General features: G+C 47.0%; 2 protein-coding genes, 2 long non-coding RNA genes, 3 other non-coding genes and 1 pseudogene across 10 annotated transcripts; 3 read left to right on the plus strand and 5 right to left on the minus strand.

Moving 5' to 3' along the window:
* Positions 1–66,367: 66,367 nt before the first annotated feature.
* HSPA8 (heat shock protein family A (Hsp70) member 8) lies at positions 66,368–70,697 on the minus strand. Its single transcript, XM_002708332.6, has 9 exons — positions 70,623–70,697; positions 69,638–69,847; positions 69,250–69,455; positions 68,863–69,015; positions 68,229–68,784; positions 67,813–68,015; positions 67,403–67,601; positions 67,072–67,304; positions 66,368–66,791 (listed from the first exon to the last, which is right to left on the minus strand). Exons 2-9 carry the CDS (start codon positions 69,840–69,842, stop codon positions 66,606–66,608), a joined length of 1,941 nt encoding a protein of 646 aa, XP_002708378.1. The 5' UTR covers positions 69,843–69,847; positions 70,623–70,697; the 3' UTR covers positions 66,368–66,605.
* LOC149128564 (small nucleolar RNA SNORD14) lies at positions 66,914–66,999 on the minus strand. The gene has a single exon (XR_016227575.1). It is a non-coding gene; the product is annotated as a small nucleolar RNA SNORD14 (small nucleolar RNA).
* On the minus strand, positions 67,680–67,765 carry LOC127484947 (small nucleolar RNA SNORD14). The gene has a single exon (XR_007912149.1). It is a non-coding gene; the product is annotated as a small nucleolar RNA SNORD14 (small nucleolar RNA).
* Positions 68,080–68,166, minus strand: LOC149128565 (small nucleolar RNA SNORD14). Its single transcript, XR_016227550.1, has one exon. It is a non-coding gene; the product is annotated as a small nucleolar RNA SNORD14 (small nucleolar RNA).
* A 175-nt stretch (positions 70,698–70,872) lies between the features above and the next one.
* LOC127491600 (uncharacterized) lies at positions 70,873–85,181 on the plus strand. 4 transcript variants are annotated; one of them, XR_016235336.1, is made up of 3 exons: positions 70,909–71,253; positions 72,618–72,738; positions 84,849–85,181. It is a non-coding gene; the product is annotated as an uncharacterized LOC127491600 (long non-coding RNA). The 4 variants fall into 4 exon arrangements; XR_016235329.1 differs by lacking the exon at positions 84,849–85,181 and adding an exon at positions 84,580–84,804; XR_011378236.2 differs by lacking the exons at positions 72,618–72,738; positions 84,849–85,181 and adding an exon at positions 84,580–84,804 and having other exon boundaries at positions 70,873–71,253.
* On the minus strand, positions 78,829–189,094 carry CLMP (CXADR like cell adhesion molecule). The gene is made up of 7 exons (XM_008260331.5): positions 188,684–189,094; positions 109,097–109,254; positions 91,626–91,827; positions 90,765–90,932; positions 90,260–90,382; positions 83,114–83,255; positions 78,829–82,575 (listed from the first exon to the last, which is right to left on the minus strand). Exons 1-7 carry the CDS (start codon positions 188,706–188,708, stop codon positions 82,275–82,277), a joined length of 1,119 nt encoding a protein of 372 aa, XP_008258553.1. The 5' UTR covers positions 188,709–189,094; the 3' UTR covers positions 78,829–82,274.
* On the plus strand, positions 137,292–138,053 carry LOC138843483 (small ribosomal subunit protein eS24 pseudogene; annotated as a pseudogene).
* A 77,277-nt stretch (positions 189,095–266,371) lies between the features above and the next one.
* Positions 266,372–273,975, plus strand: LOC149128566 (uncharacterized). The gene is made up of 2 exons (XR_016235342.1): positions 266,372–266,522; positions 273,146–273,975. It is a non-coding gene; the product is annotated as an uncharacterized LOC149128566 (long non-coding RNA).
* The last annotated feature ends 13,519 nt before the right edge of the window (positions 273,976–287,494 follow it).

The following is a 287,494-nucleotide window of genomic DNA, read 5'->3' on the forward strand; positions in this document are numbered from 1 at the left end:
TCAAGGCTGCGTAGCTATTGAGGGCTGGATGAGTGTACACCCAGGCTTAGGCCGTTGCTACCCAGAGAGACAGATTTGCACCCAGCCTTGGGGGCTGGATTTCAGCTTTATTCTGGGGCGGGGACTAACTTCTGCCACATAAGTCAAGAGATTAATGAATGTCTCTTTAAGAGCCAGGACAGTGAAAACCTCCTCGGGTGGCCTTTGAGCCAGGGCACTGCATACCCTCCCCCAAGAACTTAGCCTTAAACAGCTCCCAAAGCTCTGGAGGCGTGGCAAGAGGAAAGGGGAAGGGGAGCTGTCCTCCATTCTCATTCTGCGCCCCCGTGGCGCAGGCTCCCTCCCCCGGCCCTGCTCCCCGGCGGAAAAACACGGGCGGGGGCGGACGGCCCTCACGATCCCCTTTTCACTTGCGCCGCTCGTGCTAGCCTTTCTGGGAGCCACGCGCGCCGGGGAGGAGAGAGGCGAAGGCGCTTACCTCGGGGAGTCCGGCTGCCCAATCTTTGCTAGGCCCTAGTGGGAACCTACAGAGCGAGAGGCGGAGAGGGGAAACTGCATCGGCCCAGAAAGGGGCGATTTCTTCCCCTGCCCCTTCCCCTTTGCGCGACGCTGGCTAACAAAGCTCGGTGGCTGTGAACAAACCCAGCCGCCGGGACCAAAGCGGGCCCCCGGGGAGCTCGGCGCCGGCGGGAGGAGGCATCGCCCTTGTGTGTGAGGGCGACCCCGGGCGCGCTGTGCGCTCGGGTTTTCAGACCTCAAGCTCCCTTTAGAGCGACGTCCCGGGCCCTGGGGGAAAATCGTGAGGCTGGGAAAGCCGGGGTGTTTTCCGGGCTCCCGGGCAGAGCCGTGCGGGGAACGCTAGGATTTCCAGAACCAGTTCGCTCCCCGCCTGTCCGGGCCTACCCTTCTCCCACGGTGCAGGGAAGGGGGCCCCAAGTGTCCTGGCCCCTCCCGAGATGCAGTCCTGGAGGGTCTTGCGGTTGGAAGAGGCGTTCCAAAGCCAGCAGTCGCCTCTCCTCACCGCCCGGTCCCCGGACAGGCCCCATGCAGCCCAGATGTGTTTGTGGCGGGGGTGGGGGTGTAACTATTCATTTTTGTACCTCTTGCAAAGATTGTGACACGGGAAGGGCGTGAAGAACTTTTTCCCATTTAAAAGCAAAGATGTTTCATTGCCTGATTTCTCTCTCTCAAGTCCAGACCAACGCTGACTGATACAAATATAATGGAAACTACATAGGTAATTTTAGATTTTCTGTTGGTCAAATTTAAAAAACAGGAAAATACGTTTTAAAAGGAAGATACAGGTGAAAGATTAATGTATTTAATGTAAACCTAGTATCAATAATAGCACTACTCAACATTAATCCAAAGTAAGCATTATTACAGTTTCTGCATTCACACTAAGTCTTCAAAATCCAGGGTGCTTTTTAGTTACTGCACATGTCAGTTCAGACTTGCGTGTTCCAGGTGCACTGTGGGCACATCTGGCTAGTGGCTATTGTATTGCATGGCCTATGTGTAATTGCTGCAGTCCCAATTGCTCCTCTCCAACACAGATAGATACACAGGGGAAATGGAAAACAGTAACTGAAAGCAGCCTAGCACAATCTCAACGCTTGCCATTCACCCACCCAATATCTAATTATTCCCAGCATTCATTGAGCATCTACTATACACCAGATTCCTTGCCTCACACCTTCCTGAGTTTCCCCCAAACCTTAGGAGATTAAATATACTCACATGACATGACATATAATTTTGATTCTCACTTAACTAAAATCCATCACCCAGGGCCAGCAGGCTGTAACTGTCTGCAAAGCTGACAAAGCCAGATCCTGCACACTGTCCAGAGTAAAATAAAAAATAAACATCAAATGAATTACCTCCCTAGTCCACCCAGAAGACCTGATAGCACTCGTGCTTGTGTTTTCAACTGAAGAATTATTAATTTGAAGGAAAAAAAAAAAAGATGTGCTTTTCAGGCAGCTAATAATTAAACAGTCCCTCTCTCTTTCATGTTAGCCTCAGCAAAAACTGTCATCTGAGCTGGGACTTGGTTTCCCAAAATAGAAAATAGAAAACCCTATTGATGATCAAAGGGAGAGACTAGTTCCATTAGCCAAGTTCCCTATACCGTGGCCTTCAAAATAAAGAGAGAAATGTATTTTAGAAGGATCTGAGTAACACACTTTACTCATAACATTTTGTATTATATTGCTTGTTGTCTGTTTCAACTTACCTTCTATCTGAGTACTTTATTTTAAGCACTACCAAAGTGGATGACATGCCTACAAAAAGAACAAGAGTTGCTGGCTGCTTCCAGCAAATGCATCTTCAAAAATAATGCTTTTGCACTGAAAATGGGGATGTGAACCCACAGGAGAACGCATTCAAGGATGTAATATTCAAATCACAGTGTTCCTAATGTAAAGAGGACCAAATCTCTCCAATTTGCTCATTCAGAACTAGGTCAGCCTGTAGGGTCAAAAACTATCATTTCAATTCACTCTTGAAGTTGTCTATGCTGCCTTTAGCATCTCAATTCAAAATATGCTTCATAAAGTGATGGAGAGACAGGAAGACCTAAAATAGGGAATTAAGGGTTTGAAAAATAAGAGATCCTCTGCCATTTCTTAATCCTGTAAATGAAATGTAGAGAGATGAGAATGATATTTAAGCAGTCTCTTATTTGTATTCCACCATTTTCCCATCCAATCCCACAAGCATATACAAATATATTGCTAGAGAAAAAGCCAATACGCTTACAAAATAACTGCTAAATATCATTTTCCTTCCTTCTAAACCATCCAAAGTCTATGATTAGGTTTAAAATATAGCACCCACTGAAACAGCAAACTTCAAATAATAATACCAAATTAGTATGCATAGCTTTGAAAGGGCTACATGTTGTGAGATTCTGGTGATGGGACCGGTAAGATCTTTTCAATTTCTAATCAGGTACATAGATAACCTTGTAAACATTTTTTAAAAGGACTTTGTGTATGGGGCTAAATATTTGGTATATTTTTGTTAAATGCTGTATTGTTTATATTTTGTTTGAAGATACTGTTCATGAAGCCAAATTGAGGTGTATTATTCTTCCTTTTTCTTTTTTTAAAGATGTATTGTATTTATTTGAAAGACAGAGTTACAGAGTGAGGTAGAGACAGAGAAAGGTCTTCCATCCACTGGTTCACTCCCCAGATGGCTGCAATGGCCGGAGCTGTGCCTATCTAAGCCAGGAGACAGGATCTTCTTCCGAGTCTACCACATGGGTGCAGGGGCCCAAGGACTTGGGTCATCTTCTACTGCTTCCCCAGGCCATAGCAGAGAGCTGGATTAGAAGAGGAGCAGCCGGGACTAGAATTGGCGCCTATATGGGATGCCAGTGCTTCAGGCCAGGGCATTAACCGGCTGGGCCTTGGCACTGGCCCCTATTTTTCCTTTTTTTAAAGATTTATTTATTTATTTGAAAGGCAGAATTACAGAGAGGCAGAGGCAGAGAGAGAGAGAGAAAGAAAGAAAGAGAGAGAAAGAGAGAGAAATCTTTCATCCACTGGTTCACTCCCTAAATGGCTGCAACAGCCGGAGCTGGGCAGATCTGAAGCCAGAAGCCAAGAGCTTCTTCCTGGTCTCCCACATGGGTGCAGGGCCCATCTTCTGCTGCTGTTCCAGCCACTTAGCAGGGAACTGGATTGGAAGTGGAGTATCCAGGACTTGAACCAGCACCCATATGGGATGTCAGCGCTGCAGTTGGCAGCTTTGCCTACTATGCCACAGCACTGTCCCCTGATTTGTGTTCTTATAATGCCCACTGATAATGTAATCAGTCTAAAAATAGACAAAAGCAGGAAGGTACAAATATTGTCACAATAAAAGAATAATATTGAATTTGTCTTACAACATTGGAAATGATAGACCCTATTAAAAGTAGACAGAAAAAATACTGGTAAAATATTCTTTTTTTAATTGGAAATATGAATATATTTTTATTAAGATCTCACAATGAATGACATATTAGCACTGTCATGATAAAGAATCCATGACCCACTGTGGCAGGAGAGCTCTCAGCCAGTGCCCAGTGTCCACTGAAGATGGCCCCATTCAGAGAGGATGTTTCCTTGGATTCCACCAGCTGCACTGCAGCTTCCAGCCACGCCTCCATGACTTTCCCAGAATCCTTCATTCCAGCACCAGCTGACCCTCTGCCACTCCTGACTCCTTCAAGTCCTAGGTCAAAGACCTTGTCTCATTCAGCCAGCCGCATGGAGTCCCATGCCACCCTCAGGGTTGAGGACACATGTCACACCAAAAGCAAACACCAGGGGTACATGAGCATACAGTGCCTGGACATAAGCCTAACCTCAGAGAATCCATGCTTCCTTCCCAGTCATACACGATCCCCTAGAGAGCAAAGGAAGCTGCTCACTCATGTTAACAGGTACGGAAGGATTCCGTATGCCAGGCACAAGGACACAAGGTGGCCAGTGTTCACTCCCAGGACCCCCCGCACACAACAGGAGGTCAAAGCCTGAAAGGAACCAGATCTGCCTCTCAGCCACGGCTCTCCTGCCCCTCCGGCCTCTGAGGGCCACCTCACTGCATTATTCACAAGGGGGAAAACAGGATGGCAGGGAGACGGGGAGAAACAACCCCGTAAACAAACAAAATACAAAAATGCAGAGACCAGGTTTCATACTACGGTATTTTATAATAGAAAGCAGCTAAAAAGGCTACACTAACAGACACTATGATACAGGGCCTCCGGCTCGGGGAGGGGTCAGCTTGAGGGCGTGGAGGGCGCGGTGGCACCAAGAGCCTCTCGATGGATTGCTGAATGGACTGGATCTGCTGCTTCAGTTGTGACCCTTCTTTGATGGCGACGGAACAGGCGATGACAGGCCTCGAGACCCCACAGGCCTGGCCCAGGGCCTGCTTGGAGTGCACAAACACGTAGGGCACGTTCTTGTCCTCACACAGCAGCGGGAGATGCAAGATGATCTCCAGGGTCTCAGCGTCTGCAGCCATCACAGTGAACTCTGAGATGCCTCTGTTGAGGGTGGCCTCGTTGACCCCTTTCCGAAGCTGCTGGGAAAATATTCTTAAATAAAGTTAAAATAGGAAAGACCTCTTTGTATATAGCATAAAAATTTAAAAGTCATGAGAGAAAAACAAATATCTTAATTTTTGAACATTCTGTATTTCTGTTATCAAATTATGAGCATTCTCTACATCAATTATCAAATTATGAGCAAAAAGCAAAACTGGGAGAAAGTATTTGCAACTTATCATGGACATAAAGATAACTTATTATATATGTAAAAAGTTTCTAAAAATCAACAAGACAAAAGATGAAGAACACAACTGAAAAATGGATAATGGGTAGGAAGAAATAGTCCACCAAAAATAGAACAGTGAGTCTGAAACATTTGAAAATGCACTACTAATAAGACTAACATCTTTCATCCTTAAATTAAAAACAAAATCTAATGACTGACACTTGATAAATCTGTAGGAAAATCACTGTCATTCATGATGCAAAGAGTATACATTTGGCTTTTATGAAGAGCAATTGATAATATCAATCAAATTATAAATGCACATTGAAATTTATTGAACATGTATGATTTGTACATCATGGTTAAATTATACAAACTTTTTTTTTTTTGACAGTCAGAGTGGACAGTGAGAGAGAGACAGAGAGAAAGGTCTTCCTTTGCCGTTGGTTCACCCTCCAATGACCGCCGCAGCCGGTGCACTGCGGCCAGCGCACCACGCTGATCCGATGGCAGGAGCCAGGTGCTTCTCCCGGTCTCCCATGGGGTGCAGGGCCCAAGCACTTGGGCCATCCTCCACTGCACTCCCGGGCCACAGCAGAGTGCTGGCCTGGAAGAGGGGCAACCGGGACAGAATCCGGCGCCCTGACCAGGACTAGAACCCGGTGTGCCGGCGCCGCAAGGCAGAGGATAAGCCTAGTGAGCCACAGCGCCGGCCAAATTATACAAACTCTTAAAAGAGGGAGCTCTAAGTTATATTGTTAAGTTACAAGAATAAAGTTCTGAAGGCCAACATTTGTTTTAGAGAAGGAAAGGGATAGAAAACCATTTGATTAGGTATGTGGCACTTGCCTCTGTCAAGTTACACAAGAAACTCACAACGTACAATTTTTCAAAGGTTTATTTATGTATTTGAGAGGCAGAGTTACACAGAGAGAGGGAGAGCAGAGAGAGAAGTCTTCCGTCCACTGGTTCACTCTCCAGATGGCCACAGTGGCTGGAGCTGAGCCGATCTGAAGCCAGGAGCCAGGAGCTTCTTCCAGGTCTCCCACATGGGTGCAGGGGCCCAGCACTTGGGCCATCCTCCACTGCTTTCCCAGGCCGTGGCAGAGAACTGGATTGGAAGTGGAGCAGCCAGGACTGGAACTGGTGCCCATAGGGACGCCTGCACTGCAGGTGGTGGCTTTACCTGCTAAGCCACAGCACCAGCCTCAGAACACATTTTTAAACTGAGCTTTGAGAGACTAAGACCCAGAGTGCCAAGTGGAGGCCATGTTTTAGTACAGTTTTGCAAAGGCTTCCCACAATTCGCCAGCCAAAACATTAACATAGTGGTGCCACCACATCCCAAGGATTTACTCACCTTCAGCCATTCAGGAGGGATCTGGCATCCAGCACTAAGTTATTCTTTAACCGGGAACTGTCAAATAATATTACAATTAATCATAGAAGTATTTGTGGGTCAATTTTGGGAGAGTGCAATATGTGCAGTGGAAAATATTAGAGTCATAATAGAAATTAAATCCTTGGCCTAAAAGTAGAAACAAAATATATACTTGTAAGAAAAGGTCTGCAGGACCGGCACTGTGGTGTAGTGGGTGAAGCTGCAACCTGCAGTGCCGGCATCCCATATGGACGCCGGTTCGAGTCCCAGCTGCTCTACTTCTGATCCAGCTCTCTGCCATGTCCTGGGAAAGCAGTGGAGGATGGCTCATGTTCTAGAGCCCCTGTACCCCTGTGGGAGACCCAGACGAAGTTTCTGGCTCCTGGCTTCGGATAGGTGCAGCTCCAGCTGTTTCAGCCAACTGGGGAGTGAACCAGTAGATGGAAGAACTCTCTCTCTCTCTTTCTCTCTCTCTCTCTCTCTCTCTCTCTCTGCCTCTGACTCTCTATAACTCCACCTTTCAAACAAATGAATAAATCTGAATGAAAGAAAGAAAGAAAGAAAGAATAAAAGAAAGGAAGAAAGAAAGAAAGAGTCTGCAAAAGCATACTCATCTTTTTACAAAGGTAAAAAGGCACATGTTCAATGAGTACATAAATCACAGAACTCTCGGGTTCAATCTCTGAATACTGTTTCCTACAGGAATCGTAAAGCCAACTCAGGCCTCATCCCCTAAAGATGAAATTATTTTACTAATTAAGGAACATACAGAGTGAAGCCCTTTGTTCTTGTATGCTTCTTTGTTCATATTGCCTTATGTTGGTTTCATGTCTTCAGAAGTGTGTGTCCGGCGCCGCGGCTCACTAGGCTAATCCTCCGCCTTGCAGCGCCGGCACACCGGGTTCTAGTCCCGGTTGGGGCGCCGGATTCTGTCCCGGTTGTCCCTCTTCCAGGCCAGCTCTCTGCTGTGGCCAGGGAGTGCAGTGGAGGATGACCCAAGTGCTTGGGCCCTGCACCCCATGGGAGACCAGGATAGGTACCTGGCTCCTGCCATGGAATCAGCGTGGTACACCAGCCGTGGTGGCCATTGGAGGATGAACCAACGGCAAAGGAGGACCTTTCTCTCTGTCTCTCTCTCTCACTGTCCACTCTGCCTGTCAAAAATAAAAATAAAAAAAAAATTAAGAAGTGTGTGTATGTGTTCATACCTGAAATAGATGTGAGGCTTGTAGGAGTGTTACTTCTTGAGCATGGCTATGGGCCAGGCATTGAGAAAAATACACACATACAATAAATATGTACACACTGACATACAATACTTCAGTTACTCCTCAAAACTACCCTATGAGGTAGGTAATATTATCACCTCTATTTTACACATGAGGACAATAATAGGGCTTAAGCAACATATTTCCTCACCTGTAAAAGGAAAAAAGGAGAGTTGTGATATTTAAACAAGCAGGTACAGGTGCAAGAAATATACCTCAAGGCCGGCGCCGCGGCTCACTAGGCTAATCCTCCGCCTAGCGGCGCCGGCACACCGGGTTCTAGTCCCGGTCGGGGCGCCGGATTCTGTCCCGGTTGCCCCTCTTCCAGGCCAGCCCTCTGCTGTGGCCAGGGAGTGCAGTGGAGGATGGCCCAGGTGCTTGGGCCCTGCACCCCATGGGAGACCAGGAAAAGCACCTGGCTCCTGGCTCCTGCCATCGGATCAGTGTGGTGCGCCGGCCGCAGTGCGCCGGCCGCGGCGGCCATTGGAGGGTGAACCAACGGCAAAGGGAAGACCTTTCTCTCTGTCTCTCTCTCTCTCACTGTCCACTCTGCCTGTCAAAAAAAAAAAAAAAAGAAATATACCTCAAAGAATTATCACTGTAATAGTAAAAAGGCATTCTTTTTCTTTTAAAGATGAATTTATTTATTTGAAAGGCAGACTTACAGAGAGAGAGGAAAAAACAGAAGGAGCTCTCCAATCCACTGATTCACTCCCCAAATGGCCGCAATGGCCAGGGCTAGACCAGGCAGAAGTCAGGAGCTTGGAACTCCATCTGGGTCTCCCACGTGGGTGGCTGGGGCCATCGTCTGCTGATTTCCCAGGTGCATTAGCAGGGAGTTGGATCAGGAGCGGAGCAGAAAGGACTCAGACCAAGATCATACAGGATGGCGGCTTCACAAGCACTGGCTCCACAGTGCCCCAGTGCTGGTCCCTAAAGGCATTCTTTAAATCTCAGCTTCAGATGATTAATATACATTATCCCTCGTTTCTGGCTCGAGGAGGGGTATTAACTTTTTTTAAGATTTATTTTTTATTTTATTTGAAAGACAGAGTTGGGGCCGGTGCTGTGGCACAGTGGGTTAAAGCCCTGGCCTGAAGCGCCGGCATCCCATATGGACGCCGGTTCTAGTCCCGGCTGCTCCACTTCCAATCCAGCTCTCTGCTGTGGTCCGGGAAGGCAGTGGAGGATGGCCCAAGTGCTTGGGCCCTACACCCCATGTGGGAGACCTGGAAGAAGCTCCTAGCTCCTGGCTTCAGATCGGCTCTGATCTGGTGGCCATTCAAATAAATAAAATAAACCTTTAAAAAAAAAAAAAAAAAAAAAGGCAGAGTTACAGAGAGGTAGAGACAGAGAGAGAGGTCTTCCATCCACTGGTTCACTCCCTAAATGGCCACAACAGCCGGAGCTACTCTGATCTGAAGCCAGGAGCCAAGAGCCAGGAGCTTCTTCCAGGTCTTCCTTGGTGCAGGGGCCCAAGGACTTGAGCCATCTTCTACTACTTTCCCAGGCCAAGCAGAGAGTTGGGTCAGAAGAGGAGCAGCTGGGATGCCGGCCCTGCAGGCAGCAGCTTTACTCACTACGCCACAGTGCTGGCCCCGAGTGTTAACTTTTTGAAACTATATATAATTTATAATGAATGAATTTAATGTCCTTTATAGACAAATGTTAATTAAATACAGCTATGCATAAATTTGGGCCTAATAACTCAGGAAGAAGAGCCAAGCTCATAATAAAGAATAGTAAATATTCATTTGGGTTAAAGTAAAATAATTCTCTTTGTGCTTTAATTTTTGAAACTTTACTATTACTTATTTTTTAATGTATTTCACATCTACACTATTTGTACTCAAAAGGTACTAAAGGATATGTAAGGAACAAACCTCCTTCTTACCCAGTCCCCAGTACTTCAATCCCTAAGGCAACTAATGTGAGTTTCCTGTGTAACTTTCCATTGCATACATAGTCAAATCTGCCCAGTTTTCTCCTCCTCCCCTCCATCCTTAAGGCCAGTGCTGTGGTATAGCAGGTAAAGCCACTGTCTGCAGTTCAAGACTCGGCTGCTCCACTTCTGATCCAGCTCCCTGCTAATGTGCCTGGGAAAGCAGCAGAAGGTGTCCCAAGTCCTTGGGCCCCTGCCACCCACATGGGTGACCCGGATGAAGCTCCTGGCTTCTGGCTCAAGGCTTCTGTCTGGCCCAGCCCTTGCCATTGTGGCCCTTTAAGGAGTGAACCAGCAAATGGATTTTCTCTCTCTCTCTCTCTCTCTCTCTCTCTCTCTCTCTCCCTCTGCCTCTCTTTTTGTGTTGACTCTGCCTTTGAAATAAATAAATAAAACTTTAAAAACAAAAAAGAAGCAAATATCAGCATTCTGTACTTAGCTGTTTTCACTTGACAATCTATCTCAGTGCACCTGTCTTTCTGGGTCTGTATAATACAACCATGATTAAAAGTCACTTCCGTCTTCTTTCTGAAAGGATCTTCCTATCATCTCTCCATCTAAATAAACTCCATCCAAATCTAACTCCAGTTCATTTCTTTCTTCCCCCTAAAACCACTTCTCCTTGCAGTAGTCAGCATCGTGTTAACAGATGTACAACCACTGGGCTTTGGATATGAGCTAAGTAACTGCATTGATAAGTTTATCTTTTTTTATTATCAGCTTCTGTTTTCCCAACTACATTAGATGAATGTGCATTATTTTATCCATAGGTAATATATCTAAATAATTCAAAATTCAAAAGTTCTAAAAAGTTGTGAAGTGAAAAGTCTCCCACTTTCCCTTCTTCCTGGTACCCAAAACTCTGGAGGTAACCACGGTCATCAGCTTCTTGGTATCCTTCCAAAGATAGCTGAAGCACCTGCATGCCTACCCTTTCTCCCTCCTTCTGTATGAAGGGTTGCATACTACATGTTCTTATGCACCTTGATTTTTTTTCTCCACTTAGCAACTTTTTAAGTGAATATACTGTAATTATTTAACCAATTCCCTACTGATGACAATAAGGTATCTAGAATGTTTCAAATCTTTTGCTACTACAAAAAATTACTGCCATAAATTAATGCAGTAAATAATCACACATATACATAATTTTGCACACGAGCAAGAATATCTTTAGGAATTCTTAGATTAATTGCTGGGTCAAATTAATAATTTTGAAAGGCTGTGCCAAACTGTTCTCCATAGAGGTAGCATCAACTTATACTCCTATCTGTAGCATCCTAGAAAGTCCCAGGATATGCTCATCTACATGATTTATGGACAATATCTGTTTTTCAGTAGGTCGTTTAAACCTTGTAAGACTTAGAATATATGAGATGGAATTATCTGCACAATGGGTTAATGTCACCTACCTCAGAAACCTGTTGCAAGGACAATTTTGTGATAAAATATGCAAAAGAGCTTTGAAAGCTGTCCAGCAAGAGGAAAATGTTAGTCATTATTAAGAATAACAGCTCCTGAGGCCAGCACCGTGGCGCAGTAGGTTAATCCTCCGCCTGCAGCACCAGCATCCCATGTGGGCACTGGTTCTAATTCCGGCTGCTCCTCTTCCAATCCAGTTCTCTGTTGTGGCCTAGGAAAGCAGTTGAAGATGGCTCAAGTATTTGGACCCCTGCACCCGTATGGGAGACCTGGAAGGAGCACCTGGCTCCTGGCTTTGGATCAGCAAAGCTCCGGCCATTGCGGCCGTCTCGGGAGTGAACCAACGGAAGGAAGACCTTTCTGTCTGTCTCTCCCTCTCACTGTCTGTAACTCTACCTCTCAAATAAATACATAAATAATCTGAAAGAAAAAAGGAAGGAAGGAAGGAGAAAAGAAAAGAAAAAAGAAAAAAGAAAAGAAAAGAAAAGAAACGAAACGAAACGAAACTGGGCAGTTGGAATGGAGTTGGGGCTGTCCCAGCTAAGGAGAAGAGCACGAGTGCTGAGAGGTGGGGTAGAACATGGTGTATTTGCAGGAGACTAAAGTTAGCATACCCAGAGCAGAGATGTCAGCAGCATTTGCAAGTGTGACCAAGATCTTACTAATGAGTACTTCGAAAGGTAATTAGAAGATTGTTCATAATTTTGTGTATGATAGGGTGGCGGGAGTGGGGTAGGGGAGAAGACACCAAAGAAAGTTCTCTGAGTGAAGCTGTAACCACAAGTGGTAATATTTTAGGACATTTTCTCTCTATGCATGAGGAATTAGAGGAAAGGTACTGGAAAAATCAGAAAGTAAACAATTAGTGCTTCTAGACGTAAGTCCATTCAGACAAGAAATGATACATTAGTTCAACAAGTAGGTATTAGTCACTTTCTGTGCATGTCAGCCATGGTAGTACTTGCTTAGAGATATAAATACAATATCTTCCTGACTTTTAAGGCTTTAAACCTCATGATAATGCACCATCTCAATGGTTGACAGTCTCTCTGTTCTTTTCTTGCTACTCCCTCCAATCCTTTCTTGCCTAGCCAGAGGGATCATTCAAAAATGAAAATGCAATTAGATTAGCTCATGCTTAAAATCCTTTGGCAGGGGCCCATGTTGTACCCAGTAGGTTAACCCTTTAATTTGTGAAGCCAGCATCTGACATCAGAGCACTTGTTTGAGTCCTGGCTGTTCTGCTTCCAACCCAACTCCCTACTAATGTGCCTGGAAAAGCAGTCAAAGGTGGCCCAAGTATTTGGAAGACCCAAAGGGAGTTCATAGCTTCAATAGCAACCATTTGAGGAGTGATTCAGCAGACACAAGATCTCTTTCTGTGTCTCTCCTTCTCTCTCTACCATTTACCCTTTCAAATAATTTTTTTAAAGATTCATTTTTTATTTATTTGAAAGGCAGAGTGGCAGAGAGATACACGGACAGAGAGAGATCTCCCATCTGCTAATTCACTCCCTAGCTGTCTGCAGTGGCTGGCGCTGGGCCAAGCTAAAGCCAGGATCCAGGAGCTTCAATTAGGTCTCCCACATGGGTGCAGGGGCCCAAGCACTTGGGCCACATTCTGCTGCTTTCCCAAGTACATTTGTAGGGAACTGGATAAGAAGTGGAGCAGCTGGGACTTGAACTAGTGCCAATATGGGATGCTAGCATTGCAACCATTTGCTGTGCCACAGTACTAGCCCCAAATCAATATTTTTTTAAATCATTTGGTGGAATGTTATACCACAACAATAATTAAAAAAAAAAAAAAACACCCTTTTTGGGAGCCGGCACTGTGGTGCAGCAGGTTAAAGCCCCAGCCTGAAGCACCAACATCCCATATGGGCACCGGTTTGAGTCCCAGCTGCTCCACTTCCAAACCAGCTCCCTGCTAACATGCCTGGGAAGGCAGTGGAGGATGGCCCAAGTGCTTAGGTCCCTGCACCCACATGGGGGACCCAGAGGAAGCTCCTGGCTCCTGGCTTCAGATCCTTGTGGCCACTTGGGGAGTGAACCAGCAGATGGAAAACCTCTCTCTCTGTCTCTACCTCTTTCTGTAATTTTGTCTTTCAAATAAATAAAATAAATCTAAAAAAAAAAAAAACCCTCTCTGGGTGCTTTCCTAATGCTGTAACTCTTTTTTTGTTTTGTTTTGTTTTTTACAGGCAGAGTGGACAGTGAGAGAGAGAGAGACAGAGAGAAAGGTCCTCCTTTTGCCATCAGTTCACCCTCCAATGGCCGCCGCGGCTGGCGCACCGCGCTGATCCGATGGCAGGAGCCAGGTACTTATCCTGGTCTCCTGTGTGGGTGCAGGGCCCAAGCACCTGGGCCATCCTCCACTGCACTTCCCTGGCCACAGCAGAGAGCTGGCCTGGAAGAGGGGCAACCTGGACAGAATCCGGTGCCCCAACCGGGACTAGAACCCGGTGTGCCGGCGCCGCTAGGTGGAGGATTAGACTATTGAGCCGCAGCGCTGGCCCTAGGTCTCATTTTTACAGAAGCTTCCCTTGTAGTTCCCTTGGTTTTGTTTTTTGTTTTTTGTTTTTTGTTTTTTTGTTTTGTTTTGTTTTTTTTTTTTTTTTTTTTTTTGACAGGCAAAGTGGACAGTGAGAGAGAGAGACAGAGAGAAAGGTCTTCCTTTTGCCATCGGTTCACCCTCCAATGGCCGCCGCAGCTGGCACACCACGCTGATCCGATGGCAGGAGCCAGGTGCTTATCCTGGTCTCACATGGGGTACAGGGCCCAAGCACTTGGGCCATCCTCCACTGCACTCCCGGGCTACAGCAGAGAGCTGGCCTGGAAGAGGGGCAACCGGGACAGAATCCGGCGCCCCGACCGGGACTAGAACCCGGTGTGCCGGAACCGCAAGGCGGAGGATTAGCCTAGTGAGCCGCGGTGCTGGCTTGCTATAACTCTTTAGCATGCCATATTTTCCCTCATCTGTAAGTCTTAGTATACGCCACCCTTCTACCGTGAATATTTTCTAGAGATCTCTCACTCCAACACTGGCTTCCTCCTACACAGTTCTCCGCTAAAACACAACTTCAAAAAAGAAAATCCTGTCTTCCCAGAAGCCTTCTTTGATGCCACCAGTGGAGTGAGGTGCCCTTTCCTATGCTATCACACACTTCAGAGCTCATCAGAATTTTTTTTGGCCTTCCAAATCAGTAAATAAAACTTAAAAAAATAAAATGGCTTGAAGGTTAATCAATCCCTTGTCACATTTCCAATTCATCACTGAGTGGGACATAGATGCTGGTTGGCTGGTGCCGGCACTGTGTCACAGTGGGTTAATCCTCCACCTGTAGCACCAACATCCCTTATGGGTGCTGGTTCTAGTACCAGCTACTCCTCGACCAATCTAGCTCTCTGGTATGGCCCAGGAAAGCAATAGAAGATGGCCCAAGCATTTGGGCCCCTGCAGCCGCTTGAGAGACCTGGAAGAAGCTCCTGGCTCCCAACTCTGGATCAGCCCAGCTCTGGCTGTTGTGGCCATTTGGCAAGTGAACCAGTGGATGGAAGACTTTTCTCTCTGTATCTCCCTCTCATTGTCTGTAATTCTACCTCTCAAATAAATAAATGAAACCTTTAAAAAGAGAGAAAGAGAGAGAGAGAGATGCTGGTTGGTTATAGATTTGGAATAACTGGCTATTGCACAACAAGCTGTAGGAGGAGTGGTTGCCATAACAACCTTTAAGCTCATTAAATACCACAAGGCTATAGTGCACAGGAAAAACCCAGATTCAAGTAGGTTTAAGGTCTGCAGGCTCCAACTATTTTGGTTTATAAAGCTCTATGTATTTAGAATCCAAGGATGCCTAGGCTGGTAGAATCTTAGGTATGTTCCTTTTTCTGTTTCTTGTGCACACATAAGCTCCAGAGAAGGTATGTGATCTGTCCAAAGTCACACAGCAAGTAAGCAACAAATCAGAAGATAAAAAGCCTGAGTCTTTCCACATCCAGTGAAATGCTAGTGTTTCAGGACTCCCAGGACGTTGGACCCTTTCCCAAATGTGCCAGTAACAGGTTTGCAGCATTTTCCTTTTTTTTTTTTTTTAAGATTTATTTATTTTATTTGAAAGTCAGTTACACAGAGAGAGGAGAAGCAGAGAGGGAGAGAGAGGTCTTCCATCAATAGTTCACTCCCCAGTTGGCCGCAGCGGCCGGAGCTGCACCAATCCAAAGCCAGGAGCCAGGATCTTCTAATGGGTCTTCCACATGGGTGCAGGGGCCCAAGGACTTGGGCCATCTTGTACTGCTTTTCCAGGCCACAGCAGAGAGCTGGGCCGATCCGAAACTAGGAACCAGGAGCTTCTTCCTGGTCTCCCACGTGGGTGCAGGGGCCCAAGCACTCAACCATCTTCCACAGCCTTCCTAGGCCACAGCAGAGAGCTGGATTGGAAGAGGAGCAGTTGGGACTAGAACCAGCTTCCATATGGGATGTCAGCACCGAAGGTGGAGGATTAACCTACTGCACCACAGTGCTGGCCTCACCACATATCTTGTACTACTAGGTTCTACATAAATAGAAAACTTTCTAATGCAAGGTCCATGGTCTTCACTTGATCTTGGCCATGAAATGGGGAAAACTGGATTTTTTTTATTTTTATTTATTTTTTATTTTTGACAGGCAGAGTGGACAGTGAGAGAGAGAGACAGAGAGAAAGGTCTTCCTTTGCCGTTGGTTCACCCTCCAATGGCCGCCGCGGCTGGCGCGCTGCGGCCAGCGCACCACGCTGATCCGATGGCAGGAGCCAGGAGCCAGGTGCTTTTCCTGGTCTCCCATGGGGTGCAGGGCCCAAGCACCTGGGCCATCCTCCACTGCACTCCCTGGCCACAGCAGAGAGCTGGCCTGGAAGAGGGGCAACCGGGACAGAATCCGGCACCCCGACCGGGACTAGAACCCGGTGTGCCGGCGCCACAAGGCGGAGGATTAGCCTAGTGAGCCACGGCGCCGGCCTGAAAACTGGATTTTTGCATGATGCCAAAGTACCACTCTCCAGACCACTTGCTGTTTATTAGAAAGAGTGTCATTTTATAAGATCATCCTGCCACCACTTCAACCCAATGATCAATTTTAGCTGCCCTAATGGTGGACAACCAGACAGTGCACTTGCCTCCCATGGTAACGCTAACTGAAATACCTACAAAGTATTTGTAAGAAGATGTTGAATCAGGCTTAGACCTAAGTTCAAGTTACAGAACACACAAAGGCTCAAACAGCAAGCTCAGCTGTGTTGCATGGAAGCAGTCAGACAAATCCAGAAGACCCTCGTTCCATGAGGCCTTTCTTCATTTCCTTCAACAAGGCGATGTCACAAGAAAAGCAAGAATAAAGCGACAACTCCATCGATCTCTTCACTGGATCCTGCTTTGAACAAGCCACCCATAAAAGATACTTTTGAGAAATGGAGAGACTTGGATATGGAGTAGGTATTAAATGATATTAGGGAGTCTTTGTTAATTTTCTGAGATATAACCATGGCATTGTGGTTATATAGGGAAAACATCCTTTTACAAAAAAAAAGGTGCATTAAGGTAATTAGGGTGAAACTTCAAGATGTCTGAACTTATTTTAGATAAATCTTGAGGGAAAGATGACATAAGTATGATAAAGGTTAATAACCATGAAATGTTAGTGATAGATACCTGTTTTTTTTTTTTTCTGTTTGTCAGATATTTCCATTATAAAAAGAAGAATAAGGGGGAGGGCAGGAAAGTACTATTCAACTGCAGAAAGAAAGTTAAACAATACTAAAACTGATGCCTGCTCAGTGCCCAGTACCGAGAAAGCAACAGAGGCCAAGAGAAATCAGACCTTGTGGCTTGAGGTGGGCAAGGAATACTTCCTGGAGGAGGTGGGGCTTGGATGAATGAAGGAGAAACATGCATTGGCAGAGCTGAAGACGGTAACCATAGCAAAGTCAAGACAGTTGTCCGTTGAAAACACCCTGCCTTCCCACGTGGGCTGCAGGAAGGGGGCTGAGGGGTCTAACCCTCAGAGATGTCAGGCCTCACTGCCTAATTTGATGTTGAAAGTCTACTCATTATTGGTCTGTGCATGAACTCAGAGCCTGACCTCCTGCCGTGCACCACTATAAGCTCCCAGCCAAATAATCAAAGCTAATTACCAGCACAAAGGGATGCTCATTTGCAAAGAAATGACCCCCAACTACTTGTTGCACCATTCGGAGGTCAACACAGTCCAACCCAATTAGTACTTTCCCAAGAGATTCCTGTGACTCCTGCTCCCATCATAACTCAGACTCTAGCTCCAGCTCTGGCCAAAAAAATAAAATAAAATAAAATAAAACAACACCCCCAGAAGCCTTTGAAAGCCGGAGGGCCATGTTGTTTCACAGGCGCAATGTTGGCCATTTTTTACCTAACCTTTAGGAACAAATTCAGCAAGTCCACATCAAACAAAACAACAGCCGAATGGAAGATGTTGCCATTTATATGCTCTGACTAATGCAGCTTCTGATTTCCCTTCCAAATTAAATGCATTTCGCTTGGTACATTTTCAACAGACGTTACTCATCTGCCCGATTAATGAGTTTGCTGTGAAAGCGTACTTTGGAGGCAATTTGAAACAAAAGCGCCTTAACGTGACTGCGGCTCTGCTTCCCCAGCCCTCTCCATCTTAGCCTCGCTGCCTCCCTCTCCCTCCCCAGAGCAAATGCATCACCGTTGCGGGGCTGGGGAAGCTGGAGCCGGCTGAGGATTCTCTTCTGTGTCACTACACTACATTAGGAATAAAACCTTCCACTTAAACACTTAAATGAAAACATCGAGAAACTAATTTACTATTTGCAATCACATGATTTAAGCCGAAGCTGCCTTAATTTCCTTCCCATTTTGCTTCATATTCAATGTGAACACACACTAGATTGGTCTATGAAAAGGCTGTCTTCGAATCACAACACTTAAGACCTCTTTCATTTTCTTTTTGATTAAATAATTGAAATTCCTGTCAGGGCCTGCACTTTACTGCTGCTCCAGTTTGGTGTGTAAGGATAAAGACCCCCCCCCCCTTTTTTTTTTTTTGCTGCCTGGGTCTTAAAAGCCAGCAAGCTTTACTTCATTGAGGGGCTGATCAAATGGAAGCATGCTATTCACCCATTTCGCAGAAATTTCCTGTGCCCATTAAGTGATTGTTTGAGGCAAATTATGGAAAACACGTCCCCTCTAAATTTAGCCATCCTCATTCATCGGGAGACTTCTGCCTCCTGAAAGGAGCTGCTCCAGTGCCAACTCCATCCATTAGGAAAACAAAACTGAAAACCCACATGCACCGGTCAATACAGACGCAAACACACAAATGCCCAAGAACTCTTAAGTTGCAGAAAAAATAAGTATCAACTATGTCCCTAAATCTGTATATATCAAATACATGAAACTCACATAACTTTTTTTTTAAAGTTGCAGGAAACTTTATTTGCTTAAAAACTGAAAAACCTGTGGTTCTTTACCTTCTCTGATGAGCCATGGAAAAGAAACTCCAGATGAATATCATTGCTCTATGTGTAGCCAGGCTGTCTGTAGCTGGAGTTAAGTGGGGGTGATTTCAAAGGAGGGATGAGGAGACCCCATCGTGGGACAAGCAACAGTGAGATGGCAGCTGGCCTCTGCAGTATGTGTAGAGCCCTAGAATGTGTTTGCTTAAATACAGATTACACATCTTCTTTCACAAAGCTGGCCACACCCCCTTGGATATGTGTACCCACTCTATCAAGCTGCATGCTCTGGGAACTTTGGTCTTATCTGTAAAATGGGGCCATAGATAAAGCGCCTCTACCTCCTCACAGCATAGTTCAGAGCTTTCAATGAGATAATGCATGGAAAGTAGTTAGGGTGGCACTTGGCCCAGGGTGAGCGCTTAATGAAAAGTAGGCAATGCTGCTGGATGCTCACGACTCTTTATATGCCTCTTTACAACTGGATCATGTTCATATTCTCCCAAACAGCTTACCTTCAGTGGATGGTCATGTCCACATCCTCCTCATTAAAAAGCAAACCAAAATCTGTCAGATGCAGGAGTCGTATGCTACACACACAAATATATACACACACAATTTTATAGCAGGAAAGAGCCTTATGGGGTATCTGGTCCAACCTCTGCCTACAGTAGCCCTCCAATCAAAAACATCCAAGCCAGCTCAGTGTCTTCCTCACATGAAGCGACAATTGACCTTCATGCAACCTGTGCTACGAGTCCTCGCAAGTGAAAATTCAGTACCACGGACAGAGAAGCCTTTCCAAGATAAAAACAAAAACAAAACACACAAGTGTCTTCTCTGAGTATTCTAATGCTCAAAATAAACATCCCAGAACCTGGAGTTGTTCCTCTTTATCCATTGTTTTAGCCCTCTCAGTAATATTGATCTCTGAACTTTAAAAGAGGACTTTCCTTAAACATAATACTCCAAATGTGGTCTGAATAATGCTAGGTAGAAATATGTATTGTATTCATTCCTTGATTAACTGATTAACCCAACAATTACTGACAGAAGAAACACAGCAAGTTACATACATGGAATACACGTGGAGTCGTGTTATAAATGCTGCATATGAAAGATGACCCCTTGATTGTGTGTGTGGAAGATTATCCATGGCAAAGACTTAATTCCAAGAAAGTTGCTCCCTTCCCAACCATTTTTCCTGGAATTCTTTATTGTGTTTTTCATTGTTACAAACTTGGAGGATGCCAATTAATTTTCTACCTCAGCATAAATAAAAGGAAACACAGCTTCCACACCAGAGTTATTTCATACTTCTCAGTGTAAAAACAGAAAGATCTTGGTAGCCACCACTGTTTTGTACTATTGTGTAATCACCCTTCTTACATTAGCCCTAGTGACTGAGAAGGAACCCCATAGCTAATGAGGAAAGTTGCGAGAGTTATCAAGGTCACACTTGTGAATGTGTTGGGCAGCCCTGGGAGGTGAGTTGGAAGAACTCCTATATGAGCAGGTGTTTAGATGGAGTTTGCACAGCACCAACAGGAAGAAGAGCACTGCCAAATGGCAGCTACCAGGAGTGGTGCAGACAGCTATGTGGGGAGGCTAAAAGAGAGACATGACGTCTTTGAATTATCCTGGTCGGGGACAGGCATTTGGTTCTGTGGGTTAAGACCCAGTTTGGGACACCCATGTCCTGGATCAGAGTGCCTGGGTTAGAGTACGTGCTCCAGCTTCCTGTTAATGTGCCCTGAGAGGCAGTAAATGATGGCTAAACTCCTTGGGTACCTGCCACCCATGTGGGATGCCCATATTGAGTCCCTGGCTCCTGACTTCAGCCTGAACCAGCCCCAGCTGTTGGGGGCATTTGGGAAGTAAACCAGCAGATAGAAGATCTCTGTCTACCTTTCAGTTAAATAAAAATAAATAAATACATCCATTTTTTAAAAAATCCTAGTCATCCAGAATTCCCTTTCTCTAAAGCAAACCTAACCATATTCATGGAGAGTAGGGAAAGCTGGGTATTTATTTTGCAATTGTTAAATTAGGGCAAGGATCTCGTTTCTACATTTGGGATTTTGGTATCTCTTGGGAGCTAGAACAGTCTTCTAGCTCAGACTTTCAAGCTCATCCCAGAGCCCTTGTTCTCTCATCTTGCCCGTACTTCCTCTTTGTGCTCTTTTAGATATTATTCTCAGTGTTCTCACCCCCTCCCTTTTTTTTTTTTTTTTTTTTTTTTTTTTTTTTTTTTTTTTTTGCCTTTCCAAGCCTTCTGCCTCCCAGGCTTTGCTTTGGCAGGAAGCTAGGATCGGGGCTGGAGCTGGAAATCAAACCCAGGTACTCTGATGTGGGATGTGGGTGTCCTAATCAGCACCTTAACCGCTAAGTCAAACACCTGCCCCAGAGCATGTAATTCTTTTGAAAAAGTTTATTGATCTACAGGGCCAGCACTGTGCCATAGTGGGTAAAGCCACCACTTGCAGTATCAGCATCCCACCACCTGCTCCTCTTCCCATCCGGCTCTCTGCTATGGCCTGGGGAAGCAGTAGAAGATGACCCAAGTGCTTGGCCCCCTGCACCAGCGTGGGAGACCTGGAAGAAGCTCCTGGCTCCGATCTTCAGATGATCCGAGCTCCAGCCATGGTGGACATTTCGGGAATGAAGCAGTGGATGGAAGACTCTCTCTCTCTCTCTCTCTCTCTCTCTCTCTATGCCTTTCAAATAAATAAACTTTTTTTAAAAAAAGTTTGTTGATCTCTAGTATGTAAGTTTTGGAATCTCTGTACCAGCCGATCCATTAAAGACTACTCAGTTGTTTTTTTTTGTTTGTTTGTTTGTTTGTTTTTTTGACAGGCAGAGTGGACAGTGAGAGAGAGAGACAGAGAGAAAGGTCTTCCTTTTGCCATTGTTTCACCCTCCAATGGCCACCGCGGCCGGGGCACTGCGCTGATCCGATGGCAGGAGCCAGGTACTTATCCTGGTCTCCCATGGGGTGCAGGGCCCAAGCACTTGGGCCATCCTCCACTGCACTCCCGGGCCACAGCAGAGAGCTGGCCTGGAAGAGGGGCAACCGGGACAGAATCCGGCGCCCCAACCAGGACTAGAACCCGGTGTGCCGTCGCCGCAAGGCGGAGGATTAGCCTAGTGAGCCGCGGCGCCGGCCAACTACTCAGTTCTATGACTCCTTAGACACTGAGTGGGGAATGTATCCACTGCAGTCAAATCACGACAGGAATGTCTCCCCTCTGAGGTCTCAGATGCGGGAAGAGCAGGCTGTCAGCACTGGAAGCACATGTCAGCCCTACAGCCGTGAGCAAGTCGCTATAGGCGTTTTCTCTCTGGTAGAGAGGGAATAATGCTGCCTCAAAGACAGTGGTGGCCTTTCAAGAGGGAAAAAGATAGCAAACATGCGACATACAGGATATAGAATTTTTTTTCTTTGTTAATACACAAACTTGGACCAGTTGCATTTCTCCTAGCACTATGAAGGAAAAACCTTGGAACTTGTCCCAGTGGCTGGGCTGTCTGAAGGTTTTATCAACCTTATTGAGAGAAAGATGTCCCCTTTTAGACTGGTGCCTGGATCCAAGAATCCCTTTAATTACAACAAAAGCGAAATTTGCTTCTAAAGGGCCAGCATGAGAGGAAATCATCTAAAAGGTTGTTCATTTGTATATGTCTGTGGTATTAAAACTTTTTATTCTGTTCCTAAATGATGATTGCTTTTTTTTTTCATTTTTTAAAGATTTGTTTATTTATTTGAAAGGCAGAGATACAGAGAGGCAGAGGCATAGAGAGAGAGAGAGGCAGAAAGAGAGGTCTTCCATTCTCCGGCTCACTCCCCAAATGGCTGCAACAGCTGGAGCCAGGAGCTTCTACCAGGTCTCCCACATGGGTGGCAGGAGCCCAGGGACTTCGGCCATCTCCTGCTTCTCTTCCCAGGGAGCTGGATTGGAAGCAGAGTACCCAGGACTCTGGCGCCCATATGGGATGCTGGCACTACAGGTGGCTGCTTAACCTACTGCATCACAGCACCAGCCCCAAATGTTTCTTTTTAAAATATGGAATTAATAAAGTCTAAAGTTTCCAAAACAAGGGGCCAGTGCTTTGGCATAGCAGATAAACCTGCCGCCAGCAGTGCCGGCATCCCATATGGGCACCGGTTCGAGACCCGGCTGCTCCACTTCTGATCCAGCTCTCTACTATGGCCTGGGAAAGCAGTGGAAGATGGCCCAAGCCCTTGGGCCCCTGCACCCATGTGGGAGACCTGGAAGAAGCTCCTGGCTCCTGGCTTCAGATCGGCGCAGCTCCAGCTGTTGTGTCCAACTGGGGAGTGAACCAGCGATGGAAGACCTCTCTCTCTCTGCCATTCCATGTAACTCTGACTTTCAAATAAATAAACAAACCTTTAAAAATCAAATATTTAAAAAAAGTTTCCAAAATAAAAAACTGAAAATCTATGCTATCCCTTCAAACTGACCTAAGACAACCTTGTACCATCCTTGATTTCTTTTTTGATAGATATCAGTAACCTCTAACAGTTGAGATGAGAAAAGGATCTCAAGTTCTTCCCCCATAATTTCACCCTTGTGTCATATATTATAGTGAAAGAGGCACAGATTAAATTCATCTGCACACAGAAATGTAAGCAATTAGATCTGAAAAACAGCCATGCCACCAGCTCTGTGTGCTTGATAAAGTTGAAGCTCTCTGTCCTTTTCCAGGGTTTCAAAGTCTTAGCACTACTGATATTTTAGGGTGGGCCACTCTTTGTTGCAGGCTATCATATACATTGTAAGATGTTTAGCAACATCTCTGACTTCTACTCACCAGATGCCAGTGGCAACACACAAACACACACACACACACACACACACAAGCACAGGAGATGTCTTCCAAAAGTTCATATAAGGGGCTGGTGTTGTGGCACAGTGAGTTAAGCCACAGCCTGCAATGCTGGCATCCCATAAGGGCCCAGGTTTGAGTTCTGGCTGCTCCACTTCCTTGCTAATGGCCTGGGAGAGCAAAAGTGCTTGGGCCCCTGAAACCACATGGGAGATCTGGAAGAAGCTCCTGGCTGCAGCTTGGGCCCACCCCAGCCATTGCTGTAGATGGAAGATTTTCTCTCTCTCTCTCTCTCTCTCTCTCTCTCTCTCTCACTTTCAATCTCTTTCTCTCTCCCTCTCTCTCTGTAACTCTACCTTTCAGATAAATAAAATAACCCTTAAAAGAAAAAGTTCATCTAAAAGGCGTATTACGAAAAAAACTATGCATGGGTTTCAAAATTTTTGCAACAAAAGGTGCTTATTTTTTAAATTCCATTTCCCACAAACTTTTTAAAGCACTTTCTACGAACACACATAGAACTGTGACAAGCAACAGGGTCTCCAGACATTGCAAATGCTCCTGGGAAGGTTGAGAGATGAGGAGCACATAATCGTCCCCAGTAGAGAACTGCTCACCCCAACAAGCATCTGGGAAGCAAAGTCCATTCACAGTGGACTCAGGTGATTTCTCAAGCAGAGCCAGGGAGCCAAATCCTGTATTAAATTCCTAAAGCATACCAAGCAGTATTCCAGGTCTGGGGCACTGTTCTAAAGGGTTAGGCTAAGGGACTTGCTTGAAGTACGTTCCCCGTTCACTTGTGAGATGAAGTGTCTCACCAACATTTCTAAGTAACCCATACATTTGGAACACTACTCATTTTACGAGTAAAAAAAAATAATTTCTATCACCAATTGCACACATTAGCAACACTCTGGTGTTAGTAGGAAATAAAGATTATTAAATTGGCTATAATGGCCACTTCAAGGATATACACGTTGGGGCTGGCGCCATGGTTCACTTGGTTAATCCTCCGCCTGCGGCAACGGCATCCCATATGGGTGCCGGGTTCTAGTCCCGGTTGCTCCTCTTCCAGTCCAGCTCTCTGCTGTGGCCCGGGAAGGTGGTAGAGGATGGCCCAAGTGCTTGGGCCCTATGCCCGCATGGGAAACCAGGAAGAAGCACCTGGCTCCTGGCTTCGGATTGGTGCAGCACTGGCCATAGAGGCCATTTGGGGAGTGAACCAACAGAAAGAAGACCTTTCTCTCTGTTTCTCTCTCTGTCTATAACTCTACCTGCCAAATAAATATAAAAAAAAGGATATACACGTTTGATTAGAGAGATTCCAAAGCTAACTAACTGACCATGAAATGTGAGACAGTTCATACTCTTCATACAGAAGTAAATTTTTCATTTTAATTTGTATTAATTAATTAATTAATTAATTAACATGCACAGAGACAAAGAGAGACTGACAGGGATCTCCCATCCACTTGTTCACCCCCCAAATGCCCACAATAGGCAGGGCCAGTCCAGGCCAAAGCCAGGAGAGGGAGAACAATCCAGATCTCCCAAATGGGTAGCAGGAGCCCTAGTATTGCAGTCATCACCTGCTACATCCCAGGATGCACATTAGCAGGAAGCTAATTCAGAAGCAGAGCCAGGAATTGAATCAGGCATTCCAAAATGGAGTATGGGTATATTGCCCATTAGGCCAAACACCTGCCCCCAGAAGTAACTTTTAAAATATTTCTTTCTTTGAAAGACAGAGTGACAGAAAGGTGGTGGTGGGGAGATATCATGCATGTGCTGATTCATTTCCCAAGTGCTCCTCAATAGCTGGGACTGGGTCAGGCCAATAGACCAAAGCCAGGAACTAGGAACTCCATCTGCATTCTCCACATGTGTGAGAGGAACACAAGTACCTAGGACATTGCTGCCTCCTTGGTACATTAGCAGGAAGATGGATTGGAAAGGAGACCCAGGACTCAACCCCAAGGTCTACTATCCACTGGTTCACTCCCCAAATGACCACAACAGCCAGAGCTGAGCTGATCCAAAGTCAGGAGCTTCTTCTGGGTCTCCCACATGCGTGGACTTGGGCCACATTCCACTGCTTTCCCAGGCCATAGCAGAGAGCTGGATAGGAAGTGGAGCAGCCGGGACTCGAACTGGTGCCCATATGGGATGCTAGCACTGCAGACCGCGGCTTTGACCTGCTGCGCCACAGCGCCAGCCCTGTCCCAGCAGTAATTTTAAATAAAGACAATAGAATAGTTCAGTCCAGTAGTTAATTAGGGATCTTGAATCTTTATGTTATTATTATTTTACAGATGTTACTGATCCACAAGATCCAAACGGCTGAAAACCACCTCCCCACATCAAACAGCTTCCTTGTGACAGGCAGTTCTGTTGGGAATGAGTCCCTCCAAAGGGACCCTTGTACTCACACTGTTCCTGAATGTGATTTATAGCCAAATTTAAATGAAAGCCAACATCCCCAGCCACTTTTCCCAGCTGACAGTGAGGCTGGTTTAGAACAGAAGTCAGCTCAAAGTCCATCTTGGGGATGAATTGCATGATTGCCAACCAGAGTTTGTTTCTCGGCGAGTTTGTGTGTATAAGAATGCACAAGTTGCAATTAATTCCCAGCGAAGTCACTACTCAAGTTAATTAGAAATGCAAAGTGTGAGTCTAAATGTTATGAGATTATAAAATGGCTTAATAATGGGAACAATGAGATTGAAGCATATGCATTCTGGCCATGTAAATATTTCCTAACAGTGCCAATCTGATTTCATTTGCCTAATCATGCCATTGATATGCAGCCACCAGCCTGCAAATAGAAAGGCTGAATTGCAGCAGATCACCCTTCTAATGTCATAATTATTAATATTGCGGGGAAATGGAGCCGGGACACTCCGATGGAAGCTGCTGGGCCTTGTGGATTGTGATGGGGATGGCACTGCTGGGGAAAGAGGAGGAAGGTGACACACCAGCCCCATCCACATTCTGCTTGGTGGACAGAGGTATGTAGGTAATTAGTCAGCTGAACAAACAGAAGTGATGGGAATGCTGGAAGGAAGAGTTGCAGGACATCAATTCCCCAGCCCTCAATCAAAATCGTAATGAATCACACACACACACACACACACACACACACACTCCTTGAGAAAGAGGAGAGGAAGAGACACGTTGTGGTAATGAAACATTCTGTTCATGAGAGTCCAGATCATTGCAGGATGTGGCTAGGGCGTGGACAGGGCAGCAGCCTCTCCCTTTGGCTTCCTCTGTGTGGTCAGTGCATTCCATATATTTGGTGCACAAATCCCTTCCATCAGCATAGAATCAAATTTCCCCTTCTTACTCAATTGTGCTGCTTTGGAACATGTATTCTGTCACTAAGTCGTTTCCCTGTGGGTCTGTCTTGTTTCTCCTCTTTGAGCGTGAGGAGTGTCTCGTCAAGATCCCCTCTGTGAGGAGGAGGAGGGGTGGGAGTGTGGGTACGGTGGGAAGAATCACTATGTTCCTAAAGTTATATTTATGAAATGCATGAAGTGTGTATTCCTTAGATAAAAGGTTTCTGGGGGCGGGGACAAGTCTCCCCTGCATCTTCCCTGATATTTCTTATGGTGCCATAAAATTGGCAGTTTGCTTGATCCCACCGACAGTGGCAGGAACTCCTCCAGGTAGCATGGTGAGGAAAAGGCTGCTAAGACATGGGTTTGAGTACTCTGTTCCAGCTTCCTGTCAATGTGCACCTTGGGGAGCAGTGGTGATGGCTTAAGTACTTGGGTCCCTGTCACCCATATGGGAGATCTGGATTGAGTTCTAGACTCCTGCTTTGGCCTGGTCTAGCCCAGGCCACTACGGATAGTTGAAAAGTGAACCAGTGGACTGAAAACCTCTCTCATGGCTGGCGCCATGGCTCACTAGGCTAATCCTCTGCCTGTAGCGCCAGCACCCCGGGTTCGAGTCCTGGTTGGGATGCCTGTTCTGTCCCAGTTGCTGCTCTTCCAGTCCAGCTCTCTGCTGTGGCCCAGGAAGGCAGTGGAGGATGGCCCAAGTGCCCTGCCCCGCATGGGAGACCAAGAGGAAGCACCTGGCTCCTGGCTTCGGATCGGCGCAGCACGCCAGCCGCAGCGACCACTACAGGGTGAATCAACAGAGAAGGAAGACCTTTCTCTCTGTCTCTCTCTCTCTGTCTAACTCAGCCTGTCAAAAAAAAAGAAAGAAAGAAAGAAAGAAAACCTCTCTCTCTCTCAAATGAATAACTTTTTTTAAAAAAATTGGGCAAATGATCTAACTAAACCTCAGCATTCTTATCAGTAAAATGGGACTAATATGAGCATTGAGGTAACACAGATAAAACATTTAGTATGGTGCCTGAATAACAGAAGCTCTCTATATATGTTATCAATTATTATTACTATTAGTTTTGATTTATTTCATTATTACTATATTTATACTAAATAATATCACCATATTATCACTAAAACTTATTGTTACTGATATTCATTACAAAATAAGAAAAGGCGGTATGACAGGAAACTCTGGCAAACCCAAAGACATAACCCTTGGTTTCCCTCTTGCTCTCAGACTGTATACAGAAATGCAGGTTGTCATTACACACATGTCCACAGTAGTCAGAACTGTGAAATGTGTCCTGAAGAAACGATCATTGCTAGGACTTCCACGGCACCAGATATGTGTCAGGCACAAATAACTCACTTAATTCCTACAGCAGCTGTCAGAAGTGGATCCTATCATTATCCCCATGGGATGACAACCTCTGAACCTCTGTGTCTGAGGTCATAGAGCCGATAAACAGTAGACCTAGGCTCAACATGACATCATCAGCCAGCCTCAGAGTCCATCCGTGCCCTTCCAGTGTGGTTGAACCACACTGCGCTCCTGCCTGATTAGAAAGGAATCCACAGGAAAGGAGAAATCCTGAGTCCACTCCCATCGCTCTCACTTTGGAGCTAGGAGCGTCTCAGTGACGAAACAGAGGAGCCTGCCTGTCAGCACAGAGTTGTCCAAGTCCAATTCTGAAAGCCTTTAGCAAAACCTGCCCTCCACAGGTGAAAGCAGGCCACAGCACTCACTACTGCGTTCTACCACCCTTATTTGTCTACCTTACCTGTCCTTGGACCCTGAAGACATCTAAACTTGCATCCTTGGGCTTAGAGAAACCCAAGAATCAGAATCTGGCATTTGGATTTGAAGCCAAGTTGTTTTACTCCAATGACAGAGAGCGTTAAGCTGGGCCAGTAGGGTTCAAATGAGGAGAAGCTGCGACATGTGAGAGGAACCTCTCAGTCCTCGGCCAGAACTCAGGCTGCACAGAGGACCAGAGGCCTTCCAGACTTTGCTTAGGAGCATGGGTCTCAGGTTCCAGAGAGTTGGCCCCTGGTGATGACATTAACTTGTCCTCACATATCTCAGTCCAGCACACATCTGTTTGCTCAGTAGACCAGAGTTCCCCAAAGGCAGTTTGTCTTTCCTCTGCATCTTCCCCATTGCAGTCAAGTCAGGGATTTTGTTAAGGGAACACTCCCTTGCAGGTGCACATGCAGGCTTCCCACCAGATAACTAGGAGGTGGTGAACACTGAGGCATGGTAGCTTCTCTCCAGCAGAAGCAGCAGCTGGTCTTGAGGTTTTGCTCTAATCTACAGCTGATGACTTAGTTCTCAAAGTACAGCTAAGGGGCGAACTGATGGAAGAAGCAGTCACTCATCACTTTGTCTCCACGGAGGACTAGTTCCAAGACCCTCTACAGATACCCAAATCCAAGAACACTAAAGCCCCTTACATAGCATGGTGTGGAATTTTCATAGCACTGACACACACATCCTTCTGTGAACTGTAAATCATCTCTAGATGCCTTACAATACCTAATACAATGTAAAGGCTATAGGGATGGTTGTTCCACTGCATCACTTAGGAAATAACAGTAAGAAGACGTTTGTTCATGTTCAGGAGAAGATGCAATTTTTTTTTAGTATTCTCTGTCTGCACTTGGTTCACTCCGTGGATGCAGGACACCCGCATACAGAGGGCAACTGCACAGCATAGGGGTGACGAGTGCAGAAGCAGGAGCAGGAACACTGAGGCCCAGATCTTGGCTTCTCTTCTCTTCAGTTGCATCACCTTAGGTAAGTCTTCAATCTCTTCATGCTTCCACTGTGCTCATTTTTAAATGGTAACTAACAACAGCACCCACCCTGGATGTTGTGGGGATGATTCATTCTGTTAATCCATGGAAGGAACTGAGCATCCTGCCGGGTACAATGTAAGCGCTCAAGAAAGCTCCATTGTGCCGATTTTCAGTGCATGTCAATCAGCCACTCAGGTGGTTTCTCCTGTGCTAACCCCTAATTCCTGTGGCCCATTGCCCTCTCTGTTCAGTGTCAGATACAAAGGAAGGGCAGAGGCTACAGCGCCCCTTTCTCTTCTCTCTTGGGGCTATGATGAACAAATGATAACAGCACAGGTTGGACTCAATTAGGACAAGATCTCAGAGCAGATGTTGCTGTGTCAGAGGATGGGGTTAGAGAATTGGCTCCAGAAGGCTTAGGAACATCTTAGAGGATGCTAATTGGTTTCTTGCTGGTAATTTTTCACCCCTAAGTGAACAAGAAAGAGGGCATCGCGGAGGCTCATCTGCTTTGCAGGTGATCAGGCAAATGAATGTCTGTGTCTAGGGAGAGGTGGAGATTGTCTTTTTTTCCTCTCCAAAAGGAACACAATCTCATTTGTCCCAGGCAAAGATTTAATTCCTGGCAGTTCTACAGAGTTAGAAGGGAAGAAATGTCACCTCTAAAATTTCATGGGGTTTCTATCTCTTGAACACTCTCACTCCAAGAGGTGCGGGGTTGTGTAGATTTGATAGTCATGTTACATATATTTTTAAAATTTAGTTATTCTTGAAAGGCAGAATCAGAGAGAGAGAGGTAAAGAGACAGAGAGAGAGTGTGAGAGAGATTTTCTATCTTCTAGCTCACTCCCCAAGTGGCTGCAACCACCAGGTCTGGGCCAGGACAAGGCCAGAATCCTGGATCTATCCAGGTCTCCCACTTGGGTGCAGGAGCCCAAGTACTTGGGCCATCTTCCACTGCTTTCCTAGGTGCATTAGCAGGGAGATGTATTGGAAGTGGAGCAGCTGGGGCACGAACAGATTCTCAGTGGATGCTGGTGTTGAAGGTGGCAGCTTATTCTGTTGCATCACAATGCCAACCCCTGGATAGTCATTTTATCAGCAAGGAGTTTGGGGAGAGAACATCAGTCTTGGAAACTGAAAAGAGCTTGGCTCTCAGTGGGAGATATCAGGTCAAACAATAGAAAGTATATCTATAAGAATCTATCCTAAGGACAGGTGCTGTGGCTCGGCAGGTTAAAGCCATGGTCTGGAGGTACCCCGCATCTCATACGGGCTGCTCCACTTCTAATCTAGCTCCCTGCTAATGTGCCTGGGAGAGCAGTGGAGAACAGCCCAAGTGCTTGGGCCCCTGCAACCACACGGGGAGACCCAGAAGCAACTCCTGCCTCCTGGCTTCGGCCTGGCCAGTTCCTGGCAACTGTGGCCATTTAGGTAATAAACCAGTGGATGGAAGAGATCTCTGTTTCTCTTCCTGTCTGTCTTTGTCTCCTTTCTCTCTTTCAAATAAATAACTAAATCTTTTCAAATAAATCTTCCAAATAAATAATTAAATCTTTTTATAAAAATCCCCAGGAGAGCTCTTTCTGTTTCTTGAGAATACGTCAACTATTGCAGGGCCACGCTGGATTGTGTGAATCTCATTAAGTGACAGCGTCTTTGAGGACAGGGGCTTTGCCTCACACACGACATAAGCAAACACAAATTACTCACTACGTGCCAGACACTGCTCTCTTTGTTTCACCTATATTAACTCATTCAGTCCTCAGCAATCCTGTAGGACAGGTGCAATTATATCCCCATTTTACATTTGAGGAAATTGAAAGGCAAAAGCCACACACAGATTGAAGCCTTTCAGAGTCCTACACCTCTGTTCTCCTTGCATCTCCAAACCCTACCACAGTATGTGCTTAATGCATTTTATTGAACTAAGTGCAAAAATGGCTGATGCTGTGAGCATATAATTCTAAGTGCTCCAGAAATGTTTGCTAAAGAAATGACTGGCCAGAGGCTCCGCCAAGAAGATGACTGACTTAAGCTGTGATCCTACAATAAGACCTGCCACCAACCTCAAAGTAACTCTAGGAAGGGGAGGAAACCATTGAATGAGCTGCCTCACCTACCTGTCACTGCAAATCAATCTCTGAGTTTTATCTTGGCTCCCTGACTTGGAGCATTTGAGTCTACCTTGACATCTTCTTCCTTCCTGTTCTTATAGTTACCACCTCTATTCCATGAGTGGGCACCCCCACCCCCACTCTCCCACCCAGCTGGTGCACTAAGAATACTGGTCCCATCTCTCTGAACCCCAATCCCCTTTGTACTTTGCTAGGTTAATCCTCAGCCCACCATTCCAGACTTTCCACAATTATTTGCCATGAAATCTCACTGCTTTCTCTCTGCCTGACCCACGCACGCTGGCCACCCCCGCTCTCAAACACTCTTGCATTTTCACATCTTTTCTCATAATTTTTTTCAACCTAGTGTCTCTGGCTCTTAGGTAGACTCAAATGCTCTGGTGGAAGAGGGTATAATAGGAGGAACACATTTAAAGTCAGATAGAATTAGGATTTGAGTCTTTGCCCATCACTTAGAGTTCCAAGAATGTAAATTATTATTCTTCTTGATCTTAGTTTCCTCATCAATAAAAGAAAAACAGTGACACCTACCTTGTAAGATTGCTGAGAGATTAGCAATAATTCACTTGGTTGATTCAACAAGGATTTATTGAGCATCTATTGCGTGGCAGGCATTATTGTAGGCACAGTGAACAAAACAGGGAGCAGACCTTCAAGTGGAGGGGGAGGGAAGAAGTGAAACAAGTAAGTGCTTATCAAGTGGCCAGTGTATGTCTGGCACACAGTTTCTCCCAGTTAATGGAAATCGTTTTTATTTTCAAATATTTCAAAGGTCCACATAACAGGTGCACAGTTCTCTGCCCCAGGTAGTTCTGGGCAGGAATGTCAAATTTCTTTGATTTCAACTGGAAAACGCAGAAGGTTCTTTGAAGGAAGGAGTGGTATTTTGTCTATTAAGGTACTACCAAGTAGTTCAAGTATTGGGCACAGCACCACCGAAATAACCCATGCTAAACACTTGTTTTCTCATGACAGAACCTTTAACACACAGTTTTATTAGCTTTAATTAAAAGTAGGCAAATGGATTACTTAATGAATCTACTTTGGTAAACAAAACCTTTCTAATGTGGAGCCACTGCAAAAAAGAAAAAGTTTAGGACTGCCAACCACAGCTCTTGCAAAGTCCTTCTCAGCAGTCTTCCTTACTGATGCTTTGGCTGCCTTCATGACGCTGGTCAAATCCCTTCACAACCAAGCCATTTTTTTCTGACTCCATCCGCCATCTGTGGGTCTCTCCTTGTTGAATTGCCAAAGCTCATCGCACCTCTTTTCAACATGTATACTTGGTAGTATCATCGTTCAGGGCTTAGATGTGTGCCACTTCTGGTCAACGAAACCTTGGGGGCCAACAACAACTGTACCAGAGTTACTAGCAAAATCCCTTGCTTCTAGAAGACACTCTCCCTCTTTCCTTCTTCCTTCAGCTTCCCCACTTCACATCATGACCACGGTGTCTTTTCTCTGCCTCTTGCCCCCAGGCCATGATCATCATCTGCACCAGACCTCTCTCCTCTTCTTCCAGAACCAGACTTGCTGGAAACCGTAGATCCAGTCATAAAACCGCAACAGAGGAGGCAGCTCTCATGCAAGGCAATTGCAAGATATTGGGTGTGACAGGTTGTAGGTTGTGAGACCAGGGAGGTTCCAGTCTTAAACTCGACACTCATCTCTCACTGTGACCTTGGATGAGTTATTTTACCTCTCTGGGCCCCAGTTCCTTCATCTATAAAGTGGGAGAAATAGCCAATAGTGTCTATTTCATATAGTTGTTGGGAGGATTAAAGGAGATAACATAGGAGGGTACTTCAAACAGCTCATGGGAAAATAAACATCTGTTAATTCCATGGCTCATGAATTTGTGGCATGTAAAGTCAGCATTGAGCCTGGTATATAGCAACTGTTCAAGAAACATTGTCCATAACTATTATTTCAGGGCATCCAAAAGGCTCTACTGTATGATTTGAACATTATTTGTCCCCACCAAAAATCATTTTGAGATTTGGTCCCTGGTGTAATGGAATTGAAAGCTAGGGGGCAGGGGCCGGCATGTGGCTCACTTGGTTAATCCTCCGCCTGTGGCGCCGGCATCCCATATGGGCGCCAGGTTCTAGTCCCGGTTGCTCCTCTTCCAGTCTAGCTCTCTGCTGTGTCCCGGGAGGGCAGTGGAGGATGGCCCAAGTGCTTGGGCCCCTGCACCTGCATGGGAGACCAGGAAGAAGCACCTGGTTCCTGGCTTCGGATCTGCACAGCGCTGGCCATAGCAGCCATTTGGGGAGTAAACCAATGGAAGGAAGACCTTTCTCTCTGCCTTTCTCTTTCACTGTCTATAACTTTACCTGTCAAATAAATAAATAAATAAATAAATAAAGCCATGGGGCTTTAAGAGGTGAGGCCTAACCCTAACCCTGACTGTCCTTGTGAAGGGACTAACTCTGGTTTCTGGGAGTGGGTTGGGTCCCACAGGGATGAATTAATTCCTACAGAGTTTTACAAAAGCATGATCCTGAACCCTTCCCCACTTGCTTACTTCCTCTTTTGCTATGTGACCTCTGTCACATGATCCCAGCCACCATGAGGCCCTCCCGAAAGCCAATATTAGCACCATGCCATTAAGCATCTAGAACTGTGAACTCAAAGTACCCAGGAGCTGACGTGGTGGCGCAGTGGATTAAGTCACTGTTCACTGAGCCAGCAAATCATATCAGAGCACCAGTTTGAGTCTTGACTGCTCTGCCTCCAAACCAGTTCCCAGCTAATGTGCCTGGGAAGGCAGCAGAAGATGGCCTAAGAGCTTGGGCCCCTGCTGCCCGTGTGGAAGACCAGGATGGAGCTCCTGGCTTTCCTGGTTTCAGTCTGGCCTAGCCCAGTGCTGATATTTGGGGAATGAACCAGAGGATGGAAGATCTCTCTCTCTCTCCCTCCCTGTCACTCTGCCTTTCAAATAAGTATGATCAATCTAAAACCCACATGGTAAAATAAAGTACCCAGCGGGGCAGGCACCATGGCTCACTTGGTTAATCCTCCGCCTGTGGCAACGGCCTCCCATATGGGCACTGGGTTCTAGTCCCAGTTGCTCCTCTTCCAGTCCAGCTCTCTGCTATGGCCCAGGAGGGCAGTGGAGGATGGCCCAAGTGCTTGGGCCCTGCACCTGCATAGGAGACCAGGAGAAGCACCTCACTCCTGGCTTCGTATTGGCACAGCGCTGGCCGTAGAGGCCATTTGGGGAGTGAACCAACAGAAGGAAGACCTTTCTCTCTGTCTCTCTCTCTCACTGTCTATTAACTCTGCCTGTCAAAAAAATAAAGTACCCAGCCTCAGATATTTGCTTACACCAAAGCAAAATGAATCAAGACAGGCTCCAAAATCCCATGTTGTTCACTCCTGCTGGTTGGAATCCAAACTGTCTACACAAGAGCATGGGCTTGGTTCAAGTCCACTCCCCTACGTAATCACAGTGCAACTTTCAGGTAAGACCCTTAAACTGAGACTCTACCTTCTTATCTTTATTTATTTATTTATTTATTTGACAGGCAGAGTGGACAATGAGAGAGAGAGAGAGACAGAGAAAAAGATCTTCCTTTACCATTGGTTTACCCTCCAATGGCTGCTGCAGCCGGGACTAGAACCCAGTGTGCCGGCGCCGCAAGGTGGAGGATTAGCCTAGTGAGCCGTGGCACCGGCTTACCTTCTTATCTTTAAAATGAGGATGATGGGGCCAGAGTTTGTGGCTAAATTTCATCAGCAACATCTGCATCCCATATATGAGCATCAGTTCAAGTCCTGGCTGCTCTGCTTCCTGCCCAGCTCCCTGATAATGCACCTGGAAAGCAGTAGAAGATGACTCAAGTGCTTGGGACCCTGCCACTCATGTGGGAATCCTGGATGGAGTTCTAGGCTCCTGGCTTCAGCTTGACACAGCCCTGGCTGTTGTGGCCATTTGGGGAATGATCCAATGGATGGAAGATCTTTCTCTCTCTGTCTCCCCTTTTCTCTGTCACTTTAACTTTCAAATAAATAGATAAAGTTTAATTTAAAAAAATCAGGAATGATGCTGATAATATAGTACTTCTTGAGGACATTGTGAGGACAAATGAGTGAATACATATAATTTCTTTTTTTAAAAATATTTATTTACTTGAAAGTCAGAGTTACACAGAGAGAAGGAGAGGCGGGGGGGGGGGGTCTTCCATCTGCTGGTTCACTCTCCAATTGGCCGCAACGGCCGGAGCTGTGCCGATATGGAGCCAGGAGCTTCTTCCAAGTCTCCCATGTGGGTACATCTTCCACTGCTGTCCCAGGCCATAACAGAGAGCTGGATCGGAAGTGGAGCAGCCGGGTCTTGAACCAGCACCCATATGGGATGTCGGCACTGCAGGTGGTGGCTTTATCCACTATGCCACAGCACTGGCCCCTACATATAACTTCTTAAGAGGGTACCTAGTACTCAGTCAATGCTCAGTAAATGTTGGAATTAATGGTGTGGCCAGCACAGCTTTGTCCCATTACAGGGAGCGCCTATGTGGTATAGCTCAGTTTACCCCACAGTGAGAATGATTCTTCAGTTGCACCCTATTAGATAAGGGTGGCAGGAACGTGGCAGCAGAGATGGCTAAGCATAGTTCCTGGCCTCTAGGAACATTCGATGTGGTCCAGCAGATCTGCGCCATAGTGATTAATAATCATGCAGGAATTCGCACTTTACAAATGTACTTGCCATTCTGCGTATGATCACAATTCTAAACTAGATGTTATCGGTCTGTAAGTGATTCACAGAGGGCCCACAGCCAGTGAGCAGCAGAGTCACAATGAGAATGAGTCTCCTCTCCACAAAGTAGCACTTGCCCTAGAGACTGGATTTTGACAGGTGCAAAGGGAGCAAGCACCTGGGATTCCTGAGGGAGTATAGGAGACAGCTCAGAGAGTGGAAGCGAGGCAGAACTGCAGGAAAGTAACAAGCGCCCCTACCTTATCCCTCTGCAGTGGAAGGAAGGGGACTGTTGTACAAATGGCCTCAGAGAGCTTACAAGAGCATGGGGGAGAGGGAGCTCCCTGGAGAGTTCTTGTCGCTGTACTCCCCTTCCCCGTGGCTATAGCCCACTTTTTCTTCCGTCTTCCCCACCCCAGTTTTACCAAAGGGCAATTAAGCTCCTTCCTTTCGACTGAGGAGGCTGCACTTGTCATTCAGGCCTTTTAATTTCAGCTCTGCTTTCTCCTCCTCTTTTTAGCAGCTAATGAGTCCTCTCCTAATTAGAGTTTTACAGTTGCCTGGAACCAGGCCCAGTTAGTGCTTCTGAATGGGATACTTTTAACCTACTTCGCCTTGCAATTAGGGCATCTACCCAGGTGTATGCACATAGGAGGCAGGCCCAGGTGAGGGTAGAGGCAGAGGCTCTGAGTCAAAGGCACACATGCATTGTGTGTTTACACATGCACACACGGGTACATTGCATGGGCATGTCTCTAAGTGCAGCAGAGGTAAGATAGGCATCTTTGTGCGCATGCCAGGCATGTGACTGCAAAGGAGAGCATTTGGCTGCAAGCTTCTCACTCAAACGTACAGAAGTTCCCCTCATCCTCAATTTCAGTTACATGTAGTCAACTGTAATCTGAAAATGTTGAGTGGAAAATTCCAGAAATAAACAACTCATGAGTTTTCAATTACCTGGCATCCTGAGTATTGTGATCAAATCTCTCGCTGTTTCAATCTGTCCCTTCTGGAGCAGGAATCGTCCCTGTTCCCAGTGTGTCCTTGCTACATATACTACCCCTGTTAGTCTCTTTGCTAACTGTCTATGCCACAGATCAGCCGTCACGGTATTGCTGTGCTTATGTTCAGGTGACCAACATTTTCTGTGATAATGGCCCTAAAGCACAAGAACAGTGATGCTACCAATTTTATTACAATATATTATTACAAATATTACGTTTTGTCATAGCTGTTATTGTTAACCTCTTTTTGTGCCTAATTTATGGATTACTCTTTATCATAGATATGCAGGTATAGGAGAGAGCATTGTTTATATAGGGCTTGGTACTATCTGTGGGAAGCATGCACTGGGGGTCTTGGAATGTATCTCCCATAAATAAATAAAGGGGACTGTTCAACCTGTGGAAGGGAGGGATGTGTGTAGAGAGCTGTGGTTGTGTGTGAATGCATTAAGGGACATGGACAGAGAAGCAGAAAATGGGAGAGTTCTTGCTGTCTCTTTCTAAGGAAGGAATTTATTTGAAATACATATTGCATGTGCTTATTTCCCAATTGAAAAGGTTCAAAAAGATGCACAGTAAAAAGAGGCCTCCCTCTTACTCCTGTCCTCAACCACACGGTTCCATTCTCAAAAGCCAATCTTATTGACCAGAGATATTCTATATGTAGAGAATATGTGTTTTAAATATCTTTTTATAAGAGTATGATAGCTCAATATACACATTGTTCGACACCTTGCTCTTTTCATTAAAAGGAAATATCTTGTCTATTACTATTGACAGTCCCGGGCCAGTGTCCCACAAAGCTCTGTCTCTGTAGAGCTTTTTCTATCTTTTTAAGGACTGCATAGTGTTTTATGCTCATACCACTATTGCTTAATTTCCAATAATTTTGTGAAGTAAAAATGTTTCCTCCCATTTCAAGCAACACAGTTTTCCCTCATGTTTGTTCTAAGGAAGCTTAGTTCACTCTTAAGCAGGTTCGTAGCAACTTAGTCAAGTAAGTCCTGACCCTAAGCACCCCAGGCAGGGATTCCAATCAGAGGTTGGTAGATTGGGAAAGGATATGTCTTAGTGGATCTGAAGCTGCCTACTCGGCTTGAATTCTGAGATGCCAGAGGCCAGAGGTACCTGAGATTCCCAGCTTAGTTATACAGATGGCCCACCTCCCCATGTGCAAGGGCAGGCAGTCAATCTGTAAATATTTACTGGCATCCCATATGGGCACCGTTAGAGTCCCAGCTGTTCCATGTCTGATCCAGCTCTCTGCTATGACCTGGGAAAGCAGCGGAAGATGGTCCAAGTCCTTGGGCCCCTGTACCCACGTGGGAGACCAAGAAGATGCTCTTGGCTCCTGGCTTCAGATTGGCTCAGCTGCGGCCATTGTGGCCATTTGGGGAGTGAACCAGGAGATGGAAGATCTCTCTCTCCCTCCCCCTACCCTCCCCTCAGTCTGTAACTCTGCCTTCCAAATAAATAAATAAATCTTTAAAAATAATAAAATAAAATTTAAAAAGACCAGGCAGGTTAACTGATTTCTTTGTTTATGGTCTTCTGAGGCCAAAATCGAGGAGTCAGCTGGCCTGCCGAAGAGGCTGTGGAGAAGAGTCTGCTTCCAGACTCATTCAGGTTGTGGTGGAGTCGCACCTTGCAGTTACGTAGGGCTGATCTGCCTGGTTACTCGCTGGCTGTTAGCTGAAGGCTGCTCCCAGCCTCTAGAGGCTGCTGTCCGACTCAGAGGCTCTCTCCACCCTAAGTCAGCACCCGTGGGTCAGGAACTTCCTGTGTTTGGATCTCCTGCCACCAGATGAAGGAAACTCTCAGATTTTCAGGGGCTCACAAAATTAGATTGGCTCCACTCGGATAATCTTCCTGTGTTAAGGTCAACTGATTAGCAGCCTAATCACATCTGCAAAATCCCTCTTGTCATGCAACATAAGACAAAGATGGGAATACACTCAAGAGCAAAGACTATGGAGTCCCGCGGAGTGTGAGGTTTTAGGTTGCTCCACATTTTATCTTCCCTAACACTTGGTATAGCCTATCTTGGAATGTAGTCCCCATTTCATTTTCACTATTATGAATGGCCATCTGATATCGGTATTTCAGCAAGGATGTATTAAGTCACCGCTACCATGCGCTGAGTGGAGTACCTAAAACCACATACATATTTGGTCTGGTCCAAATATGTAATGGCATACAATGCATGTTTGTTAACTTTTCCAGATAGAGAAGAGACAAAACGCAGCTAGACATGGATTCTACCCTCAAGGAGCTTAAAATAAGTGTGTAGGGAGGATTAGTGACCAGGACACAGATAACCAGCACATAGTCAAAAAAGTAATAAGGGCATAGAGAAGGTACATTGGAGTACTGTAAGGATTCAGAAGACAGAGTAAACATGTCTAAAGGGAGACAAATCGAAGGAAACCTCTAGGAGTATGTAGCACTTGAATGGATTTTATAAGAAGGAATCAGGACTTAGACATGCAGAGTGATGGAAAACCATGACTAATATTCAAGTAGCTAACATTCTAAGCAGGTTAAAGGGTATGAACAAATTATGGAATGTCCATAGAACCTCAGACATTGAAGAAATCCTAGTGACAGATTCTCTAGACCAAGAACTGCAAACAGGTAGCTTTCTGGACACATTCAATGCCTAGAAATATTTCATTTTCTCTCTTTAGTGTTTTGTAAAAGTTTAAATTGGAATGCATCAGTAGGGCAAGCACTCTCGACTTGTAGCTTAGTCAACATATCGTCTTGTCTTAAACCACTCTGTCCTCTGCATAGATTCATTCAATCACCCGTTAGTGGACCTGTGGGCTCTGTTAGCTTGGGGTGTCACCAAATAGCCAACCTGAAGCAAGAGTTGCTCTGAGTCCAGACAAGTAAAGGGGACAATGAGAAGGCAGAGTTTCCTTAAACAATTGCCTCCCCAGGAAGCACTCTTCCCGGGGTTTTCTAGCAAATGTTAGAGGAGTGTCCAGGATGTCAAACAGGGGGAACTGGGGGAAGGGCCGGCCACACACATCTTCCTACACTGTATGCCATGATACCTGACTTTGACTGGATTCTTACCGCTTTCCTGTGTGTGCTGATCTGGCCCCCTTTGATGTTACAAAATGTTACAAAATAAGCCTTCCTGGACCATTCTCTGAAAAACAAGCTCCAGCCAGTAAATTGTTTCAGATTCTCTACCCCTGATCCTGTCCCCCTCCCTTGTCTAAATCCTACACTCTGGGCTACACACTGCATCTGATGACTTAGTGCTTGACACCATAAAGTCTAATCCTTTCATTTTTTTTTTATTAAGAAAACCAAGGAAAGCTGAGTGACCCCTCAAGGAAGCGTAAAGGTGAACGTTGGAGCTAAGTTAATGTTGGAATTCCAGCCTCTCAGTGTCCTGACAGACCAAGGAGCTCAGCTGAACTGGCTGGGAAGGCAAGAAAGCCCATTATGGCTGCCAACAAAGCTGTATGTTTATTTTTCCTTGTCAGAAGATTTTATAAAGGAACAAGGAAGGAGCCCAGGGTTTCCAAAGAAGAGGACAGGGGCTAACACGGGCTTCTTTTGTCATTTTGCCTAGAGCTGTGCTGAGGACCTAAATGGCATGAAATTTCTTAACAGGACAACTAGAATGTCCCTTCCTTTTCAATCAAGCAGCTGACTCATCAAATGGGGCTGCTGTAGACTCTGCAGCACCACCTGGTGGTCCCTGTCAGAGCAAGAGGAAGGAAGACCGATTGAAGAAGGATGCTTGGCCCAGGTAGCATATAGAACCCCCAGACATGAAGGTGTATTACAGGTAGCCAAAGGTTTTATTTGACCTAGAGCCAAAGCAAGGGGAAGTTCGACGACGGCGGGCTACACCAAAACTCAGGACTTTTGAAGAACTTGAGAGAATTTCTCCCCGAAGTGCCAGAGAGAACGAGGTGCTACAGAAACACGAAGGCAGTCAGGGAAAGGAGTCTTTCAGGAAGAGCTGGACTCTACCTGCTCCCTGCAGGCTCCAGAGGATTTAGCCAGGAGACAGTTCTCCAGGATTTCCAGGTGCAAGGGGGAGAGACACCGTCCTAAGTAGAAGGGATTTCACTAAGTTTGTGGAAAATGAAATGAAAAGATAAAAAAAATTGGTGTAAAACCCTTGAAATCTATTTGAAACATTTTCATGATATGAATTTTCCATGAATTTCTTGAAGTATTTTAAAAATATTTTTACAAATATTATTCACTTCTTAAAATATGCATTGACTGCAGGGCCAGTGCTGTGGCAGAGCGAGTAAAGTCCCAGTCTGCAGTATCGGCATCCCATATGGGAGAGAGTTTGAGTCCTGGCTGCTTCTCTTCTGATCCAGCTCTCTGCTATGACCTGGGAAAGCAGTACAAGATGGCCCAAGTCCTTGGGCCCCTGCACCCACATGGAAGACCCAGAAGAAGCTCCTGGCTCCTGGCTCCAGATCAGTCCAGCTCTGCTCATTGCAGCTATCTGGGGAGTGAGCCAGAGGAAGGAAGACCTTTCTCTCTCTCTGCCTCTGGCTCTCTGTAACTCTGCCTTTCAAATAAATAAATAAATCTTTTAAAAATATATATGCATTGACTTTACTATAAACCAAAAACATAAATATAATTTAAAAGTTGAAAAAAAAAGAAGTAACGTTGGACAGTTATATATTCTAAGGGAAAAGAGTACTCAATACTGTGCTCAACTTAGTGAATTTGTTATTCAGAAGGTATGGGTTCAAAATTCTGAAACAACTTACGTGTAATCTAGAGTTGAGAAAATAAGTAAATATATTGTGAATAATGAGTACTAGTTACTGTCTGAGAAGGGAATTACAAACAATAAAGGGAAGAGATACAATGAAAGTTGAGAGTTGGAAATATCAATATAAATCCATGGTTTTCAATAGATAGACAAGTAGGTAGAGACATGTGTATGAGTATACATATATATACTTCCAAGTTCTGTCCACTGAGTGAAGAAACAATGACACTCCAATAATGATAGATGCCTGGTGCCAGGATCTTACTTTCTAAATACTCTCCATTTGAAAAAATGGAGATGGCTGATTATATGGGTGTGACAGAAAAAGTACGAAGTGAACTTAGGACATCTTGTGGTGCTAGGAAGTAAGGAAGTGCTCAAATAATGATAATAACACCATGAAATGGCACAACCAACTTTGATGGCACTCCCACATCTGGGACAATTTAAATAACAAGATAGAAATGATACTAATGGATTAAAACCCACAGATTAAAAACAAAATGCATGATCCCACAAATTGAAAATTGAATGAAAGTGAGGGTAGCATAATACATGTAGAAGGAATGGTGAAAACACAAAGTCCCCAATGCAAACATTGCACTCATCATTGCTTCAAGGAAGAATCAATGGCTGCTAATATGACAAGAAATGTGATATTTACATAGACTCAAAATGTCTCTCCAAAAGATGCTTGTTAATTACAGTAAGAAATATGATACATTCTCACTGGAGAAAGCTGGCAGATGTCACCTTAACTAAGTAACCAAAGTTACTGTCAAACCATAACACCATAACCATAAACACCATGTGCCGCCTGATACGATACAGAAAAGGTCATGGCATCACTTAAGTGGTAATCTTTCCCAAAATGCACAACCTGAACTTAATCATGAGGAAACTCAGACAAACCCCAAAAGGGAGGATGTTCTACAAAACACCTGACCAGTGCGCTTACAATGGTGAAAGATGAAAGAAAACTGAGACATTATCCCAGCTTAAAAGAAGCTAAGGAGACAAGACAAGATGGGATTATGAATCATAAAAATGATATTGTCAGGGTACATAAGGAGAATCAAATGAAGTCTATAAGTCATTGAATAGTAATGTTAACTTCCCAGTTTGACCCTTGTGTGTGGTTTTGGAAGCTGACATTTGGAAGTTAGAGAGTATATAAGAACTATTTGTACTATTTTTATAAGTCCTACATTAACTCAAAGTGAAAAGTTAAAAAAAAAAATGAATCAAGATTTATGTATCTGGGCCGATGCTGTGGCAGAGCGGGTAAAGCCGTTGCCTGCAGTGCCGGCATCCCATATGGGTGCCGGTTCGAGTCCCAGCTGTTCTACTTTTTTTTTTTTTTTTTACAGGCAGAGTGGATAGTGAGAGAGAGACAGAGAGAAAGGTCTTCCTTTTGCCGTTGGTTCACCCTCCAATGGCCGCCACGGCTGGCGCGCTGCTATGACCTGGGAAAGCAGTAGAAGATGGCCAAATACCAGGGCCCCTGCACCTGCGTGGGAGACCCGGAAAAGCTCCTGGCTCTGAATCAGCTCAGCTCCAGCCTTGCATCCATCTGGGGAGTGAACCAGCAGATGGAAGACCTCTCTTTTTCTCTCTGCCTCTCCCTCTCTGTACCTGTGCCTTTTATATAAATAAATAAACATTTTTAAAAAACAGAACAATTTCTCAAAAAATATGTGGCCTGCACATAATAGAACTTTTCATATAATACTAATTTGCTAAATAGAGAATTCTCCTTCTATTAGCTAGAAACCCAACAACTGTCTTCATGCGTATCTCGTGTATCAGTATCTTAATTAATTGATTGGATATGATTATTGTGAAAATTAAAAGAGTTAATTTTTATAAAGTACGTACAATGGTGCCTAGTACATGGTAAGAATAATAAAATAAATGAGCACAAATGGGTGGAGGATCCTCTAACCCAAATGTATACAGAAGGGGAATAATTAAGAAAAAACATCCCAGAGCAAGTGATTCATAAGCTGAAACTTAACAGGCAGAATCATCAGCCTTTGCAAAGACCAGGAACTGAGTTACAGCATAGCGATGGGCAAAACCGTAGGATTTTAATGAACAGAGTGAGGAGCAGTGAGAAATAACGTTCGGGAGATAGGTGGATAGGGATCAGATGACTCAGGGGCAGTAAGATGAGTTAAGGAGTGCAACTGTGGGAAGTCATGCCAGAATTGATGCAAGAGGGTTGCCTTCGTTTGCCCTTAGAGAGATATCCCAGGCAGCAGAGTGGAGATTTGTGGAGGAGACTCACTGAGGGCACATTGCGCCAAGATAGTCAGTTAGGAATCTTTCGTGGTAATCCAAGTAGAAGATGGTGGCAGGCTGGACAAAGAGAAGTGGGCAGACTTGAAAGATATTTAGAAGGCTAAGTCAATTTGCTTTTCACTGAAATATGAACACTATAGCAGGAGACTTTTAACAGCTTTACTACAATACAATAGACATACCATACAATTCACCCTCTTGAAGGTCACAATTCAGGGCTGGCATTGTGATGCAGCAGGTTACGCATCCGCCTATGAGGCTGGCATCCTATATGAGCGCTGGTTCAAGTCCCTGCTGCCCCACTTCTGAACCAGCTCCCTGCTAACGTGTCTCAGAAAGCAACTGAAGGGGTCAAAGTGCTCCCCTGTCACCCATGCGGGAGACTCAGCCGCAGTCCCAGGCTCCTGGCTTTGGCCTGGCCCAGTGGTAGCTGTTGCAGACATTTGGGGAATGAACCAGAAAATGGAAGCACTCTCTCTCTCTCTCTCTCTCTCTCTAGTCTGCCTTCCAAATTAATAATCTTTTTTAAAGTGTACAATTCAATACTTTTAGTATATCTGCAGAGGTATGCATCCATCAGCACAATTTTAGAACATTTTTGTCATCCCAAAACAAAACCCCATACCCCTTAACAGTAACTGTATTTCAACAGAAATCCCCTGTCATCATCACTTGGCAACTGCCAATCTCCTTTCTGTCTCTATGGGTTTGCCTGTTCTGGATATTTCATATAAATACATAACACAATATGATTTTTTTTCTTACCATTGTGCTCCACAAACACTCTCTCCCTCTCTCTCCTTCTCCTCTCCCTCTCCCTCTTCCTCTCTCTTTCTCTCTCTCTCTCTCTCCATTTCAAATAAGTAAAAATTTTCAGGGTAGAGATGGCCAAAGCAGACATATCTGTGAAATAGTTTGCCAGTATGGCCCCTGGCTTCAGATCGGCCCAGCCCTGACCGTTGCAGCCACTTGGGGAGTGAACCAGCAGATGGATCTCACTCTCACTCTCACTCTTGCTCTGTAACTCTGCCTTTCAAATAAATAAATCTTTAAAAACAAAAGATTACTGGTCTACACTTTTTAGAATTTATCTCTTCCCCTACCATATTTACCTGTTGTTTTTTGTCTCTAATTTTGTCCATAGTACTTAAACACGAGAAACACTCTCCTGGGTCAGGTGGATGGTGGTGTCGGCTTCAGAAACACACACAACCTAGAATAAATTCTCTATGTCCTTCTTTGTGTCTCCCTCTATAACACCACCCCATTGGCTCAAGAAACACAAATGTCATTCACAGACAACCCTTGCAGAGGCTCCTCAAGGTCTCCTTCCTGACATGAAGGGCAGCTCTACATGAAACCCAACCCAAAAGAATCGAGGCAAATTTTGTTTCTTAGTTTTATCCTCTGCCCTCTTCTCCATTTCCCAAGGCCATGGCACGATTTTTTAAATGGGGTCAACTCTGATTTCTTTCAGGCACATGGGCCCAGGGTTGATTTTCTGAACTTGTTTTCAGCACAATGTGCATTCTCCTTGCAAACAAAAACTCCATCATGCTTTCTTCACCTGCTCAAAGATGCAGCCCCGCCATCCGCATCTCCCTAAAAGCTTTCTGCAGCCCACTAAAAATATCCGATGTTGACAGATGCAAGCTATCAATACGGAGACTCCAGATCCCAGGGTGAGAAGTGGCCAGAGGCGAAGTCTTGATAAACAGCTCAAATTGGCTCTTACTCCACAGGTGACGCCTAGTTTATCTGGGTAATTGTAAAGGGCATTTTACAGCAAATCAATTAAATGAAAATCTTTTAAACCCTTTTTAAATGGGGGAAGGAGGGGAGGAGAGAGAGGGCCAACCTTTGTAAGCTAACAGGTGATTTTAATTGGAACCAGCAGCGTTATACCATGTTTTTGACCCATTTGGTAAAGGCAGAAAAAGAAATCAATAAATTTCCATCAGCATTTGCCCTCCTGGAGTCTTATAAGTAGAATGGAGACACGAACCCCAGTTAATGGCTTCATCAAGCACCTCACTGATTCTTTAACAGAATTAAATAGGTTGCAGGTCTCTAACCCCTGTCCTCTATCATTGAGATTGAAAATGCCTGGCATGCTGGGTGCTGCTAGCTGACATGTCAGGTGCCATCCTTGGCTTCATACGCTCAGCTCCCCCGACCCTGACCGTGACAGAACCTCCTGAATCGGCCTTGTCTCAGAGGTGTGCATCCACGTGCTGGCCCTTCTTTAAAGAGTAAAACACAGAAACTCTAAGTCTTACTCTTGGAAGTAGATCCATAGTGAATCCATGGGGCCTCAGTCAGGCCGCTTGACTTCAGCCACCTGACAGTTGTGTAACCTTGGGCAAATTACTTAACTTTCTTAATATTCTGTTTTCACATCTTCATAAGGGAATACTGATACCAATCCTTAGTTCATTGTGTTGCTGCATGTCAGTATATATATATATATATATATATATATGGGATATATATATCCCACGCAAAGATTAGAAGACAATTGACAGCAGAAGTCATGAAAATGTCAGGGTAGGCATTGTGGTGCAGCTAGTTAGGTTGCTGCCACTTGGGATGCCTACATCCTACATTAGAGCGCTGGGTCAGGGGCAGACATTGTGGCTTAGTGGGCAAAGCTGTTGCCTGTGGTGCCAGCATCCCATATGGGTGCCTGTTTGGGTCCCAGCTGCTCCACTTCTCAGCCATCTCTCTGCTATGGCCTGGGAAAGCAGCAAAGGATGGCCCAAGTGCTTGGGCCCCTGCACCTGTGTGGGAGACCCAGATGATGCTCCTGGCTCCTGGCTCCTGGCTCCTGGCTCCTGGCTCCTGGCTCCTGGCTTCTGGCTTCAGATCAGTCCAGCTCTGGCTGTTGCAGCTATTTGGAGAGTGAATCAGCAGATGGAAGATTTCTCTCTCTCTCTCTCTCTCTCTCATATCTCCCCCTCTCTAACTCTGCTTTTCAAAAAATAAATAAATCTTAAAAACAAAACAAAACAAAAAAGAGTGAGTCAAGTCCCAGCTACTTCACTTCTTTTTTTTTTTTTTTTTTTTTTTTTTTACAGGCAGAGTGGACAGTGAGAGAGAGAGATAGAGAGAAAGGTCTTCCTTTTGCCGTTGGTTCACCCTCCAATGGCCCCACAGCTGGTGCGCTGCGGCCAGCGCACCGCGCTGATCCGATGGCAGGAGCCAGGTGCTTCTCCTGGTCTCCCATGGGGTGCAGGGCCCAAGCACTTGGGCCATCCTCTACTGCCTTCCTGGGCCACAGCAGAGAGCTGGCCTGGAAGAGGGGCAACTGGGACAGAATCCGGCGCCCCGACTGGGACTAGAACCCGGTGTGCTGGCGCCGCTAGGTGGAGGATTAGCCTAGTGAGCCGCAGCGCCGGCCAGCTACTTCACTTCTGATCCAGCTTCCTGTTCATGTGTCTGGTAAACAGCAGATGATGGCTCAAGTACTTGGGTCCCCGCACCCACATGGGAGACCTGGATGCAGTTCTGGATTCCTGGCTTTGGCCTGGCCTACCACTGGCTGTTACTGGGATTTGGGGAGGGAAGATCTCTCTGTCTGTCTCTCTCTGTTTCTCCCTAACCCTGTCTCTGTCTCTGTCTCTCTCTCTCTGTCTCTCCCTTTCACTCTGTCACTTTGTCTTTCAAATAAAAAAACTTTAAAATGGCATCCAATAAATGAGAAGATATACCACATTACTTATAATAAGAACCACGTAAGATAAAAATTAAACTGCATAATTTTGTCATCTATCAGATTGGCAAAAATCCCAAAGTTTGGGGCACTCATATTATTGTTGGGGATTCAACAACAGTAGGAACACCCTTTTAGGATAGAACCTATAAATATCTAGAAAAATTACATGTGCATTTACGTTTGACCCAGAAATCTCACCAAGAATCCTTTCCAACATATGCTAGCAAAAATTCAAAATGACTTGTATATATGGTAAACCTCAGCAGTATTGTTTATTATTACAAACAACTACAAACAATTTCAAATGTCCATCACTGGCTATAGTTGAATAAATATGGTTATAGGCACACAATAGAGTACTCTGAAACCATAAAAAATAATGAGGTAGAACGGTACTCATACATGCAGATGTACAGTGATATCCAGGATTCCATAAGTGGAAAGAGAAAAATGTGGAAAATACACAAGTGTACTTCAAAAAGTTCATAGAAAATGGAATTAAAACATAATTTATCATGGTGCCAAATCATTTTGAAATCCATGCATGTATATATGAAATTTGTGTATCTTAAATAAAATTTTAAAAAGGAAAGAAAAGAAATCCATGCTTTTTTCATAATAAACATTTTTCCATTAACTTTTTTAAAAAAAGATTTATGTATTTATCTGAAAGGCAGAGTTACAGAGAGGCAGAGGCAGAGAGAGAGAGAGAGAGAGAGAGAGAGAGGTCTTCCATCCACTGAGTCATTCCCCCAAATGGCCACAATGGCCAGAGGTGGCCCAATCTGAAGCCAGGAGCCAGAAGCTTCCTCCAGTCTCCCACACGGGTGGAGGGACCTAAGGACTTGGGCCATCTTCTACTGCGTTCCCAGGCCATAGCAGAGAGCTGGATTGGAAGTGGAGCAGCCAGGACTTGAACCAGCGTCCATATGGAATGCCAGCACTACAGGTGGTGGTTTTCCCCACTACGTCACAGCGCCGGCCCCTTCCATGAGCTTTTGAAGACTGCTTAGATGCATGGATTTCAAATTTTTTGACACCAAAATAAATTTATGTTTTAATTCCATTTTCTATGAATTTTGAGCATACCCTTGTGCATGTGTGTTCTGTGTGTGTGTGTGTGTGTGTGTGTAGATAGATATAATGCCACCTTTCGTCTAAAAGAGCAAACAGGTACAAATAGAGATGTGTATTCACTTATATTTGCAGGGAGTTTTGGGGGCTGTTTTTGTTGTCTGTTGTAGTGTAACAAATCATCACAAAACTTGTGGCTTAAAACAACACAGTGCAATACATGTCACAATTTTGTGGGAGGGTTGGCTGGGGGTTCATCAGCCAGTTGCTCCTTGTCTCACTCATGTGATAGTATTTGCAGCTATATGGACAAGGGCTGGGCTCAGCTGGGAAAGCGGAGAAGATTGGATCTTTCTCTCCATGTAGTCCTTTATCCTCAAGAAGGCTAACACAGTCTTCCTCCCACCATGTAGGAAATATTCTAATGTGGAAAGGGTAGAGCTTCAGGGCCAACCTTGGCAGCTGCACGACAACCCTTCTGCCACATTCTGTTGGTCAAAGAACATCACCAGGACATCTAAATTCTAGGGTTCAGCCTCCATCAAGTCATTTCTATCTAGATTTAGTGTGCCAAAGTCCATCCCTTGGCCACAGATATTTGCAGCTCCTTCCACCAAGAAGGACTGGCCTTATGGTGTGTTTGGAATAACAGAATGCTGCAGGAGACCTGGGCTACAGCATCATCCAGGTCTTGCCTTCTCCCTCTTGGAACCCTGCCTATGCCATGTGAGGGTGCATGGTCTGGAAGAAAGCACATGGAAAGACAGCATGCCAGATAGAACTCAGATGCCAGTCAACATGCCGCCTCAGTACAGCTGCTCGAGGGAACCCACGTGAGACTAGATAAAAAAAAAAAAACTAACCAATCAACTCACAGAATCATGAGAAGTAATAAACTGTGTTAAGCCACTATATCCTGGCATAGCTTGTTCCGCGAGAGATAACTTCTTCGGAAGCTGTCAGCATCAGAAGCTGTTAGAGCTCCAAAGTCTGGCACTCAGGTCTCCAGGCGCCGAGAGTGAGTCACAAGTCTACTTCTGGATCAACCGGTTATGGCCGGGAGGTGAGGAGCTGAGTCACTTAGCGTGGCAGAGTCCTAGGAGTCACACAAGTTAACATCTCCTGTCACCCACACTGTGTCCCAAGGGGTGTACCATCTCAACTTTTACCTTCAAAACCTCTGCCCATTTCCTCACATCCATCCCAACACTGGTGATCATTCATCTTTTGGATTCTAGCCATTCAGACAGGTATGAAAAGATATCTGTTTATGGTTTTATTTTGCATTTGCCCAGTGATTAATGATGTTGATCATTTTCTCCAATATATCTGTTGGCCATTTGAGAAATGTCAATTCAGATCCTTTGCCCATCTTAAAATCAGGAGTCCTTATGCATTTTTGGTGGGCATATAAATTAGCACAATCATTATGAAAAATTGCATGGAGGTTCCTCAAAGCTCTAAAAATAAAACTACCATATGGTCTAGTAAACCCATTTCTGGGTCTGTATCCTAAGAACTTGAAATCAGCATGTTGAACAGACTCCTCCTGCACTCTCATGTTCCTGAAGCATTTTCTATAAGAGTCAAGATATGCAATCAACCAAAGTGTCCATCAACAGCTGAATGGATAAAGTGAATGTGCTGTACATACACAATGGAATAGTATTCAATCTTTTTTTTTTTTTTTTTTGACAGGCAGAGTGGACAGTGAGAGAGAGAGACAGAAAGGTGTTCCTTTTCCATTGGTTCATCCCCCAATGGCCACTGCGGCCGGCGTGCTGCGGCCGGTGCACTGTGCTGATCCGAAGCCAGGAGCCAGGTGCCAGGTGCTTCTCCTGGTCTCCCACATGGGTGCAGGGCCCAAGGACTTGGGCCACAGCAGAGAGCTGGACTGGAAGAGGAGCAACTGGGACAGAATCCGGCGCCCCGACTGGGACTAGAACCCGGTGTGCTGGCACTGCAGGCGGAAGATTAGCCTATTGAGCCGCGGCACCGGCCAGTATTCAATCTTTAACAAAGAGAGAGAGAGGGTGCTGATGCTGTGGCGCAATGGGTTAATGCCTGGCCTGAAGTGCCGGCATCCCATATGGGCACCGGCTCAAGACCTGGCTGCTCCACTTCCAATCCAGCTCTCTGCTATGGCCTGGAAAAGCAGTAGAAGATGGCCCAAGTGCTTGGGCCCCTGCACCCATGTGGGAGAAGCCTGTCTCCTGGCTTCAGATTGGCGCAGCTCCGGCCGTTGCAGCAACTTGGGGAGTGAACTATCGGATAGAAGACCTTACTCTCTCTCTCTCTGCCTCTCCTCTCTCTGTGTAACTCTGACTTTTAAATAAATAAATAAATATTTTTAAAAAATTTTTAAAAAAGGAAATTCTGTCATTCACACCAACATGAACAACCATGGAGGACATTACGCTAAGTGAAGTAAGCCAGGTAAGAAATTGAAATAAATAATTAACAAATTTGAAGTGTAATGGTTAAGGTGCTGCTTGGGATGCCGCATTTCATATCAGAGTACCTGAGTTCAAGACCTGGCTCTGACTCCAATCTTAGCTTCCTATTAAAGCCCATCCTGGCAGGCAGCAAGTGATGGCTCCAACAGCTGGGTCTCTGCCACCCATGGGGGAGACCCAGGTTGAGTTCCTGGCCCCTGAATTTGGGCACTTCAGGAGTGAACCAGTAGATGGGCGATCTTTCTGTCTGTCTTGTCTCTCTCACTCTCTGCCTTCAAATAAATAAACAAAAATTATTTTCAAAAATCAGCTAATTAATTAATTAAATTTTTTTTAAAAACAGCCCTGGTAGGATGCTTCTCCTTCGTTGCTTCCCTTTAGCACGACTGAAAAATCCTAAGGCCAAAAATGTTTACCAAAATCTCAAAGAGAGCAAAAGAGTTCTACATAAAGCAGAAAGGATGCAATCAATCCTTGAGCTGGCATGGCTTCTGGTGAACGCTAGCTAGGATGAGAGAAATCCTGCTGGTCTTCCCCTCTGGTCACTGAGGGCTATTTTGTCCCTGTTGCTGTCCAGCAGCAGGTCAGAATCCCAACCACACAACACACACGTCTGTAGAACATGGTCGGCTCTGTGAACATCCCATTGACCCATTCCACGAGAGGAAGTTTTATGTGGGGAGACAGTACTGCATAGTGTTTAATAACTATGTACTAAAGAGTCAGACAGACCAGTCTCCTTGGTTTTTTTTTGTTTTTGTTTTTGTTTTTTTGTTTTGTTTTGTTTTGACAGGCAGAGTTAGACAGTGAGAGAGAGAGATAGAGACAGAGAGAAAAGTCTTCCTTCTGTTGGTTCACCCCCAAATGGCTGCCACAGCCAGTGCTGCACCGATCCGGTGCCAGGAGCCAGGTGTTTCCTCCTGGTCTCCCATGCAGGTGCAGAGCCCAAGGACTTGGGCCATCCTCCACTGCATTCCCGGGCCACAGCAGAGAGCTGGACTGGAAGAGGAGCAACCGGGACAGAACCGGCACCCCAACCGGGACTAGAACCCTGGGTGCCAGCACCGCAGGCGGAGGATTAGCCTAGTGAGCCACAGTGCCGGCCCAGTCTCCTTGTTTGTAGAATAGGCATACAATGTAGCCTAACTTGGAGGAGTACAGAGAAGGATTAAATGAAAGCAAGCATGTGTAGGATTTAGCAAATTTGGCACGTAGTAAGTTCTGGAAAAATCTCAACAGCGTTGAGCCCGGGAACATGGCTCCTTTAACTTTGAACCCTCAGAATCTATCATACTGCCTGGCTTCTGTTAGGGCTTCAATAAATGTTCACGGACTGAGTCACCATATCAGGGGTGAGGGAGCATGAGGACTCCCGGCAATAAAGTCATTTGCCCAAGGTCACCAAGCCACATAGCCACTTGAAAGCAGAGCTTATAAATCTCTACGGTGTGGGGTGCCCTTTAAGTCTCTTGCTTCCTAAGTGTTTAGATTGTACCTGACTGAGCATAAGTCTTAGGGAGAAAGATTCAATCAAAGTTCCAAGTCTGATTCTATTCCAGCCAGAGCTGAGTGAGTGTCTGTCTCTCTTTTTCCCTGGCCCTGTCACAATCTCAACAAATAGGCTTTTAAATTAAGTAGTGATTTGGAATGTAAGTGAGTGCATTTAAGATGATAAGAGACAGAGAGATCCTAATGGCTGAAATATTTGTCATATCACAAGTAAACGGAGTGTTTCGGGGAGTCACTAATATAACTAATTTTTTCCAAATCCTCCTCTGCTCGGTGTGAGAAGATGAGGTCAGTGCAGGTTGAGCCAGCCCGGAGTGAGCAGCTGTTGGGAGACTGAAGAGAATACTGATGGACGGCTGAGGCGCCCGGACTGTTTTCTTCAGGAAACCAGAGCCCAATTGTTCAAATTAAGCTGCGGCTGCCCGACAACCGCAGCGGGTGGCTGCAGATGAAAAGCTGGGGAGATGATTGTACAGCCCCAACTGCCTCCCCCAGAGAGCAGAGAGTGCTGATAGTCCGGGCTTGGCCCCTGTGCTGGGGGCTCTGCGGAGGGGGTAAGGAAAGAATCTGATGCAATGCCCCTATCCAGCCCTATTCTTGAATCTCCACTGCAGCGAATGCAAACCCTGTTAGTCAAACTTCCTCTTGAATACTCCCAGGGCCTGGAGTCTCACTACATCCACTGCTGCCCATTTTGATCAACTTAGCAGAGCCCAGAGGCATCCTCTGTTGCAGCCACATGGTCATTCTTGTGTTAACAGGGAAAACCAAAGCCGCACAATGTGTGAGCATTCTGCAACAAATGTCCAGCACGGACAGCCCTGCTCAGTTTAGCTTGGTGCATTGAGTGTTTAGGTTTAGAACCAAAAGCCTGCGTTCCAGTCGACCTCACCAACAAATCTGCTGCAATGTCCTCAGGTAGGCGCAATACCTGCTGAGACTTTCTTGATTTGTCAAAATGGGAGTGGCATCTGCTCCACGGCCTTTCACTTTGGCAAGGATTGATGAAAAGGAAGAAATGGTCATTTTGCCTCGAGCGCTCATTAACTCAAAACAAAATGCATTCATTTCTTCTTTTAAAATAGCATTTAAAAAGATTTATTTCCTTGAAAGGGAGATCTCCCATCCTCTGGTTCATATCCCAAATGCCCAAGGTCTGGGCCAGGCTGAAGCCAAGAGCCAGGAACTCCATCCAAGTTTCCCATGTGGCTGGCGGGGACTCAGATCCTGCTTCCCAGGAGGCACGTTAGCAGGAAGCTGGATCAGAAGCAAAGCCGCCAGGACTACTCAGTGGAGCAGCCATCTACATTCTGATACGGGATGTGGGTGTCCTAAGCCACAGCTTAAGCCACTTAGTCACAACACCTTTCCAAATGTGCATTTATTTCTGAGAACAATGAACACCATGAATTCAGTAGAAGTGTTAGGACAATTGGTGTTGGCATCAGTGCATTTACCATACTAGGGTACTTCAAAAGGCTGGCAGAAAGGTGGAATTGAAAGATGAGCTTGTGGGGTTGGCGTTGTGGTGCAGCAGGTTAAGGCAGCCCCTGTGATGCCAGCATCCCCTATGGGCACCGGTTGGAGTCCAGGCTGCTCCATTTCCAATCCAGTTCCCTGCTAATGTGCCTGGGAAAGCAGTGGGAGATGGCTGAAGTGCTTGGGCCCCTGTACCCATGTGAGAGACCTGGATGGAGTCTGAGACTCCTGACTTCAGTCTGTCCTAGACCTGGGCCTTTGCAGCCATTTGGGGAGTGAGCCATTGGATGGAAGCTCTCTCTCTCAGGGCCGGCGCTGTGGCACAGTAGGTTAATCCTCCACCTGCGGCGCTGGTGTCCCATATGGGCGCTGGTTCTAGTCCCAGTTGCTCCTCTTCCAGTCCAGCTTTCTGCTGTGGCCTGGGAAAGCAGTAGAGGATGGCCCAAGTCTTGGGCATCTGCACCTGCATGGGAGACTAGGAGGAAGCACCTGGCTCCTGGCTTCGGATCTGAGCAGCTCAGGGCATTACAGCCATTTGGGGAGTGAACCAGCGGATGGAAGACCTTTCTCTCTGTCTCTCCCTCTCACTTTCTGTAACTCTACCTCTCCAATAAATAAATAAAATCTTTTTTTTAAAAAAAGATCTCTCTCTCTTTCAAATAAGTAAGTAAATCTTTATAAAAATTTATCAAGAGGCAGCATTTGCTGCAGAGGTTAACTCTCTGCTTGGGACACCCACATGGCTTTTCAGAGTGCCTGGGTTCAAATCCCAGCTCTGCTTTCAGAGTCCAATTTTCTGCTCATGCACAACCAGTGAGGCAGTAGGTGATGGCCCAAGAAGCTGAATCAATGCCACCCCCTTGGGAGACCCAGACAGAGTTCTAGACTCCTGGATTTGGCCCTGACTGTTCCAGATATTTGGGGAGTGAACCAGTGGATGGAATATCTCCCTGCCTTTCAAATTAAACAAAGAAAAGACAGAAATGAAAATTTTTAAATGATTAAGATAGAAAACTTTATCTTATATGTATTTTCTCACAACCAAAAACTTTTTAAATCTTAAAAAAACTTTTCAAGGCTGGCGCCACGGCTCAATAGGCTAATCCTCCACCTGCGGGCCAGCACACTGGGTTCTAGTCCTGGTGGGAGCGCCGGATTCTGTCCCGGTTGCCCCTCTTCCAGGCCAGCCCTCTGCTGTGGCCCGGGAGTGCAGTGGAGGATGGCCCAAGTGCTTGGGCCCTGCACCCCATAGGAGACCAGGAGAAGCACCTGGCTCCTGGCTTCGGATCAGCCTGTGCGCCGGCCGCAGCGCGCTGGCCGCGGCGGCCATTGGAGGGTGAACCAATGGCAAAGGAAGACCTTTCTCTCTGTCTCTCTCTGTCCACTCTGCCTGTCAGAAAAAAAAAATTTTTTTTCAAGGTTTTACATAAATATTAGTTGTTACTGCCACTGTTAATACTATTACATACTTGGTCTTTTTTTTTTTTAATGCAAGTATGCTTCCAAAAGTTCCTGGGAAAATAGAATTAGAAGATTTTTTTTTTTAAGTGCTTAGGTTGCTGCCACCTCTATGGAAAACCCAGATGGAGTTCCTGGCTCCTGTCTTCAGCCTGGCCCAGCCCTGGTTGCAGCCATCTGGGGAGTGAACCAGTGGATGGAAGATCTTTCTCTCTTTCTCTGTCTCTCCTTCTCTATTATGCTGCCTTTCAAATAAATAAATGAATCTTGATTTTGAACAAAGATCATTATTTTGGTGCAGAAAAATTTGAAATCCATGTATATTAAAAATCAGAAAAATGTAATAGAAATGGGGCTGGTCTTGTATCATAGTGGGTTAAGCTGCTGCCTGAGGTGCTGGCATCCCATATGGGCAACAGTTAGAGTCCCAGCTGCTCCACTTCCAATTCGGCTTCCTGCGAAAGCACCTGGGAAAGCAGTGGAGCATGGCTCATGTCCTCAGGTCCCTGTACCCACTGAGAGACCTGGGTGAAGCTTCTAGCTCTTGGCTTTGGCCTGGACTAGCCCTGGGGAGTGATTTCATACTTTAGAGCTGAAGACTTTGTAACCTCCCAAGTCATGCATTAAGTTTTTAACCAGTTTCATTGCAATAAAAGCTTTCCAGATAGCAGTTCAGGGTCCAATTACAAATAGAGTCCATGGTCTATTAGTGATACAATGCCAGCAGCCCATATCAGAGCACTGGTTTGAGTTCCAACTGCTTCACTTTTTTTTTTTTTTTTAAGATTTATTTATTTGGCCGGCGCCGCGGCTCACTAGGCTAATTCTCCGCTTTGCGGCACCGGCACACCCGGTTCTAGTCCCAGTCGGGACGCCGGATTCTGTCCCGGTTGCCCCTCTTCCAAGCCAGCTCTCTACTGTGGCCAGGGAGTGCAGTGGAGGATGGCCCAAGTGCTTGGGCCCTGCACCCCATGGAAGACCAGGATAAGCACCTGGCTCCTGCCATCGGATCAGCGTGGTGCGCCGGCCACGGCGGCCACTGGAGGGTGAACCAACGGCAAAGGAAGACCTCTCTCTCTGTCTCTCTGTCTCTCTCACTGTCCACTCTGCCTGTCAAAAAAAAAAAAGATTTATTTATTTATTTGAAAGTCAGTTACACAGAGAGGAGAGGCAGAGAGAGAAAGAGAGGTCTTCCATCTGATGTTCACTCCACAATCGGCTGCAACAGCTGGAGCTGCACCAATCTGAAGCCAGGAGCTTCTTCCTGGTCTCCCACGTGGGTGCAGGGGCCCAATGACTTAGGCCATCTTCCACTCTTTCCCAGGCCATAGCAGAGAGCTGGATCAGAAGTGGAGCAGCTGGGACTCAAACTGGTGCCCATATGGGATGCCGGAGCTTCACGCCAGGGCATTAACCTGCTGCACCACAGTGCTGGCCCCCAACTGCTTCACTTCTGATCCAGCTCCCTGTTAATGCATCAGGGAAGGCAGCAGAAAATGACCCCTGCCACCGGTGTGGGAGACCTGGATGGATCTCCAGGTTCCTGGCTTCAGCCTGAACCAACCTCAGCTGTTGCAGTCATTTGGAGAGTGAACCAGCAGATGGAGGATCTCCCCCCACCCCTGCCCCCATTATTATGTATTTCAAATAAATAAATAAACAAATAAATAAATCTGAAAAGAACAAACAAAACCAGAAACCATACCAGGGGTTTCCGTGGAGAGAATCTCCTGGTTAAATAGGTACTGGTGAAATGAGAAAGCTGAAGGGACACTGAAATGACACAGTAGTTTCAGGAGGCAGTCTCTGGCTCTAAGGCTGGAGCATAAAGGGAAGAGGAGAGGTGGGTTTAGGGGGAGGATGCCAAATGCTGGGACCCAGGCCTTTGAGGAGGGGGCTTGCTCAGTTGCTACTAGTACCTCAAGAGCTTGCAGGAGGGCATGGGGGAGCTGGCATCCAGACCTGTGAGGCGGCGGTGGCACCTATGCTGCCAATCTGTGAAGGAACACCATGGTGCTTGTTCTGGGTGAGCTGGGGAAAAGCTGGAGACCAGAACCACTCCCCATCTTCAGGGTGGAGGCCACTGCTACATGCTGACAGCAAAGAAGCAGGTACAATCCTTTATCCTTCCCACTGACTTCCAGTCTCTCTCAGATGTCCCCAACCGGGGAACTGAACAGCAATCCAAGTGGCAAGGAGAAATGCAATTTTCACAGTCCCAGGTCAACTTCAAAGAAGGGGTCTGAAGTTAGGGACAATCATTTCCTCAGGGGCCCAATAGTCCCAAACTGTTTCCTGTATTTCACATCCCTCATGGATATCAGTTCTGACCTCTAGAATAACAGTGAATAGACTCACACCTTCGACTATTCAGAAATAACGATCCCAACCTCCTCAGGCTCTCTTGTGTCCAACTTATCAGAGCCTTTTTTCATGTCTCCACTGTAGGCACCTTAGGATAGGGAGTCTTATGTGACTAGTTTTTGTGCCCCTCTGGAGCCAGTGCGATGTTTTTTATGATACCGAGTGCTGTCTCAGGATCCATCTGAATGGTCAGGTTGCTGTAAGCGTTAGGAAGTTTGTCTTTGTATTGGGCCCAAATCAGCCTTTCTTCAAAAGCATGTGGCCTGTCAAATTCAGCCACATGAACTTGACACGGCCACTCATGCACCTAAGTCTCAATTTCTCAGGCATCCCCCGAATGAGAATTCTCAATCCCACACTCAAGGGAGTGAGTGGAGAGGGGAAGGTAGAGGGGTGTGGTAGGGTGTCCCTATCCGCTGATCTTTCCTCCCTGGATCTCATCACATTCTGGAGAGCTAGCCAAGGGGATCCTTTGTAACCATGGTGAGATCCGTCTTGGGAAGTTACAGGGACAGACCTTGTCTGGAACTCTTCAGGATAGAGTTGCTCTAGTGTGAAGGTTAACCAGATGGAATTTGAGTTGGAACATCCAAAAATCCCAGCCACATCATGTCTTCTGGGATCTTGGTGAGTAACTGGACCTCACTTTATTCAACTGAAAAATTTTTTTTAATTTTTTAAATTTTTTATTTGACAGGTAGAGTCATAGACAGTGAGAGAGAGAGAGAGACAGAGAGAAAGGTCTTCCTCCCCTAGGTTCACTCCCCAAATGGCCGCTATGGCTGGCGCTGTGCCTGTCCGAAGCCAGGAGCCAGGTGCTTCCTCCTGGTCTCTCATGCTTGTGCAGGGGCCCAAGCACTTGGGCCATCCTCCACTTCCCTCCCTGACCACAGCAGAGAGCTGGACTGGGAGAGGAGCAACCAGGACTAGAACTCGGCACCCTTATGGGATGCTGATGCCACAGGCAGAGGACTAACCAAGTGAGCCACGGCGCCGGCCCTATTCAACTGAAAATTATAGTTAATAATGGCACTAACCTCAGAGGTTGCTACTATTCATGGCAAATGACAATTCTCAATATTAACTGTCTCTGAGCACTATTTGCTTGGCATTGTACTGTCATTTGCTACAATGTCACTTAAATCTTTACTCATCTTGGAGTAGGTGTCTGGCATAGCAGTTAAAGCATTGCTTGGAACATATGCATTTCACATCAGAGTGTCTGAGTTCAAGTCTCGGTTCTGCTCCTGATTCCAGCTTCCTGCTAATGCACTCTCTGGGAAGCAGCAGGTGGTGCGCAAGTAGTTGGATCCCTACCACCATGTGGGAGAACCAGACTGAGTTGTCAGCTCCTGGCTTCAACCTCACTCAGTCCTGATTGCTGTGGATTTTGAGGAATGAGTCAGTGGATGGAAGATCTCTCTTGTGCACACCTCTTTCTCTCTCTACCCCTTTAAAATTAATTGTTTACATGTTTGTGAGTTGTGTGTCTATCATCCCCTCTCATCCTTTATAGATGAAAAACCTGAAAGTGAAATGGCCACACAGACAAAGGAGGGCACAGCTAAATGTTTTGAGAGCTAACTAGTTCAGGGCTCAGGAGTGGTACCGCCCCCTAGAGGACACGTGAGAAATTTGAGGGAACATTTTTGTCTCCTTGATTGGAAGGCATCACTGGCCTTTGGTGATAAAGAGGAATGCTGGATATTTTGCATTAAACAAGTCAGTCCTGCACATCAAAGAAATTTCAACTTCTCAAGTGATTTCTGAATGTTTTCCATTCACGTAGCTTAAAAAACTTCATAATTAACATGTACAAAAAGAACATGAAGTACTTTTTGCACCATTAAAAAATATTTTCCACAAGGCAAGTACCATCTAAGAAAAGAAGTGAATGTACTTTGTTTCATTTGGGACTTTGCCAAGATTTATTCACAGTTAAAAAAAAAAAAACACACATCCTGACAGCTCTTCTAGTGACTTCTTTCTTTCTTCCTTCCTTCTTTCTTTTCCTTCCGTCCTTCCTTGATTTCTCTTTCTTTCTCTCTCTTTTTCTTTCTTTCTTTCTAATTTATTTTATTTGAAAGGCAGAGTTACAGAGAGGCAGAGACAGAGCGAGGTCTTCTATTCACTGGTTCACCCCTACGATGGCCGAAACTGTTGGAGCTGCACTGATCCAAAGCCAGGAGCCAGGAGCTTCTTCCAGGTCCCCAACACAGGTGCAGGGGCCCAAGGACTTGAGCCATCTTCCATTGCTTTCCCAGGCTGTAGCAAAGAGCTGGATCGGAAGTGGAGCAGCCAGGACTAGAACCGGCACCCACATGGGATGCTGGCACTGCAGGCTGCAGCTTTCCCTGCTACGCCACAGCGCCAGCCCCTCCAGTGATTTCTTAGCCACCAAAGCAACACATCAGCCTAAATCCTTCTGCTTCTGTATTATTCTGTGGGAGCAAGAATTTCAGTAGCTCTTTACCTCTTCCAATTCAGCTGAACTTGAGTGCAAACTGTTTTTCTTGAATTCCCCTGAAGATTTTAGAAGATTACCTGAAAAGTCTTGCAAATTATTATACACTATGATAGTAAAATGAGTGCTACAAAATGTTAATAAAAAGGAGATTTGAGCTCTAAGAGTCTGTGTGGCAGTTAATGTTAATGTTCAACTTGACTGGGTCCTAGGATGCCCAGAACTTGGCCTAACGTTTCTGGATCTGTCTATGAGGATGTTTTCAGGTAACATCAGCATTTGGATCAGTGGACCCCACAAGGCAGATGGCCCTCCCCGATGTGAGTAGCCATCATGCAATCCCCACCGAGAGCCAGAGAACAAAAGTCAAGAGGGAATAATTCCATGGGGGTGACGTTGTGGCATAGTAGGCTAAGCCTCTATCTGAGGTGCTAGCATCCCTTGTGGGTGCCAGTTTGTGTCCTAGCTGCTCCTCTATCGAAACAGCTCTCCGTTTATGGCTTGGGAAAGCAGTAGCAGATGGCCCAAGTCCTTGGGCCCCCATATCTACATGGGAGACCTAGAAGAAGCTCCTGGCTTTGGATTAGCCCAGCTTTGGCCATTGCAGCCATTTGGGGAGCAAACCAACAGATGGAAGACCTCTCTCTCTCTGTAACTCTACCTCTCAAATAAATTTAAAAAATAGAAAAAATAAATAAATAAAATAAGGGGGGGGGGAATTCCAGCCCTTTTTCTGTTGTACTTCTTGAGCTGGAATGTCTTTCCTTCCTTGCCCTTAGGCTGGGCGTTACACCATTGGCTTCTCCAATTCTCAGGCCTTTGAACTGAATTACATCACCAGCTTTCCTGGCTCTCCAACTTGTAGACTGCAGAGTATGAAACTTCTCAGGCCCATTGTCGTATGAGACCATTCATAATGAATCTCTGTTTACTCATTTATCTGTAAGTCCTATTGGTCTGGTTCTTTGGAGAATACTGATTAATGCCGGTTGCCTGACGGTATATACCTTGTAAAACTTTGTAGGATTTACCTAATAAGGTTTTCGCCTGGACTCACAGCCTAGGATGGGGTTCATGCAAGATTGCTCCTGCGTTCATCTCTAGGCCACATTTCTGTTCCAGCACAAACCTGCTTGACTTCACTCGATTATACACCGGATGTCCACTGGACAAAAAGAGCAGAGATGTTATTATTCCTCTGTTTATAGATAAGAAAACAGTATTTGAGAAGTGACAGCTGTGGTAGAAAACTCCTGCAAGGGAAAAACTTGCTGAGGGTTGCACAACTGGGGCAATAGGGTACCCAAACCCCAGAACCCCAGAACTCACCCCCGAAAGGGCAATGCCTAGAGGAAAAGGACACATGAAAATTAAGACACAATCCCTGGCCCCTGGGGTCTCACTGTTTAGGTGGAGAGAGTCAGGCACTCGCATCTCCAAAATGTTTGCAAGTGCAAAGTGTACCAGGAACACTGAGAAGGGGAATCACCAACTTTGGCTAGGAGAGTTCTAGAGAGAGCATATTTCAGCTGGCTTTGAAAAGTGAGTAGATCAACCAAATGGAGGAGGAGGAAGTCATTCCAGGCCCACAAATCCCACCCTGAGGACTTCGTATTCTCCTCTGCCCTTCCACTGACATTTTCCCTAGGCCATAGCTAATATTCACCTCTTACTATTCCCATTTTGGTAATTTCCTTCAAATAGCAAGCTTCTGTGTTTACACACAAGCATTGGTTCTATTCATCCTGGTGTTGGCTGGCAGCTTTGTCATGGATAGGTTGCTACCCATGCCCCACAAATTTACCTGGGTAATCTACAACGTGTGAGCCTTAATCAGATGAGGCCTCCCAACTCTTTATGTGTTAGGCCTTTGGAACGTGCTGTTCCCACAGACTAGCCCACTCTTTCCTCCCCACACCTCTCCTCTCTTTTAAAAGATTTATTATTTATTTGAAAGGCAGAGTAACAGAGGGAGATCTCAGCTTAGCATTTCTTCTCCAGGAAGCCCTCCTTGAGCCCTAAAGCCTGGGTCAAGTGATGGATCCCAGAACTCCCTGTACTTCTCAGCACTTGCCACTGTTCATGCCCACCCACTGTTCATGCCTTTCCCACTAAGTCTAGGTTCCTTAAGGGCACAAGGCAGTAGTGAATGTTCCTCTGTAAACACAGCACCCTAAGTAAGGAAGGTGAATGACTTAAGTGAGCAAATGCAGGATTCCTGAGCTCAGACAGGACTCCTATCCACACAAACAAGGTCTCACGTCACCTCACCACACGCCAAACTATAGCCTGGTAAAGCAGATCTGACGGAGTGATTAGCTGGTCCCTAGTGTGAACAGTCACCACTGCAATCTGCTCAACCGTGGCCTTCCCTCCAGTCTCCCCAAATCAGCCAACTCCTCTTCCCAGTTCCTCTCTGGGAGTAGATCGACCTGCTTCCCACTAAAACCTTAGACGCGTTAATAGGAGAAAAAAATAAGGGTCGAGAGTACAATTGGTGGCAACGAGACGAACACAGATTAACGACACAGACCTCGCCCTGGCCTTCCCGGCCTGGGTTGAGGAAGGTTCATAGTTGATACCCATTAAAGGGCTTAATGAAATAATTATAATTCACACCCCAGAGCATCAAAGAATCAATACTGGGGAATTCTGGGCCACTGTAGGGGTGGCATCCCACTGGCTTCACAGTTCAGAGCAGCGGGCAGAGCGGGTGGAGTAAATGCAGTTGACACAGAAGTTGCATTAAGAGGGCAATAATAGATTAAAAGCAGCCAGGATCCTGGCGACTGGCTGTCAATATCTTTTCTTCCCCACCTCGTCCCAATTCTGTCCCCTCCGTGCACTGTTAGTCCAGATCGATGGGCTGTCAATTGACATCACCAGTCACAGCATTAATGCGGGCTCACAAAAGCAGCATGGCCCTGTATTATCACTTCTCTTGCTCCCAGAATTACCATGTGATGCTGGCCTCAGAGCTTGTGACATGCTAACATTATAATTTGTTGGGATCGGACTAAACATGTCCTGGCTAAGGATTTCATCAGACTTGATGACCAGCTGCTGCCCATAAGGACATCACTGGAAATAGAAGTATGCATTGTTTGGGAACCCAGAGGTTGGAAGGAGGACATAAGCAGAGAACTTGTTCTACAGCTGGTGGCCTGCTGTGACAACAGCTTCAGGCAGGCTTCTTTTTGTGGGGCCCCACCGGGAGAACAGGTATTAGACTTATTTGATAACAAAGAATGTTAAGGAGTTGTAGGTGCTTTTTACCACTATAAAAACCAAACACAAAAATATCAAGCTATGTTTGTCCCAGCCCTTAGAATCTCAAATCAAAGTAACCTTTGTTCCAAAATAGAATCTTGTCCAAGTTACAACAAAAACATCAGGCTGGGTACTCAACCAAAGTGACTAATAATGTCTTTGTTAAAAGGGAAAACTCAGCATTTATGAAATGCAGTAAGTTTGATTCCTTAAATAAAAGGTTCCCAGGGCCCAGCAGGGCAACTTAAGGCAGAGACAATGCAATGACACTCCAGCAGATGGCCATGTCTGGAAATGATATGAACACCTGGGGCTGGGGTCAGGGCCTTCTCCCAGCAGTCATGTACATTTGGCTTCCCTACCAGTTTATCTAAACCAATATTGTGCTAGCAACCTCAGGGACATTATCAATATCTAATAATCACTATTAACAATTTCACCCATCTACTCATAATGGTACCTTTGGCTTCCGAAGGGTTTCATTTGATAACTGCTAATCAACTCTAGCATGCTTTTCTTTTCCATTAACCTTGGAGGCTCTTTGTCAGCTACTGGGCAACTGGCTGTAGAGCTAACTCTCAACAAGCAAGACTTAACAGCCTTGCTTGGCAAGAAATGCTTTCCCATACCATCAATGTGGGCGTTTGGGACTGTTTGCTGTGCTCCAGCAAGGCTTACAAGGAAAAAAATTCTAACAACCCTTCCAGCCATCTCCCTCAGGTACCCTGGTATTGGTGCAGCTACTGCCACCTAGTGCCCAAAGATGGCCTTAACAGCATATGCTACGTAGTATACATAGCTTGTAACCTCATTTTACTTTGCCACTTCCCCTACAGAATCCTAGCATCTGGAATACAGCATTTGCAAATTCAAAAGGTTTAGCTATGCAATTCTCACATGCAACCATGTTACTGCAGAAACCACCATTTTAAATTGATAGGAACTTTCCAACCCAGCAGTGATCTGCCTGTGCTTAAAAGTGAATGCCATGATCGAAATGTGCTAAGTTTCTCTGCTCACCTCTATATCCACTATATAGTTCCCACTTCAGCATCCTGCCATCTACTAACTCACCCAGGGTTAGTCCACTGCAAGCCTAATTCAAAGGCTTTTTCAGACTTACGTATTATCCTACAATGCACTCCACTTAACCTCTAGAGACCCATGGAAAACCAAGATGGAAGACTCTTGGTGTATGGGTAGGCATTAATGTGTCCTTCAGGATGCTTAAGTAGCCATTTCATGAATGGACCAGTTCACTGAACTGGACAAATACATCAAACATTTTGCCCTAACTTCATACCTACAGAATAGGAACTGGGCTGGCCACAGGAACAGTATAGTATATAGATTAACTGCAAAGCTTTGCTGCAGATGACTTCACACTTTATGGCTGCACGGTTGGGATTCCAAATGGCCACTCGGTGGCCGGTGAACTCTAATCAATTTTAAAGCACCTCTGATCTACTTTTCCTGGAGGTGCATAGGGCAAAATGTACATTATCACCCATTGTCAGTCTTTGCTAATGCACTGACAGAATTCAGCTATCATGCAAACTTATAGAAAACACTAGATTTACAGAAATACTCTCCCACCTTGAGGCTCCACTAAGATGACACTCAACCTTTTCAAAGGTCTTTAATGGTGAGCAACTGACTTGCTCTGCTACCAACTACCTGCCTTTTTAACCACCCTGCCTTGACTATTTACTACTCCAGCCACCAGAGGGGAATGCCACACAAATTCAAGGCCTCAACACAGCTTACTGAGGAACTGCCTTAGTTGCCACCTTAGCAAAAACCACTTTTCACAGGCTCATAGGTGCTCAACAGGCACCTGCTTAAACCTGGCCTACTATTTAATAAGAGTCAAGACAACTGTATGGTGCCAATGTTAAATACAGGTTTATTTAAGACATTGCATTTTCCACTTAGATACAGTGCTTATAAAGTGCAATGTTATTTCTTTTCCCTGTGCACATGTTCCATATTCAAGTATTGAGAATGCCCAGTAATTTACTATAGCAGCTGAACTTTAAAACTGCCACAGAATTTGCTACAAATTTGGGTCCTTCCATCTTTTACTGTGTGGAACAATGCTGCATCTACAATGGGATTGGCTTAATCAACCTCTTCAATGGTGGGCCCTGAGGAAGCACCACCAGATGGAGGAGCTCCCCCACCAGGGAAGCCCCCAGGCATGCCCCCTGGCATGCCCCCTGCACTCTGGTACAGCTTGGTGATGATTGGGTTGCAGACTTTCTCCAGTTCTTTCTGCTGATGTTCAAATTCTTCCTTTTCTGCAGTCTGTGAAGACAAAACGAATGGTTATCAGAATAAGCTTTTAAGCATCTGCAGTAAGGTTTATTATAACACAGAACCCCACTGTCACACTAAAATAAAGCCCTAGCTATTTTGTGGCATTTAGGTCACTCAGACATCCAAGGAAGGTAACTGCCAACACTGTTGAGTTCTGGTGGAAACCGCGAATGTTTTGGACCATTCATCATTGTGACCCTATCTTTTCATAAACCTAGCCCAAGCCTATTCAGATTCTACATGTCCCTCCATTCAGCACATTACAGACCTGGTTCTTATCCAGCCAGTTGATGATTTCGTTGCATTTGTCAAGAATCTTCTGTTTATCCTCGTCATTAATCTTGCCTTGAAGTTTTTCATCTTCAACAGTTGCCTTCATGTTGAATGCATAGGACTCAAGTGAATTCTTGGAAGACACCTTGTCCCTCTGCTTCTCATCTTCAGCCTTATACTTCTCAGCTTCCTGGACCATACGCTCAATGTCTTCCTTGCTCAAACGGCCTGCAAGTTGGGATAATCTTTTTAGTAATAGTTCAAATTGTCGTTAACATGCCATCTCCTAAACCCTCCCTAGCAATAAAGGCAATCCTTGTCCTTACCCTTGTCGTTAGTAATGGTGATCTTGTTCTCTTTTCCTGTACTCTTATCCACAGCAGATACATTAAGAATGCCATTGGCATCAATATCAAATGTGACTTCGATCTGAGGAACACCACGGGGTGCAGGAGGTATGCCTGTGAGCTCAAACTTGCCGAGCAGATTGTTATCCTTGGTCATGGCACGCTCACCTTCATAAACCTTTGTGAACAAACAAATTGCAAGATTTAAGGTTTCTGTCCTAGTTCTAATTATCTAAGATTATCTAGGGAAGACTTAACGCTCAGACATCCAAGGAAGGAACTTGCCAACATAAGAATTCTGGTGGAAACTACGAATGGTTTTGGAATCTATCATCACAGCGCAAACTTTCCCAACCTCCATAAACCAAGCCAACATTAAATAGACATACCTGAATGAGCACGCCAGGCTGGTTGTCGGAGTAGGTGGTGAAGGTCTGTGTCTGCTTGGTAGGGATGGTAGTATTGCGCTTGATGAGGACAGTCATGACTCCACCAGCAGTTTCAATCCCAAGTGATAGAGGAGTGACATCCAACAGCAACAGATCTTGAACATTCTCAGATTTGTCTCCAGACAGGATGGCTGCCTGGACAGCTGGTGAAAGGAAAATTCAGTTAAAAAACAGAAAAACTTCTACCATTTCCATAACCAATCTGACTCGCTCAGACATCCAAGGAAGGTTTGCCATCATTAGCCAAGCTTTTGGTGGAAACTACGAATGGTTAAGGATCACTCATCATAGCGGTCATCTTGATCCACTAAAAAGTGGCTGCTTACCAGGTTAAATGGTTAAAAGTGATTTATTACCTGCACCATAGGCAACAGCCTCATCAGGGTTGATGCTCTTATTCAGTTCTTTTCCATTGAAGAAGTCTTGAAGCAGCTTCTGAATCTTGGGAATTCTAGTAGAACCACCCACCAGGACAATATCATGGATCTGAGACTTATCTAACTTGGCATCTCGAAGGGCTTTCTCGACAGGGTCCAGGGTGCCACGGAAAAGGTCAGCATTCAACTCTTCAAATCGAGCACGGGTGATGGAGGTATAGAAGTCGATTCCCTCATACAGAGAATCTATCTCAATGCTGGCCTGGGTGCTGGAAGAGAGGGTACGTTTAGCTCGCTCACAAGCTGTGCGGAGACGCCTGACAGCTCTCTTGTTCTCACTGATGTCCTTCTTATGCTTGCGCTTGAACTCGGCAATAAAATGGTTGACCATTCGGTTGTCGAAGTCTTCTCCACCTAAGTGGGTGTCTCCAGCTGTGGATTTGACCTCAAAAATTCCATCTTCAATTGTGAGGATGGACACATCAAAAGTGCCACCTCCCAGGTCAAAAATCAGCACATTTCTCTCAGCCCCAACCTGCAATTAAAAAACCATGTAAACACCTCTGCTGGCTCATCACCCTAAGCTTTCATTTCCATCACAGATGTTACATACCTTTTTGTCTAAGCCATAAGCAATAGCAGCGGCAGTTGGCTCATTGATAATTCTCAGTACATTGAGACCAGCAATGGTTCCAGCATCTTTGGTTGCTTGACGCTGAGAGTCATTGAAGTAAGCTGGCACTGTGACCACAGCATTGGTAACAGTCTAGGAATGAAAGTTAAGAATCCTAAATTACTATGCTCAACTATAAAATGCTCTTTAACGCCCATGTTCAAATCTACTTGGGACATAAACCCCAAATCCCAGCAAGTTATTGGAAACCACTAACCATCAACAGTACAACTACCATATACTTGCTCAGTTTAGAAATCTCAAAAATACTTGTTGTATTTTCAGCCAATGATGCACTCAGCCTGCGGTTCTCAGCATTACCCTTACCTTCCCCAGGTATGCTTCTGCAATTTCCTTCATCTTCGTCAGAACCATTGATGACACCTCCTCTGGGTAGAAACTTTTCGTCTCTCCCTTGTACTCTACTTGCACCTTGGGTCTGCCGGCATCATTCACCACCATGAAGGGCCAATGTTTCATGTCGGATTGAACGACAGCGTCATCAAATCTGCGTCCGATCAATCGCTTGGCATCTGTAAGATTCATAAGCACAATGCCCAATTTCAGTAGTTTTCACAACTAAGCCCATGATTAACGGCAACTTAACGGTAATAAGGATTGAATTCCTGTAAGGGTCTCCTTGTGCCAGCATCCCAAGTATCCTATTGCCTAGGTCCCCTCAAACCCACACGGCAAATCAATTATAATGGCTCACCAAAAACCGTGTTGGTGGGGTTCATCGCAACTTGATTCTTTGCAGCATCACCGATCAGTCGTTCGGTGTCAGTGAAGGCGACATAGCTTGGGGTGGTTCGGTTGCCCTGATCATTGGCAATTATCTCCACTTTCCCGTGCTGGAAGACACCCACGCACGAGTAGGTGGTGCCAAGATCAATGCCGACTGCGGGTCCCTTAGACATGATTGCTGTAAAGAGGAAAAAAAAATAAATATACCTGCTCTACACAGCGTACTCAGCTATAAATATTCACCCCTGTCCTTCAAGCCCGAAACCCGGTTACAGCGATGGCCGAGGGCCTGGCTCAGCACGCTAGCACCGCTGGGGCGGAAGTCGGCACGCGGGAGGGCCTCGCAGCCCCGCTGCAGTTAGGGTTGCCGTACCAACCGCAGCACAGCCCGCCCCGGGCCCCAGGGGCCGTCTGCCCCGAGGGTCCGCGGCGCACGTGCTCTCACCCCGAGCAGAACCCCAGGTCACCTCGGCCAGAACCCCGCGCTCCCGGGCCCCACTCGGCCTTTAAATAAAAAAAAAAAAACCCAAAGCAGCCTCGTCTTGGGCGCACGCCAGAAGCGGCTTCCTCCTCTAAGACCCTGAATGGAACCGGATTAAGCAATGAGGCAGAAAGGGCCGGCTCCATTTGCCAAGCCCCGCAGGCCGAAAACGGATGTGGCGCCCCCCCCCCCCACTCCTCCGGCCACGCGGTCGCGGAGGGGCCCCGGCGGGAACGGGACCCCGTGTTGCCCTCCCGGCCGCCGCACAGCCCGGCCGCCCCGGCGGCTGCCAGCCAGGCGCCGCGCCACCTCAGAGAAGGCGGTCTCAGCCGGCAGCCAGGCCGCCGCACGCTCCCTCGCTCAGGCGCCCCGAAAGCCCGGGCTCGCAGGCGCCTCCCTCAGCTTCCGCCCGATGCGCTCGGAGATCCCCCCACCCCGCTACCACCAAGCGCTCAAAGGACAAAGACCTTACCTTGCGCGAAGGCCCGGCTCGGTTCAGAAAAATAGTACGTCCGGCCGAAAAGGTGTCACCGACTCCAATGAGACCGGTTTCCGCCCGCCACCCTGCCTCTTATACCCTGTCTCAGAACCTTCCAGAAGGGACCCGCCCCTGCCGGCTGCCTATCATGGCAGCCTCAGCCAATGGTGCCCGGCAACCTCTGCAAGCCCCAATGGGAAGCCTGCTCCAATCCTAGGGCCCCGCCCCCTCCCGCCCTCACCCCACCCCATCCCGCGGTGACGCACCACCGCAGCGTTCTGGAACTTTCAGGCTCGCCCCCGCTCTCCGAGCGGCCCCGGGGAAAGCGAGGGTGGGGCCGACAAAGCCCGCGCGCGGGAGTCCTCAGTCACCCCGGGCGTTGGGGGGGAAGGGGAGAACCGCATATACGCATGCGCTTCCTGTCGGCGCGGGCGGGAGGGGCCGGAAGGAGGAGAAGGAAGAGGGGCGGGCAAATTTAGAACGAGCCAATGACAGCAGCGCAAACCGCGCTGTTCGCCGGCTCGGAACCGGGAGAGGATGAGGGTAGGACCTGAAGGGAGGGGTCCAGGAGCCGAAGCCCGGGAAGAGAAGACGGAAGTGGAGCGAGGACAAAATGGCCGCGAAGGTTGTTTCTCCCCTCCCCCACCTAAGTATTCCTCCACCCTCACTGCAATATGCAAGAAGGTCCTCTAGGCCGGCTTAGGTTCCGCGGATCCACGTTTCGGAGAAGCGATTCTTTTAGGCTAGGCCTGACCGCGGGATGTTGCGGCCGACGATCCGGCCTTGGGCGGGTTGGGGGGAGGCCGGCGCCTCGTGGAAGAACTTGATCGGGGCACCCTGGATTGCAGTTGGAGGGAGTTGGTAGTACACTGCCGGTGTCGCCTCCGCTTTTGCGCTGGCTGGGACAGGTTTCTCTAGCAGGTGCTCAAAAACCTCACGCCGCTGCGGCAGCGGTTGGCCGGCAGCCCCCGGAGCGGGGGTTCGAGGGGCCCTGCTTCTCAGAAACCGCAGAACCAGGACCCTGGGTTGGGGCTAATAGGCAGCCACACGTGTTTCTCTGAGCGTAGACCCCGGAGCCTCTCCCTTTCTCTTTCCGAGAACTGACTCGGCTTTCTGATTCATCCCCACCCCCACGTGTCCCAGCCCTACAGCTCTGCTATTGTGGAAGAAACACTAAAAAGAAGTCTCCCCTCCCCCCAGCCCCTGGAAACCGGCAGGCGTTAGGAAATCCTAGGTTCTGGCAGTCCTGAGACTTAGCTTTGGATTTTTTTTTTTTTAATTTGAGCGTTTTTCAGAAACGAAGTAGTATCTTGTCTACCTTGATTTTTGTCAAAAGTGAAACGGCAACCAACGCAGCCGTCCTGAAAACGTGACTAAGCCCGTGCAGGAAGCAGTGGTGCCTAGACTTGTACATGGTGGTGCATGGCGGCAGCCATTTAAGGCCTTGTCATTTTAAGAGCCCGTCTCAGTTCCTTGGGTGCTTGCCAGGTGACCTTTCAAACAAGCCGGGCAGCTTTTATTCCTATTTAGTAGAGACGTGGGTGCGGCTGGGTGGGGAGATAGTTTTAAGGCTCCCCTCGCAGAATTTTCAGCAGCAGGCCTGAAATGAGGTTGGCAGACAGCGTGAATTAGGCTGTGAGAAGAGCTGAGGACGCCTTGTCCTTGTCAGAGCCAGCTTCAATGTGATTAAAGAGTATTTTCTTATCTGCCTTTTCGGGGAGTGTGAGCCCGGCATCCGATGGAGGTACTTGTTTAGCGTCTCCCCACCTCCCTAGAAGTTAATTTTAGGCAGCGGTTTGACCATGTGCAAAGTGCTCGCTGGTTTTTCATTTATCATCAAACCAATGTGTTACTAACCCCTGAATTAGGAGAAAAATGAAGTTCAGAGGTGTTACTTGTGGGAAGGTTAACAACTGGCTGAGCTAGAGCAGGATCTTTGGTCTTCTTTATTGGTTACACGGTTACACTACAGTGTAATGTCTTTTCTAGAAACACTGAAGTCCGAGTCCAGAAGGAGGAAGGTGTGTGCCGTGGGACGCTGCTTTCAGTTTCGTTTGGCATCTGCAGTCGTTCTTTTCACACTCAAGTGCTGGAAGTCTCAGTTTAAAAAGTACAGTTTCTGAACAGCATCCTGCATTTTGTATATTTTGTTTGCCTTTGAACAATGTATAGCATTTTAATTTTTTTTTAAGATGTATTTATATGAAAGTCAGAGAGTGCTTCCATCTGCTGATTCACTTACCAAATGGTTGCAAAGACCAACCTGAGCCAGGAACCAGGAGCTTCAGGTGCAGGGGCCCAAACACTCAGGCCATAGCAGAGAGCTGGATCACAGTGGAGCAGCCGGGACTTGAACCGGGGCCCATATGGGATGCCAGCACTGGAGGCATCGGCTTTACTGGCTACACCACAGCATCGACCCAACTAAACTTTAATTTTAGATCTTGAGTGAATGTGCTGTTTGAAACTTTGTATATTGAAAGAGGTGGAGAACAGTTCTCATTCATATTTTGAGCCTTAAATTCATAGGCTGTGAATCATTCGATGTAATAAGAACAAAGTCCAGGTCTTGTGAGAACACATTTGGGAGTGACCAGAGAAACAGGTTACTTGTTCTGTATTAATCACTGCTATTGGGTGGATGCCAATCCCAGTTTTTTTTTCCACTGGTTCAATAACTAAAATGCAGGCCAGTGTTGTGGCATAGCGGGTAAAGCCACCACCTGTGAGGCTGGCACCCCATAAACTCCCTGCTAACGGTCTGGGAAAAACAGCAGAAGATGGCCCAAGTACTTGGACCCTTACTACCTATGTGGGAGACCTGGAGGAAACTCCTGGCTCCTGGCTTCGGATCAGCTCAGCTCCAGCTGTTGCAGCCATTTGGGGAGTAAACCAGCAGGTGGAAGATCTCTCTTTCTGCCTCTACCTCTCTGTAACTCTGCCTTAAGTCTTTAAAAAAAATTAAATGGAAGTTCAGGTGCCAGGGACTGCAGTAGAGTCTGGAACCTAAGGCTTCTGACTGGGGAGTAGGGTAGTGATTAACATTTTTGTGTGTCTATCACATGCCTTGCAAGCACTGTTTTTAAGTGCCTTGCATATATTTAATTCTCACTACAGATCTAAGAGGGAGCAACTGTTGTGATCCTCATTTTGCAGATGAGAAGATGTAATAAGCTGAATGGTTAAATGATGAAGCCAAGCCACAAAGTCAGATTGTGCAATCTGGAGTTCACACCCAGTCTGGCTACAGTGTCCTCATAAAACTTTGCTTTCTGCTGTCTGAAATACTGTGGTGGGGCCACTATGGCATTAGTAGGTTAAGCCTCTGCTGGCCTGCAGCACCAATATCCCATATGGGCACAGGGTTGAGTCTCAGCTACTCCATTTCCAATCCAGCTCTCTGCAAATGGCCTGGGAAAGCAGTGGAAGATGGCCCAAGTGCTTGGGCCTCGGAACCCATGTGGTAGACCAGGAAGAAGCTCCTGGTTCCTGGCCTTGGATACGCCCAGCTCTGGCTGTCTCCACCATTTGGGTAGAACTATCTCTCTGTCTCTCTCGCTCTCTCTCTCTCTCTGTCTCTCTCTCTGAAACTCTGCCTCTCAAATAAATAAATAACCTACTGGCATTGTGGCACAGTAGGTTAATCCCCCACCTGCAGTGCCAGCATCCCATATGGGTGCCGGTATTAGTCCTGGCTGCCCCTCTTCCAACCCAGCTCTCTGCTGTGGCCTGGGAAAGCAGTTAGAAGATGGCTCAAGTGCTTGGGCCTCTGCACCCACATGGGAGACAGGGAAGAAGCACCTGGCTCCTGGCTTAGGATCAGCTCAGCTCCAGCCGTTGTGACCATCTGAGGTGTGAACCAATGGAAGGAAGACCTTTCTTTTCTCTCTCTCTCTCTCCTTCTCACTGTCTGTAACTCTACCTCTCAAATAAGTAAAATCTTAAAAAAAGAAAAAAGGCACCAAAAAAAACCCACCATGGCAAAATGGTAAAGTCACATTAAACTGAAGATTGGATTGTCCAGTTAGAGGATTGAACTTGGGCTCCCTTTCCCTCTCAAATAAATGAAAAATGCAAATCAAGTGCTCAGCAGGTTATCCTGTGCAATAAAACAGCAATGACAAGGACTCCACTCGCAGTAGCTAGTCTAGGCATGAGGGTGCTCTGAAGCATAATGTGATGAGAGGCGGGGGATGGGGGGGGAGGTGTTGGGCTGTTCTCCAGTAGTGACAGTTTGTACCTGGGTTATTTGATAGTCTTTAATTATATCAGACTGGAGTTTGCCTTTGCAATTCCTCTTTAGTATTAAGGATCCATTTTCATTTGTTTTTATTATGAGAAGCATGGTGGAATGGAAAGAACATGGACTTTATTTGGAGTCAGACCTGAATTAGAATTCAAACCATTTCTATGCCAAAGAGGTAGTTTCTTTTTTCCTTTTTAAAAGGAAAACTTTGGAAAGTGTTAGGAAGATGTTCCGTTCACTGGTTCACTCTCCAGATGGCTGCAACAGCTGGTGCAGGGCCAGGCAGAAGCTAGGAGCCAGGAGGTTCATTTGGGTCTCCCAAGTAGGGAATCTTTGGCTGCTCTTCCCAAGCCATTAGGAGGGAGCTTGATCTGAAGCGGAGCAGCTGGGACTCTGAGACTCCTCCCAGTGCCCATATTTGGTGCTGGTATTGTAAGCAGTGGATTTATTCACTATGCCACCATGCTTGCCCCCTAGTTCTCCTTTTTGTAAAACTACCCTCATGTTTGTTGCAAGTGAAGTAAGTTGCAAAACAGTACTTTGCCTGTCCTGTCAGTCCCCCTTCCCTTATTCCCAAGGCTTCTTAAATCTAAGTATCAAAGGACTCAAAGTCTTCTATTGAATTCCCAGAGACCCTAAAGTTAAGAACTTTCTTTGGTCTTTTAACTTTCAAAGCTGTTCTGATAAGGAAGGTAAGATTAGGAGAAACAGACTGTGTGTTCAGTTTGCATTGTGGATGTGAAAGCAGATAAGAAATTGAATTCAAACTAAGTCCTTTTTGGGATAGCTACTGGATGGAGTCACCAACTTCTCCAGTGTTCTGGGAGAAGAGGAAGCAAGCCTTAAAATGGTGAGACCAGGGCAAGAAAGAACAAGCTAAGGGTTGTTTTTCTTTTTTTTTTTTGTATCGTTACTGGTTATTGACAAAATGTTGGAGTACTGTCAATTGAAGAAACTTCTAAATAGATTATTTAAATTGGCATAATTCATTAGGCAATATGTAAATGAATAATTAATCAACCTAAAGTAGACAGCCCCTTGTCTTCTTTTTTCTTCCCAAAAGTTAAAAGTTTAGGGTTTAATTGGATAATTTGTATAAAATTATGTGATGTACGTTACTAAATGACATTTTAGAAAATTATTCAACATCAAAGAATGGTGAATTTATACAGAAGTTCCTTCAAAACCTCAGGTATTAAAAACAACCTTTGTTGGACCCAACGACATTGTTTAAAGATGCAGTTTATGCCCTGATTACCCAAAGACTTGAGTGTACTTATTGCATTTCATAAGGGAAATTTGAAACCAGAATGACTCACGCTGTTATTAATATTTTGACTTTCTAAATGCAGCCAGGTATAAGTTATTGCTATTGGATAACAGCATACAAGTAAGCCCAATATCTTTTTTTTTTTTAAAGATTTATTTGTTTATTTATTTGAAAGAGGGAGAGACAGAAACCATCCGCTGGTTCACTCCACAAATGGGAGTAACAGCCAGAGCTGGAGCCAGGAGCTTCTTCCAGGTCTCCCACGTGGGTGCAGGGGCCCAAGGACTTGGGCCATCTTCCACTGGTTTCCCAGGCGCATTAGTGGGAGTCTGAATTAGAAATGGAGCAGCCAGGACTTGAACCAGCGACTATATGGGATGCCAGCACCAGCTTTACCCACTAGGCCACAACGCCAGCCCCTAACCCAAATACCTTTTTTCCCCAATGTTGCCCTCTAACCAGATCATGCTTTATAACATACTCATGCCTAGTGTTACTGATAATGAAGTCCTTGTCATTGTTATTTTATTGTGCAGGACAACATGTTAAGAACTTGTTATATATATTAATGTTAGCCGTCGCAAAACACACCGAACACCGGAGTAAGGGAAAGGGTTTATTGGGGAATACCCTACAGACCGGAGTGAAGGGGTGGCGAAGGAAAAAGAGAGAAAGAGAATGTAAGAGAGAAACAGAGAGGAGAGGAGCTAGCAAGGAGAGAAGATAGAGCAGAGAAGAGGAGAGAGGAGAGCAGAGCCAAGAGAGAAGAACCAAGAGCCAAGAGAGCACATGTTCAGGAACAGGCCCTTTTAAAACTTCGCCTGAGGGTGGGCAGGGAAGCAGGAGCAGCGAATCCCATTAGGATGGGGGTGGAGCCTGGCTCAGGTAGCTGGGCCATGTGGCCACCTGGCTAAAACTGCACCAGTTTCCTAACAGAACTTGGCTTGTATTATCTGTTTAGTCCACAGGAAAAGAAAGGGAGCACTCCCAGGATTGGTTCATTCCCCAAATGTCTGCAAGGGAGGGGGACAGAGTTCAAAACTAGGAGCCAAGAACCCAATGCACGTCTCCCATCCCTTGAGCTTTTTTTTTGTTTGTTTGTTTTTGACAGGCAGAGTGGACAGTGAGAGAGAGAGACAAAGAGAAGGGTCTTCCTTTTGCCGTTGGTTCACCCTCCAATGGCCGCCGCGGCCGGTGCACTGCGGCCGGCGCACCGCGCTGATCCGATGGCAGGAGCCAGGAGCCAGGTGCTTTTCCTGGTCTCCCATGGGGTGCAGGGCCCAAGCACCTGGGCCATCCTCCACTGCACTCCCTGGCCACAGCAGAGGGCTGGCCTGGAAGAGGGGCAACCGGGACAGAATCCGGCGCCCCGACCGGGACTAGAACCCGGTGTGCCGGCACCGCTAGGCGGAGGATTAGCCTAGTGAGCCGCGGCGCCGGCCCATCCCTTGAGCTTTTTAAGACATCTTGTTGAGCCCCTGTACTGTGGAGAGGATGTGCTGTATAAGTTGGAGTCTTTATATTTTTATTGCTTGAATTATTAGTGCCACTTAGAAGTAGCAAACTGGATTTCCTTTATATCTTTATATAGAAATAATCCATATTTCTTTTATATCTTATTTTTCCATCCAGGAAAGGTAATAAAAACAAGATATAAAAAACTAAAGGGAGTGTAAAGTCAGTCCAAAATAATTGTAAACATAATAACTTCAAACTATGAGGTCCCTGAAGTGTTTGAGCTCTTTAAAACATTTTTGATAAATTGATCTGCCTTTAGCATCTTTGGAGAATCAGGTGTGCCTATTACTTTGGAGTTTTAATGCAGCTGATCTTTTTGTCTCAGAAGGCTGACAGATTTCTTAACCTTTATGTTTTCAAAATATTCTGCTTAGCATTCAACAGAGATTGTATCATATAACCTAAGCCTATCATTACTTTATCATAAAAACTTCACAGGCAATTTTAAAGTTGGAATGTTACCCTGAAATAATTTGGATTTAACTGTGTGAGTGAGCTAAGTGTGTCCCAGGTATGGTGAAAAGCATTAAGGCAAGGAAGAAAGCAAGGAGGAAAGCAAGGAGAAAGGAAAATTCATGGTTTGGGATAAAGGTTTGAGAATTTCAGGAATAAAAATAGTGACTGATCAGAATCTGCAGTTCTGATGGAATAGGCTAACACAGTGGCTGGGTTTAAATCCTGGCTGTGCTACTGACTCAACCTCTCTTGACCCTTAGTTTTCTCATTTGTAAAAAGAGAACACAGATATCTCCTTATGGGGTTAATGTGAGTATGAGATTGAGACAAGCTATTAGTGTACTTAGTATGAGTGGCACATGGTAATGGCTCAGTAACTTATGATTACTGTTATTACTGCTCTTCTATTATGATAAACCTCTGAAGTGTTTTTCAGGTACATTTGAATCTTTTAGTGTGGACTTCTCTTTCTGGATTTCTTTGAATTTTAGTGTGTGCTTCTCTGTTGGTACTTGTTTGCAAAAAACTTGCTGTATCATCACTTACCATCGCCTGTATTACTTAGCATTTTACCTTCTGAGAAAAAAGTATATGGCATGTTTGTGACTGAAATCAATACATATTAGATCGTATTCAGTCTGAGTCCTTCTGTTCTGTAGGCAGCAAGCTGATAAATTTCCAGGGTGGATTATATGAACTTCAGTCTCGCCTACAGTATCATCTTATTTATTTTTTCTTAAATTGCTGATACAGATGCATCTATAATAAATAGTTGGTTTTTGTGATGCTTAAACACAGTCCCAATTACAAAGCAGTTTAGAAGTTGAAATATAAACAGTTGAACACCAGAAACGAAGCAAAATTGTATATGTCGTTTTGGAACAGTTTTGAAATTGTGTTTATACAATATAGGAACAATGTCTTTAACCTCTTTATTTTACAGATTTTTTTTGGTGAATGTATTTTATTGAAATGGTTACTGTCTAAACATCTATGCCATTCCATCTACTTCTTTTTCCTACATTGCGTTTGTTTCATATTAAATTTTACTTGCAGAGTAAATGGAATGTGGTGGAACCAGTATGGCTCTAACTTTATTGTAAGCCTAGAGCCTGTATTCTCTAAACCCAGATGTCTGACTTGAGAAGTGCAGTATCATTGCTAAGACTTCAGCACCTTACCTCTAAGAATCTTCAGTTCCTTAGAATTTTCCAGGCTCTTAGTGTAATCTGTTTTAGGTATTTGTTGTAGGTTTCCACTGTCAATAGATTTCCAAAATAATTTGGATATTCAACTGGTATTTTAGTCTTCTGATAATTAATATGTTCAAACTAAATCTCTGTTTCATGCACGATTTATTCCTGCTTTCAAAGGCTTAGGCAGGCCACTTTAGGTTCAAAGGTTCTAACACAAGAGCAAATTACTAGTGATGATAGAGCTGCAGCCTCCATAGTGTACTTGTTTGGCTCAGGTACTCTAGAAATGAGAATTCTCAGAATCATAAAGCAGGAGAGATATGTTGCCTGGATACCACACTACCAGAAGAATAAAAATATAGCCAGAATAAGGGGTTTTATCTCTTACAATGAGTTAGTGTTAGAAGCATTCCAAATACGCCAGTACTCTTGAACTGGTAGCAGAAGTTCTTTATGTTACTTCCTCAGTGTCTCATTTCCCACCATTTTTAGAGAAGATAAAACTCAAGTTAAAATGTTCACCCAAAGATAAATTCCTCAGGACTTTAGAAGGAGGTGGACTTGTACATTGTAAGGACTCTGTTGTGAGAGTTAAATGTAGGAATGAAAAACCAAAGAAATGGGGCAGAATCCCAGGTCAGCCTTTTTCCTTTAAGCATCTGATTTCTCTTTGGGAAACAATGCTTTCATCACCATATCCAGTATTACTTTTCTTTCCTTTAGCCCTTTGGATAAGAAGAAATACTCTGTTCTACCAGTGGTGATCAGTTGACACTTGTGCTGGGTTCCTTGATGGGCAATTTCAGGTTCAGCGTTTGTGCTTTGTGTCTTAGTAGTCAAATCCATTAAAAAGGGATGACGAGGCTGGCTCTGTGGCATAGCAGATAAAGCCACTGCCTGCAGTGCCTGCATCCCATATGGATGCTGGTTCAAGTCCCAGCTGCTCCACTTCCAATCCTGCTCCCTGCTAATACTCTGGGAAAGCAGCAGAGGATGGCCTAAGTCCTTGGGCTCCTGTACCCATGTGGGAGACCTGGAAGAAACTCCTGGCTTCAGACCAGCTTAGCTCCGGACGTTGCAGCCATTTGGGGAGTGAACCAGAAGATAAAAGCTTGCTCTCTCCTCTATAACACTGCCTTTCAATTAAATAAAATGGATCTTTAAAAAAAAAAAAAAAGACACTGTATTGGAGACAGCTGGTTTCTCAGACACCTTTCTGCTCCTGTGCATCCACTTCCAATAACTATCCTGGTGAATCCTTTCTGCCAATTCTAGACTTTATTATTTTTAATATTTTATTTATTTGAAAGGCAGAGCGACAGAGAAAGAGAGCTTGATCTTCCATCTGCTGGTTCACTCCCCAGATAGCTGCAACAGCCAGGGCAGGGCCAGGCTGAAGCCAGGAGCCCAGTGTTCTATCTGGGTCTCCTGTGTGGGTAACAGGGGCCCAAGTACTTCAGCCATCTGCTGCTGCCTTCCTAGGCACATTAGCAGGTAGCTGGATTGGAATAGAAGCAGCAAGACTCTTTAACAGGTGCTCAAAGGGGATGCAAGCATTGCAGGTGGAAGCTTAATGCACTGTGCCTCAGTGCCCATCCCTCTTTCTGCCAATTCTTTGCTAAATGCCAACAGCTAAGATGTTAATAGGCATTCGCCCTACCTTCTGACATTAGTTACTTTCATCATCGCTTCCCTAATTGTTAGTTCCCTTTCTTTTCAGCTCAGAGATGCATTTCCTTAGAGGCTAAGGCTGGGACAACACTGAATTTCCCTGCTTCAATCTCCCAGGAGGAAATGATATTAGCATATACTTGGAGTGTCATTAGGAAATGTTAGCAGCTTCTGATCTTTTTGATATTTTAAGACTTAGGATCATTAAAAAGTCCCAGGTTCACATCCTTCTGAAGTGAAAAAAATGGAGGAAGCTACATGTATGGTGCAATACTAAACTTCCTTATCTCTCCCTAACATATTCAGAGGAAACTAATCAAATCTTTTTCTCTAGTTAGTCTTGAAATTCTGGTTTCACATGTTCTCAGAAGTAAGAAATTATAGTGGTATATCAGGTGGTCTTTCAGCCTTCCTAGATCTCTTTTTATCTAGAAGACTTCTTTCTAAGGACATGATTAAATGATGTAGTGAAATTTTTCTTTCTCTTGAGATATCCAGCAGAGAAGCCCTCAGGGCATCTGATTTGAGAAAAAATCCACAATTGTTCCAACGTATATTTCTGGTGTTTGTCAGCATTTCCCTGTGATGGAAAGCTTTTCATTGTCACTTGTCACATCCTGGACTCCCTTTTTGATGTAATTTAGGTTTCAGTGTAACTAGGGAGATGAGCAGTAGATAGAGTAGAAGAAAGTCAATCTCCATCTCCCACTCTTTAAACTCCTTGAAACCTTAGGACAAATGCAGGCAAGTTGATAGAAGAGATGTGTTTCCTTTGTGGAGTTCTTAGAGGTGGTTAGCCCAGTACATGGTGAAGATAGGTGTGATATAAGGCTGTGGGTTCTGCTTGAGTATCTGAGTAATTAACAGTAATCCAGTAGATTTTATAAATGCATAGAAAACTTACAAACAATATCCCAATTCTTTTGGACAGTGGTGAATCAAAGCATTGATAGAAAATATCCCTGGTGAGAAGTTTTGGTGTGTTTACCTCACCTATACATCATGGGTCCTGGTCAAAAATACACAAATTTGGACACCTGTTTTCCCCCACTGTGGTCTAAAGGCATAATGAGTGCCTTTGGGGAGATGATCAACTTGCATCCTTTTGGTTCTCTGGTGTCACTTAAGGGAAGTACTCATCTCAGTCTGTTCCACACAATGCTCACTGCTACTTAAACGACCTCTTAATCTGGTTCAAAGGGGTTATGTGGCTGGTGACTGAGCTCCAGTGACTAGTAGAGTCCTAAGACCTGAATCTAGGAAAGCCTGGGAGTCACGTCGACTTTAATTTAGACAGTTTGGAAGGCTCTGCTCTGGCTGGGGATCATGCTCGTTGCAGTTTCTGCTTTGGTCAGAGTAGCATGGTGGACTTTCTTTGGTTCAGAACTTTTTGTGTCTGGCCCCACTAGACCATATGCCTGGGTGACCAGTCCTGGCTGGGGTGCTGCATCAGTCGACAGTGTCCGCTGGCTGCGTGAGGCACTATTTGCTGTGGAGCGAGTAGAGGAAGAACCAGAGCGTGAGCTCCGAGAGCCTGAGGAAGAGGAGCTGGGTTTCACAAGGCGGGCTTTGGGGGCTTCAGCATCTTCTCTGAAGAGAAAACACAGCAAAGACAAACTTTATTACTGACAGGACTGTCATGGCTTCTACTATGGTTGCTTCATCTGAGATTTCCTAATCAATCCCTCAACCTGTAAACCTCAAATAATACCATTGGAAGGCAGCCATGTAGGTCAATAGGCACTTCATCATTTCTTAAAGTTTAATGCTTGGCTTAGGCAAATGTGTGTTCTGTTAACCCAGAGGTCTACTCTGTTACACGGGGAAGATTCATATCATCTCACATTGAGAAAGTCTTAAGGCCTGTCGTTTGTATTCCCCTTATGAATGGAAGTAAACCAGCAGTAATGGGAAGCTGAACTTTTAAGACTGTTGTAGATTGTTTTGTACAGTGAAGTCTAGGGGGAAACCAGACCATCTGTCCCTAGACTAGATCATCCTGCCTTACAGAGTGATCGTTTGACAGATTCATAGTTAGGAGGAAACTGGGGACACTATGTTGACAGGTTATTATGGAGCTGACCTCAGAAAAGAAGCCCAGTAGAAGTGGGGATTTGGGGTTGCTTACCGAATTTCATTAGGTCTTTCTTCTTCCTCATATCTCTTTTTATCTTTCCTTCGGATTAGCAGCCACACCAAGAGGAAAATGAGCAGAGCTCCAGCTACTATGCCTGTCACTGCTCCTGCAACCATACCGATGCTTTGTACATCTATTTTCTCAGAAGCAAAAGCACAAAAAAAAAAAAAAAACCACACAGAACATAAGCCAGGAAATTCAGGAGCTCAAACAACAACAACATAAGCACTGAACAGGATGCATATTTCTAGGGCTCTGTGTTCCGAGTAGGACCATGGTATATTCATGTGACTGTCTTGATATTTTTGCGGTTGCATTAACTGAATCACAGATTTTATCAGCAGTTGGTCCAGATTTTACTGAATAAGCCTGAATTGATTCAGATGATAAAACTGAGGCTGGGAGACTATATCTAGTTATCTATCTATAATATGTATAGTATATATGTATATACACACATATATATACACACACACATGCAGCCCATATATTCAGATTGTCAATCTTGATAGGATAATGTTTGGACAGCTCTCTGGCTCTGTAAGCTTCTTTCTCTAACTTTCCCCTTCTCCCACCAATAAAATAAAAGGAATATAATAAGCAATGTTAGATGCTGTGTGGGATTTAGCAGTAGGTCCTAGAAATTCAGAAGTCAATGTGATTTGCACATCAGTTAAACTGATGAGTAACTAGATCATGGTGAGATAGCCCTTATGTTGTTTCAGGCACCAAATATTTATTGTCTACCATGCACCAGGCACATTCTAAGATACAGGCAAGGTTTCTGCTTTCGTTGCATTTACATTCCAGAATTGGGGGGAAACATAATAAACAAATAAATAAGGATAATTTCAGATAATGGATAAATTCTGTGAAGGCAGAAATTGGATGGGTGATATTTTAAAGGAGGAATAGAGGGCTGCTGTTTAAATTTAGGTGATCTGAATTTTGAAGCGGTGACATTTGAAGCATAAATGATGTTAGACTGTTATGATCAAGGAACAGAGCATTCCGGGCAGAAGGAGTAGTGGGTGTGATGAATATGAGAGTCTGTAGCACAGTGAGCAAGGAGAGTGCTGGGAGAAGAGGTCCTGCTCATGGAAACAGGAAGGGACCAGCTCACACCATGCCTCATAGGAGCAATGGAACAGTAACATGATCCACATTACATTTGAGAAAGCACATCATGGCGACTCTAAGGGAAAGTGGATTGTGGAGAGATAAGGAGAGAAGCAGGGATACTGGATAGAATACTTTTTGTAGCACAGGCTAGAGATGACAGTGGATTAGGCTAAGTAGAAGTGATGTGTGTCAAAACAGGTAGATGGATATTGCCTATATTTTAAAAATATTTTTGGGGCCGGTGCTGTGGCACAGCAAGTTAAAGCCCTGGCCTGAAGCGCTAGCATCACATATGGGTGCCAGTTCTAGTCCCAGTTGTTCATCTTCCGATCCAGCTCCCTGCTATGGCCTGGGAAAGCAGTAGAAGATGGCCCACATCCTTGGGCCCCTGCACCCATGTGGGAGACCCGGAAGAAGTCCTGGATCCTGGCTTCGGATTGGTGCAGCTCCAGTTGTTGCTGCCATCTGGGGAATGAACTAGCAGATGGAAGACCTTTATCTCTACCTCTCTAACTCTGTCTTTCAAATAAATAAGATAATAATAAAATATTTTCAACAGACTTTGGTATTTATTCTTGTCCTACTATCTTCATAAAAACTAAAGGACCTCAGAACCAGCACTGTGGCGTAGTGGGTAAACCCACCACCTGCAGTGCCAACATCGTACATGGGCGCTGGTTCAAGACCCAGCAGCTGCTCCACTTCCAAACCAGCTTCCTGCTATGGCCTGGGAAAGCAGTGGAAGATGACCCAAGTTCTTGGGCCTGTGCACCCACGTGGGAGACCCAGAAGAGGCTCCTGGCTTTGGATCAGCCCAGCTCCAGCTGTTGCGGCCATTTGGGGAGTGAACCAGCGGATGGAAGACCTCTCTCTCACTGCTTCTGCCTCTCTGTAACTCTGCCCTTCAAATAAATAAATAAAAATTCAAAAAAAAAAATGACCTATAACATAAAAATTGATTTTTTTTTTTTAAGGAAATAAGACTTTGCTATGCCACAATGCTAGCCCCTCAAAGTCTTATAGCAGGTTAAACCACCACCTGTGATGCTGGCATCCCATACGGGTGTTGGTTAGAGACCTAGCTACTCCCCTTCGACTCCATCTCCCTACTAATTTGCTTGGGAAAGTAGTGGAAGATGGCCCGAGTGCTTGGGTGCCTACTTCCATGTGGGAGATCGAAGGAAGCTCCAGGCTCCTGGCTGTGGCCTGGCACAGCTGTGACCAATGTGGCCACTGGGGAGTGAACCAGCAGATGGAAGATCTCTTTCTTCCTTTCAAATAAAATAAATAATTTTTTAAAGATTTATTGATTTATTTGGAAGTCAGAGTTACACAAGGAGAAAAGGAGAGGCAGAGAGAGGGGTCCTCATCCAATGGTTCACTCCCCAACTGGCCACAACAAACAAAGCTGTGCTGATATGAAGCCAGGAGCTGCCTTCTCCACCAGGTTTCCCATGCGGTGCAGGGGCCCAAGCACTTGAGCCATCTTTCCCTGCTTTCCCAGGCCATAGCAGAGAGCTGGATCGCAAGTGGAACAGCTGGGACTCTAACCGGCACCCATATTGGATGCTGGTCCCACAGGTGGCATCCCATATGGGCTCTGGTTCAAGACCCGGCTGCTTCACTTCCGATCCAGCTCTGTGCTATGGCCTGGGAAAGCAGTAGAAGATGGCCCAAGTGCTTGGGCCTCTGCACCCATGTGGGAGACCTGGAAGAAGCTCCTGGCTTCAGATTGGCACAGCTCCGGCCGTTGCAGCCAATTGGGGAGCGATCCAGTGGATGGAAGACCTCCCTCTCTGCCTCTCCTCTCTCTGTAAGTCTGAGTTTCAAATAAACAAAATAAATCTTAAAAAAAAAAAAAAAGGTTGATGCTGTTTGCACAGGTATATTTACTTTTGAAAATTTATTGAGATGTGAACTTGAGGATTTATGCATTTTTCTGTTTTACTTCATTGTATTTATCTTCCCCAAAATGTATAGATTAAACTAAATTGTGCTACCAGTTTATACTCCAGTCAGAAATATGAAAGCACCTGTTTTCCAACAACCTGTGTAATCCTTAGTACCACGGTTTTTATCTTTACCAAGCTGATAGATTAAAGTGGTGGGACTTTTTTTGTCCTCTGTGAAGAAAAAAATTCTGGAAGTTGAAAACAGACCAAAAAAGTTCATTGGTTGGCAGTTTTCAGCTCTGTAAAGGCAACTGGTAAATCTCTGTCCAGTAGAGGTGGAAGTAGTTGATGTTCCAGTTAAACAGATGACTCCAAAAAGTACAGTCTGTGATGTGGCTTTGTAGGACATTAACCAGTTTGATGTCTAAGCTAGCAATCTTTTTCATCTGTTACATTGTTTCTATTTACCTAACTTCTTAAATGTACTTTGGACCAGTTTTTATATCTTAATTACTCCCTAAGTAATGGATTAAATAAAATCTTTAATCTGTTGAAGTCAATATTTTACTTTTTTTGAAAATTGTACTTCAACAACAGTCTGTGCCTATTTTGGTTTAGCTGTGTTCTCACTTAAAAGAGTTCATTATCATGTTTTTATATACATGGATTACTAGACTATGTACTCTAGTGGTTTTATAAATATGTCCATAGATTATTCACTACCTCCCCCTTCAAGAGGTAGAGCTTCATTTTCCTGCTTCACAGAGTGGTCTGGACTTAGTATATAGTTCTAATGAATAGAATATTAAAGTAATGGCATGTCAAACCTCAGGTTTTATCACAAAAAAAGCACTGCAGTTCTTTTTCAGGTCTTGAGTTTCTTAGATCTCTGATTGTGCTTAGATCCTCTTGCTCTCAGATCACTTACTTTGTAGAAGCCAGCTGCTTTGTCACAAACCTTATGTAGAGGCCCATGTGGTGAACTGAGGCCCCCACCCACAGCCAAGTGAGTAAGCCATCTTAGATCATACAGCACCAGGCAAGCTTGCAATGACTGCCACACTAGTTATCTTGCTGTCAACGTCTCCTGAGGAGACAGTAAACAAGACTTCCTAGTTAAGCCATTCCCAACTTTCTGACCCACAGAAATTAAGAGATAATAAAGACCAGTTTAAACCACTAAATTTTGGAGTACTTGGTTACACAGGAATAGATATTAGAGGGGCTGACACTACAGGCATCCCATATGGGCACCGGTTCAAGTCCTTGCTGCTCCACTTCTGATCCAGCTTCCTGCTAATGTGCCTACAAAAGCAGTGAAAGATGGCCCAAGTACTTGGGCCCCTGCACTGATGCAGGAGGTCCAGATGAAGCTCCTGGCTCCTGGCTTTTGATCATCCCAGCTTCAGTGTGAGCCAGTGGATGGAAGATTCATTCTCTCTCTCTCTCTCTAACTCATGCCTTTCAAATAGATAAATCTATAAATATATATATAAAATGTATAAATTATAAAATTAAAAATTATATAAATATATATAAAATATATTAAAAATTTATACTGAAACATAATATATACATTTGTTATTTAAAGATGTATTTACTTGAAAGAGAAATATATATATATATACACATATATATATAAATATATTTATCTTGTGCTTTAAATAGATCTCCCATCTACTGGTTAACTCCCCAAATGACTGCAGCACCAGGGCTGGGCCAGGCTGAATCCAGGAGCCTGGAATTCCATCCAGGTCCCCCATATGGGTGCAGGAGCTCAAGAACCTAAGCCATTTTCCACTGCTTTCCTGGGCCCATTAACAGAGAACTGGATCAGAGCTGAAGCAGCCAGGACTCGAACTGGCACCCATATGGGATATTGGTGTTGCAGACAGCTTTACCTGCTGTGCCACAAAGCCACCCCTGTTTTTGTCTTTAAAATTTATTTATTGGTAGACAGAAATGAGAGAGTTCTCATCTACTGGTTCACTCTTCAAATGCCTGTCAGTCTGGGCTGTGCTAAGGCTGAAGCTGGGAGTTGGGAACTCAATCTTGGTCTCATGAGTGGCAGATACCCAATAACCTGAGCCATCACTGCTCCATCCTAGGGGCTGAGTTAGCTCAAACAAGCCAGGAGTTAGAGGTGGGTATTGAACCAAAGTGCTTGATGTGGTACACAGGCATCTTAATCACTAGGCCAAATGCCTACCCTTACCTTTATCTTTTAATTTGCTTTATCATGTTTTTTTTCTTTCTTTTTTTAAGATTTATTTATCTGAAAGGCAAAGTGACAGGGAGAGAGAGATCTTCTATCCGCTGGATCATTCCCCAAATGGCCACAACAAGCGGAGCTGGGCTAGGCTGAAGCCAGGAACCCAGAGCTCCATCTGGTCTCACACGTGGGTGGCAGGGGCTCAAACACTTGGACTATGTTCTGCTTTCCTAGAAGCAGGGAGCTGACTCAGAAGCACACCAGCCAGGACTTGAAACAGCACTATTTGGGATGCCAGCATCACAAGCAGCAGGTTGATCTGCTACACCACAATGCCAGCCCCTGTCCTTTCTTTTTTCAAGATTCAAACTCTAGATTATGAACCTGGAGTACATTTATTTATACTAAATAATTTGTTGCACTAAGTAATTACTAACACTGCTAGCATTCCTTGAGGACATGGGCTTTGGTTCTAATGTGTAAAGTTATCAAATTGAATTACAAAAATAGTAGCACTAGCTGATGTTGGATGTTCACCATTTGTCAGCCACCATTCCCAAGCAGTGGTACGTAAATCTGCTAATTTACTTAATTTACACAACTCTATGAGATAGATACTATCTTCATGTTACATAGATAGGAAACATGGAAAGGTTAAGAAACAGGAGTGTGCCCAGGGTAGTATATAGTTAATGGTAGCTGATATTGAAATCCAGGCAGTTGCTTGACTCCAAAGCTAACGCTCTTAATCACCTTGCTGCTGTCTCTTATCTGTAACTTGAAACATCTCATTCTGGATTATAACACATAAACATACACACACACTTGTTCACTGACAAACACTTTGTGGAAGGGAGGAATGTATCTACTTGCCTAGGATGATCAGTGGCATAACAGTTACAGAGAGAAGGAGAGACAGAGAGAAAGGTCTTCCATCCACTGGTTCACTCCCCAAATGGCCACAAACAGCTGGAACTGGGTTGATCTGAAACTAGGAGGAGCTAGGAACATATTTGGGGTCTCCCAGGTGGGTATAGGGGTCCAAGCACTGGGGCCATTTTGTACTGCTTTCCCAGGTCATAGCAGAGAGCTGGATCAGAAGAGGAGCAGCTGGGACATGAACTGATGCCCAAAGGGATGGTGACGTCACAGGTGGAGGCCCAGCCTGCTATGCCACAGCACCGGCCTGTTTATGATTGGTGTTTATTTGATCCCCTCCTGGATATAGTAAATTTCTTTAGGGGGCTGGTTAATTCACACATTTCTAACTATTGAGTCAGAAACAGTGTGGAGGGGTCTGCACTGTGGCATAGTGGGTAAAGCTGCCACCTGAAATACCAACATCCTATATGGGCGCTGGGCTGCTCCACTTCCCATCCAGCTCCCTGCTAATGGCCTGGGAAAAGCAGCAGAATATGGCCCAAGTGCCTGGGCCCCTTCCACCCATGCGGCAGACCTGGATGAAACTCATGGCTCCTGGCTTTGTCCTGACCCAGTGCTGGTTGTTGTGACCATCTGGAGAGTGAACCAGAGGATGAAAGATCTCTCTCTGTAACTCTGACTTTCAAATAAGTAAATAAAAAAAAAAAATGGAAAAAAAAAAAAAGTTGTTGAAAGGTCCTTGCAACTACTGAGTTTTTTTTAAGATAGATTTATTTATTTATTTATTTGAAAGAGTTACACAGAGAGAGGAGAGGCGGGGGGGGGGGTCTTCCATCAGATGGTTCACTCACTCCCCAGTTGGCTGCAACAGCCAGAGCTGCACCAATCTGAAGCCAGGAGCTTATTTTGAAGACACTGATAACATTCTAGAAATACAGACTGCCTTTGACTTTCTGTGACCTTAGTCACGATCAAAATATCTGACATGAACTATAATGCAAAGCAAAAACAGCCCTTTGGGATACTTACACTGCACAGTCACTCGAACCACACAACTTTCCTTCCCAGCCTCATTGCCTGCTGTGCACTGGTAGAGTCCAGAAGAGGACATTGTGAGATTCTGCAACAGAACTCGTCCAGGGTTGTTGTAATCTACACAAACAAAGAGTGACATTAAATCTCCCTTCTGATGGCATCTATATTTATTGCTTACTCTATTGCATCTTGACCTCAGATTCTTATGAAATCTGATAAGAATGAAATGACATCCTTTTTTGGAACATGGGAAGAAGGGAAGTATTCTAAATTGTGGTTCATCCTGCTGCTGAAGATATGAAAAGAAAAAGGATACTAAACAAGACAATAAGATATAATGAACTTATACAGTGTCTTTGTCATTTTCACATGCCATTTGAGGAAAGACATTTTCTTAGTTAATGGATGAAAAATTGGAGTTCAAGAGGTTCAGCAGATTTAGAATTCATGGACAGAGTAATATTTTGTTGGCTCAGTAGATGGTAGGAAGATGACTTACCAATTCTAGATTTGGGAGGCAGATGTTCATCCTCTCCCTCTTTCTCCCGGATTCGCTGCCAGTAATATACAATGGGCTTTGTGCCAGAGGATGACTCGCACTGTAAAGTCAGGTCACTTCCTTCTGTCAGTGCTCCTTCCAGTTCACACTTGGGCTTGGACGGTCTCACTGGTTAAAAAAGAAAGAAAAAATGTAATGATTCACACATCTCCAAATACAAGATTCTACTGAAATTCATGTTTTGTTTCTCCAGCCATCCCTTAGGGTTAACTTTAGAGTGGGGATTCAACCAACCAGCCATGCTTTATGTCACTCCTCTGAAGTACACCCACCTCCATTCCCTATGCACACGCACGCACACACACACATCACTTTCAACTGCTGTTAGTGCTATTGTAATTTTCAGGGACTACCTCAGAAATTCCCTCATCTCTTCTTAAAGAAAAGATTTGATTATTTATTGGAAATTTGAAGAAAGTTGAGTGTGATTTTACTGATACTGAAACAGGGATAGAAATTCATTAATTTAGAAGCAATTAAGTAGAATCTTATAGCTCTTGCTGTCAAAAACCAGAAATGAATTTCAATCATATCTGACAGATTTATGGTAAATATAGGAATGCTATTCAAATATTAGAGGATACTTCCATTTTTAAGTGGGTTACCATGGAAAATTATATTTTCTTTTTTTCATTATGGCTAAAACACATATGCTTCTTCTAGGGAACTGGGCCAAATGACTTTTTAGTATATAATGTAAAGTACTAAGCATGAAGTTTTGTAGCAACATGATACAATTAACTATCCATACCAGAGACCTTATGAAAAGATGTAGGCATTTACCTTGGCACCCTTTCTTACCTAAGACTTTTAAGATGACATGGCTCCACACATACCGCCCTGAATTCTTCACCTTACAGGTGTACCGGCCCTCGTCACTGGGCTTCAGCGGCTCAATCTGCAGAGAGGCATCTCCTGCCAGGAAATTGGAAGCAAAGGCTACTCGGCCCTTCTGTTCCTCAGTCAAGTTATTGTAGACATGATGACTGGAGTAAGTGATCACCTGTGGGACAGACAGAGGCAAGGTCAAGCAGTGTGGCTGTCGGCCTCCCTTCTCTCAAGGTGACGAAAGGAACTGCTCCAAGTGGCACAAAGTGGTCAAGCTTGGCACTGATTCTTAGGGTCCAAGAGACCTCTATATAATTCATTTATTTGAAATACCAAGTTTTATATTTATATATATATATATATATAGAGAGAGAGAGAGAGAGAGAGAGATCTTCATTTGCTGGCTCACTCCCAAATGGCTGCAATAGCCAGGGCTGGGTCAGGCTGAAGCCAGGAGCCTGGAACAACATCTGTGTCTCCCATGTAGGTGGCAGGAGTCTTAGCACTTGGGACATCTTCCGCTGCTTTCCCAGGCACATTAGCAGGGAGATGGATCAGAAGTGGAGTATCTGGGACTCAAACCAGTGCTCATATGGGATGCCAGCATTTGCAGGCAGTGGCTTAACTCACTACACCACAACGCCGGCCTCTCTGTTTTAAATAAAAGTGAAGGGTGCAGTGTATTTGCTTAGGACTTACTCATCCCTCCAAGAATAATATCTCATATTTGTGTAGGACTTAATTATCAGTACAGTTATTTCATTAAATGCTGAGTTAGTAAAAGTCAGCTAAATGAAGGAAAGGGGGAAAATACAAGTGCATGACTGTGTCTGCAGTAAACGTAGAATATTTTTGGAAGGGTACACAGCAAATGGGATCAGTAGTTGACTAAGAAGAATTGAGAGCACAGAGAATAAGTACAAAGAGGGGACTTAATGCCCTTTTCTGTCATTTGTGTTTCCTACCACTTGCACATGATCGCTTCAAAGTGCTCCTTGTGTTAGAAGATTTTATAGACCATCTAGTGTATTTCTTAGCACAGTTTTTTTTTTTGTGTGTAAGATTTTATTTGAGAGGTACAGTTACATACACAGGGAGACACAGAGAGAGAGGTCTTCCATCCACTGGTTCACTCCCCAAATGGCCACAACAGCCAGAGCTGGGCCTATCAGGAGACAGGAGCTTCTGGGTCTACCACACAGTTGTAAGGGTCCACACACTTGCACCGTTGTCTACTGTTTTCCCAGGCCACAGCAGAGAGCTGAATAGGAAGTGGAGCAGCCAGGACCAGAACCAACGCCCATATGGGATGCTGGCACTGCAGGCGGAGGCTTAGCCTACTACACCACAGTGCCAGCCCCCTTACCACAGTTTTTCCAAGTAATTATCCCACTTCACAGACAGGTGCCAGAACCAGGATTTGAAATAGGTCTTCTATAGTCATCTAATAAGGCAAGCATTTGGTACAGTAGTTTAAGTTGTTGCTTGAGATGCTTGCATCCCATATGAGTGCCTAATTTGAGTTCCAATTACTCTGCTTTTGTTATGGCTTCCTGCTAATTTTCATCTTGGGAAGCAGTAGAGGATAGTTTAAGTACTTGAGTCCCTGCCACCCATGTGGAAGATCTAGGAGTTCCAGGCTCCTGGCTTCAGCTTGGTCCAGCCCTGCCTGTTTACAGGCACTGGGGAGTGAAGCAGCAGATGGAGGATGGCTCTACCTCTTTGTTTTTCAAAGAAAATGAAAATAATTAAAATTTCAAAGTCATCTAGCCCATTGCTCTTGTATGCTACATTTACAGTCCTCATCGTGTACCTGCCTTTCTTTAACTGCTCATTAATTACTATTCAGAAAGTTTGGAAATGAAGGAAAAAAGTAAAATTGAAAAATCAATCTATTTTGTTCTTAGGAAAGTTGAGAATCCTGATGGAGGGACTGGTGAAGTTGAGGAGTAAATGGTTAAAATGCAGGTCTGATTATGAGGGCTTCATTGTTTGGTTTCATTTTTTTAGGTCATTATTGCTGATTAGTAAGAATGTTAGGTAAGAAAAAATTATATCCCTTACTTCTATAAAATATACATGAGCTTTGTGTGTTTGTTCTCACAAATAGTGAGACCAAAGAATAGATTTTCCCAATGGAAAAATAATAATCTTGATTTCTACTACATTTTCATCTGCCTGCATCACAACCTCTCATTCTTTTAACTTTTTTACTTTTCCCTGATTTCTTTATTCCATCATTTCACTGGTGTTAGTTACCAAAACCTTCCTGATGTAGTCTACCAGGACTTCAAGCTGTATAACTTCAGCTTTGTTCTTCCTGTCACTCAACAATCAAACTTGTATACGGTGAATATCAGCAGACACTTAGAACTACTACCTCTGATCAGGTCTGGAGAAGCTATTCAGATAAGTAAAATACTTTATTCAAGTAATTTATTGTGGGATTCACAAGGAGAGAATAAACATTGAAAAGTGAATGATTTATTTGAAATAACATCAGAGAGAATGTCCCAGAAAAGTTGGCAGCATAAGAATTAGTCTTTGAAAGATGAGTAGACTTAAGTAAGAGAAGAGTGAAGCAGGGAGCAGAGGGTGGGAGGGAGCATTCCAGATAAGTACTACAGCACTAAAAAAGGCACACAGGCATAGGAGAGTCTCCAGAGCACATTTCTGGTTGCAGCTGTTCCAGATTGTTTCACTCTGCTTAAGCCCTTAACCCCATTCTCAACCATGTGATGCTTTGCAGCTCATCAGAAATTTTCCTGAAAAGATCCAAAGCTATCCAATAAAATGTCTGTCACTTCTCCCTCTGTTCAGCAGCAGCATCTGTTTCGCCCTGACCACCTCTTGGAGAAAAATGCTTTCTCCTTTCTCTGCATTTTTTTTTTCTTCAGCAAATATTTATTGACCTCCTGTGTAAGGTATTGTGCTCAGCACTGAGAAAACAAGCAGGAATAAAACAGTCCCTGCACGGAAGAGTTAGCTCACAGTTTGGGGTGGGTAGGACAGAAATGAGTGAGAGAATGTTGAACACTGTCGCTGGTAATATACTCAAAACATTTTCATGCAGTATTGCCCTGTCATTTCAGCTGCCACTACTATTGTGACAGTTCTGAGGTCCTTCTCTCTCTCCCCAGCATTACTTTTGAGTTCTAGTTTCATCCTTCCAGCTGCTTGAATTCTGTAAATTTCTGTCCTCTCCAGTTTACCCTGCATAGTTCTGCCAGGTTAATCTTACCAATCTAAAACACACGTTAGTTCTTCCAGCCTTTACATAATGGTGTACAATCAGCCTGCATTATTTCCCCTTTGCTAATAAGATTTTGCTTTCTGTGTTCCCATATTTTACTCGCTACATTTCCCACTTAGAAACTCTCATTTCTTCATATAAAGAAACACTATTCAGTCCTTTAAGCCCCAAATCAGTGTTAACTCTTCATCAAACCTTCAAAGATACAACACTGATGATTATCTTTGGCTAGGCTATTTTGCAACTCCTCAATCCTTCATTCAGTAAGCATTTATTTTATTTTTAATAGAAAACTTTGCCGGCGCAGCGGCTCACTAGGCTAATCCTCCGCCTAGCGGCGCCGGCACACCGGGTTCTAGTCCCGGTTGGGGCGCTGGATTCTGTCCCGGTTGCCCCTCTTCCAGGCCAGCCCTCTGCTGTGGCCAGGGAGTGCAGTGGAGGATGGGCCAGGTGCTTGGGCCCTGCACCCCATGGGAGACCAGGAAAAGCACCTGGCTCCTGGCTCCTGCCATTGGATCAGCGCGGTGCGCCGGCCGCAGCGCACCGGCCGCGGCGGCCATTGGAGGGTGAACCAACGGCAAAGGAAGACCTTTCTCTCTGTCTCTCTCTCTCACTGTCCACTCTGCCTGTCAAAAAAAAAAAAAAAAAGAAAAGAAAAAAGAAAACTTTTATTTATAAATATAAATTTCAAAAGTTCAACATCTGGATTATAGCAGTTCTTCCCCCCATAACCACCCTCCCACCAGCAAACCATCCCATCTCCTATTCCCTCTCCTATCCCATTCTTCATTAAGATTCATTTTTAATTATCTTATATACAGAAGATCAACTCTATGCTGAGTAAAGATTTCAACAGTTTGCACCCACACACACACACACAAAGTATAAAGCACTGTTTGAAGCATGGCTTTACCATTAATTCTCATAGTACTACACATTAAGGACAGAAGTTCTACATGGGGAATAAGTGCACAATGACTCCTGTTGTTGATTTATCAATTGACACTCTTATTTATGACGTCAGTAATGACCCAAGGCTCTTGTCATGAGCTGCCAAGGCTATGGAAGCCTATTTATTTATTTATTTTTATTTGACAGGCAGAGTTAGATAGTGAGAGAGAGAGACAGAGAGAAAGGTCTTCCTTCCGTTGGGTCACCCCCCAAATGGCTGTTACAGCCGGTGCGCTGTGCCGCTCCGAAGCCAGGAGCCAGGTGCTTCCTCCTTGTCTCCCATGCGGGTGCAGGGGCCCAGGAACCTGGGCCATCCTCCACTGCCCTCCTGGGCCAGAGCAGAGAGCTAGACTGGAAGAGGAGCCACTGGGACTAGAACCTGGTGTCCATATGGGATGCTGGCACCACAGGCGGAAGATTAACCAAGTGAGCCACGGCACCGGCCTCTGGAAGCCTCTTGAGTTCACAAACTCCAGCGTTATTTAGACAAGGCCATAGTCAAAGTGGAAGTTCTCTCCTCCTTTCAGAGAAAGGTATTTCCTTTCATGGCCCCTTCTTTCCACCGAAATCTCACTCACAGAGATCTTTCATTTAGGTCATTTTTTGCCACAGTATCTTGGCTTTCCATGCCTGAGATATTCTCATGGGCTTTTTAGCCAGATCCAAATACCTTAAGGACTAATTCTGAGACCAGAGTGCTGTTTAGGGCATTTGTCATTCTATGAGTCTGCTGTGTATCCCACTTCCCATGTTGGCTCATTCTCTCCTTTTTAATTCTATCAATTATTATTAGCAGACACTGGTCTTATTTATGTGACCCCTTTGACACTTAATCCTTTCTTTATGATCAGTTACAAACTTAAACTGATCACTTTAACTAGTAAGGGGGCATTGGTACTTGCCAACTTAATGAGATTTGGAGTCCCATGGCGAGTTTTTACCTTTACTCTTAGGGGTAAGTCCAAGGGAGTATGTGCCAGACTGTACATCGCCTCCCTCTCTTATTCTCACTCTTATGTTTAACAGGGATCAATTTTCAATTGGATTTAAACACCTAAGAATAATTCTGTGTTAATTAAAGAGTTCAACCAATGGTGTTAAGAAGAAAAAGAAAATACTAAAAAGAATAAAATAGTAAGCTGTTCCTCAACAGTCAGGACAAAGGCTGATCAAGTCATTGCTTCTCATAGTGTCGGTTTCACTTTTGCAGGTTTCCTTTTAGGTGCTCAGTTAGTTGTCACAGATCAGGGAGAACATATGATATTTGTCCCTTTGGGACTGGTTTAATTCACTCAGCATGATGTTTTCCAGATTCCTCCATTTTGTTGCCAATGACCGGATTTCATTTTTTTGTGCTGTGTAGTATTCCGTAGAGTACATATCCCATAATTTCTTTATCCAGTGTTTCTTTGATGGGTATTTAGGTTGATTCCATGTTTTAGCTACTGTGAATTGAGCTGCAATAAACACTGAGGTGCAGACTGCTCTTTTGTTTGCCAATTTAATTTCCCTTGGGTAAATTCAGAGAAGTAGGGTGGCTGAGTCGTGTGGTAGGGCTATATTCAGGTTTCTGAGGAATATCCAAACTGTCTTCCATAGTGGCTTTACTAGTTTGCATTCCCACTCAGCGTTTACTAAAAGCATACTCTATGGTTGGCACAATGCTAGAGATAACAATACAAAGAGATGAGTATTACAAATATTAAAGGAAGGGCCAATGTTATGGCATAACAGATTAAGCCACTGCCTGCAATGCTGTCATCCCATATCAGAGTCCCAGTTCAAGTCCCAGCTCTCCCCTTTGGATCCAGCTCTCTGCTGATGTGCCTGGGAAGGCAGAAGAAAATGGCCTAAGTAGTTGGACCTCTGCCACCCACATGAGAGACCTAGGTGGAGTTCTATCTCCTGACTTGGGCCTAGCCTAGCCCCAACTGTAGTGGCCATTTGGAGAGTGAACCAATGGATGGAAGATCTCTTTTTCTGTCTCTTCCCCCATGCCATCTCTGCCTTTCAAATAAATAGTTCTTTAAAAAAATAAATATTAAAGGATAAACTTTTCTAAAAAGGTAAGAACTGCTAAAAATCACTCCTGTCAGTGCCATGACAGTTGACCAACATAACAACAGTGGCAGAAACCAGGAAGACAAAAAGAAGGCAGCTTCCTGATTCCAGAAATTAATGCTGCCCCTTTCCCAGAAAATCCATGAATATTCTTTCCACTTATTAGAATAGTCCACTCCCTCAAATTTCTTGCCCTATATCTGACTCTTCAACCTCCAGCAGATTGAGAGGTTGATCTGTCTGCTATGCTCCTACCTCCATTCCACTGTTAAGTTCCCAGTAGGGGCTGGCACTGTGGCTCAGTAGGTTAATCCTCCACCTGCAGTGCCAGCATTCCATATGGCACCAGTTCTAGTCCAAGCTGTTCCTCTTCCAATGCATCTCTCTGCTGTGGCCTGGGAAAGCAGTGGAAGATGGCCCAACTCTGGCCGTTGTGGCCATTTGGGGAGTGAACCAGCTGATGGAAGACCTTTCTCTCTGCCTCTCCCTCTCACTGTAACTCTACCTGTCAAATAAATAAATAAAATATATTTTTAAAAAATGTTCCCAGTAAACTGCTTAGATTTAAGGACATTCTTGTTGGTTTTTTTTTTTTAAAGATTTTTATTTATTTATTTGAGAAGTAGAGTTGCAGACAGTGAGAGGGAGAGAGAGAAAGATCTTCCCTCCACTGGTTCACTCTCCAAATGGCTGCAGTAGCCAAAGATGGGCCAATCCAAAGCCAGGAGCCATGAGCTTCTTCCAGGTCTCCCACATGGATGCAGGGGCCCCAGCACTTGGGCCATCCTCCACTGCTTTCCCAGGCCATAGCAGAGAGCTTGATCGGAAGAGGGGCAGCTGTGACTAGAACTGGTGCCCATATGGGATACCGGCACTACAGGCGGAGATTAACCTACTGTGCCACAGCGCTGGCCCCAAAGGGCCACTCTTTAATAAATATTTAGTTGAATGCTTTCTATGAGATGGGTACATAATTTTAAAATTTTGGGCTGGCACTGTGGCGTAGTGGGTAAAGCTGCTGCCTGCAGTGCCAATATCCCATATGGGCGCTGGTTCAAGTGCCGGCTGCTCCACTTCTGATCCAGCTCTCTGCTATGGCCTGGGAAAGCAGTAGAAGATGGCCCAAGTCCTTGGGCCCCTGCACCCACGTGGGAGACCTGAAAGAAGCTCCTGGCTCCTGGCTCCTGGCTTTGGATCGGCACAGCTCTAACCATTGCAGCCAATTAGGGAGTAAACCAGCAGATGGAAGACCTCTCTTTCTCTCTCTCTGCTTCTCTGTAACTCTGCCTTTCAAATAAATAAATAAATATTTTTTTAAAAAAACTTTAATTTTTTAAAATTTATTTTTAATTTTTATTCTGTTTGAAAAGCAGGGGGAGGAATAGGGGACAGTGTTGTGGCATAGCAGGTAAGGCTGCTGCCTACAGTTCCAGCATCTCATAGGTGCTGGTTCGAATCCCAGAAGCTCCATTTCTGATCCAGGTCTCTGCTATGGCCTAGGAAAGCAGTAGAAGCTGGCACAAGTCCTTGTACCCCTACACCTGGGTAGGAAGACCTGGAGGAAGCTCCTGGCTCCTGGCTTGGGATCAGCACAGCTCTGACAGTTGCAGCCAATTGGGGAGTGAACAGCAGATGGAAGACCTCTCTCTGCCTCTCCTTCTCTCTCTATGTAACTCTGACTTACAAATAAACAAAATAAGTCTTTTTAAAAAAAAAAAAAAAAAAGGCAGGGAACAGAGAGATGAAAAGAGATTTCTTCCATCCATGGTTCACTCTGAAATGCCTGCAGCACCCAGGGATGGGCCAGGCTGTAACCAGGTGCCTGGAACTCCAATCAGGTCTCCTACATGGGTGGCAAGGACAAAAATATTTGAGCTATCACCTGCCATCTCAATGGGTACACATTAGCAGGAGGGTGGATTGGAAGTTGGGGAGCTAGAACTTGAACCAGGCACTCCAGCATGTATGTGGGGGTCTTGAGGGGTGTCTCAATGCCTCCATCAAAAGCCTATCCCCACATATTTTAATCTGAAACTGGGGCAGCTGCCATTTAGCTCTGCTGGAATCAGGACATTTTCCTGGCCCTTCCTCTATTCATGTAGCATCACTTGTTAATAACTGTACTTTCCCACTGAAGTTGAGCATCCCAGGGAGGAGTTCTTAGGACCAAGGAGAACCTTGCAACACTTATCTCAATTAATGTGCTCAATTAATGTTATTTTCTTTGTGATTTGTCTGTATTGTCTCCAGCTGTGTAACTACCTGCATGAAAGTTAGTTTATGTTTCCTGGGAAGAATGAAGAGCTACAAACCTAGAAGAGAGTTGGGTAATTTTTAGGAACTTTTAGATTTTGTGGGCTTTGGGAAATTTGTGAATTTTTTTTAAATCTGAGGGCTCTGCTTGTATTTGTACTTGAGCTAGCATCAGTAGATGTCTTTTAAAAAAAAAAAGATTTATTTATTTATTTGAGAGAGTTACACAGAGAGAAGAGAAGCAGAGAAAGAGAGAGGGGTCTTCTTCCATCTGATGGTTCACTCCCCAATTAGCCGCAATGACCGGAGCTGTGCCGAGCAGAAGCCAGGAACCAGGAGCTTCCTCTGGGTCTCCCATGTGGATGCAGGGGCCCAAGAACTTGGGCCATCTTCTACTGCTTTCCCAGGCCATAGCAGAGAGCTGGATCAGAAGAGGAGCAGCCAGGTCTTGAACCTGCGCCCATATGGGATGCCAGCCCTTCAGGCCAGGGCATTAACCCGCTGTGCCATAGCACAGGCCCCTGTAATGTCTTTAACTTGAAAAATACACCTGATTTGGACAGTCTTCATAAGTGGCTCAGAGTAGAGTGTGGCTGCCTTGGACTTATAGAAGTACAGTACAACAGGGACTTTCTTGAACTGTCTTGAACTGACATTAAGAAATACATTTTTCTGGGACTGGTGTTGTGGTGTAGCAGGTTAAAAACCACCTGTGAGGTCAGCAGCTCATATGGACACTGGTTCAAGTCCTGGCTCTTCCTCTTCCAATCCTGCTCCCTGCTAATGGCCTGGGAAGAGGAGTACCTGCTAACCACATGGGAGACCCAGGTGGTGCTCCTGGCTCTTGGCTTTGGCCTGGCCCAGTGCTGGCTGTTGCAGCCATCTGGGCAGTGAACCAGCGGATGGAAGATTTCTATCTCTCCCTCTCTGTAACTCTGACTTTCAAATCAATCAATCAATCAATAAATATTTAAAGAAATACATTTTTCTTTATGACACATCACACATAGCATACATACATATAACTGAAACATTTCACAAAAAATATATGTACAGTACACCAATATTTTCTTTTATTTCTTTTTTTTTTTTTTTTTTTTTGACAGAGTGGACAGTGAGAGAGAGAGACAGAGAGAAAGGTCTTCCTTTGCCGTTGGTTCACCCTCCAATGGCCGCCGCGGCTGGCGCGCTGCGGCCGGCACACCGTGCTGATCCGAAGCCAGGAGCCAGGTGCTTCTCCTGGTCTCCCATGGGGTGCAGGGCCCAAGCACTTGGGCCATCCTCCACTGCACTCCCTGGCCACAGCAGAGAGTGGGCCTGGAAGAGGGGCAACCGGGACAGAATCCAGCGCCCCGACCGGGACTAGAACCTGGTGTGCCGGCACCGCAGGCGGAGTATTAGCCCAGTGAGCCGCAGCACCGGCCTCCAATATTTTCTAATCTGTATTAAAAGATAAATAAAAGTTCGGGTCTCCTAGGATCCACCAATGGGTTGTGACCTAGATTTTGAAAAATAATTGCACGATAGTGTAGGTACCAGGCTGGGAATCACCTGCTCTGCATTTGCATGGACGCTCTTCTACTTATGGCTGTTTAGAGTCAGTTAGCAAATCTTTCTGAACCATGAATCCTCAACTGTAAAACACGGACAAGCCACTTCATAGGATTGCTTAAAAGTTAATTATTTTCTTACTGGACATTTTTGTGGGATACAGTGTGATACTTCATTATTCAAATAGGGTAGTTGGCATTTTCCATTTCCTTAATTAACAAAATTTTTTTTGATTAGCACACAATAATAGCACATGCCTCCAGGGTACAGTTTGACACTCCAATACAAGTACAAGTACACAATGTGTACTGATCAAATCAGGGCAATCAGCATCTCAGGCTCCCTATCACTGCCCCATTTTTGGTTTTCCAGCTCTTCCCCTTCCAGCTATCCATAACATTTAGGTCGTTGTGAACTATAGTCTCCAACTGTGCTATAGAACCCAGAATGTACTCCTTCCCTCTGTGTTTCGATATCCATTCTCCAGGCTCTTCTAACTCTCTCTCCCCCAGTAAGATTGTGGGAATGAAAGAGCAAGCACTCTGAAAAGTTACCATCATCATTGATTCCAGGTTTCCAAAATTGTTCAGCCTGGTACCCCAAGAATATTAATCATTCTATACATTTGTGTGCAAAGCTCTCCTGGCTGAAGACCTCCATCCATTTTCGTTTTTTTGGTTTTGTTTTTGGTTGTGTGTGTGTGTGTGTGTTTTTTTGTTTTTGTTTTTGTTTTTTTTTGTTTTTTTTTTTTTGACAGGCAGAGTGGTCAGTGAGAGAGAGAGACAGAGAGAAAGGTCTTCCTTTGCCATTGGTTCACCCTCCAATGGCCGCCGCGGCTGGCACGCTGCGGCCTGCACACCGCACTGATCCAAAGGCAGGAGCCAGGTGCTTCTCCTGGTCTCCCATATGGGTGCAGGGCCCAAGCACTTGGGCCATCCTCCACTGCACTCCCTGGCCACAGCAGAGAGCGGGCCTGGAAGAGGGGCAACAGGGACAGAATCCGGCGCCCCGACCAGGACTAGAACCTGGTGTGCCGGCGCCGCAAGGCGGAGGATTAGCCTGTTGAGCCGTGGCGCCGGCCTGACCTCCATCCATTTTCTACCACTTGGGTTATAAATGAAAGCTTGGCTCCCTACACGTGGTACCTAAGGCCGGTGCAGATTGGTCCACACCTCATCTGCCCTCACATCTCTGAATCCCTTGTCTCCAAACCCATTGTTTCTTGATCCTGAACATTGCCCACTGATGTGTCTTGAGCTTTGATCCTGCATCTGAAATGCCTCTGCCTCTTATTTTTGCCTGAACAACACCTATGTAGAACTCAAGCCCAAGAGCCTCTTTTCTTCTGTGTATAGCCTTTCCTGGATCTCCAGTTAGAATGGTGACTCCCTCCTTGAAGTTTCAGTGTTTGGGGCATAGTTCCAACATAATGCTTAGTACCTTCAAGTAGACCTGGTTTTGTGTGCATTTCTTCTCCCCAGATCCTATCCCAATACTTAACAGAAAAAGAAAAAAACAGATACTGTTTTTTAAAACAGACGCTGCAATGCCAGCATGCCATGTGGGCGCCAGTTTGTGTCCTGCCTGTCCCGCTTCCAGTCCAGCTTCCTGTTCATTGCCTAAGAAAAGCAGCAGAAAAAGGCCACCCACGTGGAAGTACCTGTTGAAGCTTCTTGTTTCAACCTGGCCCAGCCCTGGCTGTTGTGGCCATCTGGGGAGTCAACCTGCAGCATCTAGGGAGTAAACCTGTCTCCCTCTCTCTTTGTAACTCTGACTTTCAAATAAATAAATAAAATCTTTTTTTAAAAGAATGTGACATCTTCAGAAAGCACAGGTTATAAATTAGCAAGATAACCTTATAAAACAATTAATCATTTAAGGTGAGGATTTCACACACACTTCTGACGTGGATTGAGGCTCAGTTGTAGCCTGGCAATTAGGCTGGTGTTTTTCAGACACACTTTGAATCCCAGATGCTTTTATGCATCTGTGTTTTATTTTGGTTTTAATTCTAGGATATGTAGTGCTGAGATTAAGCCATTCATCAGGGTGTGATGGGAGAACAATGAACATCAATTTAATCCTTTTGCAAACAAGCCAAAAAAATTAAATACATGAATTTCAGCTGTTACATGGCTGTTTGTTTTATGACATTCCTGGTGGACCTAGGACAATCTGTTAGGACTTGTATGAAACAGATGAATCAGCCTAACTTCCTGGCAGTTGCTCTGCTGTGCCATGACCTGCTTTGCAATCACAGAACTGCTTTTTTTTTTTTTTTTTTTTTTTTTTTTTTTTTTTTGACAGGCAGAGTGGACAGTGAGAGAGAGAGACAGAGAGAAAGGTCTTTCTTTTGCCATTGGTTCACCCTCCAATGGCTGCCGGCGCTGGCGTGCTGTGGCCGGCGCACTGCGCTGATCCAATGGCAGGAGCCAGGTACTTATCTTGGTCTCCCATGGGGTGCAGGGCCCAAGCACTTGGGCCATCCTCCACTGCACTCCCGGGCCACAGCAGAGAGCTGGCCTGGAAGAGGGGCAACAGGGACAGAATCCAGCGCCCCCACCAGGACTAGAACCCGGTGTGCCGGCGCCGCAAGGTGGAGGATTAGCCTAGTGTGCCGCGGCGCCGGCCTGAACTGCTTTCAACAGAGATGAATGCAGGTCTCTGTTCAGATCAGGATTTTTCTTGCTCAAAGCCAAAGGAAAGGAGGGAAGAGTGAAGTGAGAAAAGCTAGGCATGGGAATTGGATGATCCCTGTCCTAATTTCTCCATCTGAAAAATAGAGGAGAAAGATTTGTATTGTGTATTCCTGACTGGCCTTGAGAAGGCCTTGGCCCTCTTTGGAAATTTTGAAAAAGTTGTGTATCCCTTGACCAGGAAGAAAGTTCCAGGTTCTAGTCGCCATGCTATTAAGATTGAAATTCAAATATTCTGGAAACACTTACGCATCCCCAAATGTTCCCTTCCTACTCTGAGCATCCTAGACAAATGGGATGAAAACATTTCTCCTCAGACTGAAATGCAAAGCTAAACTCGGAATCAACGTCATTGGTTCAGCTACTTTAAGCACCACAGTCATTACAGTACTTCTTTTTTCTTTAGTCACCCTCACTCTCGTTTCCCACATGCTAGCAATTATAAAGTCTTGGCAACTTTACCCACTGAATAGTTGTCTTCTTAATAGCTCGGTTTACCCATGATGATCATTTAAACTCTTATTGTATATTCTGAAATTGTTCACCTGATCTTGCTTTTATTTGAGTCTCTTTTAAATCTTTTGAGTCAGTGTGCTATACAGTTTCAGTGAGTGCCAAAAGATGAAAATATGTTCCTTCACTTTTTAAAAAACATTTATTTTTTATTTGAAAGGCTGATGAGAGTAAGAGCAAGAGCAAGAAAGCGCTTTTCCATCTACTGGTTCACTCTCCAAATGGCTGCAACAGCCAGGGCTGCCTGGCCACGGCTAGGAGCCAGGAACTCCATCCAGATCTCCCATGTGAGTTGCAGGAACCCAAGTTACTTAAGCCTTCAACCACTCTTTTCCAGACACATTAGCAGGAAGCTGGATTGGAAGTGGGCAGCCAGGACTGGAAACAGCACTTTGGTATGGGATGTTGGTGTTGCAAGTAGTGGTTTAACTCGCTGCACCACACTGCTAGTCCCTGTTCTTTGCAATCTTAAAATCTTGAGAATTCATGACATTATAGGAAAAAGGCTAAGCCCCCATGGTATGCTTGGTCTGGTTGTACAATTCTGCAAGGTCATATCTTATACTCCACCTATGTAGCTGCTTAGGATTTCCCAGCTTTTGTGTTTGTGCTGTTTTGATTTCTTCAGGGCAGTTCCTTCTATCAAGACTTAGATCAGCTATGTTTCTTACAAGTAAAATTCTAGAGCTCTTCCCTCCTCCAGCTACTCTTGGCCAGTGACTCCTTGAAACAATAGTTTTCCCACTTCCATGATTTCAGTTACCCACAATCGTCTTTGGTCTAAACATATTAAATGGAAAATTGCAAAAATAGATAATTTATGAGTTTTAAATTGTGCATTGTTCTGAGTAGCATGCTGAAATTTTGTGCCATTCTACCTAAGGTGTGAATCATCCCTTTATCTGGAATATCCACACTGTATATGCTACCTGCCCATTAGTCACTTCGTAGCCTTTTTAGTCATCAGATAAACTGTGCTTGTATCCAAGTAACCCTTATTTTAGCTGATAATGGTCCAAAAATACAAGACCAGTGGTGCAGCCAATTCAAATATGCCAAACAGAAACTGAAAAGTGCTTCCTTTGAGTGAAAATTCCCAGTAAGGAGACAAAAAAGATCACAAGGTTACTTAGATCTGCATGCAGTAAGAATGAATCTTCTATATCTGAAATTGTGAAGAAGGAAAATTGTGTGCTGTCACACCTCTCACTGCAAAAGTTATGGCCATACTGCTTGATAAGTGCTTAGTTAATATGCAAAAGGAATTAAATTTACGTATGTATGTATAGGAAAAAACATATGGTATACAGGGTTCTGTCCTGTCGGTGGTTTCAGGTATCTACTAGGGGCCTTGGAATGTGCCCTGCCACAGAAGAAGGGGACTACCAGAGCCATTTAGAACACTCTATAATCTCTGTCATATTTGTCACTTAGTTCTAAAACAGGCCTAATAATCCTAGTCATACCAATTAAATTAAATGAGATAACACCTGCTAAACAGATTTATACCTGGAATGTAGCTAAGTTTTCCCCTCTCTCTTTTCCTTTTCTTCCCCCCCCCCACTTCCTTCTTTCCAAATTACTGAATGTCTTTTCACTATGAGCTCCAAGAAGTCAGAGAATGTGATGTTTTCTTCATTGTTGTATCCTGTGGTCCCTAGCATGGCACCCAGTAAGTGCCACATATATTTGTATAATCTGAATGATTGACTAAATGACCATTTTCACTGTAGAGTATCAGCTGAAGACAAATAGGGAATTGTGACTGCTTAAAGTCCTGTCCGTAGTCTTTTTTCTTTTTCTAAGGCTTTATTCTTTATTTATTTGAAAGGCAGAGTTCGAGAGAGAGGAGAAGAGACAGAGAGAGAGGGAGATCTTATTCCACTGGTTAATTCCCCAGATGGCTGCACCGGCCACAACTGGGCCAGGTCGAAACCAGGAGCCTGGAGCTTCTTTCAGGTCTGCACATGGATGGCCCAAACACTTGGGCCGTCTTCGGCTGCTTTTCCCAGGCCATTTGCAGGGAGCTAGATCAGAAGTGGAAGAGCTGGGAATTGAAACAGGGTCCATATGGGATACCAAGGTCACAGGTGGAAGCGTAATGTGCTACACTACAACACTGGCCTCCTATCTGTATTCTTTTAAAATCAGCAATGTTTTTAATTGTTGTAGTCACTTGGTCACAGAATCAAGCTACTTTTTTTTTTTTTTTTACCTTGAGTGCAAATGTAAATACTCATGTGAAAGGTATGTGGCACTAAAGAGAAAATTATTTAGTCATACTTGTTAAAGATGGTTTAGAAACTATTTGAGGAACCATTGTGATGGGGTCTTGGCAGTGGAAAGAGATTGGGCTCTGAATCCAACAAGAACTAACAACCAAGACCAGGCTTTGGGACAGTGGATGGAAAACTACTAAGAGGAAACATCAGGAAGAAGGGGACTGTCTAAAGGAGCTTGACAGAATCACTGCTGGAGGCTGGTCAGGGTGATAAGATAGTGAGGGTGGTCAGATATCAAGGGTGGGGGATTTCACTAACCTGAGTTAGCTGGAGAACTCAGGGAACTCAGGAGCATGACTCAAGTGTGGCCAAAGGAGAAAGTGTTTATGAGATTGATTCCTGAATTTTTTTTAACAGAAATATGGGCTCTTACTTAGTTCATTGCTTCATTGAGAACTGAGAGTGTCCTGTCTAGGAATGATCAAGAAGTTGTTGGAATAAACATGTCAGGTTAAGGTGACCTTGTTCTACAGAGAACAGATAGTCTTAGGATGATGCACTGTGAGAACAAAATGACAAGCAGTATCAAAATAACCAGGTGATACAGCTATTTAAACAAGTTGTATTCCAATAGAGATCCTGAAACTCATTCTCATGCAAACCTTAGCAATTCTCAGCATAAACCATCTTATGAAATTAGTAGTATAGACAGAGAAGAGGAAAGGACAACTTTTCATTTTTTAGCAGGGAAAGACGTAAAACTGAAAAAAGGCAAGGCTAAATTTAGCTTTCCTAAGTTAGTTTAAAAAATCACAGAAATTTTAATAAAAAGATATCTTTTAACAAAAGCAACAAAATAAGTCAATGAGTAAAGGGAATGAGAATAGTTATGCTGGGAAACCTGGATTAAGGAGAGCAACCATGGTTCCATGAAGACTAGGGAGGAGGGACAGTAACTATAGGTTACTTGTTTGTCTTTCTCTAGTTACAGCCTTCTCTGTGGGCCATCAGGAGGCAGAGCACCACAGGTTCTGTTAACACTGCCAGAAACACAGGAACCTGTGGACCATCATGGCTTTCCCCAGTCTGAGCCCCCAAAACCCAGGGCCTGCTCCTTTGTTTTCCAGCTCCAGAACTAGTATCAGTTCTCTTGCTGGCTAACTTTGTATGTTATTCCTTATGTCTTCTCCTTGGTCCTCTGAACCATTTGTCTTTTGTCATAATGCATAATTATATAGCTTGAAAGTCATGACTAGGCTCAGTGTTGTGGCATAGTGGTAAAGCCACCACCTACAATACTGGCATTCCATATGGGTACCAGTTTGAGATCTGGCTGCTCCGCTTCAGATTCAGCTCCCTGCTACCCATGTGGGAGATCTGGAGGAAGCTCCTGGCTCCTGGCTTTATCCTGGCCCAGCTCTAGCCATTGCAACCATCTGGGGAGTGAACCAGTGGATGGAAAATCTCTCTCTCTCTCTCTCTCTCTCTCTCTCTCTCTCCTTCTGTCTCTAAAACTCAAACAAATAAATAAAAATCTTAAAAATAAAAAGTAATGATTATGCAAAGCTGACCATAGGCAGGTGTCAGTAGGTTCACAGGAGGAAGGAGAACAGGCCTCCTAAAGCAGGCCTTGGATTCTGACTGATTATCCTAGGAAATCAAACTGTTGTGTCTCAGTCTCCTCAGTGAAAAACATGAATAGTATAAATTCTGTCTTCCAGCAAATGCAGATGGTTTTCTCATAGTTCTGGCTTGCCCAAAGAATGTAGTTTCTTACAACCCAAACACCCCTTCTCCTCTACAGTTTTCTCTCTAGAGTCTTAAGTATAAGCCAGATTCAAGAGCAAGTCTCACTCTTTGAGACTCAGTGAGAAAGGCTGGAAGACTGAGGAACGGCAGGTATAGGACAAAAAGGAGGGGGCAGTTAGCCAGGTGTATACTTACCACTTTTTGATTCCCTTCATTATCGGTGAGCAGCCATTCAATATCCAGAGTGTCTTTTTCTGGGAGCCCCAGTTGATGGTGACAGGGCAGAGTGACCTTCTCCTCTGCCACTCTCTTGATTTCAGTGTGAGTCCCCAGGGTTCCAACATAGTAGGAAACTGGAAGAGGAAAATCTCTAATGAGTGATGTGGAGACTGGGTGGCAATGGATGGGGAGAAAATATCACAGCAAATGATTATTGGATGTTCCTGTGGGCAAAGAGAAGGTTAAGATGTTGGAAGAATCCCAGGCCAGAAGAACCACGGGTCCTGTTGTCCCATACTAGCTGTTCCGTTAATGGAATTTAGCCTATCTTTAGCCCCCTGAATTACATCCTGCTTATACCTGTTTTTCCTGATTTACTGAGTTTTTACAATTAAGTCACTGAGTTCAACAACTGTATCTTTATCTTCCTGTCTCCTAGCAGAGGCTTCCCAGAGTACTTTGCTCATGGAAACCATGCACTGGATGCCCAGCAACTCACATTCTTGAAGGTACAGAACCAGAACCTTTAGAAGCTTAAGAAAGCTGTCAAGGTGGACCTTCTTATTTTACTAATGGCTTCTTTAAATCCAGCAACAGTTGTGGGTGACCAGTAGCATGTATTTTAGAGTGTGAAAAGATGACTACCCAAACATCATCATTTAAAGGGAATTATTCATCATCAAAGGCCTGCAATTTTAGAGAAGAGAATAATTATAGGCAATTAATTTGAGGGTTCAAGAGGAGCATAAATCCTTCAAGGATTTTGTAAATATTAGGCATACCATATGTAAATCATCCAGTGTAATATTTAGCACTTAATGGCTCTGAATAAAGCAACTGATTTTATTATTAACAAGGTGGTATTTTTGGAAAATAGAATTCACTTAGATAGAAATAGAAGAAGAGGGAAGGTGTTGAAGTGTGAGGAGAGGTGAAGGGGAGGAGGGAACAAGAAGGAAAAGGGTGGGGCAGGGCTATCAGTGAATGGCAGCAGACAGTTCAGCTTGCTGACGGGAGAATACGTGTGGGAAAGAAGTAACAGATTATGAAATGGGCTGGTGAGGCAGGTCAGGTGGTAAAAGAAAAGCATCATTTAGTGACCTAATCCCTTGCTTTGCTTAATGAAGAGACATTTAGGAGCTGTATATACAAATACACAGGAAAAGGGGGGATACTGAGTTATGCCCTTGGGAAAAGTGTTAAATTTTTAAAAAAGATTTATTTATTTATATCAGAATTAGAGAGAGAGCAAGCTTCCATCTGCTGATTCACTCCCCAAATGGCCACAACTAGGCCAGGCTGAAGCCAGAAGCTTCTTCCAGGTCTCCTCCATGGGTGCAGGGGCCCAAGCACTTCGGCCATCCTCTGCCGCTTTCCCAGGTGCATTATCAGGGAGCTGGATCAGAAGTGGAGCAGCTGGGACTTGAACTGGTGCCCATATGGGATGCTGGCACCACACACAGTGGCTTAACTTGCTGCGCCACAGTGCCAGCTCCCAAAATTGTTAAATTTTTGAGAGAGAGTGTTCAAGGATAAGCGGACATTGGAGAGTCCACTGGGGACTGGAGGTGTAGACTAAGTTTGGATTTAAGTCCATTATGAAATCCAGGCAGAACTGCCCAACAGCCCTCAGCTCTCTTCCTGACCACAGCGCCTCCCTTTGCACTGCAGAGACCCACACAGTTCCCCAATGTCGACCCTTAATTGTTATATTGGAGAAAGTCACAGCACCCTGGCATTGCTTTTCTTCCTCACTTATTTATCTCGCACCTCATAAATAAAGCTATTAGAAATATTCCTGGGGCCGGCACTGTGGCACAGTGGGTTAAGCTGCTGTCTGCAGTGCTGGCATCCCATGCGCCAGTTTGAGTCCAGCTGCTAGTCTTCCAATCCAGCTCCCTGGTAATGCTCCTGGAAAAGATGGGTCAAGTTATTGGACAACTGAACCCACCTAGGAGACCCAGAGGAAGCTTCTGGCTCTTGGCTTTAGCCTGGCCCAGCCCCGGCTGTTGTGGCCATTTGGGTAGTGAACTAGCAGATGGAAAATCTTTCTCTATCTCTCCCTTTCTGTAACTCTGACTTTCAAATAAATAAATAAATAGTAGAAAATACTCCTATTCCATCAGTTGAGTCTGGGTTAAACAGTGAGACTGCTAAATTTTCATTGGTCATTTTCTGGAAACATTGTCTGTGGGAGGTGGGAAGATAGAAACAGGCCTTTTCTCTAAGACAGGCTCCAGTATTAGGTCATGGGCTGGGTTTAGAGCTTTCTTAGAGACCTTCCAAGACCACTTTCTAGTGCAGTAATGCCTCCAGCAACAAGAGAAGTCTTATAGTGTGTTCCCACTTCCCCTAGGAACACACATTCTTTTATTCCTTCAACTTTTGTCTTCCATTCTATCTAGTTTCATGCCACATGGTTTCGAAATATGAAACAGTCTTTGTTTCTGAAGCCAAATTCTGAATTTTCTCATTTGGCTCATGACTCCCCATCCATCCTGGGTCCTCTTGACCAATAGGAATTCAGTCCCACTTATCGGTCTCTTTACCTCTTTCATCTTTTCACATCTGTTAGTAACTTCAGACTCAGCGATAGAATGTTTATGTTCTCCCCCAAATGCATGTGTTGTAAACTAACCCCAATGTAATGAGCTTTGGAGATGGAATCTTTGGGAGGTGATTAGTTCATGAAGATGGAGACCTCATGAATGAGATTTGTGCCCTTAGAAGAAAGACCCCAGGGGGCTGACACTGGGTGCAGCAAGTTAAGCTGCCATCTGCAGCACGGGCATCTCATAGCGGTGTCAGGTCAAGTCCCAACTGCTCCACTTCCAATCCTGCTCCCTGCTGGTACACTCGAGAAAGCAGCAGAAGATGGCCCACGTGCTTGGGCCCCTGCACCCACAGAGGAGGCCTGGAAGAAGCTTCTAGGTCCTGGCTTTGGCCTGGTCCAGCCCTAGCTATTGTGGCCATTTGGGAGATGAACTAGCAGATGGAAGATCTTTCGCTCCCTCTCTCTGTAATTGTGACTTTCAAATCAGTAAATAAAAAAAAAAAATCTTAAAAATAAAAGACCCCAGGGAGCTACCTTGCCCCTTCTATCATATGAGAACACAGAGAAGATGGCTGGCTATGAACCAGGAAACAGGCCCTCACCAGATACTGAACCTGCCAGCACCTTTTTCTTGACTGCCAGCCTCCAGAACTGTAAGAAATACATTTTTATTATTTGTAAACTACCTAGTCTATAGTAGTATGTTACAGGAGCCTGAATTGACTAAGGCAGACTTCAAACCCATCTTTTCTCCTTTTCCTATTAATGTCTCTGACTATCTTGGTAAGGCTCTGATGTCTTGACGATCAAATCTACATTATTAAAGACTAATAAATTGATGTGATGAAACATTAGTTCAATTAATTAGTTTATCTCTGAGGTTCAAATTTTTCCTGCCCTGGGGGATCAGTCCTTGGAGAGGACAATATAAATTTTTGGTTCCATTGATAGCACCCATCAACCAGCTGTTAGTTACGTGGAAATTATTGGCAACCATTCTACCCAAACTTAGGTGCTATTTTGCTAAATAGTTCAGCTTTATTTTACATCGTTCACTTTGATTCATGGGTTTATGGGACAAATTTCAGCCTCTCCTTGGTTTCTAACATGCTTAGATTAACCGTAATGACCCCAACTTGTTTCATGTCACCTTTTGGGTACATTGAGTTCTATTAGATCAAAAATATAAAGCAAAGTACAAGACCATGAGGATTGTAGTATACTGGACTCATATTTGGCAAAATTTATATGGCATGGTCAGTTTGGAAATAATGTTTTTATTTTATTGCAAATGTCAGAAAAAGTTCCTGTTAACTAAGATAATATTCTTCAGGTTTGACTACACTGTGAGTATTCAGTAAGTACTTGTTGAAATGATTTGAATCTAACCTGTGCCCTATTTTGCCACTGAGAAAACTGAGGCCCATGGTAAGAGTCATCCCAAGGTCCCACAACTCATTTAATGGCAGAAATAACCTATAAAGGGGCAGGCATTTAGCACAGTGGTTAAGACATTGCTGAGGATGCCTGCATTCCATATTGTAATGCTCGCATTCCAGTCCTGTCTCTGCTCCCGAATACAGCTTCCAGCTAATGCACACCATCTGGAGGCAGCAGGACGGCTCAAGTGCTTGGGTCCTTGCTACCTACATGGGTGGCCCAGGTTGTGTTTTTGGCTCCTGACTTGGGCCTGGCCAGCAGATGGAAGATCTAGCTCTATCTCTCTGCCTTTTTTTTTTTTTTAAGATTTATTTATTTATTTAAGAGGCAGTTACAGAGAAAGAGGGAGAGACAGGGAGAGGGATTCTCCACCCACTGGTTCACTCCTCAAATGGCTGCAACAGCCAGAGCTGGACCAATCTGAAGACAGGAGCCAGGAGTTTCCTCTGGGTCTCCCACATGGACGCAGAGGCCCAAGCACTTGGACCATCTTCCGCTGCTTTCCCAGGTGCATTAGCAGGAAGCTGGATTGGAAGTGAAGCAGCTGGGATTGAATCAGTAACTGTATGGGATGCCGGCACTGCAGGCAGAGGCTTAACCTACCATGCCACAGTGGCGGCCCCATGTCTTTCTGCTTTTTAAATAAATAAATAAATAATTTAAAGAAAACATCCTCAGTTAAGTTTTTTTTTTTTTTTTTTTTTTTTTGTTGTTTTTTTTTTGTTTTTTTTTTGACAGGCAGAGTGGACAGTGAGAGAGAGAGACAGAGAGAAAGGTCTTCCTTTGCCGTTGTTTCACCCTCCAATGGCCGCCGCGACTGGCGCGCTGCGGCCGGCGCACTGCGCTGATCCGGTGGCGGGAGCCAGGAGCCAGGTGCTTTTCCTGGTCTCCCATGGGGTGCAGGGCCCAAGCACCTGGGCCATCCTCCACTGCACTCCCTGGCCACAGCAGAGGGCTGGCCTGGAAGAGGGGCAACCGGGACAGAATCCGGCGCCCCAACCGGGACTAGAACCCGGTGTGCCGGCGCCGCTAGGCGGAGGATTAGCCTAGTGAGCCGCGGCGCTGGCCTCTCACTTAAGTTTTAAAAATTAAAAAAATAAATAGAGGTCAGCCCTGTAGCGTAGCATGTAAACCCGCCTCCTGCAATGCCAGCATCCCTTATGGGCACCAGTTCAGGTCCCAGCTGCTCCACTTCCAATCCAGCTCTCTGCTATGGCCTGGGAAAACAGTAGAAGATGGAGCAAGTCCTTGGGGCCCTAAACCTATGTGGGGGACCCAGAGGAACCTCCTGGCTCCTGGCTTCGGATCAGCTCAGCTCTGACCATTGCAGCCAACTGGGGAGTGAACCAGTGGATGGAAGACCTCTCTCTCTCTCTGCCTCTCCTTCTTTCTCTGTGTAACTCTGACTTTCAAATAAATAAATAAATAAATATTTAAAAAATAAATAAGTAAATCCCTGTAAAGCATCTGTAGCGCAGTTGGGAAATTTGCCAGTTTGTACTGTACTAAGGTAAGCTTGGAAGAAGGACCTCTGACTTCCATCACTGCTGAATGAATCAGTGCTTGAATGCAACCACTGTCCTACACCCCAGACTAAGCTAGAGAACCCAGCACCAATGTAGGGCACACAGAAGGCACTGCTATACACAATAAATAAATGTAAAGAATCAGCTATGAAAGTTGCTCAGTTAGGCCACTAGGGGGAATCAAAGGCTCAGATTTGGTTGATGTCCCAGAAGGACCGGAACATAGTGGTGGGTGGTATTGCTTTGACAGTGCACCAAGGTCTATTTATACCATATCCAGAATTAAATACAGCAGTGTGGCAAGTAGACCTTGGTGAATACAAATGCTTTTAGCAAAGCATAGAGCCTCAACCAAAGTGTACAAACCCACAGTCTTCCCTGAAGCTCTACAGTCTTCAAGAGATCACCAAGGACCTGCAGATTTCTAGGGCGATTCAATACCTTTCATCCCTGTACTCCTATTGGACATCCTAAATGGACAGGGCCTGAGTGCTGGGTTTAACTCCCAGGCTTGGCAGTGCTCTTTGGGGCTGCCAAATGTGTGTTTGCCGTCCCGTGGGTGTGAGGGAAGGGGCAGTCCAGCCACCCTGAGGCTGGCCTAGGATTCTCTAGGCATTGAAGGACCCATCTTGATTAAGAAAGAACTTAGAGATCATCACTTTAACTTAGGATGAAATTTCAGCACAGAGAATTGAAATATCAAGTCACAAAGGTAGTTGGTGGCAGAATAGTCTCCATCAAATGTCTGGGATTTTATTGTAGCATTTGCCTGTGGGAAGAGTTGCTGGATGGTAGCAATGGTAAGGACTGTCCCTGTGTACACATGCAAAATGCAGCTCCAGCAGCTGCAGGCTTTCCCTAAGTGGGAGCGTTTGCATGCAGCTCAGGCACTTAACCAAGGACCCATGGGAGCTTGAGAGACTTACCCTCTCTGAGCCTTAGTGTTCTCATCTGCAAAGTGGAAAGTAGGAACTGAGGGCATACATCTAGCACAGTGATATACATGGTTGTCTCCCTGTAAAATGCTATTTGCTTTCCCTTGCTCACCTCCACTAGGAGACAGGGCTTTGTGTCAGATGCCTGCTGTCTACAGACACAGCTTGCCCCTAGTTGCCCATGCTTACTCTCTTCAAAGAAGAGATCCTCCAGCATTGCCATCTTCAGATGGGCACCCAGCATTTCTCAAGGCCCAGCCTAGGTGAAGCTACAGTGCTTGGTACAGAGGTCAGGAACAGGTTGGTTATTTCCTTAGAACTGACTTGTTTAGCAGGCTGTGTAGACAAACGGTTCACAAGTCACAGAGTTAGAGTCAAAGTCAAGGAACCATAGATTGCTGTCCAATGCCAGGTGTGGGAGCTGTGTTGCGCATGCAGCTTAATGAATAGAAGAGCACCCTTGAGGGTGACTGACATGTGGAAGCAGCTCCTTCAGTCTTTTCGGTGGGCTTCATCTAGTCGGCTGTTCACTTACCTGAATGCAAGTGTTTTGCTTTACACAGAATATTTGAGAAAGCCTCAGGAAAATCAGAATTACCAGTGTCAGGCATAAAAATAAGAGAGACTTTAGAAAATTTCTAATCAACCTTTCTCATATTGTAGATTAAGAAACTGAGGCTTAGAGAAAAGTAACTCACTCAAAGTCCCCCTGACTCTCTGTTTATATATACATACATCCATACACATATGCATATATATTTAAAATTCTGTAGGTGTGTTTTCCTGTACATAAGCATGCATGAACTTCCAGACTGTTTCTGGAACACTGTATGCAATTAAAGAGATAGTATGTTATAGTAAAAACCATACGAGCTTTGGAGGCAGACTTGGATTCAAGTAGTGTCTGTAAGACTACTTCATTCCCTGACCACTCTGAGCAAAGGAGGAACTTTGAAAAGCTCTTGTACAATTATGCTTTTATCTGATGTATGTAAAATGTCTAGCACTAGCAAGTGGTATATAGTACACCCTCACCAAATGGTAATTATTATTATCAATAATTGTGCATGGTGCATTTTGAAAGTCAATAAAAAAACCCACAAAACATACCAAAAAGGTAAGCCAAGATGTTGAAGAATTTTGAAAGTAATTTTGCTTGATAACTATCAGTATTTGGCCACACATATTTGCTTTATCTGTCTCTCTCTTTGTTTGCTGCACGAGTTGCAAATAAGTTCCAGGCAGTGTGACCCTTTACTTCTACATGTTTCAGCAAGCATCTCCTAAAAATAAAGATGTTCTTCCCGTAACCACAGCATCGTTAAGAAAACTTAGCAGTAAAGCCTGCTTAATAAAGTTAGTAATACTGCACCGAAGATCACTTCTGACAAGAGCAATTAAGGAAGCATGCAAGAGTGAGTGGGATGGTGGTGTTCTGGAAAGATAAAGCAGCACCTGTTCTCCCTGTCAGCCTCCCTCACAGTGAACCGGTGAAGTTTCTCTTCCAGACAGAATATTAGGCTTTCCCATCCCCACACCCAGGCCAACCCCAGCATCTCCTGGGCCAGATTCCTTTGCAAAGGTCTTCACAACAGGAAGACCACATTGGCTGTGAGCTGCTACATGCCTGATACATTTCAATGCCTTCTCAAATTTGATACTTAGAGTCTGAAGCTGACAGAATGAAGCTTGCAAATCATCAGTGAGGTGTCAGACATCTGGTGATCAGTATGGTGTTACTGTTATTTTTTTCCACCAAGGTGGCAAGTATTTGCTCCTGGAATCCTGGAACAGATGGTGTGGTCACAAGGACCAAGGCAGCAAGCAGCCTGAGTGGTGGGCTCTGGTTAGGAGGGCCAGATGTTGAGTGTGTTCTCCCTTCACAGAGTATAGGCAGCAGTTAGAGCAGGAGAAGGATAGTGAAGGGAGGGGGAGGGGGGAGAAGAAGAGGCAAGGAAAGAAGAAAATGGGTGAGGATGGGAAGGGGACAGGAGTGAGAGGAGACAAAAGGAGAGGAGAGAAGAAAGAAAGGCGAGAGAGTGTGGCACTGACATTAGATAGTGGGACAAGTTTTCAGATTAAACCCAGGCTGATTAAAAATGGTTGACACTTCTTTATCCCCTGGGAAAACTCAATATGTATTTTTCATGTATTTATCTACAATGAAAAATTACATTTACCTATTTATCCACCAGGTAGGTAAACTCTTTTTTTTTTTTAAAGATTTATTATTTATTTGAAAGAGTTACACACACACACACACACACACACACACACACAGGTCTTCTGTCCACTGGTTCACTCCCCTATTGGCTGCAATGGCTGGAGCTGTGCCGTTCCGAAGCCAGGAGCCTGGAGCTTCTTCTAGGTCTCCCACATGGATGCAGGGACCCAAGGATGTGGGCCATCTTCTGCTTTCCCAGGCCATAGCAGAGAGCTGGATCAGAATTGGAGCAGCTGGAACTTGAACCGATGCCCATATGGGATGCAGGCACTGCAGGCGGTGGCTTTACCTACTTTACCACAGCACCGGCCCCAGTAAACTTTTTTAAAACTTATTTTTTCATGTCTTTGAGAGGCAGAGATAGCCAGTCAGTGAGAGCCCCCATTCACTGGTCTGCTCCCCAAATACCTGCAACAGCTGGGGCTGGACAAAAGCTGGAGCCAGGACCTAAGAACTCGATCCAGATTTTCCACATGGGTGGCAGTAACCCAATTACTGAAGCCATTGCCACCGCCACCTATGGTCTGCAACGGTAGGAAGCTGAAGTCAGGAGTTAAGTAGGGTATTGAACCCAGGCACTCCAATATGGAATGCAGGTGTTTTACTCCTAGACTAAGTAGCTGTTTGCTCCCTCCAACTCTTAGAAAGCTAATGATTTGGCCTGGCATTGTGGCACAGTGGGTAAAGCCATTGCCTGAAATGCCAGTAATTCACATGGGCACCAGTTTGAGTCCCAGGTGCTCCACTCAATCCAGCTCCCTGCTAATGTGCCTGGTAAAGCAGCAGACAGTGGCTCAGGTCCTTGGGCACCCACACTCATGTGGCAGACCTGGAGGAAGCTCCTGGCTGTTGACTTTGGACCCCAGCTCCAGCCATTGCAGCCATTTGGGGAGTGAACCAGTGAATGGAAGATTCTCTCTCTCTCTCTCTCTCTCTCTCTCTCTCTCCCTATCTCATCTCTACCTGCCTCTAAAAACTCTTTCAAATATATAAATAAATAAATCTTATTCTAAAAATAAAGCTAATGGTTGATGGTACCATACATTAATTTAATAATTATCATTAACTAAGCTTATTCAAATATATTATCTCATGTGAGCCCCATGATGAGACAGTTAACTGTTATCAACTCTGTTTTAGAAAAGAGGAAACTGAAACCACTCCGCAGAGTCCTCATGGTTGCTGGGAGGCACTGTGGAGATACAGTCCACCTCTACTTTTATTACTTTTCCTTTCCAATGCCAAAGATCATTGTCTTCATTTGAAGTTGGCAGGCTTGAAGCACAGAACCAAGTTTATTAAATGCAGATGGCATAGAGCTAGATGGCAGAGCTAATTTGATTGGATACCCTTGAGATGCATAATTATCTTGCTAGCTGGGATCCTAAGCTAAAAGCAGAAAGAAACTCAATAGATAGAACAGTTAAAAGTTACAGCTGGGCATATAACAGCATGGGAAAGGTCTGAGGGTCCTGGGGAAATTCAAGAATTCTATTGACAGTGTGATGTCGTCTGAGGCCTCCATTCACAGAATTCTCATGTTCTAAACAGGAGTAACAGCTCCACTGTACTTTAAAGGAGCCAAACTAGTGCATGCAAAGTATTTGTGTTCATTTCTAGATGGTGAAAACTACAGGGATTTTAACAAAAAAAAAATCGGCATTTGAAGGGTTATGATGAAATGATAATGGCCTGAAAAATGTAGCATGAGGAATAGTAGGCACAAGTATACATTGAACAGTTAGGAAGAGGAGAGATTAAGGGACACTGTGATCGCCGCTTTCCAACATCTAAAAGACTACAAAGCAAATAATAGGCTAATCGAGGTTTGTTCCATAGGGTGCAATTAGGTACAGAAGGCATAATATATTCACCCATAAATGACAGGATGAGAGTGTTCAGCACCTTTTTTTCTGTTCTATTTTGTGATTCTGTTACAAAAGACATAAGTCATTTAGGCTTTGTCTGTTGATAGGAGAATGAACTGTATCATACCATTTAGTGAATTTTCCATTATTATAGCTACTAGAGTCATTCAGGTAGGGTATTTCAGGGGCTGTGAAAGTCAATATTGAAAGTTCTTTCTAACTGCAATATTCTAAAAAATACTTATTGAGTTCTTAATATATTTAAGGCACTGTTCCAGTTGAATGTGGTACAAAGTATAAAATAAAAATGTGTACCGTTGTCTGTTAAATGTTTTGTGTTTTTTTTTTTTTTTTTTTTTTTTTTACAGGCAGAGTGGATAGTAAGAGAGAGAGACAGAGAGAAAGGTCTTCTTTTTGCCGTTGGTTCACCCACCAATGGCCGCCACGGCTGGTGCGCCGTGCTGATCCGAAGGCAGGAGCCAGGTGCTTCTCCTGGTCTCCCATGGGGTGCAGGGCCCAAGCACTTGGGCCATCCTCCACTGCACTCCCGGGCCACAGCAGAGAGCTGGCCTGGAAGAGGGGCAACCGGGAAAGAATCCGGCGCCCTGATGGGACTAGAACCCTGTGTGTTGGCGCCGCTAGGTGGAGGATTGGCGCCGGCCAATGAGCTCTTACAAAATTTATACAGAGGGTCTTGTTTTGTTCCATTGTTAACCTGACATTTAGAGATTGTTAATCTTTGAAAGAACTAGAAGAAACCAGCCCACGCAACTGTATTTCTTTCCCATCTGTGGATGTTTTAGTCCACAAGGGGGCAGAATTTACTCATGGAGGATTAGCCAATACCTTACCTTTTCATTTTTTTCTTTATTACTAGAAACAAGGATTATAATTTACAAAAATTATAGACTACATTGGATTTAAACTTGATGAACATTTTGTTCTCATTTGTGCTTCTGGGATACATTTCCAACCACATGCAGTTAATTTTCAAGGACCTGTGGTGAGAACGGGTGTCTTAGAAAATAAAGTCAAGGAGTTGAGAAGACCTTTACCTACTAGGAAACAGAAAGATACGTTATTCTTTTTTTTTTTTTTTTTTTTTTTTTTGACAGAGTTAGACAGCAAGTGAGAGACAGAGAGAAAGGTCTTCCTTCGTTGGTTCACCCCCCAAGTGGCCGCTATGGCCAGCGCACTACATCGATCCGAAGCCAGGAGCCAGGTGCTTCCTCCTAGTCTCCCATGCGGGCACAGGGCCCAAGCACTTGGGCCATCCTCCACTGCCTTCCCGGGCCACAGCAGAGAGCTGGACTGGAAGAGGAGCAACCGGAATAGAATCCGGCACCCCAACCAGGACTAGAACCTGGGGTGCTGGCGCTGCAGGCAGAGGATTAGCCAAATGAGCCGCAGCACCAGCCAAGACACGTTATTCTAATAACTTTTTAAAAAGATTTATTTATTTATTTGACAGTCAGAGTTACACAGAGAGAGGAGAGGTAGAGAGAGAGAGAGAGAGAGGTCTTCCATCCAATGGTTCACTCCCCAAATGGCCGCAATGGCCAGAACTGTGCTGATCCAAAGCCAGGAGCTTCTTCTGGGTCTCCCATGCAGGTGCAGGGGCCCAAGGACTTGGCCCATCTTCTACTGCTTTCCTAGGCCATAGCTGAGAGCTGGATCAGAATTGGAGCAGCCGGAACTTGAACCGCTGCCCATATGCTGGTGCTTCAGGCCAGGGTGTTAACTCACTGCGCCACAGCACCAGCCCCTCTGATAACTTTTTAATAACATAAGGTCACTGTTTTTACATCTTTCAACTGAAGCCAAAAACGTATTTTAATTGCCTAAATTATTATGAAAAACATTGTTTATTCAGAAGCTGTCAAATATTGTCTCTAGGGAGTTAACAACAACAGGCAAAAGGAGAGGAATACAAATCTGTCCCTGTGGCCGGCACTGTGGTGCAGTAGGTTAAGCTGCCATCTGCAGTGCTGGCATTCCAGAGGAGCACCAGTTTGAGTTCCTGGTGCTCTACTTCCAATCCAGCTCCCTGCTAATGTGCCTTGGGAAAGCAATGGAGGATGGCCCAAGCGCATAGGCCCCTGTACCTATGTGGAAGACCAAATGAGGCTCCTGGCTTCATCCTGGCCCAGTCCTGGTTGTTGTGGCCATTTATAGAGTGAACCAGTAGATGGAAGATCTCTCTCCTCTTTCCTCTCTTTTGCTGTAACTCTGACTTTCAAAAAAATAAATAAATCTTTTAGAAACTATTCCAGATGGTTTAGAGAAGCAAAGGGACTCTCAAGATCCTTTCAGTCTTGAAGTTTAGTTTTTGTTCCAGACCAGCAGTTTATGCTGAATTAGAATTAGAGGCCCCTAGCTGGGGCCTCTGCTGTGGCGTAGCCATTACCTGCAGTGCTGGCATCCCACATGGGCACCACTTCGAGTCCCGGCTGCCCTACTTCTAATCTAGCCCTCTGTTATGGCCTAGGAAAGCAGAAGATGGCCCGTGTGGGAGACCTGGGAGAAGCTTCTGGCTCCTGGCTTCGGGTTGACCCAGCTCTGGCTATTGCAGCCATTTGGGAAGTGAACCAGCAGATGGAAGACTTCTCTCTCTCTCTCTGCCTGTGCCTCTGTGTAACTCTGCCTTTCAAATAAATAAATCTTTTTAAAAAAAAAAAAAAAAACAATGCTCTGGCTATATGTAATACAGAATCTGTAGCTGGAGTAGGCCTGCAGAAGGTCAGTTAGGCCTACCAAGGTCTGGACTTTAGGCCAGTTTCCTAGGTAAAACTAGTCTGGGGACCAGTATTGTGGTGTAACAGGTTAAGCTGCCCCTGAAATGCCAGCAGCCCATGTGGGCACTGATTCAAGTCCTGACTGCTCCACTTCCAGTCCAGCTCCCTGCTAACATGCCTAGGAAAACAGCAAAAGATGTTTGGCCCTTACACCCACTGGGGAGACCTGGTAGAGGTTCCGGGATCCTAGCTTTTTCCTGGCACAAGCCCCTGCCATTGCAGCCATTTGGGTAGTTAACCAGCAGATGGAAGACCTCTCTTTCTGTGTCTCTCCCTTTCTGTAACTCTTTCAAATAAATAAATAAATATCTTTAAAAAAAAAAAAAACACTAGTGTGGTGAAATGAATCAAATTATTCATATTGTCTTCTCCCTGAGAATCTGAAATCATAGCAAAACTGTTCCAAGATCTTGATGGGCATGTTAGTATCCAATTTTGTATTATTGTGTGTCATAAGCTATTCAGGGAACCTGATTTCCATAACCTCTCCTTAAACTAACATCCTTTCCGCAGTCCTTCTGATTCTGGATGCCAGTACTAACAGGAGCACTGACAAAATAGCTGGCATTCAGGCACGAGTAACCAGGAGTGCACACTTGTTCAGAAAATTCAGTGATACTCCTTTACCTTACTCGGTGCTGCAGAGACAAATGCTCTTGTCTCCTGTCTATGTAAGGATGACGATCGAATAGAGAAATAAAACAGGCACTCAACAAACCCAGTTCAAGGCAGTGTGTAACCAATATTGTGTGCAGGTCAGAAAGTGCTCTAGGAATTCAGAGGACAAAGGTCACTGTGGCCATCAGGGTGGCTTCATAGCAAATGAAATATCTGCACTGAGTCTTGGGGAACAGATGGAATTTTAGCAACTATAAGTGATAGGCAGTGACATCCCAAATTCTGTGAGTGGCAGCCTGCCTGGTCAGCAAACCAGTCACCAAGCTAACTTCAGCCTTGGGTGGCTAGATGGGAATATCCCTTGTCCTGACAAGTTCCCAGAGTCTGACAGTGGGAAGCGGAAGGTCAGTCAGTATCGCATACTCAGCATGTGGCTGTGCTGCTGTCCCGCAGGCTAGGGGCTATCTGGATGTAATGTTTATCCTAAATTTTCCAGTAATAATCGTTCTGAGAGGAAGCAGACCCAGTCCACAGACATCATTCTACCATTCAGAAGTCTAGCAGTTAACCCTCAGAATTCTGCCCACAGTTCTACATTCATGTTCCATGCATATATTCATGTTTGTGTAACACACACACATATACATGTCCAGAGTCAATATACAGATAAGACAAGAATGTATGCCTTTGATTTCAGGACTCGCAGAGGACCAGATCCCACACTAACCTGTTTCATTGACATATCTATTTATAGCTTCTATCTCATTCTAAATGCTAAGGCGCTTGCTAAATCTAAATCTTTTATTACCTTCAGTAGAGAGATCTTAACAGATGGGGAAAGTTAAAAATAGATACAGACTTACTATTGAGAGGGCAACAGTCCATTGTTAGGGATCCTTGGCCTGAAGTAATGAGATTATGCTGGTAATTGAAATCCACTGATAAATCGATGCCTCAATTCAGCCTTCAAATGTATCCTTCCCTCTCCACCTTCCTATCAAAGCTAATAGCAAAGAGAAGATGACTAGAATGATCTTCATCTCGTCCCCACAGTCACAGTCACTCGAGAGAAGGACAGAAGAGCCGTGTGGGGAAAACAAACAAAAGAATGGAGGGAGTTTCATTTTCTACTGAGAAAAATCACCTCCTATGTGATAAAAATGACATACAGTACAGAGTTGCCTTCCTGTGTATTATAAACCCCCATATGGAAACATTTCTTACTAATAGGTAACAATTGTTGCCCACTTATTATATGCTGAGGGTTACCACTTGATTCATTCGCTTCCATTTTTCACCTTCTGAATAACCATATGAGGTATGCACTATTATCCTCGTTCTACAGAGAATGAAAAATGTAGAAATAATCTGCTCACACAATTAGCAGTAGAGCTCCTTATGCACTGAGTATTCTAATCTAGCCATTTTAACTCAGACCCTTTCCTTAACACTTCATTATACTGCTTCCCAGAGTATGTAGTTAAACATTTTATTGCTTTAGAGTTTCCTCAAAGCTTCTCATCATCCTCTTAGTTCTATTCTTGGTCACCTGCAGCAATGTCTCTCGGTTTTTACTTGCAATCATATATTCTCATACAGTCTCCTTTACTATGATTTGGGACAAGTTAAACAACAAAATTTTAGAACTAGTTTTCAAACTACATGTAGGGGCCAGCGCTGTGGTGCAGTAGGTTAATCTCCGCCTGAAGCACCAGCATCCCATATGAGCACCGGTTCCAGTCCCAGCTGCTCCTCTTCCAGTCCAGCTCTCTGCTGTGGCCTGGGAAAGCAGTGGAAGATGGCCCAAGTGCCGGCCCCTGCACCTGCGTGAGAGACCTGGAAGAGGTTCCTGGCTCCTGGCTCCTGATTTCAGGTTGGTGCAGCTCCGGCTGTTGAACCAGCAGAAGGAAGATATTTCTCTCTGTCTCTTCCTCTCACTGTCTGTAACTCTACCTCTCAAGTCAATAAATAAAATCTTAAAAAAAAAAAAAAAAAGAAACTGCATGTAATGAAACAATGCTGATTGAAAGAAGATAGACCCAAGGGAGTACATTCCATATGATTCCATTTACATAATGTACAGAAACAGCAAACACTAATCTGTGCTCTTGGAAGTCTAGATAGTTTCCTGGTGAAGGAGGGTACATGGGGAGGCTTCTAAGGTGCTGGTTATGCTTAATTCCTAGATTTGGGTACTTGTTATTTGGGCATGTTCATTTTGTGAAGTTCATCAATCTGTACATTTATGATGTTCATTTTTCTATATGTATATTACACTTCATTAAAAAACTGTCCTAAATTTCAGCAGTTCAAAACAACAAATATATGTTATGTATATTATTTCATAGTTTCTGTGGTTAGGAGTCTGGCCTGAGTTAGCTGGGTAGCTGTGGCATGAGGGCCAATCATGTGCTCACTGGGGCTGACGTCTCAACTGAAGGCTCCACTGAGTTAGGGGGAAGATCCACTTCTACGGCCACTCATGTAGTTGTCGGTAGAGAGGGATTTCTAAGTCCCTCACCAAAGGAACTTCTCCACAGGCCAGCTGACTCCCCCTAGAGTGAGTGATACAAAGAAGAGCACACAAAATGCCCCAGATGGTAACTCATCACCACCACCCTGTATTATTAGTTATGATCAGTTCAGTCATTTTAACATATATTCCAGGGCTGGCGCTGCGGCTCAATAGGCTAATCATCCACCTGCGGCGTGGGCACACCGGGTTCTAGTCCTGGTCGGGGCGCCGGATTCTGTCCCGGTTGCCCCTCTTCCAGGCCAGCTCTCTGCTGTGGCCTGGGAGTGCAGTGGAGGATGGCCCAAGTGCTTGGGCCCTGCACCCGCATGGGAGACCAGAAGAAGCACCTGGCTCCTGGCTTCGGATCAGCGCTGTGAGCTGGCCACAACAGCCATTGGGGGGTGAACCAATGGCAAAGGAAGACCTTTCTCTCTGTCTCTCTCTCTCTCACTGTCCACTCTGCCTGTCAAAAAAAAAAAATTTATTCCAGGAGTGAGTTCAATCTAAGACACTACTACCACGTACTCAAAGTATGCATGTTCTTCCTCTGCCTCACCACTTGCAATGGCAGTAATTTAACAGGCTATAACAGTTCACTGCTTTTTTGGTCACCACAATATCCCTCAAGATATGAATGATGACATGAGTTCTTTCTATTATATAGAAATGTAGTAATAAACGTATTAACACTTTTATGTTGTGTAGCAGTTTTCAGACTTCATAACTCCCATGCATATTGTGATTTTTTAATGCAGAGTAAGTGGGAACTGTAATTTGGTGTTAGTTTATCTGATAACACTATAAAAATTATAAAATACTTCACAATATCAATATCTATCATCTACTGAGTGCTTACCTGCTCTTTACTATACACTAAGGGATACATAATATATATACTATATATTATTTCATTTAATCAGACAACCTTATGAAGCAGAATTTTGCCTCATTTTTATAGAGCAAAATCTAAGACTCAGGATAAGTAATTTGCTAATATCTCAGAGCTAATAAATAGTAGGGTAAAAATTTCACCATAAATAGTCAGTTTTCAACCTAAGTTCTACAAATGGTATAAAGTAGAATGCTGTTCATGTTATTCTGGTAATACATTTTCCTAGACTATGTCATGGGGGAAGTTTACAAACACTGTGCCATCCCAGTCTCAGGGAATTGGGGAATTATCTTCAAAGATTATATCAAGTAGAATATGAAAGACAGTAATTAATTCTCCATATGGCTTTTATAGCCAATGTTAAAGAATGTGGCAGGGGCCTGTGCTGTGGCACAGTGGATTAAAGCCCTGGCCTGAAGCACTGGCATCCTACATGGGTGCCAGTTCGAGTCCCAGCTGCTCCTCTTCCCATCAGCTCTCTGCTATGGCCTGGGATAGCAGTGGAAGATGGCCCAAGTCCTTGGGCCACTGCACCCATGTGGAAGACCCAGAGGAAGCTCCTGTCTCCTGGCTTCGGATCAGCACAGCTCCATCCGTTGCAGCCATCTGGGGAGTGAACCAGTGGATGGAAGACCTCTCTCTTTGTCTCTACCTCTCTCTCTAACCCTGTCTTTCAAATAAATAAAATAAATCTTAAAAAAAAAAGAAAAGAAAGAATGTGGCAGTATTTTCCCAAGAGGTTTATGCTATGAACCTAACAATTGTTTGGGAGAAATGTTGAGAATATATTCTTACTAACATATTCATGAAAAGTTGACCACATCCACCATACCATTCATTTAACACGGCCTCTTTTAAAATGACTTTAAAACAACTAGTATGTTAGATGAGTTCTTAAGACAATAGCTTTAATGAGCTTCTTACATCTAATGTGTGAGTAGAGCCATAATCAGACTTAGCTCATGCTTCATAAGGACAATCTCAGAGCTGCTCTTCTCTCAGGAATAGATAATGGCAATTTGAAGTCTGGACCTTGATGTGTACACTATTTAATGATGGTATGCAGATAAATGGGCTTCTCACATTAAGGTGGCAAGAATAGACCAGCTTTGCAATTTGGCTCCCCATACCCGATCTCTATCTCCGCAGAAAATGTCAAGTCTCAGCAAGGGAGGATCTGTAATGCCAAGTAATTGCTCGTAACTTTACTTTCTTCCTGTCACTCAGCCACACCCAAATGACTCAGAGTGCTTCACACTCATTTATTCATTCATGCACTCATGTATTTATTCAAATGATCTAACTATGACACTTGGGTTGGTCTTGCCAAGAGGTTGTCTTCCAAATGATCTTTGCATTTCTCATCAGAGCAGCAAACCAGTTCTGGCAGACCTCCCTTTCTGCAGACCTGGTGCACTTCATGCCTGGGATATGGGAACATGTACGGTGTAGCTGTAGATGGTGAAGAACAGGAAATCATCTATGTGCTTTACTAAGTCAGGCAGTTTTCAAGGATAGTTCATTGTTAGCATTCCTTAAAGAGCTTTAAAAATCTTTTGAATAATGTCAGCATATGGTAAACGTTCAAACAGAGCAAAGTGGTAAACTACAAAAGATAAGTCTGTCTTGCCCTCAGAAAATCTCACTTCCCTCCTACAGGTAACACTTGTTACATCACACGTGCATTCCGGGTCTCACACTTGATTTAGTATTTGACTGAACATAGAAGGTTAGCTTGCATAGAATTCTCATTTGAATTTCAGAAGCTGTTGCATCATTGATTTCTAGCTTCCAATTATTATTGAGAAGTCTAATGCAATCTTTAATTCCAGTCTTTTGTAAGCGGCCTTTTGTTTTCTCAAAGCTTTTAGGATTTTTTAAAAAAGATTATTTATTTATTTATTTGAAAGTCAGAGTTACACAGAGAGAGAAGAGGCAGAGAGACAGAGAGAGAGGTCTTCCATCTGATGGTTCACTTTCCAATTGGCTGCAATGACCAGAGCTGCACCAATCCAAAGCCAGGAGCCAGGAGCTTCCTCCGGGTCTCCCACATGGGTACAGGGGCCCAAGGACTTGGACCATCTTCTACTGCTTTCCCAGGCCCCAGCAGAGACCTGATGGGAAGAGGAGCAGCCGGGACTAGAACCAGCGCCCATATGAGGTGCCGGCACTTCAGGCCAGGGCGTTAACCTGATGCACCACAGTGCTGGCCCCTAGATTTATTTTTATTTGAGAGGAAGAGTTACATAGTGAGAGAGAGAGAGTGAGAGACCTTATACCTGCTGGTTCATTCCCCAAATGGCCGCAAGGGCCGGAGCTGTGCCCATCTGAAGCCAGAAGCTTCTTCTGAGTTTCCCATGTGGGTCCAGGGGCCCATGCATTTGGGCCATCTTCTGCTGCTTTCCAGGCCATTAAAAAGAATTTGATTGGAAGTGAAGCAGCCGGGACTCAAACCAGTACCCATATGGGATGCCGGCGCTGCAGCCAGCCCCAGCTTTTAGGATTATCTTTGGCTATGGAGTGGTAGAATTTTATGATGCTGGGTTTCATTGTCAGTTTTTTTCCCCCTCATTTATTGTTCTAGGCAGTTTAATCTGTAGCCTCATTTAAGTGTCAGGAACTGTAGTACTATTTACAAATAATTCTTCTCATTTTCTCTACTTTGCCTATCTATTTTCAGATGCTGGATCTCCTGGATTGACCCCCTGATTTTCTTATCTTTTCCCTCATGTTATTCATTGAGTTGTTCTAGGAGTGTTTTTCAAGGGCTCTTTTGGGAGGCATTGTAATGTAGTTGTTAAATAGCAGATATATGGGGCTGGCTCTGTGGCATAGTAGGCTAAGATTCTGCCTGTGGCAAAGGCATCCTGTATGGGCACCGGTTCATGTCCTGGATACTCTTCTTCTGATCCAGGTCTCTGCTATGGCCTGGGAAAGCAGTGGAAGATGGCCCAAGTGCTTGGGCCCTTGTACCCTCGTGGGAGACCCGGAGGAAGCTCCTGGCTCCTGGCTTTGGATCAGCCCAGCTCCAGCTCTTGTGGCCATTTTGGGGAATGAACCAGCAGATGGAAGACCCCTCTCTCTGTCTGTAACTCTGCCTCTCAAATAAATAAATAAATAGCAGATGTACTGCTTTCTAGTTGAATACCCTTTGGAAAATTCTTCATCCTCTCTGTTTTTTCATCTCTAAAATGTGGGAAATAATTGTACCCAGTTCATGGGCATTACAGAAAGATAAAAGCACATGATGAAAATTAAATTATGTTTAAAACATGACTAATATATAGTAAATGTTCAACAAAATATTGCTATCATCATTATTGTTACTCTTCTATATAACACACTCTTCTTATTTTATGGATACAATGTTTTCCCTATGTCTCTTAGGATATTAATCGTAGTGTTCCTTGCAAGGTCTCTGTATTTCTCTTCCTTTTCCAGTTGTCATATGTTAGAGACACTAAGTTCTGTTTGGAAATGTTGCTGATGACCAGTGCTTATTGCAGAGTGGGCTTCTCTAGCCTTTTGCATTGTGGAATTCCAGCTGTCAGTGTTGGTAGGCATTTTCTCTGAAGCTGTTGCAGCTCCTCCGAGAAGAATTATTCAGCCAGCTGTCTGTCACTGGGAGGGGGCAATGGCTGCCAGTGTTCTCTGAGCGGGGTAAGGAAGGGGGTTGTGGGAACCCCGTCCGTGATGCAAATAGAACAGCTTGAGAGCAAAGGCCTGTGGACACTGTCTCTGTTTATAGCTTGGCCCTTCTGCCTTTTCTGTGCCTGATGTCTCTGAGTCTGATTCTCCTGGGATCGCAGAGGAGTCAGGGCCCCTCTGTGGAGGGCATGGAAGGGAAAACTTAGGTAGCTTTTTTTTTTCAGAGTCTTCACCTGCTCCCCTAGCTTTAAGCCCCTTGCCTCAGCTCAACCTTTGCTGTACCTCTGTAGCTGCCTGGGTTTGAGCCTTTTGATGCACTGGTTTGCTCCCCCACCCCTTCAGGCATCAGCCACTGTGCTTCGGTGGGTCAGCCACCTGCCTTCCATCCGCTGTCCTCATTTCTCTTTCACATATTTCTCCTCCCCAGTCTCTTATGCTTGTGGATACGCTTCTATTTTATTCCTCTGCTTTCACCTTAGTGGTTTTGGAGAAGAAACAGTGCAACACTCGTGTTCCAGCCATCACATTATCTAAAACACCAGGAAGTGTTTTGGGGAGCAGGTATTGGCTTCTTTCTCAGCTACACTTTTTTTTTTTGACAGGCAGAGTGGACAGTGAGAGAAGAAAGACAGAGAGAAAGGTCTTTCCTTTTTCCGTTGGGTCACCCTCCAAGTGGCCGCTGCGGCTGGCGCACTGCGCTGATCCGAAGCCCGGAGCCAAGTGCTTCTCCTGGTCTCCCATGGGGTGCAGGGCCCAAGGATTTGGGCCATCCTCCACTGCACTCCCGGGCCACAACAGAGAGCTGGCCTGGAAGAGGGGCAACCGGGACAGAATTTGGCGCCCCGACAGAGACTAGAACCCGGTGTGCCGGCGCTGCAGGTGGAGGATTAGCCTATTGAGCCAACGCGCCGGCCTCTCAGTTCCACTTTTGAGAACTGAACATGTGATTACATCATGGCTCTGTATCCTCCCACCTCCCCTATCCAACGTAGTCATTTTTACCTGGTTGTGTCTCTTGATTATGATACCGCTTATGAGACAGCTCTCCAACCCTATGCCAGATAGGACCGTCCTGGAAGTGGAACAGCTTGTCCTTGGACTTAAAATGCTCATTTTGGATATGGGGCTGCCCCACGGCTACTGGAAAGCATTTCCATTGCAGCAGCCTCTGCTCAGCAGGACAGGAAAGGAGGAGAAGCTGCCATTTCCCAAAGACCCCCTCTCGTTGTCTGAGGAAGGAACCAGAGACATGTGAAAGCAAGCTTCATCGGGAATGAGCAAGCTGTCGACCATTTTGCTGGCTTTGACGTGTGAAACCTCAAGAGGAAGAAGCAGCAGGGGTGACGTTGTGGCGTGGCAGACTAAGCCGCCGCCTGCAACACCAACATCCCATGTCGGATTGCTGGTTCAAGTTCTGGCTGCTCCGCTTGCGATCCAGCTCCCTGCTATGTGCCTGGGAAAGTGGGAGACCCAGATGGAGTTTCAAGCTCCTGGCCTCGGTCTGGCGCAGCCCTGGCCATTGTGACTTGTTGGGGAGTGAACCAGAGGATGAAAGATCTTACCCTCTCTCTTTGTAACTTTGCCTTTCAAATAAATTAAATAAATCTTTTTTTTTTAAATAAAAAGAAGTGTTTGGGAATTATTTTTATTATTTATTTGACAGGTAGAGTTAGTGAGAGAGAGAGAGACAGAGAGAAATGTCTTCCTTTTCCGTTGGTTCACCCCCTCAATGGCCGCTACAGCTGGAGCTGCACCGATCCGAAGCCAGGAGCCAGGTGCATCCTCCTGGTCTCCCACGCAGGTGCAGGCGCCCAAGCACTCAGGCCATCCTCCACTGCCCTCCTGGGCCACAGCAGAGAGCTGGACTGGAAGAGGAGCAGCCAGGACTAGAACCCCGCACCCATATGGGATTCTGGTGCCGCAGGCAGAGGATTAGCCAAGTGAGCCACGGCGCCAGCCCGTGTTTGGGAACTTTAAACACTGTCTTTCTTTTTCCTTCTTCTTTTCTTTTCCTTACTCCCTCCCCTCTTCCTTCCTTTTTTCTTTCTGCACCTTAGGAATGCTATGTTTAAGCTTTTGGTTTCAGAATGGGGGACATGAGTCATGGTCTTCAGAGCATATTAAAGAAGTACAGAAATCCTCAGGATGGAGCCACCATGCCCAACATAAATGCAGCCCTGGTCTCCCCAGCAGAGCTCTTTCCTCCACCCTCATCTCTTTTGCTGCGTTTGCAGCTAAGGAATCCTACCAGGGACAGGCCTTCCTAGGAAAAATATTTCTTTAAGACATCCATTTTCTTTGTGGTCTTTAAAAGCCACTATGGTTTTGCAGTCCTGGAATCAGCTTCTCTGGGCATGTGACATTGGTCTCCAGCTGTGGCCTTTCTGAGGGCACGAACTGTGCCAAGTTCCAGCTGAGATCTGAAGATTCTCATGCATGAGAAAGTGGTCATGAGCCCGGTGAGGAGGTGCGGGGGGGCATGCAGGCAGATTCCCTTGACTGCTAGTGCCCATATAACCCGGGAACCAGCAGCTTGACCACGTGTTGTGTTCCAGCGTGGCACAGGGATTGGCAGACTAAGATGACCAAGTCCCAACTCCTGCTCTCGTGGCACATCCCATATAGTTGTAGGTATACGAGCAAATTAGTGAATACTGTAAGATAGCACAAAATTGGCACTTCCTCTCTAGCCACAGGAGCTCAGAGGAAAGGCCAACCGATGAATGACAGAAATCAGTGTGGGAGTCAAGATCTTGGGTCTGAAGGTGTTGGCATTTCAGCAGGCAGGATAGGTGATGGGGGAGGGGCAATCTGGCAGAGGCAGAGAAGCAGGGAGGAGCTGGATGTTTGAGTGGGAAGGAACTGATCAGTCAAGGTTGGATTGCGAGGGAAAGGGAACAGGAGCAGAGAGGCAGGAGTGGTCATTTGAGGAGAGACTTAGGAGAAGGAGGCTTCTGGATAAATACCATTAGAACTGCCCCTTAGGGAACAGCTCTGTTTGTTTGTTTTTGTTTTTGTTTTTTGAAGGGTTGTCGTTTTGAGTTCAGCTCTAGACAGTTTCCCCAGCTGGCTGGTTTGCCATTATTGGAAATTAATCTAGAAGCAGGTAGAGATTTATTTCTGCTCCCTTCTCCTTGCAATACCTTTTAGATCTCCCAGCTCTTGGTGGGCTGTAGTGTCACAGGTGAGTGACTTGAAATGGAAGGGATTTGGATCTGTTTCCTCAGCATATGGGCCTGTCTGGCAGCAGAGCCTGGAAAGGCCAAGTCCCCACTGCCGTGGATTGTGCTGCTGCCGTGATCTAATAGCCTTCTGTTGGATCTATCTAGTCATGTCATACCATTTTGTGTGCATCATTCATTCATTTAATTAATATGTATCATGCACCTGCTATGGGCCAGGCATTATTTGAGGTGCTGGGAATATGGATATTCTCTTTATTGTGTCCTTTTCAACAGGGCAGGGGCAATGTGACACCATTACATTGGGTTATAGAATAATTATGTAGCCAATATTTTCTTGATGTGTCCTTTTACTAGATGGTAAATAATTGAAAACAATGCCCTGTGTTACAAATATATACATATTTTAACATACACACATACATACATACACACACATACATACACACATATATACATATATATATACATATATAGGGAGACTAGAATACAAAACTCAAAAGATTTTAAGCTAGAATAAGACCTTACAGAAATGTCATGTTTGTGGCAGGTTGTTCTGGGCTGTGTCTCAAATCCTCAGAGGTGCACATGTGCACTCCTCTGCCTGTTGGAGCACTTTGGTGGGGAAATTTGCAAAACTCTGTCGTACTTAGCCTCCAGTGGCCTCACAGCTGCCTGCGGGATCCAGCGGAGACTCCCTCAGGACTTGGCCCTGGGCCACATTCCGCAGCATTGGCTGTTCTTATCTCCTACTCTGCTCTTCCTCCAGCAGGAGTAACCATATTCTAAGCACTCGCTAGGCTGTGCTGGGGTGGGGTATAACAGACATGTTTCTTTCCCAACCCCACAACCTGTTGCTCCTGCTGTTACTGCCTCACCGCTCTTGCTTGGAAAATCTCTTTCCCTTCTCAGGGTTGTTGGTTTGCCTGAATAGCAAGAATTTCTCTTGCATGCATTTCCCCCATAATCCTCTATACACACTTCTATGACAGTTTTGACGTTTTGGGGGACCTATAAATTTACTCTCCTTTTTTCCCCCACTGGATGTTAAACTCCCCAGGCAGACATTTTCCTTATGCATCTGTGTATTTGCACAGTGCTTGTCATCAAATAGGCCCTCAATGAATGTAAGTTGAACTAATTAATTTCTCAGAGGGACAGGCACATTCTCTGGGCAGCTCCTAAGCATTAATTTAAGCCTTCATATATACATTGATTAATTAAATATGTGCCAGCTTTCTACTCTTGAACCAGCTCTCTGAAAACAACAGAAGGAAAACAGAACTAGTCTCTTCCTTATAACTATGTAATGAAGATTCACAAGAATAAAAGAATTGCAAGTATTTCATTATATAACATGTGATATGTAGAATCAAATAGACACATACAAATATGATAAATGCTATAAAGGAAACCGTGAGCATATGATTCCACCTTTAAATATACTTTGACTTCTTACATCCCACACAGTTGCATTGTGGGGATGACAGTAAAATTCTTCTTCCATTTAAAACTTTTCCTTAACTTGTTCAAGCCTTTTGAACTGTATCTTTAGATGTTCCACCTCTTGGGATAGTGATTTCTATGCTGGTAAATTAGACTTCGTGTATAAGGGGAGAGGAAGAGGGGCAGTCTTCCACAGTCACAGGCTAGAGCCAGCCCTTCCAGGGAAGAGAAATAACAGCCATCCTCACACACACACTTCTCAGACAACAGAGACGGAGACTGCCCTTCCTCACCCATTCTAACAGTATTAGTCTGATCCCAAAACCAAAGACATCACACACACACAAGAAAATCACAGGCCATATCACTCACGAATACAGATGCAATCATCCCTTACCAAATCAAATCAAGCAATACATGCAAAGAATACAGCATCAGACCAAGTGGGCTTTTATGCTTGGTTTAACATCAAAAAACCAATCATTGTAATTCTCCAGATGTATAGAATAAAGGGAAAAAAGCAGTATTTTAGCAGATGGAAAAAAGGAAATTTAACAAATTTAACCCAGTCATTTTTAAAAGATTTAGCAAACCAAGAAGAAAGAGAACTTTATATAAAAAAAAAAAGTGAGAGAGAGCGGGACAGTACTCCCATTCACCGATTCCCTCTCTTAAATGCCCTACAAGGGGAGAGAAGGCAGTGCACAAGCAGGAAGCCAGGAACCTCACCCAGGTCTCCCACGAGGGTGGCAGGAAGCCACTCACTTCCCGGTATCTGCAGTACCAGGAAGCAGGAATCAAGAGCTAGAGCTGGGGATCAAACCCAGGCACTCTGATATGGGGTACAGACATCCTAATCACTAGGCCAGATGCCCACCCTGAAAGGAAATGTCTGGGTTTTTTCCCCCCCAAAGATTTGTTTTATTTATTATTTGAGAAGAAAAGATACAGAGAGAGAGAGAGAGGGAGAGACACACAGAGAGAGGTCTTCCATCTGGCTCACTCCTCAAATAGCTGCAATGTCTGGGGCTGGGCCAGGCTGAAGCTAGGAGCCTGGAACTCCCTCCTGGTATCCCATGTGAGTGGCAGGGGGCCAAGCACTCGGTCCGTCCGTCCTCTGCTGCCTTTCCCAGGCACATTAGCAGAGAGCTGAATCAGAAATGAAGCAGCTGGGACTTGAACCAGCGCCCCCTACAGGATGCTGGCATCGAAGGTAGAAGCTTAACCCTTGAAAAGACACTTCTTTTAAAAAAATGACTGTAAGTTAAAAAGTGAAAAATAATTAAGAATTCGATCACTGTCCATATGATGTCGAACAACTAATTTTCAAATCAGATCTTACAATATATAAGGAGGTGGGAAACGTTTCCTAGAACTTCCATGCTAACAGCTAACCGTGCGTACTTGCTGAAAGCTCTATGGACATTATCTTATTTGATGCTCACAGCAACCCTGTGCAGTAGGTATTTTTCCTCCCATTTTACAGACGGTGAAGCTGAGGCTTACAGAAGTCAAATGCATTGCTTAAGGGACGATAGCTAGTAAATGGCATAGTCTGTATTTGAGTGGAAGATCCATCGGTTTCACAGTTTGTGCTGTCAAACATGGTTCATTCTACTTTTCATGTGATAACTTCACTTTCTAAATGAAGCAGTGGAGTGTGAAGTCACAGTGATGGAAGTGAATGGCAAAGTGGAGACTAGAACCAAGGCTTTCTGCCACCCTGGGCACTGGTTTTTGTTGTTGTTGTTGTTGTTTCGTTTATTTGTTTTTGTTTCTGTTTTTTTTTTTTCAGAAACTTACATTCACATTTAATCCACCCACTCCTTCCTTTTCACCAAAACACACATTTTTTCCTCTTTGGAAGCCCCAGGCCTGAAATACTAGAGCAATAACTATAACTTACAGAGCCAAGGATTGAATTTCGTCTCCTGCTCTGTTTAGCTCTCAAAACCACTAAGCCGCAGAGAAAATTCTGCCCACTCAGAAAAGAGCATGTTAAAGCAAGACTGAGAGGATCCTCCCCTCAGAGGAATGTGGGTGGTGAGAAAGACGGGGAAGGGATGTAAAGACAATCGGAGTTGGGGCTGGAGAACACTGTACGTATTCATCTCTCAAAAACCTGAAACTCTGCCCCTGTAAGGGGAGTCCCAAGGGCGTGTATGTGTCCAAGGAGGCCTCAAAGTAGCCCTTTTCTGTGCAAAAACTCAATTCCCATCAACCCCTCTCACAGCCACCAGGATTTCTGAGAGGCACTGGGAAGTGGCCCCAAGATACCATGGCTCTGAGCAGGCTTTGGTAAAATTGAAAAGGAAGAAAAAAAAAAAATCTTTGCCATCCATCCGATCAGTGTGAATTTAGAAGGAAGATGATATAGGCTTTCTGGTGTTTAACCAAGTCTGAAGAAGACGACCTCTCTCCCCTTTCCTTTTGAACAAGTTGATGTCCCCCACATCATGTCCTCGCAGGGTAAGAAGCCACCTTCCCTGCAGGCCCACTGGGAGCTGCACCCTACTCCCTGCACAGCAGGGCTCTGGGGAGCGGGCAACACTAAGGACTGAGCAGCTGAAAATAGCCAGGAGACAAAGTTGTTCAGGAGTCAGAAACGAGTTCACCAATCGCAGACCCCAGTGAAATGTGCTCTGAAGCACAGTAATAGCACACACGTGTACGATGTGCACACACAGCATTAAAGTGGCACAGTACTCCCTGGCTGCCTGTGTGCCGGCCACCACCATGAATGACACAGCAACTGTATGGACCAGGAAGTTCATGACCAGCCAACTACTTCAGAGGAAACAAGTGGACATCAATTTCCCTCACCATGGAAAGGCAACAGCCAAAATGCACAAGACCACACCAGGTGTTCTCTTTGTATTTGGATTCAGAACCCATTGTGATGGTTGGAAGACAACTGGCTTTGATAGGATTTATGATTTCTTGGGTTACGCATAGAAAAATGAACCCAAACATAGGCTTACAAGATGTGGCCTGTATGATAAGAAGACCTCAACAAAACAGCAAAAGCACTGCAAGAAGAGAACTAAGGAAGTCAGGGGAACTATGACAGCCAGAGCTGGTGCTGGCACAGGTGAGCCACAGCAGAAGAAGGAAGTATTCTTCAAGGACTTTATCTGCAGAGACTGGACTTTTCACAAGGTTGATAAACTCTAAAAACTTTTATTTTAAGAAGTGTGATTAAGCAGCCTCCTGCAATGCTAGCATCCAAATGGGCACCTGTTCTAGTACCAGCTGCTCGGCTTCCAATCCAGTTCCCTGTTAATATGCCTGGGAAAGCATCGGAAGATGGCCCATGTGCCTGGATCCTTGCCAACCATGTAGGAGACTTGGATGAAGCTCCTGGCTCCTGGCTTCAGCCTGGCCCAGCTCTGGTCATTGTGATCATTTGGGGAGTGAACCAGCAGATAGAAGATTCTCTCTCTCTGTCTCTCTGTCTCTCTCTTACTCTGTCTTCCAAATAAATAAATAAATCTTTACGAAAAAGGAAATGTAGTTAGATCTTCGTTTCTCTTCCCCAAACAGATTTCAGAATAATATGTCATTTCAGCATAGAATTCACATGATCGTTTTTCTTTCCTCAAAGTCATTTGACCACTTAGCTTTGGATTTTTGTTTTCCTCCCTCAGATATAAAGGGTGTAGGAATTTCATTTGATCTGTCAGTTCCTTTAAGAGATATTTCCTGGTAGCCAAAGGGGTTAGAAAAGAATAGGAAAAAAGAATATTTTGAGTCTTGAAGGGAATTTTTAACTCCTCTTAGTTTAATTATATGTATTTCAGATTAGAAACTAACAAATGAACAATAACTAAAAATGAAGACACCCATCACTAACCTCCAAACTCTTAAAAAAAACTTTGAAAAAACTGTGGAAAGTGGTGGCCTGAGTTAGTTCAGGTCAGACTGGAGTCCTGGCTCTCATTTATTATGTGAGCCTTAGTACAATCCTTCATTGTTTGACACCCAGCTTTATCATTTGTGAAATGGGCATAATAGTAGGACTTTTTCCTATGGTTCTAATAAGGATTAAACAAATAACCTGTGTTTTAGAGCACACACACACACACATACACACAACACATAACACTCCCATAGCTGTTAGAAGAACAACAGCAGAAAGAAAGTAATAATCCCAGAGAAGGGGCTATATGTAAGAAATCCCTAAGGAAGCAGCAGAATTGCACCCGAGTGCAGAGGCAGACCTTTGTTCACACAAATAGCACTTTTTTTTTTTTAAGGCAAATTGCAGAAAGATGTGCCTCCTGCTTACTCGCAGCTGACTGAGCCCCATGCCACGGCACACTGCCTTTGAGTGGCAGCAGCCCTATCATGGGACTCAGCAAAGGCATGATTACTTTGGGGAACTGTCAAACAGGGAAAGCTGTTCAGAGGCTCCACGTGGAGACAGCTGTCTCCTAAATAACAGTCTCCTGTTTCTCTCTGAGGTCATGATTGCCTGCTAGGAATCCTTGAGTTGTTGGGATAACCTGGAAATATGTACTGGGAAAGACGCAAAGTTTCCACTGACTTCACTGTAGAATCGACAAGGATCTGATGACTGGAAGAGAGGCTGGAAAAGTAGGATAGGGCCAGATCAGGAAAAATTTGCATGATGATCAACACTGTTTCCTTAGCTTAATTCAAGTCAGATCCCTCTGAGTCTTCCTGAGTCACCAGGCCTCCATCCTAGCACCTTTGCTCCAGTTTTAGCAAGAATCTTAGGGAGTCATTTTAATAAAAATCCCCCACACTTGGTCCCAATCATCCTCAATGTCTTATCACCCTGGCTTGTTGTCAGCAAAATGTTACAGTTAGATCCATTTAGCAAAGGATTACCCTATTCCATTGTTATTGCCCATCAGCCCATCCCTCCCACCCTGCTTCTTGGCTACCAATCCCTACTTTTCCTTATTGTATTCAGAGTTGAGCCTGATCGCTCTCTCCTGCTACAAAATCCCTTTGTTGCCACTGATAGGGTTTGGGACACATTTCTCAAAAAGAGGACACATTGGTATAGCATTTAAAACCAAAGGAATCTGAGAAACAGCAGGTGTAGAAAGGACTCTCTGATCTTGCCCTGCCATAGGTCACAAGCCCTTCATCGGAGAGGTGCCTTCCCTATCCTGGGGGGCAAGGAGCACCCTTATCTCGGAAGACAGATGAAGGAGCACAAAGAGGCATCTGAACAAGCAGGCTTTGCTAAGTTCCCTTCAGTCTATGACTCTTCTAATCTTTTTTTTTTTTTTCTTGACAGGCAGAGTGGACAGTGAGAGAGACAGAGAGAAAGGTCTTCCTTTTTCCATTGGTTCCCCACAATGGCCGCTGTGGCTGGCGCACTGCGCTGATCCGAAGACAGGAGCCAGGTGCTTCTCCTGGTCTCCCATGCGGGCACAGGGCCCAAGCACCTGGGCCATCCTCCACTGCCCTCCCGGGCCACAGCAGAGAGCTGGCCTGGAAGAGGAGCAACCGGGACAGAATCCGGCGCCCCGACCGGGACTAGAACCCAGGGTGCCAGTGCTGCAGGCAGAGGATTAGCCTATTGAGCCGTGGTGCTGGCCCAGTCTATGACTCTTTTTTTATGACTCCTACTCTATCAAACTAATGCAGAGACACTGAGGTTTAACCATTTCATTTCCTTGTGAAGGATCTCATGTCGTATAAAACTTACATCCAATAAGAGCCTATGCTTTTTCTCTTGCTAATCCATCTTTTATTACAGAGCCCCAGCCAAGAGCCTAGCAGGACAGAAGGAAAGGTTTCTATCCTCTCTTACATTTCCTTGCAACAAAGTCTTCCTTACCTGCTTTAGCATGCATCATAATTTTATTTTTTTTCTTTTCTTCTTCTTTTTTTTGCTTTACCAGTAATATACAGGAGCTTACCCTTGGTGCGTAGGCAAGGGGAGCCACCGGAGTTTTAGGCATGGGTGTTTCATGCTGAACTTCCTTCTCTAGCATGGGAGCTCTGTGAGCGTGTGACTAATGCACTCAAGGGGAGGGCTTGGTTTCATGAAGCACAGCTGCAATAAATCCACAAGCAGCAGCAAATTAACTCTTTTTGATCCTGCGAAATCTTCCTTTTTCCTTATTCACCTGGAGAGCCACACAAATGCTTGAGAAAATGGCCAGACATCTTTGCAATGTGTGTGGTGGTGTTCTCAGCAGTAAATTACTTCAGTGAAAGGGTCAACCCTGATCGACGGAGCCGATACAGTCTGTGTATATGAGGTCCAGGCTAGGGACCCACAGTTCACGTCCCAGGAGGGGCCTGGGAGAAACAAGATCCTGAGGGGGTCCTGGCTGTTTCAGGGGTTGCAGGCCAGGGACCGTGTTGTTTGAGGTGAGGGGATTGCCTCTAAGTTTGTTATTTGCACTGTAACATTTCATAGCTGGAACTTGTATTATGACTTTTTAAGTAACATATTTTGAAATGTAGGCTCAAAGTAGGACTTTAACTAGTAACCTACCATAAATGGAACCTGACTTATGGGCCAGCTAACAGCCTTTGGTTTAGATGTGGCAGGCTGCCAACACAGGCCGACAGCCTCAGTCCTCTTTCCAAACTGGGTAAGTAAACCTCGTGTGTCTAGTTCCCTACATCCCACAGCAGTTTCCATTCAACCCTTCTCTTCCAGAAAACCAAATGAACCTTCCACACCAGAATGCTGCATTCTCCTTGCAGAGCCTTCTTAAAGTTCACAAAGTGGCATCAGATTCAGAGGAACCAACCCATTCAGAAGGAACACAGGGGAGGTCTGGGAGCCAGAAAGGGTGCAAAGGCTGGTGGAGCCGGCAGGGTCCCAGAGGGGAGATGGCCATCTCCTTACAAATAAACAGTTTCACCAGAGGCCGGACTGGGCCATGTGCTCAGTGTTTGCTTTGGACAGCACTGGCCGAGAGGTCTCAGGGTTAGGCTGTCCCCAGAGATCGTGAGCAGGCCCCTAGCAGCCACAGCTCCCCTGAGCATGCTGCCTGCTGCCTGCTGCCTGCTGCCTATCGCTGGGGGCTGTCCTGCGATTTCCGGAATTTTATAGAAAGAGGAAGGCCAAGCTGAAAATCTCTCCTGAAGGCAGTCACCCCGGTGGGGCCCAGCTCCTTGCAAACAAAACAGTTGGTTGGACGCCCCGGAGCTGTGGGGTTTCTGCACTGGGCGGAAGGCGCCAGGCGTGGTGATTGAAACCACATGTGCTAGAGGTTTCCAAGAGCAGCGACCCAGACACCCGGGGCCAGGCGGGCTGCTGCTGTTGCATTCCCTCTGTCCCTTGGGTCTCCAAAGTCAGAAACTCTAAGAGCCCTAGACCACCAGGATCCCTGCAGAAAGAGCAGTGAGTGGTGTTGTTTTTTTAAACTGAATGAAATGGCATTTTCACACACACATACACATGCACACAGAACAGCAGAAAATTACTAGACACCTCTAGGGCCCAGGGCCTCCACTTCCAAGCCCTGCCGTGGATTCCTCCAGCTCTGAAAGATCTCAGATTCCTTAGATGAGACAGCCAGAAGAGATGGACTTTGTGGTGGGAAGGTACATTTACCGAACTAACATAACATACATGTTAACTCTTCTTTGTTTAAAAAACTTTAAAAGCTACAGAATTAATATATATGTATATTCTCATAACAAACGAAAATGCATTTGAGCCTTGTCCCCTCTCCCAAGTAATTCCTGTGATTAATTTGAAGAATGTCCTTCTAGATCTTTCTGTGTTATTGTACATACTTGTGTGTCCATATGGGAATATGAAACTTTACCTTAGACTGAACCAAAAGGAGATTTTATTGTATGTATTTTTTGTAATTTATTTTGATTTTCAATAGGTTTTGAAAATTCTTCCACAGTAAAATACAAAGATCTACTTTTAATTCCAAGTGGGATCTATAATTATAAAGTGGAGGAAAAGCAAGAAAGAAGGATTAGCTCTAGTAGCATAATAGCAATTTTTTTGGTTCTTTTTATTTTTTCCCAAAGATTTACTCATTTGTTTGAAAGGCAGGGTTACAGAGAGAGAGAGAGAGAGAGAGAGAGGTCCTCCATCCGCTGGTTCACTCCCCATATGGCCGCAATGGTCGGAGCTGCTTCGATCCGAAGCCAGGAGCCAGGAGCTTCTTCCAGGTCTCCCACACGGATGCAGGGGCCCAAGGACTTGGGCCATCTTCCACTGCTTTTCCAGGCCACAGCAGAGAGCTGGATCGGAAGTGGAGCAGCTGGGACTCAAACCAGCGCCCACAAGGGATGCCAGCACTGCAGGCAGCAGCTCCACCCGCCACGCCACAGTGCTGGCCCCAGTATAGCAGCAGCTTTGGCTTATGACCCAAATCCAGCAATATCCTCATTTTTGTATAGCCTGAAGCTAAGAATCATTTTTACATATTTAAATGATTGAAAAAAAAGAATACTGTTTTCTGACAAATGAAAATTTGTAATTTTACAAATGTAAATTTGGTTTCTATAAATAAGCCTCACTGGAACACAGTTACACTCATCCATTTATGTGTGGTCTGCAATTACTATTATGCCACAGAACCAAAAAAAAAATTGCCCCGTTTGAGAATCGTTGCTCTTACTCAAGATGTCTTTCTAGAACTGGCTCAAGTTACCTGATCCTGGCTCATAATGGACTTTACAATCTGTGAATTGCTAAGGCATTTACTATATACTGTAACTCTTAACAATCTTGCGCACTTAAGGTGGCTCATATTGTCTTGTTTTTATGATTATCAGCTGGAATTTCTCATCCCCAAAGCCTAGTGAATTCATTTTGAAGACAGGGACCATGTTTCCCAATTCCTTTGATTTTTGTGTGAGTACCCCCAAAGTCTTCGGTGGTATTTATTCACTCACATTTTCTTCTCAAAATTCTTTTTTTAAAAAAAAAAAAAAAGATTTATTTACTTGAAAGGCAGAGTTACAGAGAGCAGGAGAGAGAGAGAGAAAGAGAAAGAGAGAGAGAGAGAGATCGTCCACCTGATGGTTCACTCCCTAAATGGCTGCAACAGCCAGGGTTGGGCCAGGCTGAAGTCAGCAGCTTCATCTGGATCTCCCACATGGGTGCAGGTGCCCAAGGACTTGGGCCATCTTCTGATGTTTTCCCAGGCCATAGCAGAGAGCTGGATCAGAAGTGGAGTAGCCAGGACTCAAACTGGTGCCCCTATGGGATGCTGGCACTGCAGGCAGCAGCTTTACCTGCTATGCCACAGCACTGGCCCCAACCTAGTCAAAATTCTTCAGCTGGACTTTGATCATGGGGATCAGAAGTAGGATAGAGGAGGCGAAGGGAGATCCAGTTGTCCTGACATTCCCCTTAGGGATATTGCTACAGTCTTGGAATTTGCTCAGATGTAAGCCCAAGATCAGAGAGTGCTTCTTCAGGGCAGTTTCCACAGTGCCTGGGTGAGGGGGTGGGGCACCCATAGTAACAAACTTTGACCTTAGCATCCTACAGCCAAAGACCTAAGTGGGAGGAGGGGATTGGCGGAGGCGGAGGGCACCCAGGAATAGTTGTGGATGTGAGGATTTGGCTGGATGAGATTTCTTAAAACAGCCCTACTCCTAAACACGAGCCCACAGCTTCTTTTTTCCAGGCCAAAGTCCTGTGTCTGCTCCCCGATGTCCCTGTGTAAGTCCGAGGAGAGACACATCAGGACCCCAGTGGAGGTTCCTGACAACCTGTTCCCGGCACCAAACCTCTCAGCCGTGTGGCGGTGCTGCAGAGTTCAGCGCGATCTTATTTCTGGTGCTCACCTCCCATTTACAAAAGCTGCCCATTTCACTGTCACTGTGTGGTTGTGCGTGAAGGTACCTGGGTACAGAATCAGCACACATGGACTTAGTCCTCACTTCTTCCTGACAAGCTGACTGATGATGGCCAGTCATTCTCCCTGCCCCTCACTGGCCACCTCCGTTCAACAGGGACGACACCACTGTGGTGGAGATGGCCCTGACTCCTGGTGTTCAGGCCGTAGTGTAATCGCAGGCCCCTGAGTGTGGGCTGCACCAGGAAATACAAAGGACATGGCCAGGATGATGGGCGGCCACTCCCACGATCAAGGATGCTATAAAACTCACTCTGAGCACACTGGACTTAGAAGCGCCCCTGCTTGCCTTGAAGAAGCAAGTTGCCATGTTGTCCAAGGCCCATGCAGTGGACCCCATGACAGGACTGTGGGCAGCTCTGCTCTGTAGCCAACAAAAACCAACAACAGCCTTACAACCAAAAGAAACTGAATACGGAAGGCCCCTGACAGTGGTTCAAGGTCGTGTTTCAACTCTAGGAAGGTACAGAAGCAACTAGCATGATGCCATCCCATCACTTCTCGCTGAGCAGCGCCGCCGCAGCTCCCCGCCAGCCCCACAGCCACGAGCGGAGGCAGCTGGTACTCTGCAGTGCGCTCTGTTGCTCAGCTGCAGGGTGCAGTAGGTTAGGCGCCTTCCTTGCACTGTTGACACGGTGTCTTCATCTTACAAAGGTTTTATGGGATTTTAGCCCCCGCTGTAAGCCAAGAAGCATCGACATTACCAGCAAGCACGTGGGTCAGGGAGCATCTCTCTCCCCTGCTGAGCCTCCAGATGGAAGCCCCACCCTGGCTGACTCTCAGCAGAGGGTCCCGCTAAACTGTGTCTGGACTCCTGACCCACAGAAGCGATGCTGTAATAAATCGATGCTGTTTTTAGCTGCTACCTTTGTGGTCATTGGTTGCATGGCAATGGACAACTACTACACCTCCCTGTTTGGTTTGTGTGTGAGGGCTTTGTAATCCACAGCACATGAGTATCTTCAAAAGTCATTATTAGACCTGGTATTCAGTACAGTATCAGGCATACTGTATTCTCAAGAAATATTTGTGGATGAGTGGTTTTGGTAAAATGAGGCTATGATCATGATAAGAAAGAAATCCTATAAATTGACAGACAGGATTTTCTGAAAACCCAGGGTACCCTTTGCCTTGCAGGTTCGTTGGCTGATTGCACTTGGCTCTCAGGTCACCAGCTGGCGTTTTCTGCTCCATCTCTCTGACTGTGTGGGGTTTGTCCCCACTCTGCTGGCTGGTTGTATGGCAGGGTCTGGCAGTCCCTGCTGTCCTACCCCTTAGACTTACAAGGTTCTAGGACTTCATTAGCAACAAAGCCACAGGTGACAGTTGAGCGTTTGAAACATGGCTAAATAGAATTGTGATAGGCTGTGAATAAACAATATCACCCTGGATTGCAAACTTAGTAAAATAAAAAGAGTGTAAACTATTGTGCTGGTAATTTTTTTATTGGTTACAAGTTGACAATATGTAGTTTTAAAGTTTATTTTTATTTGAAAAGCAATAGCTGGGTTGGGGGTAGAATGGGGTGGGGGTGAAGGGAGCCTTCCATGTGCTGGTTCACTCCTCAAATGCCCACAACAGCTGGGGCTGGGCCAGGCCAAAGCCGGGAGCCAGGAACTCCATCCGTGTCTCCCATGTGGGTGGCAGAGCACCTGAGCCATCACTGTCTGCCTCCCAGGGTGTGCATTAGCAGGAAGCCAGATAGGAAGCAGAGGTGGGACTCCATGCAGGCACGCTGATACAGGATGTGGGCGTCTCAGGCAGCCGCTTAACCTGCTGTGCAACCACACGCACCCTGAGCTAATGTCTTGTTTAGTATTGAATCCAGTATTAAAATTAACTTCACCTGTTTCTCCTTGAGCTTTCTGCCGTGGGCTTGCATCATATTTCTATCTTTTACAGAGCACCGCACAGCTCTAGAGTGACATTTACAGGCCAACTTTGTGCTCCGGTCTATTTTCCTGCCAACCAACTGTGGCTCTGGTTGAGAATTGCTGCTCAAGGTAACTGCTCAGGGTCTGGGCCACTGGAACCTGACGAGAGCACTGGCTCACTTGCCTGCCTCTGACAGTGCCAGCCTGTGCTTAGTGGGTAGTGGATGGGTTTGCCTCTGCTAATGGTTTATTTTATTTTTTTTAAAGATTTACTTATTTATTTGAGAAGTAGCATTACTGACAGTGAGAGGGAGAGACAGAGAGAAAGGTCTTCCATCTACTAATTTACTCCCCAAGTGGCCGCAACGGCTGGAGCTGTGCCAATCTGAAGTCAGGAGCTTCTTCCAGGTCTCCCCTGTGGGTGCAGGGACCCAAGTGCCTGGGCCATCTTCTACTGCTTTCCCAGGCCATAGCAGAGAGCTGGATCGGAAGAGGAGCAGCCAGGACTAGAACTGGCACCCATATGGGATGCTGGCAGCGCAGATGGAGACTTAACCCACTGCGCCACAGCACCGCCCCATCTGCTAATGGTTTAAATGTGCTGAGTGTGCTGTGCTCCTCACCGTGTAATGCAGAATGACACTGTGTCCGCGGCCTCCATGGGCTTGCGGAATATGCTCACTTCCGAAGGTATTTTCCTGTTGCACACAACAAGTGCTCCAACCTCACAAGGGTGATCTAGTCAACATCCTCTGAGCATGTCTGCTTGGAGCCACAACTGAGCATTTCCCACACGAGGCCTTCTGCCTGGAACGCTCTCTCCTCCACCCCCCGCCCCTCCTGCTACCTTCTTCCTAACACTTGCCTTTCTAGCTGGCTCAGTTCCCACTTCTTAGGTAAGGCCCACTCCAAACCACTCTGGCTGTTGGCAATTCCTCCATTTCCCAAGGTCTCTCCCATACGACTGCATGCAAGTCAGGGAGCACAGCAGCCCTGTGATAGAGTTGTATAATTTTTTACATGCATGGGGTTATTTCCTCCTCTATACTGAATGCCCTCATTATAGGATGCATTGTGTCTCCCTAAAATTCATACATTGATGTCCTAACCCCAGTACTTCAGAATGTAACTCTGTTTAAGATAAGGCCTTTTAAGAAGTAATTAAGTTAAGATGAGGTCATTAGTGTGGGCCCAACCCAGTATGACTGGTGGGGCCCCTATCAGAAGAGGCGAGAACCAGGAGTACAGAAAAATGCTGTGAACTCAGAGGAAAAGCACAGCTGCCCACCAGCCGAGGAGAGGCCTGGGAAGAAAGCAACCCGGCTTTGTCTTAGACTTCTAACTCCCACGGTTATGAGCAGATGCATCCCTACCAGTTGCTTCGCTGCATCTGTGGCGCTTTGGCCTGGCAGCCCTCACGAAGTAGCACACTCCTCAAGGAGAGCCACCTTTGACCAGCCCTGTAGCTCAAATTGGGAATATTTTGCCAAGTACTTTGTCATTTTGTCCCTTTGCCCCCATGTTCCTCCTCTGTATCTTTTTTTTTTCTTAAGATTTATTTTATTTATCTGAAAGACAGAACTATAGAGGTAGAGAGAGAGAGAGAGAGAGAGAGGTCTTCCATCCACTTGTTCACTCCCCAGATGGCCACAACAGCTAGAGCTGAGCTGAAGCCAGGAACCAGGAGCTTCTTCTGGTCTCCCACACGGGTGTAGGGGCCCAAGGACTTGGGCCATCCTCCGCTGCTTTCCCAGGCACATTTAGCAGGCAGCTGGATCAGAAGTGGAGCAGCCAGGACTCAAACTGGCACCCATATGGGATGCCAGGGCTGCAGGCCAGGGCTTTAACCAAGGCGCCGCTCCTCCTCCCACCTGTATCTTTTCATGTTATATTATATACAAATGATTCAAAAATTCATGGAGAATGGAATTAAAATATAACTAAATTTTGGTGCAAACATTTTTGAAACGGTGCCTAGTTTCTTCATTTTTTGAAGGCCTCTCATATGCATGGATTTCAAACTTTTTTTAATGTTACATGTTTTGTTTATGTGAGAGAGAGAGCGCGCGCTCCCACTTGCTGATTCACTTCCCAAATGCCCACAATGCCAGGGCTGGACTAGGGGCTGAGGCTGGGAGCTGGGAACTGAATCCTGGTCTCTCACCGGTGACAGGAAGCCAATTACTTGAGGCATCATTGCTGCCTGCCAAGGTCTACACTGGCAGAAAGCTGAACTCGGGAGCCAGAGCCAGACATCAGACTCATGAACTCAGATGTGGGACATGGGCTTCTTACCCAGTGTCTTAATTGCTAAACACCTGCTCCCTCAAAATCTTTTTATACCAAAATAGACTCGTCTTTTAATTCCGTCCTCATAAAGCTCTTTGAAATACCCTCATATGTGCCCTAGCCACACTCATCGGTGCCGAGTAAGGGACCCCAAGCACTCAGGCTGTGTAAGAAGTGCCTGGCAGGGAAGCAGGTTGGAAAGAGCGTTTGAGCCACTGATTACCCTCAAAGGAAGCTCATTGAGGACACCGGTTCTTCTCCGAAGCTTTTCTCTAGGAAACAGAATCTCTTGCCACGCAATACATCTGGCTGCGGGAGTCCAGAGCAGTGACATTAAATGTAATTGACATTAAAGCCTCTCCCCGGCGCTGCAGACGGTGCTCGCAAGGTTTCAGGGCTGGCGCGGCAGCGAGCACTGACATTCAAGCTTGCCAGTCGTCTGGAACACTGAACTCTTTCTCCTCTCCCCAGGCCCAGAGCAGCCTGCAGGGTTTGAGCAAATGAGAGTTTCACATATTTTCTCTCCAGGGGGGAGGGCTCAGCTGAACGCTTTGATCTGATCTTTTTCTCTGATCTTCCTTTTCTCTCTTGCCAGCTTCTCTCCTTTGCCTCCTATTGTCTGACTGCATCTGTCCCCAGGGATTTACCTCTTCTGCCTGGAAGTTTGGCCATGTATAGAAAATACAAAATGTTCTTTCCTTGTGCCCCTAAATAAAGTTGAGGCAGGCTGGAGCAGTCAAAGGGAAGCTTACTATAAACTAGAGAGGAGTGGGATCCTCCCTGCCCTGACACACACACATACAAAGAGCAAAAAGCATTATGAAGTATTGGCTTTTTTTAAAAAAAAGATTTTATTTATTTATTTGAGAGGTATAGAGTTACAGACAGTGAGAGAGAAACAAAGAGAAAGGTCTTCCTTCCATTGGTTCACCCCCCAAATGGCCGCTACAGCCGGCATGTTGTGCCGATCCGAAGCAAGGAGCCAGGTGCTTCCTCCTGGTCTCCCAGAGCTGGACTGGAAGAGAAGCAGCCGGGACTAGAACTCAGTGCCCATATGGGATGCTGGCGCCTCAGGCAGAGGATTAGCTAAGTGAGCCACGGTGCCAGCCTTGAAGTACTGGCTTTTTTTTTTTTTTTTTTTTTTTTTTTTTTACAGGCAGAGTAGACAGTGAGAGAGAGAGACAGAGAGAAAGGTCTTCCTTTGTCGTTGGTTCACCCTTCAACGGCTGGCACGGTGCATGGCACGCTGCGGCCGGCGCACCTCAATGAACTGAAGCCAGGAGCCAGGTGCTTCTCCTGGTCTCCCATGCAGGTGCAGGGCCCAAGGACCTGGGCCATCCTCCACTGCACTCCTGGGCCACAGCAGAGAACTGGACTGGAATAGGGGCAACCGGGACAGAATCCGGCACCCCGACCGGGACTAGAACCCGGTGTGCCGGCACCGCAGGCGGAGGATTAGCCTATTGAGCCATGGCGCCAGCCAGTATTGGCTTTTAAAAACTGGACTGGGGCCGGCGCTATGGCATAGTGGGTAAGGCTGCCGCCTACAGTGCAGGCATCCCATGTGGACACTGGTTCGAGTCCCGGCTGCTCCACTTCCTATCCAGCTCTCTGTTGTGGCCTGGGAAAGCAGTTGAAGATGGCCCAAGTTCTTGGGCTCCAGACCCGCATGGGAGACCCAGAGGAAGCTCCTGGCTCCAGGCTTCGGATCAACCCATCTCCAGCATTGCAGCCATTTGGGGAGTGAACCAGTGGAATGGAAGACCTCTCTCTGTCTCCGCCTCTCTCTATAAAACTGTCTTTCAAATAAATAAAATAAATCTTTAAAAAAAATTAAAACTGGATCATCTGCTTCTCCTGTAGGCACTAATTCCTAGCACCTCTAGACTGCAGAGATTCCTCTTTAACCCTTGGAGTTTTCCTCCTTCAGATTCTCTCTTCCCTGTCAGAGCAGGCGCTGGGATTAAAGACCTACTGTAATGCCGACCTTCTAGCCCCCAAAATGAGGTTGTTGGCTCCCCACGGATGACTATGTAGCACTCATACTTCTTAGCACTTATTCTCCATGACTAACTCTGGGCTGACCTGTGCCCTCCTGCACACACGTCAGCTCAAGGATGACTGTCTTGCCCCCCCCCCAGCCTGACTTGTTTCTCATTTTCATTTATTGGAGAGGGAGAAAGAAAGAAAGCACTCCCATCTACTGTTCAATCCCCAAATATCCACAATGGCCAGGCCAGGGCTGGACTGGGTCAAAACTGGGAGTGGGGGAACACCATCGAGGCCTCCCATGTGGGTAGCAGGAACCCAATTACTGAGCCATTACTGAAGTCTCCCAGGGTGCACACTGGCAGGTAGCTGGAGTCCCCGACTCTCAGATATGGGATGTGGGCTAAGACAAATGCCTGCTCCTGATTTGACTTTTTATTAGGGAGAAGTTGATTTCTCTTTTTGATTGAAATATGGGCCAATAAACTTGAAGACACACACAAAAAAACTTGTAGACACACTAAACAGCTATAGGACTTACAGGCTTGCTGCTTGGTGGGGCTACTCCAGCAGTGGCCTGTTCAGGGTTATTTATGGGCCTGAACTTGTGGGGCTTGGAGGACTCACCCATTGTGCCTGCCCCACAAGTAGGGCCTAGAGAAGGTTGATATTTTATCATGGAGTTTTACAATGTTAGATTGGCAGGGACCTTACGTGTCTTATCATGTCAGATAGCATGCAACCTAGCATGGCATATCATGTGAAATAAATTGGGTGATCACTCAGAATTAAGGCATTATCACTGATTTGGAATCAGGAGGTTCAGGTTTGATCCCTGCTCCATCATTAGCTAATCTGGGTGACCTTATATAAATCGCCCTCCTTATTCAGGGTCCCTAACATAATAACCACTTTACTTTTCACTGAAATGATCCCAACTCATTGTGGAAGACCAGTGGTCACTCACTGATCATTGCTTCTAACGAACAGTTGTATATGCTTTAATGAATGAATAGAATGGCAAATAAAATAGGCAGTTTCTATAATTAGTTTGTTAGTCAAAAGTATTTCACAATGATGGGGCTCATTTGGAGGAAGACAATAGAAAGATACGTGCTGTTTGAAAAGTTGGTGTCTATTAGATTAGGTGATAAAAAAAAAAAAAAGTCCCTTCTAAGGTTGACCTTCTAGCGTTTTTGCTTGTGTTAATTATCATTGTACAAGGGAAGTATGTGACGCCTGGGTGAGCACTGAAGGTGGGAACAGTAGGTGGTGAGGGACCAGAGAAGGTCTGGGAGGGAAGAAGTGTTTATCTGCTGGCCACTGTTTGGACACAGCCAATCCCATACTCTCATTTAATGCGTACAGCCAGCTTCTGAGAAGAGGCGTATTCTATTGACGGAGAAGCAGACCCAGAAATGTTTAGTTTTGCATAGCTTACCAGTGGTGGAGCTAAGATCTGACTCCAGCTCCGGGTTCCACTGGTTTTCCAAACATACATTCTTTCTCAAGTACCCTAAGGTCTTTTCGTGCAGCGATGTGATAACCATCCTCCAAGCGGTTCCCAGTGACTCTTAGCTCATGGAGCATCCGCAGCGGCAGTGCACATTAGCTCCAACAAACATCTCACGGATATCAGCACTTGTACTGCTTCTCTCTGGGACCCTGTTTTTTACTTTGCTAAAAAATTATCTTGGTTAAGATTGCTATTGAACGTGCTTAACAGCTTTTAGGAGAAGAAACACTAGGGGATGCACTTATTCCTGTGAGCCTGGAAGGATCATTGCGCAGTGGTTATATACCCAGGGCTAATTGATCGGCTGGCCCTGCCTTCCAAATTGATGTTCAGAGGAACGTGAAGAGGTGGCCGACGTAGCCCCAGCAGGGCAGGGCACTAAGAGTCAGCTTGGGGCATCAGCCTCACTGAAATAATAACACTCCCTGAGAATCCTAGAATGTCAGGGCAGGAATAGCTTCTAAATCACTCAGGATGACCTCTTTATATCACAAATAAAGAAGAAAGGAAGGCCCGGAGCTGTGTCCTTGCTCGAGTGTTCAGGTATGTAAGTGACAGAGCAGATTGTTCTGTTACCCTTCGGGGCAGTGGCATCTGAAGCCACTTATTCCTCTAAGTGCTCTTGGAGTTGACTCGGTACTCTACCACCACCTTCCCTGTAGACATTTCTTTATGAAATGCATTTCTTTCTGGTCCTTCCTACCTGGTTCCTTCTGCACAAACTGCCCAGGTTTGGTCTCCAGGGCTTTCCCACATCACTCAGTCCACCTGCAAAGCAGTCTGTGCTGCTTCATTGGAACTCTGATGCCTGGCCAGCCTTTGTCAGAGCTTTGTCAGGGGAGACGCTGTCATGGAAATAGGCTTGGACTGCAGGACTAGACTGGACTCTAATGTCGGCCACTAGTCCGCCGAGGGATCTTAGGCAAGTCACGTATTGCTTCTCAGCCTCTAAGTGCCCTTCCAATTATAGCTGCCGTTCCATCAATCAGAGGAAGCAATCCCTCTTAATGAGCTGGCTAGCCACTCTCTCTCTCTCTCTCTGGCACACCTAGATAATATGATGCTGCAGTCTTGCTAAAACCCCTCTCTCCTGGAGAAGATGGTTGCAGAGCAAGGACAATGATGGGGGATGCAGGCACAGTGGTAGATTTGCATGTCAATCGCCACTGCAGGAAATTAGACCCCGGTACTCTAGGAACCAGGCTGGCTTTGCAGCCCCAAGTGGGCCTGTTCATCTGTCTAAGCCTCACCGCCTCCCTCTGGAGCCAGCGCCCTGGCACAGCAGGTTTAGCCGCCGGTTGTGATGCTGGTGTCCTGTATCAGAGTTCTGGTTCAAGTCCTGGCTGCTCCACCTCTGATCCAGCTTTTTGCTAATGTGCCTGGGAAGGCAGCAAAAGATGGCCCATGTACTTGGGCCTCTGCCATCCATGTGGGAGAGCATAGTGGAGTTCCTGACTCCTGGATTCAGCCTGGACCAGATCTGGCTGTTGTGGCCAGTTGGGAAGAGAACTAGTGGATGGAAGATCTCTGTGTCTCCTTCTCTGTTGCTCTGCCTTTCAAATAAATAAATATTTTTTTTTTGACAGGCAGAGTCAGACAGTGAGAGAGAAAGACAGAGAGAAAGGTCTTCCTTCCGTTGGTTCACCCCCCAAATAAATTTTTTTTTTAAAACAAAAGGGTCTTACTCAACTCTTCTTATGTGAGTCATGGTTGTATTATTTATTTTGCAACGTATCAGGAAGCCAGTCGATAACCTGAATATGTAAAGTCTCTAAGTCAGGGATAGTTCAACTTTTGCCCTTGTTTTGTGTTGGAACTAAGCAGGCCTGGGTATTATCACGTCCTAGCTGTTGAACTTGGACATGTTACTTCACCTCTCAGAGCCCCAGATGGTTTTCATCTATAAAGTGTGGTGCTGCTGATATACAGGGCCTGGGGTGGTGATGCTTAGAGTCAATAACATAATTCCATAAAGGGCTCCACAGGGTGTGGCACAGAGAAAGGAGTCAGTGAACATTAGCCATACCTGTGGCTGCCACATCTAATTCCTTGAGCTCCCTTTATATGCTGGGTTCTATGCTAGACACTGGGGATTCAGCTGTAAAAGACAGCTGTTCCCTTGGAAGTTCACGAAGTGGTTGCAATTCAGGCTTGGGTCCAAGATATTTGGAAAATGCAGGGAAAGACCCAAGATTTGCCACAGCTTTAAAGAAATGAATGTGCTTGAATTTGGATGACTAAAATAGTGCCCTGAAAGCCCAGGGCTTTCTCCTGGGAACTATCAAGCAGTCACTTTCAGTGAGAAGGTAACATCAGCCTGCCTTCCCTCCAGAATGGACTCACACCAGATTCCCAAATTAGCCTGCGTGGGGGCCTGCAGGAGGTGGAGCCGCCTGGCCCCACCATGGGGCAAGCCTGCACAAGATGGAGAAGCAAGTAAATGGAGCCTCATTAGGTCTCACATGAACCCCAGGCTGCAGGCAGCCCACGGCCCCTCCAGGCAGGTGTGAGAAGGAAGCAGCGGAGGGTAGAACATCTGCATGAGAACCGGAGGACCTGTCACTGCTGGATGGGGCCAAGGAGCACTAAACACGGGCAGCTGCGTCAGTTTTAATTGCTACTGGCTTTTCCCTCCTGCCTCAGTCTTGGGGAAATTATCTCATGCTCAACTGCCAGGGGATGGCAGCTGACAATTACAAAGCAGTGAGGCAGGTGCTCCGATGGTGGGGATGTGCTCAGCTGTGCCGTGCTGCCAGCGGTCACCCCAAGTCCACAAGGGTGAGCAGGTGTTTCCTATAATTTTCGGGGGGTGCTCTGAGTTGATTTTTAAAAATTCTTGACAATTTCTAGCCCAAATGGGAAAGCATGAGAAATGTATATTTTTATACCTACCGTGTTTGTTATTGAGGCTTTCTAGTGATGATGATTATGATGGTAATGATGATTTTGTTTTGTAACAAGCTATTAATTGCTTGCAGAACCACAAAACAAATCCAAGTCAGAATTTATTTCAATTCAAATAATCTGATGAACTTAATGTTTGCCTGAGAAGGCAAATAAATGCTGGCATTTGGGGGAGGACAGCCCTCAGAAACATGTTTTGCTGAATGTTTCACCGAGTTTTTTTCTTTCTTTCTTTTTTTAGATTATTTATTTATTTATTTAAGAGGTAGAGTTACCGAGAGAGAGACAGAGACAGAGACAGAGAGAGGTCTTTCATCCACTGGTTCACTCCCCAGATGGCTGCAATGGCCGGAGCTGCCCGATTTGAAGCCAGGAGCCAGAAGATTCTTCCCGGTTTCCCATGTGGGTGCAGGGGCCCAAGGACTTGGACCACCTTCTACTGCTTTCCCAGGCCATAGCAGAGAGCTAGATCGGAAGAGGAGCAGCTGGGACTAGAACCGGCGCCAATATAGGATGCCGGCACTGCGGGAGGAAGCTTAGCCCACTACGCCACAGTGCCAGCCCCTTTCCTTTCTTTTTTAAAAAAGAAATTTATTCGCGAGGCAGAGAGAGAGCAAGCTCCCATCTGCTGATTCTCTCCTCAACTGCCCACAATGATCACGGTTGGGCCAGGCTGACGATGAGAACAAAGAACTCAACCCAGATTTCCCTCGTGGTGGCAGGGACCCAGTACTTGAGCCATGACCAAGTACTGGGACTTGAACCGGCACCCATATGGGATACTGGCACCACAAGCAGTGGCTTTACCCACTACGCCATAGCGCTGGCCTCTCTTAGAGGATCTTAACCTTCAGTTTGAGACATTTGTGTACTCCTAGGGTCTGCATTTGCAAGAAGCTGGCATCAGGAGCCAACGCTGTCACTCAGATACACCAATATGGCATGCAGGCATGTTAACCAATGTCTTAACCTCCAGGCCCAGCACCCACTTTCACTGCACTGTTTTAATGACTTCCTAAAGGCTGGGCTGCATTAACCCTGGCTTTTTATTTCAAGGGGAAGTCAGAGCACAGCAGATGCACGATGGAGACACTTGGGCTGACTGATGCAGCATTATTTGGGATGGTTTGGGTTACAGACAAGTCTTCCACATGTGGGTTTCCTAAGATGCATACAGCGGCTTGGTCCTGCTTCCCTTCTCCTTCCTAGGCCTCCTGCTCTGCAAATATCTCAGATACAAACCCTTTAAAGGAGTCAAATAATGTGCCTTTCTTTATATTGACTGAAACAGGCAGCATTAGGTTCTATGGCTTCTCTCTGCCAGCAGCACTGATCAAGTCAGGAAAGGCAGTAACCCAGAGATGTTGGGCGCTCACTTGGGGCCCAGAACTGTAGCATTTGCAAGAGCAAGTCTCCAAGCCTTGGCCTCTAACCACAAGTCACTAACAATCTGTTTGGGACCATAGAGCTAAGATCGATGGAGCAAATAACTTGACCTGTTAAATACTTATCATGTCCTTTTCGTGTGATAAACCAATCACACTCTGTCTGTACCTAAGATTTTTTTCTTTAAATACAAACTAACTAGGCCTTACCTACAGAGAAGTCCACCAAGAACAATTTTCAGACCAGCATTAACATTATCTGGGAACTTGTTTTATGTGCAAATTCTTGGCCCCAGACTCTCTGGGGGTGGCTTCTAGCAACCTGTGTCTTAACAAGCCAGGTGTGCGATGCAGGGGCTCGGGCTCCTTGAGTGTTTGCAGAGCCGCACAGATGTGCAGGCAGGGTTGGGACCCACCGTGCTGGCAACACGGGAGACACAGGGATGCAGAGAACACAGCCCTGACGTGACAGAGCTGCAGTTTAGTGGGTGACATCAAACTGAATGCCACGGACTGCCACAGAACAGCTCCTTCCGGGGGAAGTTCTTGGGGGAGATGGAGCTCACCTTAGAGGTGAGTAGGATTCCAAACAGCCGTTGGAGGCCCCTTTCGAGGAACCGGTACACAAAGGGGCCAAGAGGCAGGAAGGCGCTGGAAGAGCACACAGCAGGCTGCCCTCGCAGAAGGCGTCCATTTATTCATTTAACAAACACTTCCTGCGTGTCTCCTCCTGCGGCTGCTTATTTATGATTTACAGCTCGCCAATTTCCAAAAAGGATTTGAGGTGTGTTAGGATGTTAAAACACATCCAGAACAGGAACATAAATAATGCAAATGGAACAGAGGCCCATTAAAAGGAACTGGGGAATAGATCTTTCAGGCACAGGGGATGAATGAATCGAGGGTTTGCTGGGAGCAGGGCGCTGTGAAAGATACTACGGGGCTTACGGAGACATTGGAAGCAGCTTCTAGTCCACAAGGGAAGATAAACGCGCACAAAGATAGCCATATGCAGACCAACAGCTATGTCAGTGTCAGGGCAGGTGGGGACCCACTCCTTGAAGGAGGGAGGGGGTATGGGTGCTAAAGGAAGAGGAGATCAGGGCCACTGTTGAAGCAGGAAGGAGCATCAGTGAGGGAAGAGCACCCACAAAATGCCCAAGGCCAAGAAGCAGTGGCGACAAAGGAGAAAATAAACCAATGGGATTTTAGAGTTCCCGCTGCAAAAGCCAAGGCTAAATCTTAGAGGTCTTTTATTTATTTATTTTTTTTAAGATTTGTTTATTTATTTATTTGAAAGGCAGAGTTGCAGACACAGAGGGGGAGAGACAGAGAGAAAGGTTTTCCATCTGCTGGTTTACCCCCAAACAGCTGCAAATGGCCACAGCTGGAGCCTGGAGCTCCTTCCGGGTCTCCCACATGGATGCAGGGGCCCAAGGACTTGGACCATCTTCTGCTTTCCCAGGCCACAGCAGAGAGCTGGATAGGAAGTGGAGCAGCTGAGACTTGAACCGGCACCCATATGGGATACTGGCACCACAAGCAGTGGCTTTACCCACTACGCCATAGCGCTGGCCTCTCTCAGAGGATCTTAACCTTCAGTTTGAGACATTCGTGTCCAGCCTGCTGGTCAGCGAGGAGTAACTGAGGCAGGGGAGTGAAACGCGGAAGTTATGCTTTAAGATGATTACTTCAGCAGGTGCACACAGAACTGAGCAGAAAGAGGCTGTAGGTGGGGAGACCACGTAGGATGCTGAGCTTGGTCTAATCTTTGCAGGAGGAGGCATGGCCTCAGCTGGAGATAGCAAGAGCAAGAGAGAGGAAGACAGTATCAAGAGACAATTTGAAGCAGAAATCTACAGCTCACTGCTCAAAATTTGGTCTAGGACCAAAGCAGGATCCATGACCTCGTTAGAAATACGATTCCAGAGGCCCCACCCGGACCCACAGAACCAGGTTCTGCATTTGACCAAGAGCCTGGGCTAGCTGGACACACAGCCAGGCAAGAGAAGCAGGGCGCTGAGCACCCAGGCCTGGCATCTGACTAAGTGCAGGGAGTGGAGTGGGAGAAGATCTTAAGGTAAAGTCAGATGTTCTTCGATCGAGTCCTAGTTTCTACCTGATTGGTGGTCAGAATAAGTTTGCATTGAGGCTAAATGGACCGGGCTAATGACCAACGCCAACTTATGGGTCCCGAGGATGGTGGCTAGAGCAAAGTAAGCCAGCTTTGCTCACTGTATCTTTATTCCAAATTAATGTTCAGTGGGGCCACTTAAATCACATTATGTACGAACTCCTGTCAAATGGAGAAATGACAATATTTCCCAAATCTTGTATGAAAAACATCCAAATTAATTGAACAAATGTTTTTTTTGCCAATGACAATGATGATAGTGATACTAACCACAGCATATTCTACCTTGTTTGTAGTGTTTACTCTGCCCCACTAAATAAATTACTTCTATGCAGATCAATAGTACTATGCCAGGGGTCAGCACTGTAGCTTACTGGGCTGGGCCTCAGCCTGAGGCATCAGCATCCCATATAGGCACTGGTTCATGTCCTGGCTGCTCCTTTTCCAATCCAGTTCTCTGCCATGGCCTGGGAAAGCAGCAGAAGATGGTTCAAGTGCTTAGGCTTCTGTACCCGCATGGGAGACCTGGAAGAAGCTCCTGGTTTCTGGTTTTGGATTGGCCCAGCTTATGCCATTGCAACTATTTGGGGAGTGAACCAGCGTGTGGAAGACCTTTCTCTCTGTCTCTCCCTCTTTCTGTCCGTAACTCTACCTTTCAAATAAATAAATAAAACCTTTAAAAAAAAGTATTATGCCTGCCAAAAGTTGTTCTTATTGGTAATAGGTATTTACCCCCTTTGTATTACATAATTCATCTATTTGTCTTTCTTCCTCAACAGACTTTCCCAGTACCTAAAATAAGGCCTTACAATTAGTAGGAAATTATTGATATTTAAACTTTTAAAATTTATTTTCATTTTATTTGAAAGACAGGGAGAGACCAACCTTCCATCCACTGGTTCACTCCCCAAATGCTCACAAAACAGCCAGAGTTCATTCAGCCAGGCCAATGCCAGGAGCCCAGAAATCCATCTGGATCTCCCACTCGGGTGTCAGGGGCAAAAGTACTTGAGCCATGACCTGCTGCCTCCCAGGGTGCGAATTAGCTGGAAGCTGGATCGGAAGCAGAGGACCAGAACTTGAAACAGGCAGTCTGAGATACAAGCATCCCAAGTGATGTCTTAACCGCTGTGCCAAATCCCTTCCCTGATTTTTTTCTTTTTAATGAGGATAGTTACCTGCACAACACATCAAGCATCATGATGCTCTGGCGTATATTACATTGCGCTTGTTTAAGCATCTGCCTCAGAAGGGACAAGTTTATGCATTTCCCGTTCCCGGTAGAACCCACTCTCAGGCATAGAGTAAGGCACGCGATACATTTAGATAAATAAACAAAATTGCAGTTTGCTCTAAAAGGTTTTCAGAACATGATGATAAATGCTTAAAGTTAATTCAAGTGACCTTAGAATCCTTGGAATTGAAACTAACCGCAGCATGTTGTAACATAATCAAGTGCATTTTAATTTGGCCGAGAAAGAATGTCATAACAGAAGGCTCGAGATCTCTACAAAGTTCTAGAAAAAGGAACTACCAAACTGTGATTTTGAAAGTATCATTCCACCCAGTGTGTGGGACAGGCTGTTCCTCTGATAAAAACAGGCACTTCTTCAGGGTGGAGACAGCTTCCCCAGCTTTCCCAGCCCGAGGAAGGATCCTCATCCACACCACAGCACCTTTCGGTCTGCCAGCTGGCCTCCTGAGGACTCGGCAGCCCCGGGAGGTAGTGTTCCAAAAGAAAACCTAACCTTGATATAAACAAGGTGCTGAAACCAGCCTGCCAGTAGTCGAAAGAACCCCGAGTCCCAGCCCTGCCATACACTGGGTCTGAAGCCTTGAGCAATTTACTCCATCTCTTGGGACTTAGTTTCTGCATCTGCAAATAAGAACGAAACTAACCTCTCAGGGTTATGAACATTAAAATAGTGTGTATGAAGTCCTTGACCAGTACCTATTACCTGGTACATAATATTCTTGCTTCTCACCCATCCCTTGCCCCTGACCACACTTCTCCCACCCCTAGATGTCCCTCTTATGATTGACAAGGGTGTTATTATTATTCTGCACTCCAGCAGGTGCACAGAGGGCCACGGTGTCCATGGTGACCATCTTAATGTACTGATTCCCTCTGGCCTCAGTAGCCAGCAAGCTTTCTTCCTTTTAGTATCATTATTGGTGGTTTCCTGACTTGCCAGAAATTAACCCAGCTGCACTCTGAGTAAAGTGCTTCTCTCACCCACCCCACATCTGCAAGGATCTTTTGCAAACCCTCGCCTTAATTTTTCACTACCCTAGGGAACCATCCTAGGGACTACCTAGGACCCATGTAAGCCAGAGCCTACCGTCTTCCAAAGCAAACACCTTGGACATCAAGGTGCTACAAAGAGGCAGAACTTGCCACAGATCAGTCACTGCACTGTCAACGGTGTCAAGCCGTCTTTCCCCTCCCTAAGCTCTCATAAACGCGTGCTACTTCTAGTACCCTTAAAAGGGCCTGCAGTGATGTCTCAAGGGAAGATAAAAGAAGAATCCAAGGGGAAGGAAGACCAAGTTCCCTACCACAAAGCCATATGGATTTGTCCTACAGCATAACTCCACAAAAAATTGATCCTTCCATTTATTCTACCTCTCAAACCCCTTTCTACAACCGGCTTGTTCTTACCTCCCAGGCCTGAAGGGGGAGCAGTTGAGCCCCCGTCCTAGAAAACTGGTAGCGTTCTGCTGGAGGGAGGTTTCTAGAAGCCACAGCTTACCTCCCCACGACCAGGTGCTTGTTCTCCAACTTCATCTCTTTCGCTCACCCCCAGGGCTACACCCCGTTCAAAGGGAATGACTATAAATGGGCATGGGGGAAGCAGCCAGAATGCCAGGGGCTGCGAGCCTGACAGAGCTTGTGTATCAACCTGACAGCTTCAACAGCCCAGAGTCTGCGTGGAATCCCAAACAGCTCTCACTTCTTCCTCTCGGGCCACAGGCCGCCTGCCTGCCTCCCTGGCCTTGTTTAAACAAGTCGAAAGCAGGCTGTGCTTGGACTCAAAGGCCAGTGGCCTTTCCCCGAGGAGGGAGTTCAGGGCAGTGAAACATGGCTGGGCCTGCAACGTGAGCTGCCTTCTTGCTTTTGGGTCTTCCTGTCTTTCAGAAACTGGGGGCTGTAGGAGTTTCACCATCTCAGAGGTGAGAAGTATGTATGCATGGCTGATGCAGCCTGGGTTTGAGCATAGTAACCATGAGAGCTAACACTGGATTGGAAGGCCCCTTGGAGGTCATTAACCTAAGCCTGAGCTTAAATTGGCAGAGGGATGCCACCTGCCAAGGTCAGCACTAGGTAGTTTGGAGAAACGGACATGTAGTGTAAACACATACAGCATGACACAGTGAGTACTCCATACGCAACAGCTATGGCTATCGGTAGCCTTATACATCATCCTTTGAAACAGATTCAGAGGCATCCAATATCAAACTCAAGGTCTTGTAGCCACCAGGTCAGAGGATGAAGCTGGACTGGCTTGACTGCAGAGGTTGTGTGGTAGCCTCCCTTCTGGGCCACATCTTACCATGGTGGCAAGATGACCATGGATGTCAGCTCCAGCTCTGGATACATCACCTCCTCACTCCAGATCACATCCAAGTTGAAATTATTGGCCTCGAAAGATCTTTCCAATCTAACCTGCTGTGACTTTGAGTGGCAGATCTCACTGGCAGTTCTCTCTCTCTCTCTCTCTCTCTTTTAAGATTTATTTATTTATTTGAAAGGCAGAATTACCGAGAGAGAGGAGAGAGAAAGGGACAGAGAGAGATCTTCCATCCTCTGATTGACTCCCCACATGGCCACAACCATGTTCAGCTGGAGCTGAAGCCAGGAGCTTCTTCCGGGTCTCCCACATGCATGCAGGGGCCCAAAGACTTGAGCCATCTTCTGCTGCCTTCCCAGGCACACTAACAGGGAGCTGGATCGGAAATAGAGCTGCCGGGACTCAAACCAGCACCCATACGGGATGCTGGCACTGCAGATGGCAGCTTAACCCGCTACACTATAGCATAGGCCCCTAGATGGCAGTTCACACAGAGAACCTACCTCCTTCTCCCTGCCTAAGAGAAAACCATCGCACAGAGCAGACTCTCTGAGCTGTATGAGATGCACAGGAAGAGAGTGTGGCCTCTCTTATCAGGCCCAGGGGGAGAAAAAAAAGACCCCCTAGCTCGGAGGCCATCTCTAAAAGCAGGCAGCCCATTCTTAGGTGGGCCGGGAGAAGCCAGCCTGCAAGGCAGCAAAAGAAGAGGGACTTGAGAAACTGTCCCTTAGGATCTGAGCTGAAGATGCCTTGTGATTAAAAAGCTGCCACCTTCTTTTGCCCTTCCCCCTTTATCCACTGTCCCTCAATCAACATGTGGTGCTGGAACTTTTCCCCAAGGTGAGCCTAGGGGGAGGGCCCCACGTGGTCAGGGCAGCTCTGTGACATCACAGGCTGAAGCTGGGCCAGGCCACTCCAGCTTCCACCAGAGAGCACCAAGGGGGCAGCCATGCCACCGGCCTTGCCCATTTATCCCAGATCCAGCTGTCGTCATTCCACGGCTTTTCTCTGAAACCTCACCTTTCCCCCCAGAAAGGAAACGGCCGCACTCGTTGGGCCCCGCAGCTGGGAATGAGGCAGGGCTGGTGTCTGAGGGACCTTCGGGAGCTGCTTTTTTCCTTGCCACGCTCAACTACCCTGCCGTGGCCACTGGACAGCTTAGCTGTCCCTGCCGGATAGTCAATAACACCCTCCCACACTATCCTTTTCCTGTGAAAATCCACCTTCTCCAAGAAACCCTCGGGGATTGTATTCAGAACAGAGCTCTGGTTCCCCAAAGGACCAAGTGTCTGTTCCTGCACTTGAACATGAGCTGCCGGCCCCTGCTGGGGAGTATCCTCAGAACACCAGGGCTCTCCGGAGGCAGGTGGGCTCCCAAGGTCCAGGAGGAGGCGCAAAGAGGGGACAGGCAACGATTCTGCTTTGGCTGTGAGGGCCTCCAGGACTCCCAGGGGAAGCTCATCTATGTTTATGTGGACTTAGGATGCTAAGGAGTGTTGTGGAGCCAAGAGCCCTGCTGGGTTTCGTGGGCAATTGGGCCTGCTCGGAACACAGCCTCCTTTGTCTGCAGAGCTTTCGGTTGGAATTGCAGAACTGGGTTTGGAAGCACAGCTGACACGGAAGCCTGCCCAGGCCTAGCAGAATCACAGTGGGGTCAGGGAGACAGCTCAGCTTCCACCCTGTCTCTTCAAGCAAGACACTGAAGCCTAGGTTTGGCTGAGGGCATTGTGTCCATCTTCCCGTCTCCAAGAAGGACAGTGTCCAGCCCGCCTGAGATGGGGCAGCTTGGACTTTTAAGGCTCGCCTCTACCCTGGTCATTCATTCATCCACGCCAGTGACAGCAGTCTGGGGACGTTCCTTCTTTTGGCAAATGGAAGCCCATGGTGCTGCACACCAAACCTCCTTTCCGGTGCTGCTCAGAGGCCCTGGGAGGAGCACACAGTCATCTTACAAAGCCCATCTGCTTGGAGTTAGTGCTCCCTGCCACCTCCTCTGCTCCAGCCCAGTCTCCGGTTTCTCTCTGTCATTGGGCAATGACTCCGAGCAGACCAAGATGCGTGTGTCTCAGACTTCTCATACTCACACGGCCCCGTGGGGGGAGACATGCAAACACGCTTATCACAACAAATCATGACACCTGCAAAAACAGAGCCGGGAGCGAAGTCTTCCGGGAACAGAGCAATTAGCAACCGGCTGTGCTCAGGACTGGCGGGTAAAGTTTCCGGGAGGGCTTGGCCTCTGAGTGTGGCCTTGAAGGCCGAGTAAGCATTTTCCAGGTCCAGGGAGAGAATGGGTGTTCTGAGTAGAGGAAAGAACACACAGGAAGACCAGAAGATCTGAAGGGTCTGGCCTGTATGGGGAGAGCAAGTCAGGGTAAGGAGCTGAAATGCTGCCTCCGAGTTTGGAGACAAGTAGCTTTGGGCTGCATGAAGCCGGGGGACCAGCCGGATGGCTTAGAGTGGGGAGGAGGCCACCCTGGGGAAAGAGGTGGGCCCGGACGAGGGGGGCAGTTGCGAGGCTGCTTGACTAATTCTAGCGAAAGGAAAAGCTGAGTGGCACTTGGACACTTGGCAACTTTTAAAGTAACAATTTAAAAATAAACGTTACACCTGCTTATTATACAAAGTGTGGAAAATAAGAACAAAAACAAAAAAGAAAGCAGCAGTCACTGGTAAGCACTTTCAACATTTGGGTGCACATCTCCTTCCCATCTTTTCCCCTTGCATTTAGACAAGGGGTCTCTTACAGAGTTCTTGGGAAGTACTTTTTTTTTATTTGGCAGGTAGAGTTATAGACAGTGAGAGAGAGAGAGAGGTCTTCCTTCCGTTGGTTCACCCCCGCAATGGCCGCTACGGACAGCGCTGCACCGATCCAAAGCCAGGAGCTTCTTTCTGGTCTCCCACGTGGGTGCAGGTGCCCAAGCACCTGGGCCATCCTCCACTGCCTTCCTGGGCCACAGTATAGAGCTGGACTGGAAGAGGAACAACCGGGACTAGAACCCAGCACCCATATGGGATGCCGGCGCCGCAGGTGAAGGATTATCCAAGTGAGCCACGGCGCCGGCTGGGAAGTACATTTTTGAAAAAGGAAAGGCAAAGTGGCAGAGAGAGAGAGAGAGAGAGAGAGAGAGAGAGAGGTCTTCCATCTGCAGGTTCACTCCCCAAATGGCCACAGCTGCCAGGAGCCTAGAACTCCCTCTAGATCTCCCATGTGGGTAGCAGGGACTCAAGCACTTGGGTCGTCTTCTGCTGCCTTCCCAGGTGCATTAGCAAGGAACTGGATCTGAAACAGAGCAGCTGGGACTCAAAGCAGCTTTGTAATATAGGATGTGTGCATTGCAGATGGCGGCTTAACCTGCTACGCCACCACGCCGGCCCAGGGAAGTGTGTATTATGAAAAATTAGGCATGCAGTTCAAACATTTTTTGCACTATAAACTTTTCATTTTTTAGATTTATTTATATATTTGAAAGGTAGAAGTAGAGAGAGAGAGAGAGAGAGAGAGAGAGAAGGGGAGACAGAGATCTTCCATCTGCTGGTTCACTCCCAAATGGTTGAAAGGGCTGGAGTTGGAGTAGATGTAGAAGCCAGGAGCCAGGAGCTTCTTCCTGATCTCCTATGTGAATGCAAGGGCCCAAGGACTTGGGTCATTCTCCACTACTTTCCCAGGCACACTAGCAGGGAGCTGGATTGGAAGTGAAGCAGCCAAGGCTCGAACCAGAGCCCATACAGGATGCTGGCACTGCAGGCCGTGGCTTTAACCACAGCATGGGCCACAGCGTTGGCCCCCATACATTCATTGTTTTATTCCAGTTTCCGCAAACTTTCTGAAGTACTGCATATGCAGTTCTGAAGTCATTTTATAACTCAGCATTGTATCATATGCATTGATCCAAGTCATAAAAATTCTCTGTGATCTGTTTAACTAGCTGCCTTCTATTCAATTGTATGAATTCATGAGACATAATTTACTCAGCCACTGTCCTATTTTTGGGACATTTCATTTGTGCCAGTGGTTTTGCCTTTTTTTTTTTTCAGTAAGCATTTTTGTAGAGAGACTTTTGTATACTCTATTTGATTATGCCCCTCCCGTAAGTTCCTAACAATGGAATAACTGGGCCGAGGCTATGATGTTTTTAAAATTCCTGAAGCAGCCTTGTGCTTTTTTGCAGGGCACTGATACCGCAGGCGCGTTCCTGGAGGCCCCTTCTGTAAGGTCTGTGCTACTATCTCCCTCTCCACCTTTGTGCCTCCCACCTTTTCAGGTGCGTGAGATGCATACCTGACACCCCTGAGACAGACCACGAGCCGCGGCCTCCTCCTGCCACTTCCTCAGAGTCAGACAGCCTCTTTTCTCAGACTTTCCCAGAAATAATTACCCAGGAGAGCAGCTGGAGTTTGTTTCAGCCTCTTTTTGAAAAAAACCCACTTCTGAAACAGGGTACTAGGTGGGATCCCACGGGGAGCTACGGGTCCCTGGGCTGGGGGCCAATCAATGCCAGTCGCAGCGCTGGTATCAGAGCGCGGGCCACTATCTGTGACACCGGCCTGCTTTCCTGTGGTCAGATGCGCGGCACAGGCTGCCCTGATCCTATCCCGTCAGACCATAAAGCCGCTCCTATATGTCAGGCATGGCCCCCTGTGGAAGCATGCATGGGCACATGTAGCCGTGGCCTGCCAGTCCTTTTGTACGTGCCAGATGGAAATCTGGACTCAGTAACACCCGCGAGTGCCTGCACAGCGCCTGGCTCCTTACAGGGCATTTTAATGTGCATGAGCTCCTCTTGAGAGTGATTCGAAAGAGAAAAGAGCAAGCAAGTGGCAAGAAGCTGGGTGCACTTTGTGCCTTGGCCAAGTGTCTTAACCCCCAGCGGCCTCTTCCCCCTCTGCACAATGGGAGAAGGAAACTCAGTGACCCCCCACCCCACCCCGAGCTCACAGAGCTGCTAAATCATGGCTCTATCCAGGACTGGCCAGCCCCCACGTTTAAACCTGGATCTAGGAACCCGAGCTTCCAGGAACGTATGCTTTCCCCCTGATGCGGAGGTCCGGACGCTGTTCTTCAGAGCAAGATCTTTCTGCTACAGGTTCTGCATCATCTTTCCCTCCACATCTAGCTTTTTAGCCATAGGAAGTAGTTGAAAAAATACTGCCATATCCTATGTGTAATAGGGAATTCCAATTGTTTCCTTCTTCCCTATTGCAGGAAAACAGGACTGTTGACAGAAAGGGACGACACAGACAGAGATCATCTGGACTAGCCCCCATTCTCTCCCGAATCCGGCTCGTTTCCATCAGCACGCTAAAGCGCTGTCTCCCAGAATATGAATATTTCACGTCTAGCCCTGACATTGGGTCTCCTTGAGCTGTTGTGTTAAGCGTTGGAAAAACAAATAGCAGCGCCTCCCACGTGCTGCCTCCTTCTTCCTCTGGAAGATGTGTCTGGTCTCCGAGGAGACTTTGTGCGATGGATGACCTTGCTGGCTTAGCCATCCAGAGGCAGCCACCGACAAGCCTTTATAGTCTCTGAGTGTTTAAGACCCCATGAATTTTCTTTAATCTAGAAATTAGGAAGCATTTGGGATCTTTCTTCATGGATTTTGAGGGTTATTTAATTTATACCTTGTTGCTCAGCCCTCCACACCCCGGGCGTCAGCCATCTGGTTTGTGTTCATTGTGAGACAGGATACTGGATGTGCAGTTTTTGCTAGTGCAGGCCGGGAATGGGCGTGGGGGAAGGGCTATATATTGCAAAAGTGTAGCTTCTGCTTTGTCTTTGTGCCCCCAAAATGTACCTGGAGGCATTTTAGCTTCGGCTGGATTATGATTTACTTGGGACATTGCATCTGTCGACAAAAGCCGCAAGCTTCCTAGTTTCGGTGCCAACCGGAAACAGAACTCAGTGGATCTCAGACATCAAAGAAAACTTCAGAGGAAGATGTTGTCATCTGGACCCTGCTTCCAGGAGCTTATGCTGAAGGATCACTTCCCGGCCTCCGCTTCAGGTGGAAAATTTAAGGTCCATAGACGTTTTGGCTCATGGAGTGCCGAGTTATCTCAAGAAATCTTCCATATCTAGCGATTTCTGAACGCTCAGGTATAAACCTGAGCCACCGGTCCATGATAAAATTTTCATAGCTTCACAGGCAACGAAGAAAAAGCACAGAGGATGCAATACGCACGTGCGTAAACTGAGGTAGCAGTAGTAAAATATTTAGGATGGTGCTGGGCGTGTAGTTACCACTCCGTAAATGCCAGCTGCTGTGAACAGAGAGCACTCCGTGCAGGGTTGCTAACTGGTCCTTTTGCTACTGAAATGTCATTTCTTTTTACACATAATTTTAACAGTGAGTCTATAGTTTATAGTTTTGTAAGTTCATGTAGTCAGCAATATTTTGAAAACAGGCTTCTGATTTGGTGCCCAAATTTATTTTTGAAGTGTTTCTGGGGCCAGCACTGCGGTGTAGCAGGTAAACCTGCCGCCTGCAGTGCCGGCTTCCCATATGGGTGCCGGTTCGAGTCCCAGCTGCTCCACTTCCAATCCAGCTCTCTGCTGTGGCCTGGGAAAGCAGTGGAAGATGGCCCAAGTCCTTGGGCCCCTGCACCCACATGGGAGACCTGGAAGAAGCTCCTGGCTCCTGGCTTCAAATCGGCACAGCTCTGGCTGTTGCAGCCAACTGGGGAGTGAACCAGTGGATGGAAGACCTCTCTCTCTCTCTCTCTCTCTCTCTGCCTCTTCTTCTCTATGTAATTCTGCCTTTCAAAAAATAAATAAATAACCTTAAAAAAAACACAAATGTTTCTGGCCCCTGAAATCATAATGTCTGAGAAAAAGTCATCTAGCAGGTCTATACTTCAAATAAAATTTTGTCTGATCTATAGGTAGATCCTTTTCTGAGTGCCCTAAGGAGCCATTCGGGCCTTTCCACATCTGTCCACAGGAACAGGTAATTCTGGAAGGGGAACAGTAGGCGGGCGGCTTGCAGGGGCCACTGCTCTCAAGACTTCCTGCCGGGCTTGACGCTGATCCCATGGGAGCCTGGATGTGGAGCTCCCTGCTCCTCCTGCTCAGAGCTCTCCCCTCCCTGGCTCATTAGCAGCTGTAGGGGCTGTGGAAAGCAGGAACTATATCTCCCTCCACTAGCAGCCCCTCCAGCGACAGTCAAGCTGCACCTTTGCTGAGAATAAGAGTGTGCGTGAAGAAGACAGCGTATGCATCTCCCTGGCTCTATTTATACCGTACACGCGAGACACCAGTTGGGGTGTCAAGCCCTGAACCTTTGTGCGTGCCGCATGGTGTAAGAGACACCAGGGTGATGCTATGCTCCACTGAGCCCTATCCTGAAATGTACCGCAATATGGATTTTTCAGTCATTCATTTATTCCATAAGGACCCAGAAAGTACTCTGTGTTAGGTGCTGCCACGGCTGCACAGAAGAATCAGGTCAGGGTCACACTTGCCCAGAGCTTACAGTATTAGAAAAAGGAGGGACGGGCCAGCGCTGTGGCGTAGCGGGTAAAGCTGCAACCTGTAGTGCCGGCATCCCATGTGGGCCGGTTCTAGTCCTGGCTGCTCCACTTCCCATCCTGCTCTCTGCTATGGCCTGGGAAAGCAGTAGAAGATGGCCCAAGTGCTTGGGCCCCTACACCCATGTGGGAAGACCTGGAAGATGCTCGTGGCTCCTGGCTTCGGATTGGCCCAGCTCCAGCCATTGCAGCCATTTGGGAAGTGAACCAGAAGATGGAAGACTTCTCTCTCTGCCTTTGCCTCTGCCTCTCTGTAACTCTGCCATTCAAATAAATAAATAAATCTTGAAAGGAAGGAAGGAAGGAAGAAAGAGGGGGGCTGGCGCTGTGGCGCAACAGGTAAATGCCCTGTCCAGAAGCGCCAGCAACCCATATGGGCACCGGTTAGAGACCCGGCTGCTCCACTTCCGATCCAGCTCTCTGCTAATGGCCTGGAGAAAGCACCAGAAGATGGCCCAAGTATCTGAGCCTCTGCCAGGCACATGGGAGATCCAGATGAAGTTCCCGGCTCCTGCTCTAACCTGGCCCAGCCCCTGTAGTTGCGGCCATCTGGGGAATGAACCAGCAAATGGAAGGTATCTCCATCTCTCTGTCTTTCCCTCACCCTCTGTAATTCTGACTTTCAAATAAATAGAAGAGTCTTTTTAAAAAAATCCATCCTTTCTGGATTTATGACATAGATTAGCATTCTTTCAAAAGTTCATGAAGAAATGCAATTAAAAGATGAGTTTCTTTACATGTAAAAAAATGTTGAAACCCAGGGAGATTTTTCATGAATTTTTTGAAAACTCCACATATTTAAACTATCTTGCTTATGATGATGATTTCATTGCTATTGACGCATACCAAAGCTGCTAATTACCACAAACGTGCAGTTTAGTGTATGTCAATCCTATTTCTGTAAAGCTGTGTTTTGTTTTTGTTTTTGTTTTTTTTTTTTTTGGCAAAGACCCTCCACAGAGCATGCCTGGATAACTGAGGCCTTACTCTCCTGTGCAGATTCAGCCCCCTGAAGAGCCTCTTTCACGCTAAGCTGTTCCGGAGGGGATGCCAACAGCGCACAGAAATGACCCAAGTGGGAGGACATCCAAGTCCGCATTCACTTCTCACTGTCTTCATTCCATGCCTTCACCCAGCACTTTTTCGTTTTCACAGTCACAGAGACACAGGCTCAGTCCCAGCTCTGTCACTTACTAATTGAGTGCCCCTGGACAAATTGCATCTCTGAGTTTTAGCAATTTGCTCATCTATAAAATGGAGTTATTTTCGGTCTGTGATGGATATGAACTTGGTCTACGGATGGGGTGCCTGGCCCATGCCGTGACCGCCAGGGATGACGGTGAGTACTATTATGATGACAACTGAGAAGGATAAAGGAGACAGGGCTGTTGAGTTTGTTGATGAGAAGAGCAGAAAGGGACACAACATGAAACAGCTTCCTTTCACTGTTTAAAGGGCTTTGGGCCACAAGCAGGGTGCGTGGCTCTGATGAGGCAGAAGGGCGACTGCCTCTGAAGCTTCCTGGCTCTCTGTCGTTGGGCAAGTAAATGACGCCCTGGAATCTCAGTTTCCACATCTGTAAAATGGGCGCTGAGGCTATGTCCATGAGGCTGTGACTGTGGGACAGGAAGTGGCACCTCCGTGAAAGCGTCTAGCACAGTGCCTGTCCCAGGTCAGTAAGGCAGCTGTGGCCGTGAGTAATCTTTGTGGCCCCCGTTTGCAGCAGTTTGCAGGAGAGGAGACTCCAGCTCAAAGCACAAAGTCATTGCTCTCTTAGAGTGGAAAGGGCTCTCTGCAAGTGCTGAGCTCCTGTGGTTTGCTCAAAGGGAGGATGGATGCGCTCCTTCCAGAAGGGCTGTCTGTTGGCTGGAAGGAGGACAGATCTGTAAATGTTTTCCATGTCTACCTCTAATCTTCCGTATCAGGAAGAAACAAAGGAAAAAACCAGGGACGGGTGGAGGAGGGCAGAGGTGCACAAGCGAGCTGTGTTCCCTGCAGCAACGGTGATGTCAGGCCCGCGGCCGGAGGGAAGGCAGCAAGCCTGAGCAAAGGCGCTTTCTCCCCGGGAGGCAGAGAGTGGTAAAGCTACAGGTCATACACACAGAGGCTGAGCCCTCGTGCTTGGTGGGGACTGGGAGTTCTGGGAAAACCCGTCCTGCTCTGTAATGGAAAGGCCGGGCAACAACCACGTATCTGGCAAGGATCAGCAGGCCACAGGCCCTTGTCACAAGCCCGCCTTGCAATCTCTAACGCACGTGCATACGTTCCTGTCGGTGGTCTTTGAAGACGATGTATGTCTTGAAATCCTTCGGCTTATTGGCGTGTTCACAGAGCTCTGGGCAGGGAGCCAAGGCCCTGAGCTGGAGTCCCAACTCTGCCATTAACTAGCTATAAAATTTAAGGAAAAATCTCCTAAGCTCTCAGTGCCTTAGTTTCTCTCCTTTCCTCCTCCCTCTCTTCCTCCCAGAGAGGTGTATACTCCACAGAGCAGCAGCACTGGCTGTTAACTTATTGGAAATGCAGGATCTCAGGCCCCACTTACTAAATCAGAACTTGCATTTGAACAAGATCTCTAGGCCGGCGCCGCAGCTCACTAGGCTAATCCTCCGCCTGTGGCGCCGGCATACCGGGTTCTAGTCCCAGTTGGGGCGCCGGTTCTGTCCCGGTTGCCCCTCTTCCAGGCCAGCTCTCTGCTGTGGCCCGGGAGTGCAGTGGAGGATGGCCCAAGTGCTTGGGCCCTGCACCCGCATGGGAGACGAGGAGAAGCACCTGGCCCCTGGCTTCAGATTGGCACAGTGCGCCAGCCGTAGCAGCCATTTGGGGAATGAACCAATGGAAGGAAGACCTTTCCCTCTGTCTCTTTTTCTCACTGTCTAACTCTGCCTGTTAAAAAATAAAAAAAAAATTAAAATAAAAAATAAAATTTAAAAAAAGATCCCCAGGTAAATCGTAATGCTCTGAGAAGCACTGGCTTAGCTGATGTGAGTAGCAGACAAATGTATGGCAGCAGCTCCAACATCAGACTTCACTACTTACAGGCTGTGTAACCTCAGCAAGACCTCAACCTGTAACACTCAGGGTCTTTGTCATTGGAATCTTCATAGTACCAACTGGGCACAGTTACCATGAGGATGAAATGAAATAATGTTGATTAAGAGTTTTACACAGGGGCCGGCGCTGTGGTGTAGTATAGGCTAAGCCTCCTGCAGTGCCAGCAGCCTATATGGGCTCAGGTTCAAGTCCCGGCTGCTCCACTTCCGATCCAGCTCCCTGCTATGACCTGGGAAAGCAGTGGAAGATGGCCCAAGTCCTTGGGGACCTGCACCCATGTGGGAGACCTGGAGGAAGCTCCTGGCTCCTGGCTTCGGAATGGCCCAGCGCCAGCCTTTGTGGCTATTTGGAGAGCGAACCAGCAGATGGAAGACCTCTCTGTCTCTCTGTTTGTAACTCTGCCTCTCAAATGAATGAATGAATGAATAAATAAATATATTTTTAAAAAGTTTTACACATAAAGAATCATGAAAAGCTTTTGGTCCATATCTAAAATTTCTCTGTCATTATGTACACTAAACAGAAAAAAGTGTAAGACTTTTTCATCACACAGTTATTGAGTTCTGTGTCAGGCACTTTCTAAGCTGAGGATATAGAAGTGAATGATACAAAGTCTAGGCTGTCACAGAGACAGACAAAAGCCAACTCCATTGCTATAGACGAAATGTCCTCCTCACCCCCTGAGGTACATCTGTTGGAATCCTGACCCCCAACATGTGTGCGATGGCATTTGGGGCAAGGACTCTGGGAGGTGATTAGTGGAGCCCTCATGAGTGAGGTTAGTGCCCTCACATGAGACCCCAGGAAGCTCTCCAGCCTCCCCCCATACGAAGCCACAGCGAGACCACTGTAAGCCATACCCTGAATCTGCCAGCACCTTGGGCTTGGACTTCTTAGGCTCCAGGGTAGTAAGAAACAAATTTCTGTTGTTTATAAACCACCCGGTTGATAGTAGTTTATTACGGCAGCCAAGTGAGTAAAACAGAAAAGGGACTTATAAAAGGAGGGTGAGTGTGGGGAGAATTGCCCTGGGTTAAGTGACGGAGGCTGTTGGACTGGGGAGGAGGTTCAGGGGAGGTCTCAGGGAGGCAGTGTTTACACTGGAACCTGAAAGGCAGGAGCCAGCCCTGCAGCGAGCTAGAGACAGGGCATTCCAGAGCCACGGACCCACAGGTGCAATGACTGCGGCAGAAACACTGTGGGCAGATGTGGGGCAGAGGCTTGGGCCAGGTCAGAGCCCTCGCACCCTGGGAGGTCTGGGGGCAGAAAGCGAGGCTCCATTCATGGTGAAAGAATCTGTCCAAGGGGTCAGCACCAGAACTGGAGCAGCAGGGAGACCAGGCAGGATGCATGGACGGAGAGGCGCTCTCCTCCCCACCTGGAAGGCGAGAGCGTGCGCTCAGGCGCCTGCGGTGGGATCGGGTCTCTCAGAAAGGAACTCTGCAGAGCCCTACCTCTGCCATGTGTGAAGGAACCTGCAGAGTCTGTGTTCCAGGCTCTGCGTGTGCAGAGTAAAACCGAGACCTAGGGGAGCAGGTCAGTGGTTCAGATGCCCACATCCCACATCAGAGGGCCCGGGTCCAAGTCCCAGCTCTGCTGGTGAGTCTAGCTCCCTGTGAACGCACACCCTGGGATGCTCAAGTAGCTGAGTCCCCACCACCCATCAGTAGCTGGGTCCCCGCCACCCATGGAGGAGGTCTGGGCTGAGTTCTTGGCTGTTGGCTACGGCCTGGCCCAGTCCCAGCCATTCAGAGCACTTGGGGAGTGAACTAGTGGATGGAAGCTCGCTCTGTCTGTCTGTCTGCTCTCTCTCTTGGTGTCACTCTGCTTCTCAAACAAAAGGAGTAAAAAAATGAGAACCAGAAAGTGAAATGTCCATCATCACTTCTCAACGCCACCTAAGCGGGGCCCCAGTATTGGCCTGTAAACTAGAAACGTGCCTGTTTCCAGAGTGAGACTGAAAACCAATTTCACAACTGCCTCCGCCCCCGTGTGTCCTTTCCCCTCTCTCTTCTGGGCCGCGGGCATTCTGCGCCTCCTCACTCTACCCCCGCCCCCCACCCCATGCAATGCCCTCCAGTGACAGAGCCTTTGCCTCCTGCTGCACACATTCCTGCTAGTGAGGCAAGCGCTTACCTCTTACTGATTACCCTTTTCCAAAACTCTCGTTTCGCTCCTCGTCTGTACCAAGCATTTTGGCATTGAACTCCACTCCCCCGACCTCGTTCCCATTGCCTTTTCCTTCCATCCATCTGGTCCCCTTACCAGACCGGGGCGGGGGAAGCTAGGTCATGGATCCTGGACAACCACCCACAGGACCCAGCTCACAGCAGTTGCTTCATCGTTGAAATCCCTATCTTCTTATAAGATCCACCCACACACAAGCCCTCTGAGAGCCCAGGGAAAAGAACACATATGGAAGAAATTGTTATGAAACCCAACCTAGGTCAGAAACATCTCCCCTGATTATGAGGAAAATGACAGTTTGATTTCTCAGTGTCAGAGCGGGATTAATATCACAGCAAAAATCCGCTGTGTCGGAAACAGCTCGAACCGAGTGGATGAGCACATCCATCTCCAGGCCTGCCTGTCAAGTCCTCCCCTGGGCTGCCCTTATTTCCAGCTCCCCACTGAGCATGTGACTTGCAAGAGAGAGAAAATTGACAAATGTGGGTTGTGCTTCTTTTAGTTCAAGGCCGCTCTGCGATCCCAGAAAGACAAACGTCTTTTTCCTACCTTGCGTGGTGCCTGTTATTTTAACATCTGACAGTCAGGTCTTAGGGCAACAAGGTTCTCAAAAGGCACTTGCCTAGTTCCCATTTAAAGACTTGACCAACTGCCTTGCTCCAGGTTTACTCTGAAATACCATCAGGCCTCGAGGAGTTGTGGAAGCATAATGAGCGAGTGGCCAAGCACCTTCTCACCTGGAGCACTGATTTGGTTGCTTCTGTTTCTGCCCCAGCTGCCTAGTCAGCATGGGGAGGGCCAGGCAGGATGGGCCCATAGCTTGTTTGCAGACATAGGTTAGGTCCTTGTGAGGAGGAGCCAGGCCTCAAACAGGAAAATGGGTCCATTTGAATACCTCTCCGGAGCCTCCTTATTCCATCAATTAATAACTACTGAGAATTAGGAGTCTACAATCCCCCAAGCAAGGTCCCTACTGTACACTTTACTTTCTGTGCATTTCACAATCTCTGAGCACCAGGGCCCAAGGGCACAGCTTGCTGCCGTTCTTGCACACGCCCTGGCTTGTCTGCTGTCAGCTCTGACACTGGTGCCTCCCCAGTCAGAGCACGTAGGCCAGCGAATCAACATCATTCCCAGGATGGACAGAAAGGCGCACTCGTTACTTACTTCCCACTCCATCACCTAAGCACCCTCCAGCCTTTTGCTCCGATTGGGTTGAACATGGGACCTTGTGCCCCTTTCTTATGTGTATGTAACCTAAGTCTTTTGGGTCATAGCAAAGATTTCCCAGGTCAGATCATCCAGCTGTGCCCCTCTTTCTCCCCGATCCGGTCACATATGCACTCGAGTGTTGGTTGGTTTGCTTTTTGTTTGTTTGTTTGTTTTGCTGTTGCTCCTTCCAGGGGGATCTTGCTAAGATGCAGGCCGTGCCTCAGTGGTGCCAGGGTGAGGCCCGAGATTTGCATTTCCAGTAACTTCCCTGGTGAAACCACTGGTGCTAGTCTGAGGAGCACACCTTGAGTGGTGAGATAGTCCACTGCCAGGGTGCCCAGCAGAATGGTTTTCTCAAGACTGTGCCAGCTCCAGCACTGACAGTCCTGCATTGCACATCCTCAGAAACCCCTCCATCCTGGGCAAATCAGGGCGCTCAGCCTCTGTGCCTACCGAACAAACCTCAAGGCTTTCCGGAGCACAGCAGCCGGGTCGGCTAGCACCTGTTCTTTGGAGGAAGTTCACCTGATGCCTGATTGACGGGCTGGGGTGCAGCTGAGCCAGCACGGAGCCCTGTTGAGTGCTGTGGGAGGCAACTGTACTTCTACCAGGATGAGCAAGGATTTGGGAGCCTAAAGACCCGGCCTCTGGTTGTGATTGGGTCCTTCATTCACTGAGTAACACCAGGGAAATTTCTTAACTTCTCTGAACCCTGTCTGCCAAATGGAGACCGACCACAGCTGCTGTGAAGAATTCATGAGCACACGCTTGCAGCAGCTCTGAGCTAGAAATCCTCTTTCTTAAATCCCGCCAGCACCTTCCACGTCCACCGGCTGCCGGGTGCCCTTCTGCTGGCCCTGGCCCTGCCCCAGTGAGATCCTGGCAGGGTTAGTGATGAGCGCAGAAAACTGATGAAGGCAGAGAAGAAAGAGGGAGCGCCTTGTGCTCCACGCACCAGTGAGGGAGCCCCGGGCTGGCTCAGGGCCCGTGTTGGACTCCATTGCCGTTTACCCCAGAGGACCTACACACACAGGGCCAGAGGAGGAGCATGTCAACAACACGGCAGGGTGGGCCTCGTCCATCATGAGGCCGAAGTTCAGGAAAATGCTGGAAGAAGCAGCCACAGGTCCTGAGAATGACTGAATGGAAAGGAAATCACCACAGTCTAAAAGGACTGAATGAAAACAGCCTCCCCCAAGGCAGCTGGGAAGCAGAGGGCTCCGTGGTGCCCACCCGGCACCTCCCCCATGGGTCTGCCCCTGTGCAGTGCTGCGAAGCCCCCAGGACCAAGGGCTCAGTCCCTCCCAGGGCGCTGTTAGGTGTGCCTGGTCTCAGGAGGCTGTGGTCTTGAGGTCGGAAAGGGCCCTGTGCCTGTACCATCTTCTCTTCAGCACCCCAGATGGCCATGTCTATTTGGGGTCTTTGGGAAGGTAAAGAATTCGCCATTAAAGATCCTCGAGGGAGTGGTAACATTTTAAGCTTTTGTAAGCTTATCTTTTGCAGTCATTAATTGTGCATTTATAAATGTCTTCTTTTTCCCTTCCTTCATTCACTTTCCAACACGTGTTAGCCACTGGGCTTGGGACTACTGATAATGCTATCACCTGCTCACAGGCACACAGAAAAGACCTGGCCCCAGACCATGCCACAGTGTGACCTAAGCTATTCTACAGGCGTGAACCAAGTGGCTGTGGACGTACAAGACAGGAGAGCAGAGCTCTCTGCCTTGGGGCGGGGGGGACGGGTGATGAAGGATGGGAGGCTCCCGTGGTCAGGAGAGAAGAGAAGAGGCAACTGGGCACAAGGAAATGGAAGGTTTCCATGAACAAGGACTAGAGGCAAAGCATCCCCATTAGCTTAGGGCCAATGGAGGACAAATCATTTCAGGAGTGGGTTCCACGCAGAGGTTGTGCTATGGTTTGAATCTTTAGCTCCAGAATTCATGTGTTGGAAACTTAGTGGTGTTTGGAGGGGCCTTAAGGAGGTTCCTGGGATTCAAGGAGGTCATGAAGGCATTAGTGGTTCTATCAGAAGAGAATGAGAGACCTGAGCTAGCGCACCTGCTCTGCCTTTCTATGGGCTGCCCATGGCCCTGTGATGATTCAGTATAGAAGCCCTCACCAGATGCTGCAACCTTGACACTGGACTTCCCAATGCCCAGAACCATGAGCCAAATAAATCTTTATCTTTGCAAGTTTCCCAGCCTCCGGACAATGATGAGACAGGTGTGCGTTTGGAGAGGCAGGAGAGGAAAGGAGGAGAGGCGGCAGTGAGAGTGAGCGCTGCGGAGTTCACAGGTCTCTTCCCTCACCCCCATTAAGTGCCAGAGCCTAGAGCGGGAGGAGGGTCAGACGAGGGGGCCGGCATGTGGGGACAGCCACCTGGATTGCTCGGGGTTCAGAAGCAGCCTGGGAGAGGCGGTGGAGCAGAGAAGGTGGCTGCAGAGAGATGGCCTCCTTCCCCAGCCCCTCCTCCTCGGAGGGCGGGAGCCTGGCGCACTTTCCCTATTGGCTGGCACAGGTTGGGGCTGGAGCTCCCCCAGAGTTAAGAGCAGATGGGTACGGAGGCCTGTCTGGCCTCAGGGTGCATTTCCTAGCGGGAATTCTGGGCCCACAGGGATCTGAGACACCAGTTTAGCCCTTTTTTCATAGGGAGAAAAGTCACACTTGCTGTTCAGGTCAGTGGAAAAAAAAAAAGAGAGAGGAAAGAAAAACCCAAACACGTTATTCTTCTCACCTTGAGGTTTTTCTTTCCTCTCAAATTTAAAAGTAAATATAATTCAGCACATCTTGAATTTGCATTGCGCTCATTGGAGTCTAATTTTGGTTAGGACAAATGACCGCCCCGGAGGTGGAAAGCAGAGGAACCTGTACTCCTTGTGAGGGCCATGCTCTCAAAGACCAAGGCCAAGGTGAGCCTGTCTGCCTTCCCAGATCAGTGCTGAGACAGGAGGGAAACTCGGCCCACAGCTGCCATTCTGCTGTACTCAGGCCACACAGCATAGGAGAGACCCCACCACCCACCGCGTCTCACTTTTTTGATCTGTGCAAAGGGACAATAATACCAGTCCCACAGACTGCTGGTAAGGAGAGATTAAAAGTCCCGAGTACAATGCCAGATATGCAGTAGTTGCTCAATAAGACCGTATTTCTTGATGCTGAAAGCAGAAATAAACCAAGCAGTTATCTGCCCCAGCGGGGGCAGAGCAGGTCGGCACAGGCTCCAGGGAGCAGGGAACAGAGAGGGCGTAGTCTGGGAAAAGAAAGCTCCCAGGCGGGCGAGGGTTACAGCACCCTGCAGTCGGTGCACTGAGCAGCCCAGGAAGGGCACCTCTTGCCCAGGGCGAAATAACACAAAAAAGCAACTCTCTCAGAGCAGTGGCAGACAGATGGGCCACAGATGGGGTCGATGAGCCTCTTGGGGTCCTGGGGCAGAGCAATATCCCCCCAAAGGACCCTAGAGACTTGCCTGTAGGGCAGAGAAGCCACAGTGACAGGAGCCCTGATGACCTGGTGTCAGCAGACAGCAAACAGAGCCTCCAAATACTCCTGGGTTGCCCCTCACCCAGCAAAGCCAATCATGACCGGAGCCACAGACATTCGTTCACTGATTATCATGCACCAAGCAGGACGCTAAAATTCTCGATGTGTGTTCCTTCATTTAATTTTCACACACACAAAACCCCTCTGACATTGCTACTAATGCAACTACTGAAAAGAACACTGCGGTTACAGAGGTGAAGCCACTTGCCCAAGGTCATGCAACCATGAAGTGGCTGAGCCAGGCCGCAAGCCAGGGACGGGGGACCCCAGGGGCCAGGCTCACACAGCAGTTGCTCCATGGCTGGTCCACGTGGAAGCCTTCCGTGCCTTCCCCCACTCTTCCCTTGAAGAGTGATTGGAAATAATTGGAACTGTCATTGGAAGTAATGAGAAGTGACAGAGGTTGGGTTAGAAGGCTTATTGCTCCAAGTCTGAATGATCCCTACCAACCCAGGCCTAAATTTAAACAATGAAGTCACAAAGCAATTTCCCTCTCAGGGATTTGATTTTTCCTGCCTGCTCCACCACCAAGAAATAGAAGCAAGAATACAGGAGGGACGGAGCCCCTGTTCCAGGCAGTGGATTTCATTGGGAACAGAGAGAAGCCCTTTGTGGCTTGATCCCCTTTGCTTACCGCTCCCATTCAAATACCCTACAAACCTTGCGTGAACAGACCTTGGCCACTGTAAATGAACAGATCAAATGTATGGATTTATTTCTTCATTTTAGCATCCCACAAGGGATGGAGAGAGAGAGAGAGAGCTCGCGCTGCAGCTGGCAGATTGTGATGAGGAATAAGGCCATAACTTTCCATAGGCAAGGACATCGGGAGATGCACGCCCTCCACGAATTACCTGGCTCAAGGCCAAGGACATACACTGATTAATCCATCCTTCCTGATGCCGATGGGGTGATCCATCACCTCAGCGATCGCTTGTTTAATACCAACCGCACTGGTGTGCAAGTGCTGGGAGGGAGACAGGGACATCAGACAGTCCTTGTGGCCCTGCGTGAATAGAAAGACGCTGTCTCCATGGACAGCGCATCATTAAGTTGCTTCCTCCTTGGGACGCCGAGAAACCTTGGTACTTTCCTCTGGGTCGCCCTGGCGTACATCTCTAGCCACTTGTTTATGAGCACGTCTCCCCCACCGGGCTGAGTTCTTAGAGGGTGGACCCTGGGACTTCAGTGTTATCGGCATCTCAGAGCCCTCCCTGCTGTCGTCACTGCGTGAGAGAGAGTGCGTGAAGGAAGCAGGAGAAGTGACAGCTCAGATGTGAGTGCTACAGGTCTCAAGCGGGAGGTCAGGGAGCAGCTGCTGCCCTCCGTGCAAGGGGACAAGCGGAGAAGCTGCTCTACAAAACCAAGAGGCCAGCTGGGCTTCCCCTCTGCCATCTCTGTGCCTTCCTCCTCCTCCTCCTCCTCCTCCTCCTCCTCTCCTTTCTTCTCATCTCTTGCCTTTCTTGCCCACAAACTTCCCACGGGCTACCCCTCTTTAGAAGAGCCTCCGATATTCCACGCCGGCGGGGGAACCGTTCTGATGATAGCTGCCCATTTTCTCTTCTCAACGTGGGCCCAAGGAAACAGTTTTCTCCCGCCTTCTCCCTAAACAAAGCGACATTCAGCCTTATCACCACCAGACTTTGGCTGAGGCTACACACACAGTGATCCAACTGACTGCCGCCAATGGAATAAAGGTTGGACTTGAGCATTCTGCCCACTTTGGCCTGCAGGGTGCCAAAGGAAACAGCTTTTATTTTTTCCAGAATCCAGACAGTTAGGAAGTTCAGATAACCAGAATGTGGGGGTTGGGGTGGGGGGATGGTCTGCGTTCTTTCTCTAGGAAACAAGTCAGAACGGCTGAAATTAGGAATTTAACTAGAAAAGGCAACACAGTAAGTCATCCCCAATCTGGAAACCTTCAGCATCCACAGCCTGAGGACCGTGTCCTAAGAGGGACACGCATGCCCCTGACCCCAAAAGCAGAGCGAGTCTCCGCCACCGTAGCCTTGAGTACCACAAGAGCCTTCTTGGATAATTAGAAGGAAGGAGTAACCCACGAGTGAGGCGTATGGTGCAACTCCAAGTTTTAAACAACAGTCATTAACCCAAACAAAGTGTGCCTTAGCCATCTGGGTGGAGCAGGGGAAGGGGCTTGGTGGCAATGTTCTAACAGAGTTTTCTACTTCGGGGTTCATTGTCTGGCATCTTGCAAATGAGGCTCTGTTTCACGCTGACCCCCTCTCCTCAGCGGCACAGAGCCTTGACTTCAGAAGGACTGTGAGGTCCCTGGTACGGGGGGAGAACACGCGGCTCTGGAGTCCCAATCCTGGGTGGGTGTCCAGGCTCTGGTGATTGCCGATGGCAGTTGTGAGAAGCTCCCTTTATTTCTCCGAACCTCAGTTTATCCATCAGTTGAGTGGAGTAATAACGTCATTTACTCTCAAAGAGCAATCTGAGGATGATTCGGCGTGCTAATACATTCCATAAACTGCTAACCATTGTACAAATGTTAGAAGTTACACCATCATAATATTCCTATCCATATAATCCCTTCTTGGGGGACTGTAAGTGGATTACATGTACACATTTCATGTTTCAAATCCCAACCACAAATTCAAATCCATGCAAGGAATCCATTGAGCCATATACTGAATGACTGTACTTTATTATACAAGTATGTGAATTATGCCTTAAAGGAATCTATTGAGCTTATTTACTTAATGGTGTATGTAAATTATGCCTTCACTTAAAAAAATGGTAGAAAAAGCTTTATGCTTACAAACAGTTCTGTATAAAAGATGCCCTACACTGAAGTCTCTCCTGGGTGTCCAATGGCGGAGATAGAATGAGGTCCTTTTGGTGAGCATTTCACTACTAGATTCCTGGGCAGGGGATCTGGCCATCACCCTGACCCTGAGTGGTGCTCCCTGGCTAACAAGGCCACAATGCAGTTCTACAGGGCAGCTCACTACTCTTCAGTGTAGTTACTTGGTCCTTTTGGCTTTGGAATCATGCGTGTTACCAATTGCCACAGGTGGACCACGCCTGGGAAAACTCAGGCAAGCATGGTGACACCGGTGTTCTTGATCACAACCTCATTTAGACCAGCTGGCAAATTCTCAGAATTAATAAACTTGGAGAACGTTAGTGGTATGAGGAAACTTGGAGATGACCTTTGTCTAAAACCTTCATTTTACAAAAGAAGAAGGGATTACGGGTCAGAGTGGTAGGGTAAGCCAGCAAAACTATGAAGGAGCTAGAACCAGCGATTTGTAGTCCTGGTTCTTACATGCACACCCAGGCTTTGGGACTTTGAGTATTAATTCCCTCATCCTGAACAGAACATACATTATACATGACACTGCAGAAGTTTCCAGAATTTCCAGTTATGATGGTTAAATTGAACTGTTATGACATCTGCCCTATTTTTCAGGCAATTTCTCAACATCAAAACCAATGCCGGTTATTCAGTATTTAGCTCATTTAACGGAAGCATCGGAAGAGTGCTGTGATCCTGATGCATATTCCGTGAGCTAAGGGGAGGGAGAGACCGTTTTCTATTCCTTTAGCACGTGATAGGACACACATGGAACTAAGGCCCCAGTCCCGGCACTTCTAGTGAGCAAGCTGTGCAACCCTAGCTAGATATCTCTGAACTTCGATTTCTTCTTCACCATAAAGAAGGCTAAATTTAGATCAAGGATTAACTTGAGTTCCAAAGAAGGGGATCAGGGAGTCAGTAAACCCCAGAAGTTACTGGCAAATTTTTATATATATGTGTGTGTGTGTGTGTGTGTGTTTCTTTTTTTGTAAGTGGGTCATATTTTTCATCAGATTTTCAGAGGTGTTCAGGATTCAAATTTTTTAGAATCATTGATTTAATTTCTCAGGTGTTCCATAGTTTTGATAATCTTTGATTCTACTCTAAAAAAAAAAGAAAAAGTCTATCTAATTTCTCACCACCAGATCCACTCATGAAAGTCATTCCCATGTATACTACTTGGCTGGGCACAAGACAAAACTAGAAGGGACATATCATTATTATGATCATCATCAGCAATGCAGGAAAATGACAGAAGGAGGGGCCGGCAGTGTGGTACAGCGGGAAAACCACCGTGTGCAACGCTGGCGTCCCATCTAGGTGCCGACTTGAGTCTCAGCAGCTCCATTTCTGATCCAGCTCCCTGCTAATGGCCTGGGAAAAGAAGCAGAAGATGGCTCAAGTGTTTGGGCCCCTGCAACCCATGTGGGAGACCAGGAGGAGGTTTCAGGCTCCCAGCTTGAGCTTGGCCTAGCCCTGGCCACTGTGGCTCCATCTAGGGAGTGAACGAGTGGATGCAAGATCGTTCTCTTTCTCTCTGTAACTCTGACTCTCAAATAAATAAACAACTTTAAAAAAAAAAAGAGAGAGAGAGAAAGAAAACAAAGGGAGGACACGGAGTTCTACTGAGACCTGTTATTATGCTGCAGTCAATGGACTATACATTGAAGCTCCCTCAAACTAATTTTCTGGAAAATCAAGCTCCTTTCCCATTCAGCACAAGTTTCTATGGAGAAATCTGTTGATAATCTAGACCAAGCACATGCAATATAACAAAATAAGTGTGTAGCACGTATGTGAGAGGGCTTCAAAAAAGTTCATGGAAAGGGGGACTTTGAATAATATGAATTTTCCCTGAGTATTTTTAAGCCCCTTTGTATTGTCTGGTCCTTGTCCTGTAATGCTCTATGTATAATTTTTACATAGCACTGATCCTATTTGAATCAATGGACAAGGAAGCACAGAAGCAAAGTGAATTAAATTAAAACTGGAGTCCTCAGGGCTGGCATTGTGGTGTGACAGGTTAAGCCAATACCTGCAATGCTGGAAGCCCAAATGGGGACTCTGCTTCTGATCCAGCTCCCTGCTGATGCACCCAGGGACAACAGCAGAAGATGGCCCAAGTCCTTGGGCCCCTGCATGCATGTGAGAGATCCTGATGAAGTTCCTGGCTTCTGGCCTTGGCCTGGCCCAGCCCCAGACATTGAGGTCATTTGGGGAGTGAATGGGCTGGCCCAGCCCCAGTCATTAGCGGATGGAAGATCGTCTGTCTCTCTAATTACTGCCTTTCAGGATAATAAAATCTTAAGGAAAAAACAAAAACTGGGTTCCACAGAATTGTGTTGTCTCAAAAGGAGCAATGATTCTCTAAATTTTTCATACTTCTTGGCCTTAAACATTTCAAATGTTTCAAAAATCCAATTCTCTCCTAACAAAAAGTGCACACATTCTTAGCTTATGTGAGGTGCCAGAGGTGACACACGGTTGAATGAGACGCAATCCCTGTCTTCAGAGAACCGTGAGGATCACACAACAAAAAGCGGCATTAGAAGAAGGCTATTGGCATTAAGGAAGGAAAGAGTGTACTGGTGGTGAAAAGTGGACAGGTATTTGGAAGAAGTGGCATTTGTGGTGTCTCTGGAGGGTGGGAAGTAAGGGGGCATTTTGCAGGGAGGGATTCTCATGAGCAAAAGCACAGAATCAGAAAGAACTAGGGCACAGGGAAGAATTCACATTCCCTGGAGAGCTACCTAGGAGTGGGGAGTGGGGAGGAGTTGTGAGTGACACTGTATAAACCCCTTACTACCAGAATGAAGAACTTGCACTCAGTATTAAAAGCAGTACAGACTACTCAAGGTTTTGGGGAGAAGGGGGGAAGATGTAGAATTTTAGAAAGTTTGAATTCAAGATCTTCCACCCCTAACTCTCTTTTCAAGACAAAGGAGTCAGAAGAAGAACCCAGAGACTCCCGAATCCAAGCTTTTTGCATTCTAGCAGCTGCCTCATGAGGTCACCCTGATGGCAGCGTGCACGGTGGAGCAGGACCAGGTGGAACACGGAGGTGGCAGCCACTACAGAACCCAGAAGAGAAGCTAAGGTGGAAGACTGAAGGGTGGTGCACAGAGGAGGGGCTTCTCTCTCTTCCATGGGGCTCGGAGCTCTACTTGTTCCTTCACACCACAGAGGCAGGGCAAGGAAGCAAGGCGTCAACTGGCTCACCCTTGTGAACTATGAACTCTCGCAGCAGAGCACAGAAAAGGATGCCAAAACCCGCGCTAGCAGTGAGCAGAAGCAGCCCAGAACCACCTCTGTAAAGGACCGGTTAGGACTGAGGCAACTCTGCAGGTTTTCTTTCTGGCTTTGCTCCAGAGTGTCCAAGCACGCCACGGCTCCAAACCACTTTGCAAATGAAGGCTAAGCCACCCACAGCACTGCTTTCCCTATGGGCTCTGGCCCCATGCAGGGGTGTCAGCTGCAGAGGGGTTACCTCAGGGCTCTCCCTCAATGTCAATCTCTTACTCGAACAGATAAATCCACTCAGAGCCAGGAAGTCATGCGTCTGAGGATGCTGACAAAGGCCAAGACGTGGTGACAGCTTAACAGTAGGCGTGAATGATGAGAACCCAATTGTGCGGAATCCCATCAGCTGCCCTCTTCTCTGTCCTACCTGGCATTTAATGTGTGGCTATTTAAAAAAATTTTATTTGCTCGAAAGGGAAAATGATAGAGCGAGGAAGAGACAGAGGCAGTGAGGGAGAATCTTTCATTCGCTAGTTCACTCCTCAAATGCCTGTAACAGCTGGGGCGGGACCAGGCTGAAGCAGGGCTGAGAACACCATCCAGGTCTCCCACATGGGAGGCAGGAACCCAAATACTTGGACCATTCTAAGCAAGGGGATGACAGGCCTATTAACAGGAAACTAGATCAGAAGGAGAGGAGCTGGGACTCGAACTACCTCTCTGAGATGGAATACAGGCATACGAAGCAGCAGCCAAACCTGCTGTTCCACATCAGCCTGCTTTATAAAACAGATGCATGAAAGAAGTCACGAGCGGTAGCTTCTACAATAAAGCAGAGCATAGACCCATCAGACAGGCAGAGGAATGACTGCATACAGTAAGCACTCAACAAAGAAGGGCTGGAGAATCAGTGACACTTTTTGATCCATGTCTTGGTCAGTTTCCCCTTTCTTCTTAACTAAGAGTGTGATCATTATCCAGGTTCACATCATGCCATGCCAGGTGACTTCAACTTGGGGACCAAAGTCATCTCGTTTCCACTCTGAACTGGGGCCAACCTATATCAATCCCACCTCCGCTAAATATGAGAGAAAGCACCTGACCTTTTTACACTTGGATATCTTCATCTGTAAGCTGAGAATAATCATAATAGGTGGCCAATAGGGCTGGTGTGAAGAATCAACAACTTAGTAAGAGAGGACACATAAAACAAGATACAACAAGGACTTAATGAATGTTGGTTTTTAATAAGGCGGCTTGGACATCTATTTCCATAGAACACCTGAGGGTTGGTAGCTTAGTGACAGAGACCAGTGAGAGTGACAAAGGTGCCATCTGGCTGTGCACAGCAAAGTACCTCTACAGGCTTAGGAAACAGCACCTCCCTACTTGCCCTCCTGGAGCAAAAGTTTAGGTTAGTCAGCCTTTGATTCCTCTAACTTGGGTGATCAGCAGCTTGGGGGTGGCCCAGACAGGCATGCTTATGTGCCGGCTGATTTATAAAGTTTCAGAAAGAAACGAGACGGAGGGTGTGAGCCACCTGTTGCAAGGTGTCTCTTCTGGGTCCTCCCTCTGGACATCAGCCTCCCTCGAACTCCCAGTGGTATAGGGGCTAGAAGGGACTGAGGAAGCACCTAGCTTTCTCATTTCAGAATTCAGTTAACAGAAGCTCTGGACGGCAAGTGAGTTGTCCAAGGTCACCCAAGTGGCCAGTTCAGAGCCGGGACCAGCTCTCCTCCGGCAGCCTGGACTTCCAGGCCGCATTTGCCCTCCACCAGCCCTGGCTGGCGCTTCCACTTTGGGAACCAAGCTGACTTCTGCTCCAGTGTCCAGGCAGACCCTGTGCTTCCAGGGTGCCCTCAGGACTTGTCTTCAGCTTTCCCTGCCTGCCTGCCTTGCCCAGGCCCTGCAGATACCCCCCGGCCCCCGTCCTGTGGACTCTCAGCTCTCACCACACACATCCCACAAGTCTGCCTCCTCCATCCAGGCCAGCCGCTGTGCCTTCCGGCCTCTGGGGCCCCTCAGGGGAGACACCCTGTGGGGCCCTTCTCTGAGCCCCGAGACTTGTTCCACAGAGAGCCGCACTCGCTCTGGTTCCCCCTGTTCTCTTCCACCCCGTTTTTTTCTGTCTTTTTCACACTCCTTTTGCTCAATCCCCCAGCGGCTTCTCCGTTTCATATTCCCATTCTCCTCTTGTTTTCTCGCTGTCCCGACCCTTTCTCTCTCCTCCTTTTCTTCCTCGGGGTTACTTGCAGCCGCCGGGGCGCCTCCCAGTCTTCCCCGGGTTCTGCTGCCTTCTGCCTTCTCCCCTCTCCCCTCTCTCCTCTCGTCTCCTCCCCTGCCTCTCCCCCTACTCCTTTCCTCTTACTCTTCAATAAATAACACATCTGGTTCTAATCCGAGCCCTCCGAGGCGCCTGTTTGAAACAAAAAAACGCGTTCCCCCCTCCCCTCCACCCCCAGGAACCTGGCACAAAAACTCCTGGATAAACCTTCCCTTCCCCAATCCTTCGGTTCTCCCAGATACTCCTGAAACTAAAGGCCCTCCTGAAAAGACCCTTCACAACGCACCGTTCAGGGCGGCCAAACTCGACCAGAACACCCCCACTTCCACCCCCACCCCCAATCCCGCCCAAGGGCCCAGATGTGCGAGACATTTTCCAGGGCCTGCTGGGCGGTCCTCCGTTGCCAGATGCGCTGCTTCGTGGCGGGGAGGCTGGGGGAGGAAGGGGCTCACCCCCGGAGCTCGCGGGGACCACGGTTCGCCATGGGCGTCTTCCCTGGACGCAGCGCCGGGCTTGCCCAGGGGCATCCAAACTCCCGCCCTCCCCGAGGCACTCACCTAGTAAGAGGAGGAGGGGGGACATCCCGGCCCCCGGGCGCGGGCCCGTCCCCGCTCAGCTGCTGCCTGGCTCCCGGGCGGCGGGGCGCAGCGGACGGACCTTGGGCGAGCAGGGCGCGTCGCGTTGGGGTGCGCGCAGGGTGGCCGCAGCCATGTGCGGCCGCGGGAGGCAGCCCCGCGCCCGGGTCCCCGCGCCCTGCGCTCCGGGGCGCAGAGGCACTTCCAGCGCTCGCCCCAGCAGCCCGCGCCGGGACGGAAGCCCGCAGCAGGGTCAGGGAGGCAAAGGCGAGGCGGCGAGGCGCTACCGCTTCGTGGAACACTTTTCCCTGTTTGGAAAGAAAAAGGAGTGAAGAAAGAGAGAGAGGGAAAAAGCTGAGCTGGAGCCACATGGTTGCCTCCTCCCGCAGCCCCTCCCTCGCTCGCTCGCGCTCCCTCCTCCCTGCAGCATTTGGGGCTGGCGCGGGGGCCGATCCGCCCGCAAGGGGCGAGGCCGGCCCGGCCAGGAGCGAGGCCCGAGCGGGGATCTGGGGCGGTCCGAGGGCGGCCGGGCTGCAAGAGGCGCCCGGCGCGGGGCTGACTCTGAGTAGGCGAGAACGGGGCACACTCGGGCCACAGGCCGATGGGTGAGGCCGGGTGACTGCTACCCCAGGTTCTCGCTCGGTCCTTCTCGCCCCTCCAGACTGCGCCCCTTTCTCTCTCTCTGCCTCTCGCGTCTCGCGCGCTGCAGTCCTGTCCACCTACAGCCGCCTTGCCTCGGCCTCTGCCCTCTCCCCGCTTTCTCCTCTCTCTGCCCTCGCCGCCGGACTTCCTCGGGGCTGCCCCCACGACGGTGCGGGCGGAAGCGGGCAGTGGGGACGGCCACGCCACGGGCTCCATTGCCTCCCTGACAGCCGTCGGGGTCCCTCCAGACCAGGACAGCCGTCACCCCAAGAGCTTGGGGGCCAGGAGCTCTTTGCAATGGGGTCTTTGAGAAGCATCTGAGCAAACCGCTGTGCTGGGGGCCCAGGTTAGCATGCAGCAGCCCCTTTGGGGAAAAAAATGAGGCAGAGGGAATGGAGCCCCCTCGGTGCCGGTGCGGGTGCTCCCCACACGCCAGGACCTCTTTGCCGAGCGACCTGAAGGGATGAGGTCCGCGCGGGGCGGGGAGAGGTGCGCAGGGACCCCAGCCCACCTGCCTTGGGCCCTGCTGCCCAGTGGCCGTGAGGGGCGCGAGGAGGAAAGGGCGAAGAGGGCCGAGCTCAGGTCGCTGCGTCCCCGGAGCGGCTGCCCTGCACTTACGTCGGGCTTCTCTCTCTCTGCAAGCTCTCCGGTGCCAATCTCCGGCTGCGGCCGGAGGGCTTCTCCCTGGGCCTCACTGAGGCGGGAGCGCACTGCCGCTCCCCTTCAGCCTCGCGGGCGCGGTGGCCGGCAGCTGGGGTCTGAGCTCTGAAACTGGGGGTGCTCTAGAAGGGGTCAGCCCTCCTCCCACTCAAGGCTGATCGGCGGGTCGTTCCTCCCTTGCTGGGGTGAAAACCAGCCCCATTCCCCTAGGGAGCAAACAGAAGCCCGGAGAGGTGACTCGCGGGCCAGCGAGAGCAGGGCCTGTCCTTGGAGCCTTGGTACCGCGGCAGAGTTGCTGTCGTCCCAGCCGCCTGGCTTCTCCCCTCCCTCCCTCCTTCCCTAACCACTTAGCATGCATCCTGCCGGCGCAAAAGCTCTGGAAGGTGTCAAGGACGCAACGTGAAAAGAACTTGGTAATTGACATTTTTAAAAGCCTTGGAACTAGTACATCAAGGACACCAACCATGGGCCAGGAATCACATTAACCGTGTGATATTTATCATTTTATTTAATGCTCATGACAGCGCTAAGGCATAGGCATTTTTTGTTTCATTTTCAAGATGAAGAAGCTGTAACTCCAGGTTAAGTATCTTGCATGAGCTCACAAAGTATTAAAATCCATCTATTCCAGTGTTAACACTGTAATTTAGTGTTTAAAATATTACTGTATGTAATATTCTACTAAAATATTACATATATTTTATGTAATAAAGTATTTGAAAGGTTTCTTTGAGTCATTTTATTTTCCACCTTATATTTCTTGTCTAATGGGGGGAATAAAGTCAGTTTTTCATATTCGTGGGTTCTGCAATTGCAAATTTAATCAATTGTGGATGAAATATATATAATATATATTTTGTGTTAGTATATACTTGAGCGAGAAAGAGATAGAGAGGAAGAGCTAGAGAGAGAGAGGGAGAGAGAGAGAGAGAGAGAGAGAGAGAGAGAGAGAGAGGCAGAGATCTCCCATATTCTGGTTTACTGCCCAAATGCCAGTAATGGCCAGGGTCTGGGCCAGACTGAAACCAGGAACCTGGAACTCAATCTGGATCTCTCTCCCAGTGAGTGGTAGGGAGCCAAACTCTTAAAGCCATCAGCTGTTGACTCCTCCGGCCTACACCCCCAGGAAGTTGGACTTGGGAGCAGATCCAGGACTCAAACTCAGGGACTCAGATGTGGAACGTGGGTATGATAATCAGGTTCTTAACCACTAGGCCAAACACATAACTCACTGTATTATTTAAAAAGAATTCCACGGGGGCTGGTGTTGTGGTGCAGTGGGTTAAGCTGCTACTTGCAACAACCACATCAGATATTGGAGTGCCTGTTGCCAGTCCTGGCTGCTCTGCTTCTGATCCAGCTCCCTGCTAATGTGCCTGGGAAGGCACTGAAGCAGTCCAGGTACTTGAACCCCTGCCACCCGTGTGGGAGACCTGGGTGGGGTTCCCATCTCCTGGCTTCAGCCTAGCCCAACCCCTGCTGTTGTAGTCATTTGGTGAAAGAACCAACTAAACTAGCTCCACCATCTCGATTTCTATCTCTCTCTATCTGCATCTCTATCTCTGTCTCTGCTTCTATCTCCATCTCTCTCTTTCCCTGTTACTGTGCTTTTCAAATAAACAACTTTGTAAAAAATTCCAGAAAGGTCCAAAAAACAAAATTTGAATTTGCTGTGTGTGTCAGTCTAGTGGTTCAGAACAGCCACTGAGTCCATGTGAATGAAGTGATATGCAGCATTGTGTTAGGTACTATAAGTAATCGATCAGAGGTGGTTTAAAGTGTCCTGGGGGAGGGGGTGTATAGGTTGTATGCTAACACCACGCCTTTTATATAAGGGACATGAACATTCACAGATTTTGGTATCTGAGGGTGTCTCGGAACCAATCCCTTTGGATATTGAGGGCCGACCGTAGACGTATTCACGACAATAGGAATCTGTTGAGAAAACACGAATTATTAATTAGCAGCTGAAGGAGACGAGAGGGGAACTATAGAAACAAGATGAAATTTTTGTTGTTATTATTTCTGCTTCACAGTATTTTGAAATTTTCGGCATAATTCTAGACCTACAGAAAAGCTGCAACAATAGTACAGAAAGTCTTGGGTACCCTTCATCCATATTCCCCCTTTTTATTTCTCTCCGGAGGTGTTTTTGCACAAACTTCCCAAACCCCACTGCTACTCCACCACCCTTGGTGGCCTGTCTCATGAACCCGGTAACATCACTGCTGTTTGTTGCTTGCGGGCTGCTGCACACATGAAGACAGATGTGCGTGGGCGTAAGCAGATGTGCATTTAAACCCACATTGCTCAAGCTGAAGGTAACAAGATGCCTCCGGCTCTAGCTCACTACTCACCAGCGCAGGAAATGACTAGCCCGAGCTGGGAGCGGGCCATCACCACTCAGTTTTGCCAGGTCCAGATTCTTACAGCCAGTAGGTGTTTGCTTGGCACGTCTTCCTTGGTGAGGGTCTTTGGGTGTTGAGAGCTGTCTAAATTTGAAAATCCTTTTGTGGGCCCGAAAAGCAGGGTGGCAGCACTTGGTGGGGATGGTTCATAACTCAGCAACCCATTGCCCACCTACACCGGGTTCCACACCGACTAGGCTGGGAGCCACAGGAGATCCGGAGTTCCATAGCAGTACTCACCCTAAAGGGCTTCTCAGTCTGGTAGGAGAAGCAACATCAACATGTGAGATGTTTTAACAACGAACAAGAAAGTTATGTAGTGCAGCGCCAGAGAAAATTACCCAGACAATAAAAATCACTGGGAATTCCAAGAAAGGCAGGCATAACATGGGCGGGGGCAGCTGAAGGGGAGGAATGCCGGAGGCCAGGCAGGAGAGGCCTGGAATGTCCTTAGATCAGAGGGCTGAAGAGCCTAGATGGGAAGATGGGGAGTCAGGAATAGTGTTGGTGAATTCAGGGGGGATTGAATGAAATGAAATCCACGAAATGAAAATTTGGTGTTGGAGTACAAGGCAGAAAAAGAGAGTTGTCATGGAACAAAACTGCAAAGAGGTCCCGACTGGGAGCTTGTTCCAACCAAGAGTGATCGCTGTCTGTCTGCTTCTTTCCCTATTTCTCCCTCCCTCTCTCTTTCCTTCTCTGGAAAAAAAACAGTCTCTGGATGAGAACCATGTTTTGGGAAGAGTAAGCTGGCCGCTTCTGCCTCAAGGTGACCATGAGGATTGGCCTGCCTCCCATGCCCGTCAGCTCCTTACCCCTTTCCTTTAATAGGGACAATCGATTTTGTCCCAGGATGTGGTAAAGTGATGTGCACAGGCCACTGCCAAACCCTTTCCGCAGGCTCCCCACTTTCTGCCACCCCAAACTTCTCGATAGGAATTCCGGAGCCACTATGGGAAGTGCATGAAGCAAAGCAGGAGAAATCTGAAGGAGAGGAACTGGTTAGAACCTACTACTTCGAATGGGAGGATGGCAGGAAGACGGCGAAGACATTCAGAGGAAAGATGAGACAGTGTTTGGTATCCAACAGTCGTGGTGGGTGGGAGTGAAAGGCAAGAGGCCCCAAAGACAGGGATAAGTGACTCAATAGAGTGTCATATACGCTAAGATTAATAGGCACCAGGCACTCACCACCCAGTGTATTGCAAGGATTATCAGCATCACTAATTAGCCTTGCAGTTCTACATTAAAATATGAAATAAAGGCTCAGAGAGACTCAGCACATTGCATATCATCTCATGGTTAGTAAATGATTGACGCAGGATATAAAGTCAGATTCAAAGTCTTCAAACCTCACCGTCTTTTGATGGATTAACTTCTCAGGAGCCAGAAAAGCAAAATTTAACTTTAGATATGGTAACTTTGAGAGAGTGATAAGCTATCCTAATCTATCTGTCCATCCATATTTCTATTCTCTTTCAACTAACAATTCAGAAAATCTTTGTTAAGCGCCTACTATGTCCCAAACACTGGAAACTTAGTGGTGAACAAAGGAAAAGCTGTCTCTGCCCTCTGACAGTGAATGGTGAGCTAAAGGGAGGGGCAGTCATAAGCATGCAGGTAAGAAAATCTCTGTTGGGGGCAGGGCAGAGTGCCTTGGGCACCACAGCGAGACCCTAGTGTGGAGGTCCTGGGAGAAACTCTGTATTCAGCGGGGCAGTGGGCATAGCGGGAAGAAGTGGACCTGTGCTATTGTCTCATGTCTCAGCATGCCTGGGAACCATGGGTCTCAATTTTCAATCCGTCTGCAGTCCAGGATCTGCCTGCTTCCCACGCTCATGCACAGACAGAAGCCCACGAAGCCACCCAGGAGAAGGCAGCTGCAGGGTGGCAGAAGGAGTCCTGGGCGAGGAGGCAGGGAGCCGGGCCCTTGGTGGCTTTGAATAAGCCTCTGACTTCACTGAGCCTCCTTCCTTTTGGCCCCAACACTGTTGTAAGGAAGAAATGGATGTGCAGAGGTACCTCCCGCAGTGTGTGACACACAGGAGACCCCGGAAATACTTGTTCCGACTAAAACTCAAGTCAAATTCATAGGATTCCATTCCTTGCGGTTGATAGAGCCAATTTCCGTCTCATTTCCTTTTTCTATTAAAACAAGGTTATCTTTATATGTTCGCTCCTGTCCTGCAGGCCATTCAGGGTGATAGCTTTCTCTTTTTATGGCTGGACAGCGAGAGGCCCCAGATGGTTTTCAAGGTCTTGCCCGGATGGCTTTTATGGAGGCTGTGTCTGAGGGCCCTGCGTGCTGATAAGAGGCTGGGGAATAAGGAGCTCAGCTCAGCAAGGCACAGCGAGCAGCTGTTCTTTCCCCCAGAGGAGCAGAGAGAAGGGCAGAGCGGCTGGACCCTGTTCTACCCATCCATCACGCAGGCACAGTCCCCAGCTCTGACCTGGGTAGTTGGCAGGGGAGGCAGGGACTCTGTGGGGCTGGTGTTCTCTGTGCGGGATTTATTGGGGAAGAAAAAGTCCCAGTCTTCCTCTGTCTGCCAGCACCCAGGAGGCACCGGCTTATCCCTTCAGTCAGTCGGGCTTTGTGGGGCCAGTAGGAGGCTCAGGAGCCGGGATTTCTATAGCTGCACGCTCAGGGCTTACAGCAGGAGGCGTGGCCTCACATTCCTCCCTATCCCAGTCTTGGCTTCCCCACCTGCTCCCACCTCCTACTTTCAATCCCCATGGAGTCACAGCCTCAGAATGCCTGATTCGGAATTCAAGCTACTCTCCTGACTGCGCCTCACCTGGGCAAGTTTCTTAACGTCTCCCAGGGTACACAATTTTATCTGTAAGACTTTTCAGTTGAAAAGATTTCCTGGGATTGCATGAAAGAGATCTCCTAGCAGGGGCGCCTGGGTGAGCAGGGAAGGTTAACTCCCTTCTCTGATCCCAGCGAAACATGACTCCAGGGTACATTGTAGCTGATCTGCAGGGGGTAGGTCTTATGGTAGAGGTAGAATGGAAGTCTGATTGCCTAAGAAACTCCCAAGGAAAGGAACAGATCCCGGTATTCCTCTGTTCTCTCCCTTCCCCATCTCTGAGTTGAAATCAAAAGCAGAAGGTTTGTCTTTGGCTAGCAATACTCAGAGTTACCTTTAAGACAAGCTAGCAGAAGGCAGCCAAATGAGACAAGAATAAGACTGCACACTAAATCTCAGATAGTTAGATTGAAAGCGGTGCCAGAGCCATTTGATCTAATTTCCTTATTTTACTGGCAAAAAACCAGGTGCGGAGAGGAATGACACTCTTGTCCGGGACCACCCTGCTAGTTGGTGGCAGGGAAGCTGTAGGAGCCCTGCTCTGACTGCTAGTTCGGTGCCCTCTCCACTGTCTCCTGCTGACCAGCTGCAGTCCTGAGTGACAGCTCCTCTAAAACAGAGGCCAGCAGGTGGGTGACCAGAGCTGTGCCTGGCTTCATCCCGCAGCCAAACAAGACGCAGGTGATTCTTCTGAGAATCTAGCACCGTGTTTCCATCTGCTCACCTGCAAGCGCCTGGCAGAGAGCAGGAATGGTCAAACCAGAGGACAGACGTGTAGTTCCTACCTTCCTAGTTAGGAAAAGGCAAATCACTGTCCCTGGGGTCCTAATGAGCTCTCATGCACCTTTCTTACATTCAGGTCTAAAAACACACATTCCAGCCTCTAAGTCTGTGTTTGCTCCACCTCTGTGCAGCTGCTGCCTGCGCCATGGGGCCGGACGGACCATTAGAGTTCCTTTGCATCTAATTTCCTCCTTTAGTAGCCTGAGACCCAGCCAGAGCCATCTCTGGGTCACCCCTCAGTTAGAGGTGGAGTCCTGCTCCAAATGCAGTCGCCTAGCAACCAGCCCCAAATTTTGTTTGCTTTTGTTTTTGTTTTCTGCAATGGGGATGCTTATCACACAGAGTACTTCTGTCTCTTCCTAACAGGTCAGGAATGAGAACAAAACAGTTCATGGTGTCTGCAGACAGAACCAGGTGTGATAGGGACTAGGGAAGAAGAGCTGGGGTTCTCTCCTGGTAATCAATGAGGCTCAGCAGGAGCCATAGAATAAAACCAAGGCAGGGTATGTTTGAAAATGCCACTGGTGTCCTGCCGTGGAAGACCAGGATGACAAGACCGATGTCAGCAGTGGCCAAGCTAAGGACATGAGAAGCGAGGAGAAGCATCTCCCACTGTTCCACCCTCTGCACCCACAAAGACAGGTGATACACTCGGCTGCTGTCTCGCAGTCTGTGCATCTGTGCTACAGCTTCGGCCACCATCCTATGCCCAGAAGGTACAGTGAGGGATGTGCCAGCCGGGGCCTCATGCCAGGGTTCAAGAGGCAGTTGAGATTGGTGGGTAGAACATGAGGTGTGGCTTGAGGAGACCAGGATGGAGGCATCCGGGCAGTGTCCCCTACCGAGTAAGCTTGAGCAAATTATGAACCTCTCTGAGTCTCCGTTCTTTCTGTGAAGGCAATAGGGAAGTGAGTGTCTTGTAAACTCTCAAGTTATTTATGAATGTGACCTAAGTATGATTAGGAGTATAAACTTTAGGAATTGGCAGGACCTAATTAGAGTTGGCTGTTCTGTGTACCCCCTGTTTCTCAACTGGAGAATTCATCACTCCAAAAGAGCATTGGGTGGACCCATGATTGAGTGAAACACACACTCACACACACACACATACACACAACACAAAGCAAGACCTAAGCCCAGGTCTCAGCCAGGGGCTTCTTCCTTCACTTCCCAAAAAAAGTGCCCAGCGCAAAACCAAGTCCAGTAGAGACTGCACACTGCCTCACCTGGCCCCATTCCCAGTGCCCTCTGTTGCTCACCCCTTTCCCCCAAAACTAAGAAGTTCAATTTCCCAGCTTCGCTTCACCCCTAAAAGGGTCATGTAACACAGCTCACTCCGCCGAGTCAGGCCCAGGAGCAGTCTGTTAAGGAGCTACTGATAAACATTTGTGTTCTACTTTGTGCAAACCTGAACTGGATTTTGCCTCTAAGGGGCATCCAGTTTAAAAAGTATATATAATATGCCCTTAAATCAACAGAAACCTGAGGATCAGACCTGGTTCCCAGTCCCAGTCTTAGCTGCCCTGACCGGTGCTTCCACATGTCCTTGAAACGCGTTGTAGGGAGTCTAATTGTTCTTGCCAGGCGATGTAATTGTAACTCGGGGGGTGAGCAGATAGAATTACCTCTTGTACTCACAGGCACTTTTTGCTGAAGCCCTTTAACAAGCCAATCTAACTCATCCCGCTGAAATGGGTGGGAGTGGATAAAGGATACAGAAATGAGCTCACAGATACGAAGTGACCACTAGGATTCTAGAGCTGTTTGCGAAAAGGCACCTGCTGAGCCCCGCAGCCATATCCTCCCTCTTGGGGCTCTCCTCTTCGTGTCCACCCACATGGATTCATGCCATCACCTGTGTGGGCGTACACACCCTTTAGTTACAGAGGAGGTGCTATTATCTAATAGGCACCTGTCCAGTGAATTCTTGATCATATTGAAGACACAGGAAATTTCTATGAGTTAGGGTCTCTTCTTTGAGTCCATTACCCTAAGAGCAAGTCATGGATGTGCTCCAGTTGTTCAAGTGCTTTCCCTGGTGGTGCCTGGACTGCTTCTGTGAGATGACTCGCTGGGCTAAGCACCGACTCATCAAGAGGAAAAGAGAAAGTAAGAAAGAAAAATAAAGAAAGGAAGGAAGGGAGAGAAAGAAAGAAAGAGAGAGAGAAAGAAAGAAAGGGAGGAAGGAAGAGAAAGAAAGAAAGAAAGAAAGAAAGAGAGAGAAAGAAAGAGAGGAGAGAGAGAGAGAAGGGGAGAGAGGGGAAAGAACAGGTGCTAGTGAAATTGAGACCTTTGTGCACACTTGGTGACAATGTAAAATGGTACAGCCACTACAGAAACCAGTGCAGTAGTTCCCCCAAAAATTAGAAATAGGAAGACCAAATGACCCAAGAATTCAACTTCTGAATAGATACCCCCAAACAATTGAAAACAGAAGACATATTTGCACATCCATGTTCATAGCAGCATTAATCACAATAGCCAAGTTGGAAGCAACTCAGGTGTCCATAAACCAGTGGTTAGGTTACCTAAATGCTGTATAGCCACAAAATGGAGTATTATGCCACCTTAGGAAGGAAGGAAATTTCAACACATGCCGCAACGTGGATGAAGCCCGAGGACGTCATGCTAAGTGAAATAAGGCAGTCACAAAAGAATACATTCTGCTTGCTTGTGCTAATATGAAGGGCATAGTGTGGTCAGAAGCATAGAAATACAAAGTAGAATGGTGACCTCCAGAGACCAGGACAGGGAGGTTTTCAGAGTTTTTGTTTAGTTTGGGAAGATGACAAGGTTCTGGAGATGAATGATGTTGATCTTTGTACAACAACGGAATGTACTTAATGCCACTGAACTGTACACATAAAATAGATAAATTGGTAAATTTTATATTGTGGATATTTTACCACCATAAAAAGAAATCATTCATCCACAAGCATTAGTTTCTTAAAAACAAACCTGTTCCTGAACTGTCCAGATGGGGTCTGTTTCCTGTTTGTAGGGATCCTCATGGTAGAACCAAAAGAGCTAGACCTCAAGTCAGAAAGCCCAAGTTCAGCTTTCAGGGCTGCTGCTCATTAGCTGTTGGATGCTGTTCTCAGAGAACTTCATTTTCCGTGTCTTATCGCACCTACGTTGACTATGTCACTCAGCACATGTGAAGATCCAACTGGGTGATTTATATGAATGTTCTTAGCAAACCAGAGAACACTAAACAAGTATAAAAAGATTTCTGTAAAGACAATGAGGTTCTTTCTGGGACCTATTATATTTTCCAACTTTTCTTGCCAAGAATTTCCTTCTATCACACCTAAATTCCATCTAATGTATTTTCAGCCAGCTTGGAAATAGCCTTTCCTTTGGGACGTTTCCAAATCCCAGGTTTAGAGCTCCTTCCATCTGGAAGTGTCAAAGGGGACAGCAGGAACCGTAAGCAGAACCATTTGGAACCGCAAACTCCTGGGGCCAAGGACAAAATTCTTCTCCAGGTCCGGTTTGGTTTACAAATTCCTGGCTGTCATAGCAACCCCAAAAGCAAATGAGGACTGTTTAGTGTCATTTTTGACTGCAGCCTGAGCTCAGAGTGCACTCAGGTTGGCCCAGGAAAACAGTGTTCATGGGTAACCATGCTGTGCTTCTCACTCTGGGCTCAGGGGTGGGTGAGGCAGGGAGCTTGCCAAGCTGAAGCCCTCTGACTGCACAACTCCTGCCTGGTGTCTCCCAGGGGCTCTGCCAGATTGTAATTATTACTAATAGCAATAACTACCCATACTTCAGTAGCCACCACACAAACATCATTATGTCCTCTATCCATCAACACATCCCTGGTCTAAGGTATGCAGGACCCACGTCTATGATTCGAGTTCTCTTGTGCACAGGCGAGTGCAGCATCCTGCCTAAGAGTCAACTTCGTTAACCGCATTTGACTATGATGTTGCTCCTCTCCATGAGTGACATTTGAAATGACCGTGGAGGCATCCATTAGTTCCATGCACTCTGCCCAGTGTCGTCTGCTTGGTTGCTGGATCATGCAAAGAGCTCTCAGAGACGAATCCAAGGCTGTTAAGGAGCAGAGGAAGCAGGCCATTCGCTATTTAAACTTACCAAGCAGAATGAAATGTCTTTCAATATTTAGTCCTGAGTACGGTTGCAACAGGTGTACCATCAGCATGTCAGCCTTCCTCACCTTAGTGCAATCTGTCATTAGGTTCTTCATTTGTTCAATCTGTCAACACTGACAGTTTTTGGAGAGTGACTTCATTCAAAACTTTAGAGTAGACACAATGGAAGATACAAAGAAAAGTACAGAATAAACCCTAAAAAAACTCCTGATCTATAAGGGAGCTATGGCATGTCATCAATCACCTCCATGAGAACGGCGTGTGAGAAATGTCACAGGAAAAGCATAGTCGCCCCGGGGGTCAGGGGCATAGGTGTCAAATCTGGCTAAACCATGGATGTCTCCATGGAGGAGGTGATTTTGGAGATGAAGCCTCAAAAATGGAGAAAATTTTAAAATATGAGATAGGAGGGAGTGAGAGTCCAGATGTAGGAGGTGGCAAAGGCAGAGGCTTAGAGGCTGGGAACAGGAGCAACTCTAAAAAATTATTTCCTTTTAAAAAAAAAGTATTTGAGAGACAGAAAGAGTGAGAGAAAGAACAAAAAGATCTCCCATCTGCTGGTTCACTCCTCAGATGAACAAGACGGGGCAGGGCTGAAGCCAAGAGGCAGGAACCCAAGTACTTGAGACATCACCACTGCCTCCCAGCGGCTGCATTAGCAGGAACCAGGAGTCAGGAGTCAGAGCTGGGAGTCAGGCCCAGGTGCTCCTATGTGGGACACGAGCGCCTTAGCTGCTAGGCCAAATGCTGCCCCAGGAAGTGATTTTGAAGGCTCTGTGAGTGGTAACATTTGGGGGAGCATAAGAAACAAGTAGGTGGATTTAAATCCAATAAGATAGACATGGACCAGATCACTGAAAGCTAGAATACTTGGTCTTTATTCAGTAGGCAAAGGAAACTGTTAACGGTTTTAACACGGGAGCAACATCGTCTCCAGGAAGATCGACTGGACACAGAAGAAGCTGATAGGATTGGAAGAGGGGCCAGGGGAGAAATGAGAGTTTGGGAGAAACTGTAAATAAAAAAGTTTACTCTTAATGTTTTAGATGGCAGTTGAGGGGGCTGGGCAGGGACAGAGGCCACGTGCCTGGAAGGAAGAGGTAAGGGGGTTAATTTCTTTTTAAGATTTATTTTTATTTATTTGAAAGACAGAGTTACAGAGAGAGAGAGAGAGAGAGAGAGAGAGAGAGAGAGTCTTCCATCTGATGGTTCACTCCCCAAATGGCTGCAACAGCTGGAGCTGGCCAATCCGAAGCCAGGATCCAGGAGTCAGGAGCTTCTTCCGGGTCTCCCACGTGGGTGCAGGGGCCCAAGGACTTGGGCCATCTTCTACTGCTTTCCCAGGCCATAGCAGAGAGAGGGATTGGAAGAAGAGCAGCCGGGACTAGAACCGGCACCCATACGGGATGCTGGCGCTTCAGGCCAGGGCTTTAAGCCACTGCGCCACAGCGCTGGCCCCAAGGGGGTTAATTTTTGAGTAACAGGGATTTGACTGGAGAGGAGTACAGGGATGGAGAGGGATGAAGATGACAACTGTGATCTCAAGCCAAGATGACAAGGACAATCATGGTTCTAAAACTATAACAAAGTATAGAAGCCAGGAGAGGGAGCTGACTGGGGGAGAAGAACACAGCAAATTCATTTATGTTGTATTTGAGAAACCTACAGGAGCCCCGGTGGGGCTGTGCACGGGGTTCTGGCTTGAATGTGGACTATTAGCTACCTACACCAGGGGAGGCAAGACAGTCAGGGTCAGCACTCTAGTCCAGCTCACTGTGTCTGCAGTGGGAGCTGCACACCTGTATTTTTAAATTTCTCTCCTTGTTCTTGTTCTCAGCCATTAGTCTCTGGGAAGATACCAGTTCTCATCTGCTCAGGGTTGCTCTTGCTTGCTGAATGCAGGGCTAACGAAGCCCACTGGCGAGAACCTGGTGGTCCTTTTTCTTTTCTTGGCATGGAGAAGAGAAGACTCTGCAATAGGCTGGTGCCCAGGCTGGCAAGAGGCGCCAGAGGCGGAAGGCAAGAGTCCCACCATGGAGCCTTCCACGGGCCATGAGAATGAAAGTCCAGTTGTGGGAAAAGAGCAGAGATGGAGCAGAAAGCAGGCATAGGTACCACACGTCCTGCTGCGTGCTGCCTGCTTTTTAATAGCCTACGAGGGTGCTTCAAAACATTCTTGGAAAGATGGAATGAAAAGATAAGTTTATTTCAGTGCAAATATTTTGAAATCCATGCATGTGAGTGGTCTCCCAAAAGTTCATGAAAAAAAGCATACTATGTAAAAATAAAAACTGTGCATGGATTTCAGTATTTTTGCATGAAAGCAAATTTACCTTTTCTTTCCATTTTCCACAAACTTTTGGAAGAACCCTCATGTAAGATCCGTCTTTAACTCTCTTATGGAAAACTTCAAATCTAAAAAACAAAGGATAGAGAACAGTGTCAGGAACTGGCACGTGCCCATCACCCCACTTGACGGCCATTCCCAGCTGAGCTGTGTCATCTTCATCCGGCACCGCCTCCCCAGCCTCCACCAGGCACTGTCTCCCCGGCCCCCACCATTGTAGAGCGAAGGAGGAAAGGTAGGTGCTACACCTGCCCTTTTGATCTCCCATTCCTTAATCCAGCAGCTTCTTGGCTGGTCATAAGGCCAACTCTGGGGCGGGGCACTGTGGAGCAGTGGGTCAGGCCACAGCTTAGGACACTAGCATCCTGTAACGAAGTGCAGTGCCGGCCAGTTCTGGTGCCGGCTGCTCTGCTGCAGATCCAGCTCCCTACTAAGGTGCCTGGGTGGCGGCAGATGATGGCTCAAGTGCTCGGGCCCCTGCCACTCGTGTGGAAGACCCAGGTGGAGTTCCTGGCTCCTGCCTTTGCCCTGGTCTAGTCCCAGCTGTTGTGAGTGAATCCATGAATGGAAGATCTCTCTCCCTCTCTTTCTCCTTCACTCTGTCATTCTGCCTTTCAAATAAAATAAATCTTAAAAAAAAAATTAAGACATACTCTGAGGATGAGAAAAAGGGGTCAAGGAAGATGTAACAGCTTCCCTCTAATTCCTCTTTTATTCTAATTTTAATTTTTAAAAAAAGAGTTTATTCTATTTATTTGAAAAGCAGAGTCTCTCTCTCTCTCTCTCCCTCTCTCTCTCTCTCTCTCACACACACACACACAGATATCTTCCATCTGCTGGCTCACTCCCCAGATAACCACAATGGCAAGGGCTGGGTCAGGCTGAAGCCCTCTGGGTCTCCCACATGGGTGGCAGAGGCCCAAGTACCTGGGCCACTTTCACTGTCTTCTCAGGAGCAGCAGCAGGGAGCTGGATCAGAAGTAGAGCAGCCAGGACTCGAACCGGTGCTCCCATTTGGGATGCCACCGTCACACGCAGGCTGCGGCTTAATCCACTATGCTACAAGATGCCGGCCCCTAATTCCTCTATTAAACACAAGGGAATCGGAATTTTGCTCCTTCAAATCGTCACCGAGGCTCTGAGCAACACACCCAGCCCCTGTCTAGCAAAGGGCAGTGACAGAAGCTGGGTCAGTCAGCAACGGAGGAGCTGCCATGTGCTCTCTTACCAGACCACTTTCTGCTTGCAGCAGCCTGGGCCCAATTATAAACAAATGATAATTCTGCCCCAGGGGGGCGGGGGAAGCTCCGGAGAGTAGAAACACGTGCACGGTTCCAGGGGCTCGGTGCAGAAGGTGGCAGCTAGCATCAACACTGGGAGGCCCTGAGCCTGGGTGGTCTCCCAGTCGCAGGTTAGGAAGGCTGCTCCTCAGCCCCCAGGCTCCCTTCTCATGGAAGTGGGCCTGTTCTCAGTCTGCCTCTCCAGCCTCCCCTGCCCCCACACCCAAACACAGAGCAGACAAATGAGAGGCAAATGAATAGGATGAAGGAATTTTGGAAAAAACTCAAATGGTCATAAATGTCCCTAAATCAATTAGTCCTCTGAGAGTCTGGAAGGGGTCAGGCTGAAGGCACACTGTGTGCGGGTGGGACATGCCGAGAGAAAGCTGCCGGTCAGGCTGCACGTGCTGGGGCCATGGGGTGGGGTAGGGGGGATTTCTGCACAAGCCACGTCCTCTTCTGGTCCCCATCCAAGGAGTCCTGGTGGAGCGGACGCGCAGGGCTCGTCTGTGCTGTAGCCCTTGTCCTTGAGGTGTCAAGAACCACATCATATAGCAGGAGTTGATGCCATGCTTTCTACATGGGTGTCCCTAAGCATGTAGGGCCATAGCAGACACAGAATAAATATAGAAGGTCTTGATGGAATTCAATCTTACCAAGGATTTTTTTTTGAAAGGGAAATCATTGTTTTTGTTTTTGTTTTTTAAGAAGTAAAATTACAGAGAGACGGAGAGACGGAGAGAAAGATCTTCCATCTGCTGATTCACTACTCTCCAAATGGCTGCAATTGCCAGAGGTAGGCCTATCCACAGCCAGGAGCCAGGAGCTTCTTCCTGGTCTCCCATGTAGGTGCAGGGGCCCAAGCACTTGAGCCATCTTCCACTGCTTTCTCAGGCCACAGCAGAGAGCTGGATTGGAAGAGGAGCAGCCGAGACACAAACCAGCTCCCATATGGGATGCCAGTACTGCAGGTAGCAGCTTAGCATACTATGCCATAGCACCGGCCCCAATCACATTGGTTTTTGTTTTTTAAACTTATTTCTTCAAAAGGCAGAGAGATAAAGAGAGACAGAGATCTCTCATCCACTGGTTCACTCCCCAAATCTTCACAACAGCCAGGACTGGGCCAGGCTGCAGCCAGGTCTCCCACATCAGTGGCAGGGACCCAACCACTGAAGCCATCACTCTGCCTCCCAAAGTCCCCATTAGCAGGAAGATGACTTCGGGACTGGAGCCAGGTCTCCAACCTAGGGCATTCCAAGCAGCATTTGAACTGCTATGCTAAATGCCCATCACAGCAAATTATTCATTTTAACATTAAAATAATCGTGGCTAGATGATGGGATAGAAAGTAAACTTTTCACATATTTGTGAAGATAAGCATATAGATCCTTTATCAGTTTAAGGAAGCATCCCAATTGTAATGGCCGATTTGGAGAGGTATTTTCTTTCCTCTGCCGTGATGGGTATTTGGGGGAAGCGTGACGAGGCTGCTGTGATGTTGCATGGGGTAGGCGAGTTCCGATGACCCTGCGGTCTCTCCTCCTGACCTGTCACCTCTCATCTCCTGTCAGCCGGTAAGGCCGGCAGGTTTGTGGTCTCCCGGGACGGGCTCACCCTTTCCTTTCTCCGAGTCTTTGTCCAACCTGTCACTCATGTCTGGGACAACCTCCCACCTCCTGGGAACTACAGCACATCTCCTCCTCTTATTACAATGCAATTCAAGGTCATTTTTCCCAGGAACTCTAAGTTTAGAGAATGGACTCTCAAAAAAGCATCCACAAGCAGTACTAGGCAGGGATGCTGGGGCCGCATTCCTATACTAAGCGTTCCTGCAGCTCTGTATAGGACTGAACAGTATGGATAGCATATCTATTTAGTCATCACCATAACCCTGAAGTATGCAGGCCAGGGTTGTTTCTGTCCTCCTCTACCTTCCAGGCACGGAGCCTTACAGAGAGCAAACAACTGGCCCAAACCACACAGATAGGAAGCCGTTCTTCTGACTCTGTGAAGAAAAAGTATCCAGGGCTGGAGGGGGACTGCACGTCCTCTCGGTGTCATGCTGGGGCATTGTTTATAAACTCTCCCAAACCACACTGAGCTTCTCAGGCACGCAATCTGCCTGGCTGCCCAGGACCCCCAAGTTTAGGAGACGCCCCTGACCTGTTCAAATGTTCTGCTGCCCTTGTCTTGAAATTCTTCATCATTTTTGAACACAGATCGATCGCTGCATTTTCATTTGCCTTGATCCCAGTGAAGAAGGGAGCCAGCTGTGACGGCAGCAGAATGTAGTGCTGTTCCACTTCCTCACTGGCTGTTCAGGGTTCAGACCGACCCGGTGAGTTACACATTCACGTGTAGATGCTCATCCTGCAGATATGCAAATGATTTCTGCCTACACGTCCATTGCTTTGTGGGATACTAGCTAAATTTGTCTCTGACTTGAACAAATCTATAGTGATGTGCTTTTCCCTATATAAGGCTATATAAACTCTGCTTCCTCAGCTGCTCTTGGAATCAGCTTCCCATCTTGCTGATTGCTTCATGGATTAATAAACTAAATAACATCTTTGAGTAGTGTCCATCCCATGTTCTGGGACAATCGTGTTGGTAACATTTGGGAAGTTCTGTTCTGACAACTCCATATTCCAAGTTCTGCCGTGATGTCATGCCATCCCAGTCGCACTTGGCTCCTCATCTGACTGACAGCACATGTGGAATTCTGTTTACACATTTCAGGCACAATTCTCAGTTTTTGCTTGTCTTGTCACTCTTTGTATCCTGTATTTTTTTTAAAGATTTATTTATTTTATTCGAAAGTCAAGAATACAGAAAGAGAGAGAGAGACAGAAAAAGATCATCCATCCTCTGGTTCATTCCCCAAATGGCCACAGTGGTCAGGGTTGGGCCAGGCCAAGGCCGGGAACCAGGATCTTCTTCTAGGTCTCCTATGCAGGTGCAGGGACCCAAGGACTTGGGCCATCTTCTACTGCTTTCCCAGATGCATTAGCAGGGAGCTGGATTGGAAGTGGAGCATCTGGGACTCAAAGCAGTGCCTAATACCAGCTGCCAGAGGCTTAAGCTGCTGTACCACAGCACCGTCGCATTCTGCAAATTATTTTAAAATTGTATTTATTGATTTTTAAAAATAACTAAGGCATCTACATGCTTGAATTCAAAAAGTCCAAAGATATATAACGAATATTTTACTTCCCATCACTATCACAGAACAAGATTTTCTCCCCATCTATATATCCCTTCAAATATGTCTGGGTATTATATTTTGTTTGTTTGTTTTCTATAAATGGCAGAGTGTTCCACACACTGTTTTACAACTTGCTTTTTTCATTTAATGACACATCCAGGAGATGATTCAATTTTAGTGCATAAAGCTTCCTCCTTGTAGTTGATTGTTATTCCACTGGGTACATTCAACATAACTGAAACATTCTCTGATTAATAGGCATTTAGGTTGTTTCCAATCACTTGATACAGTAAGCACCAATGCACTGAGTAATTTTGTGCATATATCATTTTTTAAGGTTTTTATTTAATGAATGCATTTTTCATAGATATAACTTTAGGAATATAGTGGTGCATATATCATTTTGAGCATCTATGTGGGGTATATTTCTAGAAGCAAAATTGGTTAATCAAACGATATAACATTTTTAATTTTCAGAGTTTCTGAGAAGCTACTTTCCATAAATTTTATATCAATTTATTTCTACTCCTGCCAGTATAGCCAAGCACCCTTGCCAATAATACAATGGAGTGTGTTTTGGTGTATTTTGACCTTGAGAAAAGAGCGGATATCATGTAGTTTTTATGTGTCTTTCTTTAATTAATAAGATGAAGCATTTTTCCATATATTTGATAATTTTTTGGAGGGAACTTCTTGTTTACTCCTTCTGACAATTTTTCTATTTGCTTTTAATCTGTAATGTAAGGTAGAAGAATAGTTTTCCCCTAATTTGCCCTTAAAAAACAACTTTGCTTAGGTGGTTCTCATTATGTGAATATTTTTTGATAATGTTGAATTTGTCAATATTTTCTTCCATGGCTTTTAGTTTTGTGTTGTAGTTGCCAAAGTCTCCCCCAACTGGGATTATAAACAAGTTCATGCAGGTTCCTATTGGTGAGTTTTTGGTTCCAAGTTTCACTTGATCATCTTTGACACATTTGGAGTTTATTTTGGTGTTAGGCACAAGTATAATTGCAACTTTATTTTTTTCCCAAATGGTTACTATATTGTCCCTAAGCTTTTGTTGTTGTTGTTGCTAAGAGACAGGCAGACGGAGAGAGAACTGCTATCCGCTGGTTCACTCTCCAAGTGTCCACAATTGCCCCAGGTGGGCTGAGGCTGAAGCTGGTAGGCAAGAACTCATTAAACGTATGGCAGAAACCCAACCACTTGAACCATCACTGCTACCACTGGCAGGAAGTCAGAGTCAGGATACAGAGGTAGCAATGGATCTCAGGTTCTCTGAAAACAAGATACTGAAGTCTTACCTGCCAGACTGAACACCTACTCCGTATCCATTACATAATCTGTGTTTCTCCACCAACTGGACAGCCCAGCCTGATTATTCACTAATTTTGCCATTTGTGCTTGTGCTTATTCTTTTTTTTTTTTTTTTTTTTTTTTTTTTTTTTTTTTTTTACAGGCAGAGTGGACAGTGAGAGAGAAACAGAGAGAAAGGTCTTCCTTTGCCTTTGGTTCACCCTCCAATGGCCGCCGCTACCAGCACGCTGTGGCCGGCGCACCGCGCTGAGCGGAAGGCAGGAGCCAGATGCTTCTCCTGGTCTCCCAGGGGGTGCAGGGCCCAAGGACCTGGGCCATCCTCCACTGTACTCCCGGGCCATAGCAGAGACTTGGCCTGGAAGAGGGGCAACCGGGACAGAATCCGGCGCCCCGACCGGGACTAGAACCCGGTGGTGCCAGCTGCCGGGCTACTGATTTTTAGTAAGCCTCAATCTTCCCTGGTTTTATATTCCTTTCCCAACTTGTTAGAGAGAATCGACTTCTTAGTAACACTATGGCTACCGAAGAGCATGGTAAGCTTTCCATTTAGCCAAGTTTTCTATTTGGTTGTTTCAGCGTTTTAAATTTTTTTAATGTTTATCCCCAAATTTTCTTTGTTGTTACAAAAATGGTGTTTTCCTTCATTATGTCTTGTGTTTGTGGTTCATATATTTGAAAGTTACTGAATTCTGCATGTAATTGGGTTGGAGCCAGTTTGATGGGTTTCTCTATCCGGTTAACTGCATCAGTTCGCACAAGCACCTAGTTAAGTAATTGCTGACCAAGTGGCCCTTCATCTGCCAACCTGGGAACTGGGGCTTCTTCATGAGTGTTGATGCTGGCGTAGAAACAGACAGGGTTCATTCCTCTTATTTTTGCACGATGAAGAGTGGTTCATCAGTAATTTCTTGGTAAGCTATTCATTTGGGTTCTTCTTAGGGATTTCTTGAATGTTGCCTTTTAGTGTCAGGGTTAGGATTCCACAAAGACCTGCTTAGACCTGCCCCATAAGGAGGCTTAGAAAGGAGGACTTTTCTTTGGATTGAACAACCTGAAAAAATTTCCTGGTGGCAGTGACCATTCAGGGACAGTTATCCTCACTGAGCCAAGGATCCAGCCTGAATTTGACCACACAGTGGAGATCGAAGAATTGAACAGGAGATGCACCACCGTGCAACATTATGGACACTCCATGGGAGTGTCACAACAGGGCCCTTCCATGGGGCACAGAGAGTAACGCAGGATGTATGTGATCAGGTGAAAAACTAATTGTATGGGGTCGGCACTTTGGCGTAGTAGGCCAAACCTCTGCCTGCTGTGCCGGCATCCCAGGTGAGCTCCAGTTCATGTCCCAGCTGCTCCTTTTCCGATCCAGCTCTCTGCTATGGCCTGGGAAAGCAGTAGAAGACGGCCCAAGTGCTTGGGCCCCTGCATCTGCATGGGAGACTGGGAAGAAGTTCCTGACTCCTGGCTTTGGATTGGCTCAGCTCCAACCACTGCAATCATTTGGGGAGTGAACCAGTGGATGGAAGACCTCTCTCTCTCTCTCTCTCTCTCTCTCTCTTTCTCCCCCTCCCCCGCCTCTCTGTAACTCTGATCTTCAAGTAAATAAATAGAATCTTAAAAAAAATAACAAAAAAGAAAGAAATCCTAGCATTTGACCTAAATACCTACAGAATGCCTTTTCTCTGGCAATATTTAACACCTCAGAATGAAAACACAGGAGCTCATCTCATCGGGATTGCTGCAAAAGGGCCCAGCAGTGAATGTTTCACGCTTCTTTTGCCAACAAGATAACACTTTAATTTGAGCCTCTGACTTTTCTCACCCTGGAGAGGAGGGAGGCTCTGGGGCCTCCATTCTACCTGCTTCTTTTTGCTGGGTAGGAACGTGAAGAAGCCCAAGAGCAGTCTGACTTCCTTTCTTTTCTCAGTGGTGCTTGAGAATTTGGGCCTTCGAGTGCAGCACTGGGGAGTAAGTATTGATTCCGGGGTCTCCAGGCCTTCCTCTAGCACAGTCATTCACCCCTGATCTTTATAGAAAAAAAAATGAGGCCATCTAAGTTCAAAAGTTTGGGTAAAATTCCTTTAAATCTCTGACCTGATTTTCTTCAGCTTGGATCTTGTTAGCTCCTGGATGTGGAATTTTTAGTTCTCCCGTCTGGCTTCTGGAGTCACGGTGCTGTGTCAGACAAGAGCACACCAAGGTGAGTACCTGTTTTCATCAGTGGACTGCTGCAAAGAAACACCTACCAAGCAGCCCAGCCTGGGTCACTGCCACCTCTAGGAGCAGCATAATCACAAACCAGCCATCTAGTCAAAGATTTCTGCTCCACTATTTCTTTTAATGTCTGGGTTTCTTTGCCTCAGTGCTCTGAGAGATTCAAGTCATGCCTTTCCGTTTACATCCTTCCAGACCCACATCTTTTTTTTTTTTTAAGATGTATTTATTTATTTGAAAGTCAGAGTTACTCAGAGAGAGGAGGAAAGGCAGAGAGAGAGAGAGAGAGAAAGAGAGAGAGGTCTTCCATCCACTGGTTCACTCCCCAGTTGGCCGCAACAGCCAGAGCTGATCTGATCTGAAGCCAGGAGCCAGGAGCTTCTTCTGGGTCTCCCACAAAGGTGCAGGGGCTTAAGGACTTGGGCCGTCTTCTACTGCTTTCCCAGGCCATAGCAGAGAGCTGGATCGGAAGTGGAGTAGCTGGGACTCGAACCAATGCCCATTTAGGTTTACCTGCTATGTCACAGCGTCCCCTGCCCCCACATCTTAGAATATGAAGGAAGAAGACAGCAAGCCGTTGGAGCATTTGTCCATGCAGCCTAGGGCGGCTGGGCTGGAGCGTTTGCACCTGCTCTCACTGCTTTGCAGGTTCCTTGTCTTTCCTGGCTGCTCCCCTATCAGGGCTGATCTGACCCCTTACCTTCCTGCCTGCCTGCTGCTCCAGGCTCCATCCTCGCTGCCCAGTTCAGTCCTCGAGCCAGCCCCTCAACAGGTGACTCAGCAGGTGGACCTCGCCCCTTACAACCTGACTCACAACAGCTCTTCAGGGTGCCTTGAGGATGTTTCATGGGTGCCCACGAGGTGCTGGATGCTGGGGAGACACAAATTAAAAAGACATGCACGTGGGCCTTGGGCACCTCTGAGTGTCACCCTCAGCAAAGAATGAATAAAATCAGGGACTGCTATCTTTAAAGGAAACTTGCCAAGGATGTAAAGAAAATCCACACGAGAAGAGAGGAATCTGACAGCTTAGGAGGCAGCCTCTGTGGAGAGGATGTGGAAGACCTAGACAGTCAAAAAGTAGCCCCCTCACCCCCGAAGGAGGGCTGGCTCCTTCCTTCCTCCACCTTCTCCGGCAGTGGAATCCTTTCAGTTAATTTCCTGATTCTCGTGTATAATTCTAGGCAAGTGGTCTTGGAGAGCACCTGGGTGTCCTGTTGCTGGAGGGAGCCTGAGACTACGAGAAGGGAGCCTTGGGTAGTAATCCAGGCCATCAGTTTATTGTGTGACCTTGGACAAATGCCCCCACTGTCTTCTGGAATTAGTTTCTATGGGAAATTGCCCTCTACCTTACTAGGATATTATGAAAAATGACTATGTGTTATATGTATGTGTGTAGATTACATATATGTAAATACATACATAAAATACAATATACACATACATAGTTAGATTTAAAACTTGGACTTTCTGGCTTCTGGCTTCAGCCTGACCCAGACCTGGCTGTTGTGACCACTTGGGCAATAAATCAGAAGATGGAAGATTCTCTCCTCCTTCTCTCTCTCCTTCTTTCTCTCTCTTTCTGACTTCTAAATAAATCTCAAAAAATTCACAACAGTTACCATTTGTTGAGCTCTCCTTACATGTGTGCTGTGTGTGTTACATGTATTATATTGCAGATTCTTACAATGCTTTTGGAAGGCAAATAGCAGCAAGCTCTCCTCCACCCACATTCCACCCTTCTGCCCCTCCCACCATGTTACGGATGAGGACACTGAGGCTTGGAGAGTGAGGAGACTGCTCACAGAGCATGTTTCTTTTGTGTAGTAGGCAGCTCTGTGCCATGTGCAGAATAATGATGATTTCAATGGCCCTAATGATGCATGCCCATATGGATACTTCTTTTCTCTTCCCATATCTGGAATATTGTCCCTAGTCATGACAGAGGAGGTCAAGTTCCTAGATACCTTGAATGTTGTATGCTGCTCTAACTGCCTGGGCTTCACTCCTGTCTGTAATGGCATTGAGTGACAGGGAGGGACTTGGGGGTGGGAGAGAGAACCATTTCTATGGTAACTTTTCATAGTGCATTAGTTCATGTAATTTTGGCTTGCCCCAGACTACACAAGTGCAGAAGGCTTTGATAAACATGATTAGGTTGTAGGTGACATTTCCAGAAGTGAAAATCTGCTGGAAGGAAAAAATGTCTGCTAGGAGATGACCAGGGTTAGAAAGGGCACAGCAGGCAATGTCATGGGGCCAAAGGACAGGAAGACCTTCGCTGGTTAATAGACATGCCACCCTTAAGCCTGCACACTCTGGGAATTCTTCCAGCGGCTTCATATCCCCAGTCCAGCCTCTTTTGGATTGCTTCATCACCCAGCAGTCACAGGCATTTCTTTCTCACTCTTCACCTTCCTCTTCTACCACTCCATGCCCTAGAAAATTGAACTTTGCTCTGTTCCAAATACATGCCCCAGGCTTTTCCACTTTTCTACTTTAGCTCACATTCTTTGCTCCATCTGGAAAGCCCTTCTGTCTCTTTCCTTGCCAACTTTCTAAGTATTACTGATCCTTACAGCCTTGTGCAAAGTCCTTTTTCTCTGTGAAGTCTCCCCCAATCTGTTCAGCTAGAAATGGTTGTAGGACATTCTTTATTTTGCTTTAGTGGAACATTCCACATTTATTATTGTAGACATAGTTTTCTGAAGGCTAGATTTTTATATCTGCTTCATCTTTGTATTCCTGATCTATAGTGTAACTTTGTAATGGTTTTTTATTCATTTATTCAGTGCATGAGTGAATGCACACATGAGAACGCATGAATGAACATACAAAATTGAGTACTAAATTTTGTATGATGCCAGGAGAATTATACTTGTTAATTTATTAAGCACATAGAGTCAACCGTCCATATTTGCAGGTTCTGCAACTGCAGATTCAACCAACGTCAGATGCAAAATATTTTTTAAAAAATTGTGTCTGCATTGAATAGGTTCAGACTCTTTTTTTGGTCATTATTCCCTAGACAATATAGCAGAACTATTTACATAACATTTATATTGCATTAGATAATATAAGTAACCTAGAGATGATTTAAAATGTATAGAAGAATGTGTGTAGATTATTTGCAAATACGACACCATTTTATACAAGGGACTTGAGCATCCACAGATTTTGGTACCTGCAGGGATCCTAGAATGAATCCCCCACAGATACCAAATTCCCCAAAGATACTAAGAGAGATGACTGTAGTAGGCGCAATGTCCTTTGCCAAGATTTATTTCATAATTCTTTCTGTCTTAGATTTTATAGTTGCCAACAAATAAATATGAATAACAAATAAAAGAGCACAGAGTCTCCAAGAGAAACACACTAGAGTTTTAAAAAAGTGTTTTATGTGATGGATAAAGGAAGGGTCATGTGGCAGAGATGCAATTTTGAAAAAGAGTTCCAAGGTCTGACAAAGAGGAGTGCAATGGACTGACTGTTTTTCTTGCTAAATTCCTGTGTTGAAATCTTGACACTCCCCCCACCCCCCATACACAAGGTGATGGTGTTAGGAGGCGGGGCCTTGGGGAAGTGGTTAGCTCTTGGGGGTGGAGCCTTCACAAATGGTATTGGTGCCCTTGCAAAATGCCCCCGAGAGCTCTTTAGCCCCCTTTCCACCAGTTGAGGGCTAATGAGAGAAGACAACATTCTATGACTCACAGATAGGCCTCACCAGACCCCACAATGCTGGGACCCTGATCTTGAACTTGCACTCTTAATAACTGTGAGAAATAATATTTTGTGGTATATAAGCCATTCAGTCTATGATACTTTGTTATAGTAGCCTTAACTGACTGAGAAAAGAAGGATGATGGAATAACTAAAAGAAAGATGATATTTGAGTATTGAGGAGAACCTACAGGCTGGTGCTGTATAGGACATGCATTGCTCTCTACGACCCTTCATGTAACAGTGTGTTTCCTAGAACACTGCAAATATCTATTGGGAACGTGCCTTGAGCTGCGGGGTGGAGTTATTGTTAAAGTGACAGATATCCAGTCCTTGAGGAGTTCACAGTCCGGGGGAAAGTATATAGTGAACTTTCTACAGAAGGTTGCTTGGATGTTCTGGGAAAATGAAGACCTTACGATGCCTCTCAGTGGGCAGGACCACACAGCATTCGGCTGAGGTCTAGGAAGCAGCGTAATGTGAAGTTTCAGAGTACACACTGGTCCGATGGGAGGCAGACTCCACCACTAACTACTTGTATAATTTTGAGATGTGACAAAGTCTCAGTCAACCCCTCTATAAAATGGGACAAGCATATTACCTGCACACAGGGGTTATTGCGGAGATCAAACAAGAAAAGCCCCAGCCTCTATTTTTTGATAGGCAGAGTGGACAGTGAGAGAGAGACAGAGAGAAAGGTCTTTCTTTGCCGTTGGTTCACCCTCCAATGGCCGCCGCGGCCGGCGCACCACGCTGATCCGATGGCAGGAGCCAGGTACTTCTCCTGGTCTCCCATGGGGTGCAGGGCCCAAGCACTTGGGCCATCCTCCACTGCAGTCCCTGGCCACAGCAGAGAGCTGGCCTGGAAGAGGGGCAACTGGGACAGAATCCGGCGCCCTGACTGGGACTAGAACCCGGTGTGCCGGCACCGCAAGGCGGAGGATTAGCCTAGTGAGCCGCGGCGCCGGCAGCCCCAGCCTCTAGGAAGGACCTGCACTACCTCACCCTGGACTGCCTCTGCATTCAAGATTCAAGAGGCAGTGCCTCCTGGTTGACTTGGGGTGTGATTTTCTTGGTTTGTTGTTGAAGTTGGCATCCAATGGAAGGGTTGGCTGTTGGGCAGATAGGGTCCTCTAGAGAGAAAGCTGAGCTTAGTGACTTTGCCAGCTGCAGACTGTAGATCCCCGAAGCGGCTGTTATGGAAAACAATACTTTATCAATGCACAAAGCAGACCACGCCTGAGATGAAAAGGTCTATTTCCTACCTTGTTATTGGATGAAGGGGTAGAGAATGAGGTCTAAATCCAGCTGTGGGGACTCTGAACAAGGCAGATTGGTTCCGTGTAAAGAGGATAAGGGGCTCCTAGGAGTGCTCTGAGGCACTGGTTACCAGAACAAGGATGGTGTTGTTGGCCTGCACGTCTCCCTTTATGGAGCTCACTGGTATTCTGTTGCAATGCAAGGATCTGACTGTTTATTACATCACCAACTCTTGGTTAAGTGAGCAGTGGACCATTAAAAGCAGGGAGAATGCATGTAAGTCCCTAATGTCTGCCTTTAGCAAAAATTGCTTTGATACAGACTTTATGATAGCAACTGTAGTGCATTATGCCTCCATAAATAGTAGGACTGAAAGCACTTAGAGATTTAGAGGTTATTAAAGTTGTTTCTTGAGGGGCTGGGGTTGTCTTTTCATGGACTAGTGCTCTCCTGTGGTACGCGACAGATTCTTATTTCACTGCCATGAGGACGGAGTGAAAACAAAATGGGAAGGTCAGAGAAGGAGAGGGAGTGGACAGAGAACGACCGAGAAAGACAGGTGAAGTAGGAAACGGAGAAAGTCTGGAAGCGAGAGTGGCTAGAGAGAGGAAGTGAAGGAAGACGAAGAGAAACACTGTTTGGAAAGTGGAGTTGAGCCTCAGGGTGAGTGTGAGGTCTGAACAAGGTTAAGCAGGGTCAAAAATAAAGTCTTCATTCAGTTTTTCCTCATTCATCAGAAAACCATTCTGGTGAGAGTATTTGGAGAGCTTTATTTAATTCAAGCATTCCTTGGAAGTAACCTGATAAAGCCCATTGGGTGGACAGTCTGGACCAAACAATGTTTTCTCTCATTTTTTTTTGTGTAATTTATCAGTCCTGTCTCCCCAGGTGGACCAGGGTGTCCTGCACCTGCTGGCCAGATGCAAGGCCCCACATTTCACTTGTGGTGGCTCTGAAGTCTTTGAAACTCTTCCTACCACTCCATCTGCACCAGGAAGAGGGGGTAAACCAAGGTTCAGCTTCAGCTGAAGGCACCTATGTGGATGACAGTGGCCAGAGAGGAGGGGCCATCAGGAGCCCCTGTGACCCACCTGTCCCTCCCTGCAGCTCGACTTCATGGCCCCAGCGTCCCTAGCACGGAGGGGCCTTTTGTGGATAGTTTTGTCCTGGCTTGACTTTCCCACTTGTTGCCAACCTAGGGCCCTGTCTTCTGCAAAGATGGCCAGTACTTTCTCTTGGGAGGCTCCCGGATGGCGATATACATTCTCAAAAGCCTATACGCAGTAGTAGCTTACCTTCAATCATACCTGGGCGTTCCTGTTGCATGCTCAGCTGGCACTCTCTCCTCAGGCTGCCGCCCCTGGAAGAGCGTCAGCACTGCACCTTCTGTGCCTCTCAGGATCCCAGCTCCTGGCCCAGGCGTCCTTACAAAGACACCTGGTTAGAACTCTCTCCACTTCCCCCTCCACCCCTGAACTTCCCAGCTGCACTCAGTCACCACCAGAGGAAACACTGCCTCCCCTCTACTCCAGGGCTGGCTCCTTCTGCCTCCTCCGACCTCATTTCACCCCTGTCTCTACCTCTCCTCTGCCCCAGCTTCTCCCCTGCATCCTTCCCTGGAATACACATATGTTTCGGATTCTCGTATTCAAAAGAATTCTACCCTCCCTCAACCCAGCCCCCATCATTTCCTCCTTTTCCTTTCATATTCATGCTTTTAGGAAAAGGAAGCCACATTTGAAATTTGCCTGACCTTCTTTGTTTCTGTAACCAGGTATCTCATTCCTCCACTTTCTCAATTATTTCAAAGTAAAAATTATCTTACTGATTTTTTTTCTGCTCATAAAAATAGTATGAAGTTCTAGCTCTGGCTCTCTATTTCCGTTTCCTGCTAATGCACAGGCTGGGAGGCAGCAGACAATGGCTCAAGTATTTGGGACGCGGCCATCCACGTGGGGGACCAAGATTGAGTTCCAGGGTCCTGACTTCAGCCTGGCCCGGCTCTGTCTGGATTGCGCATTTGGAGAAAGAACCAGCGACTGAGAGCTCTGTCTGTCTCTGTTTCTGTCTCTGTCTCTCAGCCTCTCAAAAAAAAAAGAAAAAGAAAAGAAAAGAAAAAAGTTCAGACAAGGCATAAAGGAAAAAAATAGCACTAACCAGTAACCTCAGAACAACTGCTCTAGGTGTGGTTGGGTGCTTAACCAACAGCCATTCTCCTGGATCTTCTTTTATGGCAAAACTGAAGTGTCTGTGTCCTCTCTCAGGGACTCCTAGGCACACCTGGACTCGTTTAAAGATGCATTCTTATACTCTTTGGTATCAGAACTTTTATCCGGGTCTCCCATGTGTGTGGCAGGGGCCCAAACACTTGAACCATCTTCTGCTGCTTTTCCCAGGCCAATAGCAGGAAGCTGGATTGGAAGTGGAGCAGCTGAGACACAAACCAGTTGCCCATATAGGATGTCGGTGTTACAGGAAGCAGCTTTACCTGAATTCCTTAATACTCTTAAAATGACTGAAGACTCCAAGGAGCTTTAGTTTGTGTGGGTTATATCTATTGGTATATGCCATTTTTGATGTTAAAACAAAATTTTAAAAAATGTATTAATTCTTTAAAAATATCAACAATACACCTGTTACAGGTTAACATAATACTTTATATTAAAAATGTGTTTTTCCAAAACAGAGAGTATTTGATGAGAAGAGTGGGGTGTTTATTTTTGTTGTTCTTGTCTTTACATTTTTGCAAATCTTTTTAATGTCTGCCTTTAGAGGCAGCTGGACCTTAATATCTGCTTCAACATTCAATCTCTTTCAATACATTGTTAAATGTATGAAGAAATCTGCTTTTACAGATAGGTTGTTATGAAATGGAGTATTTTAATAAGGCTTTTAAGATAATTGATATTCCAATTTGGTACCATAAAACTCAAGAAATTGCTTTTTATGGTTTCTGTATACTTGCAAAAGAATGATAATGAAAAAAGCAAAAAAAAAAAAAAATCCAGGTTTATTATGAAAATACTCTGACCTCATAGACATCCAGATAGAGTCTTGGTTCCTCCCAGCAAGTTTGAGAACCACTGGTCTAAGCCAGTGATTTAGGATGGACATGTGACCCAATTCAGACAGAGGAGACATGCGGGGAATTCTTCCAGCCACTTGGAAAAGTGTCTTCAGAGTTAAAAAGGGTCCCACGGGGCACAGCGGTGCTGCTTCTGCAGGTCAGCTCATGTTTCTGTGTGCATCTTGGCTTTGCCGATGCACGAGGAGCTGCCCCAGAACCGACCACTGCAGCTACCGCGGCCCAGGAGCTACAGCAGGAAGGAAGGAAGTGAGGCGGGGAGGCAGGCGGGCAGGCAGGAAACAGAGGTGTTTCAGTGGATATCATCCCAGACTTTTTTCTTAATGTTTATACACACAGGTTGATATGAATCTCTGTGTCCCTTGCTCTTAGCTCAGTGTTAAGCTTGGTGCACCTCTATGATTAATAGATGTTTTCTGACAGAATGAATAAGTGACCAGGTGGGGTTCACGGACCAACAACTTCCTCTCCTCTGGTCTTTGTGAGATTGAGAAAAAGCAGACCACTCTCAGAATGACAGGCTTCCTGGGTGCTATGAGCTGTGTTAAACAGTCACCTGCAGAGAAAGACGCTTTCTCTGTTCCCAGATGTTGAAACCTGCTCCCAATCCCTACTCCTATCCTCTGGCACTTTGTATCCCAAAAGAAATCAGGCATTTGCTCAGGGCTATCGGAAAATATGGCACTTTATGCTTATACAGTGATTCACTGTTTATATGGTTTACAAAGTACACGATCTCATGGAGTCCTCAAAACTCAAGCCGAGGTGGAATGCTGCTGTTCCCCTTCTACAGAGGAGGAAATGGGGCTCAGGTGAGCTTCAGGAAGTGGTTCAAGACATGGAAGCAGTCGGCAGTAGAACCAGAACCAGACTTGCAAGCTCAGCGTTCTTGGGGTTTGAGCCCCAGGAAGTTCTCTCAAAGGTTTTGCCGTCACAGGGATTATCCTGAGCACCCTGGGGTGGGGAAGAGAAGGGGACGCAGGGACAAGTAGCTTTGTCCTTTGTCCCAAGCCCCATACCCACCTCGTTTGAATGACACAAAAATGACAAAGCCTTTGTTCTGAATAACTTTACCTGGAGGTGATCTCTTCTGCTAGACTGATTGTGACATTAAAAATGCACGAGAGGCCGGAGCCGTTTGCCACCCACAGCTCAATGGGAACTGGCAAATGTCAGATGTGAACTTTCTCACCGCAGTTACAGGCTCTGCTGACCTGGGGCTTGAAGGCCCCCAGCCTGGAACCCAGCCAGAGTGCGATGCCGACGACTAACTCGGGGTGGGGGGGACAGTGCGTAAGGGGCCTGAGCATGGCGGCATGCAGGCATCCACGCCAAGTGGAAAAGGACCTGGCATCTGCCCGCTTTCCCTGGCCCTGTGCTCTGGCCTGAAGGTGTCGCCGCAGGATTCAGGTGTTGCCAGTGTGATCCTATAGGCTGGTGATCAGATCGCGGGGTCCTTCCTCATGAATTGGGTTAAGGCCCCTACAGAAGAGGCTTCCCACAGCATTTGGCTGGCTGGCTTGCTATAGTTTGAATATGGTTTGTGTCCCCCCCGGAGGGCTTATTGCAATTGGAGCCTTGATCTTATTGGGAGGTGGTGGAATCCTTTGAGAGGCGGGGCCTAACGGAAGACCTGTCAATCACTGGCAGCATGACCTCATAAGGCAGTTCTTGGGCAGCTCTGTTAGTAGTTCTCACAAGAGGGTTGTTACGAAAGCTTGAGCTGGGCTCACCTCCCACTGCCTGCTCCCGGTTCGAGACGTCATCACTTGCTTGTTCCCATACATGTACCTACCATTGCTTTCCACCGTGATCTGTTGCAGCCACGAACTGAGCTGATGCCTGTAGCATGCCCTTGGACTGCCAAAACTATGAGTTCAATGGAACTTTTCTCTCTAGAAAGCTAGCTGGCCCCGGTATTTCACTGTGGTGATGAAACGTCACTGCCTTCTGCTGTGTGAGGATGGGATGTACCAGGAAGGCCCTCACTGGGTCAGACACTAGCGTCTTGATCTTAGACTTGCAGCCTCTGGACTGGGAGAAATGCATTTCTGTTCATTATAAATTACACTCTCAGGTATATTTTTTGTGGCAACACAGAGACCCTTTGTTGCCATTCTGCTGTGTAATGGAGCAACGGCTTACCCTCTCCAGAACCGGGACTGGAGATGTGGTGTAGTAGGCACAGGCACAGGCATCCCATGTGGGCGCTGGTTGGGGTCCCGGCTGCTCCTCTTCCAATCCAGCTCCTTGCTAATGGCCTGGGAAAGCAGTGGAAGATGGCTCAAGTGCTTGGGCCCCTGCACCCATGTGGGAGACCTGGAAGCCTGGCTCCTGCTTTGGATTGGTTTAGCTCCAGCCGTTGGGGCATTTGGGGAGTGAACCAGGGGATAGAAGATCTCTCTCTCTTAATATCTGTAACTCTACCTCTCAAATAAATAAATGATCTTAAAAAAAAAAGAAGATACAAAATTGATGCTCTCAAGGAAGACAACATTTCAAAGCACACGGGGCTGGGGCTGGCACTGTGGCATAAAAGGTAAAGCCACCGCCTGCAGTGCCAGCAGCCCATGTGGGATGCCAGTTCGAGACTCAGCTGCTCCACTTCTGATCCAGCTCTCTGCTATGGCCTGGGAAATCAGAAGAAGATGTCTCAAGTCCTTGGGCCCCTGCACCCATGTGGGAGACCCTGAAGAAGCTCCTGGCTCCTGGCTTTGGATTGGCCCAGTTTCAGCCATTGTGTCCTTTCAGGGAGTGAACCAGCAGATGAAAGACTTCTTTCTCTGCCTCTGCCTCTCTGTAACTCTGCCTTTCCAATAAATAAATAATCTTTCTAAACAAAGAATAAAGATATTGATGATGCTTTCCCAAAAACATTGTTTATTTTGGTGCAAAAAATTGTTGAAACCCATTCATACTTTCTTCTTTATATGCATTTTCCTCAAAATGTTTGAAGCGCTCTCCCATGTACATTCAGAAAGTTTACTGTCCCACAAATGAATATATAGATGTTGTCGAAAAGAGTACTCCATGCCCACGGCCTTCGGCCTTGCCTCAGCCCTGGCTACTTGTCTATCTCCTGCACTGGGCTGTCCACACCCCGCCTGGTGCCGGTTCCACACACCTCCTTGTCTCTGAGTGAATGGATGTGAGAAGAGCGAGAAGGCCTTCTCTCCTCCGAAATAGCTGGATATAATGGAAAGAAAGTGGGAGGCCAACATACCTGATATATTCCCAGCTCCATTTTTTTTTAAAACAACTGTGTGACCTGGCACAGGATCTCAATTACTTCATCTGTAAAATAGGACTGTTGTGGGCGCGAAGATAGTATGTGAGTTCCCTAGGGCAGTCCTGAGCCCGTGGCAGTGCTCGGTGCATGGGAAATGCTCTCTGTCAGACAGGGCAGTGAGGGCCAGGCACCACATCAGAGGGAAAGGGGAGCCAAGAAAATGCAATTATTTGAAGTTAGGGCCACCGGGCCAGGATTCCCAGAGAGAAGTTTGTGGGCAGGGCTTACAGCAATGGGGGTGGGGGTGGGGAGGGTAGGGGAGGTGGGAGGGGAAGGAAAGGCAGTGCAAGTGAGGGAGAGGAAGATGAGGAAGCAGGCAAGTGCAAAGAATGCTGGGCGATGGGAAGCAGCATGGCCTACCTGGAGGAGGAGGGCTGGGAGCCATAACTGGGGCCAGGTCTTCCAGGGCGCTGAGTGACAGGCTGAAGCGCCACATGGCCTGATATCAGGCAAGTTGCAAACGAGTCAACAGCAATGAGTCCACAAAGACAGGCATGGCCACAGGCTTCATAAAACCATCCCGGGCCGATGCCATGGTGCTGGCGGCTCGTGTGCTCGGACGGGACTCTGGGGTCAGGCAGTGAGGGTGGGGAGGATCAGACTGCTTAGGTTAGATCATCTGCAGGGACTAACGGCTCTCCCCGCCACGGAGCTGAGATGCATGAGCCATCGAGACCTGGAACGTGGACCTGCAGTGCCAGTCGCCAGGGACTCAGGGTGACAAGGTAATTGTATGCAGCCCCAAAGCAGCAAGTTCTTTAGTTCCTAGATACAATGATGTCAAATAACAGCCGCTGAGCACAAAGGAAGAAGAGGAAGGGAAATGAAGGAATAAGGAAAGGGAGAAATAGAGGAAGGTGTTGCAGAGAAGCAATGAGAGAAAGCAAACGAGGCAGCTCACAGACAGGGCCATGTTCTGCTCAGAGCCACCAGGCACCGCGCTGCCCGAGGCGCCCGCCCTGGCCTGCACCGGCCACTGCCGCTCAGAGGGGGCTGGGATGCTAGAATGAGACTGCGGTCAGCTTCGTCCTTTTGGCTGTAAACAATTGAAATGGAAAAATCTTGGCCGGGACTCCACAGGCCCCGTCTGGATGAAGGAGGACTGCTCATCAGTCTCGGAGCCTTTTCACTTCTGGGGGTTGTCACCCATGTCAGATCCATCTGCACATTTCTGCTTAGGTTTTTTTTTTTTCAAATGTCTTTGCCAGGAAGAATATTTAACACATTTAGATTTTGAAATTGGGACACAGAGGGAAGAGCTTGAGTGTTAGCCTCCGTTCGAGCCTTCTTCAGGACATGTGAGTATTCTCAGGTGGTCATTAGGCCCCTTTGGTAATTTGTTTTTCATTCATTCATTCATTTCTTCAACAGAGCTGGGCTGGAAGAGGAGCAGCCGGGACTAGAACCGGTGCCCATATGGGATGCCAGCGCCGCAGGCGGAGGATTAGCCAAGTGAGCCAGGGCGCCGGCCCCTCTACTTCCCATTGTTAGGACCCGATGTTTGTGTCTCCTCCAAATTCATGCAGAGACTGATTGACAACGTGATGGTCTTGGAGGCGGGACCTTGGAGGAGTAATTAGGTCACAAGGGTGGAGCCTCTTGGTGGCGTGGGTGCCCTTCTAAGAAGCGATCCCAGGGATTTGCTGCCTCTCCCTGCCTTGGGCAGATGCTAAGAAGATAGTCATCTGCAAGCTAAGAAGGATGACTTCAGCGGACGCAGAATCTGCCAGTTCCTTGATCTTGCGCTTCCCAGCCTCCAGCACCGTGAGAAATAATGAAGAAAGGTTGTTTAAGCCAGTCTACGGTGTGTTGCTGTAGCAGCCTGAGCTAAGGATGACGCCATCTTCGCAACACTCACAGCTAGGATGGGGACTGGTGATCAAGTCCTTCCAAGGGGTCAGGACTTGCACATTATCTCGAAGCCTCACGACAGCCTCTTACGGGAAATTGGACCTCCGCCGCATTTCATTGTTTGCTTGGAACACAAAGCTGGAAGGCAGCAGCGCCAGGCTCCGACCCTCAGTCTGTCCCCCTTGCACAAAGTGCATTCCGTCCTCTGCACCACAAGCCTCCCAACCCCCACCCGGGAGTTATTTCCCCTCTGCTCTCGCCCTTTCGACAGAACCCTAGCCCCTTGGCTCCTTCTCTATTAATAAATGTTTGATTGGTTCTAAATGAGCTGTCACTTTGTCTGGGAGTGAGAGCTACAAGCAGCCCCATAAGCAGATTGTAAAGTGACGGCCACGTGACTCAAGCTGTTACTGTGGCAACCACAGAGGAGGAAGAGTATTTAATTACTGAGATAGACGAGATAGGCGCAAGGGTCTGTGGCAGGGTCAGAGTTCCTGGATTTATCCTCTCTCAGGATTGGGAAGCCGGTCTTTGTTCTCTCTGCATTCTTTGATTTTTTTTTTTAAAGTTTATCTATTTCCATTTTTATTTGAAAGGATGCGGGGAGAGAGAGAAAGAGCTCTTCCATCTGCTGGTTCATTCCCCAAATGCCTGCAACACCCAGAGCCAGGGATGGGCCAAGACAAAGTTAGGGGCCTGGAACGCCATCTGGGCCTCCCATGTAGGTGTCAGGGACCCAGGCACTGGAGGCACAATCTACTGCCTCCCAAGGTGCACCGGAGCAGGAAGCTGGGTCAGCACACAGAAGCAGAACATGACCCAGGCACGCTGAGTGAGTGACCTCTGTGCCAAATACCTGCCCCTCTTTGAATATTTTTAATAAAATCTTTTTTAAGTCAAAGCTCCTTATTACATTGAAAAACTACACTGGTTTTATTTCCCTAATGCTTCTGGTACCCAGGAAAAATAAAGTGGGAACTTCTACTACCTATGAAAACTTTGTTGCCCAAGGAGCATGGCTCAGACCTGCAAGCGCAAAGCACTGAAGTCAAATTTTTTTTTTTTTGACAGGCAGAGTGGACAGCGAAAGAGAGAGAGAGAGAGAGAGAGACAGAGAGAAAGGTCTTCCTTTTTCTGTTGGTCCACCCTCCCATGGCCACTGCAGCCAGTGCACCGCGCTGATCCGAAGGCAGGAGCCAGGTGCTTCTCCTGGTCTCCCATGGGGTGCAGGGCCCAAGCACTTGGGCCATCCTCCACTGCACTGCCTGGCCACAGCAGAGAGCTGGCCTGGAAGAGGGGCAACCGGGACAGAATCCGGCACCCCGACCGGGACTAGAACCCGGTGTGCCGGTGCTGTAAGGCGGAGGATTAGCCTAGTGAGCCACGGCGCCGGCCTGAAGTCAATTTGTTTTTAAATTTCCTGAAGATTACCTTGAGGTAGCTTTCCTGGATTAGATTTCTGAGGTCCCCTAACAACTGTACGGTGCCTATGTGGGGACAGCCCTGACCAAAGGTCAACACCTGTGACCAGCTTTGAGAAGGCAGGAAGCCAGTACTATAGCTGTCAGAATCCTGCAGGGTGGCTCTTTACCGGCTATGGGGCCTGGGTGAAATCATTTCGTCTCTTTAAGCCTTGCTCAATGCCCCTAAAATGGTGCGGATAGAGTCATCTGTGCCCCAGGCTTTGTCAAACGCGATATTGTATCTGTCCTAACAGGCTGCCACTGGCCCAGGGCGCTTCTGTGTGAACTAGCAAACAGCGCCCCCTCTCTGCCGGAGAGGCTTTTAGGAGCATGGGTTGATAAAAACAATTATAAAATGTCACCTTCCAGACAGGTGCAGGGGGCAAGATTCTGAGTGGTCAGCAGGCTGCACTTCAGCCCCCACTCCCCTCCAACAGAGTCCACCCCTGCTAACCATATATGATTAAACCAGTAGATTTTAATCAGTCAGGATTATTGGTATTATTTACCATATGCCCAACAAGGCCCAAAGAAATAGATGTGTTCAAAAGGAATGAAGGGAGTGGGCACTTAGTCTATCAGTTAAGACACTCACATGCCACATCAGACTATCTGGGTTTGAGTCTCAACTGTGGCTTCTGAATCCAGAGTCCTGCTAATGCAGACTCTGGGTGGCAGTGGTGATGGCGCGAGTAATTGGGTCCCCACACTTGTACAGGAGACCTGTGTTGACCTCCCAACTCCAGGCTTTGGTCTTGACCTAGTCCTAGCTGTTGTGGGCATTTGGGGAATGAACCTCTCTCCCTCTCTTTCTTTTTATTTATTTATTCAAGAGGTAGAGTTACAGTCAGAGAGAGAAAGAGACAGAGAAAAAGGTCCTCCACCCACTAGTTCACTCCCCAGATGGCTGCAACAGCCGGATATGGGCATATACAAAGCCAGGAGACAGGAGCTTCTTCTGGGTCTAAGCACTTGGCCCATCTTCTACTGCTTTCCCAGGCCATAGCAGGGCGCTGGATTGGAAGTGGAGCATCTGGGACTTGAACCGGTGCCGATATGGGATGCTGGCGCCACATTCGGTGGCTTAACCTGCTACACCATGGTGCCGGCTCCAACCTTCTCCCTCTCTTGCTGTCTTGTCCATCTCTGTGTCTCAAATAAAGAAATAAATGAAGGCTTCATTCACATATAATCAATGAAGCAATATTGTTCCTGGCTTGTTTAGATCCAGCCATGGAATGCTACATTCCTGAAGGTTGGTTTGGGAGTAAGAGTGAGGGCAGGAAGGTGGTGCTGACACAAGTGGCCGGGGTTAGGGAAGTGTCCCCCAGAGGCCATGTTCCCAAACGTGGGTAGAAAAGCTCGAGATCTGGAGACCACAAAGCTGGGTTCCAACCCCGGGGCCTTGGCAAGTTTGCCTGCGATTGTGGGCCAGGCCTTTAACTTCCCCGAATACCTCATTTTCAAAATTTGAGTTACAACCACTTTCCTACATACGTTAAAGAGTTTTGAGGGTCTGAAAAGATAATTTAAGAGGAAGTGCTGTGAAATCTGCAAGGCGCAATGTACACAGAAACTGTCGTTTCTCTGCTCGTTTTATTTGTTAAATTTGCTGAGCTAGGAGACAGGGTCTTGGTCTATGAGCCTCCTAGGGGAAGTGTCTCCTTTCCAAGTTGAACCCCCACCGCTTTCTGGAGGGATGCAGGTCTGGCCTGGTGCCAGGCGTTCCTGAGCATCACCTGCTGGGCGTAGAGGAAACTGCAGTGTCAGGCACTCACTGGGATCTCCTCCCCTAGCCTTGCAGCTAATACTTGGCCGAGGTGGTGCATTCTGGAACCTTCTCTCCCATTGGCCAGTGGAGTCTCTGCGTGTCTTCTGCCAAGAAGATTCATAATCATTGAAACCTATGACTAATTTGTCTTTCCGAACATTTGGATTTGATGTGAATTCTCAAAAAAAAAAAAAAAAAAAAAGCCCTTGGGGGAAAACTCATCTAAACTCAAACCTTTTTGTTTTCCGCCCTGATACGCCCTTGTGCTCACAAAGCTGAGCCATCGCACAAACCCCACAGGAAAAATCGCATTGAATTATACAGAGAGGGGATTAATAGTTTGTTTTCCTAACGCTGGCTGGGTCCAGCTCTACGACACAGAGAGTCTATGACTTCGTCCATTTTCTGAAAGCACTCCTGAAGTGCACAACTGGGCACAGGCCCACGGGATGAATAAGAAACTCGGGAAAATGGAGTTAGGTTTGCCAGCAAGACACAGAGAATTCAGAATTTGAAATGGCTTCAACTTGGAGTTCTTCTTTTTCTTAATGAATGGGTGTTCTCTTTACTTTTCATGTGGGAAACAGATTATTTGCAGTTGAATCCATGTTTTTCCTGTAAAGCAGGGAAAGTCAGAGGTTATTTCTTTGTTGTTGTTGCTGCTTTTTCTTTTCTTCCAAAGACACAAGTCCAAATACGCTTATCCGTGGACTGTGAGGGTGAACAGCTGGGTCAGACACCAGCACCAGCAAATGCACAGCCTCCTTCCATCTTCTGGAAGCAGTGAACCGGCTGAGCAAGCTGCTGTCTGCTGGTAAGTAGTAACAGGTTCTTCCACGGCCTGCGTCTGGCTTTCTCTCACGGAGTGGAGTAGCTCCTGGAAGTACAATCATGATAGAAATACTCATTTACATTTTAGCTTTGGGGGCCTGCATTGTGGTACAGCAATTTAAGCCACTACCTGCAAAGTCAGCATCCCATATGGGTAGTGGTTCGAGTGCTGGGCTGCTCGGCTTCCAATCCAGCTCCCTGCTAATGTGCCTGGGAAAGCAGTGGATCAGGGCCCAGCCACCCTTCTTAGCCCTGAAAGGAAGTCTTTGATGAAACAGGAGCATTGCTTTTGGAACTGTCATGTATAAAATGCAGGCACGAAGGGGAACGTGAGGATGGATTTGCCCCCCCCCCCTTTTTTTTTATTCTAAATTGCACTAGCTTTATTTTTTTTTTTATTTATTTTTTTTTATTCTAAATGATTTGCCCCTTTTTAAAGCAGTCTAGAAAAGGATGACAATGATCTAAGAGCCAGAGTTTAGGCCAGAGGGAGACAGGCGGGCTCGTGTACTTGGTGGCCTGTAGGCGCATTTCCTGCCTGTCTTCCACATTTCGCTTCTCTCTTTTCATTTGGACTTCATTGTCCAGGCAGCCCACAGTGTGCTGGGCCAGCCCCCGCCCTGTCCAGAGCAAGCCTTTGTAGAGTCAAAATCAAAATGGAGTGAGTGGCTAAAAGCTAATTGCAGATCTCTTGCTTCTATACACATTGGCTTTGCTTGCTAATGGCTAAGGGTGCATCTTGTGAAACTATGTGGGCCCAAATTCCAAGGAACTGAGAAAGGACACAACCTGAGTGTTCTGCCTAAGATGACAGAGACGCCCTGCACTGTAACCTTACAGCCCTGTCTCGGGTTTGTTATTGTTCCTGGGTTTGTTATTGTTAACTGTTATCTTACAAGCATATTCTGTTGGTTTTTTTTTAATTGTTAACTGCACACCAGGGGTTCGAAATTGTGAGCCCTAGTGGACAGAATACTATAAAAAGCTATGTGTTGGGGGCCACATGCTGGTAAGGAGTGTTGGTCCTGATCGGCCGCTTTGCCTCCCATTTTCAATAAAATTCATGTGTGGCTGTCACTGTTTTTTGCAATATTCTATTTTAGCTGACGAGTGGATGCAACACCTTGACATGGACACCTCCCTGCTGAGCCCTGTCTGGGCTCCGCGTCCTCACAAAGGCACTTGTGAGGCACATGGCCTGCGCTTGGTCCACCACTGAACCATCTTATAAAAGAGACGGTGTGTTTGGAGGGGCTTTGCGTATTTGGAAACTAAACTTTTTTGCATTGTTTCCAAACTGGTGGCTCTCAGCTGCAGATGTTGCTGGTTTACAATTAGAGTTGTTACTGGCACCTAGTGGGTAGATACTGTAGGGAAGTTCATTTTTCCCCTCTGGAGGTCTGATAATTGGGTCTGCTGAAATAAACTGACAGTAGACAAATTGGCAGGAAAAAAAAGCACACAAACTTATTGTGCACATGTGCAAGGGAACCACACAAAATATGAAAATTCAAAGAAGTACCAGATGGTTGAAGTTTAAATACTCTCTTTTTAAAAAGATTTATGTATATATTTGAAAGGCACAGTGACCGAGAGAGAGGAAGAGACAGAGAGAAATAGGTCCCATCTGCTGGTTCTCTCCCCAAATAGCCGCAAAGGCCAAGGCTGGGCCAGGTCAAAGCCAGGAAGCCAGAACTCCATCTGGGCCTCCCACGTGGGTGGAAAGAACTCAGGTACTTGGCCATCACCTGCTGCTTTCTCAGGTGCATCAGAGAAAGTAGACTGGAAGTGGAATAGCAAGGTGGTGGCTTAGCCCTCTGTGCCACAAAGCCTGGCCCCTTAAACGCCCTCTGCATAGAGGAGAGGGGAGTGGGCATTGCCAGTGACTGTTGAGGCTGGTCAGCGATGTTTAGGGTACAGAATGAGCCTGGGACAGACAAGGGCCTGGGGCAGAGTTCCTCCGGGCTCTAGGTGTGGTCCACTTTGTGATAAGAGATTTCAAGGAGGGGATTTCTCCTTCTGGAGAAGCTGAAAATAAAGGAACTTGAGAGGGAGCCTTTCCCTGGATTTGCAGCTCAGTCTAAGTCCAAAGAAGCCCACTTTGCAAAATCATGTCAGAGTCCCTTAGAAGGCCAAGGATGCAGCTGAACATCCTACATCGGACAGAACAACCTCCACCCCCCACCCAAAAACAACAACAACAACAACAGTGATGTGGCCCAAAATGTCACCGTGCCAAGTTTGAGAAGCCCTGTCTGGGAGGAACCAGAAAATGTACATTCTTTTCTGAAAGACGCAAAATAGCTGGATTACAATGCAGTCTGTATCACACTGCGTTTAGTCTTCCAATATGACTGCCTATGACACACAACCACAGGACCTCAGCCTCACACGACTGTAATGTGAGCTTTTGCTCACGCGTCTGGAGGCTATTCGAGCAGTTCTGCTAGTCTGGGTCAGGCCTGGCTGACCATGACTGAGGTGGTTCAGGTCTCTGAGGCTAACTGCCGGTTGGCAGGGAGCTGGGCACTCTAAGATGCTTTCACGCTTATGTCTAATGGGTTGTATATAATGGCAAAGGGTTCTACACTGTGTGGTCTGCCATCATTCAGCAGGCCAATCCAGGCTTTTCACATGTAGGTGGCAATGTTAGAGAGAGGGGGAGAGAGAGGAAATGGGGGGGGGGGGGCTTCTGAGGCCTGGGCTCGGAACTGGCACTGCACCACTTCCGTTGGACTCTATCAGCCAGAAAAAAAAAAGTGACGTTTCAAATCACGGGAAAAGGACTCTATGTTTTTACGAGAAGAGCTACCAAGTCCATTGCAAGGGGCCAGGATACAGGAAGGAGCGAAGAACCACAGGTATTCTTGCAGTCACTTCAATTCTAATGCACACTCACACTTCAAAATCCAGTCAAACATACTGCTCCAGGAAGCGCGTCAACCCCTCCTCACTCCTGGAGAATCCCAGGCTGACACAAAGGTCTGTTCGCATTGTGCCCGTCATGGGCACCACCATCAGCTGGCTCCCAGTGGACGCCCAGCCACCCTGAGTGCAGGAACCCACATGAATGAACAACTCCTTACTTTCCTTCTTCTCTATGTCCCTTAAGCAGTTTGTGATTCTGGCTGAGAGCACAGTTAGAGTTTGGGTTCTGGAGTGAGAATCCTTCTGTGCAAATCCTACCATTGCCTGGGAATAGCTTAAGCCAAGCAAGTTAATTCATTGCTCGCTTTGTCTGCACAACCAGGATCATGACAGTCCATACTCCAGTGGCTCCTGTGGGGTAAAAATGGGACAGTACAGGCAAAGTGCTAGGCGAGTGACAGGTACACACTAACCCTCGTGGACGGGAGCTTGTGTTGTCAGATGCCTCTCCCACACTTTCCACCTGCCATCTGCTTTGTAGAAGACTGTGCCTTCATTCGCTCGCTCACCCTCATTCATTCACCAAATGAATGTCCGTGGAGCCCTTACGTCACAGGTCACCAGCCTACTGACTCCCCAGCAGCTGAGTGCTGTTTGTTTCCATGGCTTGCCCCTCAATCCATTGTCATTGGAAGAGGTTATGGCTTCCTTCTCTGGAGCCGACAAAGGCAACTCAGCAGGGGGAGACACCACGGCCCCCAGGCGGAGGAGTCCCTTGCATCCGGCTCCTCCACACCTGACTCACTGTGGAGAAGCCGCCAGGCTGTTGAACTCCTACCCAGCACAGGCATATTCAAAGAACTGTGTGGGAGGGAGCTCATTGCAAGGGCTGAATGCAGTCTTGCTGTACCATTTCGGGCACTGTTAAAATAAGACACATGCATGACTTCAGACAAATTTTTAGATGGTGGCATAAAACATCTGCTTCTGCCATAGACTGGTTTTTGTGGGTTTCATAAAGAGAAAAAAATTGAAAACGCCCCATGACTAGTACACTGAGTCAGCTCTGTGAGTCGCGACGCCCCTCACCAGGTGGCTGCGTCTACCGCTTTTAGTCCCCTGAGAATTGGCAGGTGCCTCTCACTCGGCGATAGCCTTGGCAGAAATGGAACCGGCAGGGGAGTGGTGTCACCGGCTTCTCCCACGTTCCCGGCTGCCAAATCGGATGACTCTCACTTGGTCTTGAAATCGTTCTTACAGGTTTTAGGTTAGAATCAAACACTTCCAAAACCCTTAAGGGCCCGTGCTGTGTTGTAGCGGGTAAAGCTGCTGCCTGCAGTGCTAGCATCCCATGTGGGTGCTGGTTCAAGTTCGGGCTGTTCCACTTCCATCCAGTCCAGCTCTCTGCTATGGCCTGGGAAAGCAGTAGAAGATGGCTCAAGTTGCTTGGGCCCCTGTACCCGCATGAGAGACCCAGAGGAGGCTCCTGGCTTCGGATCGGCAGAGCTCTGGGCATTGCAGCCAATTGGAGAGTGAACCAGTGGATGGAAGACCTCTCTCTCTCTGCCTCTCCTTTTATCTCTGTGTAACTCTGACTTTCGGGTAAATAAATATATTAAAAAAAAAAAAAAAAACACCATTGCAAGACAGTCTCGGGATCTGGTGGAAGCAGGAAAGAAATGGTAGCACACCTAGACTAGACTACAGCTGGGTTAGCACAAGAACGGCCATCTCTTGGTATTTGCCATAACATAATCACTATTAAACACCAGTATGCATAATATTTTATTTGTTTACTTCTTTGAGAGGCAGAGATAGAGAGATAGGTAGATGATAATATTGCCATTTGTGCCGGCCTGCGGCACAATGAACTGGATCTTCCTGAAACAGAGAGTGGGAATGCGGGACAAGGACGCAAAGAATGGAGCCAAGACAAGTCCTGATCAAGGCTCTTTTATTGAATAAATCCAGTAGTATTTAAACATGACCAGTTGTTTTCAAGAAGGAGCACAAAAGATTTACATATCAAAAAGGCTCTTAAGGTTAGAATAAAACACTTAGGTGATAAATGCAGGTTACAGGTGTGACTGATTATCTGTATCATCTCTTATGAAAGGTTTAGGTTCTTCCTGCCTCTTCCCGGAATCTCCCTAGCCCAATTGTCTGTGACGGGAAGTCTCCATTCACATGTTTAAGTGTAAACAAAGGGGGTGACTACCTGTGGCTGCCCACACCATTCACTAGTTCACTCCAAATGCACGCAATAGCCAGGCCAGGCCAAAGCTGGAAGCTGTGAACTCAGTCCAATCTCCAGTGTGCTAGGCAGGGGTCCAGATGCAGCCCTCACCCGCTGCCTCCCAGGGTTTGCGTTAACAGGAAGCTGGAATCAGGAGCAGCGCCAAGAGGCACTCCAATGTGGAATGCAGGCGGCGTAACTGCTGTGCCAAACACGCACCCTCATCATGTCTAAAATACTTTTGTGTTACACAGTCGGAAGAATATAACTTAGCACTGATTATACTGGTTTTGAAATTATATTGAACTATTTCCAAATGAGTTAGTCTTGCTTTCAGGTAGGTATTTGGTTTGAGTGCAATGACAGTGTCTGAAACTTGTCCCTTTCCCCATCTCTAGCATGCTGGACACATAGTCCTGAGCCCTCCCTGCTTGTAGGCAGAAACTGGTAGCTCACGCATTTAATTGGTTGGCCCGGTTCCACTTTTGCTTTGTCTCAGTGCAGTGCTGTGAAAGGTAATGTACAGGGAACTTCAGAAAGTTCATAGAAAATGGAATGAAAAGATAAACATGTTTTAGTGCAAAAAAAAAAAAAAAATGAAACCCCTGAGTAGCTCTTTCCTAACACGCATTTTGAATGAACTTGTTGAAGACCCCTTTTAACTAGGTGCACATAACCCTCGATCTTAATGCTCAGGTAAGCAGCCTAGTAAAACTGGCACTGGAGGGGCCGGCGCTGTGGTGTAGCGGGTAAAGCTGCCACCTGTGGTGCCAACTACCCATATGGGCACCGGTTCTAGTCCTGGCTGCTCCTCTTCCGATCTAGCTCTCTGGTATGGCCTAGGAAAGTAGTAGAGGATGGCCCAGGTGCTTGTGTCTCTGCACCTGTATGGGAGACCTGGAAGAAGTTCCTAGCTCTTGGCTCCTGGCTCCTGGCTCCTAGCTCTTGGCTCCTGGACCCTGGCTTCAGATTGGCCCAGCTCTGACCACTGTGGCCATCTGGGGAGTGAACCAGCAGATAGAACAGATAGAAGACCTTTCTCTCTGTCTCTCCCTCTCTCTGTCTGTAACTCTACCTCTCAAATAAATAAATGAAAGCTTTAAAAAACTGGCACGTGGTAAGTTTGTGCAGCTTTCCCTAGGAATGTGGGTTTCCACCACCTCTGGAAGCCATTTGTTTGGAATTTTATTCCCATTGCCCACTCCCTAAGGCCGAGCCTTACTCCAAGATGCAAATCCCATTCCGTCTTCTCTGCAAAACTTTCTGTCATGGAGCTCACCCGAGTCTCGCCTCCGGAGCCTTCTCAGCACCTGCTCTCCGTGAGTTTCATAGATGGCTCCTCTGTGCATCCTAGTGGTTTTCTCTTCTCTGCAGGTATTTGTCCTCTCTTTTCAATCAAGGTGTATATTAGTTCTGAGTAGGCTCTGGGCAATGCCTCCTGGTGCCCACTGGCAAACTGTTCAGGGTAGGTATTAAATATGTATTTGTGGGCAAGTGGAAAACAGTCATTCATCACAGGAATCTCCTGGGAAGACAATAGTAGGGCCAGATTGCTCTTGCCCGTATCTCCATTCAGCCTTGAGTTATAAGCATGGATCTCTTTTTATTCTTCATGATTTCTAGTCTTTATTAAAAGTAGTACAGGGGCCGGCGCCACGGCTCACTAGGCTAATCCTCCACCTTGCAGCTCCGGCACACCGGGTTCTAGTCCCATCGGGGCGCCGGATTCTGTCCCGGTTGCCCCTCTTCCAGGCCAGCTCTCTGCTATGGCCCGGGAGTGCAGTGGAGGATGGCCCAAGTCCTTGGGCCCTGCACCCCATGGGAGACCAGGATAAGTACCTGGCTCCTGCCATCGGATCAGTGCGGTGCGCCGGCCACAGCGCGCCGGCCGCGGCGGCCATTGGAGGGTGAACCAATGGCAAAGGAAGACCTTTCTCTCTGTCTCTCTCTCTCACTGTCCACTCTGCCTGTCAAAAAAAAAAAAAAAAAAAAAAGTAGTACAGGGGCTGGTGCTGTGGCCCAGAGGTTTAAGCCACCATCTGCAGTGCCAGCATTCCATAGGGATGCCCTCTCCCTCTCCCTCTCCCTCTCCCTCTCCCTCTCCCTCTCCCCCTCCCTCTCTGTAACTCTGCCTTTCAAATAAGTCCTTTAAAAAGAATTTAAAAATAAATAAATGAAGGCAGTGCAAACCTCTGAGACAACTCCAAATCTTGCCTCTTTCCCTTCCTTCACCCTCTCCAACAGACTCTGCCCATGAAGCCCCTGTCTGCATTGTCTCATGCTAACTAGATGCTTTCCTGCAGTGCTTCAATGGCAGGAGACGGACAGCAGCGAGAACAGTGTTAGTCACATGCGGTAGTGTCGTGATCCTTACTAGACAATTATTCAGCGCCCACCCTGTGCGTTGCCCTGAGTAAACGGCATGGACAACCCACGTCTCCTGCTCTAACGAGCTTTTGGTCTAGTTGGAGAAATGCTACACCAGCACACCGTTCAGCACACTGTGTGTAGTACCAAAACATCAGTGAGTGCTACAGACTTCAAGGAGGGCAGTGACTCTCACGGGCAGGGGGAGGTTTCAGGAGGAGGCCGTGCTACTTGGCCTTGAGCACGAGTAGGATTTACAGGGGTGAATGGGAGAAGGGAAGACTCACCACCAGCAGGGAGACCTGAAGTAGAGCCACAGGTGATCTGACACAATTACATCACAAGTTTCTGAATCTCAGGCCTCATTTGAAAACTGCCTTGTGGCATTGTCAGGAGGACTAAATAGAATATGAAAGTGTCTGGTGTGTCATCAGGCACTGCTTGCTCGGTTTACAGGAACTGTCTGAAAGGATCAAATTGTGGGGAATGGGGCAGTCTAATTAGGACTTAAAGGGGGCGCTGGGGAACGAGGTTACTGTCGCAGGTTGGAAGACTGATCAGTCTGGGTGAGGATTTGGGCTTAGCACCGAAGGGGGCATGCTGAGGGCCTGATGACGTCCCAGCATATTTTGGGAATTGCTAATTGGGAAAGTACACGTGCTGAGGCACCGGAAGGAGCGGGCGGCAGGAGGAGCCAAGTCTCAACTCCACTCGTTATACTCCTGTGAGTGAGGGTTTGTCTCCAGCTGTCTGAGGAACGTTAGTGTCAAGGCAAGACTTCTAAATGAAGAAAACCCTGAAATCCTAAAATACTGAACTAAATGCAAAATCAGTTCAATCTGGAATACAAAATTGTAAAGACTGGTAACGCATGGGTCTAGCGTCAGTGATTCTGAGTAATTCTTCCGCCCTGACCCATTCTGTTCTTCGGTACTCTAGAAACCTGGCTTCACGGAGGTTCTCCCGTGTCGCTGAGCTGGACATCGCCCCTTGCCACATGGGCCAAGTGCTGATGGGCCGCTGGGTTCTGTCTGCCCTCACTGGCTCCTCGAGAGAGCACGTGTTCTAGGGCAGCTGTTGTTGAGGGCGGGTGGATGGGGGCCCAGCACACTTGGCCCTCACTGTTCTGAGGTTGGCTCAGAGCTGCATTTCATTACATCACTCTTCTCCTGAACGGAACTGAGTATGTAACTAGCTGCTCTGGCAAAGGGAAGACTGGGAGAAGTGGTTAACAGGGCACAGGCATTCTGCTGTTTTAATTCCCTGTCATCAATTCTACACATCCAGAAAGTGTGTTTATAGATCAGAGAAAAGTAACTATCTTACCTTACCACGGTGCAGATTAGGAAAAGCAACCAATTGGCCCGAACAGCATTGAAGATCAAGGAGAAAAACAGGAGAAATAGAGCTTACGGTCAAAGGCACAATTGGGGGTAGGTGCTCGGTGTAGCAGTTAGGGATGCCTGCATCCCATATCAGAGTGCCTGGGTTCAAGTCCTGTCTCCTCCACTTCCTATCCAGCTTCCTGCTAGCATGCAGCCTGGGAGGCAGCAGGTGGTGGCTCAAGGTCTTGGGTTCCTGCATCAATGTGGAAGACCTGACCTGAGTTCCAAGCTCCTGGTTTCAGCTTGACCCAGCCCCAACTTGTGCAGATATCTGGAGAGTGAACCAGCAGATGCAAGGTCTCTCCCTCTCTCTACACATTTCAGATGCAAACGTAGACAAATACATTTTTTTAAAAAAGGTACTTTTGAGTTTCTTGAAGGCAATACCTTGTTTGCTCAGGTGAGGCTCTGTTGCCCGATTTAAGTTGTTTGTAGCCTAACAATGTGCAAGTGAGACTTTCACACTGACTGTTGCTAATCTTGAGAACCTGTTTCATTGTGCTCTAAGACATAACTACAGGGTATCTTTTGGATATCAAGATTATTTTGTGGGGCCTGTGCTGTGGTGTGGTGTGTGAGGCTGCCACCTGCAGTGCCGGCGTCCTATGTGGGCGCCAGTTCGAGTCCCGGCTGCTCCATTTCTGATCCAGCTCTCTGCTGTGGCCTGGGAAAGCAGTGGAAGATGGCTCAAGTGCTTGGGCCCCTGCACCCATGTGGGAGACCTGGAAGAAGCTCCTGGCTCCTGGCTTTGGATCTGCACAACTGGGGAGTGAACCAGCAGATGGAAGACCTCTCTCTCCTCCTGCCTCTCCTTCTCTCTGTGTGTAACTCTGACTTTCACATAAATAAATCTTAAAAAAAGAAAAAGATTATTTTGTGCAAGAGGTATTCTTCCTGACAATTCCTTGCTTTGAATAAAAACCGCCTCTGCCCACACACTCCCCCACACAAAACCAAAAAACTCAGAATGGAAGTGCACACTGTTTGACTAATCAAAAGGAGGGCAGTGTTTAAGGAAGCAAGCACTTCCGTTCGGAGGCAGAGGCTGAATGCCACTGGGGTGTCAGTTCCTCCAGCATTTAGGTATTTCATCACACGTGTTTTTCCACTGCTTTTTTGATTCATCATTTTAAAAAGCCACAGCTTGGGGAATTCTGATCTGTAAAAAGCTTTTAAACCAACATCCTCAACACCCCTTTAAAGGAATCCCTCTCAGAGTGCAAAAATAGAAACTACTTCCTATCCTCAATGATGTATAGCATCCTATTCTACGAGGTGGTTAGGACTTGGGGAACCTGCTTTATCTTAACGCCAGGTGAGCTCTTCGCACAGTCCAGTGCCTCTCTCCCAAGAACTATGGGTTTCACGAGGCACGAGGGCACCCTGGTCTCCGCCTCTGACGCTACTTGTGACTACCAGGCTTTCCCACGCCGCTGGCTCTTTTGCCTTTGTTTAATTTTTGCTCATTTCAGTGGGCTGGCTTCCCTGCAAACCAGACAGAATGTTCTGGAATCATTGGATCCAGGCGCCAGCGACTGACTGGCTGCATGGTCTCGGTCACATAAGTCCTGGAAGCCTTTGTTTGCTTATCTGAAAGTGGGGATACGAATAACGGTTTCCAGCAGTTCGTGAGGAGTAAGCAGGAGGAGATACGGAATCCCCCGCTTTGGGCAGAGGGGTCTCACGGACGCTGTTTTCTTCTGCTAGGTCGCGGTGGGGTGCTTGTTTCTGAGCCCCCAGTGCGTCAGGACAGTGCTGTGAGTAGACACCAGTCTCCCGTTCCGTGTCAGTGAGAATAGTGGCTCTCCAAGTGTGGGCCTCCAAGCAGCGGCCCCTGGGCCTTGGTCGCAGTGCAGATCCTCAGGTTCCGGCCTCGTCCTACTGAATCAGAAATCCAGGGGAGGGGCCCCCAGGTCTCTGCTTTGATACCTCCCCCAGGTGATTCTGATGTACACTGAGGGCTGAGACAAAGGGCAGCAAGCTGTGTGTGTGTGTGTGTGTGTGTGTGTGTCAGGGAAAACGTGTGTGTGCACTGCTGTGGTTACTGTGGTGTTAGTCCTTATTTTTCTTTTTTTATTATTTTTTTGTTTTTTATTTATTTATTTATTTTGAACAGGCAGAGTGGACAGTGAGAGAGAGAGACAGAGAGAAAGGTCTTCCTTTGCCGTTGGTTTACCCTCCAATGGCCACCGCGGCCGGTGCACCACGCTGATCCGAAGCCAGGAGCCAGGTGCTTCTCCTGGTCTCCCATGGGGTGCAGGGCCCAAGGACTTGGGCCATCCTCCACTGCACTCCCTGGCCACAGCAGAGAGCTGGCCTGGAAGAGGGGCAACAGGGACAGAATCCGGCGCCTCGACCGGGACTAGAACCTGGTGTGCCAGCGCCGCTAGGTGGAGGATTAGCCTAGTGAGCCGCGGCGCTGGCCTTTATTTTTCATAAATACAAGTATACTTCAAAAATCATGAAAAAATTGAATCAGAAGGTAAGTTTATTTTGGTGCCCAAATGTTGAAATCCATGCATGGCTTTTTCATAGTCACATTTTCCATAAACTTCTTAAAGATCCCTTGTATGCATGGATTTCAACACTGTTTGATGCCAAAGTTATTTTTAAATTCCATTTCTTTTTTTTTTTTAAGAGTTCTTTGTTTTTTTGGATACCAGTACTTTTTTTTTAAAGATTTATTTATTTTTATTTGAAAGTCAGAGTTACACAGAGAGAGAAGGAGAGGCAGAGAGAGAGGGAGATGTTCCATCTGCTGGTTCACTCCCCAATTTGGCCGCAACAGCAAGAGCTGCGCCGATCCGAAGCCAGGAGCCAGGAGCTTCTTCTGGTTCTCCCACATGGGTGCAGGGGCCCAAGGATTTGGGCCATCCTCCGCTGCTTTCCCAGGAGTGTCAGCAGGGAGCTGGATCAGAAGTGGAGCAGCCGGGACAAGAACCAGCGCCCATATGGGATGCCGGCGCTTCAGGCTAGGGCTTGAACCCACTGCGCCACAGCACCGGCCCCTAAAAATTTATTTATTTGACAGGCAGAATTACACACACAGAGAGAGAATCTTCCATCTGCTGGCTCACTCCTCAAATGGCTGCAATGGCTGCAGCTGGGCCAGGCCAAAGCCAGGAGCCAGGAGCTTCTTCAGGGTCTCCCATGTGGGTGCAAGGGCCCAAGTACCTTGGCTGTCCTCTGCTGCTTTCCCAGGTGTGTTAGCAACGAACTGGATCAGAGGTGGAACACTGGGGAGCCGGCACTGTGGCACAGCAGATAAACCCACTGCCTGAGGCACTGGCATCCCATATGGGCACCAATTCGAATCTTGGCAGCTCTACTTCCAATCCAGCTCCCTGCCAATGTGCCTAGGAAAGCAGCAGAAGATGGTTCAGGTGCTTGGGCCCCATCACCTATGTGGGAGGCCTGGATGAAGCTCCTGGCTCCCATCCCAGCTTCGGCCTGGCCCAGTCCTGGCTGTTTCAGTCATTTGAGAAGTGAATCAGCAGATGGAAGATATCTCTTTCTCTCCCTTTCTCTCTCTCTCTCTCTCTCTCTCTGTAACTCTGCCTTTTGATTAAAAAAATCTTAAAAAAATAATTACAGGTCTTCATCATATGTATGAGAATCCAGAAAGTATACTAAAAACAACAACAAAAAAGTAGCACACTGGGACTTGAACTGGGACCCATATGGGATGCCAGCATTGTGGGTGGCGGCTTTACCCCCTACACCACAGCGCCAGTGCATAAATTCCATTTCTATGAACTGTTTTAAGTACCCTTGTGTCATGAAATGAAATAAACTATTGTGGTGTAACTGGAGAGTAACTAAATTATTCAGAGCTGGTCTTCAGTGGCCCATCACATGGTTTATTCTCTCTTTGTCAAGCTAACTCTTTGGGACCAGGGATTTAGAAGTAAATAAAGTTTGATTCCTGGGGTCTTTCAGATATGAGAATCTGGTGTAGCCCCAAGTCCCAGCCTCAAAAACTGCAGCTCTGGTTACCCAGATGTTGCAAATGGGAATGGAGAGCTCAGACGCCATCAGGACTGGAAGGTACCCACTTTTCAGATGATGTTCTTATTTACAGACGTCTCACCACCCTTTAAGAAATGTATTTATTTATTTGAAAGGCAGAACTACAGAGGGAGGGAGGGGGAGAGAGGGAGGGAAAAAGGGAGAGGGAGAGGGAAAGAGGGAGAGGGAGAGAGGGCGAGAGAAAGAGAGAGAGGGAGAGAGGGTGAGAGAAAGAGAGAGAGAGAGAGAGAGAACATACACATACAGAAACAGAGAGAGAGAGATCTTACATCTGCTAGTTGACTCTCCAAATGCCCACAGTGGCTGGGGCTGGGCCAGGCCAAAGACAGGAAGCTGAAACTCCATCTAGGTCTCTCAAGTGGGTGCAGGGGCACAAGCACTTGGGCCAACTTCTGCTGCTTTCCCAGGTACATTAGCAGAGAGCTAGCTGGAAGTGGAGCAGCTGGGACTTGAACCAGTGCTCCAATATGGGATGTTGACATCACAGGTGGTGGCTTAACCCGCTGCGACACAATATCAGCTCCAACCCTCTTGTTTTAGCTCTTAAACAAGACTTTGAGGGTTGTATGTGACAAGCTGGGAGGTCATCACAGAATTTACATTAAGTGCTTAAGACCTCACATGAAACGCTACTTCTGAAAATGGATATTCAGTTCTGACCTTTTGGTATTTGGTGGCCCTTTGGGGTCAAAAAGATAGCAAAACAGACACATAAACTCTCCAAGGGTCTCCCTGGTAGCTACAATCAGGTACCATAGCAATTGAATTCCATTCAGGAGCTGGAGCTGGCGGTTGGTTAGATACCGCCCCCTTGTGGGTAAATGGTCCTACTGCACCCTATTGGAAGCAGGGCCACCTCCAACCCATTTAGTTCAACCTTCCTTAGGATCTTTGCGGAGAGCCCCTGGCTTTCTTTTTGGTACTTTTCTCTTACCCTGCGCTTCTGTCACCACGTGAGTGTTCATCAACCCCATGCTGATTTGGCGAGATGAAAGTATTTCACCAAAATCACCAATCCGCAGCTGCACTGACCAGGAATATACAGCATTTGACACAACTGGTGGGTGGAATTCTGCAAATAAATATGTCACATCCAGTGGGCAAGTTAAAAAAAATAATTCACAGGGTGAGCATTGTGGCAGAACGGGTTAAGCTGCAGTTTGGGATAGCACCCCCCCATGTGGGGGGCCTGGGATCAAGTCTCATCTCCACCTCTACTTCTGATCCAGCTCCCAGCTCTCTCACTAATGCATCTGGAAAACAGCGAACGATGGCTCAGGGCCCGAGTCCCTGCCACCCATGTGGGAGACCAAGATGCAGTTCCTGGCTCCTGGCTTCAGCCTGGCCCAGCCCCAGCTGCTGCAGACATTTGGGGAGTGACTCAGCGAACAGCGCTCTGTCTCCCTCTGTGTGTACGCGTGTCTGTCTCTGTTGCTCTGCCTTTCCAATAAATAAAAATGAATACGTAAACATTTAAAAAATAAAAACAGAGGCTGGTGTTGTGACGTACTGAGTTAAGCCTCCGCCTGCAGTGCCAGCATCCCATATGGGCAATGGCTCAAGTCTCAACCATTCCAATTCCAATCCAGCTCTCTGCTATGGCCTGGGAAACCAGTAGAAGATGGCCCAAGTCCTTAGACTCCTGCATCTGCATGGGAGACCCAGAAGAAGCTCCTGGCTCCTGGCTTCGGATTGGCCCAGCTTTGGCAGTTGTGGCCATTTTGAGATTGAACCAGTGGATGGAAGACATCCCCCCGCCCCCCGCCCCGTAACTCTGCCCTTCAAATAAATATATAAATCTTTTAAAAATGAAAATAATAAAAATTAAAAACAGACAAAAATTATACAGGTGATGTTTATTATAGAAAAATAAAATATTTACATCTACGGTCCTCTCACTTACCAAGAGATTCTTTTATTATGTGTCATTCTCTATACCGCTCTACCCAATATCATTTATCTCCCCTTTTTCTCCTTCCTGGTTCCATTTCAATACTACTCACCTTTTTCCAGGAAAATGAAAACAGAGAAGGGAGGAGGGGAAGGGTGATGACAATGGCACACAGTGAGCAATAAACTTGCCAGGAGCCAGGAGCTTCTTCTGGGTCTCCCATGTGGGTACAGGGGTCCAAGGACTTGGGCCATCTTCCACTGCTTTCCCAGGCCATAGCAGAGAGCTGGATCGGAAGTGGAGCAGCTGGGACTAGAACCGACATCCATATGGGATGCTGGCGCTGCAGGCTGGGGCTTTAACCTGCTAGAACACAGCGCCGGACCCGCCTCCTTGATTTTCATCCCAGTCATTTAAAATGCCATCCGCCCCACGTGGCCCCCTTTCTCCCTCCTTTCTTGATCTCTTCCTTTTATCTGTTTATTTTTCATTCCATCTGCAGGCTCAAATACCTTCTTCCTGTTTGCTTTTAACAGCCCTCTTGATTTGCAGCCACAAAGAAAGAAAAACACTGTTCAGGTGTTCTTGTCTGGGCTGAGGATGTTTCCGCGGGTCTTGGTTGGAGGCCTCTGGCCCAGTGTTTCAGGGGTCTGCTCACAGTTTTCTTGCTGATTAACAAGGGCTCTTACGTACTAGAGTGATCAGTCTCTCACACACTCAGCACCTTATTGGGCACATTCATTCCTGCACCCAACGGTCATTCAGAACTTGGGGTGTGCCGGGCGCTGCTCTGGTTTCTGGGGAGTCAGTGGTTCATGAAAAGACCGATGAGGCTTTTGCATTCTTGAAGATTAAGTGAAGACGGAAGAGAAACGTGAAAGCAAATACATCATTTTGGGTTTTGGTGAGTGCTTTGATGCTAACAAAGTGATGGGAGAGGCTGTTGTCGTTGGGGCTGTAGGGGATCCCACAGTGAGCAGGGGGCATTTAATCTGGGAACTAAACAGCGAGGAGGAGCCACCAGCCAGTCGACCTCAGGGCAGGGCTTTCTGGACAGGAGGAAGAGCAGGCACAAGAGTAGCATGGCGTGAGCAAAGCCTGTGGCACCCGAGGCCTCAAGGAAGGGTCCGGTGCAGACAGCAAGAGGGGGGCTGTGGGCGAGAGAGCTGGCGAGGCCTTGAGGAACTCGCCGCTTGACCTGCGTGGGTCGGAAACCACTGAAGGGTTTTGCAGGTCTGATGTGATCTCTTTCCTGTTATGCTGGCTGCTCTCTAGAAAACGGACTGCAAGGGAGCAGGGGTGGGCAGGACGGGGCTGGACAGACCCGTCCGGAAGACGGTGTGGCAGACAGGTAAGCAGTGGCGGTGGCTTGCATGCTGTAGGAGCAATGGGGCTGCTGTGATGCTTGCTAGTGACAACCCATGGCCATGCGACTGGTTTAAGTATATATTTATCTTTCTTTTCTTAAATTTGTATGTATTTATTTGAAAAGCAGAGAGAGATAGAGAGAGAGATAGTGACAGAGACAGAGACAGAGACAGAGAGAAATCTTTCATCTGCTGGTTTACTCCTCGAACACCTGAAACAGCCAGGACTGGGCCAGGCCGATCCAGGAGGCTGGAACCTAATCGGGATGTCCCACGTGGCCGGCAGAGACTTGAGCCATCATTTGGTGCTGCCCAGAGAGCACATTATCAGGAAGCTGGAATCCAAAGCAGAGCCAGGACTCGAATCTAAGAACTCTGATACGGGATGCAGGCACCCCCAGCCGCATCTTAACCACTGTGTCAAAAGCCCGTCCCTGTGTATGATGTAGACTGTACTTGGATGACTATTTGAGCATTCACTCTCATTAAACAACAGTGTGAGGGGGCCGCTGGCAGGAGCCTCACTGTCATGTTTCCTGAGGGTGTTGATTGCACCAGGAGGCAGCACTGAGTGACAACCTGTACCCAGGTGGCTGTAAGTGACTCCATGATGCTCACACGATGCGTTTCTCGGAAATATCCTCGTAGTTAGGGACCCATCACCATACTTTGCAGCAGCTTTGCATGCAGCAGCCCTGGGAAACTAACACAGGCAGGAAACGCAGTACAAGTCGTCAGAGCCATGTGTGTGCTTGGGCTGTGTTACAGAGCGACAGCATCTGAAGTGGGAGCCGCTCCGGCTGTGCGTACTGTGGGTAGGCTGTTGTCTTCACTCCTGAGAAGTACGTGCGGCAGGACGCTGGCGAGCAGGAGATGGTTCCGAAATCCCCAGTGTCAGGGCGAGTGTTGTGGTGCAGCAGGTTGAACATCTGTCGGAGATGCTTGCGTCCTATACCACAGTGCTGGGATCGCGGCTCATCCCTGCTTCCGATCCAGCTTCCTGCTACTGTGCACCCCGGGAGGCAGCAGATGACCACCCAAATACCTGGTCCCTGCCATCCACATGGGACACTCAGACGGAGTTCCAGGTTCCTGGTTTCGGCTTTGCCCAGCCCCCAGCTGTTGTGAGTTGAGTATTTGGGGAATGAACTGGTGGATGGAGGATCTCTCTCTCTCTCTCTCTCTCTCCCTCAGCCTTTCAGATAAAATAAAATAAAATAATAAATAAACTTAATAAAAAGGAACCCCCAGCATTGGGAGGGGAATCTTGGGATCCTGCCACCCCAGACTGTAATCTTTTGCTCCTACTTTCCTGTTGTGACGTTAGCTCACAATAGTTCCATTCACATATCGCATCATTCATTCAGATGACGATAAGCTGTGTCCCAGGCTGCCTTCCACGCTCATTCCACCGCTAACTCACTCCCCGGGCTACAGTTTGCATTTCCAGCCAAATCTTCCAGACCTCCTACTGGACATCTCCACTTCCTAAAGTGATGACCTCAGCTCAACTTGTCTAAGACGGACCCCACGATGGATCCCACCTCCCCTGAGCTGCTCCTTCCCCCTTTCACCCTGTCTCTATGACTTGGTGGCCCAAGCCCTGGCCAGGGGTGGGGAAAGCAGGGACAGGGCTTCTTGCTGACCCGGGAAGCTCCTTGAGGGCTGGGCTATGCCTGCTCTGTCCCCTACACAGTCCCCTCTGCCCACAGTGGACACACCCTTGAGCAGGCAGTGGCCCCTCTCTTGCTGTTGCCCTTGTCAGGGAGCAAGACTTAGTCTTTGGTTTGCCCTGCAATCAGTCTACCTGGGGGCACCTCACAGGTTCTGTTGTTGGAACAGCCTGGAATCTTCTGGAAACATTTGAAGAGACTGAAGATCAGGACAGTGCAGTAGAACATGCTCTTTTTATTTTTTAAGATTTATTTTATTTATTTATTTAAAAGAATTACACATGGAGAGAATGAGAGGCAGGGAGGGAGGAAGGGAGACAGAGAGAGAGAGAGAGAGAGAGAGAGAGAGAGAGAGAGCTATCTTTCAACTGCTGGTTCACTTCCCAGAGCGGCCAGAGCTAAGTCAATCCGAAGCCAGGAGCCAGGAGCTTCTTCTGGGTCTCCCACGTGGGTGCAGGGGCCCAAGGACCTGGGCCATCTTCCACTGCTTTCCCAGGCCATAGCAGAGAGCTGGATTGGAAGTGGAGCAGCCGGGACTCTAACCAGCACCCACATGGGATGCTAGCACTACAGACGGCGGCTTTACCTGCTATGCCAAACGCTGGATCCTGGAACAAGCTCTTTTAGAAGGAAGAAACATCAAGACAGAAACTATTTATTTTGTCATACTATCTGAATTCTTTGAGAAGAACACGGAGTCCCATTGTCCCCAAACGGTTAGTTTGAAGATCAGTCTGACACTGTGGCATTAACTTCTTATAAACCTCTAGAGGAAGCTGGGTGGTATGAGAAAATAGAAGGTAACCACTCAATCTCTTATTTTAAAAAAATATTTTTTTTTATCTGCAAGGCAGAGATGAGGGAAGAGAGGGAGAGAGACAGAGACAGAGAGAGCTCCCATCTGCTGGTTTGCTCCCCAAGTGCCACAGCAAACAGCTGGGGTTGAGCTGGACCCAAAGCCAGGCCTCCTACGTGGGCGGCAGGAACCAGCAGCAGCACCTGCCGATTACTGGCACCAGCAGCGGCACCTTCCAGGGCCTGCACTGGTGGGGAGCTGGGACCCAAACCCAGGCACTCTGGCAAGGACACAGGCACCTTGCCCACTGAGGCTAAACACACACTTTCTGCTCCCATACTTGGGTTTTAAAGTAACACCCCTCCCTTGTCCCCTTCCCCCCTCTCCTCATCCCTCCCTTCCTCCTTATTATGGTCTGGAGGTTTGCTTCTCTCTAGAACTCCTATGTTGAAAGCCTTGACCCTAAGGTGAGGGCATTTGGGGCATGGCCTTTAAGAGGTGATAAGATTTGGATGCTGTAATGTGCCTGGGGCTCCCATGGTGGGAAGAGGAAGAGGAGGAAGAGACAGGGCCAGGAGAGGGTAGCTGTCTACAAGGTAGGAAGTGAGCTCGCACCAGGAGCTGGATCACCGCTCCTTCATCTGGGACTTCCCAGACTTCAGAATGGTGATAAATAAATTCCTCTCTGTAAGCTACCCTGTGTGTGTGGTTTTGTTTTAGCAGTGTAGGGAACTGCCCCTAAGTCCCCCCTTCCCTCCCCCCCTCCCCTTCCTCCCCTTCCTCCCCTTCTCTCTCTCTCATCTTCTGCAGTTTCCAGAGCCTTCCTATGGAAAGCAGTTCAGATGCCACACACACAGGACAGCACCCAATCAGCTTCCTTTCAGAACAGAGGGCTCACCCCACAGAAGAAAGCTGATCTATGCTTTGGCTCGCTTTATTATTGACAGCACCGTGTTTACCTTGGGTGTCTTTTCCTCATTCGAAAACGTTGTGGTCAACCGAGCAAAACAAAGCCTTCCTGGCAGAAGTGGCCTTGGTCTTTCTAACAAACTCCCATTGACTGTGCCTGGAAAAGGAGGCTGGGGGCAGTGCGGGAGGTGCGCCTGGGAGCCCAAGGATGGAGATGAAGACAGGAGCGTGTGCAGGGCTTTCTACAAGCATGAGATGAAGCTGAGCGGGGGCACTGGGACACAGCAAACAGACCGTTACAGCGAAGGAAGAGAAGACCTGTGTTCGAATCCCAGCCCTGCCACTTTTTAGCTGTGTGCCTTGAGCAGGTAATGTAACCTCTCTCCCTCAGTGATTTCATCTGCGAAATGGAGCTACAACAACTGTTTCGCTACGTGTGTGGAAGTGGTCCTGAATATGGGCGCCCCACACTGGTGGTCCCTGTCCCTTCCGGCTCAGCTCTCAGGCTCTTATGCTTCTCTTCTCCTACAAACAATACTTGAAAGCAGAGGTGATTTTATTTGCTGCTGTGTGACCAGTGTCTCACTCAGGGCAAAGCACCTGTTAGGTGCTCAACACAGGTTTTTGGAACAACTGATTCCACTACAATGTCCTTGTGGTTGGGATCAATGGACTCTTGATCCTCTGAGCTGTGTCCTGCCCGCCTCTCCGCTACTTGTCTTGGCCATTAATCTTCTGGTACTTTCCCTCCCCTTGGTCTATTTCTATCCTCCCACGATTCATGGGTGAGAGCATATATTTTTGAGAATTTATTCCTGACCCAAGCTCCTCGGGGACCTCATTTTGACTTCTTAGCAAGTTGCTCAGATAATCACTGTCATTGCAAGGACATTAGGTTAAACCCTTAAATTAGCTGCCCTTCACTGTCAGATGTCTGGTGGGTGGAGCCCGAGTTCAGGCAGTTGCCATGGCAACAGTGGCAGGCCTGAGGCTGCTGCCTTCCCCTCCCACACACGCCAGGCTCCCACCCTTTGCCCAGTGAGTCCTGATCTAGTCTTTGCAGGTTTTCTGGCTACAACACCGGGGATGGTGACAGTCTTTGAACTAAATATGGGGGTAGTGGCCACACAGTTCTGGGTAAAACAAGCCCCTTTCATGGGTGCAAAATATGAGGCTCGGGAAAGCTCACCGGAGTCTCTTTGCAGAGACAGGGACGTTAATAGTTTTGCTTTCCTCAGCCCCTAACATCAGATTGCTCCCCCCCCCCCCCCCCCAGCCTCCTACGAGCTGCAGTCCCAGCTCCCCGCTGCTCAGCCCCGGAACCAATCTGGAGTTTTGCCCACTAACTCAGGCCTGCCTGAGCCCCAGTCAGGGTCAAAGTTGAAGGGTGGGAGAGGAGAAAATGCATTTGAGAAACATCTCTCAAGGAATAAATCGAGCTGCACTTGTTAGTGGATTGGAAGTAGAGGGGAAGGAAGAGAGTGACCGGATTCTCATCAGGACAACAGCACGGATAGTGGCCTCCATTAGGTTCCCACTAGGACTGGGAACTCCTCCAAGTTCCCGCAGGAGGCTGGGCTGTTGGGTGGAGGAGAGAGGAAGATTTGCACTTTGCACGTGTGAGGTCCCAGCAAAAAGCATAGACACACGCTCATTTACATATTTCAACTCTGCTTTTCCATGATGAAATAAAGGGAAGAACCCTCCCCACTTCCCGGGCCTACCCTGGCTTATAAGAGGAGTGGGACTGAGATGAGAGGAAGGTACTTCGTTTATAACCCACATCTCATTAATTGGGGTGGCTGCCTGGAATGTCTGCACCCCACGTTGGAATGCCTGGGTTTGAGTCTCGGCTCCACTCTAGTTCCCAGCTTCCTGCTAACCTACACCCTGGGAAGCAGGAGATGATGCCTCAAGCACTTTGGTCCCTGCCAGCCATGTGGGAAAGCTGATTCAGTTCTGGGCTCCTGGCTTTGGCCTGACCCAGTTCCAGCTGTTTCAGGCACTGGAAAGTGATCCAGTGGATAGAAGATATTATCTCTCTCTCTGTCAAGTAAAATGAAATTTAATAAAATATTGGCCATTGTTATTGGTATATTTATTCAAACAAAGCATCTCATATTTTTGAAATAATCTCTAGTCTAAATCTCTGTGCCTATCTAACCAAACCTATGACTGCCTTAGATTCCTACTACTCAGAGTTGCCGGAGAGAATTATTGACCACCATGTGAAAACTAAGCCCTTTGCAAATCAAACCCAGAGCTCGTATTAAAATCGCCGGTTTTTGTGCCAGTGCATCTTAGTGTCCAGGATACCCTGTGCGATGGCAGTCACTGGGGGCCACTGCTTCACCCTGGGAGGGAGCCCCAGTGCTTTCTGGAGTGAACTTCATTTATTACTTGATGGCCTATCTTTTAAGTCTGACTCAACCACTTTCCAAGTTTAACAAACATGAATTCATGTGTTTTTGTAATACATTTAGAAATTAGAGAAAATAAACCATTTTGAAAATAATCTGGAGGATTTTCCAAAGCTTTCTGACAGTGGCGACTACAAGGCCACCACAAAACACACCAAACACCAGAGTTAGAGGAAAGGTTTATTGTCGGGTGGGGGGAGGCCGATGGGGCTGGGGGGGGGGGCTGGCGAGGGTGAGCAAGTGAGGGTGTAAGAGAGAGAGAGCCACGTGTTCAGGAACAGGTCCTCTTAAAACTCTGCGGGTTGGGGGGGGTAGGGAATTAGGAGCAGCGAATCCCATTAGGGTGGGGATGGAGCTGACACCTGTGGTTGGGCCATGGGGTCACCTGGCTTCCAGTCATGGTGGCAGTGAGGGGGCCTAGAGCCTAGGATGGTGTCTGAGGGCGTAGACTGCACTGCAGATAAGACTGCACCACTTTACCAACAGCGAGCCCAGCGCGTCCTTGTGAAACCTCTGGAAGTCACTGATCAGGGACTGTGTCTTTCTGTCAGGAAAACTCAGGCCCAGAGAGGCTGCACTTGCCTGAGGTCTTGAGGTCTCTGGGTGGACCGGCAGGGACCAGAAACAAGCTTCGACAGTGTACCAGGGATCTCAGAAAGTCCCCGGGGGCCAGGCTGTTTTGGTGAAACAGGTTAAGGCACTGTTTGTGATGCCAACATCCCATACTGGAGTGCAAGTTTGAGTTCCAGCTGCTTCGCCTGCAATCTAGCTCCCCGCTAATACACCTGGGAAGGCAGTGAAGGATGGCCCAAGTGTTATGGAGAAATGGTGATGATAAAGGTGAGTTCAGTTCTTGTCTCATGTAGAAGAGTGAGTGCCACACAGACAGGACAGTCAGCATAGCAAGATTTATTTAAGCCAGAAACTTCCTTCTGCCGCAGTCAAGGGAGGGGGCTTCAAGGGAGGAGTTGCCGAGGTGGGGGCCTCTAAGCACAATGTAGAGGAGGAACAGAATAAGAGCTAACAACCAGGGGCCGGTCCTGTGGTGCAGCAGGTTAAAGCCCTGGCCTGAAGCGCCGGCATCCCATATAGGTACCGGTTTTCATCCTGGCCGCTCCTCTTTTGATCCAGCTCTCTGCTATGGCCTGGGAAAGCAGTAGACGGCCCAAGTCCTTGGGTTCCTGCACCCATGTGGGAGACCCAGAAGAAGCTCCTGGCTCCTGGCTTCAGGTCAGCGCAACTCCAGCTGTTTCGGCCATCTGGGGAGTGAACCAGTGGATGGAAGACCTCTCTCTCTGACTCTATCTCTCTCTGTAAATCTGTCTTTCAAATAAATAAATCTCTCTTAAAAAGAGAGAGAGAGAGCCAACAATCAATCGGAGGGCCGGGACAAGACCCATCAGAGGGCTGGAGTTGTAATCCTGTCCAGCCTGCCCAAGATGAAACAGAGCAGTCATCAGAGGGGTGGGAGAGGTAACTCTGTCCTTCTATTCCTATGATAAAACTAGACACTCAGAGGAGCAGGATTGGCACTGTCTCACTAAAGGTAGCTTCTGGGAAGAAGCAAGTATGGTGTCCACTCTTAAAGGAACTGCCTTTTCCATTCCAAAAGGGATATGATCTAACGGCCTATTAGCCCATTAGCCCACTCTTCACACAGTGCTGGGACCCCTGTCACCCATGTGGGAGACTTGGATGGGGTTCCAGGCTCCTGGCTTCAGCCTGGCCTAGACTTGGCCATTGCAGCCATTTGGGGAGGGAACCAGCAGATGGAAGATTTTTCTCTCTCTCTCTCTCATACACACACACACACACACATTATCAAATAAATAAATATACATAAATCATTTTTTAAGAGTTCATGGAAAATGGAGTTAAAAGATAAACCTATTTTGGTGCAGTTTCTTGCAATCCCAGGTGGGTATTTGGCCATCTATAAGATGCCACTTGGGAGACCTGCATTCTGTATTGGAGTGCCAGAGTTCCAGTTCTGCTCCATATTCCAGCTTCCTGCTAATGCCCACCCCGGGAGGCAGCAGTGCTGTTGCCAAGAAACACCCCAAACTAGCTGTAGGCATTGCTGTAGAACCCCCAAACTGGGTCCACAAGCCCGATGCATAGAAAGCCAATCACTGACATTGGAGTGGTGGAAGAAAGCAGGATTTAAAGTGTGGAGCAAGGAGCCGGGGAGTTAGTGCTTAATTCTTGGGGGATTAAAATTGGGGCTGAGAGTCGCGTGATCAGCTCGGATCCAAGTTCCTGCTTGGTCAGTGATGGTCACGACCTTCCTTTGATTGGCCAGTGATGCCATGCTCTTTAGGGAATTTATGATGGCCAGGTGGGCTCCAGTTGGTCTGGGGGTTACATGAAGGTGGCAGCTACATTCTGCTTGGATCTGGAATTCCCCTACACAAACCAGCCCAGACCAACACCAGCCATCAAGTTTCTTATCTATTGGAGAAGCAAATGGCTCCTTGAGTCCAGTGATTAGCACCTCCTCAGGCCAGATGGCTCACTCTCTCAAGTCAGTGAATTCCTTTTGATAAAGGACAGGCAAGGACACTTGGGGATAAAGGAGACAGACAAGAGGCTGGGTCTTGCTTTTACATTATAGGGATTCGGTTTCAGTGACAGCTCCAAGAGCCAGGTCCCTGCCACCGACATGGGTCACCTGTATTGAGTTTATGGCATCCAGCTTTGTCCTGACCCGCTGTTGAGGGAATTTGGGGGATGAACTAGTAGATGGAATGTTCTTTCCATGTCTGCCTCTCAAATAAATAATAAATTCATTTCTTAAAATTATCAAATCCATGCGTACAAGAGGTCTTTATTTTTTTTTTTTAGAGAATTACATTTCTTTTTATTTATTTATTTATTTATTTTTTGACAGGCAGAGTGGACAGTGAGAGAGAGACAGAGAGAGAAAGGTCTTCCTTTTGCCGTTGGTTCACCCTCCAATGGCTGCCGCTGCAGCCGGCGCACCGCGCTGATCCGATGGCAGGAGCCAGGAGCCAGGTGCTTTTCCTGGTCTCCCATGGGGTGCAGGGCCCAAGCACCTGGGCCATCCTCCACTGCACTCCCTGGCCATAGCAGAGAGCTGGCCTGGAAGAGGGGCAACCGGGACAGAATCCGGCGCCCTGACCGGGACTAGAACCCGGTGTGCCGGCGCCGCAAGGTGGAGGATTAGCCTATTGAGCCACGGCGCCGGCTCAAGAGGTCTTTAAAGAGTTCAGATGGGCCAGCATTGTGGTGCAGTTGGTGGGACTGTCACCTGTAACACTGGCATTCCATATGGGCCCCAGTTCAAGTCCCAGCTGCTACATTTCCAATCGAGCTCCCTGCTAATGTGCCTGGGAAAGCAGCAAAGAATGGCCCAAGCCCTTGGGCTCCTGCACGCACATAAGAGATATGGATACAGCCATTGTGGTCATTTGGGGGAGTGAACCAGCATATGGAATCTCTCTGTCTCACCTTTTCTCAGTAAATGCCTTTTTAAAAAATAAGAGTTCATGGAAAACACAGATTATGGGAAAAAAAACCACAAAACATGGATTTTGAACAATTTTTACATGAAAATAAATTGACTTTTTTTTAAAAAAAGATTTATTTATTTATTTGAAAGAGTTACACAGAGAGAGAAGGAGAGACAGAGAAAGAGAGAGAGAGGTCTTCCATCCGCTGGTTCACTCAACAAATTGGCCGCAACAGCCAGAGCCACACCGATCTAAAGTCAGGAGCTGGAAGCTTCTTCCAGTTCTCCCACGCAGGTGCAGAGGCCTAAGGACCTGGGCCATCTTCTATTGCCTTCCTAGGCCACAGCAGAGAGCTGGATTGGAAGTGAAGCAGCCAGGTCTCGAACCGGCAGCCAAATGGGATGCCGGCACTGCAGGCAGCGGCTTTACCTGCTATGCCACAGCGCCGGCCCCATAAATTGACTTTTAATTCCTCTTTCAATGAATTTTTGAAATATCCACACACCAGCCCTTGCAATGATTCTGCCTCCTTTTGAAGATTGTAATAATACGCCCCCTCCCACACACACTTCATTTTATAGCTAAGGAAGCTGAACCTCAGAGGTTGAGGGGTTTGCTGGGACCCAGGTAGCTATAAACTGGGCATTGCAGTTCAAGTCTGGCAGGGAGAGTTCTACAGATGCCGCAACTCAGAGCCACCAATCTGGCCTATTGCCCCACGTCGAGGTTGGCAGCTTGGGCCCCCAGGTCACTCACACCTCCAACCAACTGGCTCCACATCGGAGGTGTCCCGTGACCCCCATACCTCCTAGTCAACACTCTGTGCCCGGGAAGTACTATGGTGAATGACCACAGTTTGATTCTATAGGACCAGAGTCCAAGATGGTGCCTGGGTCCCCAGGTGTAGCCATCACAGATAACTCGTCTCCGCCCCTCCTCCCCAGCACTCAAAGCTCATGGCTGATCTTCCTGGTAAGTAGCCTCCCCCTTATCACAAACTCAGGTGTGGTCAGAGGTGGGGGGGCAGGGCGAAGCTAAGGGAAAACAAAGCCACTCCCTCAGGAATCCCAAAGGATTCTGAAGAAGCTCCTTCCAGGAACCCAAGCCAGGCCGATCTTGACCCTGATCTTGACCAGCAACACTTCAGGCTGGTCTTTGAGCAGAGAGCTGGTCTGCGGAGGGCGTGGGTGGGCACGAGAGGTGGGAGGTGCCCTTACCGGCTGCAATGCCACCGCCTGTGTCTACGCTTGCTCTGCATTTTGCACAAAAGCCTTTCGTCCCACACAGCTCTCTTCCCTAGGGTATCTGTGCTCCAAATCCTGACAGCCAAAACGGGGTAGAGGATGAGGAATGGTTTCAAAGCCATAAACTCCTGGGCGTGCAGGCTGCAAAGGGGGCAGTGAGCTCATTTGATTGACGGCCCCCCCTCACCGCACACCCACTCCCAGACAGTGCCTTGGCGCTCAGGTGCCCCCTGCCAGTCCCCCTTCACAACTCTGTGAAGATGAAAGAACTTGCCCAAACTATGATCTGAACCCGTGTTCAATTCTGTGAGTTGGAGCCGGTGCTGTGTCGTGGGGAGTACAACCACCGCCTGCAGTGCCGACATCCCATATGGACGACAGTTGAGTCCCGGCTGCTCTGCTTCTGATCCAGCTTTCTGCTATGGCCTGGGAAAGCAGTGGAAGATGGCCCAAGTCCTTGGGCCCCTGCACCCACGTGGGAGACCTAGAAGAAGCTCCTGGCTCCTGGCTTTCGATCATCGGCCCAGCTCTGGCCATTGTGGCCATTTGGGGAGTGAACTAGCGGATGGAAGACTTCTGTCTCTTCTCTGCCTCTGCCTCTCTGTAACTCTGCCTTTCAAATAAATAAAATAAATCTTTAAAAAAAATTTCTATGAGCCATGGCCTTGCCTACCTACCCCGGGCTGTTGGGTGCTTCACTAAACATTGTTTTTGTGTAATTATGTAATTAAATTGTGAGCCTCGGGAAGCTTCTCATTTTAAAAGCCAGGGACAGCAGAATGCAGCAAAACAAAGGAACGACTCAGGTCCTTCCCTGAAGGCCCTCATGACCTGGCTTAGTCTAAACACGAGGCTGCTGTCAGAGCTCCAACCTCTGCGGATTCAGGCTCCTGGTGCAGAACAAATGCGCTCTCAAGCATCAAAGATACGACCTCGTAGAGGCTGGCTGTGGGACTGTTAGGAGCCCACTACAGCCAGCTCCATTGTGTATTTTATCTGCCCGGGCTGCCCTCTGTTGATGAATGAGCAGGCAGGTCAGAGCCCCGCATCAGCTCAGCACCAGCGCCACCTAGGGGCCGCCTAGGCATCTGCGGGTCCTTCGGATGCCTGCGGGGGAGGCGGAGCTTTGGGACTGGCTCTCCTTCGGGTCTGGAAGCTGGGGTTTTCACAGCTGGTGTGTATGCGTGGAGTTGGTGGGGGGAGGGTGGTAACGAGGCAGTCACCTACCTCATCTAACTGCAAAAGTCCAAGAAACAGACGATGGATTTCTGGACTTGGGATTTTATTTTATTTTATTTATTTATTTATTTTTTTTGACAGGTAGAGCTATAGACAGTGAGAGAGGGAGAGAGAGAGAGAGAGAGGTCTTCCTTCCGTTGGTTCACTCCCCAAATGGCCGCTATGGCCGGAGCTGCACCGATCCGAAGCCAGGAGCCAGGTGCTTCTTCCTGGTCTCCCCTGCGGGTGCAGGGCCCAAGCACTTGGGCCACCCTCCACTGCCCTCCCAGGCCACAGCAGAGAGCTGGACTGGAAGAGGAGCAACCAGGACTAGAACCTTGCGCCCATATGGGATGGTGGCGCCGCAGCAGGAGGACTAACCAAGTGAGCCATGACTCTGGCCCCATCTTTTTTTTTTTTTTTTTTTTTTTTTTTTTTTTTTTAGAGTTATCTATTTATTTAGAAGGCAGAGTTACAGAGAGACAGATAGGAAGAGACAGAGAGATGTTCCATCTACTGATTCATTCCCCAAATGGCTGCAATGGCTGCGGTTGGGCCAGGTCAAAGCCAGGAGCCAGGAGCTGCTTCTGGGTCTCCCATGTGAATGGCAGGGGCCCCAGGACTTGGGCCATCTTCTGCTGCTTTCCCAGGAGCATTAGCAGGGAGCTGGATCATAAGTGGAGCAGCTGAGACTCAAATTAGCGCCCCTATGGGATGCCAGTGTCGCATGCCACAATGCCAGCCCAAGGGATTCTGTTCATTCTGACTTCATACAAGTGTAGTACAAGAATGCCTTGGCTCCTGTGACTTCCAGACCCTGGTCCCATCGACGTCCAGGAAATCCCATCTGTGCATCAGTGGTCTTCTTTCTTCTATCTTTTCCCAAGGTGTTGTCCTCAGCTGCCACCAAGCACAGGAGGAAAGTGAGACTGCTCCGTGCTGTCTCAGACCATTGCCCCTGCTCAGCCACCTTCCAGGAGAGGGGAAGTCAGAGGGATTTCCCCAGCTCCATTCCTGAATGGCGTGCAGGAGCATTGCCTGTGTCATGGTTTGAGTACGTGCTAGGAATACAAAGTTTGCAAGTCACACAAGCTAACTTTGATAAAGGCACAGTCTGGGCAGGGAGACAGGCTTGTCCACATGCAACCAGGGTAGGAGACATCAGTCGAAGGGCAGGGCGGGTTGTGGCAGAGGCATAATGGGCCTCTTTCAGGATTTGGAGTCAGATTTGCCTGGGTTTGAATCCTGGATCTGTTGCTTGATTGTTGTAGGCATGGAAAATTGCTGCTTTTTCTGAGTTTCAGTTCCCTTGACTGTAAAATGAGCATAAATAATGCATGCTTTGCTGGATTATGGAAAGAAACCCAACTGTGGATATAAACACAGACCGCCTTACGAGACCAGGCTGTGCGCTCAGAGCGTGCCGCAGGAGACGCAGGCACGACCCCTCGGTGTGGTGGAGACGCAGGCATGCAGGGAAAGCTTCATGGTGAAAACCGGGAAGGCGTCAGGTCGGCTGTAATTGGCGCATGCTGGCACCGGGAAGCAGGAAGAGGAGAAACTAGAAGCAGGACTTCTTAAGTGATTGGTTGTGGTGGCATATTTGGCCTTTTCTGATTGGTCCTGAGCTGGACACAGTGGCACAGCAAACAAACAAACAAACAAACAAACAAACAAACAAACACAACATTATGGAAGCTGCCAGTTGATGACCAGGTATCGCTGATCATCCGGGCCCCGGGCTGCAGAGGTTGTGGGTCAGGTGCTGTTATCACACACAGTCTGGCCAGTGTCCATTGTGATAGTCAGTCTCGCATAAAACATGTAAAGCCAACCACACAGCAGGTGGCACGCACAGATTTCAGGAAGTAGTAGTTATTATTATTAAAATGTTTTCTAAAAAGTTATTTACGAAAGAGCAAGAGAGAGAGAGAGAGAGAAATGCTCCCATATGCTGGTTTGCTGGCTCACTCCCTGAATGTCTGTAATGGCCGGGGCCGGACTGAGCCAAAGCTGAGAGCCAGGGACTCACTCCAGGACTCTCGTGTGTGGCACCAACCCAAGTCCTTGAGCTTGACATCAGCACCCCTCATCTGGTGCTGGTACCTCCAGGACTCGGAGGAGGGCCTTGACAGACTGGTGTATCTGAGGGGCCACCGTGAGGCAGGTGCAGGGAGAATGGGAGAGCCCTGGAAACCAGAGCAGCCCGCCACTAGATGTAGAGCCACCGCTGCAGCGACACTGACAAGCAAGCGACAGGAATGGGGAGGTGTCGGCTCCCTCCTCCTCCTTCCAGTCTCTCGTGGGCATCCTCTAATGAAAGGGACCTGGCCTGCAGTGTAGACAGTTCCCTGCAGCAGCTGCGTGAAGGCTAGATCGGCAGACAGCGAGCTGGCAAGATTTGAGGCAGAAAAGCTGCTGACAGTCTGTGTCATAACACTCACTGTTGGCTTCAAAGATGCCCAGGACTTTCCCAGACTCTCCCAGCCAAAGAGGGAGTCCAAGCGGTAGACAGCAGTGGGTGCAAGGGCTATGCCGAGCTACTGCTTGGGAGTGCATGGCTGTGGAGACCTGTTCCTTGACCATGCTTCAAGGAACTCCTGAAGGACAGGAAGTGATACAATTCAGGTTGTGTTCCAGGAGGGTTCATCCAGGAGTGTTAGTATAGGGTGGATCAGACTCAGAAAGAAGTCCCGCTGTGAAACGCACGAGCAGGCTGGGGCCCTGAGATGCGGCTGGCTGGGCAGTGTGTCACGGGAATGAGCAGGGTGGGCCAGCGTTGGGAGGCGGACTGTTGCCAAGATGCTGGCTGATGTGGGAGTGGGGTGGGGTACGAGTCAGGATGTCCCTAAAGTTTCTGTTAAAGTGAGAGGGAGACAGAAATTGAGAAGGCATGGGGCTGGCATAGTGACGCAGTGGGTTAAACTGCTACTTGCAGTGTCCGCTTCCCATATAGAGTCCTGGCTGCTCCACTTCCAATCCAGCTCCCTGCCAATGTGCCTGGTTAAATAGCGGTTGATGGCCCGAGTGCTTGGGCCCCTGCCAACCACATGGGAGACTTGGATGAGGTTCCAGGCTCCTGGCTTTGGCCTGGCTCAGCCCTGCGTGTTACAGACACTTGGAGAGTGAAACAGCAGACTGAAGATCTCTCTTTGTTTCTCTCTGTGTGTCCTAGTCTTTCTCACCTTCTCTTGTCATTCTGCCTTTCAAATAAATTAATTAATTAATAAGTTTTTTTTTTAAAAAAAGAAATGGGGGATGCAGGAGAGGAAGCAGTTTCAGGGATGGTTGTTAGTCTCTGAACCACATATTGCCTTTTTCGATTCGTGTCCATGTTGCTGGCATGCCGTAAGGACACATCGCTTATGATTCAGACGAGGATATTGGAGCAATAGGCAAGGCAACCGCAGAGGAAGGAGGGGCGGAGGCTCCCAGGACTTCATTTCCCGTAATGATTTTCATCGCAGCAATAATTATAATAGTGCCCCATTGATTCTATATTTCTGTTTGAAAGTGCTCTGTTAGGCTGATTTTAGTGGGTATACAGTGAGATTGGTGTACTAATTAGCTTCCGGTAGTTTTGTAAATTAGTTGAACACTTTGGAAAGCAATATGATAAGAGGTGACAAACCCCACTCCCAGGAATTTATCGCAAGGAAACATACAGATTTTTAAAGCCAAAGCCGAGAGCCCAGAGAAGTTTATCCCAGTGCTACGTGGGCTAACCAAAAAGAGTGAAGACATAAAAACCCCCACGGAAGGAAATGGCTTGGTAAATGATGCTACGAGGCATCAGTGAAACATTATGAGCCTATTAAAATGCAAACGACAGTTACACTGGCTGGGGAGAAACACGTCTGGTGTGACAGGTGGGAGTGATGGTGGGCAGAGTGCACTTGAACAGAACTGCGAATACGGGCATGCTTTGGATGAAGACTGGGAAGTAACTGAGGAGATGTAAGTAGGTGTCCTAGTGAGCAGTGTGGGCGCAGGGCTCAGGCTGCTGGGCCAAATCTGATTTGCTGGTTTGTGACCTGGGGCTTCTTCACCCTCCCTCGGCTTCCGGTACCAGGTAACAAATGAATGTGACCTAACGGTTGATTGTAGGATTAAGGACTATCTAGAAACTTGAGAAATTGGGGTACAATTTGGGGTATGTCTATGAGGGCGTTTCCGAATGGAATTAGCAGGTGAGTCTGAGTGCACTGGCCTGCGCGTGGCCAGCACCGTCAAGGCTGGGGTCCTGGGGGGAATTACTGGAGGAGGGGAACTGGCTTCTTGCTCTGAGGGCTAGGATACGCTGCACTCCTGCTTCGGACACCACAGCTGCAGCCTTGCTGGCCTTACACCCACAGCCTCCTGACCTTGACCTCCTGACCACCCACAGCCTCAGCTTCCTGTGTCCTGAGGCCCTGGAACTTGAACTAGGCCACTCTACAGGCATCTCAGGGTCTCCAGCCAGCAGATGACCTGTCCTAGAACTTCTTAGCTGTTACAGCCATGTGAGCCAATCCCCCTAATAAATCCACCTTTCATACATGTATATCCTATTGGTTCTGTCTCTCCCTAGAACCCTGACCAATGCCCGTAGTTTAAAAATGGGTTTCACATGAAGCCCCTCTGCAAAAGGTTGTGGGCATCCAATGAAACAATGCATGTAAAGTTCCTGGTCCTTAGTGGTGCAACGGGTTAAAGCCCTGGCCTGAAGTGCCGGCATCCCATATGGGGCTGGTTCTAGTCCTGGCTGCTCCTCTTCCGATCTAGCTCTCTGCTGTGGCCCGGGAAAGCAGTGGAAGATGGCCCAAGTCCTTGGGCCCCTGCACCCGCGTGGGAGACCCGGAAGAAACTCCAGGCTCCTGGCTTTGGATCAACACAGCTCTGGCCATTGAGGCCATCTGGGAAGTGAACCAGGGGATATAAGACCTCTCTCTCTCTCTCTCTCTCTCTGTCTCTACCTCTTTCTGTAACTCTGTCTCTCAAATCAATAAAATAAATCTTAAAAAAAAAATTCTTGGTCCTTGACAGCATTTCATAAATGGCATCTATTACTATGGGGAATTTCTATTATTACATTATAAATATATGCCCTCAAAGTTTCAGAAGTTTGCACAAATGGTATATTACAGCTCTCTTTAAAGGAGTTAAACAGGGCCGGCACCACGGCTCACTAGGCTAATCCTCCACCTTGTGGCACCGGCACATTGGGTTCTAGTCCCTGTTGGGGCGCCGGATTCTGTCCCGGTTGCCCCTCTTCCAGTCCAGCTCTCTGCTGTGTCCTGGGAGTGCAGTGGAGGATGGCCCAAGTGCTTGGGCCCTGCACCCCATGGGAGACCAGGAGAGGCACCTGGCTCCTGCCATCGGATCAGCGCGGTGTGCCGGCCACAGCATGGTGGCCATTGGAGGGTGAACCAACGGCAAAGGAAGACCTTTCTCTCTGTCTCTCTCTCTCACTGTTCACTCTGCCTGTCAAAAAAAAAAAAAAAAAAAAAAAAGAGTTAAACAGGTCCCAGAGGAATTACACAAAACACTGAGAGGAAGATGTTGGGTGCTAGGTTCTCGGTTTTGTCTCTGAGGTTTTGTTTCTGTTTGGTGCTTACATTTAACCTTGCTTGGCCCATGATGAATTCTGGGAGTGAAATACATACAATGCCAAAAAAAGGAAATTCTCACTGCATGCCTTAGCCAGGAGTTTGCCCTTCTCCCCTTCCACAACTGTTTGGATACAAATCTATAAACAGTTTGATTCTATCTACTTGGCTTTTCAAGTGGTAGGTGCATCAAGGGCCAGCCAGACAGCTGTCAAGGGGACAGGGCACTGCTCGTGAACCTGATGCTGTGTGAGGTTTGGATCCCTTACTGGGCAAGGGAGAGAGAGAAAGAGAAAGAGAAAGAGAAAGAGAAAGAGAAAGAGAAAGAGAGAGAGAGAGAGAGAGAGAGAGAGAGAGAGAGAGACCGGCAGGCATTTCTGAGTGGCTCCCAAGGGAGGACACTGTCATCCCAACTTGGGACATGTGTGGTCGTGACGTCATCAGAAGCTTCGTGGTTGCTTCTCTCTCTTTTCTTCTGTTTATTCAGTGTGCAAGAAGGATGCTCAGAGGTGCCTGCGAACATGACCAGAACACACGTGCCTTGTCATGTGGTTGTCCTCCCATGTCCAAGTTCAGAGGAAAGGAAAGTGCAGCTGGCTCCTCTTCCCTGCATCGTTTCCCTCATCCACACAACAGATTTCAAACTGCTGGCTCATTTTTTTTTAATGATTTATCCATTTACCTGAAAGTCAGAGCCACACAGAGAGAGGAGAGGCAGAAAGAGAGGTCTTCCATCCAATGGCTCACCCCCAAATTGGCCACAACGGCCGGAGTTGTGCCCATCCAAAGCCAGGAGCCAGGAGCTTCCCCCTGGACCCCCACATGGATGCAGGGGCCCAAGGACTTGGGCCATCCTCCACTGCCCTCCCAGGCCACAGCAGAGAGCTGGATGGGAAGAGGAGCAGCCGGGACCAGAACCAGTGCCCACGTGGGATGCCGGCGCCCCAGGCCAGGGCGCCAACCCACTGTGCCACAGCGCCGGCCCCTGTAGCATTCTTTTAATAACAAGGTTGTGAATAGTCCAAATGCTCCTAAGTAGGGAATTGATTAAATGAATTATGGTACAATAAAAATAAATAAGCAGAAAAAAAAAAACCTCATCCCTACCCTTCTATGGAAAGATGTTCTAGATACATGAGTTAGTTGAAAAAACAAATCTGATGTTTCTGAGGCAAACGCATATGATGAGAAAGATTTGGGGCCCGATATTGTGGCATAGTGAGTAAAGCCACTGTCTGTGATGCCTGCATCCCATGTGAGTGCTGGTTTGAGTCCCAGCTGCTCCACTTCCGATCCAGCTCCCTGGGAAAGCAATGGAAGATGGCCCAAGTCCTTGGGCCCTACAGCCACATGGGAAACCCAGAGGAAGCTCCTGGCTCCTGACTTCAGATCAGCCCAGCTCCATCCATTGCAGTCATTAGGGGAGTAAACCTAATGGATGGAAGACCTCTCTGTGTCTCCCTCTTTCTATCTGTAACGCTACCTCTCAAATAAATAAATAAGTGTCCAAAAAAATTCAAATATAATTAAAGAAAAATATTTAACTGCTTGCCTTTATATGTGCACTTACATGTCACTCTATAGCTCAATTATCCATAGTTAATATATAAGTATATGTAGTATAAACCCTTTAACAAGCGTAGACACGAATGGTTATGCATACATGTATGCAGAGAGATAGAAAGATAGATGAGAGATAATTAGAAAATACATAAGAAAAGACAGGCTGAATATATCTCCATGCTATTAATAGCTGACAACTCAGTGAGTAGGCTTATAGCAGTACTTTTAACATTCTAGAGCATTCATTTCTTTGTTGTCTGGAATTTAGATCACTATTCTTTCCGTAGTCAGGAAAAAAAAAAGGTTTAACTGAGAAGAAACTCGGGGTGAGAACACCTGCACCCTCACCTACCTTCCCCTTAACTGGAGTATTCTCGTGCATCTGAGGCAGCGCATGATTGCCCCACGCACCCTGGGTGTCATCCCAGCCTCCTCACACCCACCGCCCCAGAGCCTGGAAGAGGGGTCGTGTGTGCCCCACGCACCCCACCCGAGGCTCAGGATGCATCCTGCAATTTTTAGGCTGACCTTATTTTGACTGAAGGCAAAGTCTGGCTTGTCCTTGAGAATAATGTATGGGCTTCTGTTTCTCACCTCCATCTCCCTCACTAAAAAAAAAAAAAAAAAAAATCAAAGGGCTTCATAAACTGTTTCCTGAATTGAGTTGTTAATTGGTTTTGTAAGTAGTAACTCCGTGGGTCATGATAGGTACTTACATCTAAATGTGGGTTCTTTCGGACTTCAAGGAACAGGGTGACAATGGGTTTTACTAAGGGGACCAGCAGTTTGAAGCATAGGGATCCACCTTGCGGGTGTTTAAAGAAGAAAGGGACGCTGGGGAGCAGATCAAGAAGGCACTGAAAGTGGATGTAATCTCTGCCATTTCCCACAGCGTCTGATAAGGAATGGGCTGTCTTAAACGTTTTGCTGCCTGCCTCATGTTAAAACTCTCCCTGTTTGATGAAGCATTCCTGGGCCACAGTTATGCTTCTGTAAGGTAATGCCATTCAGTACACCCCACCACGGGTAGCATTTCTGATCACAGATTCTGCAACCACTGTTTGCCAATGAGATACTTTTATTCCTGAAAGTCTTTTTTAAAGATTTGTTTGTTTATTTATTTGAAAGGCAGAGTTGCAGAGAGGCAGAGAGAGAGAGAGAGAGAGAGAGAGAGAGAGAGAGAGAGAGAGAGGTCTTCCATCTGCTGGTTCACTCCCCAAATGGTCACAGTGGCCTGAGCTGGACTGAACTGGAGCTAGAAGCCTGGAGCTCCTTCTGGGTCTCCCACGTGGGTGCTGGGGCCCAAGCACTTGGGCCATCTTCTACTGATTCCCCAGGTCATAGCAGAGAGCATATCAGAAGCGGAGCAACCAGGACTCAAACTGGCACCCATATGGGATGCCGGCACTACAGATGGCAGCTTTACCCGCTGCGCCACAGTGCTGGCCCCCCTGAAAGTATTCTGTAACCATCACAGTCGTCTGATGTAGGCAAGAAGCATCAGTAGATGCTCAACTCACTGAAAGAACTCTTTGGGGGTGGGGAAGGACACTCACACACAGTGTCCCATCATAGGTCACTTTTTAATACAACGAGAAAAGAATACTTGTGAAATGGACAAGTCTGGTAGACATTGCCTTACCAAGTGTTGGAACTTCCTATTGCCAACGCATCGTTTGACTTTTGGCTTGAGCCATTGGGGCACAGTGTTTCATACACAGTGTTCCTGACAAAACGTGAACCCCGGACCCTTTGTGAGGAAACAGCAAAATCCAAGCTGAAGAACACTGCAAAAAAGTTAGTCTTAGTCCTTTAAAAAAGTACCAATGAAAAGACACTCAGGAGCTTTCCTGATTAAAAAATATTAAGAGGGTGCTAGTGCTGTGGCACAGCAGATGAAAGCCCTGGACCGCAGTGCCAGCATCCCAAATGGGTGCCAGTTCGAGTCCCAGCTGCTCAATTTCCGATCCAGCTCCCTGCTAATGTGCCTGGGAAGGCATTAGAATATGGCCCAAGTGCTTGGGCCCCTGCACCCACATGGGTGAACTGGAAAAAGCTCCTGGCTCCTGGCTTCGGATCGGCACAGCTCCGGCCTTTGTGGTCATTTGAGGAGTGAACCAGAGGATGGAAGATGTCTCTCTCCCTCTCTGTAACTGCCTTTCAAATAAAAACATCTTTAAAAAAAAAAGATATTAAGAGACACAACCAATAAATGCAATGTGTGATTCTAGATTGAATTCTGGATTTTAAAAAAGAGAAAAGGTAAGCATTTGGCTTGGTGGTTAGGATGCCTGTTGGGACACCCACATGTTTTAATACTTTAGATATTAAATAATCTTAAATATTTCTGGGGAAAATGCATTACATGAATGTATTTTCCATAAGGATGTGTATAGCATAAACAAGACTTTCATTCAACATAACTTCAGCAGCGGTGAGTGGTATGGTGAGTGCTGACTATGTGTTGTAGGTACCACTGATATAAATCGGGAGCAAACACACCAGGTGCCTGCCTTCATCAGCCTGGGGAAGAGAAAAGTGTGCCCAGCTCCGCTGAGTGGGGCTGTGGGCTATGCAGATTCGCCTTCAGAACAAAGGTGCTTACTCGCCCCCCTCCCCCTAATTTCTGGTTCACTCCTTCTTCTTTCTCTGGAAATTGATCTTGGCTGCCAAGAGCTGCCTGGCCCACTGGAGGCAGCCCAGATGCAGTGACTGGTGCGCACAGAACTCTGCAAGTCAGCCCCTTCTTGGAATAGGATGACTCTGCAAAGCCAACCCAGCCCCAGAGCACCAGGTGGACTCTATGGCGATTGCAGGGCCAGTCAGCTTCTCCCACTGCCCAACTGTGCTTCTCCCACTCCCTTACGGTGCTTCTGAGAACACATCCCCATAAACTCTGCTCACAAATCTTCCTCTGAGAGCCTGTTTCCCAGGGGGAACCCAGCCTAGGATGCCAACCCACCGACCTTGCAAGCTGGTGAGGGCGAAGACCCTCCTGCTGACTGTGATGGGGCCAGGGAGGATCCAGTCTTGGGTGAAGACTGGGCACAGTCTGGTGGCAGGTAACCATAGGCGTGAAACAAAACAAAAACAAGCGCTCTCCTAGCGTAATCTGATATCATGCCCCTTCTCAGCCTCTCCCTAGTTCTCAGCCTGAAAAATTTTCGACTGAAGTCATAGGGCTGTCTTTGCATTTCACTTTAAAGTTTTTTTGCTTGGTTGGAAAGAGAAAGCTGAAAGCAAATTCTCAAACTCATGATGGGGAAAAAAAATAAAAGGCAAGACATTCCTTGCCCATCCTCCCTCCCCCGACCTGTCCTCCTCCTCTTACTATTTTTAAACAAGAGGCCCAGGCAGACCAGCCTTGGCAAGGCGTTATTGATCATGGGTCTGCAAAAGGACCACCCACTTGCCTCACTCCGTTATGGCTTTCTGCCTAAAAAAAGCCAATTACATGAGAGCTGGAACATCGTGAGTGCTGAATTCTGGCAACTCTTGCTCTCTCCGTCTCCATAATGACCGTGCCTGGGGCACTGGAGAGAAATTGGAGAGGCACTTGTAGGGGGAAGGCATCCCTCTTCTAGCACGGGGCTATTACACCTCGTGACAGTTACGGGCAGAAGAAAACAATGGAGCTAATAACTGCAGAGGTGCTGGGCCTCCGGGAGGCTCCTTGCCTCTTGCCAGCCTCTTCATCCTGTGGAAGGGAAATCCTGATTTTGCAGGTGCGTTCTGATTACCAAGCCCCCGGCAGCCGCTTCTTCAGTATAGGTATGGGGAGAGGTTTGGACGTTGGCAACTTCCCTTTTAATATATGCCCAAGGACAAGGACAGTGGCATTTTAATTCAGTGTGTGTGAGGGGTCTTCAAAAAGTTCATGTTTAAGGAAAAAGCTGCACAAGGATTTCAGTTTTTTTTGTACCAAAATGAACTGATGGGGGTGGGTATTCAGCCTAGGAGTCATGGCCCTGGTTAAGATGTCCATTTCAGAGCACCATGGTTTGAAACCCACTTGCGACTCCTCACCGCAGCTCCCTGCTATGCAGGCCCTGAGGGGCAGTGAGATGGCTTAAGTAATGGGGTTCTTGCTACCCATGTCGGGGCCTAGATTGAGTTCCTGGCTCCCAGCTTCAGGCCCTGTTCAGGGCTGGACATTGTGAGCATTTGGGGAATAAACTAGTAGGTGGGATCTCTCTCCCTCCCTCTCAATAAAGAAATACAAATTAAAAATAAATCTGTCTTTGCCCAGAACTTTTTGGAGTATTCTCGTCTTTGGAATAAAATTAATGGGATAATAGGGTGGGATATGGCACAGCAGTTAACTCCCATATTGGAGTGGCCGAGTCCTGCCCCCACCGAGTCCTGCCCCCACTTCAGCTTCCTGCCATTGTGCCCCTGGAAGGCAGCAGGTGATGGCTCAATTCTTGGTTCCTTCCACATGGGAGACCTGGACTGAATTCTGGTTTTCCACTTTCAGCCTGGCCCAGCCCTGACTATTGAGGACATCTTGGGGGTAAACCAGCAGAAGGAAGATCTCTCTCTCTCTCTCTCTCTCTCTCTCTCTCTCTTTTGTCTGCCTCTCAAATAAAATAGAAATAATTTAAAATGATTTCTTCAAAAAAGAATAAAATTCAGACCCTTCCCCGTAGACAGAATTAATATTCATTACCTAAGGTTGGTGGGGGGCCAGGATTTTCTTTGAAGATGAGGATGGTAAATGGGGAATAAGAGGTGAACATGGACCCCGGGCCTGGTTGCAGCAATGGCAGATTCAGATTTCCTGAGCAAGCCATTTGAGAGCCGTGGGAGTCTGTTTTCTTTTCTGTAATGTGAGCAAAGAGATCCGGAACATTTTTAAATTATTTGCTTTCATTTTGTGTGAAGATAGACTGCAAGAGACAGAGAACAAGCTTCCGTTTGCTGGTTCATTCCCTAAATGCCAGCAGTGGCCAGGGCTGTCTGGTAGAAGGCAAGGGCACAGCACTCAGTCTGGATCTTCTGTCATGCAGGTGGCAGAAACCCACATAACTGAGCCATCATCTGCTGCCTCCCAGGGTGCGCGTTAACAGGAACCTGCATCAGAAGCGGAGCCTGGACTGGAGCCCAGGCACTCCAGTGTGAGATCAGGGTGACACAGTAGCGTCTTAACCAGTGTGCCAAATGTCTGCCCCACCCTGAGCTTTCTGGAAGCAAAAGTGAGTCAAGTTACAACGAGATAATAGGAAGCCCAGGGCACAGTGTGATCTCTGGGGTAAGGGGCAGCAGGCCCTGGGATTGGAACTCCTGGAGGAGGTTGGACCCTGTGCTGTCCTTCGTAAGGTCAGACGGTTCTGTACCTTCTACCAGGTGGTGAAAATTTGCCCTGGTTGCTGTTCATATTGGCAGAAGAGGGAAACAATGCAGTCAGGTCATCTGAAAACCGGGGCCTGACATCGGGGCACTGTGGGTTAAGTCACTGCTTATGACTCTGGGATCCCGTATTTGAGCACTGGTTTGAGCCTTAGCTGCTCCCCTTCTGATACAGCTCCCAGCTAATATGCTTGAGAAACCAGCAGATTATGGCCCAAGCAGTTGGGCCCCTGCCACCCTTATAGGAAACCCAGATGGGGTTCCCAGGTCCTGGATTTTTTTTTTTTTTTTTTGACAGGCAGAGTGGATAGTGAGAGAGAGAGAGAGAGAGAGGTCTTCCTTTTCCGTTGGTTCACCCTCCAATGGCCACTGTGGCTGGCGCACTGCGGCTGGCGCACCGCACTGATCTGAAGCCAGGAGCCAGGTACTTCCTCCTGGTCTCCCATGCGGGTGCAGGGCCCAAGCACTTGGGCCATCCTCCACTGCACTCCCGGGCCACAGCAGAGAGCTGGACTGGAAGAGGAGTGACCGGGACAGAATCCGGCGCCCCTACCAGGACTAGAACCCGGTGTGCCGGGGCCGCAGGCAGAGGAGGTCCTGGCTTTGGCCTGGCCTGGTTCTTATGGTCATTTGAGGAGTGAACCAGTAGATAGAAGAGCTCTCTGTGTCTCATTCTTGTTCTTTCTGTCAATCTACCTTTGAAATAAATAAGTAAATAGATTGTTATTTAAAAATATCTGAAAATCATCAAGTATGACTACAATTCTCCTTATTTGATATTTAAAAATGTATTTATTTAATTTATTTGAAAGACAGAGTCAGAGATAGAGAGATAGACACAGGGATCTTCCATCCACTGGTTCACTTCCAAATGCCCGCATAATCCAGAAGCTAGGAGCTCAGTCAGGGCCTCCCTCGGGAATAGAGGAATCTAGCTGCTTGAGCCACCCCCTGCTGCCTCCCAGGGTGCACATCAGCAAAAAGCTGGAATTAAAAGCAAAGCTGTAACTCAACTGATACGGGTTGTGGGCAGCCCAGCGACATCCTAACCACTAAGCCATAGTTGGTGTTTTGGACAGATTTTTGGCATCATGAAAGAAGCTATCTTTGTTGTAAATCAGTCCTCATGTGGGATAATGGATGTGGAGAAAAATCCGACTGCTAGGGTTTATCTGTGGTCTGTTCCCCAGGTGTTCCTGCGCTGGAGACTTGGTCTCCTGTGCTGGCATCTTTAAGAGGTGGGTCCTAACGGGAGGTAGTTAGGCCATTGGGGCAGAACCCTTGGAAGAGACTAATGTGGCTCTCTTGGGACCCAGATTAGTTCCTGTGAGAGCAGGTTGTCATGAACTGGCAAGCCTGGCCCCGAACCCCTTTGGCTTCCTGTCTCAGTGTGAGCTCCGCCTCTTCTGTGATGCCGTCAAGGCTGCCATGTAACCAGAGAGCCCCCACCGGAGCCTGATCTTACACTTTCAGCTTCCAGAACTGAGAACAAAATATTAACCTCTTTTTTTAAAAATTATCTATTTTATTTGAAAGGCAGAGTTAACAGAGAAAGAGAGAGAGAGGTGGGGGGGTGGGGGAGAGAGAGAGGAGAGATCTTCCACCTGCTGGTTCACTCCCCAAATGGCCACCATGGCTGGAGCTGGGCCAAGCCAAAGCCAAGAGCCAAGAGCTTCCTCTGGGTCCCCCACATGGGTGCAGGTGCCCAAGTACTTGAGCATTCTCCACTGCTTTCCCAGGAGTTTTGCAGGGAGCTGGATCAGAAGTGGAGCAGCTGGGACTGGTGCCCATTTGGGATGTTGGCACTACAGGTGGCAGCTTAACCTGCTATGCCACAGGGCCAGTCCCAATATTAACATCTTTATAAAGTATCAGCTCCAAATATTTTATTCTAGAAAACATACCAGTACGCCCACTATAATACAGCTGCTGATGAGAACTGTCATGGGGAACGTCTCACTGCAATGGGAGGAGGACAGAGAATAAATGTGAAGCACTCCCAGCAGGGCCTGACACACTGGAGTCCTCCACAAGGGCTGGTCACTGTCGTGAAACAGGTGCACACAGGCAGGCCTGCCCCGAAGGCCCATGGGCTCCAGGCAAGCCAGTGGACGGAGGCCCACCTAGCTCTGGATAAAGTTCTGGACAAGCCAAAAACTGTGAAGTACAATAGGTACCACCCTCCATCCCTAGCAGATCGACCTTTTTAACACCCTGGAAGGCCCAGTTCAAATTAGTCCTCTGGCTGGCGCTGTGGTTAACACCCTGGCCTAAAGTGCTAGCATCTCAAATGGGCGCCAATTCAAGACCCAGCTGCTCCACTTCCAATCCAGCTCTCTGCTGTGGCCTGGGAAAGCAGTAGAAGATGGCCCAAGTCCTTGGGCCCCTGCACCTGTGTGGGAGACCCGGAAGAAGCTCCTGGCTTCTGGCTTTGGATTGGTGCAGCTCTAGACATTGCGGCCAATTGGGGAGTGAACCAGCAGATGGGAAACCTCTCTCTCTCTGCCTTTCCTTCTCTCTCTGTGTAGCTCTGCCTTTCAAATAAATAAATAAATCTTAAAAACAAACAAAACAAAACAAAAACAATTAGTGCTCCAGACCCCTTGGGAGTGTGCGTTAGAGGATGGCACCATGGGGAGAGCTGGCTTCCAGCCCCAGGCCGCCATCTGGGGCCTTCCTCCTCCCTGCTTCCTCCTTCCCTTCCGTGTCTTGATCTGACCTCCATGGTACTCTCCAGGCACCTTGGCCCCTCTCTTGATTCCAGGAGTACACACCTGGGGAGACCACCCTTGAGGGATGGACCACAGAGAGGAGCGTGTGCAGGCCCTGATGCAGGTTTTGGAATGTTTGGACAGAGAACCATAGGATATGGGGTGTCTACCACAAGATTCAGGGGGTCACTGCTTCTTGGCCCCTGGGCTCCTGTCTGCCTGGGTGGAGATACCGCTAGAGGGGAGCCCGAGTAGGGTCTTCCAGAGCCTGGGGTGCAGGGCAGGAATCCCCCTGACTGGATCTTTTTTTTTTTATTTGACAGGTAGAGTTATAGACAGTGAAAGAGAGAGACAGAGAGAGAGACCTTCCATTGGTCCACCCCCCAAATGGCCGCCACAGCCGGAGCTATGCCGATCTGAAGCCAGGAGCCAGGGGCTTCCTCCTGGTCTCCCATGTGGGTACAGGAGCCCAAGCACTTGGGCCATCCTCCACTGCCCTTTCAGGCCACAGCAGAGAGCTGGACTGGAAGAGGAGCAGCTGGGACTAGAACCCGGTGCCCATATTGGATGCTGGCGCCGCAGGCAGAGGATTAGCCAAGAGTGCCATGGTGCTGCGCTCCCCCCACCCCGCCCCACAGATCTTAAAACTGTACTGGCTAGGACTTTAGTGCCTTGTCATAGGAGCAACACTGCCTGGGATGAAATCCTGGCTTTGCCCCTTTCAGGAGTGATAAAGCCAGGATTTAATAGGCAAGGTAGCTAACAGCTCTATGCCAAAGTTTGCTGTAAACTAGGGGTGGTGGTTAAAGCGCTTGAGCTAATTTCTGTAAAATCTTATGGAAATGTGCAGACAATGATAGTGTTTCCATTATCACCCACAGCTCCCTCTTCTTGGTGATCTGTGACATTGTCCACTCGTGATTGTCAATGTCCCAGTGCCACTTTCGTGTGGCAGCGAGGAAGAGGGGAAGGAGAACATACAATGATTTCATACATGTTTTCTAAGCTGATGTCTGCTGTGCCGGAAGTTGATGAATTTAGGTTAGCCCACTTTTAATGCAAGATTTAGAAAAAGGCGTCCATTGCTTAGAAGGTGTCCTGGTGCATCTAATCACGGAACTCCTTGTAAAGGAGACACACTAACATGGTAAGATTTTCTCAAGATCATTAAGCACACAAGAGATTCCAAGACATTTGAAGCCCATCAATATTTTGTCCAGTTTGAAGGGAGAAGATGAGCTGAAATGATTTTTTGTTGTTGTTAAATTATTGCAAAAAAAAAAAAAAAAGAAGCCTAACAAAAAATTGACCATGGTGCCATTTTTCATGCACACAGTTCAGTTGTGTTGTTACCCATGTTGTCAAATAGTCAATCTCAGAACATTTTCCTCTGGTCTTCTTTAAGACTGAAACTCTGGGGCAGGCACTGTGGCGTAGTGGGTAAAGCCTCTGCCTGCAGTGCTGGCATCCCATATGGGCACCAGTTCGAGTCCTGGCTGCTCCACTTCTGATCCAGCTCTCTGCTATGGCCTGGGAAAGCAGTAGAAGATGGCCCCTGCACCCACATGGGAGACCTAGAAGGAGCTCCTGGATCCTGGCTTCAGATCAGCTCAGCTCCAGCCATTGCAGCCATCTGGGGAGTGAACCAGAGGATGGAAGACCTCTCTCTCTCTCTCTCTCTCTCTCTCTCTCTCTCTGCCTCTCCTTCTCTCTGTGTAACTCTGACCTTCAAGTAAATAAATCAATCTTAAAAAAAAAAAAGACTAAAACTCTGTACCCATTAAATAACAACTCCCCATTTCCCACTTCTCTCAAACCCTGGCCAAAACCACTGTACATTCTGTTTTTCTGAATTTGATGACTTTAGACACCTCTTGTAAGTGGAATCATGTAACATTTGTCAATTTTGATCCACTGATTCCACTTAGCATAGTGTCCTTGGGGGTCACCCCCGGGATTGCCTGTGACCTGAAATGGTTTTCTAAGTCTCTTTCAGCTTGAGTTTGGGCATTCAAAACCTGCAGACCAGTGATAAGTGGAAGAGGTACAAGTGGATGACAGACAGAATCTCAGAACCTGGTGTCAGGGACAGAAACAGGGAGTTTGCTTTCCTCTGGGTGCCAGCGCCCCTTTCATCCTCATGCTCTCCTGTTTGGGCCCTGATGACACGTCCATTGTCAGAGGATGAATAGTTTTGTTGGCAAGGAGAAGAGAGAACCACAGGTATTAATTTGATGTAAATGCAAAAACAGTTCTATTGACATTTTAATTTCTTGACCTCCTACTAGGCCAGAGGAAGCTGTTGTCAAATCCAGAAGACTTCAAATGAACATTTATTCCAGTGGCAGTTCCTGAAATAATTGTAAACCTTTAAGCCACAGCGGATGCCAATCCCTTTGTCTGCACATTCACTGAAATGTTTTGGTCAATACCTCTGATTTAAAAATCTCCCTTGTTCAGCCCTTGGACACCTTATCTTAGTAAACTTTTAACTAGTTCGCCTGTTGCATGGATTGACAGGGCAGGAATCACACATTGTACTCCTTTTATCCCCCTCTGTAATGCTGTTTTCAGAAGTAAATACATTTTTTTGTGTGTGTGTAATGAATGAGAAATGAATTCAAATGGTGAATGTCTTACTCTTATAAAACTATAATAATTTTGATCTACTCAGAAATGTTCCTTTTTGATGATTTGGAATTTTCTTTGAGGTAGTTTGTTCATGAGTTCATTAACAATGTTAGTGTTTGAGAAAGATGACTTAAGAAAATGTCTTCATGGGACCGGCATTGTGGCTCAGTAGATTAAAGCTTTGGCCTGGAGCGCCAGCATCCTCTATGGGCGCCAATTAGAGTCCCAGCTGCTCCACTTCCAGTCCAGCTCTCCGCTATGGCCTGGGAAAGCAGTGGAGGATGGCCCAAGTCCTTGGGCCCCTGTACCCACGTGGGAGACCCAGAAGAAGCTCCTGGCTCCTGCCTTCAGATCGGCGCAGCTCCAGCCGTTGCAGCCAACTGGGGAGTGAACCAGCAGATGGAAAACCTCTCTCTCTCTCTGTGCTTCTCCTCTCTCTGTGTAACTCTTTCAAATAAATAAATAAAATCTTAAAAAAAAAAGAAAATGCCTTCCTTCAGGTAGGACATAGGAACATAGGTTCCATTATTTTCATGACCATCTATTTATTCATCCACATATTTCCTCACAACATCATTTCCTCAATTACTATTTGCTGAGTACATCCAACAGGGCCAAGATGAACGGGGCACGAAAAGTGCAAACGTCCAGTGTGAGCATTCTAAATCAGCATGGTAAAAATGGAGATGAAACGATGTGAAAATCCAGGTGGCATCTGAAAGGTAGAAATACGATCTGTGAAGTGCAAAGAAGAAAAGATGACTCCTAACAGAGTGCCATGGGGATAGGAGATCAGAGAGCCTCAGTGAAAGTGCTGCCATGTAACATGTGGGTGAGCAGGGCTTGGCAAGGGTTCCGGCAAGGGACGTCTGGTTCTGTAACGAAGGTAGATAATGAGATGTTAGAGCAGAGAACCATGCTGCTGGAGGAAACGCAGCATTTGGGAGGGAGAGACACTGGTAACAAGGCTGGGAGGAGTGCCAGGCCTGTCTGGGAAGTGGGGAGACTGGACTTGCCCTCCTGCCATGCTGGTCTGGCTTAGCCTTTCTGAGCACAGACTGGATTCAGACAGTGGTGTACCTTAGCCCAGGCTCTGTCAGTCAACAGCTCAGGGTCTCACCTGGGAGTCTCTGAGCCTCAGTTTCTCGTTTGCATTAGAAAGGTGACAGTATCTGCAGGGCCAGGTGGCCAGAGCTGAATGAGGGGATGTAGACACAGCTTTCAACACAGAGCCCAACACAGGATGAACACTTGGTAGTAAAGGGTGGTTCTCACTACCACTGCTGGAAGATTTTTGGACACTTCAGTGATAAGATGGAATCATCGTCAACAAGTGCAGGATTCAGGAACAGCAGAAGAGACAAATGGGGACAGGCAAACTCCAAGAAGCTGGGACCTCTCAGCTAACATTTGAGAATAGCTATTTATTCCCTGACTACAGTACATTTTTTTTACAGTACATCTTAGTTTTCTATTTCTATTCCACTCAATCATTCCAAAGTGTAGCTGAAAACAATAATGACCGACTCCCTCCCAGTTTTTCGTAGTTGGGAATCCAGAAAGAGCACTTTTTGGAGGCCTTCCTGTGGATGCCATCTAGATGTCATCTTGCCATCATCTCCAGGCTCAGCAGAAAGAGGGTCAGCTTCCAGCTTACCCGTATGTGGGTGCTGGCAGGCCACTTCCAAGCTTCTGTGAGGCCTGCCTTATGACAAGGCAGCTGGCTTCTCCCAAACTGTTAATAGGCAATAAGAGAGCGTGTCCAAGAAGGAAGCCAGTTTTTCTGCAACCTAGTATCGGAAGTGAGGTCACCTGATTTCTATTTGTTAGAAGTGAGTCAGTAAGTCCATCCTACATTCAGGGGGTGAGAATTAAACTAGGTCTGAATACCAGCGGGTGGAGATTGTTGAAAGAACTCTTAGAGGCTGTCTGCACAAACCACCAAGTACCAGCTGGGCATTTTAATGTGTCCTACAATTAACCCTAATAACAAATATGCATAATATTACATCCATAATCAATTAAAGAAAATTAGACTCAGATAAGTTAAATTACTCACCTAAGATCTCACATAATTACATGACAAACCAGTACAAATAAAAATGCATTTTTAGCAAATAATGTTCTATAGAAATCTTCATATGAGAAAGTCTAGATTCTAGTCATTCTTTTTGTGATTGTTTAATTATAAGAGTTATTACATATGATTTCATCTTTACTATGTGTTATGCAACATGCATGATCTTATTTTACTGCTATAGACTAAATGTTTGTGTCCTCTTAAAATTCATATCTTGAAATCTAATCCCTGACACGTTAGTATTTGGAGGTGGGCCTTTGGGCAGAGCCTCTGGCGGGGAGTAGGGGTGGGAATACATGTTCTGAGTTGAGGCCAAAGCCAGGAACTGGTGCCTCAATCCAGACCTCCCACATTGATTGTAGGAATGCAACTACTTGAGCCAACACCTGCTGCTTCCCAGGATCTGTGTTAGCTGGAAGCTGGAATCAGAAGCCAGAGCCGGGTATTGAACCAGGTACTCCATATGGGACATGGGCTTTTTTTTTTTTTTAAGATTTATTTTATTTATTTGAAAGAGTTGGGGAGGGGAGAGAAGGAGAGAGACTGATCTTCCATTTGCTGGGTCACTCCTCAAATGGCTACAACACCCAGGGCTGGGCCAGACCAAATCCAGGAGCCAGGAGCTTCCTCTGGGTCTCCCGTGTGAGTGCAGGGGTCCAAGCACCTGTGCCATCTTTCACTGCTTTCCCAGGCACATTAACAAGGAGTTGGATCAGATGTGGAGTAGCAGGGATTCAAGCTGGTGTCCACATGGGATGCTGGCATTGCAGGTAGTGGCTTTACCCACCATACCACATCTCCGGCCCCATGAACATATTTTTAAAAAATATTTACTTATTTTATTTGAAAAGCAATGAGAAAGACAGAGATCTCCCATTCACTGGCTAACTCCCCAGCTGCCCACAACAGCCAGGCTAAACCCAGGAGCCGGGATCTCAATCACCCTCTCCCACATGGGTGGCAGGAACTCAATTACTTGGGCTATCACCTACTCCCTCCCATGGTGCACATTAGCAGGAATCTGAAATGGAAAATCAGGCGCTCTGATGTGGATGTGGGTGTCCCAAGTGGTATTCTACCTGCTGCATCAAATACCTGCTCCAACAGGGGCAGTGTCTTCCCTGCTAGGCTCCACACTCGCCCTGATCATTTTCTTTTAGAATGAATGGTACCTGAATGCCTTCCCCATGCTGCAGATAGACTGAGGAGTTACACCACAAGAGGAACACTGAGGGCCAATTCATAGGAGCGGTGATATTGGAGCTGTCCTGACGTATGAGTTAGGGGCGTGAGGGCATCCCTGGCAGAGTAGCTCCATAGCACGGGCAGTCATTGTGCTCTAGTGATATGAGTTCAAAAATGTTCTCCTACAGAATTTATAATTCTATATAGGGAAAAAAAACTCCTCTTCCAGGAACAGTCAACCTTTGTAACTAAGGGGCTTGAGGGAAGAATTCGCTTTTAGAATCAGGGTGAGCTGGGTGTGTATGTTGGTCTTGTCACTATAAGCCCATGATTGTAAGCAAGCTCTTTGACTCCTGTAGGTCTCAGTTTATTTATCTGTAAATTGGAACTATTAGAACTCAAAGGATTGCTGTGATAATGAAGTCAGATGGTACAAGTGAAAACCTTGACTCTTTTTTTTTTTTTTTTTTTTTTTTTGAGAGGTAGAGTGGACAGTGAGAGAGAGAGAAAGAGAGAAAGGTCTTCCTTTTCCATGGGTTCACTCCCCGCCCCCATGGCCACTGTGGCCAGCACACCACGCTGATCTGAAGCCAGAAGCCAGGTACTTCTCCGGGTCTCCCATGCAGGTGCAGGACCCAAGGACCTGGGCCATCTTCCACTGCCTTCCCGGGCCAGAGCAGAGAGCTGGACTGAAGAGGAGCAACCGGGACAGAACCGGCGCCCCGACTGGGACTAGAACCGGTGTGCTGGCACCGCAGGTGGAGGATTAGCCAAGTGACTCGGCCGACTCTTTTTTTTTTTTTAAAGATTGATTGATTTATTTGAAAGGCAGAGTTACACAGAGAGAGGAGAGGCAGAGAGAGAGAGAGAGAGAAAGAGAGAGAGAGAGAGAGAGAGAGAGAGAGAGAAAGAAGTCTTCCATCCACTGGTTCACTCTCCAATTGGCTGCAATGGCTGGAGCTGTGCCGATTTGAAGCAAGGAGCCAGGAGCTTCCTCCAGGTCTCCCACATGGGTTCAGGGGCCCAAAGACTTGGGCCATCTTCTACTGCTTCCCAGGCCATAGCAGAGAGCTGAATCGGAAGTGGAGCAGCTAGGACTTGAACCGGCACCCATATGGGTTGCTGGCACTGTAGGCGGCGGCTTTCCCCACCAGACCACAGCGCCTGCCCCAAACTTAGCTCTTAAAAAATGCATTTAGGGCCAGTGCTGCAGCTCACTAGGCTAATCCTCCGCCTGCAGCACCAGCACACTGGTTCTAGTCCCGGTCGGGGCGCCGGATTCTGTCCCGGTCGCTCCTCTTCCAATCCAGCTCTCTGCTGTGGCCTGGGAGTGCAGTGGAGGATGGCCCAGGTCCTTGGGCCCTGCACCCCATGGGAGACCAGGATAAGTACCTGGCTCCTGGCTTCGGATCAGCATGGTGCACCGGCCACAACGCGCTGGCCGTAGCGGCCACTTGGGGGGGTGAACCAACGGAAAAGCAAGACCTTTCTCTGTCTCTCTCTCTCTCTCACTGTCTAACTCTGCCTGTCAAAAAAAATATATAAATAAAAATAAAAAATGCATTCGGTATATAGTTGCCTTTGAAAAGGGTAGGGATATGCCATTCTGGCATGAGGGTTATTTTGAGCTGAACGTGGTTGAGAACCAGCAGTTGCAGGAAGAGTTCTCTGCCCATCTCTTCTTCATCCAGAAGCAGTCATAAATTTCCCTTCTCCTCGTGGCAGAAGAGGAGAGTGATTCTGGTCACCAGAGAGGGAGAGTTAGCACTGAGATGAGTCTGTATAAAAACCTTACTGCATTGGATCAGCGCGGTGCGCCAGCCGCAGCGCACCGGCCGCAGCAGCCATTGGAGGGTGAACCAAAGGCAAAAGGAAGACCTTTCTCTCTGTCTCTCTCTCTCTCACTGTCTACTCTGCCTGTCAAAAAATAAATAAATAAACAAAAATAAACCTTACTGAAATGACCCTTACCTTCCACTGGTTCCCTGATATTTCCCTAGCCACCTCCTCATAATTAAACGCCCTTTTCCTTTGTCAAAGAAAAACTAATATATGAGCCCCTGGGTCTAGCCACTTCTTTGAGTTTCATTTCTTTTCTATGAATTCCCATGCAAGTAAATATTAATAAAAACTGTGTGCCTTTTCTCCTGTTAATCCATCTTTTGTTTCGCTTGCTTGACCCAACTATTGAATATGAAGGAGTAGGGGGAAAGTTTTTCCTCTTTATTTTCATCCCTTTCGTGTTCTAGAAACGGCAGTGGGGAAAAAGGCAAACGGGGGCAGAGGGGAGCGAGCTCTTGCTGGCTCATCACAGAAAGTTGCACTGTGGTTACCTGTCTCTGCTGTCTTTATCAAGGGACCTGTCACCACGATGAAGACAGGTTAATTAAACAAAAGTACCCTGGAGCTCATTAGAATAGGCTGTCCTGCGTGTATACACACACACACACAGGAGATCAAATATATGCATGTTCCGCTTAGAGCAATCTCAGAACGCAAGACTGAAATCTGGCAAAGACCAATTAACCAGTCATTAGTTGTCTCTTAGACATTTTCTCACTCTTCTAATGGATTAACAAGGACAGAAGGCTCAAGTCTCCGTCAGCATTTATACGTAAATGCTGAAGTTGAGAGGCGAGGCTGACATAGCGTTAAAGTTTAATTAGGAATGAAGATGAAATGTCTCTAAAATGATCGGTTATTATTGGGCTCCCAATCTTAAGTGTGAAATATCTGATTCTATTTACAGACCTGGATCAGCTCGCCTGCCTGCACCCCTCCTCCATCTATCCCGTCCTACACATCTTCCTCCCTGTACCCTCTCCTCCCCTCTGGCTGAAAAATCCTCCATTCAGACAGGGTACACTTCCTCCTTCCTCGCCACAGCTAATATTATCAACATGGCACATCACCAGTTTCTCAATTTAGCTCACACCATTCCTCCTGCCAAGCCCCGTCCTTCCTTTTCTCCAATTATCTATCATCAAATCCTTCAAACTTGCTGTGCCACCCTCAGCGTGGTGTTTCCAGCAGGCGGCACCCTAGGTGAACTCAGTTTTCCCAAAGAAATCATCAGGTTCTAAAATGCAGTAATTATGCCTACTAGACACAGACATTTGCATCTTCAGTGACTCGTGCTTGAATAAAAATATTTTGTTGACAATAAGAAGATTCACATGCCAGCTTTTAAGGCTCTCATCTCGTTCCATGTACACTGACACAAGGAGACGGTGGAGAGAGGCATGGAGAAGAATGCAATAGTGATGAAAGACTGGAGACAGGCTCTATCCAGTGACCAGAGGTTTGATGAGGATCTGTTGTCACCCTTCCTTGTCAGGATTCTTCTCCAACACCGTGCTCTGTCACAGCCTCAGAGCAGCATGGGTTTTTAATATAGCCCACATCTGCCAAGGCTGCCGTCCAGTCCCCGCCCTTGGCACAGCTGGTTCACCCAGGAATGGATTCTCTCTTAAACCTGAGAATGCTCTACTTCACGTCATCCGTCTTGGCTGACACCCGCATTATCTTCCTTGCTGTCGTGAAAGGGGTGGGGGACTGTTACGTTTTTCTCCCTTTGGCAAGAAGGTTCACTTCGTGTTTGGAGCACCCACTGAAAATGATTTCCCACGTTGGCGCCTTCTGATTCCTGCTGCTCCCAAGCCCTCTTTTAGGTTGGAGAGTCTCTAATCTCCACAAGCTGGACATTCAATCCACTGTCCTGCAATGACTGTTCTAGACGCTGCGATGGTACTAAGTACACACATGTGTATCTGCCGGGTTCTGCAGGGACACAGAATGGACAGGCATGCACACAGGAGTGGAAGAGGAAATCGCCACATAATTGATTTGGCAGCTGAGAAGTCCCCAACAGCGCCTCTGCAGGTTGGAGACTCTGGAATGCCAGTGGGACAGCTCAGGCCAAGTGTGAGGTCTTCAAACCCAGGCAAGTCAAAGGTGTAACTCTGGGTTCAAGGTCAGAAGCTTGGGTGCCAGCAGGGAGACCATTAGGTTAAGTTTTGGAACCCAAAATCCGGCAACTGACAGCTGAGGCAGGAATCCACCGTGTCCCAGCTCTGAGTGAGACCAGGTCCCCTTCTGTACCAACGCTCTCCAGAAGCCAAGCCAGTGACCGGGCTCGCCCACGTTGAGGCTGGGTCTTCCTCCCAACCCTCTCTGACTCGTGCACTAATACGTCTGACACCCAAAATAACGCTTCCCAGGTTTCTAGGTGTTCCTTAATCTGGTCACATTCTACGATAAAATTAGCCACAACGTGGGAAATTCACAGTAGTAGAAAATGAAGTGGAGTAAGTGCTAAACGTTATGGCATAAACTCTGCAGGAGGGGAGAGGAAGCAAGCGAAGATAGCTGAAGTAGCAGGAAAACATTTCAAAAATAAGCGGGCTTAGGAAGCCATTCCAAAGACACATTTGGCAAAATCATGAAAAGATGTTATCGCAACACTATTTGCAATGCTAAAGACTGGAAATAGCACAGCAGCGATAGGGGATTGGTTGGGTAGTCTGTGGTTCATCAGCAGAACAAAATAGGAAGGAATCAGTCAATAGAAGGTAGCTACCTCTATATTCTGTCAGGATTTCCAGTAAATATTGCTAAATAAAACTACAGGGCTGGGGCCGGCGCCGTGGTGTAGTAGGTTAATCCTCTGCCTGCAGCGCCAGTTCTAGTCCCAGCTGCTCCACTTCTGATCCAGCTCTCTGCTATGGCCTGGGAAAGCAGTAGAAGATGGCCCAAGTGCTTGGGCCCCTGCACCCATGTGGGAGACCTGGAAGAAGCTCCTGGCTCCTGGCTTCGGATTGGCGCAGCTCCGGCCATTGCGGCCAACTAAGGAGTGAACCATCAGATGGAAGACCTTTCTCTCTGTCTCTCCCTCTCACTGTCTGTAACTCTAACTCTGAAATAAAATAAATAAAACTTTTTTTAAAAAAAGAAAACTACATGGTTTGGAAGAGCATGCAAAATGTGCAAATTTTAATAAGGAAGGGGGAATAATAGAAATATTCCCATGTTTGCTCATAGTTAAAATAAAAAGCAATGTAAAGACAAACTACTAAGTAAACAATTGGTTGACCTTAGGGGAGTGGGGGAGGCAGGAATGGAACTAGATTTGTCTGTACTTTTTTAGGTATCATCCATTGTTATGTCACAGATTATTCAAAAAATGTGGCTTAAAAAAAGCAATAATATTATCCCACATAAACTCTGAGTCTCAGGGACCCTCCTGGGGCTTAGGCAGGTGGTCCTGGCTTGGGAAGTTCACCAGACTGTCAGGTCGCACCTCAGGTGCGAGTGAGGCTGGAGAGTCCTCTTGCGGGAAGGTCCATCATGACTTTTGGCAGGAAGCCTCAGTTGCTCCCTGCATGGCGCTCCCTCTCCACAAGGTCATGTGAGCATCCTCATGGTGTGGCAGCTGGAAGCTTCTAGAGCAAGTTCTATAGAAAGAGCAGAGGAGGGCCAGCGCCGCGACTCACTAGGCTAATCCTCCGCCTTGCGGCGCCGGCACACCAGGTTCCAGTCCCAGTCGGGGCACCGGATTCTGTCCTGGTTGCCCCTCTTCCAGGCCAGCTCTCTGCTGTGGCCCGGGAGTGCAGTGGAGGATGGCCCAAGTACTTGGGCCCTGCACCCCATGGGAGACCAGGAGAAGCATGTGGCTCCTGGCTTTGGATCAGCGCGGTGCGCCGGCCGCAGCGTGCTGGCCACGGCGGCCATTAGAGGGTGAACCAACGGCAAAAGGAAGACCTTTCTCTCTGTCTCTCTCTCTCACTGTCCACTCTGCCTGTCAAAAAAAAAAAAAAAAAAAAAAAAAGCAGAGGAATCACGGCACCTTCCATGGCCTACACTTGGAACTCATGTATGGCCACTTCTTACTTGTTATCAGCGAGAGATCAAGTCCAACCCAGACTCATGGAAAGGGGAACTAGGCTCTACCTTTTAAAAGTGCATTAAGGAATTTGGGGATAGGCGCCAGCGCTGTGACATAGTAGGCTAAACTTACACCTGCATGTGGTCTCCAATTTGTGTCCCAGCTGCTCCCCTTCCCGATCCAGCTCTCTGCCTGTAGCCTGGGAAAGCAGTAGAAGATGGCCCAAGTGCTTGGGCCCCTGTACCCACATGGGAGACCCAGAGGAGGCTCCTGGCTTCAGATCTGCCCAGCTCCAGCTGTTGCGGCCATTTGGGGAGTGAACCAGTGGATGGAAGACCTCTCTTTCTGTCTCTCCCTCTCTCTGTCTGTAACTCTGCCTCTCAAATGAATAAATAAAGTCTTAAAAAAAACAAATTTGGGGATATATCTCTTAACCTCTACAGAATCTAATTTTGTATTAAATTCACCTTTTGGATCATGTTAATGCTTAATGTAATTATAAAAACATTAAATAAAATTGAAAAAGAAGATGAAATCCTTAACCACTAAGTGGAAAATGAAAGAAAGAAACCTGTACATAAATCAAATTGATAGTTTAGGTGCAGAGAAAGCAGTTCTTCAACCCCTTTATTTATTTATTTTTTAATTTTTAAAAATTTATTTGACACATAGAGTTAGACAGAGAGAGAGAGAGAGAGAGACAGAGAGAAAGGTCTCCCTTCCATTGGTTCATCCCCCAAATGGCCGCCATGGCTGGCGCGCTGCGCCAATCCAAAGCCAGGAGCCAGGTGCTTCCTCCTGGTCTCTGGTTGGGTGCCAGCACCCAAGGACTTGGGCCATCCTTCACTGCCTTCCCGTGCCACAGCAGAGAGCTGGACTGGAAGAGGAGCCACCAGGACTAGAACCGCAGGCGGAGGATTAACCAAGCGAGCCACGGCTCCGGCCCCCAACCCCTTTATTTTTTATCTCACTTTTTGGTAAGAACGCAGAACATAGACCCTGTACTCCCCATGCATTTTTAGCGCATGATGCATAATTGTGAACTACAGGCACTACGCTGTACCACAACTCTCTAGAGTGCATTTGTCGTTTATGACTTACACTGCACCTGCTGATTACTCACTTCCCATGTGCCCCTCCTCCCAGCCCTTGGAACTACCATTCTGTTACTTGATTCTATGAACTTGACTATCAAAGAAACACACCTCATATTCATGGAATCAGGCGGCATTGGTCTGTTTGTGACTGACACCTCACTTGGCCTTATCTTCTCAAGTTTTTCCATGTTGTCATATTTTGCAGCATTTCCTTTTTTAAAAAAATATTTATTTATTTACTTGAGAGGCAGAGTTACAGACAGAAAGAGGAAGAGACAGAGAGAGGTCTTCCATTTGCTGGTTCGATTACCAAATGACCACAATGGCCGGAGCTGGGCCAATTCAAAGCCAGGAGCCAGGAGCTACTTCTGGGTCTCCCATGTGGGTCCAGGGACCTAAGGACTTGGGCCATCTTCTACTGCTTTCTCAGGCCATCAGCAGAGAGTTGGATCAGAAGCGGAGAAGCCAGGACTTGAACTGGTGCTCATAGGGGATGCTAGTATAGCAGGCGGATGCCCAACCCACTATACCACAGTGCCGGCCCCAGGATTTTCTTTTTAAAGGCTAAATAATATTCCACTGTATGGAGCTAGCTATATATCACATTTTCGTGCCCATTCATCTGTTGATGGATATTTCAGTTGCTTCCACATCATGTTATGAATGGTGCTGCAAAGAACGTGAGAGTATTAATATCTCTTCAAGATCCTGATTTCAACTCTTTTGGATAAATACCCAGAAGTGGGATTGCTGGATCATGTGGTGGTTCTATTTTTAGTTTTTTGAGGAACAGCTAAAATACTCTCCACAGTGACAGTACCATTTTAAACTCCCACCAACAGTTTGCAAGGGTTCCGTTTTCCCCTCGTCAACATTTGTTATCTTTTGGTTTCTCGATAGTATCCAAACCGACAGGTATGAGGTTCAATTACTTTCAAACAGAGCAGGGGTGAGTTTGGCAGAGCAGTAAAGATGCTATGTGGGATGCCCCTGTTCCATGCCTACTACCGGGGTCAGAATCCCTCCGCTGCTTCCAATCCAGCTTCCTGCTGACGCACATCCTGGGTGGCAGTCCCAGCACCTGAGTCTCTGCCATGTGGGACTCAGGTTGAACTGAATGTTATGGGCGTTTGGCGGCTGTTGGGGGCATTTGAGGAGTGAAGCAGCAGATGGAAGATTTCTGTCTGTCCTTCTTTCTCTCTGCCTTTCAAATACAAATAGAAAACAGTAATTCGACTATACAATCATGGAGGAATATGTCCCAAGGCTAAAGTGAATTGCATTGAAATCTTATTTTCAGTGATTTTCATCTTAATAATGTTAATATGAAACTATTAAGTACATATATGTTTCTGGATATACATATATTGTATCTTTTATGTTTATACTATATTAGCATTATGGTATTTATTAATATGTACATACAGTATTAATATTATTCTGAAACTAAGTATAATTGTATAGGTCTTCAAAAAAAATGAGTATGTATCTAATAAAAAATCAATCCATGCATTTCAAAAATTTTGTACCAAAATAAATTTTCCTTTTAATTCCATTTTCCCACAAATTTTTTGAAGTACTCATGTGTAAATGTGCATACACACACACACACACAAATAGTTGTGCTAATGTATTTAGAAACCAAGTCTTTTTCAGAAGAGGAGAGATATAAATATGAAATTGGATGAGTCAAGTAGAAAATCCTATAACCTTAAATTTGATTTTAAAAATTCATAAAAAATTTTTAAAATGAGCATTTTTCTTTGCTGTATTCATTGAAAAAGCTTGCAAACCACAACTAACCCCCAAATCCTAAGCATCCTATACCCAGACTGTATGCTATAAATAGAATTCCCAACTAGAAGGAGCCATGCTTCCTTGGATAAATGCTGATTTTAAGGCTGAGATGGGAAACATCAAAGGGAGCTGGAACATTCTAATGTACTGGAAAGCAAAGAGGCCGCATAGGGCACAAGCACCGTGTCAGACAGGGCCCCGAGAGCAGCGGAATGGTTTCCCATTGGCCCAAGAGGAGACGGTTTGAACACGATGATAGCAATAATGAGAATAGCAAAAACAACTGCAATGCTACATCAAATATATTAAAGCCCATGAGTTCATAATGAACTTTTTAAAAAAACAAGTACTTATAACTAAATGAACACTCTCGGGAGATGCTTAGGTACCCAGTCATTATTGTGAAAACTGGCAAAGAAGGAAACGGAAGGGAAAGAGACAAACACGCATTCTGCTTTGCCTGTTTAGATTGCAACACCGGAAGTTCAGCTAATTAATGCAAAAGGAATGCAGTGGCTAGACTATCACCATATTGCAATCCCTAATGGAAACCAGACCCCTTTTGGGACTAGAGCTTGAAGTCCACAGGGCAGGCAGTTAGGAAAGAAAGACAGGGGCTGGTGTTGTGGCGTAGCAGGTTAAGCAGCCACCCACAGTGCATCCCATATGAGCGCTGGTTCGAGACCCGGCTGCTTCACTTTCCATCCAGTTCTCTGCTGTGGCCTGGGAAAGCAGTGGAAGATGGCCCAAGTCCCTGGGCCTCTGCCCCTGAATGGGAGACCTGGAAGAAGCTCCTGGCTCCTGGCTTCAGATCGGCGCAGCTCTGGCCATTGGGGCCAATTGGGGAGTGAACCAGCGGATGGAAGATCTCTCTCTCTCTCTCTCTCTCTTGCTTACCTCTGTGTAATTCTAACTTTCAAATAAATAAATAGTTTAAAAAAATAAAAGAAAGACAGATGGAGGTTGTGGGACAGCAAGGACAAGTGGCGTCCATGAAGAGGCCCAGGCAGTTCTCTGATGTCGGTGGCGTGGGTGTCCTGTGTCAAGGGGCTGAGCACATGTGCTAGCCCAAGTTGGGGAGAGGCTGCAGGTGCAGGCAGGGGAAGGCGCAGGAGTCGCAGGCCAGTAGCAGGTGAACCACGTGTGTGTGGTTACAAACTGGCCAGAATCTCCCAGAATCTCCCATGTGGCCCATCCTACCCAGAAACATACAGGAGGGGGGGTTTCTGGGAAACACAGCCAGGCCTAGCCATGCGTGCTGACACACCACAAAACTACCCTGATCACCTGTGGCTGCTCGGACCATCAAGTAAGGAAGGAGCAGCTAGGACGCTTCGCGGTACGATAGATTCAATGGGTACCTCCTGAATCCCCTGGTGAAAGTTTACATCACACAAACGGAGACTTCACGCATCCACACCTCCAGCTGTGATGCAAGGAGAGCACAGAACCACGAAATAGTCTTACCAAAAAGTCAGCTGATATAGCCTCAGGCTTCCTTATCTACAGGAAACGTGGGGAAAGGAGAGACATTAGCCAACAGCACAGGCAATCAGCCCAAGCTAAAGATTACATAGAATTCATACTCAGCTTCTCCAACAAAAAAATGTTGCAAGAACAGTAGTATAGAAAACTCAGATAAGAGAGATTTGAAAGACATATAAGTCAAAAACAATGGGTGAAACTTGTTCTCTCCTGATTTAAACAAACTGACTTAAATATAAATAGGTATTCACATGTGTGTATATAGCATTCATATGTACATATGTAAATAGATACACAGGTGTGTGATATGTCAATAGTGATCTGTGGTCACCTATTTGATATTAAGGAGCTATTATTTATTTTTAAAGCCAAACTTTAGTATTGTGTTTATTTTTTTAGAAGAATTCTGATTTTTTTTTCCGAGACTTTATTCCAAATAATCAGGTTAGATTGGCAATAAATGAAATAGACTGACCAT

The sequence above is a fragment of the Oryctolagus cuniculus genome, chromosome 1 (genome assembly GCF_051225735.1).
Source record: "Oryctolagus cuniculus isolate XC-2025 breed Fujian yellow rabbit chromosome 1, ASM5122573v1, whole genome shotgun sequence".
Lineage (NCBI taxonomy): Eukaryota > Metazoa > Chordata > Mammalia > Lagomorpha > Leporidae > Oryctolagus > Oryctolagus cuniculus.

Coding starts and splice junctions, on each gene's coding strand:
- HSPA8 (XM_002708332.6), bottom strand. CDS start 69,842: ATGTCTAAGGGACCCGCAGTCGGCATTGATCTTGGCACCACCTACTCG. Junction 68,785..68,862: donor CTTATGGCTTAGACAAAAAG/GTATGTAACATC, acceptor TTTTAATTGCAG/GTTGGGGCTGAGAGAAATGT. Junction 67,602..67,812: donor AGCCTGGCGTGCTCATTCAG/GTATGTCTATTT, acceptor TTGTTCACAAAG/GTTTATGAAGGTGAGCGTGC.
- CLMP (XM_008260331.5), bottom strand. CDS start 188,708: ATGTCCCCCCTCCTCCTCTTACTAG. Junction 91,828..109,096: donor ATGAAGGGAATCAAAAAGTG/GTAAGTATACAC, acceptor TCTGTCCCACAG/GTGATCACTTACTCCAGTCA. Junction 83,256..90,259: donor GGTTCGAGTGACTGTGCAGT/GTAAGTATCCCA, acceptor CTGAGAAAATAG/ATGTACAAAGCATCGGTATG.